Source organism: Anomalospiza imberbis, chromosome 7 (assembly GCF_031753505.1).
Source record: "Anomalospiza imberbis isolate Cuckoo-Finch-1a 21T00152 chromosome 7, ASM3175350v1, whole genome shotgun sequence".
Lineage (NCBI taxonomy): Eukaryota > Metazoa > Chordata > Aves > Passeriformes > Viduidae > Anomalospiza > Anomalospiza imberbis.
Genome location: NC_089687.1, coordinates 27,315,161 through 27,603,518, shown reverse-complemented (window position 1 = coordinate 27,603,518; position 288,358 = coordinate 27,315,161). Strand labels below are relative to the sequence as shown.

At 39.0% G+C, this 288,358-nt stretch overlaps 7 protein-coding genes and 5 long non-coding RNA genes across 22 annotated transcripts; 8 read left to right on the top strand and 4 right to left on the bottom strand.

Annotated features, from left to right (window-relative positions):
• The first annotated feature begins 45,405 nt into the window (after nt 1-45,405).
• On the top strand, nt 45,406-48,914 carry C7H2orf69 (chromosome 7 C2orf69 homolog). Its single transcript, XM_068196243.1, has 2 exons — nt 45,406-45,763; nt 47,490-48,914. Exons 1-2 carry the CDS (start codon nt 45,461-45,463, stop codon nt 48,327-48,329), a joined length of 1,143 nt encoding a protein of 380 aa, XP_068052344.1. The 5' UTR covers nt 45,406-45,460; the 3' UTR covers nt 48,330-48,914.
• Nucleotides 48,915-56,716: 7,802 nt separating this feature from the next.
• TYW5 (tRNA-yW synthesizing protein 5) lies at nt 56,717-66,312 on the bottom strand. Its single transcript, XM_068196242.1, has 8 exons — nt 65,713-66,312; nt 64,681-64,835; nt 61,625-61,694; nt 60,698-60,742; nt 60,108-60,245; nt 59,406-59,493; nt 58,827-58,943; nt 56,717-57,104 (listed from the first exon to the last, which is right to left on the bottom strand). Exons 1-8 carry the CDS (start codon nt 65,797-65,799, stop codon nt 56,848-56,850), a joined length of 957 nt encoding a protein of 318 aa, XP_068052343.1. The 5' UTR covers nt 65,800-66,312; the 3' UTR covers nt 56,717-56,847.
• Nucleotides 66,313-66,502: 190 nt separating this feature from the next.
• Nucleotides 66,503-73,619, top strand: MAIP1 (matrix AAA peptidase interacting protein 1). The gene is made up of 5 exons (XM_068196241.1): nt 66,503-66,848; nt 68,812-68,883; nt 70,664-70,790; nt 71,758-71,908; nt 73,202-73,619. The coding sequence occupies exons 1-5, from the start codon at nt 66,537-66,539 to the stop codon at nt 73,278-73,280; spliced, it is 741 nt and encodes a 246-aa protein (XP_068052342.1). The 5' UTR covers nt 66,503-66,536; the 3' UTR covers nt 73,281-73,619.
• A 1,737-nt stretch (nt 73,620-75,356) lies between these two features.
• LOC137477312 (uncharacterized) lies at nt 75,357-101,904 on the top strand. Its single transcript, XR_011000922.1, has 3 exons — nt 75,357-76,813; nt 87,799-87,857; nt 101,776-101,904. It is a non-coding gene; the product is annotated as an uncharacterized lncRNA (long non-coding RNA).
• Nucleotides 101,905-105,315: 3,411 nt separating this feature from the next.
• LOC137477626 (uncharacterized) lies at nt 105,316-106,300 on the bottom strand. The gene is made up of 2 exons (XR_011001104.1): nt 105,898-106,300; nt 105,316-105,390 (listed from the first exon to the last, which is right to left on the bottom strand). It is a non-coding gene; the product is annotated as an uncharacterized lncRNA (long non-coding RNA).
• Nucleotides 106,301-128,502: 22,202 nt separating this feature from the next.
• Nucleotides 128,503-135,479, top strand: LOC137477314 (uncharacterized). The gene is made up of 3 exons (XR_011000926.1): nt 128,503-128,622; nt 132,111-132,135; nt 134,732-135,479. It is a non-coding gene; the product is annotated as an uncharacterized lncRNA (long non-coding RNA).
• A 4,849-nt stretch (nt 135,480-140,328) lies between these two features.
• On the top strand, nt 140,329-219,494 carry SPATS2L (spermatogenesis associated serine rich 2 like). Of its 5 annotated transcripts, none has more exons than XM_068196236.1 (13): nt 140,329-140,424; nt 158,149-158,209; nt 176,691-176,754; nt 187,214-187,322; nt 190,760-190,809; nt 191,230-191,470; nt 196,199-196,399; nt 196,878-197,013; nt 209,183-209,241; nt 212,597-212,706; nt 213,227-213,329; nt 216,109-216,329; nt 218,153-219,494. In XM_068196236.1, exons 3-13 carry the CDS (start codon nt 176,716-176,718, stop codon nt 218,546-218,548), a joined length of 1,665 nt encoding a protein of 554 aa, XP_068052337.1. In that variant the 5' UTR covers nt 140,329-140,424; nt 158,149-158,209; nt 176,691-176,715; the 3' UTR covers nt 218,549-219,494. The 5 variants fall into 5 exon arrangements, with proteins under 5 accessions (XP_068052337.1, XP_068052341.1, XP_068052336.1 ...); XM_068196235.1 differs by having other exon boundaries at nt 140,341-140,424; nt 158,137-158,209; XM_068196237.1 differs by lacking the exon at nt 140,329-140,424 and adding an exon at nt 141,011-141,029.
• LOC137477313 (uncharacterized) lies at nt 165,054-172,720 on the bottom strand. 3 transcript variants are annotated; one of them, XR_011000923.1, is made up of 3 exons: nt 172,457-172,720; nt 166,259-167,545; nt 165,054-165,304 (listed from the first exon to the last, which is right to left on the bottom strand). It is a non-coding gene; the product is annotated as an uncharacterized lncRNA (long non-coding RNA). The 3 variants fall into 3 exon arrangements; XR_011000924.1 differs by having other exon boundaries at nt 166,259-167,505; XR_011000925.1 differs by having other exon boundaries at nt 166,259-167,004.
• Nucleotides 219,495-222,730: 3,236 nt separating the features above from the next.
• KCTD18 (potassium channel tetramerization domain containing 18) lies at nt 222,731-227,308 on the bottom strand. Its single transcript, XM_068196816.1, is given in 6 exon segments — nt 222,731-224,390; nt 225,060-225,126; nt 225,129-225,151; nt 225,494-225,592; nt 226,626-226,785; nt 227,287-227,308. Coding segments are annotated over 6 exon segments (900 nt in total). The 3' UTR covers nt 222,731-223,861.
• Nucleotides 227,309-231,812: 4,504 nt separating this feature from the next.
• Nucleotides 231,813-242,114, top strand: SGO2 (shugoshin 2). Of its 3 annotated transcripts, none has more exons than XM_068196224.1 (9): nt 231,813-231,945; nt 233,955-234,100; nt 234,663-234,838; nt 235,193-235,270; nt 236,006-236,088; nt 236,476-236,702; nt 237,143-239,101; nt 239,924-240,071; nt 241,687-242,114. In XM_068196224.1, exons 2-9 carry the CDS (start codon nt 233,956-233,958, stop codon nt 241,790-241,792), a joined length of 2,922 nt encoding a protein of 973 aa, XP_068052325.1. In that variant the 5' UTR covers nt 231,813-231,945; nt 233,955; the 3' UTR covers nt 241,793-242,114. The 3 variants fall into 3 exon arrangements, with proteins under 3 accessions (XP_068052325.1, XP_068052324.1, XP_068052327.1); XM_068196223.1 differs by lacking the exon at nt 231,813-231,945 and adding an exon at nt 233,597-233,736 and having other exon boundaries at nt 233,943-234,100; XM_068196226.1 differs by lacking the exons at nt 231,813-231,945; nt 234,663-234,838 and having other exon boundaries at nt 233,961-234,100.
• Nucleotides 242,115-243,064: 950 nt separating this feature from the next.
• On the top strand, nt 243,065-245,559 carry LOC137477624 (uncharacterized). Of its 2 annotated transcripts, XR_011001103.1 has the most exons (4): nt 243,065-243,131; nt 243,533-243,607; nt 245,013-245,132; nt 245,456-245,559. It is a non-coding gene; the product is annotated as an uncharacterized lncRNA (long non-coding RNA). The 2 variants fall into 2 exon arrangements; XR_011001102.1 differs by lacking the exon at nt 243,065-243,131 and having other exon boundaries at nt 243,159-243,607.
• Nucleotides 245,560-245,661: 102 nt separating this feature from the next.
• AOX1 (aldehyde oxidase 1) lies at nt 245,662-284,120 on the top strand. Of its 2 annotated transcripts, XM_068196222.1 has the most exons (35): nt 245,662-245,745; nt 246,686-246,743; nt 247,698-247,794; nt 249,915-250,023; nt 250,572-250,698; nt 251,581-251,642; nt 252,241-252,321; nt 253,133-253,213; nt 254,296-254,440; nt 254,613-254,705; nt 256,429-256,580; nt 256,823-256,916; nt 257,629-257,738; nt 259,105-259,289; nt 260,436-260,598; nt 261,809-261,901; nt 263,887-264,056; nt 265,346-265,472; nt 265,769-265,891; nt 267,028-267,124; nt 268,049-268,173; nt 269,589-269,722; nt 270,955-271,042; nt 272,541-272,627; nt 274,083-274,274; nt 274,568-274,795; nt 275,827-275,922; nt 276,635-276,763; nt 277,124-277,198; nt 278,080-278,132; nt 279,718-279,832; nt 280,441-280,506; nt 281,094-281,282; nt 281,722-281,889; nt 282,842-284,120. In XM_068196222.1, exons 1-35 carry the CDS (start codon nt 245,686-245,688, stop codon nt 282,899-282,901), a joined length of 4,032 nt encoding a protein of 1,343 aa, XP_068052323.1. In that variant the 5' UTR covers nt 245,662-245,685; the 3' UTR covers nt 282,902-284,120. The 2 variants fall into 2 exon arrangements, with proteins under 2 accessions (XP_068052323.1, XP_068052322.1); XM_068196221.1 differs by lacking the exon at nt 282,842-284,120 and having other exon boundaries at nt 261,809-261,903; nt 263,886-264,056; nt 281,722-282,801.
• The last annotated feature ends 4,238 nt before the right edge of the window (nt 284,121-288,358 follow it).

Genomic DNA, 288,358 nt, shown 5'->3' with positions numbered 1-288,358 from the left:
ACTTTTTATGTCCAATTTATTTGCTTATATCTTATTTATTAGGCTGTTTCACCGAAGATGCACTATAGTGTCAAAGTACCAAAATTTAATGATCCCTAAGAGAATCGTAACTGACTGGTGATACCCTCATGCAGCATCTGCTGATAGATGATCTACTTGAAACAAAATTCTGTAGCCAAAAATCTCGTACCAACAACTACAAACACAGAAGTTACCATTAATAAGACAAACACTTCAGGAAATTAACAACAAGGGGAGACACTTATAATGGTTATACTGACTTTCCATCAAACAATACTGGCTTTCTAAAACGGTTTGTAAGGAACACCTACTCATCACGTTTTCATTAAACTAGATTCTATACAGCTAAACTGTGTGCTAAGCAAGCAGTTTTGGGAAGGGTCTGGTTAGGTCAAAGTAAGCTAGCTAGATTTTTTTCCCCTCTAGTTTTTAGTTATTTCCTTGAGTACTAAAAAAAGCACAGCAGCTGCTCTTGAATGAAAATTCAGAGGTCTTTTGTCTGTAAGTGGATTTTCAAGAGATAGAGAAGTTTGACTTTTTTTTAGGACAAAAAAAGGAAGAGGCTGATTTCAGAATTCAAGTCAGCACCTACAGAAATATGCAGTGATAGGTACTGAACAGTAAACTGGTTACATTTCATAAGCTGGAAAGCGTTTCCATGTGAATTCCTCCTGCTTTGTTGTGAATGGGAGAAATAGAAAGTTACTTCCAAATTTCGTCTAACCTACCAGTTGTCCTAAACATGCTTATGCACAGCCTAAGAGTGGAGCTTACAAAGCAGTTTTGAAAGTTATTAACTTCCTGCCTCCTAAGAAATGTAGCTGAGTGACAAGCAGGCAATTTTCCAAAGACACTACTTTAACTGAGAACGGTCAAATTAAAAAACAAAATAATAAAAGTTCCCTCGGTGTCATTTCTTCTGACAGGCACATCTAAACTGTGATACCAGTAAAACCATTATGCCGAGAGAAAACAGGAGGTCATAATATTGCATGTTTTTCAGCAAAGCAGAGGATTAAATCTTACCCTACACTATATGTAACATTTAAATATAAATATGCCAGTTGTGAAACAACAGTACATGAGAAGTTTGCAGGGTTCTCTGACTGATAAGGAACTTGTCTAAGTTGAAATTAAAGCAGATGATCCTTTTTTCACTATTTTATAGAGATTCATTCACACAGTAGTAGCCTTCACTATACCATTCACTATGTATACTAGCAATGATCAGAACATCTTCCCATGATAAAATATTTTGAAAATAGAAAATTTTATTTGTAAAATAAATAATCCATAAAGGTATGAAAAAACATCAGATAGCCTTCTTGGTCCTTTGCTTTATAAGATTATTTTTTTCTGAGTAGGGATAATTTTCAGTGTCAAATTATGAGTAGCCTTGTTGGATAATCACAGAATTGCCTTTATAGCAGTTAATTGTATTATCCTATACTTGAAAAAGCTCAAGCTAGCTATCAGTTTTAGCCAAGAAACAGTAATGTTCTTTTAATAGGTAACTTCATCAGGTTAAGAGTGTGTTGTGAAGTAATTATATCACCTCCAGGGCTCATCACACAAGTTCCACATGCTGGAAAGTGTTGATACCCACATTTACCAAATAATCACCATGGCTCATCATAAAGTTCAGTTGGGAGGTGGCTACAATAGGTCAGGATACACTGGCTTAAGGAGCTTATCTAATTGTTTAAAACTGTGGACAAAAGTGGGGTCGTTTAATTAAAAGTTTAAATGAGGAATTTCAGATGACTAAGGTCTGATCCTGAGATAAAGTTCATATTGGCACAGTGCATACCTTTTCTTCAAGACGATGGATTTGCAGCATATTTTCCAGGGACTGCAGCACAGAAGAATCACGGTCGGAATGCAAGGACTAAAAAGACACCATTACTATTACTATCCTCTGAGCAAGAGAGCTTATTGTACTTTAATAATTACACAAATAGTGTGTTTGAATATTTTGTAATTGATTACTGACAATGTATTATTGAATTCTGTAGCTGCAAAGGGTTGCTGTGAGTTACTGCTTTAAAAAGCAGCACAGTGTGTGAAGCAAAAGATGGAATGACATTGCAGCCACAAGGACATCACATTTTGAAGGCCAACTCATACAGACCCTCACTACTGGGAGGATCACCCTCACAAGAGTTAGTACAATCACCAATGCCAAGCAGTCACAGGATTAAATTAGGCATAGTCAGTGGAAGGACCAATGATGAGGGACAATAAAAAATGAGTGCAAAAAAGTGCTGAAAGTTGGCATGCACTCATAAAATCCCACTCTTGCAAAAGCTTGTGTTAGCGTAGGCAATTTTCTCCACTTCAAAGGTAGAGAAAAAACCCACTTGTGGTAATCATAAGACCATACAGAAACACCAAGAATTTCCAAGTGAGTTAGGCAGCCAAGTGTTATCCCAGCAGTATATGGTAAAAGAAACAAATTACTTATCTTACCAGGTCTCCTCAAAGCAAGGTAAACCAAATGGCTGTCACCAGAAAACCTCCTTAGAGCATTTGATCAAGTGCCATTGCAGAATCAGAAGAGTTCAGGCCTAAGAGAACAGCAGGTAGGATGCTAAAAGCAGAGAGGTGGTTTTTGCTCAAGCAGTGTAAAGAGGAGAGGGAGAAAGAGAAATGGGGTGTGCACATTCCTGCAACCTGAAGTGCCAGGCATTACTGGTCTAAACCAATGGAGTAAATTCTGAGCCAGGAAATACCTTGAGTAGGCTACCTTATAGAAATTTGCTGTTAACTACTCCTTTTTGTTTACAGCAAGCAGTGACATGTGTTAGGAGATTTCAATGGCAGCACAAGGAATGCCTCAAACAGTAGTTGCAGGTTCATCCATTACCACCCTCCCGCACTGTCTTTTGTTGCATACCATCAGGAAGGTGCTCTCATAAGAACAAACAAAGGGCTGATTTTTAGAATTGAATTCATAGTTTAAACTATACTGCTTTCTGATATTATTTTTTTCCATCTCCTTTCTCATAGTACCTTTAAAAGATTTGTAAACTTGTCTCCCCAACACACTTAATTGTTGCCTAGAAAGTTTATTACATAGTTGTTAACTTTCAATGCTTCTAGTAGTCAGTTGGAATTTAATTATAGCAACTATCCAAATAAATCTGATCCTGTAGATTAAATAACAGCTACTCTTAAATAAATAACATTTGAATATGCTCTCCTTTCTCTGTCATACATAAGCATTATTTGGAATACTAAAAACCTTGCAAAACATGTCATTTCCTAGCTGTTTGGTCTCACTAGATACTGCTCCAGCAGCCATTTGTTTTATTAGAACCCTAGGATCATTTGGGTTGGAAAGGACTTCAGGAGGTCTCTACTCCAACCTCCTGCTCAAAGCAGGCCTAGATATGATGAAAGCAGATCTAGGTGGGATAGATTCACAGTCACCCATTTTTTAAATCATGAAGCCTGGAGCCTTGACACAGGGCAGGAACAGGGAGATTAATGGCTGATGGCAGTGAGCATTGTGCCTTTAAGCAGAGTGGGTGTTCTAATTCCGACCAGCATGGACTAAGGAAACTAGTGTTATAGAACGATCATTTGGGGTAAACGTATGATATTTGGAACATCTGAAACCTGTTATTTTTCCTAGCTGAGGTTTATCCTGAAGCTTCATAAACTTTCCATTTTAAATTACAGAGCTTCCTTTTTAACTATAATAAACTTTTATCTTAAAATGGTGTGTGCCTTTTAATCATTCCAAAGTATTTACTTTAATTAGGTTTTAAAAACCCTGCAGAAGACAGCGCTGTTCTTAATTTTGGCTGTGACAGTTTGCTCTGCATTCAGCTAGCAGCAGTTCCTAATACTCCTGCTGAACTTCAGCCAAACAGAGCATTTAAGGCAAAGCAAGATGGCGTGAATTCAAAGAAGAATACTTGTTTTGAGGAAAACAGTGGTCCAGTTTCATGGCATTAGCTATAATCCACTGGTTTAGTAGAAGAAAAATTTTCATCTTTCTTTCTCTATAGACATGCAGCATGTGGCATTCTTAGAGTGTCAGTGTTTTCCTTGGTTTTCCCATGCATCATTAAAGATTTGAAGCTCAGAAATCCTGTGCATCCCCAACCTAGTAAAAATGCCTGGGAGCTGCAAACACTTACCCCTTAGCAAATTTGGTTCAAATGATATGTCTAACCAGAAAGAAAAAAAAAACAAAAACCTTGAGGTTGGGGAATAAAAAAGGTTGTTATCTGGGGTTGCTGGAACTTCCTGCCTGAGGCTATAATAGCTTCCTACCTGAGACTACAACAGCAGCAAAAACAAGATCACGAAGATTTAAACTGAGGTTATCAGCTAAACTACAGATAATTGAGCAGCTCTAAGCAAGCACTACCCCAATATAAAAACCAAGATGCCTTCTTTCTCTGGCATTTTAAATCAAGGTAGTTACTTGGCTAAGTGAGTCTGAGTTAGCATAGGCTACAGCAGATTTTACAAGTGTTGGAGTGTTAGACTTTTCTATCCAAACACTCACAATAGTTCTGTCCCTTTTCTGGTGTGGGGTCTTGCAAACAAAGCCTGAGATAGGAGAGAGACTATGGGTTGATTTCTTTCTTACTGAACATGAGGTTCTCATACTGGACTAACTGCTGGCCACAGCCAGAGGTATAGCGATGAGCATGAAGAGGTGTGGGACTAAAGTTCTCCTGTGCATTCTGAAGAGACATTCTAGCAAAGAAAAACTACTGCTGCTTTTTCTTTAGGATACTTTTCAGTGGGCCAGAATAACTGAAAAACATTAACTCCTGCAGAGCCATTTTATAAGGATTTTCTATTACTCCAGCTGTACAAGCAGAAAGTCTCTCCATCTGTACTCTTTGATATGAACAAAAGAGAATGTTGTTTCCTCCAGTTCTGTTTGGGAATATTGTAAGAAGGGGTATCACACAGTGAGGCCTATTGGCTCTTACCCTTCTACCAGTCAATGCATCTGAAACTTCACAGGCTTCAAAAACAGATTTCTTGTAAACTGGACTGGGAAACCGGATTGTCAGCATTCAAGCTGACAAGGATGAGGGAGTGCATGCTTTGGCTGGGTTATAGACCTTGGCCCTCAAAGGGAGAAAATGGGAATCAAAATACCTTAATTTAAGGACCACCTTCATGTAAGGGTCACAGAGTAACTGTGTTTCCCTGGAATGCTACTCCCTGAAAAATAAAGATGCTTGTAATGTAGATTCCTGGGTTTTAGATTGCCCTGTATTCAATGGTATGTAAGATTTCTGCATTAGCATTAGTCTCTTTTTCAGTTAGCCTTTGTTCTTGTCTGTGCTCTTAGATGTCAGTTCTGCACAGGAATAATGAGGCTAATAAATCTCACAGATGTATGCTTGCCTAGTGACATTTAGGAATTCCAGAAAGTGAATCATATTATTTATTAATCTGGCCTCTAGTCCTAATTTAGTCTCAGAACAATAGACTCTGGTTTCCCACCTAAAAAGAGCTAACATAGCCCTTAGATGATATGACTTAAAGTAGACTTGCAACTGAAGGGTAAGAAACATCCAAATAAATCACACACTCTGAAAATGCCAACCTGACTTTTTCTTCCAAATTTTGCTGAGCTGGGGCTAAACATGCTCTCACTTTCACTAGTGCAAAGCCTCAGTTTGCACTAGCCTAAGCAATATACGGACACACTGAATTTTATATACCTCATTTACTTCAGCATCTCAAAAGCTCAGCATGGAACTACTGAAATACGTAACACTTACTATGTGTTTAAGCATCTTGCCAGTGCAAGACCCAAAATAAAGCTGCATGCCTCTAAAGTCATAGCAGACTTTTAAACAGATTCAACCTGATAAATTGCAAAATCAATTCATGGGTTCTGATTACTTTTTCTATTAAGTGGATATGCTTCCCTTACAGCGTGCAAACACCTGAAACCAAATACCTTACCAATAACATAATTTATAACAATTCCTTTACAAACTGGTGCAGCACATCACTTTTGTCCATATGGAAAGCACAGATGAGGAAGACTTTTTTGCCAATGACTAGTACATTCAAACTAACTTAATTCACATCAACCATGCAAAGCTTGAGAAAATCATTGAAAAAATACTGCCATCATGTTTTCTTTTGTGTTTTTTTTTCTCAAAATTTAGAGCAGCATTGAGTTACTCAACAGAAAAGAAACAAAGAGAAGATGCTGACAACAGTGTGGAAAGAAGCTGAGAGGAAAGTACTTTGGTTTTGCTCTATGCTTCTGAGAATTATCAACAAAAGATTCTCAGCTGTAGAAATTAATTTCTTTTTCCTATTTATTATGTAAATAATCTCAGATTGAGTTTCAAAATACTCTTTCAGGTATTTTTTCCTATTGATCTTTCATGGAGGAGGCAACTGAAACCAGAATTGGGTCCTCTCTACAAAAACAATTCATAGAATTTTTCCTAACAGAAGTGATGATTTAGTGGCATTACAGTATCTTTCACTTCTCCCTTGCAGACATTTATAGGAGTAAAACTGTGTTCACAAGAACATTGCTAGAAAGCAACAGGACTAGGAATGCTCAAGTCACTCCAGGGTTCAGCAGGTAAATGGTCAGGAAGAGGGAATCCTGCCACATGACTTAAGTGATCAGGTACACCATAAATTTCAACTACTTTTAACAGTAGGAATCCCAGGAAATTAACAAGTGATTCACAGGCTGAAGCATATTTAAAAAAAAAAAATCAGTCAGGGAAGTTCAAGTAATTAAAATAGTACAGCCTGCTCTTGGAAACTTCAAGCTGAAGTTACAGCAACTGATGTTTCATTTGTTACAACTGAAGCAGGAAAATTCAATGGGTGAAATATCATTTGCAGAGTCTTTTTGTAGGATCCTTAACAACTAGAAAATATTCATAACCCCAGTGACTTCAGGGAACTCCTAGACTTATCTTGGCTTCCACTAAACCACACAGATTCAGACCAGCTAATCACCTGATCTTACACAGTGGTTCACTCACTGCCAATTTTTATTGTGCTTTTATGAATAATATATAAGCACCTTGAATTACAAGTAGGCACTATTTGTTACACTGAAATAAATAATAAGAGCAATTAGGCACTTTTTTAAACTATGAAGTAGTATATAATTATAAGTCATTGGGAAATTCTAAGAGAAGCAATTTGGAACAAATGTTGCTTAAACTAATGTTTAATATTTACACTGCTGGGTCAATAGAAAGAGTAAGAAAAGTAATTTATGGTAGCTAATTGAAGCCTATGAAAAATATATTTATACTCAGTGGTACTCCCCTTTTTCATCTAATGGGCTTACTGATCTATAGATTCACTACTTGATCAGTGCTTCTGGCTCCACAGGCTTCAGGGCTTGCAAGCCACAACCTACTAATAAGCACCCTGCTGCCTGTTTGCTAAACAGATCAGTGCTGGCAGGCGCCCAAAACTCTAGCCTTTGAAACTTGGAGCTTTTTTGACTTGCCCAACCTATTGTGTGGCAAGAAAGACAATAAACTATGAACCTCATAAATGCTGAGCAATTAAACATAAGTTAGTAATAGAGTTGTGGTAACAGAGACTGCTTACTCAATCCAATATATGCCTCATTTATTCTTTGTGTCATTCCTGCTAAAGCCAACCATGCTCAAACCCTAATGGTTGAGATTTCCTTGTAAACAAGATGGTGGCCCCCTACTAAGGGAACTCCACCATCCAAGTGGCAACAGGATTTTGCTTTCATTTCAGAAAAAAAGCATTCCCTCAAGCTCTCCACCCTCATGCTTTAGCACACCGAGAGAGCTTCCATTGTAGATGGAAGTTCAACTCCATGACTCCATGAGCTGAACACCTCCCTTTGCTTCTCTAGAGAAAAAGTGATTTACTTATGGAAATATGTTTTCAGAATCAACAGCTTTCCTTTAAAATTGATGAGCATCAAATCAGCTTGGTTAATGACTCACTCCAATTTGAGAACAGATCATACAAGAACTAGATTCTGGTTTCACGACTAGGCACTGCTCTAAGTACCCAGGACTGAAATCTTCATTTCTACCTGAGTCAGTTCTGCCTTGGTTGGACCACTGTACAGCCTAGTAAAAAAGTAACACAAAAAATTATCCTCAGATGCTCCAGGGACTGAAAAGTTGTTAAGGGAAAAGCACTCATGGAAAAAGTTGATTTATTCTTCATGCTTATCAAGATTCTCAACTCAGTAATAGTTGTGACCTGTCAATTAAATTCAGCATAGGTATTTTGGAGGAACTTCTGAGGACAGAAAAGGTAGGAAAATCTTCCTGAACTGCTACCCTTCTAAATATACTTTGTGCTTGATAAAAACAAAAATGGAAGAACAAAATACAGGAGAGAGGGAAGTCTCCTCTATGTAACAGCTTCATTTCTAAGCTTTGAAGTTACTAGTTTTCAGCTGGTTATTGGGTCAGATATTTTTCATATATTTATGAACTATATTTGGTGCCCAGGGAGCACCTTTGGAAGGAGGAGGGAACAGCACTGCGTGCTAGCCTCGCTATTTTAAACAAAATCAGTTGAAAATTCTGCTTTCTTCAGACAGGACCAATAGGACATGTTCTTTGTGAAAAAAACAATTCTTCATTCAGTCCAAAGTCTTCCTCTGGAGCCAAACAACTACATTTTTAAAGTACAAAGGGAATCTAAATTCTTATTCATAAACAGAAGACCCATTAGGTTGATTTTTCTAACTAAATTACTAAAATATTTTCAGCATCTGTTTATTGAGTGTGGTCAAAGAAGAGACCTCTATCACAGCAGACCTTTATTTATTAGATTTGTTCTCTGTCCTAGGCTTTTAGGCTCCCGTGTACAACAGTGCACATATCAAACGTCGCTCTAGGATGAGAGGCTGTTTTGTTTCAGCAATGTCCCTCTATGGGAAAGTAAGGGGTATAAAGGTTAGAGCACAGGTACTTTCTCCTGACTTATACTGCAAATCCTATTAGCCAAAAAGTCAAAATGAGCTGCTCATTTATATACATCCCCAAAGTACTCATCATCTGGGGAGCTCTTGGACTGGAATAGAAGATGATTATGTCTGTGTGTGTTGGCAGAACAACAGTTTATCACATAAGCTTACAGCTCCATAGAGATCATTCATTCTGCCATTGTATTTCAAATGCTAACCCAGAGAGGCCCCTGCAGGGATGGGGAGGGTGGTGCACATCCCGGATCACTCAATTTCAATGCCTCCTTTAAAAAGGTCAACAGTGCCATTTACAGGGGAGATTTTAGGGGTATACACATTACTCCTAAAAACAGGACAAAAGCTATCCAACTACTAGTACCTAATAACTAATAGTACCTAAAAACCAGTACCTAATAACCAGTTCTAGCTAGTACTAATCTTTGTTGGATACAAACCTGTAACCTACAGGGGAAATAATACCATGCAATATCAACCCCCAGAGACCTTGGACCCTCCCTGAAATCTCTGAGTTTGGATATTGCTGATCTAAGTTTCCTTCACAGTACTAGTATCCTTATTTTTATAGAAAGCAAAATTATCTGTAATGCCTTCATGTCTCACATGAAGCAATCTATCCATAATGTTAATTGCTTGGATTTTACTCTGCCAGCAGTCCAGTCACTGGAGAAAAACAAGTAATCAATTTCCTTATTTGAAAGCCAGAAGCATATAATGTTTATTAATAGAGAGCATGGTTTACATAGATTTTACTGTTATTGACCATAAAATGTTGTATACTATAAGCAAGGGTAAAATTTCTAACTAATTAGCCTGTGAAGATCATATTTAATGGAGTATATAAACTTAGGCTCTTTACAAATCTTTAGGGTCTTATTCATTAAGCATATGCACACATAGACTTTATGCTGAAACAGGATTTTGATACAATACAAGGTTAAATAATCCACCTTGAGATTCAAAAAATAGAAGAGCTTACATATTCCAGTTATTTTAGCCTGTAAGAAAGGAATCAAGTGAAATATGATGCACTTTCCTTAGCCAAGGAACTCTAAATACATCCAGGGAAAAAAGCTACAATCACCCAGATACTTTAAAAATGTTGTCAGCAGGGGAAAAAAAAGTGTTTGCAATATCCACTTTATCTCCTGGTGTCCTGATTCAGAACACAATTTGTTAACTCTTACAAGAAAAGCCCCTGCACATGTTTTGCCTGGGTCACCTATTGCCACTCTGCAGGCTGACAGCCTGCCTGTACTGATGACCTAATGATTTAGACTTCCTTTCGCAGTTCTCCTCTCAGCAAAACAAGCCAGCATGCACAGAAGCATCACTGACATCAGTGGGACTTGTGCATAAATTTGCAAGCATTTTGTTTAAGTAAAATCATGTGGTACAATGGATAAAGCTGATATGGGCCCATTTCATTGCGACAGAATTTAGTCACGGTCAGCTAGGTGAGGAATAGCTAAGCTAATAACTCTGCACTTACTGAAGTCCCTGGTTATTCAAAACTTCAAGCAAATTCCCTTAAGCCTTAGGCCATAATGTAATTACACAAGTACTTGCCCATTTTAGTCCAAATCTTGCATCTGACTCTATCCTAGACCCAAAACCAAACTAACATCCTCGAATTTTCCTATGAACTGAGATCCCCAGAACCAGTGTGTCATCACCTGTATTGGTACCTAGTTTGTATAAGCTGTGACTTCAGTAGAATTTCAGTCACAAAATGCTCAGAGTTTTGAACCTTTTTTTTCATTTTGTTCCGTTTGTCGTTCAAAATACCTGTAAGTAGAAGGCTGCAGGTGTCATAATAACTAAGGTGTGGTAACCAATATTCTGAGAAATGTGTTACTATTGGAAGACAACAAATACGTTATTGCAGAGACACTATAATGCTCAAATAATTAAATAATTCTGAATTAAGGATATGATTTTTTTATAATATCAGAATATAAACTAAATTCTGCTTTTAAACTTAACAACTGTATTTGTCACCTTTTGGAGCTTCTCTCGTTTATGTTGAAATCCCTAAGTTAAATGTGTTCCACTTGTTTAGGCTGATGCTGCCCTCTTCTGAACATAGCAGATCATGACATTCACTACCCAGAAACTTCAGGACAATTCAGGAAGTTGATTAGTTATACAGCAATCTGCAAATAAGAAAAAAACAAAAAACTTTTCCTTTTTAGTGTCACATACTTTTTAATCTCACATAAATTTAATCAGCATTTATCAGAAATGCATTTTTAGAAGTAATTTTTAATGTCTGTCATTCTTCCCTAAAAAGTACTATGAAGGGTTTTTTTTTGTGTTCACACCCTCCAAGGTTTGCTTTGGGTTTCATATGCAAACAAACTGATAATAAACCAAAATCACCAAGGTGCTTATGCCCTGGGCTATATAGTCATGGGAGCTATTCATAAAGCACACAAATGTTTTGATTTTGGTGGACTCGGCCTCACCAATCCCACATAATCCCAATGCTTCCTGATCTCTTTGGAGCAGTTTCTTCACAGCAAGCACTTGGAGGAGCAGACCTCTACACTGCCAGCAATGGAATACTGTATTTTTAGGGCAGCAGAAAAGCAAAGTGCAATGCATGTGGCCAAACAGCTGTCCAGACCAGTAAAGATAAAAAGGAAATAGTCTTGCTTTAAAATGCTCTTATTTTACTAGTGCTGAGCTACTATCATGTTAAATGTGTTAATATCCTGTTTGCCCCATAGCACAAAATTGGTTCTTAAGCAATGCAGTCGAGTATGTCAGCACTTTGTGCTGTTTTGCATTAATTTAAAAATGAACCTTATTTCTAATTTTGTTATTTTTTCTAATTAAATATTATTTCAGGATTAAGCATTATCTGCTTCCTTCAGGATATAAATTCATCATGACATATGTAGTAATAATTAATATAAATTCTTGAAGTCCACTCCAATGCTAAGAGGCACTAAAACCAAACATTGCTAAGTTGCTTTTGGGGATTAAATAAAGAGAGAATAAAGACAGAATAATTACAATTCTTTGATGCTAACAACAGGATTGTATGCATTCAAATAGTTAACCATCTGCAGCCAGAAATTTGTTAAAATAATGCAGAAGGGAATTGCTTACCCAAAGAAATGGAGCAGAGATCTGAAATTGTTCAGCTATCTGATATGAGAAATAAAGGAAAGTGAGAGTGGTTTCTCTGCTTCTTTACCCATGGAGTTTAATGTGGGACCACACAGACTGCCATAATAAAAGCCACCTGATAACCTGGCCTAAGGCGCTGATTATTAATATATTAAAGCTCTTTGCCCAAGCAGTAACTTTGTAATAAAGACAGTACATCACTGGAAGTCAAAAGGGCTGACCCATTAGGCAGAGTATGTGGATTGCAAAGCCTGCAATTTTGCACATGTGTTGTGGCATAGCCTGTCTTAAAAAAGATGCCAGACTTGGGTCAGAGTCCATTTATTTCCTTTAAAATACCTCCTATTGTAAGTCTTAATCGGACTGAAAGATCATTGTTAATATTCAAGACTCTGATTTGCAAACCACCTACAGTGTTTGATGCCCAGTTTCTATTCATCTCAATGGGATTTGAATTCACAAATACTTGAAGTAGCATTGGAAATCTCAGCCAAAATCCTCATTTTGGGCCCATTTGAAACTTGCATCCTCTCCAAAGAGACCTTGATTGAGATTTATAATTAATCCTACTACATGGGTCAAATTACACCGGCAATTTCTCAGCCAATTCCCTAAAGTTCCTCAAGTTCATCAAATCAGGTCTTTAAACTGATGGTGAATTATTCAACCACCACACCAGAGCCAGCATATCACAGGCGCTTCAATAGCTTCTATTGGTGTTCTGAATATGCCCATATAGCAGCTGTTAAAGTGTGAATAATGATTTCCATAGAGACCTTCTTTGCCTTCCTGTACTAAGCAAAATCTGGAAGAATGCAAATAAACTGGGTGTTCTATGATTTGCACATCTCAACCTTAAGAGTGATAATAATCACCACTGGAATAATTGCTTCACCAGGGAATACCATGATCTTAAAAGTCCCTGTGAGGAGCCACACTGAGCACCTGAAAAGCAGTCAGGTCAAAGTGACCACTTTGGCACACTACAATGAACAAGATTTTCAATGAAAAGAGCAATGTCAGTCAACATTTTCAAAATATGCTTTTACCCATCATGTTTCAGTATCATAAAAATTATTTGATGTAGAAGTGCTATTTTTTTCATCTATTACATGAAAACGGAATAAATTTGGTCCAAAAATATTCATTCAGTGCTAACCAAACTCAAAAACTTAAATGTATTCAAAACTGCTTTGCAAATATGCTTTAAAAGCCTACTGTAGTTAATGAATAATATATAAAATTAAGACATTTTAAAGTAATAAAAACACAGCGAGAACAGTGCAAAATTTTAGCAAACATATTTTAGAAGTTGTGAAGTCAACTCTGAAATACTTCAAAAACAAGAACATGTTAAAAACTTGGATTCATTTTTGCAATATACTCTGTTGAACCGATAGTTTGAGAAAACAGTAGGTAACCTGGAGCAGCTTTAGACTTCACTGATTCAGATTAATGAATGGTGTGTTTGGCAAAAGCTCCCCAATGCAAACAATGTAGCATCTTGAACCTACTGATTGCAGAGAATGTTGCCAGCAAGCCTAGTTCATGGGAACTATGTAAATATTGTTCAATTTTGCGTGTGCTGCAGGCAGACATTAAGCAAGCTGATAAAAGGTACAAACACTTTACACTTGGCTTTACAGAGATGATGAGCCAGTTTCATCAATGACTGCAATGAAGGCAAGATTTCCTCAAACTGATCTATAAATCTCATTATCATCTCTGGTCCTATTGCCATTCAGACCTAGACCCAAAAATGAGGAGTGAAAAATACATCCTTTGTCCTCGCCATGCCACTTGTGAAAATAACTTTATAAAAGTCATTTTACAAAGTCATAAAAAGGAAACCTCCTGAGGCTCCCAAAGCTATTCCCTACTCCATCGGTATCAGTCAGTCCTTCTCCCTACCTCCTTGTTTTTATGAAAGCAGACCGGCAGTAGGAGTCAGAGGGAATTTACCACTTCCTTTCATGGAAATAAAGTTCTGTCCTCAGTCCCCTCATTGCCTGTCAAGTTTTCAAAGAAGTGTTGCTAGAGGGAGGAATACTTTTAAAAAGCACAGCAGATTTCTTAAGTTAGCTTTAAAAGTGTCTTTTAAGAGTTTCCCTGAGGTGTTTATGGCTTATATTGCTCAATTAGCAATTTTATATTGCAGTTTTTTTCTTCAAAAGCAATCTTTGACTAATTGTAAATTCTTAGAAATAAGCTTCACATTTTAAAAGTCCTACTTTTACAGCTGCAATAATGTCCTCTAGGGTACATATTAGGGGCCATAATGGCACATGACTGGACTTCAACACTCAACCCATCATCATGATGAGTGTCTCCAACTAATTAGCTTTACCTAGTAACAAGCTGATATTAGCACCTGTTGTCACAAAATGGATTTTAATAGAAATTGGGCCAAGCTGAATGTATCTGGGGAGGTTCAGTTCTGAGGTCTGGCTGAGTCCCTCATAAACATGGGAAGGTTTTGTAAAATCTCAGTGTGCACAGACCCCAGGGTTTAGTAGTTTTGTCACTGAACTTCAGTTAATAAACTACTTGAATGACCAGCCCAAAGCACATTTTATTCGCCATATATACTGGACAGGTAAGCATGAATGCCATAAAACTGGAGGTAACTGAAGTTCTGAATTTTTAAAGGCAATCAGCTCCAGCACCTATCTCTTGGGATAAATGCTTCCAAGCTGAGTTCAGTTTTGAAAGAAATCTGTTGATTTTCTATATGGTGCTTTCACTTAACTATAATAGAAAAACTAAAATTTTATAATGTTTCAATTAGAAAGTAACATTCTCCCTATAGTCACTTGTGTTACAACAATAGGCAAATAGAAAAGATATTGCAGGAGACATGTTCACCTGAAACAGTCTAATTAAGTTTGCATAAAGAAAGCTTTTGCACATTCCTTTATTCTGCTCACATAAATAAACATTACCGTTATGTTTATAGAGAGTTAATGAAAGATTTGCCTTGACTAAAATGATTTCTTAATATTTCCATATTGCACTATTTGAAGTATCAACTGATCACTTCTGCTTATGCCTGTTGGTTTCCATGTTGATATGCATGCTCTGTGTCACTCAGACTGCTTCATATGCTCTCCTCACTGAGCTTGCACAAATGAGAAGTCAACATCCTTCAGCCTGAGCTGCATGGCAGAACTGGGGCTCCCATTCAGTACAGCAGGCAAACACAACCTGAATTTTAAAGCCAAGGGCTCTCACACTGACACAGCTCAACTATTCCCATAGTTTGCCCTTGCTCTGTGTATTGGTAAAGCCAGTTTTGTTCTACACCTCTGCTTATCAACTGACACTGCATAAAGACCTGAGCTCTCTGAATGACATCTGCAATCAGAGTGAAATGAGATATTTATCTAATTCAATTATAAACATTCAGGATACAACTCTAGCTATAAGAAGTCTATTAAAATTAATAAACCCAAATTCATGATATGGCAAATTTCCCAGATAAGACCAAAAATTATTTGATTAATAGTACTGCAGCACAGTGAAGCATTTACATTATGAAATAGTAATACCCTTCTAAAGAAAAAATATAATGTGGAAATGATGCAAGCCATGAACATGAGGTAATGATCTGTGTTTTCTAAAGTCTAGGATTCAGAGTAGCCCCATAACCTGTGTATGAAAAGCCAGAGCACTGCAACTGAGAGATGAACACAAAACCTGAAATGTCCAGAGCTTTATGCTAGCCTATCCTAGTTCCCTCTTTCCATGAAGTATGTGACTGACATTAAAAAAATTGTGAATCATTCATCAATAACATACCAATTTCCCAGAATCCAGACTTTTAAAACACCTTAGTGCTGAAGAGGCTAGTTATGAATTTCACAGTTAAGTATATTTATTTATGCAAGCCTCCCCACTAATGTTCTATGATGCTCTTTTCTGTAGCAGAGAAGACTAATTCCCATCAGACCATGCACTGTGGTCTGGAAGAAGACAAAAATGTAATCAAGATCTTTGCCTCTCCTGCTCTTGAAAACTCCCAAGTGATGTGTTAGGGGTGCTGAACCACATGAACAGAGCAGCACAATCACCCAAACCACACACCTCAAGAGAACAAAGTAATGCTTCGCTTCTCAGCTCATGTTAACCTGCATAGATCCAATACAGCAGAAAAAGTTGACATTGATTTTTGCCAGCTGAAAACTGCTCTGAACCTTAAAGTACCTTGAGAACATAGCTGAATATCAGATGCCTTCAATTTATGGTACCTACCATTGTCCAGCTAAGCTCTTTATTAGACAGCTCTATTCCTTGAGTAACTGAACACTGTTTTATAAAACTGATATATAGAGTGGTTGTCTAAAGCATAAGCTGTGTGTTTGGAGAGATCTAAATATATTAGCCAACTTAATATCAATGGTCAAAAAGCATAGACTCTCCCTGAAGGTAAAGAACATCTTCTTAATGAAAAAAAACTCGCAATAATCTTAGATCCATCTTCAATTTAGACCTTGTATTTTCCCCTGTTGTCAGAGTTTCAATTGCCTTTGCTATGAGCTCTGGGCTTCAATTTACAGAGAATTAGCCCCAGGCTCCTCATCAGCATCTTCAAGTCTACTGGGACATGCATTCCAAAATACTGGGCAGTTGGAAGAACAAATCAAAATTAACAAATCCTGAGTGACAAACAAAGCAGACCAGTTGCTCAAGGAAATAGGGGCTTTCCTCAAAATTTAAGAATGCCATGTAAATCCAAAACCATAGAGGCCAAAACAGTCTGAAGATGTTGACAAGAAGCTGTCCCTAAGAGAGAATGTCTACCAGCTAATTCAGATAAGCAGCCTACAAGACAGGGAAGACTAAAAAAACTGAAAAACAAAAGCATCCAGATGTAGGCATCAAAATAATAGATATGCAGAGATTCTATGCATTTTTGTAGCTGTTATTATTACAACATGCCACATAAAGTGCACATAATATGCATTACAGTAGGAAACAAGTAAAGAAGAATCACAAAGGCCACTGCAAACAAAGGTGATTAGGTCTTAGCTGGCTTATCTCTGCAAGCAGCTTTCTTAAAACAAAGGTGAACGCCCATACATAAAGCCTTACTTTCCCTGTTTGATGTCTCACTCCTTGTTAACCTGTTTTCCAGTCCAGCATACCAGTCCAAGCACTCAAAGGAGAATTTGAAGTGTGCTCCTTCTTGGCACTGACTGCACATGGCAGCTGCAAAGCTCGTAGTCAGTGAATTTTGCAGCTGGTCTGGTAGCAGTTGGCAAAAACCTAGTGTCCAGATGGACACTAAATTTGCATTATTTATAATGCTTCAAAAGTGAATAATCCTATATGAAAATTACTTACAAGGACGTTTATTTAGGGACTTCTTTCTGACAGTTCTGAAGCCACTTTCATCCAAGCAATGCTTAGATGCTGAAAACTTTACTGGCCCTTAGGAAAAAGTTTTACAGCTCTTGATCACTGTTAACCCTTATATAACACACATGTGGAAGAACAGGTAAATCCTGTACTATTTGCAGATTATGACCTACAAGTTAATAGACCCATTTACAACTATAGTGTTTGTTTTCAACAGCATATACTGTACAAGGATCAGGCCTGCTGAAGTTTTCCTACTTGCAATGTGAAAGAATGGAGAAAAAGCAGGCTACAATTTGTAGTTTTCAAATTAAAAAGTGAACAGTCCCTAGAAGGGCAAGCCACTAGGCATCCTGATTTGGGCTCCAAGAGTTAATTTTCTTCTTAGCTGGCACAGAGCTGTATTTTGAACTCAGTATGACAGTAACACTGATAACACACTGATGTTTGGGTTGTTGCTAGGTAGTGTTTACCTAAATCAAGGACACTTCAGTTCCCCAGGCTTTGCCTGTGAGGAGATGCGCAAGAAGCTGGGAGGGAACATGGCTGAGACAGCCAATTGGCCAATGAGATATTCCATATCATAGAACACCATGCCTGGTATAGAAACTGTGGGGATTGGCCAAGAGGGTCTGATCATTGCTCAGGGATGGGCTGGGCCTCTGCTAGCAGATGGTAAGCAACTGTGTTTGGGGTCACTTGTTTCATTTGGGTTTTATTCTTCTCTCTCTCCTTTTCATTGCAATTATTATTTTTGGAATAGTTTTGTTTTGTTTCAGGTATTAAATGTTATGTAACCCACAAGTTATACATTTTTCCTGATTCGCCTCCCCATGGTGGGTGGCCACTGCTGCCAGCTGAGGTTAAACCACCAGAGGCCAGTGCCTGATGGACTGTGTGACAGGAAGGGCTGCATTGCACCAGTCAACACAAATGGGTTTCCTATAGTGTTCCCATCTCCCAGACAACTTTGAAAATTACCCTTCATCACATAGATAGTAAGACCCTTTGCTCTTCAGAATTCATAGAAAACAGTAATTCTTTATGTTGAAAGTCCTTCAGCTGTTCAAACTGGGCCAGAATATGGTAGTGGATATTGATCAGGCATGTCCTTTTTCTGAACAACTTGAATGGAGAAATAATATCTTTTGTTTTGAAACCAATTTTCTTTAAAAAGAAGGCAATACTAATTTCTACCTTCAATTCTCAGCATTTCAGGACTGTCATTATACAATCAATTTTACTAATATAGGATTTCAAAAATCTGAACTAAAAGTCTTTGAAAACAGGTCACTGGGAGTTAACTTTTGAAGCTGCAGAATGACAAATCAAGATTTCCTTTGGCCCAAGCAGTAGAACAACCAAGCACATTATCTCTTTCTGAAGCTACTGTCAGATCAGGCCATTGATACTGCTTCAGTCCCTTCTCAATACCAGATATGAGTACATCATCGTTCGTATCATTTCTATTCTCTCCTCACTCTGCTGTGGAGATAAAGCTTACTAATGAGACTTTCAAGCACATGAACCAGCCATGTGGAGTACACCACCACAAAACTCCCTAGTACTTTGACAGCATAAGCAGCCCACGGTATTTTAGCAATCCAAGGTTGCTTGCCTTACAAATTACTCATTCCTACATTCCACATCATTAAACACCTGATTCTGCTCACTGAAAAGAGTACAAACTTCACTGGGAGAAAAATTATTAAATCAGTCATGACAGCTTTGCTATAAACTTGCTTATTCAGTATAAATAGAGTGCCAGTCACAAGTCCAACAGGATACAGTTGAACAAGACATCTCAAGTAGTGGCTGTTAATCACAGTTAAATAGCTGTTCGGTGGAGATGACAGTTCCAGTCTAACAATAAGGCACTTCAGAGGCACACGGTGCTGAAAGCACTGCTGTCTGTAGCATATCACCACAGATTCTACAGCCAGCAACAACTATTTGTATCCTCACATTACTGAGCTGTGCAGTAACACAGAAAAAAACTTGAAAGTGCTTAATAATTATGGTATTGTACATTGAAGGATACAACACTGGCTTGCTGTTAAGCTACCATTTGGAAAAATAATGCTATAAATACAAAATGCATGCTGAAAAGCACAACTTAGTTACAGTAGCACAAAGGAAGGACCAAGGAGATCTTAAGAATCTGTTAAAACCAGACATCCCAAATTAAGAATTTGCGCAAAGTTTCATCCTTCCAAGATAATAAAGTGCATGATCTAAAGCTTTCTGCAGACAAATGTTACTTCTTCAAGCTACGTGACTTTGGATCATGCCTCAAATCACAGACTTCAGCAGGCTTTCCCTTAAAGCTTTGGCTTCATATACAGAAGGGCATTGCAGTCTAAAGTGAGTCAAGGCAAACCCCTCAAAAACACCAGATCTCCCATTCTGCTGTCACACCACTACTGAGAAATTCCTGCAAAAATACATTGCCATTGTGAGAGATATCAACAGTGGTGAAATTAAGACTGCTGTTCTCATGCTATGAAATTGCAATATTTCTTTGCATTTGAGTTGAAATGTAATTTCTTTACATTTTACTTTGAAAATTGTTTTCAAACTTTAGTGTATGGTAGCATATTGTGCAAGAGCAACTGAAAAATTGGTCCAAAATTTGAATTGTGAATAAAGGTATAGGACAAGCAAAGCATGAACAACGAGGAAAAGAAAGAGCCCTAGAGACAAGTGTAGTCTCAATAACCACTAGTTTCATGATTCTGAAGGGGAAAAAAAATGTTTCCTGAGGTGGCAGCTGAAAGGAGGTTTGTTTAGCTCAAGGAAGCTACTTCCCATGTTCTGAAAAGCAGGACTTGCTCTTACCTCTGAAAGGATATTATAGCAATAGGACGTTTTGGGGTTTGAGTTTTTGTTTTTTGGGGTTTTTTGGGGGTTTTGGTTTGGTTTTTTTTTTTTCATTTTCCAAATTATTTTTTGTCTCAGTCCTATTAAATGAAGAATTATTTGGAAATGGTTTAGTGTTCATTGTTACTTCCAATGCACCAACCATTGGTGTTCAATCTACAGTGCCAAGATAAACTGTATCATTTGAATACAAATAAAACAATGTAAGCTTACAAGTAGTTCTGAATGCTCCTTTAGTAATTCAAAAGTTAGTACATATGATTATTATATGAGACATTTCTTGGAGCTTGCATCTCTGCACAAGAGTTATTTTGTGAGCAACAACCCAAGCATTTGGCATGGCATCAAACTGAAGACAAGGTCTTCAGCCAGTATAACATGTCTCATCTCCATTAGCTTTGTGCTACAGTATCAGCTGCCCTTTGACAGTCTGTCTAGAGGAGTAGATGATTTCTCATTTGGATTAAGAATATTATACTGGATGACTGCAGAGACATTGTCTTATATTTCAAAATTAAACTATAAGCAGAGTTTACACATAAGAATGTCCTTACTGTAAATGCATCAATTGTCACTCTTTTAACACATGGTTTTCATTTGGCACAGCAACAATACAAAAGTGTTTACAAAATGGATTGGAGCCAACAGATGGCTCCTCCAAACCATCAGTATCAGAATGATACACAGTTCCCACTCCTTTCCAGAAAAAGTCTGGGAAAATAGATTGGGATGGTGCCTAAGTACATACACATGGTGATTTATATCTGGCTTTCCACGTATGTGCATATATAGGCACACGTGTAAGTCCATGTATAATCATGTACACATGAGCAATATACAGTGCTCAGGTATCTGGGCTCTTCAGCTTTTTGGGACCCACCCAAAACCAAACTTTCTTCAAAGATTTTTTTCTCTGTTCAGTAGAGATATTTTATTAAAAGACAACATTGTTTTGATGTCTTGTAACTACATATTCTGGTTTCTGCTAACAGGGTATTCCACTTTTACAGACCAGTTTTGCTGTTTCATATCTTGGCTGAAGGCGTGCCAGGGCAGGAACTGTACCACCAGCTATGCTTAGGCCAAGCTGAGGGAAGCTGCTAAGCCATTTTCTGGAAGAGGTCAGCAAGAGGCATTTCTGAGATGCATGGCAAAAGCAGAGGCCACATGATGGAAGCACAGTTTGAAGCTGGTGACTGCCACTTCCCATGCTTCAGAAAAGAGTTTCTTGTCTGGCATTGCCATGGGGAAATTCCTTCATTCTGTCAGAAAAAAGCACTTTTAGTGTTTAAAAAAAATGCAGTCTTTTAATTGCCCCTCTTTTTTGGTGCTGATCATCACTCAGTGCTAGAAAAGAAGCATGTGCCTTATTTGTAAACCCAATATTGTCAGGCATGACTTGTTGAGATGATGACTCGCATGCTTCCAGCTGGAGCCTATTTCTCTCCTAAATGTCATCATTAAAAACAGGACCCATCCTATACATGTGATTCTTGCTAGAGTAACGTACATATGGTTCTCTTGAAATTGTTCCTTGCTTGTTTATTTTTATATATTACTGATATTTACAACACTACACATCTGTACCATCAGCCTCCAAACACTGAGTGTACACTGCAGATAACTTTTACAGATAAAATGCATATTAACTCCGAAAAGCCCTACAACAAACAAGTCTAGAAATAGGCAAGTGTGCAGGGTTTCCATTTCAGACTTTAAAAAGAGTTTTATTTTTAACCTTACAAAGGTCAACCATACCACACCAGCACACTTTTGCTTCTTTAGCTTAGTCTCCAAGATTCCCAGCTGCAGCTGAAAGCCTTGCAAGAAGGCCCTCCAAAAGGCAAAACACAGTGCCTTTCCCTACCTGTTTTCTCAGTTGGGGGGCATGTGATACCCCCTGGCTTAGAATTTGAGGTTTGTACAAGTTATTCTTCCTCCTAAAGACATTATCCAAGAAAAACACATCTGTCCTACTCCATTGCCCAATTGACATGACTGATCAGCAAAGGCCCATACCTGGAAATATTTGAGCCAGAAGCCACAAAAGCTCCTCAATCATGTCAAGCTCCTGAGATTTAAAACAGAAATTTAAAAAAAAAAAAAAAAAAAAAAAAAAAAAAAAAGTAAATTCTGTCTGGCTCAGGAAAAGAGCAAAGTGCAATGATTTTTCCACAGCCAAAAAGAGGTCCACAGACATGCCAGAATACATAGGCCATTTTCAGTAACTAAGGAGATCAGAGGAACTTCCATCTGACCCATTCCAAAAACAGATGTAAGTCAGAGATATGACAAGGAAGCCTTATCTCCAGGCAGGCTCGCACTTCAATGGGAAGAAAAATTTCTAAATCAAAATCCAAAATTAAGTTCTTGCTATTTTCCTGAAGAAAACAGGCTATGACTAACACAGAGTAGCTTATTAGAAATCAAGATTAGAGCTCTGTTCTCTATAAAGATACAATCTCTCAGCCAAAAACCTATGGGATGAAAAATTGAACAACCCTTTCATGTTTTGAAGAGCATCATAGGCAACTGCTAAATAAAACTGAATACAAAGTAAATTACTGAAAAAAAAAAAAAAACAAACAATATTGCTGTCCTACCACACAAGATTGGAGAGGTTTCTGCACATTTTCTAACAAAGGTCATCACTAATCACCTTATGAATATAAAGAGAAGCAGTTATTTTCTCACTTCCCATTTGCAAATTTTCTTGCCAATGAGGCAAGGACCCCAAAAAGGTTTTCTTTCAGTTCTCAGCCTTGACAGAAATTTCTTGAATGGCCTTTAGGAAAAGTTCTAATTACAACTGGGAATTAATTGTAACTAGAAATTTTCTCATTGAGTGGATTTTCATTGGGGAATATGATTTATAAAAACAATTTCCTCAAACATATTGTATATTCAACAAAGTTCTGCTGTAGCACTGGCGACTCTCCTGCCAGCTCACCAGGCAAGAATGGGATCTTCAGAATCAGTTTTGCTATGAGGATCTGTTTATGCAAGGAGATTTCACAAGATGTCTCAGTCTCACAGGAGTTAGGGACAGCTGTCTGCTCCAATTCAGTAACAAGAAAAAAAACAAATTGTATGTTCAGGGCTTTCAAGAATATTAATTTTCTAGAATTCCCTTTCTGTGCAAAGCTTTATAATTTATTTTTCCCCCTCCCATACAGCCAAACTTCCTGCAGCTTCCTGAAATTCTTGGGGATTGTTCCAGAGAACAAAAAGTCTGAATTCCCCACTAACTCTCCTTTCAGTCTCTTTGGGCCATGCTCAGTTGTAGCTTGTGTCCCATTCATAGCACAGTGACTGTCCACATAACACAGAGCTCCATGTCTCCATGACCAAGGGTACATGACTCAGAATAGGAGATGGCTTGAACTAAGGAAGCCTTTTTTCCCCTTGGTCATTGCAGCAGAAAGACCAAATACAGACATTATCACTCTCCCTTCTCCCTCCCTCCCTCTTTCAGGTGATTTAAAACCATTCCAAAAGAAGTTATCTTTTTTTTTTTTTCGGTGCTAATTTTTAGCCTCTGAGAAAATCTACAATAAGTAAAGCTTTAAGCAGAGCCTTGTTAGTAAATTGTTCCCAGGTTCATACTTGTTAGAATGAACAGTAAAGGGGGGAAAAAAGGCCCGCCAATTATTATTTTAAATTAGAAATACAGCTTAGAAGTATTGCCAAATGGAGCCATACTGAGGGACAATGTGAAAAGTACAGGAACAGATCCCCAAATTGTTATAGATCTTTGAAAATTATTGGCCCTGCCCTGAGCTGTCCAATCTAAGCAGACAAAAGATCCAAACTATGTGCAAATTAAAAAGTTGCTGTATTTTAGCACATTTAGGGTAAGGAACACAAGAAATCAAGAATTTCTGAATTTTTCTCTAACAAGCCAGAAAAATGAGAATAAATATTAAATACTAGCTTATTATTTTAAATCATAAATAGAATTAAGACTTAAGAGAGGAATACCATAGAACTCTGATTTAATTGCTATGGCAACTTGCATAGAAGTTTTAGAGTGGTTCTAGCACTTCTCTCATCTTGCAAAAATATGCTGAACAATAAAATTTAAAGAGAAATTATCACTTCAATATGTTGCATCATCTTATTTAAGAGTAGTAATAAAAGTAAAATGTAATGTGAATTTAATGTTACATCCACATCATATTGAAGCACTTGAATATATTAATTCAGGGACACAGGACTGGGGATAGGACCTTTTAAGTTATAGGTTCAATCTATGGCTGATTTAATCTTATCCTACTTGAATTCATCAAGTCCTCAACTAAAATTAGCAGGGTTTCCTTGGTCCCACTACTCTAACAATGCCAATCCAAAGCCTCACTCTAATAGTAGTTTGTAGCCTTCTGCAAAGTACCTGACAGAACTTACTTGTCTCCATATTGTCCTTTTGCTCTTTACCAACATTTTCTGTCAGTTGAAATAACGTTTCCCCTTTGGTATTTATTCCATTTCTAGTTTCTCCATATAAAAAGCTATCACACACTCTCTTCATTTTCTCTTTGCTATGCTAAACAAGTCATTAGTAACTTAACTTGCAAGAAGATAAATACACACATATAAGTGTATATATATATATACATACACACTACATATACACACAAAGATACGTAACAAATGTAAGTGTATATTCACACATATGTCCATAATTATGAAGGAATGGGATTGGGTCAAATCAGATTATGTAAATAAGGAAAAATATGAATTTTCAAATACAAAAAAATGCAGTTTTATAGACTATTTTCATTGCTTGGGTCGAGATAAAAGCCAAACAATTGGAATGAAATAGCACGTAGCCATAAAATGAGACATTTGTACATGTAACTGTCACAGGAATAATTCAAACATGTTTGGAATAGGCAATTATGTTTAGTAGTAGCTGGAACTCAAAGTACTTCAGGAAAAGGTGATTGCAGTAAAAGTTTAAATCCCTTTCATGTTCTGAAAACTAGGGATCTCTTCTTCGTACCCCTGCCCACTGCAGTAGAACAATAATTCCAGCAGCCACAGAACAGCTGCAAATTTTGACACTCAGGTTGTTCCGCACCATGTAACAAGTCCAAGATTTAATTATAAATTTGCTCTTATACATTTTAAGAGCATCACTTAACACTAAATGGATTTCTCTCAGTATGAGATATGGAAAACAAGAGTCTATCTTCTCAATCTATGACGGTTATTTCTTTTCAGACTACCACATTCTTATTCATCCACATTTGAAACTAAAGACAATATTTTCATTATTTTCTATTCTCCTGTGAAAAACGTGGTGGTTTTTAACTGTTTTGTCTCCAAACCCACTAGTTTTCTTGTGCAAAAATGACCAGAGCACAGCAATTCAAATAAACGCAAGTCTTGGTTTTCTACAATGTCATTTTAACATTTACATACTGTTCTCTCTGTGAAATGTAGCATTTTCTTTATTCTGTGGGGTACAACTCAACAATAAGCAAGGTTTCAGCTCACTTTTCAAATCTACTGTAGGCTGAAACTGGACTGACTTGCAAGAGTGTTTCAGACATATTTAAAGATGGGTTTTACTGCATTGTCACCCATAAAAAGCACAATAAGCAGTTGATACTGGCATGAAAGTAGTCAACATTCTCCAACTAATCACAGTGAAAATGAACAGCAGAACTATTCCCTTAACACGTATTCTATTCAATGGGCTTCAGTGAACTAGACAGTTTTGTCATTTGACTTGTGTTACACCAGTTTTAATTACTTAAAAGGATATTGGAAAAATATGGCCAATGAAAGTACAGCGCACAAGGCTTGTAGTACACCGCGTGTTTGTTTTCATCCCACTCTCAGCAAATACAAAGAAAAAAACAGAACTTCTATTTGCCTTTACACTTTTCGGAGGTCAAGAAAAATTTAACTTTGCTAGTGAGGAGTAATTAGATTATTAAGGTGACAGAGTGTAACACATGCCTTCAATGGGCTCTGACCTGCTGTATCAAAATGAAATAGTTGCAGCATTAAACTGAATTGTCAGTTATTGTATGCATTTACTAAAAAGTAATTTTGAGGTGATTTTTCTAATAAGTGTCTCCTTAAGAGCATAATGAATACTGTTTTATCATCATACCACCTTCTTAGGAGGTTGTTGATTACACAAATGACTCAAAAATTGGCCATATCACTGTTTTTACATGATGAAAGCAACTCCTCATTCATGCTACAAGCTCTACATTCTCCAGCTCCTTTTATACCACAATCAGCCAGTTCGCTCTTTCTAAAGATAGTAAATCAGTTCAGAGAGAACTACGTGCATAAACAGTTGGTTAGAAATAGAGCAAGAGAGAGAGAACTGATTTGGAATGATCAGATGGTGGGAATGAGAGTATAATTACCTCTGAGCAGCAGCATTGCTTCTTGTCAGCTTAAGCAGTTTGTGGAATTACAAAGTTACTTTGCAGGCTGAAGATGTTTTTAGTACTTTGAGAAGCTACCAAAGCCTTGTTCAAATGCAACAGATTAACAGCATGGCTATATACTTTGGAAGAATGAATGTCCTTCTGGCAGTGTTTGTAATTAGAAAACCTGTCTATCTGATAATTGTTATCCAGGTATCTGATCTTGGACACAATTATATAAAGCCAATATCCAGGTTTCAGCACACAACTTCCAATTCATATACTTAGACTGATTCCAATCCATATACTTAGATGGATTAACTGACATGAATCCCATCAGCCCCACTGCCAAGGTTACCTCAGTGAAACCTACTTCATGAGCAGTTCACTGTGTTCCATCCAATAACTCAAATTATATCAGCATCTTCTTAGTCAGAAACCAAACATTAAAAATTGAAAACCTCTCAGGTCTACAATTTAAATGGCCACCTTATTTAATGTGTCATGGGCTTTGAACTCTCAATGACTGCAAAATGTGCATGATCTGAAAAATAACAGTAATGCAAACCTAATGTTGCCCTTGCACAGTTCCTTGAGGAATTCAATGTGAAATAGTCAAAGAATAAAGAAACTTACATTTAAATTTCATTAAAAATTAAGCATCATAACAGAGCCAACAGGGAAACAGCATTAACTAAAGGCAGCATTTCTGAGCATATGATGAAGTAATAGTTTTCACTGAAGGAGGTATGCTTGAATATTTGTATGTATACCCATAAGCTTTGTATTTATGCATACACATAAATGCAAAAGTTCTACTTATATTACACCATACATTTAATTATATTACAAATTTCAAGGAATGCAGCCTTGCTTATGGGAAAGTGTTGAGATGCTGCATCATGCTTTATTTTTACATTGCATCAGATAAGTATATATTTACTACTAGTAGTCACTAACAAATATCCTGTAACTGCCTTGGTTACAGCATCCTTAGGGAAGTGATAAGTCTTGTGTTAGTTATGTAGTATAGCAAATAGATTATTAAAATAATATAGCTTATTTCCCTGTACCAACAGCAGTTAAAATTATTTGAAAATAGGATAATGTAATTTAAAAAACAAAAAAGCACAAAATTTTACAAACATTAGGTTTTTAATGTCACGAGATACTGGAACAGTTATTCTACACTTACAGAATTTGTTCCAACTGTGTGAAGGAACCAATTTGCTACTACCCTATAAAGAACTGAAGGTGAACTGAAGGCTGCATTTAAAAGTAGTTTAGAAATAGTTATGAGTATTAACGTATTATGGTGGTTGCCATTAAAAAAACCCCAACTTCCAAACTCAGCATACAGTGTCCAACACACAGCACTGTTGTCTGTTTCAATTCACAGAAACTCTTTCAATGCTTTTCAACATGTGGTAACACCAAAAAAATGAACAGAAAAGATTTCATGTGCCCACTTTACTGCACAACATTGAAAAAACTTTTTTTTTTTTTTTTCAAGCTGAAGGCTCAACAGCTTTGAATCCCTTTGGAAATCCTTGTGGATTTTAAATTCGGTGCTTTACTTTGAGACAAAGAGCCTAAACTTGCTGGGAAAGAGGTAGGACTCGGTCCACTGCACGCAATGTAAGCAGGAGAGAGAGAGGCTTTCCCCAAAAGCAGGAAGCCTGATTGCACATGCTGCAGGCTTCCACCTTTTGCCAGCAGGTGGCAAGGAGACAGGGAGAGGCAGGATTGCTAAACCCGTGCGACTCGCGCATGAGGAGCCAGCTGCCGCCTTTTGATGTAACGAAAGGAGAGGCAGCTCCGTAAATGCTGAGACTCCAGAATAATGACATTTTCTAGTTTTACTAAATGCTGAGAAGCTGAAAGTTTCACATAGCTCTACCAGCCAATTTATAAAATGACTGACAAAGCGAGCAAGGGTTTCGTACTGCAGTCTGCATTGCCATTGAAGTTGCATGCTACTCATCTTCCCACACACCTAGTTAAGTGCTCAGTGCTACTCAGCTCCAGAAGAGACACAACGAATGAGCAAAATGAGAAGGAACAAACCCTAATTTTTAGGATCTTAATGAAGTCTAACATATGCAAAAATATTTCACAGTCTGTCCCAAAATTCATTTACAAATATATAAATGAGGAGGCATTGAAGTCAATTCAATTACAGAAGTGGAACAATGACATGTAAATAAAAACACAGGTGACAAAACAGAAGCCGAAGTTCAAGTTAAAGGAAAAAAATACCAAAGAATTCTTGCTGAACTTGTCTAAATGCTTACTCTTAGAATGTGGAATTTTATATGAAACCCATTACCTATTTTAAGTAAAACATAAGCAAGTATTAATTTTCATTATAAAGAGAGTATCTGTTCTAAAAGAAAAACAAAACAAAACCCCTCTTTCTACTGAAAACTTTAAGATATTTCTTACTAATAATTTTGGGAAATAATTTCAATAAAAAATTCTAAAATACAAAGTTTCTGGTCTAGAGGGCTATCTCCTGACCTATTCTTCCATTTCCCAGAACCACAGTGCACTGTACCAAAAAACTAACTCCAAGACCCCTGCTACCAGCATTGTTCTGTAAGGTACAACTAATCGAGGTCACAAACCCAAAAAAAGCCTTCACAAAAAGTAAATTATATTGGGTTTCAGATGCCCTTGTCAAAGCTTACCTGCAAATAGAATGGAAGAACAAAGAGGGCAAATTGATGAACCTCCCTCCAAACAGATGCTAAAGAGCTACTTGCAGTATCTTATTCTGTACTGAATAAGTCAGGCAGCACAGTGAGAAACAACACTTTGAGTAGTGACCCAGGTCTGATCTCACTGCACAAACCTGTAAAGCAAAAATCATTCAAGCTGCACTACTGTAACATTGGAAACAGCTCTACAATGCCATTATGCATAGCAACATATGGATGAGACTTAAATATCTACAAAAGAAAAGAAAGATTCAGCAGAGAAAATCTGAAGGACCTGTAAACTAAATAACAATAAAAGGAGTGCCTATACACAAGATTTATCATAACCAAGCCTCTTACTACAATTCAGTGGTAAAATAAGATGTTTAAGCTGGGCATATATTCCTCTTCTTCCTCATAGAAAAATGTTTAATTCTTGAAGTTCAAGCTAGATGCACTACCCTCACAGGCCAAAGTATTCAAAGTAACCAGTATATAGAATACAAACATGACTGGCATTCCTCTTGTTCCTTAAACCCTTGATTTCTTCCATAAAGCTCAAGCATTGTTTGCAGTGCAATGTGGTAAACAATTTGCTGCAACAACAGCAAATAGAGCCATGTTTAATTCAGACACTGTCATTACATTTCCTTTAACCTCTGCATAACCTCTGCAAAACTGCTCCAACTCTTGGTCCAACTCTTCATCCACATGAAATATTCTAATGATTTCGTAAAGTACAAGGCTGTGCCCAGTGCTTTTCATCTCTTTGTTCCTTACTCCACAAACCTCAAAATTAGTAATCAGAGTAATAGGTAGAGTTGCAAAGCTGGGTGCATCTGATCCTATGCTGATAAGATACAAATGAGAAAAAAACCCTTTCCTGAAGGAGAAGAAAGTATGCTATGTTATGTGAAATACACAGTGATCCTTTCACCACAAAGTTTTCTGCTTTAAGCCATGTTAGCCCTGCAAGTACTACTACAAACAGTTCAATATCAAAATACAGTAAAATTTCAAGCAAAATCAAATACCATACAAAAATAAGTGTTTGCTTTCATGCACATATGGTAGAAAATAAGATGGCAGCAGTTTGCTATGTTCTCAGACAAAGATTCACAGTAATGGCTTGTATGACCAGATTTCATTGGGAAGGTCATCATAAGATGGAGACTTTGCATTCTCTCCTGCTTGGAGATACATGTGAGAATGTATCCATCTGTTAGAATAAAATTGAAACATTAGTTTAATTTGGTTTTAAAACATTTACTAAACAGTGCAAAATTCTTTCTGCAAGACAGGTAAAAATTTAGGCCTTGTAGTTAGGGCTTCTGCAGAATATTGTGTATGCATTTTGGTACTTCTTCCTTTTTAGAAATTATTTATCCTGCTGATATCAAATTGAAAGCTGTATATAAATTTAGATTTTCTTTTTTTAAGTCAATACATTGTTATACACTTGACTGAAATTTTCTATACTTTGAAGTCTATGAAATCAGTGATGACTTTCAGTGAGACACAGAATGATGATTTGCTTGGCACTGCTCATCCTGCAGTGGTTTACAAAAGTACGAGTACTGTTAGCTCCAGCTGAAGTCAGGAGGAGCTGAGGACATTCCTCACCTTTCATATCTGAGCTTGGTATTATCAGACAGCTCTCCAGTGGCAGATATGCAGATGTGCAAGGCATATATGTAACAGACTGCATAACAGCAAGATTTATACCATATGCCACAACAGTAATATTTTAATCTTAAATCAATGCTGAGCTGAAAGGTTCAGATGAAATTATTACAATCCACAGATGTTCCATGGACAGAAAAACAAATTTTTTGCATAAAAATGCACTGCAGCACTAGAGCACACTTTAATGTGGAGACAAGTGAAAATCTGTTTTACTTTTTCACCCACAACTTTGCTCAAATTTGTCTCAGACTGTCAGTCACAGCCATTGCTTATAGATACTTAGCAGTAATTTCAATTGTCAGCAAGTGATTAAGAGGGAATTTTATAAGTATAAAGAATTATTTATAGATTATTTAATAACCAAACATTTACTGAGGAAACTTTAAAATAAATGAAAGTCATTCACTCTGAGAAAGGAAATACACTGAGTGACCAAAACACCCAATCAAAAAATATCAGCTCAGAATCTGAGTTCTCAATTGCATGCAACTGCCCACGTGCAAAATACCTACCACAAACAAATGCCCACAGCTATTTAATTAACAGTTCTGAATACTAACCTATAGAAAGTAAACTTCTCACAACATGGCAAGAGAGGGAACAGCTAAATTCCTTTCTCCAAAATGCAGCTTTGCCATCCGTGGATCTTGAATATTATTCTTTTTAGTCTTCTTTGAGCAAAATTTGGGACCTCCAAACTACTCAGTCCAAAATTAATAGAGTCCTTTTCAGTGAAAGTGAAAGATGCTGTTATAAAACTTCTAATGTTTGAGCTATACCATGCTGCAACAGACCCTCCCATGATTTTAACATCAGTATGTTCTCAGTGAGAGGTCCCAGAGCAGGTCAATCTCAACTGCTGCTGCCCCACACATTTCTCCATCCCAAGAAACATAATTTTAATGGAGAAAACTAACCAACAAAAGAATGACTAATCTTGACCAGAATGAGGCCTTAATCACACAAATGCCAGAAGCACTGGCAGGAAAGGGTAAAATAATGGAAATAGGAACACAGGACTATACCAGCTTTAACTTAGGTATTGCTAAGGAACGACATCCTGCAGTAGAAACTGCAAAAAAATAGAAGCAATTTTAGATGAGTCAAACTCTGACAATGCAGCTTTAGAGAAAACGACACAGGCCAAGGTACTGGGGAAAGTACTGGAGCAGTTAACAGCACACACTTAGGGTGAGTGTAACCACTTCCTTTACTTTTCTTTGTATATTTGATTAAGCTAGGGAACAAGAGGGCAAAGCCAGGCTCTGCTTCCCTTACTGAAGAGGCAGAAAAGCTTAAGTGCTCAGGAGATCACAGCAACAAATTATGCTTCTGGTCAGGTTAGTTTTAGAAGGGATTAAGAGATCCATGCTCCAAGTATAAACTGAAAGATGACTGAAATTAGCATGACCTGCAAACAAGACAACTTTTATGCATGACATAAAGATTCAGAAAATGTAGCACTACCAAAAGGGACCAGCCCTTTAACAAATTGTATTATTAGAAATTTAGGAGCTGTACATCAAATGTAATAAACAAAAAGTCCTCTGCTCTTCCCTCACACTTTAACTTCATTTCCCCTGAGAACCCAAGTATCCTGCATGTTGCTTCTAGAATAAGAATGTCTGACACAAAACGCATCCAGCCCTTGAAGTTAGGGTGATATAACTGTTGAGATCAGACGAATGGTAACAGCTATGACAATATTCAAAGTCTCCCTGTAAGCTGCTTGTATGAATTATGCTGCTTTTCACTCACTTCATCCCAAGTTGTCAAAAAGCACATATCAGTCTTTGCTCATCTGTGTCAGCTTGTTAACTATTAAACGTGGAGATGAAAACCATGAAGTACATTAAGCTGCATAATATTGTTCAAGGTAGTGCTTTTCTAAAAAGCATGATTTCAGTAAAAGGTTTATTTGTCCTAAGAAGATTATATTTGCCTCAATGAATTTTGAATTCTAAGTAAAACTTCTATTCCATGACTTAGATCCATTTTACAACCCTAGCTTTTCAATTTTTCAGATGTTTTTTCACAGGTCAGTTTTGGAGCAAACATATAATGCTGTATGAGGAGTGCCTGAGTTACCAGACAATAGAGTAATATTTGAAAATCCGGCTCCTCAATTAATGCTAGTTAAGCACTCAAGATGACTCCTGAACTTTAAAATTCTTGGTCTACAGTTTTGTCATGAAACCCACATTTTTTGTGGCTTGTTCCATAGTGGCTATCCAAGTTTACAGTGGAAAATATGAGTAATGGCGACATTTAAACAGAATGGACTTCAGGAAAAATACTTGTGTCAGATCTGACAAAACAAAAGCAAACTGCAAGCCAAAATCAGCTCAGTAAACATGTCTCTTACTTCAGCCTTTATTTGGTTCTTATTTCAAACACCCAGACAAGTAAAAAAAAAAAATTGAGTTAGTACCTGTGGCACAGAAACAATACTGAAGCAGGTAAGATTAACAGTTGTGAAATGGTAAGGCACTGGAGGAGCCCACATGAGGTACCACATCATAGAGATCAGCATGAGTGGGATCAGTGAATTCTGGGACTGTGCCTTGGCATGCACTAACTTTGCCAGACACCAAGGTATGCTGGGAGGTTTGTGACATGGCTGTTACAAGGACTAGCTCCACTTGGTGTTTATTTGTCTGCTGAATGCTTGCTAAAAAGTAGCTGCAAAGGGATGTATTTAACATCAAAATACATATAACAAGTACACAAAAATAGGTTAAACATTCACAACGAAAAGAAACTAATCAATAGCAGGAATACTAAAAAGCATAACAGGTACTGAAAGGAAAATTCAGAATTCCCAGCCATGCTGCAAATAGTATTTTTGTACTACTGAAATCGGTACCTACAAATTCAATGAGTCTGACATTTGCTGTACAGATGAAAATAGAGTAATCCTTAACAGTAGTTCAATAGAAAATGTAATTTGGGTCACTGTATCCTTGCTAATACAGCATCCAGTTCACCTGACTAACTGTAATCCCTCTCTGGCTTAGAGGTCTACAAAACACAGGATTATTTATAATAATTTTTTTCAGCAATACATTCAAGAACATCTCCTGCAATAGCTAAATGACAGCAATACAGCACAGAGTCCCTAAAGCAAAACGATATTATTGCATGTAATTTTAGGCAAATAAGATCTTTTGAAAGAACTTCAGGTCATACAAGGCCTACTTTCACACATATTAATCCAGAATTCAAAGCTTAATTTTGAGACAGCAACTTGAATTTGCTGTGCAGCAAAGAATTCAGCACTGCTACACAAACTATAACAACGGTTCAAAAACACCTCCAAAAAGCATGGATTTAAGACACAGACAGACAACCTTGCATCCCATAAAGTAAATCATCAATGGAGCTTATTTGAAGATGGTGCAACATATGGTCTCCTGCTTTAAACACCGAGAAGAAATATTAAATTTCTTACAAATCTTTTATAAGAACTCTTCCTGGCCACTGGCCCCAATTCCAAGACATTAAACCAATTACGGTTAGTCAAGGCATTCTATTCCTGGCAAGAACAACAAAAAAATCCTTTTACTATACATGCATTTCCCTTTTGTTAACTGGCAGTGATGTCCATTTCTTGTTGAAGTATCAATAAGAAATGCAAAAATTTTCTTTCAGATTTAACTTGACACCCTTTTTATCTATCCCATTCCTCTTCCTCTCAGGAAAAAAAAAAAAAAAAAAAAAAAGAAAAACCAAAAAAAAAACAAACCACAACAACAAACCAGAAAACTCAAAGGAGGTAGATTACTTATAAAAAGAAAGCTCATTGTAGGAAAAAATATATACCCAGTAATTCAGTTCTGCTGACTGCCTCAGTCACTGGTGATAGTGCCATTCTGTAGACTGATCTGGAAAGAATGATTTAAAAAGAGGGACACAGACAGGAATTTAAATGCTCTTGACTACTGACACACTTTGCTAATCTATCTTGAGAAGGTCAGTTAACTTCATTGTGTGAATTTCCAAAAGGATATATTAATTTTATCTATCTTTAAATAAGATTTTCCTCTCATCTTCAAAGCCATTCCAAAAAGGACTATGCTTTCATTTGTTACTGAAGCCAAAAGATTGTCAGATGGGGGCAGGTAAATTGTGATATTCTATGGCAATATGTGACACCATTCCCTAATTAAAGCATTGGAATAAAATACAGTAATTAACATGAAATTATTCTAGATTCACACTGTTCATTTGTGCTTCCACGAACACAGCAATTTAGGACTATTTATGTTCATACACTTCACAATTCAATAAAGGAAGGCTTTCAATGCCAAGATTTAAAATCCATATGTTTAAGATATATGATTACACATACATGCGTCTTATAAAGTGAGATGGAAATTGCTCTCCCTTTTGCAAAATTACCTACTGCATTTCATTAAGGCACACAAAGCTTACAGTCCTTCAGAGTGATTCCAAATAGTGCCATCCAAGCGGTCTTCTTTCCATGGTCAGGGGCCAATTCTTTAAAGTAAACCTCTGCTGACTGAGGACAGACACACAAGAGGTATTTTCAGCAACACAGTATAAAAATATTCAGTCTGCATGCAAAGTCAGTGCAAGTTCCTTGTCTCCAGGGGACTTCTTAATCACAAATATCCAATATGTATATGCTTAATTTCTTTTACTTTGCTACCTTTTCTATTCCTTCATTGCAGTTGCTAAAAATTAAGGCCTTCTACAAATACAAAGGTCTTTACTGAAAATAGGCAAGATATACTTCATTAGACCCCCTTTATCCACCCACATCAGATTCATTGTCCATGTTACAAAGTAACACCTAAATAATAATTCATGTTCCAAAGATGGGCCTCTTGGCCTTCCTGTTGTGTTCCGCATGAAAGAGCAAGAAAAATGAGCTGATTTCAGAAAGACTAAACTTTCCACTACTCAAAAATGGAGCCTTAGAGATAACTACACAAATTCCTTTCAGCAGCAAGTAATGATTGGCATATATTTTTCTTCAGGCAAGAATAATAAAATTGATGTATCATTGTGCTTCAGAATGATCAAAACTGAATCCATATTCAAGATTCTAGCTCCAAAACTTTGAAATATAATTAATGAGCACTTCTCTCTCCAAGTCACCAATGCCTGTTGCTCAAGAATAAGATGCTAAAGTTCAGTCTGCTGGACTCGACTTCATGCTGCAGAAAAAAACCCCAACTATTCCTATGGCTTTGGGACAACAGCACATTTAACAAAACTTTCCTAGCTTCACACAAAATGAAAACATCTTGCTTGTAACATTCCTTTTAGCAAGCATTTTAACAAGAGTCTCCAGATTATAATCAAGCTTCTAACTGAAAGAATAAATGCTGACTCCTATTTATATGAAAAGTGGGATAAGTCAACCAATTCTAAATGTTCTGCTGTTCACTGCCAACTACATCAAAATCATATTCTTAGTTAAATACATAAAAAATTAAAATATTTTCAGCTGTTTACAGTATCAATTCAAACCAAAATACTAGTACATTAGAAGACCAGATTTCAAAATGACAGACAAACAAAGGGGCGTTATATAGACCCAAAAGCATACACTGAAATTTTAATTTGTTCAGTGGTACAATTTGCATATACTTGGAACCTCAGGTGATAGCATTCCTGATTTATTTGCCACAATTCTATTGATAAAGGCCTGTGGTCCTGCATGGCAGGCAATCCTTCCTAGGTTTAGCTGATATTTCTTTTGTTCTGAGCAGTGTTTTGATCAGTGGTCCTTGTTGAAGGTTCTCTAAGCACTCCCTGGCACTTAACTCTTACTAGGACCAATTCTATTCTTTTTCTACAAATGACATCTGGCCGAGATCTACAATAGAACCTTTTGTGTAACTTTCTTATTTTTTTCAGCATATAAAGATTGTGTTTCTATTGCTTTGCAAAGAATAAATGCCTTTATAAGAGAGTTTACTTATGCTGACATTCAGCATCTCCCACACCTTACAAAATGGAAGAAAGAATAATTATTATGTGATTCTAGTGATCCATCAAAGACTGATGAATCACAATAATGATTTTAATAACTGACCAGCAACCCAAAGTCTGAATGACTAAAGTACACTTTTCAAGTTTTAAAGCTTATCACTAGAAATGCGCCTAAAAATGCCAGGAGGAAAGTCCTGTTGTGACCGACAAACTTAATCCATGCTGCAAAGGGCTGACAATCCACTCATCATTTGTCTTTCATGAAAAACGCAAGAGATGGTATTGCTGATTGACACAATTCTGATCTCTGCTCTAATGCTTGGCCTACTCATTCCTAATAAATCCCACAGAGAAACCCAAAAACTGTTTGAAAACAGTCTGCAAATAAATAGAATTATTTTCATTAGTCATTCAGTACTGAACTACTACTAATTTCCTTATGGATAAAGTAAACACAAAACTTCAAGTCTTCCTGACAATCCTGCCATTTAAGAAACAGGAAAAAAAAATAGGACAAATCCCCCCACCACTGGTGATCCTGATAGCTACAGACTACAGTTAACTGATAGTGATGTAAACGCCTTATGCCAGCTTGCTTAAGCACAGAAGCACAAATGCACATAATTAAGATCTGATGTTTGCTTTTTCCTCCAAACACAAATGCAGTATTTGTGTTTGAGCACTGGCAGTAACAACTGTGAACTATGCTATTAATGTCTGATTTAAAAATGCTTGTGGCAGAATCCTGCCTAGCGGAACAAAAATAAAATGTATTCAGACAAAGCAACAGTGAAAAGTGCATTAAGAAAATTAAAAGCAGTGATTACAGAAGAAAATCGTGTATCCTTCTCTCAGAAAGTTATTTATGTATAACATTTCTTAAAATGGATCCAAACACTGCCATTCTCAATAAAAACTAAATTTCTGAGAGGATATATTTTTAAAGTCTATGGGAATCCTTGTTTTATTAAAAGGGAGAAATATAGTTCAGTACCCTTCTTGTTTATTTTCCTCAAGCATTTTTTCAGGTTAAATAAATTGGTACTAAATGGTCCAGGAACCTAGATGCATTTATGGCTTCATTTATTAACTAAGGTTTAAGAATTTGTATCTTCAAAAAAAAAAAAAAAAAAAAAACCATCACAGAACTGAGGCTTCTTAACTTCAGTAAGGGACACAATGAAAACTGTCTGCAGCTTAAATATTTTACACTAAACTGAGGCATCCATTTGCTAGACAGTCTTCCAAAATGATCTCTGGCTCTAAATCAGTATCTGAAGGTTCATCCTTTCACTGAGGATCCATGGATTTCAGCTGTCTGTTGCAAGTAGTAGGCTATAGTAGGACTATATGAAATTGTCCTCTCACCTGTTCCTATAGAAGAGTTCTGTAGTGTTTGCTAATGCTGTATAAAACCATCCTACACCTCTTTCTGGTGAGATATGCACACAAAAATATTCTGGCAATTATTTTTCTGAACTTTTAAGGCCATAAAAGGCTGAACACAGCCGAAGTAGAGGCTTTGGAAAACCACACCCCAGGTAGGCAGAAAACATCCACCCTGTTATCGTCTCACTGTGTGAGGGTTTTCAGCAGCCACTTCTGCCAAAGCATCCTGCCAAAATTTGTCAATTCATATTGCTATCAGTCACATTGCTTCCACTGGTAGATTTAACAAAAACAAGTTTTCCCAAGGTAGCACCAAATAAATCTTAATAATCAGTTAAGGAGATGTGTTTTGGTTTTTTGAGGGTTTTTTGAGGTTTGTTTGTTTTTTGTTTGTTTGTTTGGTGATATGGGATTTTTTTATGTTTGTTTGATTAGTGGTTTTAGTTGGCTCTTTTTCCTCAGAAATACACAAAAGGGCAAACCTATATCAGTTATAAACACTAAATGCCACTGGCTATTCTGAAGATGGACAGATGGACTTTTATTCTAAATGCAGCTGAGTGAAATTATAGGAACCTCCTAACAGAACAAAATATCATTCTGCATGTACATCATAAACCCTTAGAACAACAAGTAACAAGATTAGAGAAGTTTTGTATCACAGGTAGATTTAGCTTCAGGTCAACACAGCCTGCAATATGCTTTTCAGTCTTAGGCTTCACATGTGCTTGCTTGAGATGAATTAGAGAATTACAGAATGGCTGAAGCTGGAAGGGACATTCTGAGACATCTGGACCAAGTCACCTTCTGATAGCAGGTTCAGCTTGGGCAGATGGCTCAGGACATCTGAATGTCTCCAAGTATGGAGACCTGGCCTAGTGTTTCGTCACCCTTACAGGAAATAAGTATTTCCTTTTACTTAAATGTAGCTTCCTGTACATCAGACAAGTGGGAAATAAGTCTCACCTTCTAATCATAGAAGCTCCTTTTGGGACAAGAGTTTAAAACTCCTTAGGAGTATAGAAAATAAATAGATGCATTCTTAACGAATCAAAAGGAATTTCTTTACTTAAAACAGATTGTTATAGGCATCATCTGGAGATGTACTTACCACTGCCACTTGACTACTTTTGTGCTCTAGAGGAAGATAAAAATTTGAGTTTTCCAGTATGCAGTAAACAGCAAAAACGTCAATTCACCATATTGCACAAACACATATATCATTTTCTGCCTGCATTTAAAAATAAGTCTTTTGATAAAGCTGAACAGAAGAAGGTGCTTAAATACTTCAATTAGTAATAATTGAAGTTAGAGATACTTTCTCTTACAGCCTTATGTGTATTACATGTGCTAAAATCTTCCAAGTCTATCTACAAATAAAAGGGATATTCCTTATCCACATGAAGCACTGACAGGATTATTTGCATTAAGAATGATGAAGAATTGCCTGATACTGTAAAGTAACAAACATTGCCTGTTACATACTTTCCATTGTCATTACATATGGGAGAATATAACCGGAAGCTGAAAAATCTGTATCCACTGGATATCATATGGCTAAGTCTGTCCCTTACTGTCCATTGTCATTACATATGGGAGAATATAACCGGAAGCTGAAAAATCTGTATCCACTGGATATCATATGGCTAAGTCTGTCCCTTACTTCATATAAACATATTCTGTTTGAATATTTATTTTTTTTAGATCAGCATCCCACAAACAAATGAGCTATCACAGAGTCCTGAGCATATGCAGTACTCTTCCTAAGAAAATACTGTTCTCTAACAAACAAGTAATTTCAAGTTGAGTACCTACTTGCCTACTATTTGTGTAAGATACCATGCAAGCACCATCTCAAACCATTTTTGGAAGGAAAAGCTAGAGTGGATGTGGTATAAATTCCAGAAACCCATGGTGCAAGGATACTGTCTTTGGCCAAATTCGGACCTTATTTCTGTGCATGTGGCAATCCAAGTAAAAAAAAAAAAAGGAATGGCAGAATTTAGGCTCATGTTGAATGCATTGCAATATACCCATCTACAAAGCCAGAATATTCTAAGGAAATGAAGAAAGAAGGGAAATTGGGATACAAGCACACACAAGCCAAAATTTCACTGCCAAACCTCAGACTGCAGAAATTACTCAGGGACTGAGCTTTATCCAATTCTTTAAGCAAAAAAATTCCCCTCTTATTACACTCCTTGGGCCACTGTGCATTCTTTTAAATCCCAAACAGATTTCCTAATTTATATTGATTTACACCAGGCATCACAGAGCTTCCTTAAATCCTAAGTTTTTTGCACACTTCGATAAACTGCAAAGCACAGAAACTTGTCATTGTTCCATGAACAGCAGAACTACTAAATTTTTTTAGGGACTCCTGCCCTTTGCTCTTAATTTTTCTATTAAAGTAATTCCAGTCCTTTCTGCTCACTGTGTCTTCTGAGCACTGGGGCAGGAGAAAGACAGCACATGCAGGCTCCAGTGTGCAGAGCCACCACACTGAACTTTCAGCCTATTACATTCAAACATGCTGTATAAAAGCTGAATTCCCCCAGCTTTCCTTCAGTAGAGGCATTCATTTGAATAATCTTAATCTATTAATTCATCAATTTTCCCAATCCTTCCAGATTACTTGCTCTGCAAGTCCTACTCTTCACTTACAGCAGCCAACAGAGACATTGAAAATGACTGATAGAAAGGTATTAGAAAGGTAGACAGAATCAAGATTAAACAAAACCAATTTTCACAGAGAAAGAGAAAACATAAAAAAGTGTTTTAAACAGCACAGTAGTTTCCAGATACTTTATACACTCTGACTTTTCCAGCTCTAAAAAAAACCGAGATGCTATATCCTGTTTCTTAGCAGCTTCTCCATGCAGCTGACATAAAAGAAACATGGATTTACTTTTCATGCTGAAAAGCTTTTATTCTCACTTTCATACAACTCAGTAAATTGCCCAGAGAGTGATTTATTCACTGCCATGATCTCCTGAATATCTTATACCCACACAAAAGATGGATGCTGGCAGGCAGAGCTGTCAATAGGAATTTCAGGAGAAGTAAATTGTTTAGTACTTAAAATGCAGCATAATAGCTGTAATTTCATTTGAACTGTTGCCATTAATAGAACTACAAGCCAAGACCTAGGCATTCATCACTGTGCAGCCGCTGAGAATTCCTCTGTGCACATTTCACCACAGATGCAGGTAGCTCAGTCCTGGAAGTGTGACTGTACCTGAAAGAATGACAAGCCAAGCCTGGCACTTTCTCTCAATAGTGAAAGACACAGGTGGATATCAACTGCTAAGGAGTTTCCCATCAGTATTTAACAGGTGTTTTCACAGCTATTCCAATCCTCTGCCAAAATGCAAACTAGCAATTTCAACACATATGCATTGAGAAATGTTTAAAAGGAAACTAAAATATAATACACAGATATGCAAATATGTGTACATATACACTGCACATTAGTTGGGCAGGAAGCATGTTTTTCTGTAGCATGTTCTTCTGAAATATTACATCTCCTACATATGAAGATATAGAAATTCAAATACCTTAAAAACTTGGCTAAAGATATCACATCAGCAGATAGCTGCTCTTCATCTAGGCTTTTGGTGAAGCACCTATTAAAATGCTTTCGTTTAAGTGCTATGACTAAAACAAACTACAGGTTGTTTTCTTGGTCTAAAAAAATGTATACAACCTGAATTCTATTCTATGCTGTTTATATATGCCCTGAACGGAAGCTCAGGATTAGCATACATGCTATAAAGGCAATGAAACATAGCCAATTTCAGATAGTGCTTTACATATAGTAAAGACAACTTTTGCTGTGTATCCTTTCTACTCAGAAACTGCAGATTTGGCTGCCTCTAAAAGGTTAAACAAATTAACCACCCTGCAGGCAACCCCAAGGGTCTATATGGGAACTCAGACACTGAAGAGGTGAATAAGCCATTAGTTCTCTCCAGAGGAATTAGTTTTTATATGCATGTCTCTCATCACTGCTAATCAACCATAATACACATTCTTTCTGCCAAACCCCCTGAGATGTATGAGTGAACATCTACAAAGTCTGAAAAAATGCTATACACTTCACTTCCCTGTCCTACCTACAGGAGGGAAAAATGAGCCGTGAACTCCACATGCAGGACAGGCTGTTCTACTGGCAACTCAGAGGTCAGCTCGTGACTGATCTTGTGTATGAAAACTGTGAGGGATGCTGTGGGGAAAAAAGAGCAGATGTGGTAAGAGGAGCAGCATGCAAAAAGAAAAGGTCTTTCCTTTTACAGTAACAGAGAGCATAGCAAGCAAAGAATTAGTAAAAAGAAGAATGGAGACATGAAGCATCACAGAGAAAAGGACAAACATGAAGGCTGACAAGGCCTCTCAAAAATACAGTATTTAGTGCCTCCACTGGGTGATATGTGTAAGGATTAATACACTCAATTATTTAATCTACTTACATATTGCAACAGTCACATGACAAAGATTGGAAGCAAAGTCAGAGCAAACAGTCACCATTAAAATTTATAATATGTCACAGAAGATTTCTTGGACCTTCTTAAGAGTAGGAATAAATTGGTGCTTCTTATTTTAAGTGGGAAAACAGGTCATGTGCACCATTTTTTCCTATAATCAAAAGAAAGTCCATTCCCCAATTTTGGTCATGGTGTGCGCCTGAATTCTGACTAAGATATGGACTTATTTCCATGCTCTTCCATAAGGCTCATGTAGCATTTTGGATGAAGATGAAAGCCTGTCTACAACCTTATGTATTAGCTTTAGTCACTTGGTCCCAGCTGCATCATGAACACACTATGGTTAAATAAGTATTTCTGGGCAGAAGTACCAGCATCGCCTTTGGTTACTGTAACAATCCCCACAATGTGAATAATGCCAGTAAACCCTTCTGGGCAAGCTAATCTCTCATCTGCAGGAACCACTGGAGAGAATATAGGCCACAGGAGGAGAAGAGCACAGATTTTTCTTCATAGTACTGACAACAATCATTCATGTTTCTCAACAATAATTACTAAATTGATAACTTTCTGTTGCCTGACCACTTCTTTCCAGTGGATCCCTGCTTTTTCATCAGGTATCAATAATCATAATAGAGCTGTGCCTGTACAAACAAACCTTAGCAATCAAGGTCCAAATATACAGATTTTCAGAGCACAGCTATTTTCCTCTATTTCTGTAGGCATTTTTTTTTAAATTACCTGCTTCTTACGAGAAAAGCAGAGCACTAGTTTCTTCTTATGCATATGCATTTTGTAGATCATATCTAGTATTTCTTCAGCAGAGTACCTAGCAGGGAACAGAAGTGAAAAGGTTCCATTAGCCCACCTAATTAAGTTTTAGTGTCAGCATGGACATGAATTGCTCAAAATTGGACTGAGAAAATCTGCCTGCATGAAGTGAAATAAACAGTTGAATGAAGGAGCTAGAGATTTTATTCCTAAATAATTTTGCTTCATTAACGGAGGCATTGTGAAAGTTTCCACTCGGATCATAGCCTTAAGGTACGCTCACAGAGAAAAAAAAAATCTAGAAAACATTCTACAACAATATCGCCAAAATTCCACCCAGGAGAAAGAGGATTTTTCTTGGGAAAACTCCGAAGTGAACACCTGAATGTTTTTATTTGCTCTGATACGGACTTCTCAAATCGCGCCGCCCAGCGCCATCTTCTGGTGACCAAAAATTGTATTTTTTCCTGGTCTTTGAGGAAAAAAGCTGTAACCATACCAAATCTAACATTCATACAAAAAGTTAGTAAAGATTTTTTTAAAAAGCTGTTTTAATAAAAAAATCTATAAAACTTAAATCACCAAAACCTTTAATTTATCTCGTCTATTCCTATAGAGGTGAATAAGCCACTCTCAAGTATTTTGCTGGTTTCTAGCTTGCTACACTAACAAATAACCTTAATGTGACCATATTTCCTTGTTGAATTTTCCAAGAAGAAACCAGTCAATAGTTTGATTAATTAAGCAATTAGTGTTTAATTAACTCCCCTTTCTTGAGCTCCTCCGCTGACAGGAGGCAGGCTTGGTATTCAGTAGTTTTGTAGGTTTGCATACAAGTGTTTTTAATTAGACTAAGAAGATAGAATAAAGGAAAAAATATGTGAAATATCAAAATTCTAGAAAAAGGAACCTTGAATGCTTAGAAATAAACTAAAGGCTCTGTTTCCTTGCTTTGTTTGCCGTGTAAAATACGGAGTTCTCACCAGTACACGTGAAAGCTTTTCTTCTAATGCAGCAGAACTAGTGCAATTAAGGCTGTATTTCAAAGCTACCTTTTTATTTACTTTTTGTAAAATACAACCAGCACCTTTAGGAGACAAATACCTTCCGGTCTGGAAATAAACGGCCCCACGTGGAGCGCTAGAGCCCTCCTAGTGCTGTAAGCTCCACGGCCTCGCTGCCCTGCGGAGGCGGCTCTCCGCGGCCGCCGCCCCGGCCCGGCCCGAGGCCGCTCGCGACGCGGCTCCCTCAGGACTCGGGGCTCCGGGACCGCCCGAGGGCGGCGCGAGCGCACCCGCGCCCTCACGGCCCCGCGCGCTGCCCGCCGCCGCCCTTTGAACGGCCGCGTGACGTCATCGCGGGGCGGCCGCACGTGCGACGTCCCCTGCCGGGTCCCTCCCGAGGGGGCCGGGGCGGGGCCGGGGGCGGTACCGGGGCGGTGCCGGGGGGCGGTGCCAAGGGCGGTGCCGGGGCGGTACCGGGGGCGGTGCCGGGGGCGGTGCCGGGGGCGGTGCCAAGGGCGGTGCGTGGGGCGGTGCCGAGGGCGGTGCCGAGGGCGGTGCCGAGGGCGGTACCGGGGGCGGTGCCGGGGGGCGGTGCCGGGGGCGGTGCCGGGGGCGGGGCGTGGGGCGGGGCGGTGCGTGGGGCGGGGCGCGGGGCGGGGCGCGGGCGGTGCGCCGGCGCAGTGCGCGGGCGAGCGGTGCGCGGAGCGGCGCTCCCATGAGCCGGCGCTGCCGCTCGGCCGCAGCCGCGCTGCTGCGGGGGCTCGCCGGCCCCGCCGCGCTGTGCCTGGGCAGCGCCATGAGCCTCTGCGGGGCGCCGGCCGCCTGCGCCGCGGGGCCTGCGGGCGGCGGCGGGGGGTTCTCCGCGGCGCGGCTGAGCCCGCCGTGGCTGCGGCTGCCCGAGGTGCCGGGCGCTGAGCCGCACCGCACCAACGAGCTGCTGCTGCTGCCGCCGCCGGCCCCGCGCGGCCCGGCCCCGTCGCCGCAGCACCACGTCGTGTACTTCCCGGGGGACGTGCAGGTACGGCGCGCGGCTGCGGGCGGCCAGCGGAGGGGGCCCGGGCGGCGGAGCGGCCGCGGGGCGGGAGCGGGGAAGCGGCGCCCGAGGGACGCGTCCCCCGAAGGGCCGTGCGGGTGGGCATTGCCCGGCTCCCGCCGCGGCCGTCGGAGCATCTCGCCCCGCACGGTCGGGCACCGGGAGCGGGAACGGGCCCTTCGGAAACCTCAGCTGGAGCAGTAGTGGAGGGGAGGGGAGGAGAGAAGAGTCGTTTTCACAGAATCGCCTAGGTTGGAGATCATCGAGTCCAACCTATGACCAACACCACCACGTCAACTAGACCCTGGCGCTAAGTGCCATGTCCAGTCTTTCCTTCAACACCTCCAGGAACTCCACCACCTCCTGGGCTGTCCATTCCAATATCTAATCACCCTTTCTGTGAAGGGTGCTTCCTAATGCCCAACCTTAAACTTCCCCTGGCACAACCTAAAACTGTGTCCTCTTGTCTCCTGGAAGAAGACACTGACCCCATCTGGCTCCAGCTCCTTTCAGGGACTTGGAGGGAGCAATAAGGGCTCCCCCTGGGCCTGCTCTTCTCCAGACTGAACACCCCCAGCTCCCTCAGCTGCTCCTCACAGGACTTGTGCTCCAGCCCCTTCACCAGCTCCATTGCCCTTCTCTGGACTCACTCCAGCCTATAGCGCTGCCTGAGGGTGACAGTGACAGGGATGGCAGTGTCTGAAAGCATGGCAGACAATGGAGACAAGACAACAAAACCCTAAGGTGCCCGGTTGCTCTCCCCAGGCAGAGCACCGTGCAGGTGTATGAACATCCCAGACACTGCCCTTTAGGAATTTGACAGTCTCTGACGCTTTCTCAGCCTGTCCTGAGAAGGCACCTCTGGTCTCTTGAGTTGGCAAGAAATTGCAGAGACTCTGAAGTGCTGTCCCCAAGCATGTGGTTGACTTGTCTAACATAACATGTTCTGGTAGCCTGATAATCAATTGTCATTACTGCTTCTCATAAGCAGGGGTTAGTGCCTTCTTCAAGGGAAAAGGCTTTTCCTTCTGTCAAGTAAAGATGCAGAATTTTGTGTGTTTTTATTTTAAGGATTGGGATGGCCTGTGAAGACTTGTCTGATTGCCATTCTTGCATATGGCTTCATTATTCCTTAGTTAAATAAATGAACTAGTATTCTTTGCCATTAAGATTTCAGACATGAGGTTCATTCATGACTTGGGTTAATTTCTTTCCATCTATGCCCTCTGTGGATGTGAATAAGGCAATAAAAATTTCTTACAACTGAATGAGAGGGGATATTTTTGTTTCTGTATAAAATCCAGAAAACTTGCGACAAAATTTTAAGTCTGTTTTTGTTTTGTAGTAAGATAATCAGTATTTCTGTAGATAGAGATAATACAGTAAAATTACATATTCTGTGTCATACTAAGTTGAATAATACTTTAATTTTCTTTTTGTGTGAAGTTGACAAAAATTATGAACATTTTCATGTGCTGACTTTATTGTATTGATCTTGGGGGTATTAAAAATATGTGGTAAAAAATATAACAGTAAGCAAGTCAAAAAACACCAGTTTCTTTTATGTGTTTCTTGTTCTGCAAACTTAAAAAGTGGGAGCCTCTAATGCATGCATTTTTTTTAACAGTCCTTTCTTATAAATATGAATACATTGGAGCTGAATCTTTTCACAATATAGTAATGCATCTTTTCTATTTTTTTAATTTTTCAGAACTATCATGACATCATGTCTTGCCACCCAGAAAACTTTCAGTGGGAGCACTGGAGTTTTGAAAACGTTGCTACCATACTGGCTCGCCGGTTCCCCAATAGCTTTATTTGGGTCATAAAGTGTTCTCGAATGCACCTGCACAAATTCAGTTGTTATGACAATTTTGTGACGAGTAACATGTTTGGAGCACCAGAGCACAGCACTGACTTTGGAGCATTCAAGCATCTCCATGCTTTGCTGGTTAATGCATTCAGACTCTCTCAGAATATTCTGCTGTCCCAGAAAAGTGTGCATGGTGTCAGCAAGGATGCAAAAATAGCTGCTTGTAAATCACAGCCGCAGTCTGTTCCTACAACAAATGGCTGCTCATCCAAAGAAAGGGAGAGAGATTGTGAATGCTCTAATAATTCTGCTGTGAACGTCATGGTACCGTCTGCTGTAGGTGCAGCATCGTTTACTTTGATTGGCTTCAGTAAAGGTTGTGTGGTTTTGAACCAGCTGCTTTATGAGCTGAAGGAAGCCAAAAAAGACAAGAATACAGATGCCTTCTTAAAAAACATAAAGGCAATTTACTGGCTGGATGGTGGTCACTCGGGAGGAAGCAACACTTGGGTTACTTACCCTGAAATGCTGAAAGAACTTGCGGAGACAGGAATTAAAGTTCATGCTCACGTTACACCTTACCAAGTGTTTGACACAATGAGGTCATGGATTGGGAGAGAGCATGAGAAATTTGTACAGATACTTGAAGAATTTGGTGTGGAAATAAATGATCAACTGCATTTTGCTGATGAAGTTCCCTCCTTAGACAACCATTTCAGAGTTCATGAAGTATTTTGAGACTGTATGTGTATGAACAGTATGTTCTTTGTAGAAGCACTTTTAACACTGTAAATGTTGTCATCTAGATTTTCAGCTTTGAGCAGATGCTTTCTAAACAGAATAGCAAATCAGTTCTGTGTTGCTAATAGATATAATATATAAATTTCTGTAGCTTAAAAAGGCTTATTGGGACCCCATAACTATAACAGATGTTGTTTTTTGATTCCTGGAAAAAAGTGCTATGAAGAACAATCCTATGCGTGTTTCTTTGTTAAAAGTGAATGTTTATTCTTAAACTGTTGGCAGAATTTTTAGTCCTGGATGTCTAATATCATCTACTGCATGTAATGGGACTTTAAAGTACTTGGGAATTTCAGATGCGTAGATACTTCAGTTGAGTGGCTTCCAGGGCTAAAACTATTGCTCTTTGTCAATAACAGATGTAAGGTTAGTTTCTTGGCTTAAGGAAATTGATTGTAAGAAGAATGTTAGTTATATATTTTGCAGAGACCTGTTTTATTAGGTAATTAAATCTTCCAGTTTTGTAACATCTCCTGTTTGAAACAAAGTCACAAATACTCACCTTTGAAATAATAGTGCCAATGCATTTCTCTTCCTTTTGTGCACCTTGCCATTTCTGACACCCTAAATTTGATTAATTAATTGTGTAGTATCTGCTAGTGAACAGCCATTTCACCTGGGGGCTTAAAAATTTTGAAGTAGCTATGTTAATTAACGAGGAATGTTGATTAGAGTGTAGCTTGTTCAGGTTTCAAGATACCTTGCTGTTTCTTTGCTAACTTCTGTAAGGACCAGCAGTAATTCCTTTATTATCACATCAAGAGGTGAAATCCCTACCTTGGGATGGCAAGGTTTTACTTGGTAATTGCTGCATTGATGTTGCTCTTAATCAAGCCATAAGCACATAATCTATTACAAGTTGCATTTTAAAAATTCAGACTATGTTGACTGTAGCTCTTTCAAAATGCCTCAGTTTTAAAATCTATTATTTCCTTAAAATGCACTGCAGTAGGTGCTTCTAGAGCCATCCAAAAATCTTATTTTTGGAGCCTAATTTTTCCTAGAGGAAAAAACACTCTAAATAGAAAGCCAGCCAGATTTGATACAAAAGATATAATCTGGTTCAGACACCAAACCTGAGAGTTCTTAAGAAAGTAATACTGACAGATGAACAATGATGGTATTAATGGAACTTTTCTACTGTTGCAAGTAACTTCCCATTTTGCTACAAAGCTTAGAATCATTCTTAAAGACAACTGCAGTTATTAACAATGAACCAGTAACTCCAAATGGTTTTGGATTTCCTGGAAGTATAGGAATACCAAAGCAAGTTAGCAAAACACTGTGAAGATTACACAAACAATAGTGGCTAAGTTCTGAAAAAAGGCATTTTATTAAACTTTGGTTCTATGTTTGATGGCTTTGTGACATCTCTGCCCTGCTTCTTGTTTCCTGTGACTCTTACACCGCAGAAAGGAAGTTTCTTCTGTTGGCATCATTAAAACTTACAAGGTTCCCTGTTGACAACTTTTGGCAGAAATTGTGCACATCAGTGATCGCTGAATAATGAGAAAAGTGTGTTGTACTCTCTAAGAAAATTTTCTTAACACTCAAAATATTAAGGGTGATAGAAAGGATTATGCATACAGTGTGCACCTTACAATCTGAAAGATAATTATATCAGTAATAATTAGATTAATGTACCCAGTTCATCAAAAGAAATCTGTTTTAATTGATGGAGAAAACTGCAGCATGCAAACAAACTCTAAAGAACCTGAAATTTAGTTCCATCTGCTTTTTTATTTTAGGCTGTTTCTTGGAGATTTTGTTCAATCCTATTTGATGATTAGCATCTTAGTAGGCTTATAACAACTTTTTAATGTGTTTCAAGGAACATTTTTTCCCCTTTATGGTCCTTTTGGTAACATCTGCAGCATACGTGAGGAATTTTTTCTGTAAAGGAAATATGGGTCACCTAAAGAAGTGGTTTTAATAGAAAGCCTACAAATGGCTTGAAATATATTTAACCATCCACTTACAAAATAGTATTTTAAAACGTAAACCAACAAAAACCCCAGAATTTTCTATTGCTTTTGCTCCCTCAGTTTCAGATTGACTAGGCTAAGTTGGGTGCGCTAACACTTGCCCAATCCAATAACACTGCAGATCAGAGACCAATTTCTAAACAATTCTGTGCCTGCCAAAACATCTGAGCTACGTTGTTGCAAGCTTTTGGAAATAGCTATTAAAATATTGGCATTGTCTTCAAAAGTTTCTGGATGGCTGTCCTGTTAAAATAATACTAACCTGTTTGATGGAGGCTGCCTACAATAACTGTTAAATAGGCTCAAGTGTTGCTGCATTACTTTGAAGAATAGGCACTTTGTTGTAAAACTAATCTTGTTATGAGACCTCGTGTTGTGGAGGGAAAACTGACTGGTTGTTTTTCATTCTTTAAACAGCTGTAGTACTCTGTTGGAATGTGCCTCTGTCATTCACTACAATGCATGCTAAAAATAAATTTTGCAAACTATGTAGAAAATAAACTATTTCTAATGAGTGAAACCACTTTGATGTGAGTATAAAACCATAGAACAAGGAATGTGCATTTTTGTGGATTAAGCTTTATCGGGTGTTTGTGGAGACCTAGTTTAAAAAATCAGATTTATTTGATTACTTTTCTTCAAGGAGGCTTTGTATCTGTGTATTCAGCAGCCATAATTTTAAAACAGCTTACTGGCATCTCACAAACACAGGAAAGCTGGCATGAAGCAGCCAAGGGTGCAACATTTCTGTGTTAGGATAAAATAGGTCATAGTTTGCATATGCCTGTTTTTCAACATTAACTGTAAAGGCAGTTTTTAATAAGCTTAGATATAAATGCCTAAAGTTAGGTGGTTCTCCTGCTTACAGTGGTGTAGTTCTGACACTTCTGTTTTCTAATGGAGTTAGCAGCCTTACCCAGTCCTTAGTATGGCCTAGTAATGACTGGTGTTCTTGTGTTACATGCTTGTTTCCGGTACATTTTGAGACATGCTAACATGTACTAAACTGTGACTGCTAAATTCTTTTAAAGCAAGGCTTGATTCTGTGAAATTGTCCAGATGACTGAAATTATTTTATTTTGTGTGAATCTAAAATGCTAAAAAGTTTGATCAACTTCTTCCTATCTGGGACTGGTTTAGTCACATCTCTGCAAATGCTGATGCATTAATCAGGGTTGTCCCCTAATTTTGGAAGATGATAATGGGTGCCATCCTTAACATGTGGCTGAAAGGAGCAGTTTTCTCTGACCTCCCACTGATAAAATCCTGCTGCCTCCCTGCACAAGCACTTTTATGGTAAGCTGTTCTATCTTTCTAAACAAACATCACTGCTGATAGAGATCAGTAATGGCAGTGCTATATATTTAAACAGTCATAGAAATTATTTTAAATAAGACTGCTAAGTCACTTCAGGAGTTAGGCTGTTACAACTATGGATATGCAGAGATAAAAATCATTGTGCATGAGCATGCACTCAGATTTTGCCTGGAGAAAACAGGAGCTGTAACAGTTACTTCATCTCTGCACATAACCAATATTTGTTGTCTTGTACAGGCTGACATTTGAAGCACTGAGGTTAATTGTATTCATTTACCTTGAATGCTTATTTTAAATTACATGGGGTCTTATGAGTTAAAACAAGGAAGAATTTATTAACAATGAAAATTTTGGGATGTGTGTGCTCTGTTGTGAGTGACACTTTTGGGTACATCCCAGCCTAGCAGAATCCACAAACACAAATATGTGTAGGGTGCCCTTGTGCAATATAAAAGCCAAGGCAGGTGTCTCAAGACTGCAATACATAAGAGACAGCCTCTTTAAATTACCTTCAAAGTTACTTCACAATCTTTTAAATTCTTATATTGAAATCTCATTTCATTTTTGTAAGGATGGTAGATTAAATAAAAAAATATTTACTTCTAATGATCATAGCCTGATGAAAATTTAGACACATTTGAATATTGCAGATGGAGAACCTAAGACCAAAGCTGGCTTTCTGCTGATGTTCTTGGTCTCTTAACTCTGTTCAGAGGCAGGGTGACTGTTTTTAACTGGAATAAAGTAACATGAAGTCATTAAGCCAGTAAGGCAAGGTCATGTAACACCTATGTATCAGACAGGCACTGCCTCTTCCAGTGCTAGACATACTGTTCCTGCCTAACTTCATTCTATCGGTATTAGCAGCGTAATTCACTCCTGCTGACAAAAAACCCACTTGAACCGGATTAGCTGTTCCACATCACCATGGAAACCATGGAAGACTGATTTAGGCAGTCATTTTGAATATAGTGTAGCATGGGATATAAGGTAGTGATGGCTTTGTTGTTTCCCGTCATTAGGGTTTGATTACATGTTTCCAAGTACCTCAAGAAGTGTCAAATTCTACTTAAGCAAATGACCAGAAAAGCAGCTGGTAATAAAAAAGGGAAACACAAATAATCTGGTTTTAATTCATGTGTATAAACACATACTTGAAAAGGAACGGAATGCCATTACTTCAAGGTTCAGAACAAATTTTCTTTGTTTCAGTAGGCTCTCAAAAGACCACTTTTCAGTCATGATTGCTAGTTTCTTTTGTTAAACTTGGCACTCCAGAGCTGAGTTGTTTCTAAAGAAAGCACTGCTGCAAGACAAAAACCAGTCAAGAGACAGAGCAGTGCTGAAGGGCAGGACAAAGCTCTTCTCCCACACCAGAGTTTACGCTCTGAGCAAGACTCCTTAGCCTGGGTGTCAGACGAAAGCTGTTGCATCCCTTACAGAGCATGTACTTAGCTCTTCTTTCCCATTCCCCATCGTGGGAAATACATTAGGGTTTTGTGGTGGAAGTTTAAAGCAATTCATGTCCTGCTTGACAGCTGAAGTATGAATGTTTTCACAGCAGAAATTGTCCACTGCTATGATCTGTGTTTTTACTGCAAGCAACAGCTTCTGAGCATTCTTGTATGAACGTGGCACCGCACGTGGAGCTGCATGTTTGACATGGCTGAGCAGTTCCTTTAATGGCTTCAATCTGCGACAAGGAACAGACCTGAACAGTTGGAAACAAAGTCATCTGCTCTTGTTGCTCTCAGGAATTGGCACTTAGGAGAGACTGTTGCTCCCAGAAATTCCTACATTCAGAGCTCAGAATCTATCCCCACTATAGAGTCTGACCCAAAGTAAAATAAGAGATCTTAATGTACAGCTTTACTGCAAACTTGGGTAACTATGAAAATGTCAAACTTCATCTGTCCTTCAAATAACACCAGAATCCTTGGTTATTCAGTGATACCAACTTAGAGAATCCCTTGTAAAAGCTACTGTCTCAGAATGTGTATCTTCGACACCTGTATCATTTGCAGGAAGATACCAGGTTTGGGAAGATACATTTTGGTGAGAGGAAGAAAGAGTCAAGGGTATACAGGAGTTTCTCTGAATTTGTGAAATAATGCATATTGGGATCACATCATATGTAATATCACCACTACTGTGGTAAAATCATTCTCATCTTAGTCAAGTCAGTCTTGTGAAACCAACAATGTGAATGAGACAAATAGTTTCATCCTGCATATTTAAAAAAAATGATAGATGGATTTCTGATCCTTTGTAATCAAGTCAAACCCTTTCTCATTAGACATTTAACTTGACACTTTACCTAGACCCTGTGTAGCTACTGGAGAGGAACATGTTCTAAGTACATAAAATTCTAAGCACAAACAGGCAGATTTTTAATGATACATTTAATTGTTTGACAAAATATTTTGACATCAATATTTTCATTTGAATGTTTGCACAGCAAGCACATTTAAAAAAATGAAACCTGAAATAATTTGTCATTCTTTATATTTCATATGGCTAAGAATAAATAATTATTTCCAGATGTTGACTTGCAATGAATTTCCATTTTAAATGCCTCAGTCACCAAATTTTTAAAGTAATTCAAGGTTTGGGGTAGGCCAAGTTTAAACTTCTGATTTCAGACATTGTCTTTATGTAACTGTCAACTCATCTTTCAGTCCTGGGCAATCTGCATCACCCAACTCCTACAAACTCACTGTCTGAAGTGGCTGCTTTGAATGCTTAAGATGGGCAGTGTTTATTTTTCTAATACCTGTTAACGCAACTTCATCTGTTTTATTGTGGCAGGATCTCTAACAGACAAACATCCACAAAATGTCAGTGGCTCTAATTCTTTGTGCAATTTCAGTCATGGATTTCTAAGTGTGCCTACTTGTAATCTCTTACTGTATTATCTGAAAGTTATTCCTTTAATGCTTTCACCATCCATTCATCACTTTATTGCCTGCTTCACACCATGGTGTACAGTGGTTACAAAGCCCTAAGTAATTTTTTTTTTAACACAGTAACTTCCACATTTTTATCCCTAGTTAGATTATACTCAAATTAAGAAAATACATTTTTAAATGCTTGTATTCTTTTATAGCATTTCAGAACAACAGTTTTAGAGAAGTTACTAAATAACAAATTAAAGAAACTCTTTCAAAGTGAAATTAAGGTTTCATTTTAAAGTTGGCAGCATGAAGATAAAATATACACTTGAATGTTGAAGGAGCCTGAGAATACCAATCTGACACCTCCCTTTTGTGAATGGAGACCCAAGGAATGGCAGGAGACATCAGCACAGTAATTCTCTGTACCAGTATCTTGAGAAGCTGCTGGCAGTTTAAGTGATGGCTGTGCAGGCACAGTGCTGGAACACAGCTTTGTTGAGCCCTGCAGGCTCTCTGAACCTCTCAATTCAGACCTAACACACAAAGAATATGCTCTGTTCACCTCTGCAATTCAGACTGGGCCCTTGACATTACCAGTCCAACAAAGCCAAGAGGTTACCCCAGCCTAACAGGCAGAGAGATTCTGTCTCAGCAGTATGCACAAGCAATGCTTGTTCCTTTCTGAACAAAAATTTTGGGAGACCTCTTTGTGATCCCAAATTTAAATTCTACCCTCAGAACGTACAATGATGCCCGTCAGAATCACTTGGCTGGTTCCATTCATGCTTATTCATTGAGGTGGCTGGGTGCCCATTCACATGGTACCAGACTATTTTCACTGTGTTGAACTGCCAAGAAGAACAGGTTTAGAAGAATAATCTGCACAGTGTTCAAGCTCCTGCTCTTCTGAAGAAAGATTTTTTCCCATCACTTTTTTAACACTACACATTTATTTTGTCTAAGAGCTTTTGACAGGTTACAATTCTCAAAAAACGTTGCTAGAAGTAACAGACTGACCTAAGTCAGATAAATGCTGCATTCCCCAAACAGCACAAGTAATAACATCAGAGGCGTTTCAAAGAGACAGTGCCTAGCCTATCCTTTTTGTCAGATCCTCACCTTTATTTCACAAGGCTTTTGTGAGCACCACAATCTGCTGAAAAAGTAACCTTCTACAATCCCTAAACAACAGGCTCCATCCCAAAAGGTGCTATGCAAACCCCCTTTCATATTGTAACAAAACAGCCCCAACAGGTTCTGTGTCTACTCCACAACTGAACTCCACTGCAGATAACAGGATTGTATCTGAATGGATTTGTGGGCACATTAGTGCCAAGTGTTTAACAGCTGCAGGAACAGCAATGCCGTCTGACTGCACCGGGGCAGTGACAAAGACACCGCAGGAACAGCAATGCCGTCTGACTGCACCGGGGCAGTGACAAACACACTGCAGGAACAGCAATGCCGTCTGACTGCACCGGGGCAGTGACAAACACACTGCAGGAACAGCAATGCCGTCTGACTGCACCGGGGCAGTGACAAAGACACCGCAGGAACAGCAATGCCGTCTGACTGCACCGGGGCAGTGACAAAGACACCGCAGGAACAGCAATGCCGTCTGACTGCACCGGGGCAGTGACAAAGATATTCCCCCCAGTAACACGTTCCTGAGCTAGGAAGTGGGTAAATAATTTACCCTGCACTCAAGCTGCTGCACAATTCTAAGTGTAATCTGGCATGGTTAGTTTTTGCTTTTTTCCCCCCATACCCACTCTGTCTCACTACAAGGGGTAGAAGAAACTCCCTACACTAACTGCCAGGTTATCACTTAAGAAGAAACCATGACCATTATAGCTACCACCAATGGTTTGCTTGGACCTCCTCAGAAACCACTATGGCTTTCCTAAATGAGGTTCCATTCATAAAGACTCCTAAGCATACATGCTGTCAGCCCACATACCAAAACTTTTGTTCAGAAAAATTTAATTAGAACATTCCAAAAAAGTACAGTTATAAGTGGAGGCACTGCAAATGTCTGTCTTATTGTAGAAAAGAGACCATCTCCAGATCAAGCAGACTGTGACCTCACTGCACATGAAAAACTAGGAAGAAAATCTACAAGAGGAACTTTGTTATAGATGAATGTTTATTGACAGTTTTTATTGGTCTCACAGTGTATGTAAGTACAGATGGACAGTTTCCATACTAACATACAATTTTCTACTTGCAAGGGACCTTGCTGAATTGCAGTGTGTTACTTTATCCATAATCATTCCTATAGGCCTTTTCTTGGATACGTAACACCATTCTCCGAGCATAAAAATCCCTATAATCCTCAGGTAGTTCTTCAAGTGTTTTCAAGGCTCTGTCCAAGATCTGTATAGCTCTAGAGGCTGCCATGGGATCTTTATTTCCATAAGTGTCAGTCTTATCATAGGACTCAGCAGGAAGGTGCTTCCAAAAGACATTCAGTGCCACTCCAAATTCCTCAGAAATTACATTATGGAACCACAAAGCTGTAGAAAGAACAGTGTCTAAAATAAAAATTACTGTCCAAAACTTCCATGTGACTCCAAACAAGTATCAGAATTGCCCAAACTAAATCTAGTTGAGGAAAAGCCTCAACTACTGTATTTTTGTTTATTTATAATTATCCATATGAATGTATTGCATTGTATCAAATTTAAGAAGTTTTTCAAGACATTTATGCTGATCCGTAACTTCTCATAAAAGTAACAATTGCTGAAGTGTAGAGGTACTCAAATGTAAGCAAAGGATAAGCATGTGTAGGGTGAAAGAAAGACACCTTCCCTTGCTCTCCTCCACTCTAAATGCAGGTATCTATTTTCACTTAGTCCCTAACCTTGCACATACTGTCCAGGCATTAATGTAAACCACCAGCACCAGCCAGGTCACTCAAGCAAAGTCACTAATCTTCTCATAATGAAGGCATGAGGTTTTTCACCTGAATCATCATGACTGTGGTAAGGAACCCAAGAAATCTTTCTTTCATTGAGTACATTTAAAGAATCAGTTTAATATGGTATATTTAGAATATCTGAATTTTAAGCTAAAAGTCTGAATGCTGTGTTCATTTTATCTTATTTGCCTGTAGGTGCTGAAGACATAGAAAAGTTTATTCTGAGAAATCAACATGAAGTTTCTTTCAGATTAGGAAGAGGGGCTTCTTCTACCTTCTTCATAATAACCACACACATTCCTCAGAAGACATCTTTTTTATTTTCAGTGATATGCACTGCAGGATGCTGACAAAGCACCATTCTCTGGACTCAAAAATCGCTATACTCCTCAGTCAGTCTTAAGAGAGCTGAGTGTGTCTCAAGTTTGACTCTGCTCACCCACTGGCAAAGACAAACAAGAATCTAGACTTATGAACAGAAAACAGGGATGCTGACATCAGCAGCAGTGTGACATACAACTATCTAACTGTGATCAAAAGTTTATGTGGGAAGAAACATAACGGTAAGTTCAAAATTAAATAACAAGTCAAAGGCTAAGAAACTATTATAAAATAACTTCCTAAAAACCTATTACCTTCTTGTTTACTGACCTGTTTATATTGCCCAGATAATGTAAAAGTGACAGGATAAGCCATATCTGCTGCAAGCTCACAATGAGTTAAAATAAAATCAGTAACAAGGAGGAATACTTCAATAGGAGTAATTCAAATGCCTTTCCCTGACTACCAGAATATGTCATGTCAGCCCAAGAAGCAGCTTTCTGCTTGTGCAGAAAAATTACTGGGACTTGTGTTTCCATTTCCCAAAGATGATTAATTATCTTTAGAAGGTCCAATAACTCTACCATCCATAATTCTCATCAGATCTCATATGTGCCTCACAGTGCTTAAGTGCCAGAGCTACAGAAGAACAGAAATAGTATTTCACTCAAATTCTGTCACTAAAAAACTCAGGTCACTGAAGCCATTTCAGATTTCAGAAGATAAGTTTACAGTATCAATCTATTAAGGCACAAAATCAGGAGCATAGAGTGTACACTTGAGGGAAAGCAAGATTTTTAGGTAGATAGATATAATAATACTGTTTATCAGGTTAGTTGTACAGTTGGAAGAAGTAAACTAGTTATGACAACATCTTTCAATGCTCCTACTTATAACAGAGAAATGCTTTAGTAATCTCTTACCATCTCCAGAAAACATAAATTAGAAGCAAGACTGTTTAAAACCATGCCATGGTCAGGAACTATTTACTACTTACCTGGAATAAATAACACATCTCCTGCTTCCAAAACACATTGATAGCGCTTGGCTTTCACAAAAAGGGGATATTTCTCCATGTCTGGGTTATCCACATCCAGCACCTCTGATTTAGTACCTAGGAAAATTTCAGTGAATAAATATTTCCACTCTTCCAGTAGTAACAAAGCATTTTCATATAGCTGGAGATGGCAGTTCTTGAATCAAATTTAGTACTGGTTTATTTCTCAAAACCAGGAAAACCTGATGGCACCCCTCATTTACTGAAGAGTTGTTCTCCTGTTGTATTAGTTCTGTAACTGCAACCTTATTAACACTAAAAACCACTTTTTGTGACATCTAAAAAACCATTTTGAACCCAGACAGAACATTTTACTCCTTCAGTTAGGTGTTGAAAATAATCAGGCAAAGCTGCTGTTTTCCTTAGTTTTGACTAAAGCACACAGAATCAGAGTTTAAGGAACAAATGACTTCTTTTATACCAAGTCATCTGTTAGTAATTATTTTCTACAGCGCAACACTTTTGAGCTGAAAAGCTAAGATCACCAAACTCCGATCTAGATACCTGTGACATGCATACCTGATAAATATAAATATGGTGCATCTCGAGGACTGTACAAAACAACTCGTTTTCTCCCTGTGACTTGGATCAAGAAGTTGTCCATTACCTGGGATAAGTGTAGTAATAGAGATGTCAGCCAAAAGTTGATTGAATAAATATATAGACTTCAACTGATCTAATTATTAGCTTAAAAAAAGAGTATTAATAAAACCTTCACATGTTAAGAATTACCTTATGAATAAATTTATTCAGAACTCACTGCACAGTGTTAGAAAACAACCTTATTTGGAATCTACTGCATTGAAGCCAGAAACCACTACAATCATTGCACAGTTGGCAGTGTATTGTACAACTAGAATTTATCCTAATCTGACCATTAGAGTGAAAAAAAAAAAAGGAAAGCAATGTTGAAGACAAAAATGTTTAAAGTTACTGTGTTTCGGGTTTTCAACTGGTAGTTGAAATAGTTTAAAAAAGGGAAACAAAATAAAACATCCTTTAATCTTACAAATCTGGAATTAGACATAAACCCAGTTAAGATATTATGCCTAAGCAATGCAGCATTTAAAATCACTGTACCACTGAACGTGGTTCATTTTACTATTTCAAAATATGTGAAGTTTGTTATTATTCTCTATCTTTGACGGAGATTTGCACTTTATTCTCTCAACTCTGTAATGCCATCTGCAACATTTTATGCTAAACCCATGTATTACCTACATCATAATGTGTCCACAACTGTAATCCAGCTGAGCTGATGCGGAAGACACTAGAGAAAAACTGTTCCTTCTCAAAATACTCTGGAATATGAACATCTTCTGCTAAAATAGGAAACTGCTTCCTGATATCTGCAATATCCTGAAACAGAAAGGGCATAACTCTTAGAGAACCCTCTATGCACATTTAAATGGGGGAGCACTTCACAATCATTTCCAATCATATGAAACAGGGTTAGAACTTCAGCAATGCTTTTGAGCATTGGCTTGCCAAATGCCATTAATAAGAAGCCAGAGAGCTGCTCTTAACCATGGCTGCTAGGAATCACACTGCAGGAGCAAGAGATCAGCATAAATCATTTTATATTAGTTTACAACAAAAGCTAAAGAAAGGGAGTTTAGCAATGTACTCTTCAGTGATCAGCTCAGCTCACAAGCAACAGCAACTATTTTAAACACACTGAAGTACTCTGACCTAAATCCAGTCAGATTCACACACCATGTGACCCTAAGTAAGTTGTATGACAACAGGCTTTAAAAAAATTTCTAAACTGCAACTTTACAATATTAGAACTGTAATCTCCAGTAACTTACCTTCCTAACATCTTTACCCACTGATCGCAAATAGTACTTTTCATCCTAAAGAGAACATAAAAAGAGAATTGTTTGGGGTTTTTTAATAAGAATTACCAAAACACTTAAACAGAGAGTTTGTATTTTCGCATTTATCTAACGCAGAATTTCATTAAAATATGGTACAAATAAAGGGCATCTACAAATTCAGCTACTTTGTTATACTGTAATTTACTGATCCCTGCAGCTCATCTTGAGAAAAGGGAAAAATAATTTAACTAAAAGGAAAAGAGTAAAGTGTGGCAAGACTGATCAACTGCTTCAGCATTGCTGTTACTGAACAGACTCAAAGCAAATGCAGATTATAATTTAAGTTCTTCAGAATATTAATGCAGAAAACTATTTTTATTGGCTTCAAAACTTACAGCATTCTACGCAGCATAAAAGGTAAAAAGCATGTCTACATTCAAAACTATTTGCTTCCCAATCACAGTTATCTGAAAAATCTCTAGCCTGAACACTGATATGTAGAGATAACCACACATTTGCTACTCACAAATTATGTTACAATATATCTGGATTTGTATTTTGATAGTCATCAAATTCTAAAATATCTTCATGACATTTTCTTGCAAAACACACAAATGATATGGTTGTTATTCTAAAGCAAGGTTTGATTTCTAAATTTCATATTGGAATTTTTGCTCATGTAAGCAGTTTTTGTTAAGAGACACAGGATGACTGAAGGTAACCACACTGTACACACACAAAAAAACTTCTGAGAAGAATTACTTCTCATATTTTTTCCTTTGGCATCAACCCACAAGAAAGTTAAATCAAAAATCAAGTTTTTTACTGAAGTAAGACTTGAAATTACAATTCATCACTTTTCTCTCCATATACCATCAAAATAACCAGCAGAAGAAACTGTGACACTAAGGAAATTACCTCAGTAAGAAAGTACTCTTTGTGCTTGACTTCAGCTGCTCTTCGTACAAATGCATCAAAAGGCAGAGTTCTGAAATATAAATATTTGAATTTATACCATGAATCAGTGTAACAATACACGGTCTAAACTCTAGATTTATAATAAACTCCCTTAATATCAAGTACAATGGAAGATGCAATAGGCTGCTCTCTTATTTTTTTAAATTAACATGATGACTAATCAGTGTTTGCAGATGTTTGAAGAGTTCTCCCAAGACAGAAATCCTACACTTAGAAACTTCTCTGCTTTGGTGAATTGTTCCAATATATATCCAAACAGAATCCTCTAGCAGCTGAGGCTGGAAGCACCTCTGGAGCTCCTCCAGTCCAAGCCCTTTGCCAAGAGCAGGGTTCACTACAGCAGCTGGCACAGGACAGCATCTGGTTCAGTCTCGCGGATCTCCGAGGATGGAGACTCCATAATCTCTCTAGGCAACCTGTTCTATTTGTTCCATTGTTTGACTAACCTCACTGTAAAACAGTGTGTGTCTTTGTGTGTTAAAGGGGTTGACAGAATTTTCTGTATTTCAGCTTGTGCCCATTGTCTCTTGTCCTGTCACCTCTGGACCACAGAGAATCCATCTCCATCGACTGTTCATACACTTTGTTAAGATCCCCTCTTGAGCTTAGGAGTTCTGAATGGTCTGACTCACAGAACAAAACATTTTTCACAGTCAAATTAAGACTCAATACTTGCTTAACTGTTTAAGTGTGTCATTTTTAGACTGGTTTACTGTACATTTTTATAAATTTGCAGAAAAGCTCAGCATCAAGAAAGCTCCAACAGGGAAGATGCACATGTTTGTATCTATGCATTTTCTGCTATGAACGTGTGCAGGAACACAGATAACTACCTTCATTTGTACATCTATAAAATTTATTTCAGTTATATGGATTTAAAAAAAAATGCTTTCACAGCTCCTCAAAATACAGGAATCTCGATATTTCAAATGTTTCTTTGCAGTTTTCCTTAAATTTACTAAATACAACTTCAGAAGATTCAAGAAGAGTCACTGGGCATTAGAGCTGGTCCCTCTGAAGTCAGTAAGAGTGTTACATATTTATCTACATAATGAGAGCTTTTCATACAGATTCCAGATTCTGGAATCAGTTGATAGCTGCATGGGAAGCCAAGCACAATCAGCAACAGGACATGTACTCATTATTATGAATTCAATGTTACATTCATGCAGCTCACCATCTCACACTAAGTGTCATTGGATAATGAACTATTGCATGGAAACAGCATATTTCAGAGCAACCACCAAGTACCCAGGGTTAAGAAGAAACCATTCTCAAGCAAAATTTGTCTTGATCCTGTTATCTTTTTTACTAGAATGTGAACCTGCATCTGATAGTACTTAAACCAATTCTCTAAACATTTTAGGCTTGTTTGGAATAGGCAAATACAAAATCCACTGAAGTCAATGGAACACCAAACAAAACCCAGTGCTCTGACTTCAGCCAAACTGTTCTATCACGTCGACTTATGTTTGCTGCTGAAGAAAGTGAGAGCACAGCTCTACTACAGCTTAAACTGATGCATTCTGGTGCTACCACAGCTCTGCCCTTGCTATCTGCCCTAATCAACCCATCTCCCCCCTTACAGTAGCACTGGCACTTAGCTGACCTCTCCATGAACTTGCTTACAAAGCTAGAACAGCAGAAAACCATTCAGATTTCTGCAGCATGTCACAACCTGGCTGGATGAGTTCCAGAACCAACACAAAAACAGGGGTAGGAGCATGCAACTCAAAACAGAAGTGCAGTACTACTGATGTTCATCAGTTTAAAATAATGGAACTGCATGTTAAGTCCTCAGAGTTTATATTCTTTTGCTTCTATTTATTGTCCCTTAAGATTAGAATGAGGGGCTTGCTGTGGAAAAGGTCAAGGCTTCCTGAATTTCAAGTGAAGCATGTGAAAGTCCTGACACCTGCTATAATGAAACACCATCAGAGCATCCAGAGAGTCTATTTGGCTGTCTACAAACCTGCTCAAACTAAGACTCCAGAACAACTCTATGTGGACTCACAGCAAGAGATACTAAAAAATCCCCCAAAATAGAGCAGGGAAAATGAAGTATAGAGATAAGGCAAAGTTATTCAAGTACACCCTCATTTCAGAGATTCGGTATTTCAATATGCAGGGAGCAGAATGCATCATGATTGTAATTTGTGTTTATCCCCTGAACAACAGGCTCCACTCAGAGACTTGTGGCTTGTTTACATGTGCAGCATACACTCCCACCTGCTTAGAAGTTTAACAGACTGAACACATCCTGTTCCCACCTGGGGAAAACAAAGGACTGCTAAAATAAAGGCATTCACCCTTGAAGGGGGTAAATTTACACAATAACTGAGATTAGATGAACTCTGAAGAAATGTTCTGGCAGTTACATAAGAGAAGCTCCAGAGGAGATCAAGGTTTTTTGTGGTTCACTTCAAGATTAAAGAGCTGGTGAAATGTGTGGTATCCAGTGGTTTGAACATTCTGAAAGCTGCACATGCTAACTTTGAAAGGAGCTTGGTTTTAACTAGTTACACCCTTTCTGGAGTGGAATACCTTGGCTGGCACACACACACCAGCATTCAAAGGGGATCAGACACACAGTGAGTCAGAAACTGTCACTATTCAGTATCTGAGAATGCACCATGTAACTACAATAAAATACCAGGTCATCACGTGTAGATAACAAGAGTGTTTTGGTTTGTTTTCAATTAACAGCTGTAAGTGCCAGGCTCAAATTTCCTGCAAGAGTGCTCTGACAAAATACCTTTACAACACTTCTTCATTATATCATTTCTAAGGTGCTGTGTGGCCCTTCATCTCACCTTCGTTGTATTTATTCAGGGTGTAGAATTAATAGGAGAAATCTAGGACAACCCTTTGATACATAATGTCATGTTTCACAAACTATCGTCCTATTCCCACCCTCAGCTTCAAACAGGTGCACTGTATGTCTGTAAGCTACAAGCACATGCCTTTAAAATACAAGAGGCCTTGGAGTGAAGTACCTATACACAAAGTTCTTACTGAGGAAATCCATCTGTGGCACCGCAGAAACATGAATCTTTACTTCTTTAGATCCTTCAGCTTGGCTCAAGTAATCTATTGTCCATTTGGTGGTGCAAGTGCCCAGTTCCAATCCTGTCAGCACTACTGGCTTTCTCTAAGGAACAACAACAAAAAAATGCAGTGGTGAATGATCACAGCATCCAACAGAAAAAAACAGAATTTATTTTTCAAATTACATCCAAGCAAACAAGCCAGTTGAATGCCAGGACCCACTACACAAGGTCACAACTAATCTGTTCACATGCAATGTGAATCAAATTCTGAATGTTGAAACAAAATGCAGCAAATTATGGAACTGTTTCTCTATTAACTATGTGTTCTTTCCTAGTTGGGTAAGGAAGGATATGGAGAGGCAAAGACAATTATAGCCCACACTTTGTGCTGGGGCCATTTAGGAATCCCAGCAGATGAAGGAATAAATTTAATCTTTCTAGTCAAGGCTTAGCACAAAACATGTGAAAGCCCACACAGTTAAGGTGCAGCCTGTGAGCTGTGGTGATGCTGTTACGCTGTCATGAGAGAAAGAAGCTCTTTCCAACTGTATCAAGATTCCTTGCTGCTCACAACCACGAACAGGTTTGATCGAGCCCGCACACAAAATGCAGAAAGATACTTTTGCTTTTAATTGGGACCTCGGAGGGTGGGGGCAATAAAACAAGAGATGGCAAAGCAACAAAACTAACGATCACACTTTTTAGCCACTGCCAAACGAAATGGACTCTTACAGAGATCACCTGTCGGAACTTGCCAGCAGCTCAGACAGGACCTGCCTATAGAAGCTCCTTGCTCCTAAACTCCCATTCTCCTCAACGGATCAAGGCACCTTTCCGGGAACACACAAACCCAAACCCTAAGGTTGGCCTGCCCCAGCTGTGCCCGCTGAGGAGGGGTCCCCGGACACCTCCTGCCTTGCCCTGTGTCGCTATGGAGCCCCACCCGCTCCGGCGGGTCCCGGGCAGAGCGCCCCGTACCCGCGGGTAGATGTCCCTCAGGAAGCGCTCCCGCGTCACCCCGTCCAGCCGCTCCACGGCCGCCGCCCGCTGCTCCCGCCGCTCCATGGCCGCCGGCACCGCGCCCGCCCCGCCGCTTCCCCCGGAAAGAAGAGCCCGCGCAGGGGCGTTCCTGCCTCGCCCTCTGGGCAAGGGCCGGGAGCCCGCGGATCAGGAATTGTCAGGGGTGGAAGGGATCTCTGGAGAGCATCGAGTCCAACCCCTGCCACGGCAGGGTCACCTGCAGCAGGTGACACAGGAGCATGACCAGGTGGGGTTTGCATGTCTCCAGAGAGGGAGATTCCGTGAGTTCCCTGAGCAGCCTGTTCCAGTGCTCTGCCACCCTCAACGTAAGTTCTTTCTCAAGCTGAGGTGGAAGTTCCTGTCTTTTAGTTTATGGCCATTACTCTTCATTCCGTCACTGAGCACCACTGAGCAGTGTCTGGCACCATCCTCTTGGCACCGCCTTTGAGGTATTTCTATGCATTCATGAGATCCCCTCACACTCTCCTCCAGACTGAACAGGCCCAGCTCCCGCAGTCTCTCCTCATGAAGAGAGATGCTCCGGGCCCGTCACCATCTTTGTGGCATCCGCTGGACCCTCCCCAGCTGCTCCTTATCTCTCTTGCACTGGGAAGCCCAGAACTGGACACGGTACGCCGGAGGCGGCCCTGCCAGGCCCAGCAGAGGGGACGCTGCCCCTCTCCGGCGGTGACGGGGGCTCGAGGCCCCTGACGCGGCGGCCTCAGCCGTGTTTCCGGGGAGCGGGAGTTGCGGCGGACGGGGCGGGGTGGGGCCGGGCCATCATGGCGCTGCGCTGCGCGGCCCCGGGCCGTGTCCGCTGGCTGGCGCGGGCGCTGGCGGGCTCTGCCCGGCTCCTGCCGCCGGCCGCAGCCGCACCGGGCCCGCCGGGCCCCGCCCGGACCCGTCCGCCCCAGCTCAGCGCTCGGTTCGCCAGCAGCGCCGGATCTGGGACCGAGGGCCCTCAGCGGCGTGTCATGGTAGTGAGGATCACCAGCCCCTTCGCCTGGCTCCGCACCCGCTTCTACTACCTGCTCATCCGCCTCTACTTCGACCAGGAGTTCAGCATCGAGGAGTTCACGCGGGGAGCCAAGCAGGTGAGCGGGCCTGGGGCCTCGGGGCGAGGAGAGCGGCTGGCCTGAGGGGGAACGCCCTGCTGACCCTCCCCAGGGGCTGCCGATGCTTGCGGTTATTTTCATGGAATTACAGAACCAGTTAGGCTGGAGAAGACTTTGGAGATAGTCACAGAGTCACAGAACAGGTGAGGTAGGAATGGGCCGCAGTGGGTCATCTGCTCCATCCTGCTCCAGCAAGGTCGTCCTACAGCACATGGCACTGGACTGTGTCCAGACGGGTCTAGGATATCTGTAGTGAGGGAGACTCCACAACCTCTGGGCAATCTGTTCCAGTGCTTGGTCACACTCACAGTAAAGAAGTCCTTTCTTGTGTTCAGGTGGAACTTCCTGTGCATCTGTTTCTGCCCTTGCAGAAACTCTTGTCCTCTTGTCCTGTTGCCTCTTGTCCTGTTGGCACCACCGAGCAGAACCTGGTCCATACTTGTGGCACTCGCCCCCTTTAAATATTTATGCACTTTCATGAGGTCTCTCTCAGCCATCTCTTCTTGAGGCTCAACAAGTCCCATTAGCTTTTCCTGTAGGAGAGATGCTCCAGTCCCCTAATCCTTCCTGCTGGACCCACCCCAGGAGCTCCGTGTCTGTGTTGTACGTTGAGTCCAATGTGTCACCAAACACCACTTCATCAGCCAGTTTTGGCATCAGTGCCATGTTCAGTCTTTCCTCATGCATCTCCAGGGATGATGACTCCACCACCTCCCTGGGCAGCTCATTTCAATGTTTGACAGCCCTTTCCATGAAGAAATTCCTCCTGATGTCCAGCCTGGTGTTATTATGTGTGGACATGATAGCATGAATGTGCTCCTGTAAAATACATGGAGTTCTCCACTGCTGGCTCCAAGCACCACACTTCTAGGCAAATGATATAAGCAGTGCTTCAGGAATTTCTTGTTTTCCCAGATTCCACAATTGAAATAAACTGCTTAAACCATCCCCCAAAGTAGCATGAAGGAAAGTGCTTTCAAATGTTATAGAGACTTTAAGGAGAAGTGTGTCTCCTCTTAGCAGGTTTTCCTGAAATGATCAAGCTTAGACAGGCACAGAGATGGTGTATTTATATTTATTTCTCCAAATTTATGAGCCCAGTAAGCTTTGTCAACAGAATGTGTCAGAGAGGTAAGTATCTCAAAGCTAGTCATATGAAAATTATAGAGTTATCTGTTGGGAAACTTTTTATTATTATGTGTACTTGTAACAAAAAAACCAGCTCAAGACATCACATCAGGGGGCAGAATGTTAAAATTATTGGGATCAATTCAAGAGAGGAAAAAACCCACAACCTACAACAAGTAATATGACACATGTGCAGAACCACCTGTTTTACCTTGGCCTGTTTTTCTGAGGTTTTGTTTGTTTTTACTTGGTGTAGAGTCCTAAATACACTGTCCTTCAAAAGTGCACTGCTTGAATATGTAGAGGCATAATTGTATGTAAACGTGCCTGCAAAATTGAGGGGAGAAAGGACAGTTGAGCTTCTTGAAGTCTAGAGACTAAATCACATTTCTGAAGACAGTTTGTAAATTGCAGCATCAATTTTGTCTGAAACAAGAAGAGTTGGAAAAGAGGGCAGGGGAACAAAATATCTACAGGGAAGGACACAGACTGAGTTATCAAAATGAGTAAAAGCAACATACAAAATTCGGCAAAGCTTTTTTTTTATTTTGTAAACTATGAATTCACCTATTGGAAGCTTTGATGTTTTAAATAAGAGACTGAAAAGAAATCCTATGTTTTTAACAATTCATGAAATCACTCTTGTAATGCTGGAGAGATTACATTTCAATGGGGATACCCTCTGCAAATATTGAAATCTTAAATCATGGAATATTTGGGTAGCTTGTTATATACTTACGGATTTGTCTGAAAAATAAGCCAACCTCGAGTTTCGTGTTCATGTGTGGGTTTTGTTTCTGTTTTATTTTGGTAGGCCTTTTCTGTTGTTTCAAAGCTGCTGTCTCAGCGTAAACTTGACCTGCTGGAAGAACTTGTATCAGCAGAGGTAAATGCTTTCCATCTCCTATTCTAGCAGTTGATTGTCTGTTAAAAAGTAACACGGATGCATTCAGCCTGTCATTATCTATGAGTTGCCAGTTGGTTTAATTTGGGAAAAACAGCATAATGCAACATAAGGTGGGCAATTTTTTGTCCTACAGCTTTTTTATATTTAATTTCAAGGCATAAAACTTAATTTGAAGTTATTGTATTTAAAACAAAATAAAATACATTTTGGCTGTTGAACATAAGGACCAAAGGCCAGAAAGATTGCTGGTGTACCAGGAAGGATGGAAAGGCAGCAGGCTCTGTATGGCAGGTGGAATTGTGTGTCTCTAGGTGTAGGCAGGTGGCTGAAGCTGACTCAGTCTGTGCACCAGAATTCATGTGAAGAAAGAAACTGGTTTGTGCTCATCCCTGCTGCACTGATACATTCCCACCCCAGTCAGATCATACAGCTGATTACTGGTTTTGGCTGGAAGGCCTCAGTCTTGTGTCATGGTCTCAGAGATATGACTGACCTGATTAAACATCAGTGCTGTGTTTTCTGTGTTTTTATGAAGTTTTAATTGCTGAAGTTGTCTTGGCCTTCCCAGGGCATGGAGGTAACAGATGCATCAGAGTCAAGTGGAGGAGACACTCCAGGTCTCTGTCTGCCTTGTTACAGGATGTCAGCATGGCCTGTCCTATTGCCACCCATGCCTTTGCAGCAAAAACTCTGGTGCTGTTCTAGTGCATCCCCTCTGAACAGTCTTGCCTCCTCTCTCTGAACAGAGATAGCAATAAAACGTGAGTTTGTTTCTTGCAGTTGTTCTGAAAGGGCATCTCCTCTGCTTCCTCTTGAAAGAACTTGCTGTGGTCGCTGTAAATTTTTCAGGTTTACATTGATGCAGAGATTTCATGTGAGCTAAGGATGTAGTAGATGAGGCTGGGATCCCACACTACTTTGTAATTTCTTTGGCCAGTGAATTTTGCACCTGCAAAATGTACTAGAAACCAATGTCTCCTTGTGAAGATCGCCTCTTGCTTCCATGTAACCTCTGCATTTGTTTGTTATTCAAAAATAGTAGATCAAGTTAGGGTAAAAAAATGAGTATTAGTTAAAAATAAGTTCTTTACTTTCATCCTTTCTTGTGACTTGACTTTCTCATGTGGTGTTTGGGATGCTACCTCTGCAGTTTTTGCACCCCACCGTTTTCTACTTAACACAGCTGTGTGGATCACAGGACACTTTGATAATATGGATGTGTGTCATAAGGACATTAATTACCAGGGGAACAATTTTCAGTCAATTCTGATTGCAAGTGTTTAAACTTTTTCTAAATGGAGTGTGGATCACAAAATGGCAAAGATAAACTCATTGGTAATGAAACTGATTTTCAAAGAATTTTGTGAGAGATAGCTAAAAGATACTGAATCAAAAGCTTAGGAACCTGCGCATAGAGAGAATTCAGCAGTGAGAAGGCAGAGTGTGATTGTGGGAGCAAGCTTCACTGGGCTGTTCTGGGCTCATATGGCTTGTGTTGCTGCTGCTGTTTTGACAGTACCTTTTCTAAACATTTTTTAAGATACTTGGTTTCCATTTGTTTTGAGCAGTAAGGACATTCTTCAGTGTTGCTGAATTAGGCTTTAGGAATGCCCAAACTTCCCAGTGCTTTTTCACTTTACCTGTTACATGCGTTAGACAAACGTTTTAGCAATACAGCTCATTTTATTAACTGCAGTAGAAATAGATTGTTGCTTAAATTTCCTAATGAAAAACTAAGTGACAGTTTTTCTGAATTTAGGTACTTCAGGTGCTGAAGGAAAAGATTTCTTTGCTCCCTGACAGCCACAGGGATGCTTTAGCAGCTGACATTGATGCAATCATGTACACAACAGAAGGAGATGTTCGCATTTACTATGATGATGATGGTATGTTTAGAATCCTAAAACATTTCAGCAATGAGCAGTCTTATTTCCTGGGTTTGCTACTAAACACACATTTTCCATGCAGATGTGGTTTTGAGTACTGTTTCTCATTCCTTGTTTCTCAGTTTGTAATTCATCCATATAAAATTTCTTGATTTCCTTTTAACCTAGAGACAGACATTGTTAATACATCATGGTACTGTTTTGACGTCTGTTTGGGTTTTGCTTATTCCTCTTCTTTTGTACAGAATTTTATGTTATTAGTCCTCAGCAATGTGAAACCACTCAAAAACAATTATTCTAATATATGCTAAAAGCTGTTTGCTTCAACAATGAAATTGCATCCTACAAGAAGAATAGTGAAGGCTGGTAATGAAGTAAATTTTGCTGGTTTAGTCTTTCTGTCATGAAATACACTTTGTTCTAGGACTCCTTGATTGGTTTGGGGTTTTTTTTAAGCTACTACTGAGGTCAAGCAAGTTTTTCTTTTGGTTGGATACCAGCATTGTGGAGATGATATGTGGGTCTAACCCTTGGTCTTCAGTTGAGCATTTCAAGTTGTCAGACCCACTAAGCATTTTTCCTGATTTGGGAAATAGGAATTTCTTTTTCTCCTCTTAGATTGCTCCCATGTTTGAACTACTCTGCATACATTTGTTGTATCAGTAGTTAGCTTTGAAATTTGTGAGAATCAACTTTTTTTATACAGTTTCATTATATAGTGTCACTCCACTCATGATAAAACACATACTTTTTTACAAAGTATATTTTTATTACTGCTAAACAGCATGAGTATGGCATAAAATAGCTTTATCACTCATTATTCTATCCTGTATTCTTTATGGATGAAATCAGCTGTCCTTCCAGGGTCTCACTAGAATATATGCTAGGTAGCAAATAGGAGTATTTGACCAATGAGAAACATGAGATCTCACTTAGATCTAACTATGTTTTGATTTATTTCCAACAGGAAGAAAGTTTGTTAGCATCCTGATGTGCTTCTGGTATCTAAATGGTGCTAATCTACCTGACGAAGTACCAGGTGAAGCCAAAGTCTTCCAGATTGTGTTTGGAGGTGAAAACACAACAGAAAAGAAACATCTTTTAACAGCAAACTATGAGTAAGCTTGTTTGTCCCTTTCTTTTCTCATGTCCATGAGGTACCTGTAGGGTAGGCAGTTCTGCAAACACTCCCACTGTGCCACTGCAGAACCCAGTGTTTTTACTTTACCTTGATTCTAATCTAAGTTAATTCTCATCCAGCTTTCCAGTTTTGATTTTAGGGCCAAAGTTTTTAATTACCCCTAACATCATTATGTTATGTCCTTGCCTCTGAGTTGGTATTAATGGGAACTCTTCCTCTGTAAGGAAGAACAGTATTTGGAGCACTCAATGAGGTTTCTGATCATCAAAGCACTGATTAGGAAAATGGATTTTCATAGGAATGCTTATAAATAATGTCTGTGTTGATGTACTGATGTCAGAGCAGTACAGAAAATATCTACACAGTTGGCACAATGTATTGAAAATAAGATTCTCAGAAGCTGGGAGAAGTGAGGATTTTTGTGTGATAAATGTGGTATGATCAAGGATTTCTACACCCACATTTGAAATTGAAAATATGGAGTCTAGGTGATGAGGAGCTCTGAAATAAAGGTAACACTCATGAGTAGACCAGTACTTTTTGCCTGGATAGATTGTTGTGGATCCATCCCTTAGCTGAATTCAGCATCTTCCTTAGAGTTGGAGGTTTCTAAGGTTCCATTAACCTTGAGAGCCTTCCCTTAAAGCCTGAATATCTTTGCAGTCCCACTTTGCAGGAGTGGATTTGCACATGATTTAAAGTCAGTGATATTAGACTGCTCTTGTCCATGACATGCTGATTATTTGAGATCATGAGAATTCAGCTTGAAGCTCAGACTTGTCTTTAGATAGGGGAGACTCAGTACTACTGTTAACTTGATCTTTGATGTAGTTCTGAAAATACATTACCTTTTAAACTACACTTCAGGAAAGAGGAAAATTTTCAAGTAAAATATGGAGCACATGATTTCCCTTCACTTATCATCCCATTGAATGAAACCCTTTATTTACAGCTCAAGATCTTCTATAAAGCTTTATTCATATTCCTGCTGTGAAAACTGAGTGTTTTCTTGATATCAGAGTCTTTACAGTTGCTGCTTGATCCTGTCTGTGGGATCTGAACCAAAATACTCTGAAGTCAGTGCATTCTGTTTCTTACTATGGAAATAACATTTATCTTCCATTTTGGGGAATAAGCATTGACGTTTAAGTAGCTTTTACAGCAATACGTTTGAAGTAAAGTATTTCTTCATGATTCCTTGTCGTATTTGTAGCTCCTTAAGGTCAAGTAAATCTTAACAACTCTTCACTTATTATCTTTCCCTTTTCAGGTTCCAAAGGGAGTTTACAGAAGGAGCAAAACCAGACTGGACTATTACACGGATTGAACATCCAAGGCTATTAGAATAAATGCCTTCTTACAGCCTTTTTATGTACCACTGTAATTGTTTTGATGTAACAAATACCAGGCTTTTTTGGGTCTTTTTTTCCCTTCCTGCCCTTTCCTCCAAAAGAGGGATGAATTTTCTATGTATGATTTCCATAAATTCTTCCTGAAGCTTGCACTGTGCTGCAGTGTTAGAGCAAAGCCTTTTCCCTGGAACAGGCTGGTAGAAATTTAATTGGTTCCAGTGCTCATCCAAGGCGTTTAGACAGCACAGTTTCATTCAGGCAGGTGCAATGGATATGTCAATTTCTTACGTTCTGACAAGAAATGGTACTATTTGAAAATAAACAACACTTAAATGAGTGATGGCCCTTCTGAGTTATTTTCTTGTGTTTCTTTTTTTTCCCTAGGGACTGTACAATGTATAACTGAATAATATGCAAGATGAAATAGAGGTAGATGGACTTCTTAGCTTGTCTAGCCTCAGCAGTTCATTTTGAGGTAATCTTGCTTCTGAATACATTTGAGGTTAAGAAAGTTAGAGCTGCTATTAGTATTTGCTACAGGATTGGAGAAAGAAAAAGCTTTTAGCATTGCACTGGGAAAATGGCTCAAACAGATATATATGTTTTGGAAAATTAAAAAAAAACCTCATTCCTTTTAATTCAGTAATATATAGGCAATTCCAAGGTTAGAGAATTATGGAAGAAAAATCAGTTGAAAACATGAATTTAAAAGAGGACCTGACAGTGAAGTTAAATGAAGTCCTCTGTTTGAAATATGCGTTAAAGAAATTATCACATCCTTACAATTAGATGTTGCAACTGAACAACTTCCTTATTGTCACTTGATCTCTGGTTTCTGGAACATGAGAATCCTGGTGTAAGTAGCTGGAGGCTTTTCTATGCAGATCAACAGGAGATCATAACAGGTTTCTTCATCCCCTATATCATCTTCAAATATAAAGCCAACAGTCTACCAAGACATGTTGTAGACATTAGTGCAGTGTTTTGAAAGTGTTAAGTGTAATTAGTGTGATTCATAGTAATTGTAATTGAAGGTATAAATTAAATTTTCCATAGTTCAGCTCTTTTGATCCAATGACTTGATGAGAGGAACATCTAAAGCTTATCAACTAGTTGATAACACACATGCTGCAAAAGATGTGATTGGAAATTTACATGCACCATTTTATTCCTTTGAAGTTGTTTGTCGTGTGGATTGGAGCCAAAGAGGGCAGCAGTTTGAGGTCTGGGGTTTTTTCCCCACTTCTGGTCTTCAATTAAAAACTTATCCCGGAGACTGCAAATCTCCAACAGACACAGAACTACCCATGGATTTATTGCACCCTAAATAAATCAGTCAGGCATATAAATTACTAAGCTTGCTGTATTGGAAAATGGCATTCTCCCACACTGAATAAAACTGGTGTAATTAAACTGGATTTATAGACTCATACTGGCTTCAAAAGAAAAAACACCACCCCACCCCAGAAAAACCCTCACAAACCAGCCCCAAACCCAAATTTGATGGACAGATGTGGAAGGTTTGACTCATTTTACCTGCTATCCATAAATTCTCTGTCATAAATCTGATCATCATAGTAATTAATCAGACTGAAGTGATGGCCACTGAAGGGCATTTGTCATTTTATGGCATCCACATTTTCACTTGTGGAAATATTTTCTTCTGTGTCATTTGTTCAAGCAAAACAAGAACTTCTGGTTTCTATGTTGCTATCCAAAAGTAGCAATAAGAAATTATTTTAGTTCTTCAAGCTAGTTCCTAGTGGATATGTTTCTCTATGCTATTGAGGTTGCCAGAAATTCTTATGGCAAAAAGGATGAGTAAAGGGTTAATTTTACTTCATCTCAAACATGGGGAGACTATTGCCTTGTAATATGGGGATTTCCAGTGCTGCCACTCAAACACCTTTCTCTAAAAATCATAATGCTAATTTAAGTGTTACAGAATGTGAAAAAAGAGCTAAAGGAAGTGTCTTATTAAAAACATCTTCCTGATTTGGGAATAATGATGGCCAGCAGGTAACAGTAGAACAGTGTGAGGATCTGTGTCATAGCTTGCTATTGCTCTCCCTTGCTGATCCGTCTCAGACATCAGCTTGGAAATGACAGTGTGTGAGGATATGGGTTTGCTTAATTTCCCTTCCATTTCCTTGCCTGGTGTCCATTTTTGCCTAATGCCTGGGGACAAGTACAATTGTAACTATGGTGTGCAGCCAATAAATCTCCATTTCAAATGTTTGCAGTTTTAGCCTACAAATGTTTCCATTCAGACCCAGTTAATTCTTGAAAACAATGTTACCAGGTTTGGTAGTGATTTTGGGGGTAAAATTCATATCTCTATTAGCAACACTCACATGTCTGATTCATTTTACACAGAGCAGTGAGGTGACATTGTGTCTGGATTACAACAGGATGCAGATTCAAAATTCCACACTCTTCTCCCCTGGGCAACATCATGGTTCTTTAGGTCCATGTGGATTTGGGAAGCCTTAATTTTTTATTTGTTCATCCAAAACTGTGATAATATTTAATAATTCCTGACAGCTGCCTGGCACAATTTCATTAACATGTGCCTAAATCCTGACAAGCACTAATTAAATCTGGCCAACAAACCTCCCATTAATTCACACACCCCACTCACCAGTAGATGGCCTTGGTCACAAAGCTATTGTGGCTGGGAAGTAACTGATATTAATGAGAATGTAAGTGGGGTAAAGGATAAAATGGTAGAAGCATTAAGTGCTATTTAAATAATTTAGATTTGTCTTATTAAAAAGTCTTTCTATTTTTCCTGGCTTTCATCACGAGTCAACGATAGTGTCTTGTGTTGTCTCTGCAGTGCCTGCCCATTTTAAAGTGGCAATTTATTTGCATTCTTAATGTGGGAAAGGTGTGCTGTACATGTGAATTCACACAGGCACCTCTGTGTCTGACAGTAGCAAAGCTGAGTTTTAATGTTCACATTCTAAAATATTTTTATCATGTTGATTGTGATTCCTTTCCCTACTGTCCCAGCATTGTCTGATTACTTCAAGGGACACATTCAGCTTTCTCCAGTTTTTAAGGCATGTTCAAGCTTGACCTTATCATCACTTCAGGTTATATTTAGTTAATTATTTTGAGGTCTTATGGCTGGAAATCTGTTTAGTAGTGAAAGTCATATTTTTTATCACAGTAGTGATCACACTCCTTCAAAACTTCACAGCTCCCCTGCTTTTTTTTTTGTTTGTTGTGTGGTTAAGCTTGATTTCTGCCCCATGTACCCTATTGGCTGCAGGTGGGGGCTTTGAGATTCCTCACAGGCTGTAGTGACATGATGGCTCACAGCTTACAAGAGATGGGATAGGAGAGTGTGTAGTGCTTTTAGTTTCATTTCTCCCTCGTACATGGGTGTGATAGCTGATCTCTAGGCACTGGACCACATGTAGACACAGGAAGAGGTACTTAGCTGTTAAAAAAGCAAACATTGCCTACACCGCTGTGCCTTTGTTCTTTAAGGGAAAAGCACCTGGGGCAAATGCTGTTGCACAGTGAGTATTGACTACCCTAAGTCATAGGAGTTCCCCTCCATGTCTTTTACCTTCATTTTCCATTGCTGGTGTGCCAGCCTTTTGGATATTTATAGTATTGCCATAGGAAAGAGGTTGGGTAAGTCACTGTGAACTTGTGCAGCGCTGTTGAAAACAGTCCCTTAATCACAATGCTTCTCTTAAAGTGTATTTTGTCTGATTTCAGTGGTGTGTGCTTTTCCTAATATAAAGTTCTCCTATTGAAGTTGTTCAGGGGAAACTGTTCTGCATTTTAATGGGAGCAGACTGTAACTTATTTGCTGCCTTTGAAGTTACTCCATCAGAAATAGAGGGAAGCTAAAGTTAGACATGCTGTATTTCCTTGTGTGCCATTTCATCCCTCCTCTGCTGTCACAGAACAAGGAACTCTTCATAGTGAGCTTGGTACTGTAGTGCCAAGAGGCACTATGAGGGAAGGGAGCAGGACAGGACAGCAGAGAGAAGTGCAGAGGAGGTGGCATTTCACCAAGGATTCAGCCCTTTGCCTTAAGGAAAGGGCTGTTTGGAAACAAGTGCTGTCTTGAACATTCCTCTAAATTATATTTTGCAGTTGACAGTAACCTTTTGCATAAAAGGTTCTGCTTGTGTATGGGAAGAAGTCTGACTTTTCAAGATGAGAGATAAGGTCCCACCTTGAGTTTGCAGAGATTTCCTAGCTGACTGGGGAGCTGTGGGAGAGGCTACCCAGGTTAAGGTGGGGTACATCAGAGCCACTAAAGGCTTTCTGCATTATGCTGGTTAGCAGCTGGCACATCCCTAGAAATCTGTGTGAAAAAGGAGAGGGGCAGGGAAAATGCCTTAGTAATTCCTCTCTTCTAAGCTTTCTGGAGCCATTTGGTAGGTGCAGCAGCTGTAAGGTCAGTGCCATTTGCCAAGTCTGGAAGTGGTGTAATTTGATAAAGTGGGTACCTTGTTCCAGCCCTTGGGGCTGTCCCAGTGTCGGGTTCTGTGCTTGCTTTTGGTATTAATGCTGTTTGAGGACCTTCACATTGCTCATCTGCACTACAGCCAGACAAGGTCATTACTTGTAATGTGTATTTAATTTCATAAACTGAGAATAGATGAATATAAATTATTCTTTGTAGAATATTTTTAAAACTACTTTCAAATGGACCAGGTTTGACAGATTGCAATATAAAGTGACAATCAAGCAAGTGAAAATGAATTTTTGTAGTCCAGAGCTCATGTCATGCATGCCATTGACCATTAACTAGGTGAACATCTAATCACTACTGGTGTGATTGGGATAGAAATTGTCATGAAGAGGTCATTGGAAGTGGATTGAAACCTCTTATTCTATATTTTCAAAGTATGTATATTATTAAAGTTTGTAATCAGCTTAGTGAAGGATTTTGTCCTTTTTAATTATCAGTGGGGTCACTGTCACTTAGGCCTACCTCAGGTTCAGCTCCCTATAACCGAACCCTCTGAGCTGTTAGCCTGCTTCCTACATTTTTGTCATTAGTGTCATTAAGTCACTTTTTTTTTTTTCTGGGGTAAGATATTTTTCATAGGGTAGAACAATAGGGAGGTTGCTGATCTTCTGGGTTCAGTGTGCCTTGCTTGTTGGTATAGGAATCCTGCCTGGTCTTCTGCTGAGATGTGCTCTTGGAAGGCATCATTCCTGCTGTTGTGAAGCAGTCTCTGCCTATGAAAGCACTGTGCAAACCCAGTGGTGTGAGAATTAAACTGTGTGATTTCCATCTTGCCATAAGGTTCCAGCCCTCCATCTGAGAAGGTAATAAGTACCAGTACTTGTAAAGATGTAGGACTGTGCTGGCTTGAATTGTAAACTTACTGTGTATATACTTAAAAGTTTCATAAGTCTGAATTTCAGACTTAATCAGCTGCATTAAGACAGTAATTATAATAAAATCTTAGCATAATTTCTGCTGTAAGAGTAAGGGAGGGCTTTTGCCTTTGTTCATGCTGTTCTGTGATGTTTTTTGTTTGTATTTTGTTTTTTATTCTCTCTTAAACACCAGCAGTTAGTCAAGGCTAGGGAAAGTGCTCATTATGTAAGATATAGCATAGACATCTAAGTGAAAATTAGATTATCTGTAATTTTTACATATTGCATATTCTACTTTTAGATTCTGTGTTAGAAGTGGGGTTTTAATGCCAAATTGGTAACATTGACTGACTTTCTCTGCAGTGGAGGCAGTTGTTTCCTGATGGAATCATTTGCATATGGTTTTGCCCAGTTTTCTGCCAGTGCAGCTTGTGCTGCAGGGTCTCCTGCAGTGTACAATTTAATCTCTTGCTTTCATTTCACTGAAGTGTATGGGTTTCAGCAGGGGTAGCTGGGTGAAAGTTAGTGCCTGCATTATAGTGGAGATCTGCTTAAGTGATCTAATGGTTCCTCCGGGCAAAGTCTGTGAAATTATAATAGCAGAAATAGAGAGAGGAAGGGGATCAAAGGTGGGTGGTAATGCAGGATTCATATAAAAGGGAAGCTGTGTGTATTCTCTCTCTAGAGCAGAAGCTGAAGCAGCCCTGAAATGAAAGTAAGTTTAGAAAACTTGAGAAAAATAAATTGTGAGAAGGTTGGTTTTCTGACTGGAGGTTGTTCTCTCAGATAAAAGGCTAGAGAACTCCCTCATACCTGAGGCAAGGAGAATTTCTTGTAGGATTCTGAGGTGGTGTCCTGGGATCAGGAAGAAGCAAATTATAGAGGAATTATAGTGACTTGCCTCAGGCGTGAGAAAGGTCTTTGGAACACTTTATAAAATGAAGACACACGTGCTGAAATCTTCACTTGCAAAAAACAGGGATTACTTCTCTCCAGCAGTAGTCACTGCCTTCTCATGAGACTGTCTGATACATTTGGTCTGCAGTCAAATGGCCTTTGTGACTTTATTTACTGTCACACAATCTTCTTTCCTTGCACATCTAGCAGTGGGTATTTGAGATGAGCTGCTGATCCTCATTCACAGATGCACTAATCCCATTGCAGTCTCAGAATCAGTTGTCTTTTCTCAAAAATCTCAGTATCTCTAACAGCCTAACCAGGGCTGAACATGGTGCTGCAGATGAGCCCACAGTATTTATCCAGTGTGTTGGAATAATTTCCTCTAATTTCATATTTAAGAATTCTCAAGCTTAGTTTGCAGGATCTTGTTTCTTCTGTTAAGCATAGTAGCAGAGTACTTGAGATTTCTCCCCAGCATTATTTTTGACCCTGTGTGTGACCAGCAGGGATTTCTTTCCTTGTTTAACTGGGGTTCTTTTGTCCAGTCACACATTACAACCATAGATTTGTTCTCCCCTTGTTTTTAACCTTGTGCATTCCTACTCTCTTTACTATATTCAGTATGCTCTCCCTTCTTTCTTGTTCCTTTTGCTTTCATTATGGTGCATTAAGTGATTATTTCTTTCATCCTGTGCCCAGAAAAAAGATAAAATCTGTGTTTCAAAGATTATGCCCAAAGCTACTTAAAAAAAGATTTGGTGATTCAGATATTCAAAAAATGGCAGAGAAAGGCCAGCTTAGTTTCCTGTACTCAGATTTTCATGAGTTCTTATCTTGCTGCCTGTCTGCATGTCTCTGCTAGGACAGGCAGAGCTGTGTCACTTGAAGTAAAGGCCTGTCTAGATGCCAGTGATTCTGAAAATTGGCCAGTGTACCATGTCACAGTTGTGTACCCCCTCCTGCTCTGATCTCTAGTCATATTCTTCATATGTGAATTGATATCCCAACTCTCAATACAGTTAATTTGATACATAAAATTTCTGTGTCCATTCAAGCACTAATCCAGCCAATTGTTTGAGCACAAAAGACCTAATTGTTTGCTTTAGCTTTCCTGCTGCTTTACTAAAACAGTGACCCTTTAACTTATATTTACATGATCTTTACTTTTTTGCTTAAATTTTTCTTGAACTTTCACTAGACATTTACTTAAAAAGTGCTCCCAGTACCATTTGAGTGTAGAATGAGCTACAAAGCAAAGAGGATTTTAAAAGGATTCATTTAGATACATAGTGTTGCCTACTTGCTTCATAGCTGGTTTGCTGGGCTTTGTGGTTTGGAAGAGCAGTTGTGGGGGAGTTTTGAATCGCTTTCTCTTCTAATTTCATGTTTGCATTCACAACAGGCTGCCTGTTTTAGTAGTCTTTTATATTTCTCCCCAGTGGACTATATTTCCTGTTTTCTTTGTGAACATCACCATATGTAATTGCTTTACCATTCTTGCTTTCTTCCTGAATGATTTGGGAACTATTTTGAAGCCTTTATCCAGATATACATCCCTCTCCCAAGTGTATGAGCTCTCTTATGTTCCCAGGTTAGTCCTGAACAAGACTGTTTTGAAATATGCACTTTCACATATTTTGGTTTTTTTGCCTGCCTTTCTGTTGCATTTCTTGACAGCACTATTGCAGTGCCTGTGCTGATGCTACAGCTGTTTGGAACACACAGGTATCTGAGGGAAGCGGCTTTATGCTGTCACTTCAGTTATTCTTTGACTGGTAGTCCTGATTATTGATGAAGACCACATCTAAATATATGGTCTTTGTGGATTTGTTTGTGTATTGGTTTTTATGTTTTGGTTTGGGTTTGCTGGTTATGGTTTTTTTTCCTTTTTTTTTTTCCAAATGCTGCATCCACCTTAATATTTCATAAAGTAAATAAATGTATAACTTCTGAATAAACGTATAACTTCTGTCATCAGAGCCTTAAATGCCTGAGGTTCTTCCTGTTTCATATTCACAGGGCTGAAATTGCACATAATTAAAATCCTGTCATTTCAGCATGAATTATTTTATTGAATCATATTTTATTCACATGCCTTTTCTCTTTCAAGGTTCTCTGGTATGCATCAAACACTTGCACATTAGTTGTACAGTCTGCTGTAGCAGCTTAACTAGGATTAATTTCTTATGCTTGTTAGTTTGTGAAACAGCTCTGGTTTTGAGTTTTAGCTTCTGTGTTTTCCATGCTTCACTTTTTCCTCTTCAGTTTTTGTTTTTCCCCCTAGAAATTGTCTTTTCATTAGATACTTGTATTTCTAGTCTTAAATGCAGATCAAAATCCCTAAAAAGAATACACTATATGTGTTAGGGGATTAAATGTAGCATGGTTGCTATAAATTACTTAATAGCTTTCTGTTATTCACATCCTGTTATTCTCAATGCCATATTTCATCCTAATATTCTTAATGGCAATTTCTACCAATGCAAACAAGCAAAAGCAAATAAACGTGGAAGAAAAGTCACTTTGGAAATTTAGAAATACTGTCCTTGGTCAAAGAGCACTGATGAGAGATAGGGATTTGTTTTATTTTGTCTTCCCAGGAAGAGCAGACTGTGCTGCCTGGAGTTTCTTCAGGCACTGTGCAAGCTACTGCACAGTTAAGATTATCCTGGGATGGGTCTGCCAGAATTCTTAACCATGGACTGTAGAGCTGTGTGTCGGCATCCTTAGGCAGTTTTTAAAATAAAAGGTGCCAAAGTAAGTCCCCATGGGGCACAAGGCATGAACACTTCAGAGGGGTCAGAAAGCCCATGTAAATATATGACATGGTGGCACAGTAATCGTGGTGTTTAAAGTGTTGTTTCAATTTTGCTCATCTTCCTCATGCTTAGTTTTTGGATGTAATTGTAATGAGAACAATTGTCCTTCTCGCTTGCTTCACAGCTTGATGTTTTCCTGGTTGTGACTGTTTAACCAGATCACAGAGAGTGGTTTAACAGTGCATCTCATGCACTAACTCTAGTGTAATTTCAGTGAGGATATGGTACAGACACCTAACATATATATCACCCCTAAAAAGGTGTTGCTTTCATGCAGAAATGTTTATGTATGTCTGCCCTGTAAGCCAACCATGGTAACTGGTCTTTCTAAACAACTGAGAAATGAAAAACCTGTTTTGTGTGCAACTTTCAGAGCATTTTATTATGTTCATTTACAGATGGAAATGGGGCTGGGTGGAGGAGTTCTTGGGTATATCCATGTTCACTTGCTGAAGTCAATGGGAGAATACAGTTCTCCAGTCTCCAGCTAATACAGTTTCTGTGGGGTCAGAGCTTTCCTGCCAGTATTTGTGCTTTTAAAGTGTGCATTTTGCTTGTTTGAGGCCTGAGAACTCTGTTTCCAAAAGCCTCAATACCTAAAGTTTTGCAGTGACTTCAGCAATGCAGCTGCCTAATACCATTCACTGAAGACACTCATGTAAAAAAATCATGACTCAAGACTTCTTATAAATGATTCTTTGATTTCAGTGTGCTTCAGAATATTCTGCAATTCACTGATGAGCCTGGGCACTCAGGGTAAGGTGCTGCTGCACATACTAGCCCCAGTGCTACCAAATATTCCATAGAAGTACCACAGATGACAGTCTCACTCTTGCTTTTAAGTTCTGTGAATTTCTAGGAATTTGTTGTTTGTGTAGGGTTCAGCTTTTTGTTTGTTTGGGGTTTTTTAATCAAAATTATGACCACAGCGCTTGCGCTTGTCACCTTGTAGGCTTTATAGTTCCAGTTTTAGATTCCTTTTATAAATCTGAGCCTCAGTTCCCCAGTATGATAAGTTTTACTAAGTACTGCTAGGAACATGTTTTTGAGCCTTACTGTCCATGTGGCTTTTGTTTCGGAGCAGGAGCGATGATTTTCATCTCTTCTCTGAGTGCAGTCCAAACCCCAGCTTTGCATGAAACCTGGCCTGTTCTACCCTATTGTGGTCTTGGAGCAGTAAAATAGTTTCTCTGGTGTTCTGTGGGGAACAGCCTGGAGCAGAGCTGTATCTACAGCACAGAGCAGCTGTATCCTGCTTTCCTCAGCGCAGCAGAGCTCTCTGAGCCAGCCCTCTCCATGAACCAAGCTGTCCAGTGTTTGTATTTCAAATACTACCCTGACCTATACACTAGACTAAAGCTTCCTGTTCTAATATTGATTTAAGACTTAAGCACCAGTGGCTTATTTTTTTACATTATCATTCTCTTTCTTATTTACCAGTTCCCTGGGGTATGCAGAGAGCCATAGTCAGGCCTTCCTAGCAGCCAGGATGAGAGGAGGGGAAAAGCACATGAAGGACGTTTATGAAAAGAGACAGAGCTTGAATTGCCATGCAACTCACAGAGTATTTCAGTTCAGCAATCAAATTGTGTACTGTACTATTTGCCAAAAAAGAAGAATCACAGTACTCATTCTCTTGAAAGCTCTCTCCTGCAGGAATTTGTTAGCTTACTTTAAGTTTCATATTATTTATAAGCTCTGACCCAGACTTCTCAATAACTGTTCCCAAAGCATTAGAAAAGGAAAGTAGAAGGACTTCCTGCTTCATGTATCTGGTTAACAGCTGTGCCTCTTAGAGGAAGGAGAAAATAGCCAGTAGTGATAAAAGCTCACCCTCAGAGTAGCACTGCTGCAGTGTGAGCTGCCTCTCCCGGGTATCCTCACGTAGCAGCACTCACTACAGTGCTCTCAAGTGCAGCTTGCAGAAAACATTTTTATTGTGGGCAAAGAAAGGTTTACTCATCCTCCTTGCCCCACCATTGGCTGCATATTCCCTCTATTACTTCTTTGTTGTTTTTAATGTTTAAAAAACTGCTAGGCTGGGCTTCAAGAGAAGTACAAATGCTCAGAGGTAATTGGGTTCTTTGCTCAGATATTGCCCTGGCTCATCAGTTGTTAGTGTTGTGAAAGTGTGGGAAACCAGTTTTATTGCATCTCTGCATGTGATCAGCCCTGCAGTACTGGGTTGCCTTCTTTCAGCAGCAGCTCTCCTTGTGGAGCCTGTCTCTGCAGTTGAACCAGTGCTTAAGCAGCCTCCTGTCCCCAAATGAGTCTTGTTACATCAGACCATCACCTGCATAGCTGCTGGCATCCTGAAATTACATATTCATTCTCCCCCTTCATTTTTTGTGGTTGTTCTGATCCAGTGTTCCTGAATACAAGCAGTAAAAATGACAGCAGTGGCATAATATTTGTTAAATGAATTAAACTCTGAGATCAGACTGCTTTTGGTTTATTTTATTCTGACTTTCTGAGTTTATATGTTCATTAAAGGCACATTCTGGAAAGCTTTTCTCTGTGATATTGAAGACAAGGACAGTGTCTTCCAGTGCCACCAAGACTGTCCTTAGTTCATATGCTTGTAGGAAATCAGGATTTAGGATCCATGTGAGGTATGATGAGAATCCCAGGAGTTGATAGCAGGGTGTACTTGTTGTTTGCAGATGGGGACAATACACAAGCATGAGCCAGCTGACCAGCCCTGCCTGTGCAAACCAAAAAAACATCCTCAGATCTTTCCATTTGAGCTTTGGCACCTGAGATTCTCTTTTCCTAAGCAGTACATACATTGCTTCAAGGAGGTGGTGACATTCTTGCCCAAACTTTGCCTTGTAAGTCAAAACCATCTAAATGCAATTCTAAAGGTTGCTGTCTCCTGAGGCTTAAACTTTTCCACCTTTTCTGTTTTACAATATTGAAAGTAGTTTACCCTGTGTGCATTTTTCTGACTTAGGAAGGGAAAGCATTTCTAATTCTTGCAACTCAGGAGAATTTTAATGCACTGGGAACACTGACAGTCTCTCAGTAATTCCCTTCAATATATATTTTATATTTATATATATATATATATATATATATATATATATATATAAACCCAACTATTAACAAATCTTCTCACTATTTACTAACACTGCATCTTCCATAAGACAAGGCCAGAATTCATAACAGTCCCTTAAGTATAAACAAGATCAACACCCAACCATTACTTTCTCTGTTAGGAAGAAAGGAGTGTAGAAGGGTCTTCTTGTATGGCAGACTTTTCCTCAGAATGTTTGATCTGTGTCCAAATGAAAAAAAAAGGATGCCTTTGTATTTAACTTAACTCAGTTTGTATTTCCCTGTCTAGAGTATTCCACTTTTAATAATAATTATGACATTTATTTCTCACTAGACAAAGAAGTAGCTACACAATGAAACTGGATCACTTCTTTTCAACAAACAGGAAATCCTCTTGACCAACTTAGTTCCTGCCCTAGAATATAATCTGTGGGCTTTACCTCTACTCATACCTCTTTACCTCTTTGCATATATCTGTGGAAAGTTGGGGGAATTAACAAGTTATCTAGGGAATTTTTAAGAATAAATTCCTAACCCTTAGCCAGTCTGTTACCTGGAATTTGTTAGCACTTCTGGAGTTTTGACTGAAAGAGCCAGGCTCCAAACTGAAAAGTTGTGTATTTTGAATAGCTTAAGGTAACTGGGATCAAATAGTTAGGAATGTTACTGTGGGTTAACATGACTGTTAGAGGATCTGGAAGGGGGTTATCTTGATGACCATAACACTGTGCTCCTGGCTGAGTAAGTAAACATCTCTGTGTGGAGTTCCATCTGCTGTTCTCTCAGGTGACAAATCACTTTGGTGTCTATCTTCCAGTTAAGGTGGTAGGCTACCTTACTGTCTTTATTTCCTTAAAAAAATCTCCCATTTTCTGTAAGAGAGCCACGGGGGGTCTTTATGTACATTAATTACCTGGACATTATGCATTTAAAGTGCTTTAGGAAGGATGTTGCAGAGAAACAGTGGATGGAAGTATTGGTTTGAACCTATCAGTCAGTTGCACTCCTAGGTTTTGAGATGTGAAGTTTCAAGCTGTGCAACACCTAGACTCTCTTCTGGCCTCTCTACCAGCTGGGGTTGTAATAAAGGAGGGCAGAACAGCCATGGTGTATCTCTCCTCCCTTAGATGATTGCATTTCCTTCATGTGATGAAGCAGTAGAGGAAAGAAATGGAGCAAAAGGGCTTCAGAGAAACTGGCTTGTGCTAGGGAAGCTTTCCTGGAAACATAATGAAGCACAGGATGTGATAAGCATAGCTCACAGAGAAGGAAACTGCTTCAGAAGGCTGCAAGGAACAATGCAGCATCACTTGTGGCAGACAACTCCCTTGGATTAGAATGCATTGGCTCAGGCTGAAGAAGAAAGACAATCTTGAAAGATGGTTTTGGAAAATTGTTATTGTTTATGTATGGAAAGCATATGTTCTTCCTTAGCAGTTGCATTTTGTGAGTCTGCATGCACTAACTAGAATTAACTGTTTATGAAGAGTGTGAAATGCTCCCTAGAGGTAGCATTTTTCCACTCCCTGTTTTCCTCTAGGGAGATGAACTGCCTTTCTAGTAAGCATCATTCCTGGAGCTGGAAGTATCAAGGGAAAGGAGTTGTGGGTGGGCACTTGGAGATCGCCTGGATCTGCAAAATACCTTTGTGCCATAAGGGAAAAGGGAAGCTTTACTGAGGGGCAAGGAAGAGCTCTGTCAGAGTTTAACCAGTACAAGCTCTCACAGGGGTGAGAATAATATCACCATGTTAAATATCTCTAAAATGACAAGACCTGGCAGTGAGACATCAATCTCACAGTCCTTCACAATGCCAGGATGAATTGCACAGGATAATGATGAGAAGGTTGCCCTTCTGCCAAGCTTGTTGCCTAATGCATTTGATGTTCCCAGTACAAGCTATTGCTGTGAATACTGCACAGCCACCCATCACTTAAGACTGAGGGACATGAATGTCTCTAGTTACTGATGTGAATGGTGGTGCTGGCATTATGAACTGTCCAATGACAAGCTGTTTTGTTCACTTACATGCATTATGAGGTTAATGAAGTTAATATTCTTAGTGAAACATTTATTTGAGTCAGACACAAGGCTCCAGTACAGTTTTGATTTTAAATTTCAAAAATATTGAACTTTGGATGAGTGGATTTTCACATGACACTTTCATTATTTTGCATTAAAATTCAGGTGGTTTTAATTTAGACCCAAATAATCTTTGTTGTACCTTAGAGATAACTTTGGCCTTGTACATTTATGAAAATTTGTGGTAGTTAATTCATGCTGCTGCTAGGAAGAAGTATGCAAGCACTGAAGTAGTTTAACCAAAACCAGGCAACGTGGTTTGCTGTTTTGATAACCAGTATCTTTTTCCATCACAGTGAAAGTCATCTTATGAACCTCTGACATTTGATGATCATTATGTCAAAAGTCTTTTGGGGTAAGTAAAGCAGACAACTTTTTTTAGTGCTTTCTTACTTCTCAGATTATACTGAAAATGGAAAAGTGTGACTGATAATATTTTAAACTTTAACTCTTTGTATGTATAGTTCTGCTTCCATTGCACATAGTTGCAGATACGCAGAAAACAGAAACACTATGATCTGCATTATCAAGTGACATGTCACAGATGACAGATAATTGTTAGGACTCTTGTTACCACGATCAAATGGTTTTGTACATGAAAAATGCTGATAATATATTTATAGAAAGCATATTTAATTCAGAGGATTTGTAAGCAAAAGCCCCCTTAGGCATGTTTTTCAGTTCTGTTTCAAGTGACTTGTCATAGCTGCAGACATTACAAAAGTGTTTTTAAATTATTTTAAGCTAGTACGTCTTTTCTTACAAAATTTGATGAGGATAATCTTACTTTGTTCTTGGCAAGTTTCATAATCACTGAAGTTGATAGGAATTATTTCACCCTTCTGTAAATAATATCCTAAACGGTTACACAAAGCAATGCAACTGTTTAGAAAAGGAAATGCTGTGTCATCATAGAAATCATAGGCAAGATTTAAGTTGGCAGACAGCTCTTGATGCAGGTTGAATGTTGCAAGGTCACTGTGTCCTTCCTGCCTGTTATTTGCTGAAAGAAGAATTCCTGGAATTCTTGATTATGACCAGAAACTCAAGCTGCTTATCTGAAAGCCACTGTGCCTGATGCCCTTAACATTATGTTTTAGGATTAGATCTTGATGAAAAGTGAGAAAGACCTGAAGACTCATCTTAATCTAAAAGATTTCATGCACTTTCATTTCTCAGATGGTTGAGTCAAATAGATTGCAAAATGTCTCTTTAGCTAAAATGTAATTCCTTGTAATAATATAGTTTAAATAAATTTTTTTAAAACACTGGGAAGGAAAGTAGACACCCAAATGTCCCTCCATTTTCTCTGGGTTTATGTGTGAAAGTAATACATCTGTGGCTCTGTATTCATATACCTGAGATCAGTGGATGAATGTTTCTTAGGAATCCCCTCCAGAACAGCATGTGTTACACACCACTACTGCTGTATTCTCAGAGCCCCACAAGCATAGGAAATAAAATGTACGTCCACTGCTCTTAGGATATGGTTTCCATCACAAGGCAGGGAGCAGTTCCAGAGGCAGGCTCTGAGAGCAGGCTCAAGTGTTGCCAGCAAGCTTGGAACACATGGTGCCTCTTTAGAATCCCTTCTTGGAGAAGAAGGATCCTTAAAATAGACTCCTTTTCTGTAGCACCATATGTAAGCTATTATCAATCAAAACTTTTCCAAACTCATTGTTTAACTTTCTATAAAGGGAACCTTCTCAAGCAAGAGGGAGCCCCCACCTTATGAAATGCAGAGGAAATGTGCTCACAACAAAGGAGGAGTCCTCCATTTTAAAACCCAGGGAAAGGTTTAGAGGTACAAGCAGAAAAAGGGGTTTATGACTGTGTTTATGTATTTTATATCTCTAGCAATGTGCCTCTTTAAAATGCCGTCCTGAAGAAGAGGGTTCTCTTGTTCTGGTTATATTTTTTGCTGTGTTTTATAAGAAGCTAGACAGTGGCTCACTGAAAGCATAGTTAACCCTAGTAACTTAATAACACCAAATTTTGTTGTTTCTTCAAGCACAAAGCAAGCTCTTCCTTTGCCTGCTCAGCATGAAAGCAGCCACTTTATGAAGCACCAGCTCTCTCACACTGTGTAGTGTGAGCAGCACGGAGCAAGTGGACTGTGCTGGGCTCTGGGCAGCAGCCCATGGCCTCCACACAGAGCCTGAAGAGCAGTTCTGGGCATGCAACAGAGCTTTGGGACCTTCAAAGGGACTTTTAACCCTCTATAACTATTGCTGCTGCAGTTTTTTTTCTTCATGGTTGTGGCAACAATGTTTATTTCTGTCTTGGAAGCTGGCTGCAGGGGAAGCAATTTTAGAGGCATCAGGTAGATTAGAACAATTTCTTGCACCGTTGCATAGCCATCACTTATGCCTTCTAGACAAAACCTGCAGTGCAAACATGATATTACCTCCTCAGAGAAATTGTAGCTGAGTTGCAAGTTTAGGCTTTGGAAAAAAACCACAAGTGCTTTGGACAATCGTTTCTTCTTTCTGCTTTTACTTCTGGCTTTTTTGGAGGTACATAGATCCCCAGTACATTAACTTAGTGTCTTTTAAGGCTGTGCTGCTACAAATACAAAGCATGTCCTTACATGATCTGCTGTGCCAGAACATGGCAGTGCTCCCATGAGCTGTCTTCTGCAGTTACCAGGGGCAGTCTGGTGAGGCCATTTACTGGAAGGGTGTTCTGATCACATCTATGAGGTTTCTAGGATGAGGTTTCTGGGGTAAGTGCTAGGATTTGAGTCTATATTGCTTCTGATATGCAATTGTTCTTCAATATGATCTCGGTCCATGTTACATACAGTGAAAATCAATAAAAAATGATAGGCTTTCTCTGCACTAAATAGGTGCTCAGACCCTCAGACTCTACATGTCTGGACCATGCTGGAAAATAGAGTGTGGTTGTCTGCCACCTGTTTTGGACAGAAACATATATCAATACTCAGATCAGCTTTTAGCTGTGAGACCAGAAATTGGTCTTACACAGTGCAGGTCACTGAAGATGATAATTGCTAGCAAATATTTCAGATGTGCTCAAAGTGGGTGGGATCTTAAAATCCTTTTTTTTTTTTCACTTAAGTACGAAACTGGGCTAGGTGCTCTTGGAAGTTTCAGAAGATATCTGAACAACTTTGCATGTCCAAGCCCCTGATCTCTGGGTAGGGCTGAAGGGACTTGTGCTTCTGTATTCTGTCTTCCTGGGCTTGGCCTTCAAGAGATGTCATTATGTCATCTGGGACTTCAGGGTTTAGCTTCTGTGAAGTAGCTCTTTTTTTTTTTTTTTTATTAACTGTTATATTGAGAATTGATGTGCTAGTTTTCAGCATTTTGATGCAAAAAATGAAGCTGTTAGTCTTATTAGTTCAGTTTTGTAAATACTGCATTAGCTTCCAAAAGCCATGTGTAACTACTCAGGATATATTTTCTAAAACTGCTCAGCAAGCAATGCCTTTGAGACCAGTGTGATTTATGAAGTAATCTGTGTGTATCAGCCAGCTCAGTTCTTTCAGTTCTTGATAGATAGTTACTGAGATTAGTTATATGTGCCTAATGATCATCCAGGAAATATACCTAATCCAGGAAAAGGGCAAGAGGTGTGAGACGCTCTGAGCCAAAAAGCTTCTGGCTAAATTCTGCCATACTTCCAATGCAATGTCCTGTTACACACCAAAAACTGCCTATACTGCAGTTGGGAACATCGTGACTGCATAATAGTGAGTTGAGAACTGAACCCCTTAAATGAATAACATGTCATTGCTTTTGGAAATAGTGAATAACTGAAATAACAAATCTGGTCAGTGGAGAGCGTCTACATCCAGAAAGCTAAAATGGGAAAATAATTTAAAGTGAGGAAGTTCTTTAATACATTACTTTGAACAGCAACCCAGTTAAAAAATTGGATCAGATTCACAAATCAAAATGTTGCATTTTTCCATAAAGCTGGATCTCTGCAAAGAAAAGCAGTGACAGCTTGAGAGTACCTGTTTTCTCTCAAACTCTGCTAGTCTTTTGAAAACTCCAGGGCATGCTTCATTTTAGTGCAGATTTTTTGAGTCCCTGCAGGATTTCACTAAATTAGTAATACTCCCTACAGGGAATTTTTCCTTTCTGATCTCTGCTCTAAGCAGTTAAATAAAACAGGGGTTAGTAATGGGAGCTTAAGACTCCCACTCAAGCCCATTGTGGAGGTGGGCTAGCAGGGGGAAAGTACAGATGTCCAGGATGTGGTTCTGGCCATCCTGTTTGTAGTGCTTGTGCTCTAGACAGCGGTGCAGGTTAGCCTGGCTGGCTGCTGTGGTTGTGGCAGCTGTGGGGAGCGTGGCTGGCTCCTCATGCAGGAGAGCACTGGAGAGAGCTGTGGGGGCATCTCCCAGTTCCAGTGACAAAGCTGTGCACAGAGCAGCTGTGGCACAAACCTGTGCTGAATGTGCTCCCAGAATTAATCTGTTTCATCCCAGAGACATTTTGGACACTGAGGGGATGGCTTAGACCATTGACCTGGAGCTGAAAGTTGTCCCCTGAATAATCACTTAATCTCTGGCACCAGCTAAGGGTATGTGTTGTAACCTTATGGGACTCTCTTATTAAATTAGTTGAGAGGGGAGTGTGGGTTTTGTTTGGCCTTTTTTTTTTTTCCCCTAAAAATACTAACAGGAGGTTGCTCCAGGTCTTTAGCAGTTACCTATCTCAAGCATAAATATTGCTTTGCTGATACTTCCATGACATCACCTTTTTTCACTGCCTACTGTACCTAGGACCTCTCAGTACAAGAATGAGTCTGTCTGCTTGAGATACACTTGTGCACCTTTGTGGAAGCACAGATGTTTGTGGGTCACAGATGGTATGAATCGGTTCAGTATAATTGGGACGCTTGTTTGATGTGCACCAGAGAGTAATTTAAAAAATCAAGCTCCTGTCTTTGTCTTCCAATCCTATCCTCATTGGAGTTGCCAGACAAAAGAAGGCACTTAGCTGAATCTTGATAGACTGCACAACACATAAAAATAGACAAGATGGGGAGCTATAGTAGTGGAACTCATAGATTCACACTAACCAGCCCGTTTTGGACAAAGCCAATGTCCTGACTTTCAAGTGGCCAAACATGGGTGACTTCCTCCCTGCCCTGGGCACCGTTTTTTATACTGGACAAAATTATCATTTTGTCTATGGATTATATACTTTAAGCTTTTATGTATCTTTCTAAGATTTTTGAATGCTTATCATTAGTCTATATATTTTTGAGCCCAGAAATACATTTTAAAGCAGGAGGTAATTTGCTTGTTGAGCAACTGAAGTCTATGTTTTGCTGCAATGCTCTCTATACCAGGCATAGCTGATAGTGGTGGTCAGTTTTTGGCATTTCACTCACTGTACCTTTTCCCCTTTCCCAACCAAGGTGTTTAGGATTCCTATCAAGCCTGCAATTAGACAGGAGTAAACAGAGTAAGAAGTATTTTTATAGAGATGTTGGATCTTTAACAAAGTTAAAATTGTTATAAACGTGCATATCCAAGTTCACTAGCATGTAAATCCTTTGATTGTTTAGTTTATTGAGCATCTCTAGGTTTAGGATTGACTCATCCCTGTATTCAGTCACATGGCCAGATGCCCAGAACTATTGTTTTGCAGAAAAAGTGGTTTACAGTACTGCTCCAACATTGTGTGGGTTTGTTCTGCCCACATGTGCCTACAAGTATGTAAAAAGCTAGCTGTTTGCAAACTTCTTTGTGTCATGTGTCCTGTGTTAAGGACAGTGACATGCCACTTCCACTCAGGGACACCTGTTTGTCTGCATGGATGGTAGCTCCTCCCAGTAGTGATCTCAACTGGTTTTTAGTTAGAAGAATAATTGTTTGATGCGACTTTTGCTGTCTTTAGGACAAATTGCTTGCTGTACTACTTGAAAAAAAATTCATGTTTGCCTTTTTTTTTTTTTTTACTACTTCTCTCATGACTGTTTCCAGACAATTTGCACCTTTATCTACTCTTGCTTATACCTGCAGGAATCACAAGTAGCACCATAGGAAGCAATGATGACATTCGAGAATATTAGGAAGAATGTTAGTAAGGTGTGCACTGCAATGTGTCATCTTCTTGCTAAAGCAACCTGTTTGGGCATTGATATCTCTTTGTATCTCTCACTCTGATCCTGTGAAGTGCTTTTGCTGCCCTGGTTGTAAGTGAGATTCTGTGAATGTGAATTTAGGTTGTGCAAGGCCCCTGCATATCAGAAATGTGACCTAAACTCCTGTGTGCCTAGTCCATCATCAACACAAAGTCAAATGGCTCGGGTTAATCCACCATGAGGCACCTGAGCAGACAGTGGTAATACCCCATGTATGGGCTGTCATTCTTTTACCACTATGGAATCATACATTCATGGTTTCTGTAGCTGTTTGCTGTTTATTATTGATTAGTTTTTTAATTTGCAGAACAATGAGGAAGACATTAACTCGAGTCATGTATTCTTGCTCATCTGTGCCGATTCAACCTTGATCACAATTAAATTTGCTCTTTGTCTTTCAGCCATAAGATTTAGATCTTGTCTGAGTGAGAAAAGTATCCACAACTGGACATACATTCCATATTCACTGTGACAGTCAAATGATAGAAAAATGTGGCCATTATGCCATATGAGAGAGCAGACACAATAGAAATGATATCTTCTCTTTTTTAGTCCCTTGATAAAAGCATGAAGGCAGTACAATCCATCTATTATCATTGTCCTGGGACTTTATAGCAAGGCCTCCAGGCTGTAATTGCTAATTTTGTGGCAAGAAATCACAGCTATTTTTGCTCACATAATCCTCAAGCCAGTCAGGTTTTTTAACTGGCTTTTCCTCATCCCTACTTCTACCACTGTAAATTAGAGCAGTCTTGAAACTGGTTTGGAGGTACATTTACTACATGTATGGCTGTGGTTGACTGGAACACTTGTCCTCTGGATTTAATGGGAAATGTTTTGAGCTGAACAGAGTAGACTGTGTAAATCCAGATCTAAAAATATATCGATAAATTTTGACTAAGTAGAAACTCTACAGAGATCACCTGGCTTTTCTGAAGAGGTGTCACCAGTGAGGAGTCAGCTGATGGTCTCTGTTGATGTGAATGTCAGAAATACCAATAAAACTTGTAGAACTTCCAAATTTAAACTTGTCTTTCAAGTATATACATTTTTCTGTGTTTCAAAGGCGGTTGTTACTGGATTTTCATATGCACTGAAAATTTAGAGTCATTTTTCTGCTTGTAAAATAAAAAAAATTCTAAAGAAGCTGACAGTCATAGCCAATAAGTACATAATGCAAAGTGCTTGTCCAAACACATTCTTTCTAACTTACACCACATCCTGTTAGTCCTTTAATAGATCTTGTATGAATGGATAAAGCAGATTAGAGGGTCACCAACACCCAAAGCTATTTCAAAAAGACTTTAAACTAGATTCTACCACCAGGAGTATTCATTGGAGTTGGCTATAGTGAGAGTGTGATTGCAGATCCAACTTTGGACATTTTTCTCATTCCTGAGAGATCTGAAATAAGAGTGAAAGATTCTTAACTTCAAAGCAAAACAGATAAAAAGGACTTCTTTGGGTATGTCTAAATAATACTTACATTGAAATGATTTATTTGGGACTGCTAGTAAGGCTAATTCTTGTGATTAAATCAACATCTGAGAAGGAGCCCTGTCCAGTGTATGAGAGGAAATAAACTCTTAGCTCTGGCTGGAGTCAGAATTTTGGTCTTGAGTAGACAAGATCTGTGCTGGGATCAGTCTCTGCCCAAAATGAGCTTTCCCTTGGGGAGTTATGATGAGGTCAGTCAGGCAGCTAGGTGATAAGCAAACTCACTTCCTATCTGTCTGAATAGCCATATTTCCCTGGGCTATGCCTCCACAATATAAATGTGACAGGAGGCACTTTCTGTAGAATAAGGAGTGCAAAATAAGTTCTGCTCAGGTCCTTAGAAATATCTTTTGGGCTTCTTCCTCTTCATTCCCACCCTTCCCCAAATTCAGTCTAAGCAATTTATCCTGTCCTTTTCTGAATGCTTTCTCTTTGTTCACTTTGAGATGTAACCATCAGATGGTCACAGAGCTGTGTGTGTTTATCATTGCAGCATTTGAAAGTATGTAAATGACTTGCAGATGCTCTATGGGCTGTAACCAAACTTGGCTGTGTCAGTTTTAACGTGCACATGACAAAACCACACTGGCTCTGGACAGGCCTCAGTGTAATAAACTCTCTAGGTTCTCCTGCTGCATAAACACTTTTATGTTTTTATTAATTAGAAACAGGAGTCTGTTTCTTTCAAAGTTCATGTGACAGCTATCAGGCCAAAGAATGAGGTACATGCAATATCTGAATGGTAATATGTTGATAATACTGCCAGGGATCTGAAGTTTATTTTTTGGGAAATATATGTTTATGAGTGTGTTTGTGTATATATGTGTGTGTATATATATCTATAAAAGTTAAACAGGCATAAACAGTAAAGCTCCTGGAATATTTGATGTGGTGTATTTGCAGTTAATTCATTTCAGTATATATTTCACATGACATATTGTTGACCTTAAACTTTAGTGAATATTTTCTTGCCCTTATATCTTAATGTTTTTCAGCACAAACAGATCTTGAAGCTGCATTATGAATTGGCAACAGCACTGTGACTTACTGAAATAAAAATATAAGAGCAATCTGGTAATAATTATATAAATCTCCACTCAGAAAGGTCTTTAGGTTGGGTGTAATTAGGAGTATATATCAGTAACTTGTTTTATAGCACTGATGGCAATGTTTGAACATGAAATATTTTAAATAGCTGTGGCCATTTTAACTTTGGGCAAATGGGGAATAACGTTGTTATTGATCATTTATTGACAGATAAACTTGCACAAGTAGGTGAGAACATGGTTTGATTACAACAGTCCAATTACCTGAGTAAATTTTGTCAAGAAGTTCTTATCTGCTGTGCCAATCAAAAATAATTTTCAGAATTTCCTTTGGTTATAAATCACCATAAACTGTAACTTTCTGTGCACTGGTGTCACGTAAGTTGCAGACTGGTGGTGGTACAGAAGCCAGGAAAGAGCATGGAGAGAAGGCAGATGGTAATGAAGAAAGCCCCTCTGGCATGAAAGGGTGTGTTTGCAAGTTGCAGTGATGATGGAGGTAATGAACAAGCAGAGATTTGGGGCCCTTAGTAGGCCCATCTCTTGGGGCTGTAATGTTATTAGAGAATAGTGGGAAATTCAGATAAATGTTGACAAAAATTCCCTAAGCTTACTGAAGAAGCCAGAAATGTTGATGAATTACACATTAGTTGATGCTGACTGCTTCATAAAGACATGGCCTGGCTTAGCACTTATCATTGAATCTGCTTCCCTTCAAAATCTCATCAGCATCTATTGCAGTCCCAATCACTTTCCATCTCCAATTTACACCAATTTAAACTCCCCAAGAAGAACAGTTTAATATTTTCTTGTTTAAATTTCCCTTCCCATCAGAATCCCACAAGTCTTGCTGCTTTTGTCCTGCTTTGTGTGAAAAGGGCAGGAACATTTATCTCAAGTGAACTTTTCCATTTAATTTCTTAAAATTACTTTGTGCCTTGAAAGGATTGTGTGAGTTTTCTCAAAGTCTTTAATATTCAACCTATTCTGCTTTTTGGGAATATCATTCCTGAATGTTGTATTTTGTAATTCACCTCTATGCCTCTTCCGGGAGATGTTAAAATGTTTGTTTCAGGTAGTTGCTTAGGAGCTCCTTTCAGAATCTTGGCTTACTGGACTCTGCCCACCACTGATATGAAGGGGATAATGCTGTCAGTTCACTGCCCTTCTCTTGGCTGTGATCATGTACATGAAAAATATATGTATAAATACAGCAGGTTCTTTCCATGTTGCTGCTAGCAGGTTGACTGTCTTTCCCATGTTTTCCTCTCTCCTTAGAGAGAAAGTACTCCAAGTATATTCTGGAGACCAGGACTGTATTTTGACTGTGTAATTAAGAAATGCCAGCTGTGTTATCACAACTCAGTTTAAGGTTTTCCTAGTCTGGATTGTGGCATGTATGAATTATAAATGCTTGAAAGTGAGCTATTTGTGAAGCTCTAAAGGTGGATCAGAAGATTCCAAGTTTCTGCCCCTTCTGAAGTTTTTCATGATCTTGGATGAAATTATTTCATTTGTATGGCTCTCCTGCCTCCAGACAATAAGGACTGACTGGTCTGCTTTTCATCCAGTGCTTTCTGCACATGTGTGCTCAGACCCAAGCACTAGGGCACTCAAATGTGAACATGGCTTTACTGATACTGAAGTGCTAGATTAATTCTGTGTTTGTACAGCACCTAGCAGATGAAAAGCAGAGCATCATTTGGGACATCTAAGTACTATGGTGATACAAACAATGATGGTACATTTTACCATATAAAGAGGCAACGTGCATACTCTGTCAGTGAAGTCTGTTTTAGAAAATTAGCTGCATAGCAGATTGGAGAGAATTGCAATTAGCTATAATCACTAATGAAAAAGCATGACACTTTGACAAGGAAACAATTTAGGGGATTAATCTGCAGGATGGATGTTGATTGTGATTTCTAAAGAAAGTAAAAAGGTCAATACTGATACTAGAGTTTGTATGGCATTAAGATAATTAGATTGAGGTATCTTTTTATTTTGAAAAGGTCTTTGGTAGCAAGATAATATTAGTTCTGCAGAAACTATCACACTGAGGCTACAATATGATTAGTAGTATCAGTTCAAAAACTCATGCTGGATAGAAATCATTTGACAGAAGCTTTATATATTGTACTGCTGTTGGGACATTGAGCTGTAACTGCTGTAAGTGGCAATTTTTAAAATCTTTTAAAATAGCAAGGTTTGTTTTTCCAGTCAGCTTCTATACTGTTGCTCCACTGTTATTTAAATAAATGTCTGGTCTATGTAAACTGCAAGAAGATTAAGCATTTCCTAAAATTGCTGGTTAAAGCAAAAGAAAGGCCACATTTTTCCTCGGATTGATTCTGTTTGCCATTTGTTCCTGGCCCTAATGGAGCACTGGAGAGAGTGGCTCATGTGTCTAATGCTGGATGGCAAATTAAAGCCTGTGTGTCATTAGGGTTTTGGTTTTCTTTTAAATTCTCAGCTGAGCCAGTGTCTGAACAGCTCTGTACCTATTCTCAATCCTTTCCATCGGCATCAAAGCACAATCTTTTCAACAAAGCATCTGATTCATGAGACAACCATACAGGAGTTAAATTAGGAAAGGAGTGTGCCATATGCGGCTGGCTCATACGGATGAGTTGGATTCATCAGTTGTTTGGAGAAGGAAAGGTAGTGGGTGTTGGATGCAAATCTGTCCAGTGAAAACACTTCACAACTCACATCGTTTCCTGTGCTGGGATAAACTTGGGTGAAAAAAGCCTATTTGTCCTCTTTAATGACTTGCTTTATTCTGTGTCCACTTTCATCTTGTTAATTATGTACAAACACAGATTCTGCAAGGGCAGCGTCTTTGCACTCAGTCAGGACCCACCAAGACAGGCGCCCTTTCCTCACAGGAAATTCTCCAGAGTGACTTCATAGGCCTGGGGTTGTGACTGGCATCTTCTGACTTAGAGGAGAATGGAGATCAGTGAGGACCAGGAGAAAGGATAATATTTTTGCTTTTCAGCATCTTCTTTAAGCTCTACCCCTGACACTAGAGAATGACAGTAAAGCATGTGTCAGCTCCATAAACTCTAGTTTGAGACCTGAAAGCCTTTTCTCAAGGTTGTTTTATAACCCTGAAATGAAATGAAAAATGTTATATTATTTAGGACTGCAGAATGACAATCTCTCCCTTATGCTTCCAGATTTCTTGTTCCACCACAGCACCCTGAGCACTGCAGTCAGGTGAAAGCCATCAGGGCACTGACATGTTTTCAGCTAAGCTTGAGGTGCACCATCCCAGTCTGAAGGGTACATGGCACTTTCAGCACTGGAAATGCACAGTATCCAGTGGAAATCAGCAAAGTAACATTTACTCAGGCCTTTGTGCAATGTTCCTGTTTTCCTCTTGCTTGTAGAACTTTATTATTTCTATAAAGCACGCAGCCCTCTGTTATAATTAGATGCCTTTATATGACCCCAGGGTCACACACTTCTGGAGCCTGAGTCCAGCTGTACTGATAGCACTATCTGCTGTCAATGCTGGCAGCAAAATCCTCTGTTGGTGACACATCTACATCTCAGAGTGAGCAAAACCAACAGATTTCATTACCACAGGCAGCAAAGAATACACTTTCTTCTGAAGTCAATGAAATTCCATAAAGATGAAGGGCAAGGTTAAAGTGAAAACTGAGTTAAAACAAGAATTCAAGGAAGAAAGGAAGCTGGTGCCAATTACCTTCTTCTGCTCCAGTGTTTGTACCAAAGTAACCTCTTAACTTCTTAAGCAAAATACTATATTTGTTGTCTAGCATTCAGTCACTTAGAGGAAGCATTTAGTCCCCCATTTTATATGTGCTGTGATACTGTAATAGGATTTGTGTACTATTGACAAGTCAATGTGGAAAGAGTATTCCGTCCAGAAAAGCTTTGAACTTTTCCTTCAGAACAAAAAGAACAAATTAAGTAACAAATCTGGTTTCTATAGATTTCTGCTTCATGATTTATGCAAACTTTGACTTTTTTATAGTTGCAAAATTTAAAAGAGTAGCATTCCAACTATGTTCTCTGATGTCAAAAGCTGTTCCCTCAGCCAGATGCTGAAGATAGTGTCCTCTATTTAGCTGCCTGTTTCCTCTTAACTCTGAATTGCCCATTCCTCTGTCAACTTTGTTTGAAATCTGCTAATAAATTTACAAGTCACACAGGTTGTGAGCCTACATGCACAAAAAAATTACTCCTCCATTGTGACTGTCACAGTCCCATTTCCTTTGGGAACCAGCTGATTAACCCAACACAGAACTCCTTGAGCTTCCAGGAGGTGCTTTTTTTTTTTTTGGTTTTGTTTTGTTTTGTTTTGTTTTGTTTGTTTGTCTGAAGAAGATGTGTGGTTGCACCTCTGTGTTTGTTGAAATAGGTCCATACCCTATAACACAGACTTACTGAAAAACATGTCTTTAAGAGAAGTTTGGATTCTGACAGGCCATTCTTCCCACCACATGGTGGGCTGATACATGATTATATCCTGGTTTGTAGTCATTTGCCTTTCTTGTTTTTAAATAAAATACCATTATCTCTCCAGGTAAGATATTTTGAGAACTTTCTTACTGCTATCACAAGATTGTGCTAAGAATTAAGAGACTACTGAAAGTTGTGAGCTCTACTATCAGTTATATCCAAGTGAGAGTCTGTTGGCCCCAGCATGATAGAGGAAGATGTAAAGTATTAATTTATTAACTGTGTTTAATCTACTATTATACACCATTCTAGCAGGGTAAATATAGATTTCTTCCTTATAGTGAGGCTTGTGGAGTGTCATCCAATTCCTGTTCTGTGCTCCTGATTCTGTGCCTCTGAAGGAAAGACTCTCAACCCAAGCTTTTCTGCCCATGGAGGAGATTATTCTTTTTCCTCTCATTTGTCCCACTCATCCTTTTTCTTTTTCTTGGCCATACCAACACTTTCACTTCTAGAGCTCTGTTGCTTTAACAAAACAAGTGGGCTAATGATTGAGACATAACTGCGCACTGCTTTGAGGATACCTTAATGTGAGCACAGTCACATGTGAAAATGGCACATGAAAGATCTCACTGGTTTCTCTCATAGGTTAGGTTATTCTGCTTGCTTTACAAAAAAACACCTCAGCTATGATATCCGACAGGAAAGCTGAAAGAGTAACAAGGTCTCTTATAAACATCCATTGCAAACTCCATACAAATATCTAAGCCTTCTGGGCTAATCCCTGTACTAGACATGCAAGCTCATAGTGGTGCAGCTCTCTGCATTTCCGGACCTGTTTCCTATAAGAATAACCTGATTCACAAGGGCAGAAACACATGAGACATTTCCCTACTAGCCCTGACAGCAACATCCATCCTGCTGGTGGAAAGACCCAGGTTTTATTGGCCAGTGATAACCTCTCCCAGAGTTTGTAGTCTTTAAAGCTCAGATCAGGCTACTCTGGAGGGCCAAGAAGTTTGCTGCCTGCTGCTGCCCAGTAAAACTCTGTTCTGCAGGAACTCATGCAATTGGAGATCTTTACTCATGCAATTGGAGATGTGTCTGTGTAATTCTCTGGGAATCTGACTGGATGTTATTCAGTAATCTGTTCCACATCTCTGTTTGTAGGGGACTGTCAGGGTTTTTGCACTCAAGATATATAGCTGCTGTTCTTGCAATCTGTTGTGCCACTGCTCTGCTCTGCTGACCACCCTGTATGCAGATTTGGAGCCTCCATTGTTAAGAGCTACTTGTTGCAATAAAGTTGCTAATATTTTCTGTTTTGCCTTATCAATTGTAGCAACAACTAAGTTACTCACGTATGGCTTAAATATTTCTCAGACTGCTTTTTTGTTAACACTAGACAAATGCCTCTGGAAAATCTTAACATCCCTACCTGTCTGTAGTGTAGGACATAAGAGTTCTGGAAAAAAACTGTAGAATAGGGTCTGAAAGGCAAAATGCCTTGGTACTGTTACAAACATTACAACAGACTTACCATGGATAGATTATTTTGCCTCTTGGATTCGTTCTCTATTTCACTGTGCCCTTGTGTCAGTTTAGACCATGATTTCTGAGGAATGTGGTCTGTATTGTATATGTTCTCTGACTTTTGCTTCTGCTATAATGCAGTTAATGAATACTTTTTAGTGGCTGCAAATAAGCCACAGTCCGTAAGTGTTTAGCATCATTTATTTAGTGATAGATCTCTAGTGGTCACAGAAAAGCAATGTTAACTTCAGTGAAGAGATTTGCCAGAAGTATCTTTGCCTGCTCGTTCAGTCCATCGTTCTTGCCCATGGAGCTGCAAATGACACAAAGCATTCTTACCACCACTGCATCCTTCAGGGTGGGTAAACACACATCTTAGAGTTTTGGCACTTGTAATTGGAAGACAGCTCACTATAAGCTATTAAAAAGAGAGGGTTTTGGTACAGGTTTATCCTACCTTGGCACATGAGAAAATGGGACTAGTGAGTTCAGTGGCTTCTGGGCCAAATTTAGGACTGCTAGAAATGGGTCCAATTCTGTTAAGACAAGTGAAGTCATAGTTACTGGTTACTGTTTTTAATTTAACAGTCAGAGTTCATTATTAGAGTGCAGTAAGGAAAAGTCTGAAAATTAAATAGGCTTGGTTATTAACAGGTTAATGGCTTTTTAACCTAAAATTTGTGTGTCATTAATTCACATGTTACCTCAAGGTTAATGTGTTTTGATGCAGGTGTACTTCAGAGCAAGAGTTTTGTCCTCTGCAATAATCTAGCTATGACAGCACTGAAAAATGAGACCACAGTGGTGTCTGATGTATGAGCACTATGCTAGAGAGCAAGTGTGTAGAAAGCTGATACAAAGTGTGAAAATGTAAATCAGGTGCCTGCCAAGCCAGGACATGTGTGAACCAAATGTTATCTCAGTGGTGCTGACAGGTGTTAGCAGCAGCCAGCACGGGGGGTTTCTGCTAGTGCTTAGTACTTAGATCTTTCTGTCAAGTGAATCCCAGGTCTCGTTTTTCCATGTGGAGAGCTTCTGTCTTTTTATTGCTTTTGTATAACAACAGATAGGTAATATGGTGGAGTGATTGGTTCTAGACTAGTTCAGGCCTTGCAGCCCCTGGAAAGGGATGAAGGGTCCTGATTTCCTGCCTGCTTCTGGCTCCCTGTGTAAACCTTTAGAGTTCACCAAGCTTGCAAGAAGAGATAAAGGGGTGGAGGTGACTGAATGCTGAAATTAAGTAAGAGTTGTGTTAGATCTCCACTTCTTGTATTGTGTTGTATTGTGTTGCTCTAGAACATTTTTTTCATGTAAGTTTTCTTGCATTTGGCAAGGATCGAGATGCACTTGTACAGGTGTGCTATTCTGTCATGTAAAGGGGGAGGAAGAGATTATACAGGGAAATGCAGGGCCTGAAAGTTGGTCAAAATTACCAGAGCACTGCATACAGTAACTCTGTAGGCAGGGACTGGGGGCCCATCTGAATGAGCAGTTGCATTCCCAGTGCAATTCTGCAGCTTGGTGGAGTGCTTGTGGGACATATAAACAAGGAATATTGTGTGGTTGTAGAGAAGACATTAAAGTTATAAACAGCTTTAGCAAAATCATTCACATTGTAACTTGCCTGGCTCTTTGGTGTCCATGCATTCAAAAGTCAGTTGGACACTTGGAATACATGTAGAAAAAAAAAAAAAACATTGAGAATGGGGAAGGACTTGAGGATGAGAGATTTAAGGCTTACTGTATTTCAGTCTTGATTTAGAGAGAACTTGTTTTCTACTAACAAATATACAACTGGGGAAGGTAATTCTAGCAGCCCATAGTTTATTAGAGGATATGTAGCATCTAATATTTGGAAGCTAAAGCTAGACAATTTAAGTGAGGACTGCATCAAAATATTTTAGCTGTGAAAGACCAATGTATTTTGCATGTAATGAAGGTCAGGTGAGAAGTATCTGGAATCCCAAACTAAATTTCCTGAATACCTATTCTAGTGTGAAGGTATATAGATGGAGAAAAGTACTAGAAAGTAGAGCAATAAAAGATTATTTTTAAAAAAGACCCAAACAAACAGGAGATCCCAGATGGGGCTTTCTCAGCATGAGAGGTACAGTATTTATTCTGCATGTCACAGACTGTTCTCTGCTCTGTGTGTCCTTATTGAGTGAATCTTATTGTCTGTGAGGGCCTGACTCCTGTTGTTGGCTTATTGGATAGTTACTTCTTAGGCTGTTACCTGCCTTTCTACTTCTTGCCTTCCAGTTCCCCTATTCAACTGACCAAAAATATTCCCTCATTTCAGTAGGTGTGTATACCTCTAATAGACAGTCCATGTATTCATAACAACAACAGTGCTCCAATTTACTCAATTTAATTATGTATTGCAGAAGGCTGCAACCTTTTCATATTCCCCTAAACTGCCAAAAGAAATCCATTAAAATGCCATAAATTCAGAGTGGATTGACTCCTTTTGATATCCTCGTAAGTCACCTTAAATGTCTGTACCATCAGCGAGAGAGAGTTGACAGCATAAAGGAAGCCCTTATGAGCTCTCCTAATAAAGAGCTGCACCAGTTTTTGCTGTGAGAATCTAACCTTTTGTATGGGAATCTGTTATGAATTTTTCCAGCTGACCACAGGGCCTGGGTCCTGTGAACATGTACACAGGCATCGTTTTACTTGCTGGTTGGTGCCATTGCTCTGTGATTGTCTGTTCCCTTATTTAAAAATAATAAGATTACAGAAAGCATTGCTGAATAAAATGCTGTAAAAATCAGTGTTGTAGGGGGTAACCAGGCTCTGCTTCTGTAGAATTAGAGGACTCATCCAAGCCATCTACAGAAATGTCCAAGGTCATTGTTAAGTCTGTTGTGTGATCTGATGGATCAACACACACACACACACACACACACACACACACACACACACAGACCTATGTATTCCATACTGTTTAATATTCTCATTTTACCACAGCTTTTTTACATGGGCACCAAACATTATTGTCTCAAGAGGCTGTTTACACTGGGAGCAATTTTAAAAGGTTACTGTTAGTGTTGAAATAGAGATGATTACGTTATAGCATGAACCAGATTTTTCTTCTTGTGGCAAGACCCTTCCAGCTTCAGATTTAAAAACCTTAGGCACAGATCCAGTCTCCCAAGTGCTTTTGCTGACAGCTGGGATAGGGCTTCAGTGCTCTCATATTGGCCCAGTACCTGGTAAGTCCTTGGCTCCTCCATTTTCTTGAGTTTTCTGCAATAGATTGGATGATACAAAAAAATGCCTTGGCTTCTAGTTGCAACTTCACATATGGTGAAATGAGCTCAGCACTCAGTTATGGGGCCTTTTCCTCAAGCCTCCCTCTTGGTGACAATTCCAAAAGCTTATTTGGAAAATAGAAGTGGAAAACAGGAAAAATTGAAGCATGTACTGGAGATGTCAAAGCATGGAGCTCTTGACACAAGCATATGTCAAACAGAAAAACATCTTCAAATCATCTCTGAGAACTCATAGAAAATATGATGCATGAGTCTTGTGCAAAAGAAGAAGAATCTGGAATGTTAATGCTCTGAGTTAATTTGGAGGCATCTGCACTGTCCTGATACAGAGACAATAGCATGAATGAGAAAGATTAAAACCTATCAGTTAGCCAACATTTGCTGGAAACACAGAAATTGAATGAAGCAGTAATGGAACCAGTGGGACAGGAAACATCTGTCATACTGGCATAGTCAGCATTATAACTGAAAAGAACCTTACCTTGCAGTCTTTGCTAGGGTGGGCTGAAGAATTGTAGGCTGAACTATATGTAGTTAACATTTTAGAGAGCATATTCCAGCTTGCTGCATCAATGACAACTACGTGTTATTTTGTTCTCAACTTTGATGAACTGGAATTTACTTATTCAATCCTAACCATTTGGTGGGATTTTTAAAGCTATCCTCTTGACAGACCACTGTTAAATGTTTTTCTCACTTGTGCACATTTGCAGTTCAGCCACTGAAATAAAAAAATAAATTAATCTGTAGTCATGACCATTACGTCAAAACATTTATATCTTCTTAACTGCAGTATTTCTAAAGTTACTGAGCGTGGATCTTATTAAGTGACAGAAAAAGCAAAGTTGCCACTAAAAGCCAGGCACTGGATTTGTAAAGATATATCAAAGTACAGGAACCACGGGGTGCCAAAGTCCATCATCAGTTCTGCTTCTTAGGGTAGTAATAGAAATAGGACCATATGCAGGTGGGCTCACCAGATTACTTTACACAGACTTACCCAGTGATTACCTCAGCTCTATGTCATTACCACTCAACTCACAGCATCTGTCAGGACATGCATGTTTTTGACAAACCTTGTAACAGACATATATCTGCCTTTGAGCTCTCTTTTAATTTCCTTTTCTTGCATAACCACTGGTGATGCTTTATACTACAAGATTATATTGCTGAAGCTGAATGTAATAAAATTAGCATCAAGATACAATGCTGAAGAATAAAAGAACTTTTAAGAAGGGAAACATAGAAGAGCTAATAAATACTCCCTAACAAGCATCTTTGCTATGAAGCTTTATTTACATGTTTAATTTAGCAGGCAAATGATTAACCAGCAGTCTGTATCAAGAGCCTCTTTTATCCTGTCTTGCTCCTACTGTTTTTCTAGTAACTGAGGAGAGTGCTCCTGACCATTTTGCAAGGCTAGTGGAAGAACAGACCCAAGAGATTTCAGAGATACAAGTAAGTTCCTAACAGCTGTAAATAAAAAAATGTATTATAATATCTTCACATTAGGTTGTATTTATAGTTCCAAATATATCCTGCTGTGGTCTCTGTGGGAGATGTGCTCCTGCTGTGCATCTCCCCAGGGACACAAGGCTCTTCCAAGGTCACACTGCTTTCAGTGCAGCGTGTTTTCCTCACTGATGTGCAGCATCAGCGCTCTGTCTGCAGCAGGCTCCAAATATTCCCTGGAGGGAGAGGCTTTGCTCCTGTTCTGTGCCATATGGAGCTGAATGCTTTAACACAGCCTGGCAGTCAGAGTGCTTCAGACTTGTCTCTGAGACCATTAGGATTGATGCCTCACTCTTGAACTTGATGATCAAGCAGCTTTTATTATCAGCTGAGCTGTTCTTTTGAAGAGGAGAGTCCTTGGCTCCTGATGAGACTTGAGACTGGGGACTGTTGATTGTGGATGCACACAAACACCCTCTGTCTGGAGAAATGGAACTGGATAGCTGTGTAGCTGTGGCAGGGCCACTCCCACAGGGGTCTGTGGGGCAGGTGGCTTTCCCAGTATAGCTGCATTGGTTGGTGTGGGTGCAGAACAGGAGAGCTGTGTATTGTCATGTAGCATGTCCACCAGAAGTCCTAGGAATATGTGCCCTATATGACAGGAGCTGAGGGGGGAGGGGCAACCTTCTCAAATCTTATTAAATCAGCCTCTGACAGGGGACTCCAGCTGTGGCTGCAGTGGATTTATACTTTAGTAGAAATTAAGTTTTAACCTTTACCAAAAAAAAAAAAATGGGTGAAGGAAGCAAAAGCTTTTTGATCCATAATCTGAGATATTCTGAAATCAATACCTATGTTTTCCTGGAACTCTTAGGCCATGATGTCTGAGGATTTCTTCAAGCTGAATCACATAAAGCCTTAATATTTGCTTTTTCTAGAATAGTATTACATAGATACATCCTGGGACCATGACATCTTTCATATTAATGTGAAAATTAAATCAGACAGATGTACGAACACTTTTCTCTGTGGAGTCCCACTTCCAAGAATAACTTTGGCATATGCAGTGGGATTTTTACTAATTTTTATGAGAAGGATGGGCAGAAGTCCAGTGATCTATGAGACTTCAGCGCAAATTTTGCATTCTTAAAGTACAGGAATTGCTCTTGAACCTTATGATTGTTGCAGCTGCTTGAGATTCCTTAATTTAGTAAAATGTGTGCCCCAGTTCTGCAGCAACACAATGAACTCTATTGTCTCTGTTACCTAGCAGATGATGTTTGTTTTAAACAGGTGACATTAACATCTAAGCATTACTAAAGTTTTAATAGTTGTTGAAGATTTGTATGGAAAGCAAAATGCTGCCCTTGTAAATTGTTCTTTGAAATTAATTATATAATGGCTAATTGCAGGAACTTAATAGATTAGTTAAAAGAAGTGCTGGTACTGGTAACACTAGCGTTGAAGGATTTTTATAATAGCCAGAGTGATTCAGATTTAAGTGTTATTAATGTTCTTACTGTGAGAACTGTCAGTATGTTTGATGTATCTGACACTCTACTGAAATCAGTAGGGCACTGTTAGTATATAGGATGTGTTTTATGGGTCACCCAATACGTTTCCTGCAAGGACTTGATGACAGGAGAAAATTTTTTGTTGCATGAGCTTACATGAGATATCTGAATTTTTGCAGTCTGCAGTGGTACAATTCTGTGAAATTAGTTCTGAGAATCTATGTAATTAAACTGCTAAGAGCTATAAACCCACCATGTTAAAGTACAGTATGTACTTATTGTAAAGGAGGAGCTGTAAAGTTTCTGGAATAGAATCTAGCTATAAATTACCAGTAATTTTTAAAACATTTACACAAAGTGATTCAGTTTTTCAAAATTTTCATCATTTGGTATTGACAATTATGGTCTATCCTCTCTTTATGCATCCACAGCCTCTTTATTCACATTTATCCAATGGAAGTTAAAACTGTGAAGCAAGAAAGGGATCTGAGATTGTTCTTTTTGCTTCGAATGTACCACAAGTTTGGGTACAACTAAACAATAAAGTGTTAGTTCATAATGTGATACTTAGTTCACAATGTGATACATCACAAAGTATTTAAAGCTTTGTCATGGATTGCCTTGTATACTGACTGTGACAGAGCTTCCATGGTGCACATCTCTGATATGGAGAGGTGTGGGGACAATGAGGTAGAACTCTCCCAGCCTGTGACTGTGGATCTGTAGGGGAAGGCTGTGGAGAATTTTGGAACCCTCAGTACCTGGCTCTTAGCAAGTAGGGGAGAGGAGAATTCTGTATTCTAATACCCTGATATAAACTCATACAAAACCTATTTAGGCTTTTACACAGAGTGAAAAAACTGAATCATCAGTACCCATACAACATTTTATTGCTTTGAGAAACTGGATTTTGCTACCTTTACCTTCCACTTAACAGAGCAATAAATTCTAGCTTTGCACTAAGTGAGCTCCTGGACTAGGACGCAATCAAGTTGTGTGTGTTATTCTGAATCTGGCCACTATGTGCTGAACAGAGGTTTTGGATAAAGGGTAACACATAGGTAGTGTAGCTGCCTTGTTTTTCTCGAGTCAGAACTGGAATAACAGGACAGTTTTGTCATATTCACTGAGCTGCTCATTTGCATGTGGAATTCGTTTGCATGCTATTGACATTTGGGGGGAAAGCGCTGGGAAGGTTCTGGGAGGATCTGCACTTGATGCAGAACAGATCTCTGGCTGCAGTTGGATGAGAACAAAATCATCCTGGTCTGTGGGAAAAGTTAACAAACTTGGCTTCACAAAAATGTCTCGGTCGTGGGCATTTTCTGTTTGGAAAGACGCAGCAATGCCTTGTAAGTAAGGCAGAGGTGTTAGGTATTCATAGGAAGGAGAATTTAATTTCAAATCACCTTCTGCATAGCTTCCTTTCATCTTTGGGAAGTTCTTGTAGATCCACTCTTTCCACCTTCAAAATATTTTGCTGGTTTATTGAAAGGATTTACATAGTCCAAAGTTCCATTCTTTACTGTGCCTGCCAGGTTTGTGATCTTGTATGAAAGAGCCTTTTTCAGAGATCACCTATGATTGCTTTCTGGGGTTCTGAAGTACACCAGCTACACACTTGTCAGCAAAACGATCCTTTGGTTTAATAAGTACAGGAGCCAGGAAAACTTGTTCTGTGTTTACCAGGACCAAACAGTCTGGTGGAATGAGTATTCAAGGTAGTGAACCGTGGCTGGAATGACGCAAATCTGTGTGGACACACTCAAAGCTACTCTTTGGCTTGGGGCGAATGTTAATGACACTTCTATGTCTCATGATAAATTCATTCAGACATTAAGTCACTGGAAAAATTACTCTCTGAAAAATATGCATGTGTTCCTGCTGACTCAAATCCTTGTAATAGCAGCATGCTTGGGAAGAAAAAAGTTTTAGTTATTTTGTGATCTTAAGAATCCAAACTTGGCTGAAAATGTCACAGATTCAGACTAACATGGTCATTTCAGCTTTCCAGCGCATCTAACCTCCCTGTGGCTCAATTACAGACTGGGATCTGGGATGTCTGTGATTAAAGGAGGAGGCCCCTGTTGCATGTAACTAAAGAGGGTTTGGAGCAATTGGTGTACATTTGCACTGGAGAGAGGATTTTTGTGTTCAGTTATTGTGTTTGGTAATTCATTGTTTTTTAAAATTTTTTTCAAATGATAGCATGGTTGTGATCTATTTTATTTACTTATTTCTATAATTAATTTCTAGACTGGTACCAAAAGGTTGATTTTAATTAGTGAAAGACTACTGTCTGAGCAAACAGAGCAGCACCTTTTGGGATGTCACCTGAGGTGAATGTAGAAGAGCATTTTCTACACAGTCAAGCAGTAAAAGTAATTGTTCAGCTTGTGCAGTGGTGATGTGAGTATTCTTGGCAAGGAATAGCCAGTTCTGGACTTGATGAGCCTTCTTGTGTGATTTTGGTCTCCTTTTACTTGATCTTTTTGTGCCTCAAGTACATCTGTTCAAAAGGGTGGTCATTTACCTAGATTTGTTGGTTTGGTTGTTCTGTAATGATCATAGATATTCTTCCAGGAAGAGCTGTCTCCTTCCTACTTGTGTGTGTAGCACCTGGTACAGTATGTCCTCAGAGGTGCTATTGTAACACAGAGCTCACTCCTGTTAATAGTTATAAAGCATTTCCATTTATGTGAGCATGAACTGGGCCTTGGGAAAGCCAGGGAAAAGGCTTCACTGGGTGCTTGGAGGGCACACTGGCCTCGTGCTTGTGTCCCTCAGAGGAACATGAAGTGTCTGCAGCAGGAAGCATTGTGTATGCCTCCCCGGTGTTTTTCCATGTGAGAAAGGTTCAGGATGAGCTTTAAATTCTATATTTAATTCAGACACCTGGAGTGTTTGATATATGTTGCACAGAGTAACTCTACAACAAGGGTTTAAGGGAGTTCAGTTTAGGGTGGAGAGGAAGAAATATATCTATGGAAAAAATTCCTCTCCACTTTTACAAAGATATTGTCTAGATGACCAGTGTCTGGCATCTCCTGTATAGGGAATACTTGCATTTATGCTTATATATGAGCAACCCACCCCCACTAAGATGCTTTCTGCTAAGAAATGCATAGCAATATGCATAAGCCAGGAACTGATAAATCAGTCACTAAATAAAGGCTTGCCATTTTCTCCTTAAAACTAAAAAAAAACATATATACATGACCTTTATGTGCAGGAATATGTAAGCTTGTGCTATTTTTTAGTGTGTGGACAATACATACAAGCTTACAAATAAATTTAAAACTAAGTGCTTAGGTAATATCAAGCTGTTAGATGAATTTGCAGCAGAAGTTGCTGCTAGGTGAACACTGAAAGGAACATTAGTTCCCAGTTTCTCCTTCAGTGGCTACTAATAGGAACATGGATCCCTCAAACCTGACCTTACATAAAACTATTAGTATATGGAGTCCAAATTTTGTGCCTTTTGGGTTCTGAACTCCTTGATTTAACTATATAAAGACACACCTTGGAAAGGTCTGATGGGTGCTGATTTACGTCAGCTGAGGATGTGATCCAGGGGCTGTATCATCACCTCAAGAGGCACAAATCCCACTGTGAAAAGTTTTCATCAGTTCCTGTCCTGTGGGGACTAACTTCAGTTTGCACAGTGCACTGTAACTGAACTGGAGTTCACAACTAACCAGAGTCACTTCTGGAAAACTGTTTCACAGGGGACATTATTTAGGTTTGAAAGATATCCAGGCACTTAGAAATGGCAGGTAAATCCCTCATTGTATTAGAAAAGGTCATTTAGTGCTTACTGCTAGTTAACTTCCATGGGAATTGAGTTTGTTTCTGTTTTTGGAAAATCCCATGAATACTTATATGAATCTTTGCCTACTCAAAATTCTGCCTGTTGACAGTTTTGAAAGTATTGTCTGATGACTAGCAAAGTGAAGAGTTGTTTTGTGTTCCTGTCTTGGGATTTTAGTGATTGCTAACATGGTCCTGTCCAAAGGGTGAAACTTGCCTTTAGCAGGAAGATTACCTTCTGGCAAATGCCAATTAAATTATTTGTTATTTAATTTACATTTGTGATATTTCTTCTGCCATGTTTTAAGGTGTTGAGCTGCATGGATCAGAAAGGATTTCTGTGCCTGGAAGTTAAAAGCATTCAACAGAAAACAGTGTTTCTGACCTTTAGAGTTGCCAGCAGTGTATTTAATGTGCTTGTAATTTATTGGAAGGCTCCACTGATTTTTATTTTAGGTTTTAATATCTGACACATTCACATTACTTAAGGGATTCTGCCAAAAGCAATTCCAATCACAGCTGAAAAGGAAAAGATGCAGAGTCAAACTCCTCACCCCTTATTCACTGTTCACAGAAAATCTCTGTGAATGGGGATATCAGAGATTCTGCCTAGTCTGAGAGATCAGTGATTTTTGGAAAGAGTATCAGCTACTTGCACGTGCAAAAAGTGTCTGATTTTTAACAGCCAAGTAAATAACTAGAAACACAGAGTGAATTTCACCTTATGAAGTGTTGGTAGTGAAGAAACTGACAGATCATGAAAGTCATCCAGCAAAAACTAAGTTGGACTTGAGTAATATATATGAAAGTTTCAGAGTCATTTGTTCTTTGAGTGCTGGCAAGAAGCAGTAGCCATGGCTGTTTGTCTTGCTGCAGTGATAGTCTGCAAGAATAGGCAGCCAAGCCAGGGGGAACAACTGCAGCTGACACTGGCTGCTCAGTGAAAGAGCTCAGATGGCTCTTAGCCCTCTGGATAAAGTTTACTTGCTGCAGCTCCAGACCCAGAACTGCTTTGAGACAGCAAATCTTCAGTAGGAAACAGAAAGGTACAAACACTGCAAATAGAGGCAGTGGGCCCCACACTGTGCAGCGTTTCTGACTGAAATGAATTATTTGGCTTCAGAGTTGAGTAAGACTGTAAAAATACAGAAAAATACTTCTAGAAATGGAATTTCTGCCAAATTCAAAATTAGCAAATGAGTGACAATAGTTAGCAGATGTCAAGTTTCTATTTATTTACTTGTTTTATGGAATGTTTATAAGTTTCATTTTAATCTTTTTTTTATGTTAGTCTTTCAAATTTTCTCATGTGAGGTGCAGAGAATTTGTTTACCAGCTCTTTAAAATGGCATCTTTGAGGCATCTGGGTGAGATTGTACAGGATAAGGAAATTTCCCTGTATGTTTATTGATGCCGTAGACCTTGTTTGTTTACATGAGATGTAAACAGAGTGTTCACAGAGTGAAACATTATTAAACAACTCAGCAGATAGGCAGAGTAACCAACCTACTCTCACTGGCCTTTTGTTGGCCATTATCACCCACCTAGCTTCTCTGCAGAGCCTGCTGATAAAATTAACATCCAAACCTGGCGAGGCAATGGCAAGACCACTTCCCTTCCCTGGAAGAGAAGAGCAAGGACTTGCCACAACTTACCATGCCACAAGTTACTGCAGCAGCTCGGAGCTCTGGAGCAATCCCGGGAACTGGCCTCTGCAGAGTAATTGCCACAGCTGTGGCTGTCTCCTGTGACTCTCCACACTTGCAAGGAAAGCATGAAGGGAAAAGGAAGAGGTGTATCATTTTGCTTCTTTCACTCCTGGCTGACATTGTTCTTGGTACAACAGACACTGCAAAAATCAATGTTAGCAGCTGTTTTCCCAATCAAAGCAAAGCATTTGCCTTGGATGAGAGTGACAGCTGGCTGAAAACTGTCTCCAACCGTCTGACTTTCCACAGTGGGGTTGGGGGTGTTACTTTTATCACCAATAAAATATGAGAACATTTGGATGTGGCATTACCTGTCTGACTTACACATCTTGGTAACATTTCCAACAGCTTTTTTTATTACTGTCAGCTTAATTTAAATCTCCTAATTTTTCTGTGCTGGAAAATGAGTAATGCAAGCTGAAGGGTGGATTTTTCAATTGGCTTCTTCACCAGAAGGGCATATATTTCCTATGTTGAGGAGGGTAGAGATGGAATGGGATGGGACATAAGTTTACTTCTCTGGAGTTTGAAAGAGAATTTGAAAAATTATTCTCAGTTTATTTCCAACTTCCTTGTGTTGAAAAAAAGCTAGACCATTGGCAAGGACTTAGTGTCCTCCACTTCAGGAATGACGTCTTGGGAATCTTACGTGTTGACTCTCTGGTTTCATTCCATTTCAGAAATATATGGAAGAGAGGAAAAAAATTTCAGCAGCCTACTTCAAGAAAACTAAAAGGTGGGCTGAAGAGGACAGAATTCTGGCACCTAAGTCCTATTTCCATACCTATCATTTGCTGCCAAATTGCAGGCAAATCACTTATATTTTCTTCTCATGTTTTTTTCTGCTTGCCTATCACCCTTGAAAGTGCTGCACCTGACACAATAAAAAATAGAGGTCTGGGTAGGGCTGCCCACCCAGATGGCAGTGTCTCTGCAGTGTTTCTGCTGTGCCACATCTTCCAGTCCTTACCTGTCCTATTTGGCAGCAACAGGTTGGTTTACTTACAGGTATTGTCTGATCAAAAACGTACATTTCAGTGATCTGGAAAGTTCTACAATAGCGAATACTTTGGCCAGCATCCAGGATTCATATAACTCTGTTGAGCCTTCGTGTGCTCGTTAAACTGTCCTCAGGCTTAATGTCAATCACATTTTTTTGACATCTTAGTTCTCTCCTGTGTACAAGGTGTTCCAAAGGTCTCCTAGGTACAGAGGTGTTACTGAATGTATGCCCAGATAACTTCACCATTACAAGTGCTCCCATGTGTTTGATATTGCTGTGGAGTATACAGAGAACAAAGGTTATGCTAGAAGGTATGGAATCTTCCTGAAGCCTCTTCATAACAAAGCAACAACAAAAAAAAAGGCACTTTTAAATGTTCTTTTTCTTTGGTGGGCATTGAGACAAAATGGTGGAATTGACATTTGATTAATAGTTATTTCATCTCTATGGGTGAAATTGTGACTCCAGCCAAGATGGCAGAAAGTCTGTTAAAGACTGAGAAAAGCATTCACCTTCTGCAAAAAATAAATTTGGATTGATGCTGCAAACTACTGTCTGCAGCTATTGCTTATTCAGAGCTCTAATATGTTGCAGAGATGGAAGATAGTGAAAATTTTTCAAGGTACAGGTACTCAAAAGCCTGTCTTCATCTCAGTGCTGGCATCCTTTCAGCCATAGGCAGGGGTGACATTGCTTAGCACTGTCTGCACCTGCCTGCAGAACAGCATCTTCCATCTGTGCTGTCAGACTGCTCTGCTTGCTTGGCTCTGATGGTTTCAGGGGGCCCCAGAGAGTTACATCAGAGATGGACTTTGTCCAGGAATTCAGCCTTAATTTGAATTTACCACCTCCCCACCCAGAAGCTAGGCTCTGAGGTTATTTTAGGAGTGTATGTGTATGTGTGATGATTCTCATGTGTTTGCCTCAGCAGGGTCTGATGGACTGCTGTGCTCTTTTCTTTATTTCCCATCTTTGGCATAATGAATTGTAGCCACAATTGCATGAAGCCATCTACGAAGTAATTTTTTCCAATGGTGACTACTTTTTTTCCAGAAGGTTACAGACTACTCTGCTGCTCACTGTTTACTTAAAGAGAAAGAATGTAGCCACATATGTTCACATATATAAACCATAACTGGTCTGATATTGTACTGTGTACAATGCTTTTTTAAAAATAAGTGAAAACAGACCAGCACACGGCTTCAAAAGCTGAGTGTACAAGAGAAAATGAGGAAAAAAAGCTAAGATTCTTGTTTCAATTTTTTACTAAATATTCTGAGTACTGTACAGCAAATAAATAGGTAACTTGTTTGAAGTTTCTGCCCAGTCAGGACATAACTAACTGATAAAACCGAAACCCTGTTGTAAACATCTGGAAAGACTGTGATACTGACGTGGATCCCCTGGTACAGTGTAACTGAAGCAGATGTAGCAGCAGTGTTTCCAAACTGGGCGGGAGTGGCTTTGTAAAATCCTGCTTGGCTGGTGATTTCTAAGAAAATAGGTCACAGACTCTTGATGGTCTTCTTGCTAAGTCTATAGTCCTCAAGATAACCTCAGTGCCTAGCTGGATGGGCTTTATATCTTCCTGCCAAACGAGGCATGCCTTTCAAATTAGAGCAAATCACACCAGTAAATGATTCCTGAGGCCCAGTTATGACAGCCTTGTTCCAAAGGCTGAGGAGGACATGGCATTTCCAGCTCTCCTGCTCTCACTCCAGGACTGTCAAGTAATTTGGCTACTGTGGTTCCAGGGACCTGGCAGAGGTTTTTTTTTTTTTTTTTTTCCCTGTAAAAATTTGCTAAAGTGATTGCCACAGCTTTTAGTTTAAATTACAGAACATGAGAGGGACTGTACAGAAAAACACTGGGTTATGGATAAAACACAGAGCAGAGATGTGCAGGAGAATAAGCCCCAAATTACTGTAAAGGAGTAACACAGGCTAAATGTGGCAAGTAACAGGGAGGAAGATATAGCTCACTGTGGTGTTTAGATACACATTCAGCAAAATTTGGTGTTGATTTATCAGAGCCCGACCTGTACCCCAACTGTGATTATAAACATGGTTTATTCCATGCATTATGTAATGCTCAGGGGCATAAACCACACAAGGCTGGGATCCATGAGATTCTTGTGAAAGGTTCTGAAATGTCTGATTGCTCTTCTGGTAATCGACAAGTGGCTTGCTGCTTACATCATACTATTGTCCTGTGAACTCTCCTTGGTTTGCTAGAAAAAATACATTATTTCATGTTAAAGAAAAGGAAGGAAGATTACAGGAGCAAATAGGAGATGCAGTACAGGTCAGTAATAAATTTTCTATTTCTCTTTTCCCAAGAGTTATATATGTGTGTTGAGCTATGCTAAATACAGGGATGTTGTTGCAAGTATATATGCAGCATATCAGTGACCACAGAAGTATGCAAAAAATTATCTTCACTAGGACCGTGTGCCCTGGCAATAATGTGCATTTCCTGCTAAATGTTTATCTTATTGTATCTGTGTTTACTTAGATGGCTTAATGTGTGCTTTGAAGCTATGGGCCTGCATTTGTGCTTGTCTCCCTGACCAAGGATTATGTGGCAGACAAGCAAACAAGCTCGTTAATGAAATGTGCTGAGGGGAATTTAACACATATCCTCTGAGTACTCTTCCTCTGGATTGAAGGGTTGTGCTGTTGATAGTGAAATGATGCACAAGGATAGAGGATGATCAGTTAAAATCCAGTTGGAGTAACTGATAAGGCTTAAGAATTCTTGCTTTGATTGACAAAGTAATTTAATGATAAACACAGAGATGTCTGTTGTTGAACTGGGAACTATGCAAAGAAGATAGCTTGGTGATGTGCACTGTCTTTCTGGGATAGCTGTAAACTTATTGAACTAAGATTATCTTTGTTTCTTCTGAAGACCCGAGAACAGGATGTGTAACTAGCATAGGATTCTTAAAAATAGCAGAGAAGAATGTGTCCTTCAGATAACCCTTAAAACTCACTGAAGGACAAAGGGCTCTTCTACACACCAAGGCCCAAAATACTGAATTGCAAGAATAGTTTCTACCATAGCTGCTAATGATGATCTGTGCTGTTGGACTCTGTAAGGTTCTTGATTTTGTCCTTCTTCTGATTTATGCACTGTGCTTTCCTCTGGTGTGTTTACTCTAAGTTGTCCACCACACAGAATTCCTTGTGACTAAATAATACAGGTTGAGGCTCCTTTAGAGCTCTTGGTTATCTCTCTGGCCATAGGGAAATTCACTGACAAATTAGGTCCATTGAACCTGAACCATTCTTTTTCTGAGCCCAAGGCTTTTCTCCTCTGGCTGCTGTTCTTGGTAGATGTGTTCTTTTGCTGTTTCTTAGGGGATTTCTAAAAGGGAAAAAATACTTAGTAAAAAAAATAACACATAAGCGAAACACTTTCCTTACTCTGCTGTGAGTATTATGACAGAGAGTGTAACAAGAAAAATATGTGTCCATTTAGGGAAATAAAAAAGGCAGGCATCTAAAAGGAATCCTTTTGAGCTTATAAGAATACAGAAAGAATTTCTGATTTGAAACAGGAGTAATTGTGCTGACAGAGGGAGACTTGACTTATTATACCCAACTAGTTATCATGTGATTTTATTATTCTATAAAATATCCTTCACAACTGTATGCAATATCATACTGCAAAATTGATCCTTTAGTTCCTCTATGTTATGTGCTTAAAGATACTAAAAAATGCAAAAGATTCTGTGTGAAATGGAGAATACTTAAAGTAGAAAACTAAACAAGGCATATGGTGTCAGCCAAAGTCCACTGAATTCACTTGTGTGATTTGTATCAGGCCCAAAATAACTAAATGAAACTTATAGATTATCAACGTGTTCATTTTCTTTCTGACTTTCTAATGGAGTAGTAGATTTTTCCAACAAAATTGAAAAGTGACGTCATCATTTTAGAAAGGGGGAAGAAAGAACCTCAGATTACACATTGATTTCTGAATATACAGTGCTACATAAATATTTGAAATCACTGAATGCCATGCACATGCTTAGAAAGTAAAGCAAGTTTAAAGATAATTGATCTGCTGTCAAATTGAAAGAAATTTCCAGAAATGCTTTTAGTGAAAAATAATAAATAGTGGATGAAGAACACTTCAGAAGTGTACCATTCTTATTCCACATTATAAGCTATAGTTGGAAAAAGCTGTTAAAACAAATCTGATTTCTGTAAATGTAAACCCACTACTTCATGACACATTTTTCAACTGCAGTTTGAAATCAAATCATAGGCTCAAGTGAAAAGACTGATTCAGTAGGAATGTAACCCAGGTTACACTGTACGTGTGTGCAGTCAGTAGATTCACAATGGTCTGTGCTGCGTGAGACGATGTGGATTACCCTGAGTTTAGCAACTCTGAGGAATCCAGCTTGAAATAAAGTGTGAGCACTGCTGGATGCTCTTCTGGATGTGTGCATCTGTGACCTTTGCAACAATTTTGCTGGAGGACAGTCAGTTATTCAGCTGCACATTCCAAAACCATCAGTGCATCTGCATTCTTTCTCACAAGCTGATACTCCCTCTCAGAAGATACTGCTTTATCTTACCTCGATGCTAACAGCAAAAGCATGTAAATCAATTTATTAAATTTATTAAGGGGAGTAGGCTCATGAAAAACCTGTTGTATCACATCCTGTAAAATTAAATTCAGCTTAACTGGAAAAAAAAATTACCGTTTTCTAGTATGGACACTTAGCAATAGATTATGGTATTAATATTTGGGCAGTTCTGAAAAGTGCTGAGAATTGAATTCTCTTAATCATATGTGCTGAAAAGGCACAAAAAGCTGTGACTCTGTTTTCTGTTCACTACTCAGTAGGACATGAAGAAGATATCCCACTGAGCTATGGTGAGCCCACCCATTGTGCCCTGGCCTGAGAGTACCAGTGATTCAGCGAGCAGAGCAGTCAGCTATGAAATGCAAAGTGTTCTAGTTTGAGTTTGATCTGTGCTGCCATGCCACAAAACAACCCACTGGTTCTACCAAAATGTTTGTGGTGGAACCAGTGGGAGTTCTCCCATCAGCCAGGTGTGGAGTGAAGCCATCACTGGGAGCTGGAGTGTGCTGGAGAGGGAGGGATGCTTTGGGACACAAAACTGCTGGACCAGAAAACAGAAAGATATACTGGTTGTGAAATGATGCTACTTGTTTGGGTATGAGATTAGTATAATCTGTCATATGGTGTACTTTCATCCATTTATAATAGGTTGCAATTATGAATTACTCTCATTTTGAATTATATATAAAATTCATTTGGTTCATATCATAAGTACCTCTCCAAGCTTATCTGTGAATTTCATTATAATTCATAGCTTTCTCCTTAGGTAGCCCCAAACTAATCAGTGCTTTACAAGCTAATCAGCTCATACTGTCACAAGTGGCATAATGCAAGCAATTATGCTTTAATTCAACTTCTAAACAAGGAGGAGAAAAAAATCAGATTGAACAAAAAGAGGCTTATCATGAACTCATGAATTGATAATCATGATTAATGGAGGGTCTCTGGGAGAAGATGTGGTTAAATCGCTTGCCTGTGACCTTTTCATTGGGTATGATAGAAAAATAAGGACATGTACGTTGACCCAGGCAGCAGTTGTAAGAACCTGTTACCTCCAGCATCTTCTAATCAAATCTGTTATCACTTTCACATATTAAAAAAAAAAAAATCTTTTCTCTCTTAAACAATCTCACTACTAAATATGTATGTCCCAGTTCTCTGTGTCACCTATATATTCAAGTGAAAGGACAAACTGTTTCACAAAAATTGCATAATTTTGACAGTGAGTGAGGATTCCAGGTCCCATTCTTCATTGTGTTCTTGAATCCTGATAAAAATATCAACAATAATTGTCTCTGCCTAATACTTATATCAAGATCTGCAAGGAAAGATGACACAGGCACAAAATAGTTTTCCTAGAGAAGCTAACTTTCAGTAGGTCTTTGTTTTAGAAAAATGCTTCTGTGGTTTGGGTGGTAATTCAACATGACAGAAAGAGAGAACCTGTCACCTCACTAGACAAGCTAGGTGAGAGGGGAGCCCTTTGGGAGGGGAAAGGGAAGTAGTCAAAGTTTCACCATTCTGCCAAAACCAGATGATATAGTGTCTACTCTGTGTCAGAAATCACAAACCAAGTATACCTTCTTTTCCTGGAAAATAAATCAATATCAAAGCAGAAGCTTCATCTTATTTAGCACAGGCAGGAATTATTTCTAACTTAGGCCCATAAGGCTGCTTAGAAGTCAGTCAATTCAGTTAGAACTTGTGTTGCATTAGAACTGGTGTTTGAGGAATGGATGGATTAGATTTCACTTGAATATTTGCCTTTGCCATTTTGCAGAAATAATGAAAGGCATAAAAAGGGTAAATCAGGATAAGACCCAGAAACACACAGTCAGTCAGTTCTGCAGTTTCACTTTCTTGGAAATGAAATTGAGATCTATATGAGAGTTCAGGGTTGTAAATGGAAAAACTTTTCTATTTCACTGGACTGAGTCTATGGTAATATTCAGGATTTTTTTCATTTGCCAAGAAATTCTGCATGATATTGTTTTTTAAAATTTTATTATTTTTAGAATTTACCTATACTTTAAACTAACAGAACTGTAGTAATCTGATGAGACTGGAATACAGGTATTTTAAGCCATTTAAAATAAATACACATTTGTTTAATATATAGTGTTTTATATATAGTGCAATGAGTTCCATCAGTTTAAGTGCCAGAGATTAGCAGGATTTAAAGATCATTAAAACGTAGGTGGCGAAATCAACTGTTACATATGCTTTTTAAGATTAGATTATATATTCCTGAACCACATAACTGGAGGATATGAGAAGAAATCCCCCATTTATCAGGTCTCCAGTGAAACCAACAGCTCAGTTAACCAGACTAGAAATGGGAGAGCTTGGTTTGCTCTCCTGGAGTGTGTGATGTGCAACCTGAAAGGGAAATGGGCTAAGTGGGACAGAACTGAACACCAGCCTCCACTTGCTGCACTCAGCAAGGAGCTGGAGGCTGGCCCAGGGTGCCAAATGTAAGTGACTGACATTAGGGGCTACATTTATGTCTTAGGGTTTTGTAATAGGCACATATGTAGGTAAAGTGCTCCTGGAACTGGGTAGTATTGGACATAGAAGGATTCTTGAACTGGGTGATGAAATTCCAGGCAGATGCTGTTCTGCCTGTAGTAGTGGTAACAACTCTGGGTAGTTGCAGTAAATGCAAACACTGAAGTTAGATTTTTTTTTTCCCCTTTAATGCAAGGTAAGGTCTGTGAAAGCACAGTACTAAATAAAGTGCCTCTTCTTCTAACCAGCACCTGACCCCAGCCAGCAGCTGCTGACACTCCCTGCAGCAGCTCCTCACAGTGGGGAGAAAATAGGAAAAAGGGAATTGAAAGAACTCTACAGTGGAGATAAAAAACAATTTAATAGGTGAAGAAAAGAATGGGGTGGGGGGAAACAAGTGAGGCAAAGGAGATGGCACCACCTCCCACAGGCAGAGCAGCGCCCAGCCAGTCTCTAAACATTTATTTTGGAGGTCAAAATACCACCCCCCCGCCACAAATCTTTTTCTTCTTCCAGTTTTTATTTCTGCTCTTAAGGATGCGTGACATGAAATGGGTCACTCCGAGTCCCATCTGTGTCCTGTCCCAGCCTCTTGCCCACCCTCAGCCTGGCTGTGGGGGTGTAGTGGGAAACAGAGGTGGCCTTGATACTGTGCAAGCACAGCTCAGCAATAGCCAAAACACTGGTGTGCTGTCAGCACTGCTGTAGTCACAGAGCCAGAACATGGCACCATATGGGCTGCTGTGAAGAAAGTTAACTCCATCCCAGTCAGACCCACCACAACCCCAAATCATACTGCTTTTTTTTTTTTGTTTGTTTGTTTTAGTTTACCTTTGTATATCCTAGTTTAAAATTCAGATTTTCCATTTTCTTTGAAATCATTTTCTCACTGTAGACCTCGAATACTCAGTTTTCCTCAGGTGGTTGCCACATTTCATTGCTGCTGAGATTCCTTGGCCTATTCAGCTATGTTATGATCTCTGTCGTGTTTTTCATTAGCAGGCTGAGACCTATATTTTCTTATGTTACAAACAAAATCTGTTTGGCTTAGCCTGGCATTCTTCTTGGTACTCCTGGTAGGCCTTCACAGGTTCTTCAAAACTATTCATTTAGGACCAGTAGAAAAAGTTATTAGCCCTCTTTGTTTACTCACCAAATGTCTTTCACATTTCTCTCTTTTATGATTGCTTTTCTACCCAACACTTCCAAATCATCTTTGTTATGACAGACAACTGCCCCTGTCTTGGCAGATCGTGGCCTTTGCAGGCACACAGAACAATCTCACTTCAATCCAATTGTCAAAATCATTATTGGGAGATTCTGGAGCAATGCTGCATCCCCATTACAGTTTACTCCCAGACAAGGTGTGTCTAGTTTTTAATCAAATTGCTGGGTATAATGCCTGGCTCTAGACTTTGTGTCACTGCATATTTGCATATACTCTGTATTTTTCTTGGAGCAATTGTGAGCAATTTACTTTTGCCTTCACTATCATATTTCCCTATGACTGGAACCCACTTAATTCCTTCAGTTTCTCAATGTCTTTATTAAAATTGACATCCCACATCCATCCTCATCTTTGCACAACAGTTCTTTCAGGTTACTGGTTTGGAGCAGCTGGATGCCAATTTCACTCCCTAATTCACAGTGCTGAGGAGCCTTTGTAACCCTTATTTGCCTGCAGGAACAATCCCAACCTTGCACTGACCCATTTATAACTCTTACTCTGCTGCAGTCTCCTTGCCCAGCTTTCGAAGTTCCTCCTGGCTGATTCCATCTTCTCAGGTCAGTTTATAATCTCCCCCTACAGCTTTTCTGCCTTTCTTTTTACATTTTTAGGTTAAAAAAAATTACTATGTTCTGTTCTCACATGGAGTGAAATTAGTCACGCAATTTGCCCCCTTCACCTGCAAATTGTTGAATCTGGGGAAAGGGAGTCTTTTGATCTCTTTTCCTTTCCTTGGCACCTGTGTCTCCAGACTTTTGAGCTTCTCACAAGACTTCTCTCTGAGAAGAAAACACTAAAAATTTTCCAAATGTCATCACCTTTAAAAGAAATGTAACATTCTAGTAATTTTGAAATGTTTAAAATTCAGAACTATTAGTGATATTATCCAAGGGTTTTGTATATTGTCTTAAATGTAAGGTACAGTACAGAGCAGACATCACTGAAGTTCTTCAAGCAAATGTTATTGAAAAAAGTACTGCAGGAAAAGAGAAGGAACGGTGTGGAGGGGTCATGAATCTTTTGGCAGTGATGACACTGTTGACTGGCAAGTTAATATAAATATTTTAAAATTTAATGGGGGGTGGTTTTCACTGGTTTAATAGTTGTTGGTTTTATATGTACTTTTTTGGGTGTATATATAAAGTAGGTGACAAGTTTCTGTGAGAACTATACAAAGAACCCGAGCCTAGGGAGGTTGGGATGGTGTGAAAGCTAAGAAAATACAGCTAATGAGATAAAGTGAGGAAAGGGACTTCTTAGCCCAAGAAAAGGAAAAGCAAAATGGAGATAAGAATTAAAATATAGAAATTGTTCTAAGAACACTGATAAGTTGTCCTTCCACTAGGCATGGGAAATTAATTTAATACACAACAAGGAAAACAGAAGTTTGATAAGAGGAAATATTTTTTTTTTTATACAGGCTTTGACATGGTGGAGTTTTGAAGGAGGCTGAGGAACTTTCCTCAGCAATGTTGAACACACACCTGCCAGGATGGGCTAAGTCAGTTCTGGCATTCTCTTTTGCACCCCATCTATTTTCATATACTAACTTGATTTTTAATACTACAGTAAAGGCAAGATTTTTCCCACTTTTTGTTCTCACAGAAAGTTGATTCTTAATATTATTAATGTGGAAGTAATAACAAGACCATAAACCTTTTGGCTTTCTAATTTTTCTATTTATTTTTTCTATTATTCTTTAATGTTTAACTTAGGGACATATCACACCTTTCCCCATTCAGTTCAATTTTGTTCACTCTGACAATTTTATTATGATTTTTGCACTATGTTATATTTTTTTCAAGTTCCAGCTCCTTGGCAGCTATGACCAGGTAAAATGCTGCTTCTGGTTTTTCAAAACTAGTAAAACACTTATTCATCATGGGAATGTTTGACTAAACAGCAAACACTCAAAAGAATCAAAGGTAAACAAATTATTTCTGAAAGATATTACTGTTTGAAAACAAACTGCTGCATTTGTATATGCCTGAACCACAATTTTTAAGGGAGACAGTGCTGAGCCCGTCTAGACTGTGCTGAGTTATTTTAATGTATTTCTCCAGTGTTTCAGATAGGAAAGATGACTGGCACTTACATGACTCCTTGCTTCAATTCCTACATAGCAAACAGGAAATGTTTTTGTGCAAATGGCAAAAGTGCTGGATTTTGTTAAAGCAAGTGAAAAGACTTTCAAAACAAGAATTATGGAAATGGAGAGAACTTTATACTGATATAAGTTGCTTTCATTGAAATCTTTGGGTAACTTGCTGCTGAGAGCAGCTATGTATTTGATTTACATAATTTGGCTTTTTAATTTTTATATTTTTTGTATGTAATTCAAATTACTATGAAATGTTTCTGCCCTGCATATGAGCAAGCCCCAAGCTTTCTACATTTGACTGTTACGTGTCACTATATGTAATAGTAATAAATTTTTTTTGTTTAATTTTGTACGTACAAATTTTAGGTTGATACAGAAAAGTGTAATTCACCTTAATTTATCTTGCACCTCTGACAATATTTTTCTGATTTATTTTACTGATGGTTTTGGAAACATGTATTTTCTTGTTTGCAAGAATTACTGAATCCCAGACTCCTTTTGGTCTCTCTACTAAGAAAAAAACCACAAGAAATAATTATTCAGTAATTATTATATATTTAAGTTGTTTAGGAATTGGGGATAAAATTCTCCCTCAATAAAGTCAGTTGCCTTTAAATGGATTAAATCCTAAAGCTGGGCTGTTTCCTTTCCTAGGATTGAAGTGCAAGTAAGTTTTCTTTATGTGCTTCCTTTACCTTAGGCTGAAATATTCTAATGCTTGCATACCTTGTTAAAGTTCTTTTGAAGTTTGCAGAAGTGGAAGGAAAAAAGATCTCCAGTCTGGCCCAGCGTTTTTGGAGGCAGAAGTGCCCACTCCAGATGATACCTTTGAGTAACCACTGAGATCATAACAGAGTTTAGGCTTGCCTTCTTTCAAACCCTGGCAGCCTCAGAGTAGAATCAGCCAGGACTAAGAAATTAACCTCCATCTCCCATGGTCCCGTAGGCTTTAATGTTTCAGTTCTGCAAGGGGCTGAGGAGCCTGGCCTTGATCCAGGCAACTATTTGGATTTTAGGAATTGTCATCCATATAAATGACACACTCAGGTGCTGTTCACCATTTCCCTTGTTCAAACCCTGAAAGATTAAGATCTTCATCCTGATAATTTCCACCATGCCAGAAGGAAGGTGCCCAAGCTGCACAGTCCTGGAAACTGGGAGACTTTAGTAGAGAAGGCACACTGCCCATTTTCATTCTTGTCACACTCTTTCTTAACCATCAATTACTGACTGTGACTGAGAAATGAGACACTGAGGTCGGATTTATGATATGCTCCTGTGCCACTGGTGTTAACAAGTGCAGGTTTTCTTTCCGGGCTGAAATGTCACTCCCTCAGCTGACAGAAGGTGTGTCTCTCATCTTTAAAATGTAGAAATGAACATTGCTTTACTTTACCAAACAAATAATACCTGAAAACCAGAAGACTGACAAATATGCTTTTAGTCCTGGTGTTGCAAACTGCTGAGCTGGCAGGGAACAGAAGATGAAATCTTAGTGGCAGTGATGGCAGTGGGACCCTTATTTTTCCTGTATTATTTTCCTAGGACCAAGCATTTTAGATGATTGGTTCAGAATTTTACTTCCCAGCTTATCTTTTAACTCTTGTATTCAAAATAAAAATGGGAATAAATATTCTAATAAAACATACTTAGTAGGAGATGGGAAATGCTGAAAGAACTAATCTTATGGGTATGAAGAAAACTCTCACTGCTCTGAACCACTTGTAGGTTATAATTAATGCCAGACCCATATGTCTGATATGATGGGAAAAGATCTTGATGTCTTAAAAGAAGTTGCTGGTTTATGAATACTCTTAGGATATGCATTTTTCCAGATGTCATTTCTGGAGTGATTACTCTAATTATTGTTAAATACAATCGGAAACTGGCAATAAATATAACTGAAGTGAAAGATTATTTGAAGAACCCACACAGAAACTTCTTGGTTCATTCAACTATCAGATGAGCAGGTTGGCTAGCAATAAATCACACTTTATAAGTGACAGCTGAATGTCTTTTATCTGGAGTGATACTCAGGCAAGAGTAAAAGATGCCAGGGAATGTTAAATTGAATTGATAACATCAAATTATTAATAATGGGTGAAATTTGGATGTCCTTCCTTGGTTTTTGATTCAGTGCTCTACTTTAACAGAAGCTGAATAAACATTAAGTAACAACTGATTCTGACAACAGATTCTGACAACTGATTCAACAACCTCAAAATGCGACCCAGTAATACTTACCACTTATATTGTGCTCTGAACTTTCAGAGCTCTTCTGTGGGTCAAATTTTGAACACAATGGGGCTATTGAAGTGAGCATGATTTGGTCAATTAACCTGTTAAATTTTTGCGTGCAAGGCAGTCAGAGGCCTGCTGTGGTTTTGGAGAGGGGTTACTCAGATCCAGCAAGTTACAATATGTTGAGAATCCCATAGAGGTTGTATCCAAGTAGGGGCCTTGTTGGAGCCCTGCTCCTTGTGGAATAATTAATCACATGGAACTTTTTAAATTGAAAAACCATATTAACTTGTCTGCTACTCCAGCTGGAGAGAATAAAATCATAATGTTTTATGATAAATTACATATATTTCTTATATATATACCACTTGTCAGACATTTTTCCCCTGAAGTTGAAACCACAATGTCACATATAAACATGTTTTTATAATGCACCATCCATAGAGATGGGAGGAATATTAAGGATTAATTAAAAGCATAAGTCACCAAAGTTGATTAGAATGCAAACTAGGTCTAATTTCATGCAGGATCCATTAAAGGAAGCCAAGGTTGTAGCAGAAAGACAAAAAGACTGAAGAGCTGCTATATTTAGATGAAAGAAACGCACTACAGGCAAGAATCCCACAGATGGGAGATGAAGGGTCAAAGGCAGTAGGAAGCACAAACCAAAGAGGGGAATACTCTTGCTGGATTTCAGTCACACTGAAGACTTCTCTGAGGTGACTTACCAGAGCAAGCTAAGCAGTACTTGGTCAGAATTGCTGAGTGTCCTTGAGTTCTGCTTTCAGGGAGGCAGAAGTGCCCAAATTGGTTTTTGCATGGACAGTCCATGTAGGCGAGACAGAGGCCGAGTGCCAGCAGTGGCCCAAGCAAAATCAGTTTTGTGTGACAGTGGTCCTATTGCCTGCTTGGGAAAGCTGCTTCCCAAAGTTAGTGTGAATCATCCGCTATTCTGATTCTTTCTCCTGGTGCTCCCTGAGTATAGCCTGTGACTGTAGCTGACTCAGAAGAGAACAAAGTTTTTCTGCTTATACCAGGTGAAGAGATGTATAGACACACTTTTTGTTTAAATTATGAGATTGTGAGCAGCAGGCATAAGTTTTTTTTCCTTCAAAAATCAGCATGACATGATTTGGTTTCTTTTTAATAAAACTTTTGATATCATTCCTGTGTTGTGGGTATTAGCAATTACCATACTGCTTTTCCATTTCTCTAAGGCTTTCTACAGGCTAATAGCAGCTTCACTTATTAATTTCTAGCACCATCCCTGCAGCCAGCTGTGTCATCACAATTGCTTAGCCATTCAACTCACTGTAGTTACTGGTTTGATGGATTATAATCAAGATTTTGATCCCAGAGCAGCTTTGCAATAGCAATCAATGCTGAGCATGACAAATTATATCATCCTGAACCCATATCTGGCTAACTGCCAGCATTTCATCTCACTTGGTCACTGTGTAGCTTTCAAACTTTTTTAATCACAACACTTTGCTAAGGGACTTGTAGCCATTTGTTGGTATCTCTGGAACAAGTATTAGAACTGCATTTTACTTTACCTTAAAGTCCCACATTAGATTTTAATGTAAATCTGAAGTTTTCTCCCTTTGGAGAGCCATTTTGTAGGCTTGTCTTTTCTTCATTGCTTTTTGTTTTTCGGGGCTTTGTTCTTGGAAATGCAGCTGTTCCTTTATATAATTTAGTTTAAATTAACAACAGCTTCCTAGCCTGTTTTATTACAGCTCAGTACTTCTGGGATTTAAGGTTTGATATAGCATGTAGTCAAGTTTGCAATTCTTAATTTACAGCTGTTACAGAAATACAAATACACAGCAACTATTTGTCAAGGCCATATTCATTAGTTCTCATGGAGAATATAAAACTTTGGGAATTTTGATGCCAATATAAGTGCTATCAAATCTCCTAAGTCCTGGTGATCTCACAGGTAGCAAGGGTGAACCCTCTAAATACTGAAGCAAGATCTATATAGTAGAAAATACCAGTGACATTCTACCACTGGTGTGTGTGTACGTTACTCATAATTTTGAAAGCTCTGTTAGATATGCCTCCTGTCCTTCAACTTTCTGGTTTTAACAAAAGAATAAAATATGTGGATTTGATTAGCAAAATTGCCAAGTTTCGTCAGGTAGGTGCAAACTTAGTCTCTATTCAGGAAGTTATTTGCACTTCTGCTTGGTATTTGTAGTCTAATTTAACAAGGTGTAGGAGAGAGGAGAAGGCTATGAAACCCAGCAGCTTCAGCATTTATTTGTTCACACGGGATATTCTCTTTTGTGGCTCTTGAAGATCTTTTCAATAAGTGAAGTTCACAGGAATGATACATATTATTTTTCTGAAGTTAATTCAGACTTTTCCATTGTGAAGCTGTACCATTCATTGTAGGCATGAAGGTAAAGTTTTTGAACTGTGCCTGCAAAACAGTGTCACCTGTAACTGTAAGATTTAGTACTGCTGCAGCTAATAAGTGTTGGATGTGGCATGGGAGCAGTGGGAATGATAGGGATCTGCACATAAATTTTCCGCTATTTTTTTCAGCATTGAATATCCAGTTTGGGGTTCAAGTGGAGTCATTTTTGCAACCATAAACTGATGCTGACTGAAAAGCAGCTTTTTTTAACATAAAAAACCTGTTCTGCTTCAAAGGGTTTATTTAAAGCTGGGAATCAAATGGCATAACTGTTGCAGCCTGCAGCTTCACTCTGTCCCCTTTCTTGATTTCTTTTTGTCTGCCTCTGTTCCTGTGCAGATATCAACTCTCACTTTGCTGTAGACAAAACACAGCTTATGCAGTGTTTGTGACATAAGGGGGGGAACAGCTAAGTACTTTGTTATTTTGTGGTCAGCTCAGCAGGATAAACTTGGATTACATGACAGGTTTTACAAGAGAGAACAGGTTGTTCAGGTAATTGTCTCCCAGAATGTAGATGAGCAAACTACACTGTTGGGTGGAGAAGCCCATCTGGATCTTTCATGGTGTACACACACACACACACACTTTGAACCTCCTGTCCAGAAGAGTAAGACTTGCTGCCTTCTGCCTCCCCTACATCTCTCTGTCTTCTCGACCTTTCCTTCCAGTTGTTTCCCAGTTTATTTGTGTAAGTTCTGTTTAACTAAGCCTTGCTCTCCTGCCTTCTATAGTTCATCCAAATTGTTTCTACTCAGGAATGGTGGGAGAGCTCCTATGAATTGTTCATCCATGGAGCTCTGGTTAATGGGATTGGTGGAGGAATTTTTTTATGTCACAGTGACTCCTTAATTTTTGGACCTTTATGGAGTCAGATAAAGAGCCTGAACCAGCTAGGAAGTGATCATATTCCTTAGATTATTTGTCTGTAGTATTCTTTCCCTTTGTTTTTTTATTCTTTAGACAAGCTCTAAAGTGTCAGCATAAATCAGAAAATGCATTTCTGATGCCCCAGAGCCCCCTCATGTACCAGTTGTCCTATTAATATTGATAATGTATTGGGTATGCAGATGTGAAGTGTAATGATGGCTGGCATGTTACATATTCTTGACTACTCCTTTGGTGCACTCCCCTCACTGTTTTCCACACGTTTCTGATGAACCTATTGTAATTTCATTGTACGTGTTCCTTCTTGGCAATCATAGGTGTCCTGTAGGAAGCAGCAACGTGCTCATCCCTGCACTTGTCTGTGAGCAGCAGCAGAAGATGCAGATAGTTTTTGGGGCACATATTACCCAGAAAATGCTGGATCTCAGTTTTGTTTGAATCTTTTTGTGCACATTGTACTGCAAACAGCATAATCAGCCTCCTAATGTTCAGTTAGGCTTACGAAACGACAGCCTTTTGTTCCACCTTTTCATTAAACTTCATATCAGATTGAGCTTTTAGGACACAATGCAAAATCTGGCCTCAGACATTCGTTTCTGTTAAGATTCTGTATTTGGAAGCGAACTGTCAGTTCTGAGGGAAGAATGGGGCAGAACAAAATGGTCTTTGCCTTGCTGCCATGGTAATGGCAGTGAAGTGCTGATAAGTAACAATATCCATCTATGTGTGAGTTAACTCCTTGTGTATTCTTGGGGAGAAGTACTCTGGCATAGAATAATGTAATATTTCTCAAAAAAATTTGAAGCCAGCATAAGGATTATAATTAATAATGGGTTATATTCTTGTATAATAAATTGGGTCACAAATGGTACATGTTCATTACATTCTAGAAGATTTGGGGACCATGACTACAGAAGTATCGTCTCAATCCTGTGACATGCAGTATGACACTTGTACAAAGGATGACCCCAAAGTTGGTGGGTTTTTACACTGAATCTGTATCTATCCTTTATATATCTCCCTTTTTCAGTTTTGTCTTCTAGGTTTTTTAATGTTACCGCTCTCTTCTCAGTCCATAAACAGTCATTTCTGGTCTTTAAGTGTAGCAGGCTGTATTTGTGCATGAAATCAAGTAACTCCACCTAGATGGATTTGGTTCTTCTTTTTAGCCAGAGTGTTGTTTTAAGCAGATTTAATTAAAAAAAAAATTAGGATAACTTTCAACAGCCACTATAAGGTAAGTTTCCTGGGGGAGGGCTGTGTTCAGTCTTTGCACAGCTTTCCTGTGCAGCCATGGGTGAGGCACTTTCTGAGCTGGGACTCTCTCCTTGTTAAACAGAGGTGCTGCTTTCCTAGTGCAGAGCCCTGGGGACACTTTCCTTTTGCTTTTCAGGTATTTGGATTTTACATTGTGGAGCCTTCCTTCAGTCTTTTCTGAAATAAATAAAATCTATGCTTGGCATTATTCCATATTAAACCTTAAGTTACCTTGGTAATTTCTGAATCACATTGCTTACATATTTTCTGTTATGATCACTGGACTTCTAAAGCACTCTGCTGATTGATCAAACCCCTGGGGACTTGATACCTTTTAGTTTCTTCTGTAATTACTATGTTTTAGTACTTTCCTTTAATTCCCTGTATGCTGTGTATCAACACTAAAGCTATAGTACTTGCATTTATTGTTTTTTCCAACTTGATTATATGTTTTTGATCATCCTTTCTTTCAAATACCGTCAGACATGTCACTATATCAACCATAATCTCAACTCCCAAACTCCTGAGTTAGTAGTTAAATCATAATTTAAATGTGCCACGTTTGTTATTTACATTGCTTCCCAGATAAGTTTCATGTTGATCTTGAAACCACACTTCAAAGCACTCGATACTTTTGCTCCCTTTTTCCTTCCGGCTAGGATTATCTTGTGCAGATGACTTTTTGATGTGAAGGAAACCAGAGTAATGTCCACATGCAAAGCCCATCCTGGAGTGTGGTCCCTACTTTGCATGGCTGCCTGCTATATGCATTTTTTCTTTACACCAATGTAAGTGTAGTTAAACTCCCATACATCTTCAAATAGCAGTGGAATATTTGGTTATCAGATTTGGTGTTTAAGGGAGATTGTCTTGCTTTGTATTAGTAAGTGGCGTGGCATTTTTTGCAAGGAGATTTTTGTTTGAATTTAGCCTGGTATATTAATAGCAGAAAGTAAATTGTCATCTATAAACTCACCTAGCCCCACAGAAAAAAGTTCAAACTGTTGTAAATTATTCTTGATAGCAGAAAGGAGAGTAGGGCAGGGGCTGAAGTAGCATTTTGCACACTGCCTAGAACAGAACTCTGAAGCAGAAACTGGAATTGCTACACTTCTTGTGGAGCTTTTTTTTTTTTTTTTTTTTTTTTGTCCAGTGGTGTGAGAGAAAGGATTGTAAATAGTTTCTACTACAGATCATCTTGCACTGCAAAACTTGGAAGCAGATCCACATCTTTTATATGTCAATTTTTTCATCTGTTTTTAGTTCCCACATGAGATTAATCAGACACTAGGACTGAATCCACTTTAGAGATGCGGGACAACATTTAGAAAGTAAATAAATTAAATAATGTCAAAGTCATGGTGCACAAACTAAAGATTGTCACATACTTGCAGCATTTGTACATCATATCCTTAAAGCTGGACAAGTTTGCACGCTGAACTATGACTCAGTACTGAGTTTTCATATTTTAGAGTTAAAGAGCTTTTTTTTGCTAAATTTTGTTCAGTCAGTGTGTTTGCTTTAACATCAGCACTCTGAGATGGCTGTACATCTTTGAAAGTCAAAAGGGAAGAAGTGACCTCTGTCAAAAGCAGCTTTCACAGACCCTCATTTACTTGTGCCTAGAAAGACAGGGCTGCTGGTTGTAAAATGGAGACTGTAATGTTCAAAAGCTCTCATTTAGCTTATGAACTCTTGATTTCCTCCTCACAGTATCAAGACCAGACAGAGGACAGCAATCTGCTAGTGCTACCAGCTAATGGAAGTTCCCTGTTCTTTTGTTGCTGAAATTTTGGGGTGGCCCAAGCCCTTTGGGAATATAAAGCTGCTAGATCAGACAGCGGCACAGTGCCTCTGGGTTACTGAGGGCAGTTTTCTTTACAGGCAGGTGCTGCAGGAAAGTAACACAAACAACACTGTGACAAAGTCATCCCTGCACTGGGGATTTTCACAGTTTAACTGCAGGCACCTCAGTCTAGAGATCTGGGGCTGAAGGCTCCTGCAGGGTCAGTGGGACACCTACAGCTCCCCCCCAGCCCAGGCCCCGAGGCTGCTGCCTTAGGCACTCCATTGGGATGCCTGAAGCTGAACAGCGAGAGCCGCCTCTGCCCCAGGGTCTGCTTCCACCACAGAGGAGTCTACCCCAGCTGCTAACAGAGGTACCTCTTTGGCTGTCTCTTTGGTGCTGAGTGCATACCAGCACTCTGAATGCATGGTGGGACTCCTCAAAAAGATGAGCATTAACCCAGCTTCAATATCCTGGAACTGCAAGCCGTTTTCAGGAACTCTTCCAACCAACCACTTTTTTTTGTTGTTTGTTCGTTTGGGATATGTTTGAGATTGACTGATGTCTCTGAGAGTCGTCCCTGTATCTTTCCCCTTCTTTTTGGATGCTCCCTCAGGACCAGGAGTGCTGTGGCCTCAAACATAAATAAGTTCCATAAATAAGTATAGAATATTTTTTTCTTCCTATACTTTTCCACCTACTGATGAATTAAGAGCTTGTGCAAAAAGAAACAGAGAGGACCAAAGATACCAAGCCTCATCTTGCTCACACAGAATCTGCCGCTTTGCAGACTGCCCTTCTCCAGAGTCCTGGGAAACACAGTGAGGAAGAGGATGAGGTTGCTCACCCTGTGTGTTGCTCAAGCAAGAATGGGTGCCAAAGTCAGAGTCAGAATCCCAGGACCTGATAGATATGGTGTATTGTTAGCTGTGTTTGTTTTGGGAGCTTTTGGTAATTTTTCTTCTAGGTTTTTGTCTCTCTATTTAATTATCCTTTTCATTACTGATTTTCTGACTTAATCTGAATGTGCATAAATCTCCACCACAAATTTATCTTCTCTATAGAAAGCGCTTTCAGGGTGGTTGTGCCGCTTCCCAGGAAAGGGACACCGTTGGAAAATGAAGCTTTCAGATTCAACAATAAGCCCACTATTATGCTGATTTTTGCCAAGCTTTCCCTCACTTTTTTTCCCATTTACTAGAAGAGTGAGCTCAAGGCTTCTTTTTGTTTGTTTTTAAACTTCAGTCATTTTTAAGTGTTTACCACCCTGCTCAAGTCCACTCACTCTGAAACATCAGAAACCACAAGATACAGCTGTGTTGCTTCTGGAATCAGAAAATGCTCAGGTTCTTTTTTTCAGCTGCATGTTTCTGTGAAGGTTTTAACTAGCCTCTTTGCCAATCTTAAAAAAATAAAATGTAAAAATGAAAATATTTTTTAGAATATTGCACTCTGACTATCACAGTCCTTTGGGGACTTTGTATTTTTAACCAAATGTGAGATCTCAGAAAAGCAATTGAAATTAACTTTTATATAAATAGTCTCATTGCAAAACAGATTTTTTAAAATATAGTATGTAGTCTCCGTGCTCATAAGCATTTAATCAAATTCAGGTCTTGTCTAAGCAAACATAATGGCCATTGACTTATGTGTGGGTTGTGAATTATTCTTTCTGAATTTGACCTCTTTGGGAGCTAAAAAAGATGCCGTCCTTCATTTCTTTGCTTGGGATTGCACAGGCGAGTGGAGAGGCTTTTCTATTCCTAAATTTTTTCTGAATGTTGAATACAGCTTTCTGCTGATAACATGTAGGAAGCCAAGCTCTCTAGGGTTTTGGTCCACTGTGGCTGTCAGAATTTTTTATAGTTATCATAAATTTTCTTTTTCTTCTTTCCATGTTTACACTCTATATAATGCTCTTTGGGATTCCACCCAGGTCCCTTGGAAGGATCCTCTGTCTTTTCTTTGCTTGGCTGCTTTCTCATAAGCCAAGCATGTAAACACCTATCTCCTGAAGATATATTCCTGTTAATCACTTCTGGTGCCTGTCTTTGAACTTCTTTATGCTAACATTCCGGTTTTTAACTGCTGTTAACAAAAGCCAGGATAAAATGTTATTATCACTCCTTCTTCTGGCTTAAAAGACCCTTGTAATACTTATGCCCTAGATTAGCAACTGCTGCACAACTTTTAATTTGCTGTTTTCTGTATCTTCACCCTCAGATCTGTTGCCAGACCACTGTGACTGTACTACTTTATTTCCAAATTTTTGTGTTGAATCAATTTTCCCTTCTTGTGATCCAGAAACAGTTTTGAGCCAGGGGAATTTCAATTGATTTAATTTGTTGCCAATTAACAAACTCCTAATCACTGATTCTGGTATTGAAACCAACAAACTAATACATATTTAGAGAAACACACCTCAGCTCCCTTCCAGATACCTCTCCTCCCTGCTCCATGGTCTCCTGTTGCTGCTGCACATGGCACACAGTCCCTGTGGGGAGGCAACAGACCTCACCAAATAGCAGGAGATGAGGCTTTATCGTTAGTGCACTGGGCAGGACTCAGAAAACCTGCACTTTATTTCTACAGCTGAGAAGTTCTCTGCACCATTTCTTTCTTTGCTACTCTCTCTTATCTGTAGTCAGGAAAAACAGCAGTAACCTGCTTCAGGCAGTACCTTAAAACTGATTGCCAAGAAGCGGTCCAAGAGGATGTGGTGTTACTGATGCAACGGAAGCGTTGGAGTCTGTCAGTCTTGTGGGAGCAGTAGGTGTGTGAAGGAGATGAGAAAAAATATATCCGTGTGTAATTGTCCTATTACCTTTGCTTTCACTTGGCTCCTGTTCCATCTCCATCCCCAAGACTAATCAAGTACTAATCAATATTGAATCCATATCATATGTGAGGGGTGTTTTTCCCCTTCAAAAACAGTGACTTTACAAAGGCTGTGTTGTGACATCCCTCTGCATTACTGCAGCTCATTATCTGATGCTAGAGTATGACATGTCACTTTTCAAGGTCCTTTTCATGACAGGTCACCAGCTGTTGGAGCTTCAATAACAACTGGATGTCAGTTAAAAAAAATCTTTAAAGAACGAGGGGTGTGATGGGTATTTTTAACCCAGGTCATTTCAGTGGTCTGGACTGCGGGTAGGTTTCAAAAACTGAATAGAATAATAGATTACAGTGCCAGAATGGAGTCAGGGAGGCTGCAAGTGAGCAAGAAATCATTCAGACACCTTTCCTGCCAAAGTTACTACATTGTACAGTTACACCTGGAGTATCTGTTAATCTTTGTCATATACACTGGGGGCTGGAAATTCCTTTCTTTCTTTGCAGATGGCAAACTGAGGCCAAGAGAAATCAAATGAGTTTTCTGGGATCACATCAGAAATACAACCATGGTTGTGCAGAAAATAAAGTGACCTAAAGATTTAATGCAAAATCCAAAGTTGGTGCTTTGAGCAGGTCATCTCACTTCTAATATAGCCCAAATGTTCTAGCTGGGATGCTTAATTGTTGTTGCTTATCATTTTACCTTTATCAATTGCTAACCTCTACACAGAAAGTGAAGCACTGCAACGTGTGTTAACCATAAGGTTCATACTGCTATTTGGCATAAACAGAAGATGAGAACTAAACACTGGGCAGCTGGTGTCCTCTTTTGCAAATGTAAGCTCAGCATACAGTCAAATATGCTGCAAACCAATGCAGATTTGCACATCTGCTGCAAAAAATTAAAAAGCTGGTGGAGTAATGCTAAAATTCTTTCAATGCTGCTGTAGAATCTGTGTCACCTTGTCTGTAGATTGCCTTCTAGATATTGGCCCATTATTCCCTAGAAAAAAAAGGTTGGCAGATGTTGCATCAGTCTCTGTATGAAGAGGTCCTGTTGTCTGAAGATTTGTTTGAGGCAGCCATTCATGACCCCCACAGCAAAACATACATTATCCCTTTTATGTTCCCATTTCAGCCTCTACTTTCAGTTGCTGTGGATGGCAATTTCCTTGTGCCAGCTTTTGCATGCACCTGAAAGCTTCCCAAAGCTGTTATTCCTCCTCTGTTTGTTTACAGCTGCCTAGTACTTAGTGTTTTGGGTTTTTTTCACTTGTGTTTCAAACCCAGAAAACTCCCCCACAAAACTGTCCATATAGACTATTTCTCACAAGAACAGTAGGAAAAAAAAACCCTCAGGAATTCATTTAAGTGTACACAGAGTATAAAAACTTTATTGGAAAATGCATTAAAAAGTAGACCACAACTTTTGTTTAACTTCTCTAAATAGATTTACAGTTCATCTTAAATAATTAACTTTAAGTCACTACTTTTTCAAAAGCCAGAAGATCTGGAATAAAGTTTCAGTTCAGGTTTTTCTTCCTGCCACGCTGTCACACAAAAACCCTAAGCTATTTCTGGCTGTTCTTATTTTTAGATTGTTCTTCATATACCATTTACCGTCATTGAAATTAATGAGAAAATAAAAGGAGTGACCTTTGGCTAGGCACATACAGTTTATGCATGAGCTAAACAGCAGGATCCTTTTTCATTCTTCTTTTTCCCACATTCTCTTTCTCCCTGCTCTCCCTCATCCAAATATAATTTGTAAAGCCTTTAGAGCCTTTCATCCTGTGTGTTGCCACTGTGTTCCTTTAGATGAATCTCAGTTCCCTGATTCACATCTATTCTCTTTTGCTGAAAGGTCAGTGGCACCCTTGTTTTATGAATATAATCTACCATTCTTCAGAACTTCAGAATCGTTTCCAAAATTCCCAGGCAAAATTCATACAACTCAGGGTGCAGACAAATGTTGGCATTACTGTAAAGAGCACTCTCCCTACACAAATACAAGCCTGGACTTCCAAGTTATGTTGTTTAAAATAAACAAGCATTTACTGAAGATCTGAATACTTCTGAAGATATTACTCCAATTGCAGACATTCTCAACCTGTGGCCCCACAATAACACTGACTATGTAATTCACGCCCAGCTTTCTGCAGCAGGTGGACAAGTGCATTTGACAGATACTCAGCAAAGCCGCCATGCCTGAACAGAGCAGAACGCGGCCAGCGAGGTTTCCTGGGGCACTGCTGGCACAGCGAGCCTTGTGCTGTCCCACTGTGGAGGTTCCCTGCCAGGAGGAAACGCTGCCACCTCTGCCTGGTTTGCAGGGTGGGTTGGATACGTTCTCCTTATAAATTGCACCTTGAATGATTTTCAGTGCAGCAGTTTCAGAATCCTTGGTTGAAAACAGTAAGGCTCGAGTGTTGCCTCCGAACCGTGAGGGTGAAAGTTCATTTCCTGGCTGAGGAGAGGGAGTCAAATAGAGGTGTGGTATGACCAAGGAAGTCCCATTTATGCTAGCTGGAAAAGAGGTATGCAAACATTTTGAGAGGGAACACCATGATTTTCTAGTACTTGTGGCAATTATTGCTAAAAAAATTAGAACTGATATGTGTTTGGGTTAAGGGAAATGCTTATGACAGTGTGAGACTGCCAATGCTGATAGTAAATCTGGTTTGTAGTTGTTTATGGAAGTGTTGAAATTTAAGTGGATAGTTACTCTTTGCTTCTTTATCTTTGTGTTAACAATCCTGACTGTATTTTATTTGCACCTTTTAGGTGGCACTTTAAAACACTGATTACTGAAAAACTTGTGGTAAATTTCTATATTCTCATTGTTTGCCATTAGTATTCATAGAGATTTACAGCATCGCAGAATGGGTAAGGTTGGAAGAGATCACCGTGGGTCATCTGGGCCAAACTCCCTGCTCAAGCAGGGTTATCCCAGAGCACAAGGCACAAGGATGTGTTTAGACAGTTCTTGAGTTATCTCCCGAGAGAGAAATTCTACAGCCTCTGGACAGCCAGTTCCCATGCATGGTCGCTGTACGGTAAAGAAGTTCTTTCTCACGTTCAGGTGGAATTCCTGTGTGCATCATTTCTTCTCGGCGCCTCTCGTGCTCAACATCACCTGATCCCTCCTCATAGCACACACCTCCCTCCCCCTTTAAATATTTATACACAGTATGAAGTCCCCTCTGGGTCATCTCTTCTCGAGGCTGAAGTTCATCTGCTGGCCGTGACTGATGTGGCCTGTTTACTTTCACTTACGGAGAAGTTCGTGAATAGTTCCTTGCACGAGGCCCAGCGCTGTCCTTGCGCGTCGTGGGTGTTTTGTTTGTGCGTGGCAAGCGGGGTACACGTAAATCACGTGCCCGCGGCCGAAGCCAACGCCTGGGTCCGGGGGACCGCTCTCCGCCCCTCACAACTCCGCCGGCCCCACACGCAGCGGGCCCGGGACGCGTGCAGCGCCACGGGGGCGACGCCTTCGGCGGCCTCACCGCGGGCCCGGCCCCGAGCCCGGGCCGGGGGCGGCGCTGGCGCGCGGGGCGGGGCGGGAGGCGTGTCCGCCGGAGGGCGGCGGTGCAACGGCCGCTGCCGGCCCCAGCCCCTCCTCGGCCTCCGCCGCGGCCGCACCAGGTAAGGCGCCGCCGTCGCCTCCCCTCAGCAGCACCTGCGCGGGGCGGCGGGGGGCCGCCGGGAGTTTCGCGCCGAGGGGCGCCGGGGAAGGAGGGGTGCGGCTGCCGCGGTGCCTCACCCGTTGCTCTATCGCCTCGGATCCCGGCGCCGAGCCCCGACTGCGGGTGGGCCCCTCCTGGCGGCACGGGGACCGCAGCCCGGCCGGCCTCGTTCCCTGGACCCCGCCTGGCGTGCGCCGGGACCCGCTCCGCCAGCGCTCGGGAGCCGCTCGCCACCGCTCCCCCTCGGCCGCCGCTCCGCCTGCCATCGGCGCCTCCGGAGCCGAAGCGGGGCTGGGCTGGGCTGCTCAGGGCTATTCGGTAACAGCCTCGGCCATAAATGATTAACTGCGCGCCCGGGGAGCCGGGTGTCGCCGAGCGTGGCCGCCCGTGCCCGGCGCGCTGAGCCAGCGGTTCGGTCCCGAAGCGCCGCCGGGGGCTCCGGCAGCGCTGCGAACGCTGCTGCCAGCGCTGCCACCCCGCAAGGTAGGCGCGGAGCTCGCTGTGCCTCAGCTGCTGTTTCGGCGTAAATCCACCCATCTGCCGTTCTTTTTTATCTCTGCCAAGGTAAAAGACCGCCAAGATGACAGGGGATTTTTGTAACTGATTTTGTGTTTAGTTTAGGATTTGTTGGGTTTTTTTTGAGTCTTTGTTGTCTTTTTTACTATGCATAAAAAAATTTGTAGGTACGGAATTCGTTGATAAGCAGTGGCAGCTGGCAGTACTCTTACTCTCTATCAGAATGCAATGCCTCCTTTGTTGCGCTGTAAATTAATAGTGTAAGCTCCTTCCCCACCCTCAGCCTCATCACTTGGAGATGTGAATCGCTTGTACTACCAGATTTGTTCTCTTTGGAGAACTGAGAGGCACCACAGAAAATCCATCTGTTTCATTCCAGGTCACATTCCACCGGATTGATTTGGTTGATTTCAGCTTGAAAATGTGCTTCAAGGCAACTAATGATCTTCTGTGGGGATCCCTTTTTTTTTAAATTAATCTTTAAATTTGAATTACCAGTGTATGCAAGAGGCATTTTTCTTCTGTTTCTTTTGAGCTCTTGATGCAGTTATAAAGTATTTTCCAAAACATGGTGATTCAAGAAGGTAAACTAAAAACTTCCTACACAGAAAGTGGAAAAGGCTGCTGCATGTAGAATGTCAGGTTAACTAAGAATGTATTTGCACTGTCCATGAAAGAAATCTTGGGTGGCAACCTGTTGAATGCCACTAACTAGAGTCTTAAAGCTGCTGTGAGCAGGACAATGTGCCCTTGCCACGATTGTTTCTGTGAATGCAGTCAAACCGTGCAAATGCAGAATGATTTCCAGGTCAGAACAGGTTGATGAATTTAGTGAGGCGCCATCACAAACTGCTGGAGCCGAACACCGGTGCTAGGCTGTGAGTGTTCTCCCACTAATTGTGCTAGGGAAGTGGAAGGAGTTTGGCCCGTTGAGAACAGCAGGGTCTGTTAAATGTAATGAGACACTAATCAAGATAAGGCTTGTACTGTGTCAGGTGCTGTATAACTGTAAGGAGGTAAGGTCACAACTCTGGGAAATTTACTGCATAAAGAAGTGCTATGATTAAGATGAATTTAACTAAATACCCTTCAAAATGTCCTCAGGGTTATCCTTAAGCGAAGGGTCTGTTTCCACAGACCCTTATGCCCAGGCAGATGCCTGAGAAGAAATGTGCTTGAGAATTATTGTTATGTCTGACATAGAGTAAAAGCCTAAAACTGAACACAAGCATCTTTCTGTGTTGAGAGTGGTTTGGTTCTGAATGTAGATCTGTTATTCTTATCTAGTCCTTCTTGCTCAAAGAAACGGAAACGAGGCTATGTCGGGACATCTTCCTGCTGTTTCCCAAATTTTAAGGAAATGCTTGTCTGGAGCTGAAATTGATTCATGCCTGTTTTAAGGAGAAAGTACAAAGTTTCCAGTGGCCTACAATGTGCTTTGTATTTTCTTCAAGTTTTTCCTCTAGCAATCATGGAAGTACCAAACCTGTTCCTGCCAGCAGTTGTAGGAAGCCTGTATTTTGCATTAATTCTCACAAATTGTTACGTTAGTGTACTTTTTTGTCCACACACATGGCCTCTGTTGTCATTTTAAGGGACTGTGTTTCCTGGTGTGTTTTCAGAGGCCACATCTTAGACGTCTTTAGACACTGTTAGCAGTGTTAGTCATGCAGAATAGAAAAAACCCCACCTCAGTCATGTTCTCAAAACAATCTGCTGTGGTGCTTTACAAATCTAAAGGAAAGGTCAAATTCCATTTTTCACTGTGCACTGGAGGATAAAAGTAAAGCTGTGTAATGACTTGGAGCAGAACACCAAAGGGCAGTGAGACTTTGCACGAAGATCTAGGGAAGAAAAATAATAGTTAATTGTAGTTGATTTGTAGCTAATATCAAGGATGTCCTTGTTGCTCTTGAGAAATATGGGTCCTGTGTGGTGCTACTCTCTACTCTGTGTTTTCTGAACTGTTCTAATGCTTCAGTTTTTCTGTTCCTCCTGCCTTCCTTCCTCAGATATGTCGCCAGCTTTCTCACAGTTTTCTTTTTCTAGTATAAAAAGAAACAGTAGTGAAGCCCCTTTATTTTAGCCTGGACACCTTCTCCTGTTAAAAGTTGTTTGAAAGCAGTGCTCAATATCATTAGTAAATCAAAGAACTTGGATCCTGAACTTCACTGAGATTAACAGGGGGCTTTGCACTTCACACCTCTCTGCCCTGTGGGTTTCTGAGCACCTTGAGCTTCAAGATTTGTGACATTGTTGAGCCTCTACTTTGCATTGGCAAGAGTCTCTTTACTGTCCTCAGAATGGTAAGCTCTTGTTTTGGAGAGCATGAGATGAGGGGGTTTGTAGTTACCTTGGGGGTGTACTTGTCATGGCAGGACTTTTACTTCCCATGTATATATGGGAGTGGCTTCATAGCTGCTTCCTGCAGCAAAAATTTTAGCCGTTGTGCAGGCTTGTAATATGCCAAGGATCCTTCCTGATGCAATTTGATAAGGTGGTCAGAAGAGTTAAATGTAACTGGCACCTTGACCAGTGGTGTGTGCAAAGTACATTGTTTGGTTTCGGTGCCACTGTGGGAGCAAAGGGAATATAAATTTTGGGATATGGCAAGGAGCTGGGGAGTGAAAACTGACACTTTTTCACTGTTTAGTTTCATGGTACGTGGGTGGAACATACAGGGAAGAGGGCAAATCTGTCAGCTGTAACTCTTGTTTTTGAATGGAAATGCGGTAATTCCCTAGTTCTGGGTATGGGTTAGAAGAAATCTATTTATTTTAGGTTATTAGCTTCCACTGTCAGTCCTGCTGAAAGTTTGTGCATTTGAAGCTTGTTTAGAAACTGTAATGAAATCATATGTGCAAGTCCCATTTTGAATGTGTGTGTACCTTTGCATGTAAAATCTGGAAACTCAAGTGTCATTGGGGTAGATGGAGAAGTAAAACATTTTTTTCCTTCTGGGAAGTTGTCATCAGATGTAATTAACTTTTTTTTGCGGGGGGGGACTTCAGAAACAGACTTCAAAATTAGAGTCTAATGCTGGTTTCTCAGTATAAAATAAGTCTTTTTTTCTTGAATTGGCCGTCTTATAGTTTATGGGCAATGCCAAATTTGCTCAATTACTAAAGTGATTATTAAGCAACAGTGACAATGGTTTCACTTATTATCCCAGTACAATTACACTTTTACTAGATGTACCAGAAAAAGCTCCTGATGATTTTCTGTTTATACAATACTGCTGCAGACCCTAATTAGGATTTGGGAATAAAATCAAAACTTTGCAAGTGTTTTAAGCTTCTCTTGTAAAACAACAATAATATAGAATGCCAGCCCATCTTTTTATAATACAAAAGAGACTAAAAACATGTTCTGCATGTACATAGTAGGAAAGGATTGTGGCATAATATTTTCAAAGCTTGTTCTTTTCTTGGTTTGCTTTTAACTGAAGCTCTGCAGTTTCTTCAAAAGCCATGAGTTACAAATGAATCTGCAATACTTTGTGACTCCTTGTTCTTTCCTTCAGACAAAAGGCCCTTTCAAACCATTGTGGAACAGTCACTGATTTTCATGTGGTCATTCAAGAAAAGGATAGCGATTGGCCTTCATAATAGGCCTTTCAGTACTCTCTCAAGTGGTTTGCTGGCTGAAAAAATGCCTATGACAGTGTACTGTGTCCAGTATTTAAATTAATGATGAATCTAATCTCCTAAGTGTTAGAAAGGTAAGAGTTCAAATGGCAAAGAAGCCTCACCTGTTTGTGAATACCAATGTGCTGCTAGTCAGTGTTTGGGGCAGATTTTGGCCTGTGTAAACTGCTGCAGTTTTATTTGATTTTTCTTTGACGAAGGTCTGTTTTATTTTTTTTTTTTAAGTGGTAACTTAAGCCTGGTGTTACCATGAACTGTGTTTCTGAGAGGGTTGATGCTGTTTTATGTCCTGGGTGGAGTTGAGCAATGCTATCTGTTTGTGCTATGCCTAGCCAAGCGAACTGTGAGTATGATTTCTTGAAGGTTGTGGGTCTGTTTTGAGTTGGCATTCAAGAAGCTACTGCCACTGTTGTGTTGACAGCTCAGTCTCACGGAGTTATCTTTCTATGCTGGTAAAGTCAACCTGCCTGGCAGCATTTCAAAATAAACACCTTATGTTTGGGGTAGGTAGACTGGTGTTTGTTGGCCCAAACTTGTGTAAAATACGTGCAAGAATTTATAGTGCTTGACTGAGCCTTACCTGGAGCGCCACCATAAGATGCAGTGTTGGTGAGACATTTCCAAATGAGGATAGCTCTTCAGGATCCTGGCTAATTTTGTTAGAAATGTTTGCAGTACTTGCCTTGAAGGTTCAACCCTGGAGTGTCTGCCTGAATGGTAACTGTGACACCTGGCTTTCATCACTGCAGAAGGATGGTTCATAGTGGCAGATCAAGACTTGAGACTTCCTTATCAGTTAGGTGCAACTGCCACCAAAGAGTATTTGGGCTCTGGGTGTCTTGAAGCTCAAGCACATACTCAAGTGATTGTTTCAGACTAAATTACTTAGTAATACATAAAACCAGCAGTGTCCTACACACATCCAGTTTGTGGCTTCCTCTTCTGCACTACACTTAAGTTATTCCCTTTTAGTATCTAAATTACAGTGCTGTGTATGGTTCTCTGTGTAAAATTAAATGAAATAAAACCATTGCACAGCAGTTTGGGTGTGGTGGCACTTCTCAGCTGGAATGTGTTCAGAAGCTGTGGTTTATGGTAGCAGTGGAAAACCTACAAGTCCCAAAATGTCATCACTATGGGACTTCTCCTTTCTGTGTTGCTGAGGGAATAACTGTCTTATGCAGTGATACTAGCCTGTGTAGAATTTGATTTAGTGATCTTTAGGACACGATCTGAATGAAAGGGTGCCTTTTCTGTGTTTCTGTTTTCCATTAATAACTTAGTTTTGGCTAGAAATTGTTTTGAATTGGCTGGTTTGTTCAGGTGATGTCATGACATTGTGCTTTGGTGTTAAAATTGGAGCTTGTGGTCCTTGCACTGGGTATGTTGGAGTGAGGGGTGGTGTGGAGATAGACTGCACAGCTCTAAGGTGCAGACAAGCTTCATCATCTGTTCCCACAGCTGCTGAGGTCTCCCATGTGCTGCACACATTTTGTTACTAGAATGAAAGAAGGAAACCTACTTCTTGTTAAAATTCTTGGGGGTTTCTTCCTCTACAACAACCAAATTATGTTGTATACAGACACAGTGGAAGACAGAAGGGACTGGATAATTCATCTGGCCAGCAGAAAGGCAGCCAAGTCTGAAATGTAAGGAAAGAGCAGGAGAAAGGAATTAAAAGATCAGATGTGTGCTGTCAGGTGCACAGAACTCTAGTGCAGGTGGGGCAAGAGGTGCCCTGAAGAGATCTGAAGTGTGAGGCAAAGAAAGAGCAGCTGCTATGTAAGAAATGTGCCTGTAGGCTTGGAAGAGAGCAGAAAGTGATGGTTGGAGGAAGCCCTGGTGGGGAGGAAGATTGGGGTTTTTGAAACAAGATGATCCAAATTATGTACTATTGGGTATGCATCACAGCATGGCTGGTAGCCTCACAAATTTTTCCTGTTGTGAAAGACACAAGCCCTTCATGTCTGAAACAGGTGCAGTATACATCCTCTGTAGCTGAGTTTCTGGGGAAGAGATATTTCAAACTAAGGTCCTGTCAGACCTCTACATGTATTGGCAGTTTTGCAGCACTTTGATGCGAGTAGGAGTTTGGTTCTATGTCCTTAGCCAAGAATATGACATGAGAGCCAGCCGTGGAGCGGGCCGCAGCAGTTCCACTGAGCGCTCAGACCTGAAACTTGTGACTGTTCTGTGAGAGGGTTCAGAGTCCACAGGGTGTTTCAGGATGAAAGGTGCTCTATAATGGGAAGTGTTGTACTTTATTTCGCAGTAAAGTGAGTAAGCCTACAAAACTAAGGAAGTTCTGAACAATGCAAGCTGTTTGGATGTGGATACCATCCCTGGAAGTGTTCAAGGCCAGTTTGAGTGAGGCTCTGGGCAACCTGATGTAGTGATTGACGTTCCTGTGGCTTGGGGCTGGAACTATGTGATCTTTCAGGTCCTTTCCATCCTAGACCATTCTGTGATTCCATGATTTGGCAGTCTGGGAAGTCACTCTGCTGGCAAGGGATGGTCATGTATGTAAATTCATCCATTGCACTGTCATGAGTACAGTGAGGATTGCAATGAGGAGATGACTGAAAGGGGGCCTTGTCAATGTGTTTAAATATCTAAAGGGAGAGTCCCAGGAGGATGGAACAGGCTCTTCTTAGTGGTGCTGAGCGATAGGACAGGAGGAAATGGGCAGAAACTGATGCATGGGAAGTTCAGACCTGAGCATGAGGAAGAACTTTACTGTGCAGTGACTGTGCACTGGAACAGATTGCCCACAGAGGGTGCGGAGTCTTTTTCACTGGAGATATTCAAGAACCATCTAGATCTAGTTCTGTGCAGTGCACTCTAGGATGCTAGGATGGCCCTGCTTGAAAAGGGAGGTTGGAGCAGATGACCCACTGTGGTCCCTTCTGATCCAAGCCATTCTGTGATCTCTTGACAAAGAATAATGGGTTTCTGTTTTCTTTGCTTCTGGGATAAGGTTGGCATACTGGCACTTCAACACCTGATTCCCCTCTCTGAAGTTAACCTAAGTATACAACCGTGATTATTTTGTGACACCATTATCTTACAGATGAGGAAATGTTAGAAATTTTGAATTGTTGTCCCAGTGTTGGATTTCCAGAGATGTTGAATGCAGGAAGCTGTTTTTGAAGTTCTGTACAGTCAGGTCCTCTAAACATCAGCCTGTAAATGAGTGATGGTGCCTTCCAAAGCTTTTTAGTGAGAATTGCTAAAAAAGCAAAACATGATTTCTTAAGCTGTAACAAGGGATTTGTTAAGAGGGATCATCTTGTAGTTGCAAGATCTATAAAACTGCAAAAGAGTTAGTGATTAGCATTGTTGCCTCATATCAAAAAATGCAGCAATGTAAACTCATTAGTTAAACTTGAATAGCACACTTTCAAGCTACTGTTCACTATTTTAAGTGAATAATATGTTCTTCCATCTAAAGAGCTGCTTAGCCTCATATTAGAGATTTCTGTGAATTAAAAAGAAAAACCTCAGGATTGCTGTTACTGATGACAAAAACCAGACATTTTATACCATGGTATGGTACTTATTCTGGTCTGAACTTAACCTACCAGGCTGTGCATCCTCACTGAGCTGGCTGTGTAGTCAGAGCTCAGCTCTGCAGAAGTGGTTCAGTAGAGAGAAATGGTCAAACATGTGATAGCAAGGGCTGTTTTTCTGCAGTGCCAAAAGACCTGGGCAAGGACAGCTCGTTTTGAAATGTCGGTCTGTAAGGTCGGAGTGTTGGTGAGGGTGCTTGCCCACATGAATGGGACCGAGGCTCCTGCAGAGCTGCATTCCTTCTCCAGGCCTCTGGCCAGCATGGGGAACTGCTGGAGCTGCCGCCAGCTGGCAGCTGGGCTGCTTTGCAAGGGCTGTTGCTGAGTGTGCTGGTTTTGTTGGATTTTGTCTTTAAACAAATTTGGTACTAGACTCCATAAAAGGCTTTGCCTTGTGCTCGTTTGGGATTTTTTTGTGGAAGGGATCTCAGGAACTCTTATGTGCTACGTTTTTGGATGTTTTCAGTTTCCAGTACTCATCACAGAGCTTTGGGAAGGGATCTGCTATTAATTGAAATGGAAAATACAGCAGATGGACTCCTTAAGAGACAGGCAATAAATCATTAACTGTCTGTGTTAATACAAAGCTAGAAAGGTATCTGTTCGTGGATTACAGTTTAACATCCCCTACCTCCAAAAAACAACCACAGAAAGTTCCACCTTAATATAAGGAAGAACTTCTCAGCTGCAGGAGTGGCTGTACACTGGAACAAGTATCCCAGAGTGGTATTGAATATACCTGGAGATATTCAGGAGCTGTGTGGATGCAACCCTGTAAAATGGCCTCTGGGATGACCCTGCCTGAGCAAGGTCCAGATAACTTACTGCTGTCCCATCCAACCTTACCCAATCTGTGACTCTGTGGAAAGATATAATCATCTCACTCTTATTTTGAAATTTGATAATTCTGCTTTTAATCCTCAGCTTTTACAGTGTGCTGTATTCCTCAACGTACACCTGGAGTTGCTCGTTTGGCTTCTCAAGTTCACTGACTTTGGTAATTCACTGGAAGAAATGTACTTAAGGTGGCTGAGAAAATTTTTGAATTATTAAATATTTTTAATATTTAATATATTGGTGATCAAGGTGAAATCTGCAGCTATGGATGTTGGGAGATTTGCTTACATGTGAAAGCTTCAGTTGTTCATACTGAGGACCAGAGTTATGGGTGATGTTGAGCAGAGCCATCACCTTGCAGGTCCATCTGTAAAAGCCAGGAGATCTTGGAAACAAGAAAGATAGGTTGTAATTACTCTGTGCCACTCCCCTCTTCTACTGAAGTGGCAAATATCTTAGGAAATAAAATGGAAAAATAAATAACATCAACGTACTATAACTTTGCAAAGCTAAAACATACAGAAGGCTGATAATTCGCAAAGCAGAGGTTGGACTAGAGATGGTAGCTTGGCCACGTGTTGTGCATGTAATGCTTTTCATGCAACTTTCTGTCATTAAATGGGATTTTTTTTTTTTAGTGGACCATAAAGAATTCACACCATGCCTGTAGGCAAGTGGTTATTACTGGAATAAACTTTACTCTTGGTATCTCAAAGGTACTTGGACCAGAGGTGCCAAGTCATAGATCACTTGCTGAGTCTCGGTGTCAGCAGTAAATGCATGTTTGTTCCTAGGAAAGTACATGCAGACATGAATTCAGAGTAAATGATCATACAGAAGATGCTATGCCAGTAAACTGAGGCAAACTCCAGTTTGCTTTAACAAAGGGTTTATCTGAGTTCCCTGAAGACGTTCCAGATTTGCAGCAGCACTTACTTGCTTTTATCCAAACTTACTAGCAGAATAGAAAAACACACTGTATTTTTGCTTTATTCTACCCATGTTCCTTCACAAAATACTGAAACAAGCATTTCACCTGAAGCCTAGGCTGAAATAATTTAAATCATCAGCAAAATAGTCTAAGTTCCAGCGTGAGAAACTTGCTTAAAAACTTCGGGTGTTACTTTGTTATTTGTGTGTCATTCCCATGAAAAGGCTACTTTGACGACCAGATTACTGCTTCATGGAAACCTTCTGTCTCAGGGCTGTGAGAGCTCGGTGTTTTCCCTTGTGATGTGAAATACCACATGGGAATGAGATCTCATTTACACTCATGGCTGAGTCAGACCAAGATCCCCTGCGTAATTTTGCTTCTTCTTCCTATTAAATCTTCAAAAGTGGCTAGAGTTATATTTACATTTGTAAATTGATTTCATCCTGCATTTTTGTTCATTATGATCCCACTCTTAGAATCTGAATGCACAAGAGTATTTCTAGGTGGGGAAGGATTGGAGTTTTATATAAGAAGGAATATGTTTAACATCTGTACTGTACAAATATTCTTTGTGGTTGTGTTCAGCTCTTGAAGGACTGTCAGGAAAGAGAGAAGTGTGAAACTGCTTAGGTGATGGCTGTCAATGGAGTGAAGTGGAATTGGACTTGAGGATCCATTGCTGCTGCCATGCTGGGCCCTGGCATCGTGCTTTCTTTCTGAGCAGGATGCAGTACCTCCTCCAATGGGTGATGCAGTGTACATCCCTCTGCTGGGCTACTTCCCGGTAAAGATTCCAGGAGGTACTCTGTTCTTTGAATCTCCCCACTTACCCTGTTACAAAGGCACAATCAACACATGATGTTGTGTTGACAAACAGTTCTCCTTTTCACTGTCGTGGTGTGATGCTTTTTCAGAAGCCCAGCAATGGTGGCAGTAGACCCAGTTCCCTGAAGCCCACTTATGTCTGTGTCCAAGTGTAACTTTCAGGGGGCATCTTTAGATGTAGTCTCTACCTGGGGCTTTTTGGTGATTTTAATACTTACTTATTGTAACCTTTGATATTGGGTACTGCACAATAAAACCCAGTATCAGCTGAATGTCAGTATGAGGAAAAGTTGAAACCTGTTCCACAGAGTTGAACTTTTTAATGCACTCGGTGACTCTCAAAACCTGCATACTATGTGTCTTAAGCTCATGTCTGCTGTTGTTGGGCTGTCTTGCTTTTGGTACTGATCTCGCTGTCTTACCTGTGAGACTAAGGTGCTGTCTGCTGAATGGCAGCATAAACTCCGTATCCTCAGCCTTGATGGATCCACCACACACTGGTTGTGTGCAGTAGTCACCCTTTGTCTCCTAAAATAACCCCTCATTCACTTTAAAGCATATGCACTCAGACATATTTTCTCTGCCTCTTCTTATTTGAATAAGCAAATAATTTTAACTTTTTACAAAAGCATCATTTGCATACTTTTCTTTCTCAGAATATGATTATGTCTTAATGTTTGTACAAAAATATATAGATTGACTTTGCTATTAAGAAAATGTCTACTTTTGTTTTGGAGCAGTTTAAAAAAATGTTTTATGAAATGCTGAATAAAAACCATTTGACAGGGTGAGAGCACAGCTGATTTTGCTAGTGTGCAAAGTAAGAAGTACTGCTTCCTTCAGAAGCTTCTCTCCTTCTGTTGGGAGGCTGAAGACTGATTACACGGAGGATGTGCCAGTTTGAAAATAGTGCTGATTGCGCTTGCATGGAAAATGAGTTACTTCAGCTGTTGTTCATTGCAGAAGCTGTAAAATGCTTGCTGCTTCTGATGTGCTTTTCTGACCAGAAAATAACATTGCAGATTTTTTTTTCAATTCAGTTACATTTTTATCATCAGCATTTAGTTATAAGGTTGTGTTCTGTGTAAATGAACATACTCAAATTTACATGTATCCACAGTGATATTTCTAATAAATCCATGGATGTTATTTTTAATTTCTTGGCAATTATGCTGAGACCCATTATTTTTGAGTTGCCAAGCCTTGGTAAGGGGAAGCTCTCCTGACAGATTGACCTTGCAGAAGTGGCAAGTAAAACTCACAGTGGACTTCCAAGTGGCAGGAAAATTAATTTCACAGGGAGGCAGTTTTCACACTGAGGCATGGAGAGTCCACAGATTGTACAGAATATTTTCCTCACTCTTCTTAGAATCTTGTGGCCCCTAGAGTGTACAGAAATGGAGATCCCATAGCTCCTCTAGGCACTGAACATATCCTGGCTCATCAGGGTATCAGCAGTTGTCTTAACTAGGGCTTTCCAGATTTGTGGTGTTACTTGGTTACCTTAATTCCCACAAATCTCAAATAAAGAAAGTAAAGCAAAAGTAAAAAAAAAATCCACCTGGTTTCTCTTTATGGGCTAGGCTACTGTACAAAACATAATTATAAATCCGGAATTATAAAGCTTCTGTAATAGTAATTTTTTTCCTCAAGTATTCTACTTGGCTACTCCCAAATGCTTTCTGTTTTAAATATGTTTTATATTGGACAACTTCTAGGATTCAGCACAAACTCATCAAGTTCAGAAGCTGGAATCTTGAGAAATTATGGCTTGTGTCATCAGCCAGTCTTGGTAACTCCAGGTGGGATGGCTTTTCAGGTAGCCTTTATGTGCATCCTTAGGGCAGGGAAGAGCATGCAAATCTTAGCTTGGAATATGTTAGGGAGTATTTTCTTTAGTAATGATGATAATGAACTATCAGAACCATTTAGCTAAGGATGTCATGTCATTTTTTTAATATTTCCAAATGTAGCTTCAGAAGTCCTCACCTGCCCTTAAGGGGGAATAATTTTGGTGAGTGGGCTCATGTGTTTCAGGGAAAATTCTCATCTTAATTTCAGTTAGCTGATCTTGACAAAGTGCACAGACACTCTGAGAACTTGATTATACCATATATGTCTAAGTAGCCATTCTGTTGCTATCCCTGCTCCACCAAAGAGTTGTGCAAAATGGAAAGGTATCCTTTTTTATCACTTCCAGGCTGAGATAGATAACTCTTAAGACAGTCATTCTATTGCTGTGTAACAAATGAATTTAATTTGCTTTTCATGAAGTTAACTCCCAAAATAAGGCATTTTTGGGAAATTGTGGGTGAGTTTCTTAGTGAAGAGAGCTTTCCATGAATCTGCTAGGGTCATAGACAGTGTACCTGGTTATGGTACAGTTAGTTATAGAAACCCTCTTCTGAGAGTGAAATAAAGTAAAATAAGTAGAGATATCTGTGAGTCAGACAGAGATTGAGGAAAGATAAACAACATCCAAACAAAATACTCCTGGCTGTGGAAAAAAACTATCCCCATCTATCAGAAGTATGGTATATATTTGAAGCAGTTCATGTGGGAAGTAGAACTTGTAAGTATTGCCCTTTGTTCATTGTTTGAGAACTTGTGCTTCACTGGTGCCCACAACTTGGTCCTGTAACCATTTTGGGCTTCCAGTGGGTGGGTCCAGTTCTTCTAACAGTGGAGAGATTTCTCATCTGGTGAGATACTCGGTGTTCAGTGGTGTGATGTTGCATTTCTAGTGTCATCTGCCTCATCTGTGTGTTTTATGGATCTATTCCGGCTCCAGTACTGTCAGGAGGAATTGGATTAGGCCTGTAATGCTTTGGGAGGAAATTTTTGACTGATGTTACATAAGGAGGAGTAAAAGACTGAAATCATGAGAGATCCCTGGTAGGTGAATAAAGGGGCTTACAGATATCCTATCATTTGCCCAACTGTGATATCACTGTCTGACTTGTGTCACTGAACAGAAATCTGGTGTAGGATGAGAGGTGTTCCAGGTCTGAAGCTTTCATTTGGTTGTTTCCCAATCCTAATGTCAACAGATTTTTTTTTTTTTTTGCTGTACAATCTCTGGCAAATACCAGATGAGGATGGTTTTAGACAGCCTTATGCTGCTTTACAGTCATATACATGTTTTGTTGCAGTAAGAAATGCACGTTGTAAATGTCAATATGAACTGTCCTCTGAAGGCTGGACCCTGCTGAGGGTGCTGTATGCTGCATGCTCTGGCCAGGGTTCGAAACTGCAGTGCACAAAATGGAGCATCTTGGGTTAAAGGCAGGCTGAGTTCAGTTTTGGAAGTTGTTGTTACTAACTGACTGATACTAACAGGATCTTACCACTGTATTGTGTTGGAAGTGTAGCAGTGGCAGACAAGCAGAAACCCTGATTGACTACATCAGAACTTAGAATCTGTGTTGGGCGTAAGGTTGAGAGTAGATGTCTTAAGGTCTGACTGTCACAGAAAGTGAGGTTTGCTTTCCGTGTGCTAAACAGCTGCATTGACAGGGAAGTGTGACTCGCTAGGTAGGCCAAAATCAAAACCCAGAAAAGGGCCAAAAAACTCCAAGTGCCATAATCATCAACAAAGATCTCACTTTTTTCTGTGTGGATGAGCAGACTGTAAATAGCCTTTGCAGTCATTCATATCAACATTCAGAAGATCCCCTGCCTTGTGCTGACTTTCTTCTCACCTAGATGTTCCATCAGTGGCCTCACCAAAGAAATATCCTGAAATAAAAGCTAGCTGTCTATAGTCCAATGTTTCCTTGTGTTAGCAACATTCATCCCAGCTCAATATGCCTCTGATTCCACTATAAACTTAGCTTTTAATATTTTTAAAAAATAAACAAAAAACCAACCCAAACAGAAGCCAAATAAACTATTCTTAACACTCTGACAACTTTCACTTAATTGCAGTGCTGCTATAGTCACTAAATACAATATGGGATATTATTTAACACAGTATTTTGCACAGGTGTGCCAGTCCTATTTGTTAGGATATTTATTTGGGAAAGGAGGGATTGCAGGTTATGTCTGCTGTTAGGGTCTAGAAGGCTCATGGGTCTGCAGTGGAATTAGAGAGTTTTGCAGCTCTTCTGTGTGATGGGTGTGTTCTGAAGGTTAGGTTAAGGCTGCGTTCAGGGTTAGGCATCAGAAGAAAAGGGGTCAAAGGCCTTGTTTTACTCTTCTGAAGAGTAACGATTCCTGTAGGATGAGGACTCCAATCTGGAGTGTTATATAGCTCATGTTATGCTTTGATTCTGCTCTTTAGGTTCACTAAGGGCCATGTCACAATGAATAGCTGCTCTGATCTAGATTTAAACCTCGTGTCTGGTTCTTCTATTGTCACATATCACATTAATGCTAGGATTAGGGAACTGTCGAAAGAGTCACAGCTCAAGATGGGGAGGGATTAAAATGTTTGGGTTATTTGTATGTCCTGCAGGTCTGTAGCACTGCGATGAACACTGATTCCTGGCAGGTGTTTGGGCTTATGTTGGTTTTGGTGCAGTTGTTTGTCACCGAGCTCTGGGGGATGTGTGGTTTGGTGATGTGATATCTGAAGCTCTGCTTTTTCCCTGTTCATATTCTGCAGTGGAGGGCAATGTGTTGAAGGTTCTGTGAGGGGGTGTCATGTCATGTCCATGCACATGGCCTTCATCACCATGGATCTGCCACAGAGGAATCTGGGCCAGTGTTTTTCTGCCTGCATTCTAAGCCTGCAGAGTGACAGCACGCCTTCCTATTCCAGCATCTCTTTGTTGTTTGAGAATAGAAGTCACTTCAAGAATTGACCTTTCATTATAATGGGAAATTGCGTGAACATTTGCACGTTAAGCAACAGTATTTTCTGTGATGATACATAAGTCAAATAAGTTTCCCTTTAACTGTTGTACCTTTACTCACGGTTTCCTTTCTCCTCCCTTGAGTCATTTTTTCCTGCGTACTGTTTAATAACATGTCATGGACCATTGAGTAAAGACAAAGTGGTGATTTAGGGATGTGTAAAGATGTCCTGTAGAATTAATTTTTTTTTCAAGGTAGTAGATCTCATTTGGTCAAATTTGATAGATGTGGTATTGTTTGGAAAGAACAAATCTTTACTGCACACAGTAAAATGGGGAGGGTTTAAAACTGTACATATAGTATGCTGTTAGCTGTCTGCTTTGTTACTTTATGGTGATGCAAAATAAGAACTTGGGGCTTCAGTTTTTTTGCTTATGCTCCTTTGTGTTTTAAATAATAAAAAGGGGCAGTAATTATAATTCTAGCTTTAATAATTTCATACCGGTGACCGTATTTCTTGACCACATCAATAAATGGGATTCTGACATTATCTGTCACTTTCTTCTTCAAATCTTGTCAAGTTCCAAAGGACAAAAATTGTCAAAAGAACTCATTGAGCAGGAGGGGAAAAAAAGAAATTAACTTATAAAGCTCTTCCCATTTGACTTTTTCAGGTTTTAGTTGTCCAGTGAAGTTGGAGAGGATTCTCCTCCATAGCCTAGGTTGAAAAAAATCAATACTGAGGTTTAGCAGGTGGTGTGATGCAGGAAAAAAGAATCACTAGGATGCCTCAGTGCAATAATGTCCATGATCTGATTTGCTGTGTTTAAATCCCAAAAATACTTCCTGCAGGCTACAGGCAGTACTGGAAGGAGTTAAATGTCTGGATGTTGGCATAAGAAGTGCAGAAGCTATTAGGAATGTTTCTGTCTTCTCTGTTTTGATTCAGGTGCTCACTGGACAAAAGGGATGAGTTCTCATCCCTTCCTTGTGTCCCTTTGAGGGAAACAGCCAAATCTGGCCCTTGCTTGCCCCAAAGAAAAAACTCCTGGTAGGGCCATTACATAGGCCTCTTCCCCCGTGCTTGGTTGGGATATTCTGCCCAAAGGCAAGGAATTGGGTATGCCTCCCTCCCCAGGTTTCCAGCCCCTCTATTCGTCTCATGGGCCTGTGCCTGTTATGTAGATTCCAACACCCAGAAATGCTCTTTAACAGTGACATGTGTGAGTACTTGTATTTCTTCATTGAAGCATCACATTTTAAATTGCTCTATTCATTCCTTTGATTTTGAACATAACTGTGACTCAGCAAGCCATGCAGAAATGTGTGTTTAGATTGTAATGGACTTTGGGAAATAAGCTGTGAGAGTCTTTGTTGCGGGAGCCTTTGCCAGGTGAAATGCTTCAGGGAACATCTGGCTGGTTTGGATGCAGAAGCAATTAAGAGCTTTCTACCTTGCTTTAAACTAAAACCTGTGATGCTGACAGGACTTTTGCAGTCTAAAATTCGTTTTGGCCTTGGCAAAATACGTAGTTTCAATAAGGATAAAATGAATTAAATATGACAGCAGTCACACACTTCTAGTCTGTACATAGAGTGAGTATTTTGTAGTACAGAGGGAAAAATTTCTCTGTCAAGACAATAGCGACTTAGTAGAGGCTGATTTCAGCAGTCAAGATGTTCAAAAACATTGCAATATTCTTATAGGATTAGCTGGGACTGCTAAATGGATCTCATTCCAAAGCAAACAAGGACCAGTGAGCAACTCACTTAATAGCTGCCAAAGAGGAATAATTTCTATCTGGCATGCATGGTAAACCATAGACCATGACTGCCTTGTCATCACAACTGCACAAGAGAATACAAAACTTAACTACTTCCCTGCACTAATGAAATTGGGAGGTTAGTTTCCATTCATCCATGTATAGATGCAAACAGGCACTCAGTTTTCCACGTGGTTGTGTGTCTTTAAATTTGGGGACAATTCTTCTGAAATTTATATGTAAATCAGCAAAGGCCTTGCATTGCGAACAAAGTGCTGGTGTCACCCTTTGGGTTTCCCTTTGTTTCATCTGAGTTAGTATTCTTGAGATGATGATGTTTCTGGAGAATGACCACAGTGAAACTGCACTAGTGCTGCTCAGAGGGGTGTGATTAGTAACTGCTATATTACTGTGACTTGTGCCTACGGCTCTTGCATTAATGATAAAATAGTTTTCATTGCTTAAGTTTATCTTTTTGCACATCCCATGTGCTAGTTTGAGCTTAAAATACGTGGTTTAAAAATGCGTTTGTTTCAGGGGAGAATTGTATGTGTGGGCAGGAATGGGGCTAACAACAAAACTTAGCTGATTGCCTAAGCTTTCATGGTAGTGAAGATAAGCCCTTAGAAAAGATAAGCCCTGTAAAACAGGTAAGGGCACCCCCACGTGTTGACCACAGCAGTAGAGGAATGAGGGATGTTTTTTCATAAAAGTTTTCTGTAAGAAGACAGTAAAGTAAATCAAGAAAAAAATTAAGTACTTGTTTTCTTTTTCCACTTCCAGCTATTTTTGCAGGAGATACAGTCTATTGGAGAAGACAGAAAAGTAAGAACAGAAACTGGAGTAATTTGCAGTGGTAAGATATTTTCTGTCTCTCTTTGCTGATCATTCAGATAGGAAGGTTCTTTACTTACAGGTCTGTCAGTGCAGGAACGAGAAGTCAAGGACTTTGGGGGCTGCTTTCAGCAGAGCAGTGCAGTCTATTTGAACATCTTGGAACCCGAATCATATGGAAATCGTAGAGTGGCTTGGGTTGGAAGGCACCTTAAAGATCCTCTTGTTCCAAGCCTGCTGCTGTGGCCAGGGACACCTTACACTAGACCCGGTTGCTGAGAGCCCCATCCAGCCTGGCCCTGAACACTCTCCAGAATGGGACAGTTTTTTCTCCACAGTCTATTATTCACCATTCCATATAAATTTATCTCCTTCATCTTCTTTCTCTATGTCAGGTAGTTGACCGGCTTATACTATGTGGTCCTACTGCTTCTCCTCACCATCTCCTCATCTTTTGTAATTGTTTGAATGACTGTGAAGATGTAGCATAGTTTGCAACTGAAAGTTCTGCTGAACTGGTATTCTGAAGCTGTATCACACTATAGTAGTATAGTCCAAAGTCATGTTCAGAGGGTAGTGGGAAAGGGTAGCATTGTAGTAATTTAAAAAAAAATTAGATGCACATATAGACTACAAAACTGAGAAATGGGGGCTCTGCAATTGCCTAATTTTAGAGGTGGTCTAAATTCCTTGGTTTTTGTCACTTGTTTTGAAGAAAATATTTGTTTGAACGTATCAAGTTATTCCTTTTGCCATTTTTTCAAAATGTGGCAGTTTCTCTGTGTCCAGCATGTTAAAAAATCATAAGCTAAGTCTTTTCCAAGCCTGAATCTAACAAGTGGGCGAAGGACCTCATCCTTCTGTGTAATTCTAATAGAGGTGACCATTTTTTTCAAATGTCTATAAGGTTCTCCAGTTTCCTTGCAGCTTAGGACACCTGGATTGTGTCCCTTATGAATGGCTTCCTGAGAAATAATTGCTGAATCACTTAATTCCTCAATTTTAAATCTGTAAGATCAGATAACAATACTCCTGCACATAAGCATGGGTGTCAGAATGATAAATACGATTATGTGTTGAAGTTTCTGAAATGCTCAGGCATTACAATAAATAGATGGAAGAAGTAATTTCATCTGCACATTATTCACTTCATGCACCCTCTTTCTTTGGTTGTGGTAGTTATGCTGTTTCTTAAGGATTTCCTTTTTGCTTCAGTCTTTTTACACAGAATTGCCACATGGCAAACTTTCAAAGTTTTTGGTAGTGGAAAGCTCACAGGGAGTGGCTGAATAGAGTCAATCTGGTAGTTAATAATTCAGCATACTAAACTCGGTAGTGGTGAGCTGTGTGACTTCCTCAAAGGAAAGAAGAAAAAGATACGTGCCCAAAGTAGTTCTTAGGCATCTGCTGATCACAAGTGTGGCCAAGTACATGATGAAATATTGCTTGTCTGGCTCTGAGCTCTGTATAGTACAAGCAGAGTGACTCATTGGGTCAGTTGCTGACCAGAAGTTGAGCTGTCAGAAACAGATGGGCTGCCTAGAGAACGAGATATCTTGGAAGCATCTCCACCCTTGACAGCAGTGTTACACAGCACAGGGATTTCTCAGAAGCAGTGATTTCTGGGAAAGGTGCTGATTTTTCAGACGCACTTGGTCTTCCAGACCAGAATGATGCCTTGTGCCTCTGAGAATAAGGAAACTTGCTGGCTTGTCATTGAAGGTCCATATTTGTGAATCCTGTACTCGTAGGGGTAGTAATAGGGAGGTCAGTAAAGATCTTAAATTCAAAAAGGGATTGTTTTTCAGCTCTGAAAAGCTTTCAGGTTGCTACTAAAAGATGACTCTGTGTAAATGTTCTTTCTGCAAATGAGGCCAAAATTTTCAATCAACTCTGAAAATCTTTTCCTGTAGTCCCTTCCACTTCTTTACCCCTCAGCAGAATGAGAATAACAAATACTTCCTCAGACTGTAGAATTGGGATGAAGATTATACTCAGCTCAGATATATGGAGGTAAAGTGCTTTACGAGTATCTAGAGAAATAAAGTTTTTGTAGACATTGAATACTGGAGCAAGTTCTAGATCAGAATCTGAGAAGAGAGTACACCAATCTGGGATGGATTTTCAATTTGACTTGCTGTGGTGGGTTCACCCTGGCCAGCAGCCAAGAACGCACATAGTTCCTAACTCACTCCCTGCAGCAGCTCTCCACAGGGGGATAGAGGCAAAAATAGGGAGAACAAAGGACAACTCCTGAGTTGAGTTTAAAAACAATTTAATAGGTGAAGAAAAGCTCAGGGGCTCCGGTGGTGAAAAACAAGCAGAGCAAGGGAGACGACACACCAGGTGATGGCAGACTGATACCCAGCCAGTCTCCAAACAACAGCCAAAAAACTTGCTTGAAAACAAAAATATCCTCATCCTCCTTTATCCCAATTTTTATTTGTGAACTTGAGGATACATCACATGAAATATCTCTCTGGTCACTCTTGAGTCAGCTGTCCCATCTGTGTCCTGTCCCAGCCTCTTGCCCACCCTCAGCCTGGCTGTGGGGGTGTAGTGGGAAACAGAGGTGGCCTTGATACTGTGCAAGCACAGCTCAGCAATAGCCAAAACACTGGTGTGCTGTCAGCACTGCTGTAGTCACAGAGCCAGAACATGGCACCATATGGGCTGCTGTGAAGAAAGTTAACTCCATCCCAGTCAGACCCACCACAACCCCAAATCATACTGCTTTTTTCACTTTTACTTTTTAATGTAGTACTGAAAAAGGAATTATCACAAGAACAAAATCCTATTGTAAGATCTTAAGAAAAGATTCTTGATTAAAAATGTTTTCTTGTACATGCAGATGTGAAATTTTCTTTAGAATCATGCACACTTCTGAAACAGTTCAAAAAGACTTAAGAATTTGCTGAAGTTGATTTTTCACTGAAAAGTGTGTAAAAAATTTGTTTCAGGAAATTCAGTAGCACTTAAGCGCTTGTCTGAATAGGGTTTGCATATTCAAGCTGATTCTCTCCTGCAAGAACAGTTTTGGAGAAATTTTACCCAGTGTGAACATCAGACCTGTGTCAGAAATGGATAATTCTCTAATTGCCTATAGCTGCATCTTGTTACTGTCTGTATAAGTATGTAATTCTTTGCCTTAAAATAATCAACTCTGTGAGTCTTATTTATCATGAGACTGGACTGATAAAATGTTTTCAAAATTGAAACATTAAGAATTAGATTTATGAGATTATCCTAAGAAATGGAAAAACTAAAAAATAAAATATTTGAAGTAGGAATGAAATCTTAGTTCACTTCTGGAAAAAAATCTGTGAATGACCCTGTTCTTCCCTGCAACACCTTACTTTTGGTTGTGTATGCCACTGTCAGTGAAAAATAACTGGCAGCTGTGTTATGCAAAGAGTTCAGGTAATTCAGATTAGAGCTCACTGATTACTTTGATCGATATCAAAGTCTGAAACTGAAAGCAAGTTGAGCTTTCACGGATTTTTTAGAGAAAATAATTGAGATTAAAGGAGACTCTCGAGTTCTTGAATTGATTCTTTATTTTTAGGGTGTTTGGCCTGCTCTGTTACTGGTGACCCTTCTTTATTCCACTTGTTAATATGAAGAGAGATAAGTATTTGTTCCTGGTAGTGAAAAGCATCACAAAGCATACACAAATGGGTAGCAGTGAGACTGGTCTGAATGTCAGAGTTCAAGGCAGCCACCTCCAAACATCTTGCTGGGTTTGTCAGTCAATGCTGTCATTCCAGGAGAGAGGTGACATCATGGGATTTGGTTGATGGTGCAGTCAGCACAGTGAAACTGAGACTCCAGTACCTTCATAAAAAGTTCTATGCAATTTCTCATGCCTTTTTAACATTGAAGCACTGACTGGAATGAAAGTTTCCTTGTATGCTGGAGAAGAGTGAACATATTCATAAATGGCAGCCCACAATGAAGGCAAAATAGAATTGCCCCCCTCCAGTATGTTTTGAAATAGTTCAACTGCAAAGGTTCATTATTAGAGCAGGTCGTTTTTCTTTGCCAGTGATAACTTCTATTTTTTTGTTCCCTCTATGGAGCAGGCAGTTGGTACAGGTTGGACGAATTATGGAAATCTTTGTTTTCGACAGCAAAGGAAGAAATGTTCTCTGAGGCCACGAGGATGGAGTGTGTATTTTGCTAGAAGGCAGGATCAAGGCAGTAATTTGTGCCCTGTCCAAAAGCGAGGTGTATGTGGGGATAAAGTGGTGAAAGAGTTCTTGTATTTTTCTCCAACTGCACAGTTCAGGCAGTTTAAAAAGAGCCAAAGCTTTCCCTGTTTGCTGTGCTCTGATTATGAGCAAGGTGGCAAGACTGTCTGATCTCAGTTAATGAGCAGAACCCCTAGAAAAATAGTGATAAAGCTCAGATCTTGGAAAAATCCTACCTGTGTCAATATTATTGGCAAGAAAATTTCATGTTTAAGGAAGACAGCCAATGGAGCTGAATCTCATCCTGTGTAAATTGTGTCTCATACATGGGTCTTTTTTTTTTTCCTCCATTATTGGAGAGTCCAAATATTGAGCAACTACAAATCCAGCTCTCTTCAGCCAAAGTCCTTGGTTCTGTGGATGCCTGTGACAGAGCGCTGTTAACCACAGAATCCAGTCACAGCTCATGTCTGCTGCCTGCAGAGCCAGCCCTGCTTGTTTTGGTGTGTGGCTAAATTGGAGATGTGAATTTGTGGCAGCTCTGACTGTGCTTCTGTCTACAGTAAGAAATCTGTATGAGTGACTGCCAGAACTGCTCATTATGAATGAAGATAACTGTGAATGGCTTCATGAAAATACAGTCAGACACTTAGTAAAGGACTAGCTGTTCAAGAGTCACCTCTGCCTTGGTGAGGCTGTAGAATAATGAAGGAAAGGCATGACTGATACAGCGCTTTACTTGATAATAAATGCTGTGGTCAGCTCTTCTGTGTCTGCACAAGCCACAGTAGCTTCCTGCTTTGTTAAGCTGAGCTTTGCTTATCCCAAGCTATGCTGTGATTTGGGCTTTTTGGAGAGGATAGCTGGCTAACAGGGAATTCGTTTAGCTGTTGGGGAACCCTTGCTTAGCTGGTGTTCGAGAAATGTGTTGGCTATGCTGAAGTAGCTTCACCGAGCCCCAACAAAACCCATTTGATTGGGAAATTCCTAGCTAGCTCAGTTTATTGTCTAGCAGTTCTTACTGCTGACAGGCTGATTAGAGCACGCTTTGATACTGGGAGTTTGACTTGCTGAGACTTTGGCTTGCTCAGTGTGGTAACTGTTAACCAGCACTGGGGTTTTGATAGCACCTATATGCAATATATAAGAGCTTGTCAGTGCTGTTGTAATGTTGCTAATTAACAGCAGTGAGAAGAGAGATTTAGCAGTTAAAGCAATTTTGAGGTTCCTATACAAAACATGCTTTTTTTGTGTGCTTGTGGTGGATTGATCCTGGCTGCATACCAGGTGCCCACCAAAGCCTCTCTGTCCCTTCTCTCCTCAGCTGGGTAGGAGAGAGAAAATATAAAAGACTCGTGGCTTGAGAGGACAGGGACAGATCACTCAGCCATTATCATCCCAGACATAACAGACTAGACTTGAATAAATTAGCTTAATTTATTATCAGTCAATAAGAGTAAGATGATGAGAAAAAACCCCAAAATTTTAAAATGCCTTCCCCCCAGCCTTCCCTTCTTCTCAGGCTTAACTTTACTCTCAAGTTCTCTAACTCCTCTCCAGAGCAGTGCTGGAGCATGGGTAATGCAGGTCACGGTCAGTTCATTACACATTGCATCTGCTGATCCTTCCTCCTCAGGGGAAGGACTCGCCACACTCTTCCCCTGCTCTAGTGTGGGGTACCTGCCATGGAAGACAGCCCTCCGTGAAGTTCTCCAACATGGGGCCTTTCCATGAGCTATAGTTCTTCACAAACTGCACCAATGTGGATTCCTGTACCCTGCACCAGCAAGGGTCCTTTCCCGTGGAGTGCAGTCCTTCAGGCACAGCCTACTCCAGCATGAGCCCCCTGCGGCATCACAAGTCCTACCAGCAAACTTGCTCTAGCATGGGCTCCTCTTTCCAAGGGTCCACAGGTCACTGCCAGGAGCTTGTTCCAGTGAGGGCTTCCCACAGGGATACAGCCTCCTTCAGGCATCCGCTTGCTCCAGTGTGGTGTCCTTCACAGTCTGCAGGTGGATCTCTGCATCCCTGTGGACCCCCGCAGGCTGCAGGGGCACAGCTGCCTCACCATGGGCTGCACCACAGGCTGCAGGGGAATCTCGGCTCTGGTGCCTGGAGCACCTCCTGCCCCTCCTTCTCTACTGACGTTGGTGTCTGCAGAGCTGCTCCTTTAACATATTCTTTCTTAGTCCTCCCTCCACCTGCAATTGCTGCTGCACAGCTTTTTTCACCCCGCCCTTCCTAACTGTTACTGCAGGGGCACTGCCATGGTTGCTGACAGGATCGACGTTCGCCAGCGGCAGGTGCATCTTGACTCTATCGGACACAAGGGAAACTTCTGGCAGGTTCTCACAAAAGCCAAGCCTGTAGCCCCTCCCCAGTACAGTGTCTGAAACCTGCTGGTATCCATGTTTACCCAAGTAAAGTGGGTTTGGCATCTTTTAGCACAGAGTGTTTCAGCTGGTAAGGCCTGCAGTGGTAACTAGTAACCTAGGTAACTACAAGTTAGAACTTAACTCTTGAACACTGAATTCTATGAAGCAAGTAGTATTTTATCTTATCCTCCAAAGTTGTATTAAAGGTTCATCTTCAGAAATTCTGGACAGATGCAAAGTAAAGGTTTGTCCACAGATTTTATCATTTCATGGATTCTGGCATGCCAAAAATAGATCACTTACAGTAAATAGACACAAACAGATGAGCTGAAAGATGCTCTAGAATGTGTATCTGTGCTATACAGCGTAACTGAGCTTACCTGTCTTTGAGAAAAGTACCTTAAAATAAGACATACTTCTATTTCCTTGAAAATGTTCCTCAATAAATAATCTTCTTTTCATTCTGTTGATAAAGTTACTTCATTTACTGTCTAGATGTTGCAGCTAGTCAAACAGCTTTGTCTCTGGGTTGCCCTTTTCAAGGTAAGAAACCTGTAATAAAAAAAAAAATCCAAAACATTAATATACCTGTCTAAACAGGGACCTCAGTTCATGCATGTCAGCAACACTTCATATGCTATTGATCTTCAGAAGCAGAAAAGTTTTTTGAGATTGTCTCCTGACTATTGGGAAGGGTATGGAAGGGGGGACTGGTTAAGGTGCTTTTGCATATTTTTGGCAGTATGCAGTCCGCATTGATTGACTGTACTTTTGCAAATAATGTTGATGTAGATGGGTAGTGTGGATTTCAGTTTAAAAAAATAATGGGTTTCTTTTGGGTTTTACCTCTAAAAAGTGCAGTTCAAAGTCCACTGAATGCTCTGATAGCTGCTTATTCATGTGTAATAGCAATTAGGTTGAAGGACTGTATGAACAATAAGCAATTGTGGGTTAACTTATTTATGTGCTTTTATTGTTGTTTCCAGGAATACCTTTTGTTAACATCAGAAAATCAATGTTTTCCTTGGCAGTAGGAAGGTGGGGGAGGAGAGGAAGACTAGTATTTGTTGTAAATCTGAGAGTATCAAAGTGTCAGTGATGGTGACAGTGTAGTGTCTGACTCTACAGGTACTGTAGAGATAAATAATATGGGAATACTGCTGGGCCTGTGTCTATTCATTGTGGATATACATCAGGTGATTTTACTAGAGAAACTCATAAACATTTGTTAGAGTTTTTATGTGCATATATTTTGTGTGTGTACATATGTATATAATAGATAGTAATTGAAATACTGTTCAAGGAAAAATTTGCATCTTCTTCAAAGGAGCTATATGAGGTGACTTGGTTATAGAAAATGAAAGACTGCATTTAATTTCAGTGTTTGGTTTTAGAAGGTTCAGACCATTTTGCCACATTTAAATTAGGTGTTTACCCTCAAGCATATACATAACCTCACTGACTCATAAAGTATGCTTACCTATACTTTAAATATACGTTACTTACCTGAGGTCTCACCACACTAAGGCTTCTTCAGGTCTCTCATGCCTCCAGTTGAGCACCTGGCCTTATCAGTTCTCTTCAGAAACCCTTTATTCAGGGAGTGCTTTCAGAGCTCTGGTAAAGTGCTTCCTTTCCCAAAGTCACTGTAAACTTGCCAGTTTATCATGACTGTGGCGCTTCCTTGTGTGCTTGGTCAGGGCAGCTCTGATGACTTCTTCTCTGTCTGCAGCTGGGGAGGCTCCTGTGGGACCAGTAAGCAGCTGGTTCAAGTCCATGTATTTCTTTGAATTCAAAGGATTATATTTGCTGAGAGTCAGCCTTGCACATCTAACAGCAATAAACTGCTTCTTCAGAGATGTCTGAGCAAGAAATAAAGGTGATGTGGACTTTGAATATTTAATAGGAAGAAGGCTGAAATCAAAATAGCTCCAGAAATCATATCATCTTTGAACTTGAGGTTTATTCCAACATTGAAAATTTACTATACCAGTCTGCTGGTAGAAGTTTGATTCCTTGGGATAATTTATTTCTTGATGTCCAAAACATGCGTGAATTTGAACACTTCCTGACATTCACTTTTTTACTTCTGCTCTTACTGTTTAGAGAAAACACTGTGATTGAGGCAAGCAGTGCTCCCACTTTGCATCCTTCCCTGTTAGCATTCCCATGCTGTGCTCTTGTAGCAGTCCACATTTGGGCAACCACAAAAGCAAATGAGCCAATGCTGTCTCTTGGCATCCCGTTCTGAGCTGAAATAGGAGCCAGTGTAAATTGCTTAATAGCTCAAGTCCCTGGCAAGAGCAGCTTGGAAGATAATACCTCGTTTGTAAAAATCGAAAGTTAACCTTTTTTGTTGTTTTGCAGGAGGGTCATGCAGATGTAGAATTTGAGTGGATTGTTTCTTGCTGTTTCACTGCTCTATATCTGTATGTTTAGGAAGATATTTTGAGGCGCTTGAGGAAGAGCAAGAGGTTAATGTTTATTTTGGCAAGTCTTACTGTGGAAAGTGAGTTTTCTCAGTCTGAATTTTTTTCAGAACCCCCATCCCTCCCTCCTGCCTATCAGAGAGAACCATTTTACCGACCATGTAGCCAAATTCATCTATTGTCAATTGGGCTCAGCCCTACTAGTATGATATGCATAGTAAAATCAGGAATTCAGATTATGCTGAATCACAGTGATGCTCTGCAGATGTTCCTCTAGGATGCCAGCCAGCAGAACACAGGCTCTAGGCTTTCAGCAACATTCTCCTGCAGAGTGGGGAGGGTATAGAGCCCCTGTGTGCAGTCCCTGAAGTGGGGAGCATCAGAAGCCAGCAAGTGGATATTTTATCCTGAGCAGCCACTGGGTAGTTGTGGTAGTTATGCAGTGGTGCTGGGTTTCCTACCTTTGGAGCTCTGGAGTGGGGATATGCCTTTGCTGGCTCTTACCTGGTTCCAGGAGGCTAATAGATGTGTTTGAGGGATATAAGATAACTCTTTGGAGAAAATCCTCTTCTTTTAAGAAAGGCCTAGGGGTTAAAGTGCACTTCTAGTGTAGCAGCAGGCAGGTTTGGAACAGGCACTAGATCTTCAGTGTCTGTAGGCTGGAGACATTCTCTTGTTACTGGGCTCCTGAGATAAGTTGTTTCTGTCTCTTCTATTTAAGTTGTTTCATGTTCTTTATATAAATATTTGTAGAGCAGGACTCCTAATTTTTTCCACAATTCCCAAGATTTTAATGAGTTGATAATTTCCTACCCTGAAATGAAAATTGTTGGGAGACTTTCTGCCTTACACTATTTCAGCCTTTTGGTATTTTTGTAGTTCACTGGAGCTCCTTAATGTGGAGTAGAGTTGGTGTTGCTGAGTGTTTCGTTCTTCGGTAAATGGGTGGTATAAATTGGATGAGTCAAAAAGAAGAACAATAGGAAGTGCTGTCTCCTCAGTTTAGAATTACTTGTGCATTTGACCACTCATAGACTTTTAGTAGTATATTTGATAGTTGTTCAGATGACAAAACCAGCTGGATAGGGAGTATCCAGCTGGTACATGATATGTACATCAGTTTAGGTGAGAAAACATTGGCTTTAGATTACTGACTCTGCTTCATATGGCAAGTTGTGCGGTTTTAGAAAGGATCTGGTTTGAAAATAAGTGTTTGGCTACTAATCAGTATGGAAAGAGGATGGGAGAAATTTTCAGAGGTTGTGCCTACGTCCCTTGAATGTTCACTAGGAAATAGCTCTTCTATCCTGTAAAATATCCTTTCATGGAAAAGCTTGCTGCTGTGCCACAAGACTCCCTCCAGAAATTTGACATTTTTTTAAAATTAGAATTCCTAGCTTTTGTTTAAGAAATGTACTGTCACATGTGTTTTGGGGAAATTTTTCAACATTTAGAATGCTATTTTTAAAAAAACAATGGTACTTAGTTTATTTTCGAATTTATTTTACTTAAAAGTATGATTATTTCATAAAGCATTTTATTCATTCTTTGTATGTCTTTGTGCCTGCCTATATACACCCACACACACACATATATATATACGTGTATATATATATGTGTGTGTGTATGTCAGCAATTACAGGGTATTTACTTTGCACTGGTACCTGTCTGTTGAGACATGGAAACATAGCTCCACCCAGGATTTGCATGTGCCCCCTCCTGCAGCTCTGTTCTTCATTCCAGTAAGTTGCTGTAAATAATGCAGAGCTGACCTTTCTGTATGTGCTTTTTAAATTGATCTCCATTGCTCATATGCAGGATGGCATTAATGACCTTAATATAAACTACTGGTTTGGATCCTTCTCAGCCCGAGCTATATTCTACAGAGGTAGCAGGCTGTTCCACTTCTAGGTCTCTGAGGTGGTAACTGGTGGTTACTGTTAGAGGGTGTCAGTCACTTGTCATGAGCAAACACCAGCTCGTACAGTGACACCAGTCTCTGGAGAAGCCACACTGAAGCTTGTGTAAAGACGAGCTTTGCTTTGATAGGACAGACCCAGTATTCAAAGAGTGTACAGGAAGAGGGTTTGCTAGCACCCTCGCTTGTAACCAAGGGTGACCAGTGATAGAAAATACAGCCAGAATATTTTGTGATGTCAGTATCAAAAGATATGGTTTTATCACTGAATACTTGTAAACTGGATGAAATATTAATGGAGTTTGGGGAAGATGCCAGTCAGTAGCTTTCTTTTGACCCTCTCTTAATGTGACCTTGTTAAGGGCTAGAGCCTTCCTCTGCAGGATTCTCATATAATGGAGCTGCAGCACCGAGTGCAGGGAGGACCTGAGGATCCCTCACACACCACATCTCTGTGAAAACACAAATGCCTGTGCAGCCCACATAAGCAGGTCTGGCTTCTCATACACTGGAACTGAGAGAGGGAAGCAAGTCAGCTGACAAGGGGAGAAGCACAGGCTCTTCCTGGGTTACATGGAAGGTACCATCTCTGCTTAGGAAGGGGAGAGCATAACAAGGTCAAAGAGCAATGGGTTTTATCACAGCGAGGTACAGAACTTCCTGATGCCTAACCATTTTGTTACAACACTGACTGGACGTGGCAGTGTGTCTATGGTACCTGCTTAGAGCCATTCCTGCCCTTGGCAGAAATCTGAGGAGGATAGGAGACAGAAGGACACTGACCCAGGTGCTAAGGTCTGTCCTTCCTCACATATCCCACTCTTACCTTTGTCCCTTTTTTCTTTTTAGCAGACAGGTCTGTGGTCTCTCAGATATGGACTTTATAGTGTTAAATAACATAGCTGAGTTCCTGGTGTGCCACTGCATATTTTCCAAACCTTTACCCTTTACTGCCCATTTCCAAGTGAGCAGCCTGCAAAGGTGTAGGTCTGAGACATCTATTTCTTCCTGAAACTGTGTAGTCAGGCATTTCAGAAATCCTCAGGAGGGGGTGATAAACAACGGGGGAGCATAAGCCTTCTTTCTGTAGGAATCCAGAGCTACATGTGGAATCAGTGAGATGCTTTATTTCCTGCATCCTGTTTCCAGATCTGCAGCCAGTGGATTTCAGGCACAGTGTGGTGACCAGTAGAGAGTCTGGCTGCAGTAGCTGAGCAGGAGGGAGAATGCAGAGGCAACAGCTGCATTCTGTGATTGAGACAAGCGTGACCAGGGACAGTAGTGGGACTGGACTCTGCAAATGATGAATATTCTGGAATGTTTGTGCACTTCCATACATGTGTTTATGCAGGTATTTAAAGGAAAGGATTTTGAAGGCCTCAGATGTCATGAAACTTATCCGGGGTGCTTAACTAGTTTGAAGTGGCTAATCTCAAACTTCCAAAAACCAGGAAATACCAAATGATGGTGTGGATAGAAAATGTCTACATGCAGTCATTAGAAGGATACAGAATAGTACTGGAAAACACCAGTTCTGTATTTGTAACATTTTATGTTGGTTTTACTAGGTGTGTTCATTCCCAGTGAAACAAAAAGCTAAAAGGACAGCTGTGAGGATGCTTCATATGTCCTGACTCTGGTTATGTTTATGCATTTAATTATTATGTTTGCCTTTAGACATGAGACTACAGCAAACAGAAAATCATACCCTTTGATAATCTCAAGATACTGAAGACAAATATCTGAATCTTGGTATTTCTTTTAGTTTCACAAACAGTGGCATGCTGATGTTTGCCCATTTGACCTAATTAATTTTTTTTCTATTTAAATAGAATCTGAGTGAAAACCAAAATAATTCCTTTCTGAAATGCTTGAATTTTGGAATCTCACTCTCAGAGTTTTTTCAGTCTTTCTGGTGCAACAATATTAGCTTAAAACTGCATCAGAAAAATTGTGTTCATCTCAGGCTTCATGTGCAGTTCCCTAGTAGCATTTCTTTATAACGAGAAACAAAGTCAAATGTGAAATTGAGGCCATGTGTCTCTAATTCTGCTGGTTTTGCTTTTACCTGGGGCATGTGGAAGTCTGCAGGCAAGACAGTGTAATATAATATATATGGATGGATAGGAATCTCATTTGAAAATGAGATGTAATTCTGTAGAGAAGGTAGAAATAGAGAAGATGAAAGCATAGTGCAGGCTGCTACAATCTCATTAGATACTGTCATGGTTTAATCCCAGCCAGCAACTAAGCACCACCCAGCTGCTCATTCACTGCCTCCCCATGGGAGTGAGCTTTGAGTGGCAGAGCTTTGTATGCTGAGCCTGACATCATATGATAAGGAATATCCCTTTGCTCAGCTGTCCCAGCTCTGTCCCCTCCCAGTTTCTTGTGCCCCTCAGGCTCCTTGCTTCTGGGGTGGGGGGAGAGGCAGAAAAGGTCTTGATGCTGTGTAAGAAATGCTGGCAGTATCTACAACATCCCTGTGTTATAGTTACTGTGAAGAGAATTAACTAAATCCCAGCCAAAACCAGTACAGGTACTTAGCATTTTTTTTCTTGTTTTTTGATATTTCTCTAAAATTGTGATTCCTTTGTTCTGTCCATACCTCTGTAGCTTTTAGGAGCTGGGGGGTTTAGACTGAACTATTTGGAAATGAGAAAATGATCTGTAATTAAAAATAGAAAATAATTAAAATTCATATTCTGATGTTGTTCTACTTCATGAAAAAATTTGAGTGACAAAAATGTAAACTCTAGTTTCTCTTTTAATAGACAAAGCTCACTCAGTGACTGGGATTAGAGAAGCACTGGCAATGGTCAAGTCAGTTAGACCTGGAATTCTTGGTTTGCTGGGGTAGTATTTCCTTAGAAAAGGAAACAGTTGCAGTGGGCAGATGAGGAACTACGACCTTTTTTGAGGTGTAGGAAAGCATTCATCCATAAGCCTACAGATGGGAAATCCTCCCAACACCAGATCATTAGGTGCTGTTAAATGGGAAGTATTCTGATCGCCCTTGCCAAAGCTGCATTTTCAGATGTCAGAAGCGGTGGAGCAGGTGTTACACACAGTCTCTACTCTGACACACTTTACTGTGACAGAGTATTTTCACAGATTGTATCTTTCTGGCAACCCTTATGGTTTCATAGACTACTTTTCCTCTCTCTGTATTTGCAAGGAGATTTTTGTTGTTGTTGTTAGGAGTGGGGAGCATCTGACAGTTTTGAAGTGTGAGATTTAAATGCACCAGGTTTTGCAGCAGTGGCATGACACAGAGCTGTTGTTGTGATTCTTTGATGCTCGAGATGCAGGCAATCCCCCCCATCTACAATGTTATGGAGTGCTTGTCAGCTTTACCTGAGGGTCTGGCTGGCTGGAAGGTCTCTGTGGGCCAAACACCTCTGATGCTGGTACCAGTGGGAAGGTGGTGGGCATTCTTTGGAAGCTTAACACAGCAGCAGTGGGGTTTCACTGGTGCTTGGAGACAGAAAGAGAACTTCTGTAAAGGCTGAGCAAGCAGCCACATACTTGAGGCTGTGTCAGGTGAGCTCTGACATATTTTTCTGCAGTGGTTAAAGGCCGTTCCTGTAACTGTCTGCCTGCTGGACGTTGCTGCTTACAATTCAGGTCAGCAGGACAGAGTATGTGCCAGCACTGTAGATGCCCTGGTTCAGGTTCATGGTAACTTAAACCTGCGTAGACTAATACAAATTGCTTCATTTGGTAGGGGAGAGAAGTAAAACTCTGCCAAAAGTAGTCCAGTCTTCTCTGCAGCATTCCTTTGAATGCTATTGAAATGCTTCATTTTACAAGGCAAGTGAAATGTCTCATTTGATGTGTGTAATAGCTTTAGAAAAAACACCCTGTCAGTATTTGAGGTCAGCATGTAATGAGAAACTGAGAGTGATCTCCTGCTACAGGTAGTGCATTTGGAAAGTGGCATCAGAAATTAATGACCCATTTATATAAGGGATTTTGTAATTTGTTGGGGTTTTTTTTCATTAATTCCTTTTTCTTGGATGTCTTTCGGGATGATTTGCAGTGACATTTCAGGACCAGAAATGTAAGCAGGAGATGGTGGATAAAGACAAAGCATGTAAGCTAACATTCAAGCTCAGAATCTCTCATATACAGTATGTTTTCTGTGTTTTAAATTTAGTACTTGTATTAACTTAATCTTGGCCAGTGCAGAAAATCTTCTGTCCGAAATCTTTCTCCAGACATTCTTTTGTGTGCATGCTGTTGGTGGCATGTAAAGTACTGTTCTCCACTGGCTTTAGGTGCCTTTCGGGTTCAGCTGAGAGTCCTATTTTGATGTTCCAGAACTCTCACAGAAAGAAGCTTTGCTGAAGAACCGAGGATGAGAATGTAGCAGCTCAAACTTAGATCCAAGCCTGGAGATAAAGCTTGTAAACTTCAGTGAGACTATTTTGTTCATAAAATTATGGATGTGCTGTAGTCTTTTGCCACAGGATCAGAAACTAAGAATTGCTAAATACTGAGATTAAAATAACACCAGGGAAAAAACACTAGTTACACTAGTCAATAAATCAGTTGGTGCTACTATGAGAAATTTAAGTTTGTTAGCTATTAAGTATAGCCATAAAGGATGATGCTTTTAAAAATTAGTACAGCATTGACATTTTCTTTTTAATGTATCATCTGTATTTTCTATAACAAGCAGTGCTGGACTGAGTTATATAAACGAGCAACTGTTTTATAAATGTTATTTCAGTTATCTGTCCTTGGAGAAGGTGAATGAAAAATAGCTCCAACTCAGTTTTAGCATCTTCATTTTGACAGTTGTAAAATGCATATTAATGAAGTGTGTGAAGTGTAGAGAAATGGGTCCATTTGAAAAAGCTGGTGTTCTCTTAGTTCTTTATCTTAAAAGGGAAAGAAAAAAGAGAAAGGAAGAAAGAAGCAGAGGGTTTGTTTCGTGTAGCATGCCAGGTCTTTTTGAAATAGCTTGCAGTTGCAAGCTAGCTGAATCAGCACCACATTTATTGGTGGAAGACTATAATCATAGTAACACCTGCAGTGTACAGCAAAGAAGAGACACGTCAAATTCTGGCAAGGTGTTGAATGAAGTTTTTATGTCTGGTTTTAAATCAAGTCAGAGCATTGCTACAAAGAGTAGAATTGGCTAAGTGGTAGGGTTTAATCAGCAAAATTAATTTAAATTTCAAGAATTATTTAGCCAGTATATTTGAAAAAACCTTAGTTGAGAGGCATGAGGCTTTCACAAAGTATCATTATTTGGATTTATTTGCTTCATACAAGATGCAGTTTTAAAATGTACAATTTTGGTACAAAATTGATTACATACATGTTGAAAAAGTACCTGAGGATTTAAAGTGACAAAGATCTTTTCCATTACTTAGTGGTTTTTATAGATTAGTAAGCTTTTAAGGCCAGAAGAATTTGTTAGCTCTCTTAGTGAGCTTGTTTCTGCGTTGTGTGTTTGGTTCTTCAGGAACAGGTGAACTTTTTTTGTTAATGTTGTTATGAGGTGCTGGATCGGATTAAGTATATTTGAATCAGTATGCAAGAGTGCATTGATCAGTTGTCTCTAACATTACAAAATCTGCTCTGTACTAGATACAAGAGCAAACCAGTTGAATTCCTTAATTGTTCCTTACCATACAGTTACCTCTTGAACAGAGAATAGGACCCATCCAGCGTTGGTTTGATGTCACTAGATAGAAGCCATGCTTTTATGAGAAGCAGCAGGGGAGATGAAGATTTAGAGTAACTTCAGAGCTGACTTTTCCAGGCTGCATGGGGAAATTTATTGTCTGTATCTCATGTTCTTTGCCCCTTCGGCATGAAAAATAGCTGGCAGTAAAATACAAGAAGTACATTTAAAAAAATTGTCTAGGGACTCAGGCTACAAGCATTTCTTTCATTTGTTATTGGAACACACTAAATATTGGAAATGGACTTGCCCTGAACTTACCTTCATAGTGATCTTCCTGCCTGCTCTGTCCAGATGTTTTTAATTCTGCTTCTAGCCTTTGGGTGGGCTTGACAAAGAAACTAATTTGAGCTCTTTCATTCTTGATGTAAGGAGGGGCAGGAAGGGCAAGCTTCCTCTCTGAGATACCAGCAGACAGTAAGGCCTTCCCAATGACACAGTGGCCCAGCTGCCAGAAAAGCTTATCAAACACAGTGAGACTCCAGTCTTGGCTAAGCATTTGAGCCACTGACTTAATACAGGTAAAAGGTATTTGAGTTCTAATAGAGCATCTGTTCATGGTGTAGTAAGATGGGGATGGCACGAGCAACCTTTCTTATTTCAAGCATGTCGTTTTAATAGCTGGCAAAGGAAATGGTTACTTTTTGTCTTTTGGCTCCTCATCAGACCAAAACTCAAATGAACTTCTTTTTCTTCTTCCTGTTATCTCTTCCACATATGCTTCCTCAGCTCTCATCTCTTTAGTTAGAAAACGGGTGCATACAGAAATTAATTATAAGATTTTAAAGTTGTCAGTGAATACTGCAAGAGAAGTGCTTAATTTCTGGAGTTTGAACTCTACTAAACTTCTGTGTTTCAAAGAAGAAGTTGAGGGAGGATTCTTTAAGAGCATTAAAAGAGATTTAGAAGAATTTTTGGAACACATATCAGTTCACATAGCAAATGCTCAAATGGGGAAAAGGAGATGTTCCAACTTGAAAACTTAAAATGGACTTAGGGGTTCGTTTTCATATATCTATACCTATACCTTTTTATCAGTGTACAAAACAGTTAAAGAGAGTGACCAAACCAAGCTTGTATTTCATTTGACTTAGTCTTTGCTGTAATTCTTTGTGTGTGATTTAATTTTAAAATGTGAAGATTCAGCTCTGTTCCTTAGTGAAGTTTAAGGTGGTTAGTTTTGATGGTAGCAGAAATAGGCAATGGGACTTTTTCCCCTGTGTTTAACTCTTCATCATGTGGTAGAGTGTCTCTCAATTACCCAGCCACATAACTGGAAATAGAAAGCATAATGCAGGATTTCTTAATCATATGCAAATTCCATTCATGTGCCCAAGTTTTCAGAGAAGACTTAAAGATTTCAATCTACATACCCTGTTAGTTTCAGTAGGAGCTGTGTGGCTAAATCCTATGAATTAGTTATGAATTAAAAACAAACAACAAACAGCCATGCTGCACTTGTCAGCCCAACCTCCTGGCACATTTAGCTGCTTTATACGACTGCATTAATTGATAAAGTCTTTTGGCAAAAATTGAGGATGCTGGTGAATGAGAAAACAGGAGCTGTTGAGTTCATCTAAGGTACTCCTGCTCTTTATAGCCTCAGAACAGGGTATGGGAGACATGGCTGGGAGAAGTGTGATATGCCTTTTATCCAGATTCATAGCTATAAGGCATTTTTAAATGTGCTTGCAGAACTAATCTGGGGAAGGTAGGAAATTTAGACTAGCTTTACCTTTTGGCAGGATTGAGCACCGCTGTGCAGGACATTGTGTTCTCATTTTTCTCTAATGCTTACAGGTAAGCATATACAATTAGTCATGACAGGTGTAGCTTTGACAGGTTGGGACAAAAACCTCCAAATTAATCTCTTTGATTTTTTTCTCATTTCAGAGACACTACTCTCCTCTGAATAAAGATGGCAGAAATCAATTCTCCTGTAAATATCAAAGAAAAGGTAGGTTCAAGTAACAGTACAGTGCAAACCAAAATTATATTTGCAAACGTATTTAATTTCTACTCTTTCCAACATTGTTCACATACTGAACTTTATTATGTATTGACTCTGTGCATTAAGTTAAGTACACAGACAGTGATAGGACTAATCTGAATCTTGCTTGATGAGAAGCATTTTTACTTTTTTGCAGAGACTGTTTTGTCAGCTTGAGTTCTCTTATTCCTTTGTAATTTCTGTGCACACTGATGCTGTGGAGAGCAGCACTTTGGGATGATTGCTGCTGTATGAAATGCAACCATTGAAGAAACATGCCCTTTAGAAATAATTTTCTGCCAAAAAATCTTGTACCTATAATACTTAAAGCAATTCCTAAAAGTGCGGGACCTAAAAAGAGTAGATTACTTTTTCCTATGAAAGGATGTCTCCTTTTAACTGCATTCCATGTGCTTGAGTGAGTCTTCTCCATATCCTTGGCTAGAGCTAGAGCTTTGTCACCCTTTCAGGAGCAGTAAAGGACCTAAAAGTAATTAGGATATGAGGTAGGTCAGGAGAGCTTTTGTGACTCCCAACAGGCAGATTGTGAAGAGACCATCTTACCATAGAATTTCTTTTGCTCTGTCTCTCCTTACAGGAAACAGTTCCTTACCTGTTGCAATGCCCAGGTGCCTGTTTTTTGAGTAGTTTTACCTTATATTTGTTGTTAACATCTGTGTTGCTTATTGTGCGTGAGCATTTGCATGTCAATATGAATCTCTGTTTTGGTGATGAATATCTTCCTTAGCCCTTAATAGAAGCACAAGATTTTAAAATTGAGTCATGTGATGATTTTGCAGTAGAAAGTAATGTCATTGAATTCTTTTCTCTGGTGCCAGAGTGCTCAAAGGTAAACTACAGTAATTCCCAAAATACAGCTCAGTAAATCAATCGAAGCTCTGCATATTCACTGTGTAGCTTGAAATTTTTTTATTTAAGTCAGTTCTACAAGTGCTGGATTTTACAAATCATATGTTTGTCTTTTGCAAGTTTAAGAATGAAGAACTGCAACAGGAGTTTTATTCACGGTAGATGTCTGCTGTTCCAAGTGTGATATTTACTGAAAGTGCCCAAAATCAAATGTTTATGAGCATATGCATTTTAAGGCAGGAAAATAATTGGATCAATACACTCTGTTATAAATTGTTCCACTCTTTATTCCTGCATCTTCCACCAGTATTTAGTGCCACTAAATGCCTATGCCAAATTGAAAACTTAGTTAATAGCAATTGAAATAGTTTTGCAAAATCACTGGGTTTTATTCTGGAAAATACAGATTAATAACTTCATGCATAAGGGTTAGTGACCAAACAGCATAAGCCTCATGCAGTCTACATACTGCAGTTGAGAGGGTGTTGTGCTCAGACAGCCATTGCACCTGGACCAGTCCCTTGTATTTTAGAACAGGATTGCAGTGGCTCTATTTGGTGTCTTGTATTTGGTTTACCTATGGGCAGCAACAAACTAAGTAACTACGAGGTGACTGTAGCTTCAGAGATCTTTGAGTGATGCACTAGAAATACAAGGAAATGTTGAACAAATAAGTCCTGCAGAGTTGCCTTGGATAATATTCGCACATAAACTGCTAAAACATGAGGATTTCATGTGCATGTTTGAAAAGCAGACATATTTACAGTGTGCTGGTAAGCGAGTCAAAATCACATCCCTTTCTCACTTAGCTTACAGAGCTTCCATAGTCGTGCCTTACAACATTGAAGCAGAGTAGATTTAATGTTTGCTTTTATCCACCTTTTGGGAGGCAATATTTCTGGGTAAAAACCCCAAGGTTTATAAATATAGTACTTCTGCTGAGCTTCACAAATCCATTGCCCTCAATGTAAATACAAGCAGGCCTGGTTTAAAAGAACAGACTAGAGTACAGTCCCTTCCCAGTTCTCCCTTTCTTCTACCTTAGAGCTTGCAGATCATGATGTACTTAAGACTTTGATCTTGCTAGGACTTGCATGAAGCCAAAGGAGTTGTACATCTGCACACAAATACTTACTCATGTAAGTTTCTGCAAAAGTAGCACACAAGTTTCTCCTGACATTGAAGGTTGTTTCACTGTGATAAAACTGTGGTGAAAATCCCATTCAGATTTCAGCATGTTTTTTCTTTTGTTTGGAGGCTGTGCAGCAGTTTGGGTAATTTTTTTCCTGTGGTGACCTTTCCCTGTGTTGTCTCCATGAACAGCTTTTAGTTATTCAGGACAGTAAAACCTCTGCCACTGTTTTAAAAATGGTGTGAGGCCAGTGCAGACATTTTGGACATTACACTCACACCCAGGCTCTGTAAAGCCCCACCCCTGAATTTGAGTCATAAGAGAATGCTACTGTGGTAGTGATACTTGTATAATTCATTACTGGCATTTCAGCTGAAATAGTTCATAGAGTCAATAGGTTAAACATTCTATTTTGTATCTTCTTTTTTCTCCCCCAAGAGATTTATATAAATGTTGGCCTGTGATGTTAGGAAGGTTAATGAAAGTTTCCATTGTTGGCAGAGACTCCTGCAGCTGTGATACTCTTGTGGGGGAGCCAGGACTGTTTCAATTACCATATTTTCATGCACATAACCCACAGATTTTCTGGAGTAACCTAAGTTCTGCATTTCAGCAGACACAGAGGTCATTAATTGCGTGCATAACTAGTATAAGAAGTTTACCATCAGGACCTCTGTCAGAATAATTCCCTCTGCCCTGACCCTTGCTCTAGTCTTTCTTCACAATACCACTCTCCCTCTTCCCTCTGATAGCACACATAATCATCTCTGTGCCTGAAAATAAGTAAGGACTTCTTTTTTGTGTGAGGATTTTCAGAGATGGAGTGTTATACATAGTTCAGATCATATGCATAAAAGTTCACTTAAAATGAGCTAAATCCATTGGCTTGCATCCAAAATCTGTAAAATCAAAGGAGGTATTCCAGCATTAACCTAGTACATCACCAGAAGAGGTGTTGAGATTCTGAATTACAAGGCTTCCAAAGAAGAAGCAATTGGAGTGAGGAAGACAAGTGACGTATTGTCTCTTGCAACAATTAGGCCCTCTTAGTTTAACAAGAGAAGAGTGAGTATCAGGCACTCCCCGGAATAACCATTCATCTCTGGCATGTGACTTTGGTTTTGATCCAAAGAAATGTCAGGAATTGTTTAAACTTAAACTTTAAACTTTTTGGGCCCATCTTTTTTTTTTTTTTTTTTTTTGCTGTGAGATCTGCTGTCAGATGGAATTAGCAAAATACTCATTCAGAGGAAAATTCTTATTCTTCTTTTGAGATTCTGCTAGGAGTGATGTTTTGCTGAGGTTCTCCTGAAAGGCTTGCTTTCTCATTTGTCATTTCAAGTATCAGAGCTGGAGGAGCAGATGGGCAGCACTGCAGGAAGAAATTTTATTCAGATGTGGTTTTGGAGGTTTCACAGTTTTGTTTGCATTACACCGTAAATGTGGTTTCATAAGCAATAGTAAGCATGTAAGGAAAGAGTAGGATTTAGAGTGGAAGGAATGGAAGTAGTATGTAAATATGAAATCATACATTACCAAAGCAGATAGTTTGCAATCTGTGATTTCACTTTCTCCTTAAAGTTGACCTTTGCAGCTGTTTTTTGCCCATGTGTTGAAGTAGATGGACTGTTCAAAGACCAGAAAAGTTGATCAAAATGCACTTCTGTCTCTTGATGAGCCATTTACCCTGGATTAAGGATATCGCAGACTCATGTCTGTAAATAGTGTTGTCATCACTCAAGTAGAACAGTTCTTACTAAGCCAAACTTCTCAGGAATCCTGAAATAACACATTAGAATGTCTGGCTTTCTATTTGATGGACAAGGGTGAAATAATAAATCTGTGACAAGTGGCTAAAGAAGTTTACTGCAGCAAGTAGAACTTTTTCGGGGCTTACCTTCTGATCATTTATTCCTAGTATCAGGGTGATGAACAGATCATGTAGCAGAAAGAGAGGCACAGATCTGATCAAAGCTGTCATTTTGCTCAGAGGATATTAGCAATACTGTTCATTTTGTCAGGATGAACTTAGTAAAGCTTCTGGAAAAATACCTCCAATGTAAGAAATAGCCTCTTAATACAACCAAGTCAAATTGTATTCATGAAATATGTTTGTGCAGAAGTTCAAAACCTTTTTAAAAATTCTATCATAAAGTGGTTTTAAAATGCATTTTCTTGCTTAATGTAGCCAGGACATCTGCTAATGCTAAATTCCTAGATTATCAAAACCAGCAGTGTTCTGCTGGCAGCCATTCTTCCCTGCTTCACTTGCAGGATTTGGGAGAATTTGGGGGTGTAATGGAATTGAATGATGTATATGTGTACATAAAAATTTGCTACTGACATGCAGTAAAAGTAAAGTAGGAAATGTCTGTTTATTGATAACCATATTTATAAATTAATTTAGTTCTTGACTTAGAGAAAATCTGTTGCTCTTAATGTTTAGTACAAAGTGAAGGTGGATCAGCATTAGTTTTCTAACCAAGCATGAATTAGAATATTTCTAAGTGACCATAATAGTAACTTATTTCAAGGGGATTAGAGCAGCTGTGTTTAGGGGTTTCAGAACAGCCGTGAGCTTTCAGCAAAGAAGTTTAATTTGTCACTATGTCAGAAATACATAAACAAACTCTCTGAACCCCGGATATGTTACTTATTCACCAGAAACATCCTCTTTGAGATGATGCCAAGGCGGACCAGATGGAGCAGAGCAGCAAACAGGCAGTGATTGAGTCCATGTTGTTACAGTTGCCTGGGAACCATTTGAAACTTGACAGAGAAAGTAAAGGGCTTAGAGGAATACACATCACTGTCAGCTTGATTCTGCATGTGGAGTAGGTAATCTGGTGTCACAAATTCCAGGCAGGCTCTGTTTCTTTTTGAGCTTGACTTACCTGGAAAGTCTAGTGAGATAGGTGTTTGTGAGGACTTAGAGTAAGCTACCATGAGAGGGTAGAATAGAATTCAGCATCCTTTCCTGTGTGCTATATTCCTCAGAAGTAACTTGTTACTGATTCATTATATATATATATATAATATATATATATGTATGTATATATATATACATACATACATATATATGTATGCTATATATGTGTGCTATATTCCTCAGAAGTAACTTGTTACTGATTCATTTTATATATATATATATATGTATGTATATATATATATATATATATATATATAAATATATATATATGTATATATATAAATTTTTTTTTTTAGGTGACCCAAAAATTTGCCCCAAGTTGAGATGTTTAACAGTAATCATCAGAAAAATAGTCAAGTATATCTGATCAGACCTTGGGGATTTTATTGTGAGGTAGATGCTTATCTGAGGGCACTTGAAACCTTTTTCAATTTTGATTCCACTTCTGGGCAGTCTTCAGCATTTGTTGTAAGAGACAGATAAAAACATCCTCATGACTGTGGAATTCTGGTCCTGATGAGACACAGTCTGGCTCAAATTGCAGCAAGCATTAGCACGACTTGAGCTCTGGATCATGGGTTTAAATGGAGGTGGACCTGGGTTCTGACTTTCATGTTCTTGACTGTATACAGTTTTTTTCAAGATCACAGATTGATATTTTAGATCTGTGATTGCTTTAAAGTAGTTTTTGAAGCTGAAATTCTGAGGAAGTTTTCTTAGCAAACAAAGTAATGTGCTTTCCTGTTAGGCTGCAGGAGGGAAAGCCCAGGAATTTAACTGCTGTCAGTGACAGATTCTCAACTAATGCTGACATTAATAGCATTAATTATCTGTGGTTCTGAAGGTATGTTACTGAATTCTCTTGGTGTCCGGAATGCTGTCTAGCATCCAGATGATGACAGCAGTTCACTGGCAATCTACACTGGGTAAAAACAGGATGTTTCACAAAATAATTAGTCTGGTAATGCTGTTTCTCCTATGATCAGGTTTCAGTAAGTAGGAAAAAAAATGTTTTCTCCCACATAAATGGAAATCTAATAAAGACTGCTTTGTTAGCCTTTGCAGAATGGCATTAATGCAGTACTATTGCCTGTTAAGAGATTCTTTTGCTCTGGTACTTCCTTTCATATTTTAGGATGCTACATATTTTTTAAAGGAGTTTGTTGTTGAGAAGTCATAAATACCAGATGATTGTAATTGCATAATCTGTTTATTGCATGTTAAGAAGATGAATATTCTTGCTGAGTTTGAGAACTATCAGTTTAGAGAGAGAAAGTTAGGAGTTACTTCCTGCCCTGGCATCATCTTATCACATCTGTAATAAAAATGAGCTCTGTACAGTTTTTTGGATTGGGAAGTGATGGACTTCTTTCAAGCAGCTGGAGGTTTGTAAGCAGGTGAGGTGTATAGCTGTACTAGCACAAGGGCTGTTTTATCACCTGAGCTAGCAGGTGAGCCAGAGAGGAGCCAGCATACCTGGAGTGGCTAGATCCAGATCACATTGAGCCCTTCAGTGTAAGTCCACCTTGTCATCTTGCATTTGTCAAGCATTCCTGGAGCTTTGATATGCTTCTGTTCATCACAGTCTTGTTAGGTCTCTTATGACCTACAGTTGGAGAAGTGCATTTGTGTTAGGCCTGTGCTGTCAGGAAGTTTCCCATCCCTCCCTTTTTTATCACTAGGTCCCTTTCTGGAAACAAATGGGACACTTTTTGCATGAGGGGACAGAGCTGAGCTTCACACCTAGAAATCTACACATATATTTGAAATCAGGGTTAAAGGACTAAGGGGTAGAATATCAGGGATCTTGAAATATGCAATTCTAGGTGCAGGCTGTCATATAGCCTGGTCTCCTTCCATATACCTTGTCTCCTTTCATATACCTTGTTCTCCCAGATACACTGTCAGGTCACAACCTGAGTCTTGTAAGCACATGTCAGTAATTCTGTCCAGAAATTGCTGACATTTTCATTTCCTGTGTACAACAGTTCCAATGTATTCTGGATTAAAACATTGGTAAAACAGTGCATGTGTTGTAGACTTGTTGTGTGGCACACAGATCTTTGTCTTTGAAATTCCAGAAGAAGTATGCTAACATGATGCCATTTTGCTCCTAAAAATTTACAAGACAAAATACTTTGTTTTGGAGCAAAATCTTTTGGGATCTCTGTTCTTTTGGTTCTGAACTGAGATGGTTATATATATATATGTATTTGTGTGTGTGTGTATGTATTAATTTTGATGCATCCTATTGATTGCAAATTTTAGTTTTCATGTACTCACATAAATCACCACACAAAACTGGAAAGGAGAAACTTTAACCTGTAGATATCCTGGGTATCACAGCATACATACATAAGAGAAGCAGATTAAAAAAGTCGAAGCAACTTCTGATTTGGGATTTCCTAGGTCTTGGATGCTTCCCTTTGCAATCTGATGTTCTTTTCCTTAGGAATTATTTTACTAAACTTCTCAAAATTTTATATTTTCCAAATAGATAAACAAATGTATTTTTTGTGCAACAGTCAACAAAAAAAATATTGTTGGGTTTTGGCAGTAGGACTGTTGAGCTTTACAGTATAATAATTCCCTAAATAAAATTTTTTAGTAGTCCAACTAAACCGGGGCTGTGTTCAGAGTGTTGTCATATGCTAAATTTGTTTTCTCTGTACTGTTAAGCATTTTTCCCAAGATCATCATCCTGGGTTTTTTTTTGTTATCTCCACAACTAGAATGTTTCCACAACCTTTTTGTATTAAATTATAGTATTAGTTGGATGAAACATAGTTTAGCTTTTAATTCTGAATTTTCTATAATGAAAAAATTCTTAACAAAGATGACAAAGTACAAACAGAAAGTCTTCGGTTGATTTTGTAGTCTAAAACATAGCCTGCGTGGTTGAGTTCTTGTGTGTCAGTGTCCTCTACCCTACAGATATTCTTCTTGTTTTTTAAGAAGTTTCCAAAGTGCACTGAGTGGTGAGTTGCCTGATCCTCTGAGTGAGGTCTTAGCCTCACTTGGTTGTTTCCAGATGCTTCCTGAGGCTTGCAGACCTTTCATAGCAAAGTAGGACCTAGGAGCCATGTGAGATCCTTGTGCTTATGTTTAAAGTTGGTTAGAATACTCTAGATATTTCTTTTACTATTTTTCCTGTAAGCAGTTACCACAAGGAGATTATGCAATTTTGAGTAGGCAGAAAGACGATTCACATGATTGTGAAAGAAGAGGGGAATTTTTTGTGAGAATATAATCCACATGGTGAAAATATTTGGGAGCTACGAGCTCGAACATAAAATGACTGCAGTTTGTGGCCTGCTCTACCTTAGCGTCTTTGCCAACTTTTATTGTGGAGCCAGCTCGGTTCACACTTGTTGCTGCTTTATCAGTAAATAGCATGCCTGTGCCCACAATCACTAGATTAATTGACTCCTTTATCCAGTGCATTCTCTTCACATCCTATTGATTTGGGTTAGTTTTCACTTGGCTGCCTGCAGTACATAGTGGAGAGCTATACTCATTACTTCCTTCCCCATGCATGCATGTCATTTGGAGAGAGAAACTTGAGCAGACAGGGGATTTTCTGCATAGTTTCTGGCAACACCCACCTCTGGTTCAAGCAGTGCACTTGTCAGCCTAGTCTCTATGAACTTCAACGTAAAGTTACCCCTGTTTAGTAGATACTCTAAAACAGCCTCTGTTGGCTGGGGACTGAGCCTGTGGGCTGGCCTGGTTCAGTCGTAGCATGGCAACATTAGACAGGCAATGGGATAGGCCTCTGGGAAAGGGTCCTTGGGAAGTAGACAAGCGCTTCAACTCCACTGCCTTCTAAATTATGGCTTTGGCCTGGACTGTCCAAGGATAGACTTGCTACCTGAGAGGTGCTGTGGGCAAATGTGAAGCTGCAGAGAGGGGAGTGATGGGATGATGGACAGGAGCACAGTAAATCATCCTAAGTAGCTGTACTAACATGAACTGAAGCCAAGCATGAGCCTTTTGCACTTCTGAGTCCAGTAGGCGTCAGGAATCTGAGCTGTCCCATTGAGAGAACAGGCCGTGATTCCTGGTTTATGGTAGTATACAGGACAGGGAAGCAGTGGTTGAGGAGTGGGGTGAACATACTACAGCAAAATAAGATTTTTTTGGTCAAATCTGAGCACTTGAATTCTCTCAATCACCTTCTGATGTCCTCATTGATGGAGAATCCATAGAGATTGTCCTTCAGCACCTAACTGGGCAGCTAAGACAAAGTAGTGTGAATGCTTTTGCCATGTGAGCCAGCCTAATGCCTTTAAACAGCTCTACCTTCATGTATTACTTTTCTGCAATTCTATTTCACAGTACAATAAAAAGACCACACTGCTTCACAATTAGCATGATGACATTGGGATGCAGTTAATAAAGTACACCTAATCAAGGATGTGTTCCCACAGAAAGATGACAAAGGAGGGTGCCAGATAAACATTTGCAGGACAATAACAAGTTTCTGATTGTAAATACTTGCTGGATATCTTGACAGGGAAGCTCATAAAGCTAATTTGGAACAGCTGAACTGGTTTGGCAGAGTCTCTCATTTTTTGTCATAAGGTTTTGTATTGCTAATTATGTTTAAATATTTTTATTTTCATCTGATCTAGTAAAATTTTTATAACATTAAAATAGCAACAAAGTTTCATGTAACTATTTGCTTTCAGCTATAATATATAGGGATGACAAAATAATTTATAATGTGATTCCAGTAGGAATATTTTATTAAAACATCCGGAGTTGAATTCCATTTGGTATCATTGGATACTGACAGTATAGCGGTAGCAAATGCTGTGAAATTTAAGCATTGCATGCCAGAGTCATCTGTGGGTGTAACACCTCATCCATCAACAGTTTCCCGAAGGAGGCATTTGGCATCCCATGTCCGTTGTTCAGGATTTTGTTACAAAAGCTTCCTGGTCACTTATATATGGAACAGCAAACTGAAATCATGTTGAGCAGCCACTAGAACTTTTAAAAATGATATTGTTCTCTTTTAGCCTCTGTTTTCATGCATATAACTATTTTTCAGATGCCAAAAAAAATCAGTCATAATTTTGATGTAGTAAGGCCATGCAAGAGCCTTGTTGAAGAAGTTGTGTGCTCACTAAATTGGCGTAGGTGATAACGTTGAGACACTTGGGAGCAAATAGACCATTTAGGAAAGAAGCATAAGGCCAAATTCTGTCAGGTGAATTAAGCTAGTTCTTCTGCTGTGGCTGAGAATAGGATTTGTTTCCAGGATTACTGGCTACCAGTTCTATGATTTGATGTCATGAAGAAATTGCTTCATTATTTGCATGGCTGGGTAAGGATAGGATGGGTATTGCTTTGTGCAGATAGATACGTTGCTGTGTGCTCGTGAGCACATCAGTGTAACGGGCGTTTATATAAACATGCATTGGCACAGAGGTACCTTGTGGTCTAAAGGAGTATGATAAATTCATATGATTGTCTTCCTTTACTTACAGATCAATGCAATCCGATCAATTGTTCCGAACAAAAGCAATAATGAGATAGTTCTGGTGTTGCAGCAATTTGATAACAATGTAGACAAGGCTGTTCAAGCTTTCATGGATGGTGAGTACAATGTACCTTTTTCACTAATGCAGGAGGAATTCAATCACATGCCAAAGTATTTGTTGTCTCTAGTGGCTCAAAATATATTCTGTGGTTCTTCTGAAATCTGATGTGTGAAACTTGTTAATTATAAAAAATTGATCCTCCTCTCTGCATCTTTGCTTCTTTGCAATACAAGTTTGACATGGTTGTTCATCTGTTCTACGTGACTTTGCCATTCTTGAAGCCATTCTTACTGCAGACCTGTTTCTTTATTCTGCATGAAAGTTAATGCTTTTTAAAGTAATATGTCAGGAAATTATTCACGATTGAAGATACAATAACTAAGAACAATTCAGGATAGTTCTGAAGCACATAACCAGGCCCCTAAACCCCCGAACTTGATGCATACATTGACATTCAAACCTCAATCTTAATGTTGCAAATAGCCTTGACATTTATAATGGCTGAACCAAGACTCCAATGAAAGTTCGAGCCATTTAAACCTGGATCTGTGTTTGTATTTTGCATCATGAGACCACCTCTAATGAAAGGTCACTTGTATTTTAATATCACTTTCCTGGTAAATATATAAAGTCAAGTGTTTTGAACTTTCACCAGAATCTGTGAGAAACCCTTTGCAGAAGTAATGGCATACCATGAGCAATCTTTTTCAAAAGTTTTGTAGCTTGGGGTTGCATAAATGATAGTAGAAGTTCGGTGGTCTCAAATGGCCCTGTATATCTTAAAAATGCCTCATTTTTCCTATCTTAGCAAGTTGTTTAATTCATGCCTATTTTACTTCAAAATATTTTTGGGTTTGATTTGAAATAACTTACTAAAATTTATCAGCCAAAAAGCATCATCATATACTAGAAATTACCAATGTGCAAAAAGCAGATGCAAGCAAACTGGACTATTTTTTAATTTATCAAAATTCTTCCATCAGATCTATATGGTTCTTTTTGCTTCAGGCAGTTGCACAGACAGTTACATTCTGAGGGATGTATTATTGCATTTGTCTGTGCATACACACAGAGAAAAAGGAAAGTGTGATGCATCTAATGAACAATAATTTTGTTTTCCTGTAATTTGTCCTGGGGAAGGTAGTGGAGAGTTGTTTGATGACTATTCAGCAAGTTGCTTTCCCTTTATTTTGTTATAAATCACCATAGCTTGCTTGTGACTTATGAATTGTTTCCAGTGGTTCCCCAAAAGGGTAAGTGCTTTCGCAGCCATGTGTCATCACCTGCTGTAAGGAAGAAACAGGGCAAACACAAGCTTTGCAAGAAGTGCAATAAAGTCATGAAGAAAAGCAAGCTGTTATACCTGAGTTCAGATGATCTTTGAACTTCACCAGTTCATGATTACTGTTCAGAAGTCTTTGTGAGGGAGTATATGAAAATTGCTAATATTTGTTACTGTCTGGAAAGAGCAGAAAAGATACGTAGTTGCCACTGTGTATAGAATGAATAATTGAAATGTTTTTCCACATGAATGACAAAAATTGCTAAGATTGAAATAACACTCGCTGAGGAGTCCTGCAATGAAAAACATTGGGGTGGCCATGCTGAGGGGAAAGGTTGAGCCACCTCCATGCAGTGCTTCTCTCAGAGGTGCTACTTGCTGAATCAAGAAATATTCAAATTTAGTTTCCTATCCTGCTTCATATCTGGAGTGACATTTAGGTGACGCCTCTGTTATGAATTTTATTCTATGTGTGAAATTTTATTTAAATGGAAGAGGGTTCAAATGTTTTATTTGCTATGCTAGTTTATCTAATTAAGCATAACTAGAAGGTCTGTTCAGCTGCTTTGTAGATGTGTTCAGGAAAATATACTGGTGGATTCAAATGAGGGCTTTGGGATTTGGACAGTTAATGCATTTCTAATTGGAAGAAACACAGGTTAGCTGGATGCATCCCCGAAGTAACTCTCAGCATGCATAGTATTCACAGGGAAGCAAAGCAAAGACACCACCAGCCAACACATAAAGGATGTTGGTTGCTACTGTGCAAACAGTTATCAAAGCTGTCACATGAAATCACATATTTTCAGCAGCATGGAGTAAAATGGGGAGCAAATGTTTATTACTTCATACAGAAACATGGTGCCTGTCAAAAGATGATGTACCTTTAGGAGGGGGAATTGTACTTATATGTACATAAGTGTGTGTGTAACTAACTGTAAATATGTATACAGTTATATACAAAATAGAAGTTGTCTTAGCCTTCTATCTGCATTGCTGTGTCATCTAGCAAATAAAACATGGCTTTGATGGATTCCATGCAAGTTTTTTCACAATTTAACAGATTTGGCTTAGCAAGATACGTAATCTTTCCTATTGTGTGTGACAGCCTCACCATTCAATCTTGGATCTGGTTTATTGTCATAGAAAAGTAATTTTGGTACATCTGAAAACCTCACATGTCTTTGGCTGAATATGGGTTGACAACTCATGGTGGTCTGAAAACAGCAATTCTTCTCAATTCTAATATCAAGATTTTGCTGAAAGGATTGAGAAGAATTGCTGAGTATGAAATGCACTTGAAAATGCAAATAATTATTTACTAGATTTCTGATGTGATGGTAAAGTGTTCAATTCAAGCAGAAGACCTTTAACCTGCTGGTGATTAAAAATATTATTGTAGCAGATGCTGCCATAGTAGTTTGGATGACAATTCAGACTGCATGCTTACCATGAGATCTCTTTTCAGCATTAGGCTACAGGAGAACAAAATTATGGTGTTAATTAGGAGAAGAGTTTTCTTCTAATATGGCAGCAGGCGCTGGTCTGACCAAGGCTCTGCCTAGTTTGTTCCATAAATTTATCTAAGCAACTCATTTATGGCTGACAGGCAGAATTTCAAGTATAACTAATTACTTTTCAGTATAATTGTTTACCAATCTTTTCTGCCAGGCCTAAGTTTCCTGCATTTGTGTGATGCAGATTTTATGCAAGAGTCCCCAAAATTACTCTTTTGGATGCTAATTCTTTACTTTTCATACTCTTAAGTCTTCTGAAGACGACAGGTAACACATAGAAAATATGTGATAAAAATGCCAAAAGTTTTTTAAACTTTCAGATGCTCAGGGTGGACTATTTAGTGTACTCACTGTTGACTCTGGGTGCTGAGATACTTTCTTTTTCAGGTAAGAGATTTGAGTGCTCATTTTTCTGGGTGTTATTGCTAGTGTTTTAAGTTAGGCACAAAATCACTTTGTGCAATTAAGTCCATAAAAAGCCAGTAGTGCCAAGTAGACTATCCAGTGTAAGCAGTGAAATCAAAACAGGTAACTGAGAAGGAGAAAGGCAGCAATGTCCATTTTGTTCTCCCCACATAAGAGAATTCACAACAAATTGAAATGCTCCTCATCTAGGATACTAGAAACTGATCATGAGCACACTGATTCTTTTTCATAGCTGAACTTCTGTTGAAATGTTTTATCTTTCTCTAGGCAGCGCAGCTCAAGTTCTAAAGGAATGGAATATGACAGGGAGAAAGAAGGTAAGAACTTGCTCTTGAGAGTCAAGGCATTTAAATCACTTATCAGTTGTCTGTACATGAATTGTGCTACTTTGGGTCAGTACTTGGCCTTTTCCAGCACAGGTGACTTCATTCACTCCTGTAGACAGTACTTGAAAGCAAATGTGTGTACTATTTTTAATCCTATTCTTCTGTCATTGTCTCACTAATCCCAGTGTTCTCAGCGAATTTCTGGGACAGCATATGCGCGTACCTGGGTGTGGGAACCTGGACAAGCACAGGACAAATCCCAAAACAGCCCATGCACAGACACACTTTTAGTAAGAAACTATATACTGGATAGCCACAGTCACTTGCAGTGCTCAATTTACTGATTGTATTTTGAGTTTGTACGATTTGCATTGAGTGATATTTCTGTTCTTGTGATATTTCTCCATTTAGAATAATAGGAGAAAAAGAAGCAAATCTAAACAGCACCAAGGCAATAAAGATCCTAAAAACAAGAATAGTGGACCTGAGAAGGCATCTCAAGAGCCTCAGCGAATAAATGATTGTCATATGAATGGATGCCCTAAGGACAACTCTGGCCGTGGTTCTGCCAATCAGAAACTGGAAACCACTTCTCTTGAGAACAAAGGCTCTGCATTTGTAGGGTCGGCACTGGACTGTCCAGAAATCAGAGGTCAGTTCCTCTGACAGAGAGCACATTTCCAACTGGCAGTAGCCAAGCCTTCATTAACATAAAGATCACAGTGTTTTTATTGCCATGAAGATGTTGTAGAGATGTTTTTGTGGAAAAATAATGCACATAACTATCAGTGTCATGCCAATAGATTTATATCTGCACACTGTTCATCCTATAATATGTTTCCTTGTAAAATGTATTTCTTCTCCTATAGACAGCCCAGCTGATACAGAATATTACAGGTAGAAGAAATATAGAAGAATGCAGGGTTAGAAAGTGGCTTGAGTGTCAAATTGTTAGTAAAATGATTAAGTCCCTCATATGGGGTAAAGATATCTGAGTACTATGAGCTTGTGGCATATTACTGGATTTTTTATTGCTTAGTCCAAACTAGTCAATTTTTTCATTTTCTCATCTTCCCTACACAGACTAGTCCCAGAGAACCTCCACTGGCTTTTCTTAGCAGGGAAGGGAGGGTCTTTGTGGTGTGGAAAGGCACTTAGTTTCTCACAGGGTCTAGTTATCTAGTTACCATTTCTGAAACTGGGAGGGGCAGTAACAGGGAAGGTTCTTCTTCCTCACTGTGGTTAAGTACAGAGTTACGATTACTCCCCACCAGTGTGAACAAACTCGCTGCTCTGGGGCAGAAGCTCTGTGAACGCTTTTGCCTACAAGTTCATAAAGCTCATATTTAATTGTTGTTAGTACTTGTACTGTTTCTTCAGCTCTTCACGTTTCAGACACCTGACAGGCCTGAATTATTGCTGCTCTTAGTAATTTCTTCCTGCGTCTTGAGACCTTTCCTTGAAATCCCTTTTTCCATGGTTGCAAATACAGGTCTCAAACCGCATTTTAAAGGAATGCGCCAAAGTAATAATTGTCCTGAAATGAATTATCTGCTGCTTTCAGATTACTTTAGTGGTGCCAGCCTCTGGTTAATTAAATGAAGACTATGCAACCTATAGCAGCCAAACAAACTACTTACCAAGAAATTTTGTCCTAAAATTTTGATGCCTCACTAAGAACCAGAGATATGCTCCCAGCCCTTGCTAGACTTCCACTTAACTTTGGATAAAATATGCCATAAGCCAGAAAATTATGCATTTCCATAATACCAAAAGCATTTTTGCCACTTATTTTGCAAGACACAAACATTTGTTGTATAAATCAGACTTCTTAGAGTGGCATTTTTGAATTATGCATTTCCATAATACCAAAAGCATTTTTGCCACTTATTTTGCAAGACACAAACATTTGTTGTATAAATCAGACTTCTTAGAGTGGCATGCATGAATAAAGATATGTAGACTTAATTGCCTGTGCATGGGGAGTGTTTTCTAGGGGGTACGAATGCAAGAAGAGTACTCATGCTGTTAGTGATCTTTTTATGGGTAAGTGGGATTGAATCTTGCTTTTTTTCCTCTTTGAAACAGGTAAGAGTTAGTTGTACATATAAAGGGCAAAAAGTATCTCAAAATTTTTCTTTGCTTTTGCAAGTGGCAAATGAGAAATTATCATAGCTTTACAATTTTTTTTCAACTTAAACACATCTCTCATATTTCAATAACAAGGGGAGAGAGCTTTCAAAAAAAAAAGGCAGAAAAGAAAGGAAAAGAAATAGAGAGAAAGGAAGACCTGAAACTTGAATATTAAAGTTCCCCTTACATAGTAAAATAATTTCCTGGCGAATTTTTTAATAGAAGAAAAGAATTTCTTCTTCACTTTCAATTGCACTAGTATCCTTTTCTTTGCAGTCAGTACAATAACTACTTACTTAGGGTCAAAAGCCACCTATATTCATATTGTTACATTTGTGCTGAAGTGATCAGGATCCTTCAGGGGCCAGCAGCTATGCCCTTGCAGTTTCTGAGCTAATCATACAGACTCTTCTAAAGCAGTGCAAAATGTTGAAGTGAGTCCAAAGTGCACCTGTTTCATATTGCTCTCTCTTGTGTTGTAATCTCCTTTGTACTGTCCTTGTCTGCCTTGTTTGTTTTGGTTCCTTCCCTATCAAGTGAATGTTAACTGTAGTCATTTCACCATCTCCTTCAGATGGCTCACAGCTCAGAAGGATCATAGGTGTCTGCTGAGAGTGCTGAGGTGTCTGTTGAGGTGTCTGATGGGGAGGAATACTTTCCTCCCCATGAGGAACCAGGAAGGTTTAAGCTTTGCCTATATCAATTCCCAGTCTGTGAGGACTTTGAGAGCCATAAAATCCTGGCAGCCTGGAAGGAGCTTCAGGAGCCAGAAGGGAGAATGCAGCATTTCTCCACAGAAAATTAGGGAGGGAAACATTTGGCTATTTGCCTTTAGTTCAGGTATGCTTACTTCTTGCCATTATTCGATCTTTCTTTTGGTTAGACATCTTTAATTGCTGTTACCCTTGCTGTGTATTGCCTTATAAAGAAGCAGTGTGAATGCACTGAAAGGATATTTACTGCTGCCTTGCCGTGCTATTGCTTTTGCAGGGACCTTGGTAAAATCAGATCCTGATCTCTCCCCTGCTTACTTTTCATGTAGGAAGATTTTTAATTAATCTTTCAAACTTCCTATTTATGTCTCAGGGAACATACGGCTTTTTTCTTCCTTCAGCCAAAGAATCTCTGAGGTTCACTTGATTTGAAGTGTTGAATGGCAAGCTGCTGCAAAAAGATAAACCACTCATTTTGAAGATGGCAGCTCAGCATATTTGAGAGCAAGGTAACCTGGGCTGCTGCCATTAACTGGCAGGTATGGTCATACTTGACTGTTAATACAGCAGATGTCACACAATAGACTGCTGCTGAAGTTACAAGACACCACATACTGAACCATGTAACAGCTTACTTGAAGTTACTCTTACCAGGTTTTCGACTTCTCTTGCAGATATTTGACAGACTTTGTACCTAGATTTTGTTACACGTGTGTCTTAGCTGGTACAAGTCTTCAGAGACTTGCTGCAGACTTTCTCAATCTATTTTTAGTTGTGTTGATTATCTTCAGTCATATTTGAAAGTTGCAGCATACAAAACTACTGTTGCTGCTACTTGCTAGCCTATGTTGGTCATATTTCTGCCGGTTTTCAAAGCAGCTCGTGTGTAGTTTTGGAAGAAGCAGAGTAAAAGTATATTGCAGACAAAAGATGATCAAAAAGTTTAATTTAGAGTATAATTGGTGTTCTAGGTGATCTTTAGGCTGTCAAGTTTGTAATTTGTCTTGACAAGTGTACCAAAGCTGCCAGTTAAGTGCAGTAAAAACAGTTATGCAGGTTAACAACAAATTTCAGAAGATCAAATCTTAGGGACAGAACCTGAAGAGCCCTGGCCTTTCTTTATAGGTTAGCTGATAGATTGCTGGTTTCTAATTAGCTGTTAGTTATGTAGCAAGGGCAGCCTCAACTGAGAATAGAAAGCCTTGATTTATAAGGAATGTTCTATTTGCATTAGTGTGAGATGCAGCCAGAGTTGAACAGGGTTAGTGGCAATTCTCTCACAGGAGTGTTCCTCAGTGCATGTGAGACTGGCGTTGGCATCAAACCTTTGACATGTTCAGAGCACTGCATTACTGGTGTTTCTTGCTTTCACAGGTTCACAGGTTTCTTTGACTTCTTTCATTACTTTCTTACATACTGTTTTATGCAAGATAGCTTTTCTGTTCTCAGACTCAACCTTTTAAAGCCCTTAAAAGCTGATTTAAAATGTGAGCACTGATGTTCCTCCCTGTTCCTCTGGTGTTACATGGTTGCCACTAAATATACCAAGATGCGTTTTCCACCTAATGCCCAGCCAGGGCAGAAGGAAGTCACTCGTTGATATGCTGTGCCTGTCCATGTGATATCACTCAATCCCAGCAGTGTTTATCCCATTCCATGGACTGTCATCCAGCTGTTAATCTGACAAGTGCCTTTTCTCCAGGCACCATGCATCATCAGTTGAATAAAGTGATGCATAAAAAGCATCTTCAGAATGAAGACTCATTCATTCATTGAAGTGAGTACAGAAATTAGAAAAATGAGTTAACACAAGAAATCACTTTCTATGCTTGTTTCCTTAACTAAAATTCAGAGTGGCAGTAATAGCTGGCCTTGCCTGTCAGTTTTCACAGTCATGCTTTGGCTGCTTGTTCCTCTGTTATGATCCTAGTTTCTTGAATCCCTTTGAAGTTTTGCAAAGAGGAAACCAGGTTGTCTTGTGGCAGCCAAATAGTCTGAGGCATTGTTATCTTATCCCTCTGAAGCTGTTGAGCCCAGGAGCCTAATCTTTGAGATACTTTTCATTTCCTGCTTGGTTCCTCTTAGCAGCAGCTTTTGATAGAAATCTGTAGTCAGGCAAGGTAAGTATTTCAGGTATCAATGTTTAGCCAGTGTTTTTAAAATGCTTTTAGTAAAATTAGGAACACTTTTTTTTGTGTGCTATATATATATACACATATTTGGACAAATATTGTAATTGGTAGCATGCTTTTTATGTTATGAGGTGTTTTCCCCATTGGCATGAAAGAGTTGATTTTTTTATTGAGTTTTTCTTTTATACACTGTTGAAATAAGGAAGTGTTCCAATTAGTGTTTAATTACCACAACAATTTCGTTTGTTGTCATAGCTCTCTGAGGTTCTGTGGAATGCGTGCAGGAGAACACCATAAAGTCATTCTGACTTAACACATAAAGTCATTCTGACTTAACAGTAAGGCTTCATACCTTTCTTAATCTTACAACTCCCTGTTTTCTTCCTTAATGCTTTCTTTCAGACAGAGAACGAGAACACCAGAAAGTATCTGTGGAATCAAACCCAAAGACTGTGAATGGAGTAGAACAGCATGAGCCCCTTCAGTCATCAGTTCAACTCCAGTGTAACCTAGGCAGGCCAAAGTCAAAATCTTCCTCAGTTAAATCACCCAATGTGTCAACCCAATTTGAAACAAAGACAGATGATTCAGTCAAAAAAAGAGGTAAATTGGGTCCCTGGTTCCTGTGTTTTGAGGTCAAAAACAGCTGAGGCCTCCAGGAAAAAAACCTCTGAATTTACAAAAGTTAAAAAGAGATGTGTTGGAAAGTACAAGCAGAATTATAACAAAATGAATTAAACTATTTAAGCTCTATTTAACATATTAAACTGAATAATTTGAATTATTGTTGTTGTTGTTGTTGTTATTATTATTATTATTATTATTATTATTATTATTATTATTATTATTTGAATGCCTTTCTAATATTTGATTTGGGGGATGCATTTCAGCAAACCTGTTTAGAAACTGAAGAGCACTAGGGAGGGACTATGAAAAAGTTGGACTTATGGACTTCAGTAGAATAAACTTCAGACTTAATTCTAATCTGGGCAAATAATATATTGAAATATTCCTGGTGCCTCATTCAGAAAAACTAAAACCAACTTTCTGACTACCGTGCAATTTTTGTTTTCTATTTTAGGGCCAAACATTGAAAAGTCAGTAAAAGACTTGCAGCGTTGCACTGTTTCTCTAACCAGATATCGTGTGATGATCAAAGAGGAAGTGGATAATTCAGTGAAGAAGATCAAAGCTGCTTTTGCAGAATTACACAGCTGGTAGGTAAATCAGCTGCAGGGATCCATCAGCTCCACTTAGAAAAGGGACTAATTAAGCCACTGGCATTAGTGGGGATGGGTCACTTACACCCTCTTTGTTTGCAGCATTTGGTTTCATAAAAAAAAAACATGGTGCCATTAAGTAATGACACTCCTCACCAACCAGGAAGTATATGCATAAATTGTATACATACATAAAGTTCTTTGAAAAAAACTCAGATTTTTTTACTCTTAAATTATCCATCTTGACTTAATTATTTTGTATCATATTCAGTGGCAACATATATGAGCAAATGAAAGCTGTTCTAAATATCCTGTCTGGGATTTTCTGAAGTCTCTTTTACCTTCTTTAAATCTCTTCTTTCTATACTGCATCTTTGATCTTACCTCCTTTGGCAGACAGTCTTTAACTGTCTCTTCATGTCCCATCATCTTTGCTTCTTATCCTACCATTGTTCTCTTAACTTTCCCTCATAGTTCATCCTAGGTTTCCCATCCATTATTTAATTTCCAATTAGTATCTCTAGTTCATTCTTTTTTTTTATGTCTTGAATCTATTTTTTTAATATAATTTTGATTACTGGTGATCTTCAGCATGTATACCTACACCCTTTGAAAACTTAGAGCAGAAATAATTGCACATTTGATATTTTCTTGTCATAGAAAAGTATTTTCTGCTTTGATCTTCACTCTGCCTCGGTTAAACATAGATGTCACATAAAACCTATGTATTAGGCAATGTTGGATTAAATAGAATAAATTATGTTAAAATGTACAATACTTGGTTACAAATCAGAGATGAGTGAAAAACCTTTTCCCTTTAATTCAATCACAGTATTTGTCAGTATTTTTATGAGCATATCTTATAAAAAAGTAGTAGTATTGGCAGAAGTTTGTTAACTTTGGACTTCAGTGGTGTAATCATTGTCTTCAAAGATGCATCTGAAGTAACTTTAGGGCCATTGGGGCTCCACTTCTCTATGGGCAGAAAAGGCAAGTGCTGCTGAGCTGATTTTGGGGAAGATTCTGGTTCACTGAGCCCCCAGTATACTTTACAGTATAGCAGGGAGAGCTGTGTTTCTGTCTCTCCACTGAATATGAGCTGTGATCACCTGTTGTACTAAACTCAGTAATGTTGTAAGGATTGTTCTGGAGCCAATACAGTGATTTTTGCTTATGAACTTCCATGTAGTAATAAGATTGTTGGGACAGAAAAATTGAGCAGAGTTCATCAACTTCTTCCACCTTTTTTTGGTCGTTCTCAGAGGGGACCTTTTCTCTGAGAAAACTATAGTTGGATCTCATTTGCTGAGTGGTTCACACAAACTTTTTTATTTTTGGTAGCAGTGTTAAAAATATCTTAAGTCACATGTCTCACCTTGGCTGCAGGCAGTCACAGGCAATTCAGTCTTTAAGGAATCGTCACTCTGGTCACAGAACAGACTTAGAATTCTGTCATGATCTAAAAGTGCAGGAAGGTAGTAAGAAGGTAGTAAATTCAGAACTGAAATTCTTCATTTTTCATGTATTCATAGTTTCATTATTCATATTTTCATATTCAAAAACAGTAAAGTGTATTGCCTAATACTAAAATACCCCAAAAGAGTTTGTAAATGCAAGTACTTAAACTTATGAAAATAGCCTGAAAAACTTTTCAATAGGCTTCATTTCATTTTGCCTCCTACCAGCCTCAGTGCCTAAATTATTGAAGTGGAGTCTGCTGGAAGCTCTAGAATCTAACAGATCTGTGGTCTGAATATTTGTGCCTCAGCATAACATTGCAATGAGGACAGTACAGTGTCAGGAGATGTTTATAGAAATCTCAGTGCTGGCTATGTTGCTTTTGGCAGCTCATAAGTCTAACATTTAGGTTTTTCTTCAAATGAATTAAGTAGATTTTTTGTTTAAACAGTAAACTGCCTGACTTTAACACCATCTTTGCTAAAATTAAAGAGAGTTTTGTGATATTTCTTATGATCTTTTGGCCTAAACTTGGAGGAAGATAGGCACAGCTGTTTTAATGCCTTGTTTCCGAAAACTCCCTGACAACTGGTGTAGATTTACTGGATTCGGGTAGAAATCCCCCAAACCAGTGATAGATACAGCTTCAGACCTCATACAAGGATCACATTCTATTCCTGAGCTGCATGGTTTAGTGTGTGTTATTTACATGGGAGTTTCCTTGCTCCAGAATTGAACAAAACATCCCCAGTGCTAGCAGAAGGATAAGGTTTTAAGTGAGCATATTTATTACCCTCCTTTGGTGTGGAGTTTCACTGTGACACAGTCAGCTTGTCTGTCATGAAAAATTTAAGGAATTCAGTTAAACTGTTGCACCCAGAATGCTATGGATTGACCAAAGCAAGGGCATGATGTCAGGTCTCCATTGTGATTGTGATTCCAAAGCTTTTTCCAGATTCCTCTCCCAGTTCCTGCTGGAGTGTAGGCTGGTTGAGATGGACAGCAGATCAACAGCCACCAAGTGCTGTCTGTGTACAGAACTGCCAGGAACACTGGAATGAGCTCAGTACAACAACCCCTTCCTGTTAGACACAGCTGTCACCACCTAAGGGGTTTTAGTGAAGCTAAATGAAGTCAGAAGCTTTTATCTTGCATTGCAGCTGAATGCTGAAACACATACTAATTTGTCTCTTTTGGGTTTACTTTTCTTCCTTTGATAATAGGATATGAGACCACTTTTGTGTCCTTTTTTACTATCAAAGTCAGAATAAAAATTGCACTGCAAGAGTCAGTAATACTTTTGACTTTCTGACAATCTGGTTTGGTTTTTTTAATCTTTCCTTATTTTACCAATCACAGAAAGGAGAATGCAAAGATAATATCATGTATCTTCCTCCTACTTCCAGACAGTAAATGAAACCATTATTACGGAGTTAAATGAATAGCACATGTGGCCTAAGATATCCTGAAAGCTTCAGCAGAATCATTCACAAGAACTTCTCCTTTTAACAGCAGAAACTATTGAGTGATAGCTGCCAGTGAAAATCCATGTTTCTCTCTGGCTGATTTTTCACAGCTTGATCTAGCCAGTAGGGAAGTTACTCCTGAACATGTAATAGGCTGCTATTTAAAAAGTCACCTATCTGGCAAAATAGTGCATGCCCTCCCACAATCTGAAAAATAGTGCTAAGGAGCAAATGTGCTGTGAACCTCTGTAAAAGCTTGGGGGGGAAATGCAATGCTTACTTCAGTTTTGACTTTGTAGTAAAATGGGGAAAATAAAAATCCCAGAAAGATGTTTATTTAAGAACATTGCACTGGGATTGCTTCCTCTTTCTTAAAGAGCCTTACTGAAGTTTCTGCTAACTGGAGTAATTCTCTGTGTGCTCAGAAGAAGTGATAACAGCTTGCATTTATTCAGTTCTTTTAATGCCAGAAGACTCTGTAGCATTTTACAAGCTATAAAGGCAGGGCAGTGCACTTAGCCCCAGAAGAAGTCTTATGCAGTCTCATGTGGATTGTGCTCCTGCTGTGATCCAGCATTCTGGTCACCCCTGCTCTTGCTGGCTTTCTGTGGCATTGCTTTTTCAAGGTTATGAGAGCATTTGGCAAAGCAAGCTGAAGGGCAGTGTTCCTCAGGCTCACATGGGCCTGAAAATTCAGAGAAAAATCTTCTTCATAATAGCTCTTGATCCAGTATTTGTCCTCATTGCATTCAGCTTTGCTGTATGGTTTTCAGGAAAACATTGGTGTCCGTGAGAACATAAGGTGCTTCTCTTACTACTTCAATATAAAATATATCAGAGTGTAGCCATGTCCCAGGGTACCGCAGAGCACAGAAAAGAAGGCTACCAAATAGTCCTTAAGTTACAGGGGAAGGTTAAAAAAAGCTAAATGAACTCTCCTCTCACTAGAGTGCACTTGAGACATTTGTTGCCAAATTTAAAACCTGCATGCATTAACTGTGTTCTCACTTCTTTTCCACCAAGAGACTGAATAACCATCCTGGGGATAAAAGGAGAGCCCCAGGAAATCTGAGTGAAATGTGTAGAGCACAAAAGGAGCCACAGTTCCCCACAACACCTCTTGCCAGAAAATAATTTTCACATATTGGGCATTCATACAGTCATATGGAATACTAAAAGGGAACATCTGCTACTTGCCCATATGGTTTGCTGCCAGCCACAAATGGTCTATAGAAAACAGTAAGAACCAGGTTTAATTACACTGCATGTGGAACTGAACCACATAAATAAAACCTCCTCTGCTCTTTTGTAACATGCTGATACGTCCAGTGCTGTGTAAAGAGCATGAAAATCAACACAACTGAGTTTTTGGAGTGAAGAAAAAGTAGTTGAAACCTTTACCATAGGCAAGATAAAAAATGATTCTGACATAGTGCTGGGAGGATGGAGTTTGGCAATACTGACAGTTTAAAAATAAAATAGATTCAGGGTAACAATTGGAAAGCATTTGCTCTATGTTTGGGGAAAATTAAAAAGTTTTTATATTGTTTTCTAAGTTAAAATAGAAGGCAGAGGAGTGGTTGAATGAGGGAAGAAGTAATCTAAAAGAACAGAATTACATCTGTACTGACATAGTTGTGTCTGTACTGACTCAGTGGGGTAGTGAGCAGTGGTGCCAGTGCTCACAGTTGCAGAACAGTGAGAACACAGTTGCCCCTTTATGGGACCCCTACTTGACAAACTGAAAAGATGATGGTTTTCTGTCACCCCTAGCCCAGAATCAGTGGCACCAGATGAGAGCTGCCTGTTTGTGCTGTGATTGTTTGGAGATGGGCAGCTGGCTGGAAAGGCCAGGAGTAGTATTGCTTTACACTGAACAGAGGTCTGTGCTGTTTTTCTCTCCATTTCCAGGCAGTTCTTCTGAGGTTTCTGTCTGTCTGACAGCCAACCTTTGGTAGTCCTTATGCCTCTAAAGTCCAGGTTTTCAAATCCTCTTGCAGTTGTTGTGTTTGCTTGCCCATCAGTCACGTGACCTGGTCCTTAACCTTGTCAGCACAGAGAAAATAAAAATAATCTCCTTGTGTTCGGGTTTCCTTGGCCCCACTGGGTTTTCAGGTACTTCCAAAGATAAGTGCTTTGACCAAGGCTCCTGGCCCTGGCCCTGCTGCCTGGGTGGTGTGGGAGAAGCTGATCCAACAGCTCTGGCCCCAGGCTGGGTACCTGCCTGGAGAGCTGCAGCACTGGGAGAGGGGCTTGTGCTGGCATTCTTCTCATGACCTCCAGCAGTCTGGGATCACCCTTGCTGTGCATTAGTGGAGAAAACAGAGTTCTTGGAACTGCGGGGAGTTAGGTTTTAGTGAGATACATAAGTCCCCCTTCTGACCCCTTTGCCTTTTACAATTACTTTCTTCATCACGGTATTTTTTTAACAAGTTTGTGAAGCTAGGTTAAAGAGATGAGGTTCAACGGTGGATTACATTATTTTTTAGCTGTTGTCTGTATTTTATGGCAAGAGGTGTCTCCCCTCTTCCCTCCCAGTCATTCACAGGTGTGGTTGTCATGCTCAGTAAAACACAGAACACACAGGTTTTGAGGCTGTGCAGGTATGCTCTTGATTTTGTGCATGTCATTGTGGATGAGAGGTGACTATCTCCTTTTTGATCTCAGAGTTGTCAGACTAATGAGAAATCTAGCTTACTAAACACAAAAAGAGAATAATTATCTTGAAAAATTTCAACTGACATTACACCAAAAAGCCAGACCTTTCTTTGAGGCGACTTTCCAATGAGAAAGTTACTTCTTTTCTGTAGCAGGAGCTCAACAACTGAGAAAGTTACTTCTTTTCTGAAAGAACTTTTGAGAAAGTTACTTCTTTTCTGTAGCAGGAGCTCAACAACTGTCTTCTCCTTGCTGGAGTGTGTTTAGGCTAAAATATTTAACCAGTAAGGTATTCAGATACCTCAGGAATCAGATCAGAACTGAAACTCAAATAGGAAATAAATACTTTACAAGTTTGTGTAAAAATGTGCAGGATGCTAACAAGCCATGGTGCAAATCATACTCACCATTATTAAAACTGCCAAATTGTGAGATGATGCCTTCATTTCCAAATAACTAAAATTTAGAAATGGCCTTTCAGGAAAAGGTTTTCCATGTCAGTTTTTAGCTTAAACAGGTTTTTGTGATGAGGCAACAAATTTCTAATTGTTTGTAAAGAGATCTTAAAAGAAAATTACAAACAGGCCTTTAATTATGGTGCATTTGCCAGATCACACTGTGCTCACTGGCTGCTAAAGAGGACAGTGTTAGTGAAGGTAGATAAAAAATTACACAAAATGAACTTGAATAACTAAAAGCCTTTGGACATTTTCAGATCTACGAGATTGTGCTCTGCAGAGGGAAGAATTTCAGTGAAAATGATCTGTGCTAGCTTTTGTTTATCTTCTTATTGTCAGACTGTACTAGTGATCAGTATAAAATTAATGTAATCTGGTTTGCTGTGTAAACATTGTGCATATGCTAATATGGTAATCAAATAACCTTCAAGCATTGTGAATATTTCAATAATATTGAGCTAATACTGGAAGAATATAATCTACTGAAACATTGCAAAGTATGTAACGTACCAGCTTTTCCTACAAGGTACTTTTTACAATATATATATATTTCCTATTAATATAAAGAAACCTAGAAGTATCATTTCTCCAGTTACAAAATAGCATGGCTAGTCAGTAATCCTGTAACACTTATAATCACATAGTACAGGTGATTGGGCTTTATCTTTACATTCTCATCACATCATTCTAGCTCCTTGTGCCAGAAGTTTGACAGGGACAGTTCTAGTTTTTGGATTGACTGCAGGATTCTTCTGTGAAATACACAATTGGATTAGAGATTCTTATCAGTTGTCTTTTCACACTGCCTGTGGGTCAAGTATGTTCATGCTAGAAGGGAAATAGGTGCCAGACAAAAAGCATAATACTTAAAGCAGAGCTTATCAGGACCATCTCATGAATTTGCAGTAACCTCAGCTCAAACACAGCAGAGACAGTAACAGTACTAACATCCCTCAAACTTGCTTGGGCTTGTCAGCAGCTTGTCAGTCAGCACAGCTTCAAGGAGCTACTGGTTTCTGTTCCAAAGCTTTGACAGAGCAACATCACTGGAGTGTGTTGTATTTTTGTTGATGCCTAAACTGTCAGGCTTGAACAGCATCTCACTACTCTAACTTCCTCATGAAAAAAGGGTTCAAATTGTACCTCAGTGTTCAGCAGCTCTCCAGCTGAACCAGCCTCCAGAGGATGCCCAAGAAAAAATAGCTCTTCCCCCTTCTGGATAAAGAGCCCTGCCACAGCTGACACTGTTTTCCTCAGTCTCCAGTAGAAGTCATTCTCAAACTGTGCACAAAGCTGGTTCAGGGGAGAATAAAGCTTATTAAACACCTGAAGGAGAAAATTGGCATTTTGAGAAGTTGAACAGGGTTATGAAAGGACTCATTTGAATTACATTTAACAGTAACCTCTGTGCCAGGCAGCTGGGACTTACCTTTGTGAGCTGTGTCAGCATGTTTGCCTCCATGTCAGCTTGGCCTTTTTATTTCCCCATCTCTTCAGGCACAATAGGTTTGTCATAATGCCTAGAAGAGGCAGAAGGAAAGAGAAGATTCTGGTCATCTGGAAACCTTAAGATTCTCATCAGTAAAGCTATAAATCAGCCAGCCTGGCAATCTGAAGCAGCTTTTCTCAAGAGGCACTAATAACTTTAATAATTTTGGTAGAATTTGGAGGTATTGCAGCTGACTGAAAATATCTTTTCTTTAGCACTGTGCAGATAATAGATTTCATGCTGTAAACTAGAGGAAGATTATTTTGTTTACACTAATGTCAGAACAAATTCAGAATTGGTTCAGAGTATGAAACTGTGAAATGAAGCGGCTGTCAGCATAATTTGCCCCTATCATTGCTGTGCTAGCAGCTTATTGTAGTTTGGCATTTGCAGCTCTTTTGCCATTCTACACCAGTGTGAATCCTGCCAGCCTCGGTAAGGCCAAGGTATGAGTGCAGTCCATTTGACCAGGAATAGGGCACTTCTGGTTTTGCCTTCAAAATCAATTCAGCAAAATGATTCCTAGAGAGCTGCTGTCTCTCCTGCTGCATCTCGTATCTCTACAGCACCAGCACTGGCTGTGTCTCATTTGCATGCCCTCTGTGTTAAGCCTCTGCTTTGCCCTGTCCCATCAACAAAATTGTCTCCTGAGCCCCACTTCAAAATTTCACCTGGATATTAAGCTCAAACAGTGCTAAATCCTGTGCTCCAAACTGCAGATACTCACCTGTGGTGAACAGTGATATGGTGCTGATAGCTCAAGTTTGGTAGCCAGGTCCTAATCCTGAAAATGTGAGGGGTACGAAAAGGAAAAATCAGTCCTTTTAGGAGACAGGTGTGGTGAAAGGAGACAGAAAAGAAAGAGATAGCAATGTTACTTCGTTTTTTTCTACATCATCAGTCATAGAGTCATAAAATTAAGGCTCACTTGATTCAGATCTGTCTTGAGTCTGGTCAGTGAAAGGGGGAATTGAGTCCCAGTGTTTGGTGTACTACAGGCAGGGGAACCTATGGACTGATGATTAGGGCATGGATTCAGGTACATTCAAAGAAAGAAGTGGTTCTGAGATGTGTGTTTGTCACCAGAGTCTCATATAGTATGTGGAAATATGTTCAGGTGTTGATACTGATACTCAAGGTAAGAAGAAGGCATAGCTTCAGCAATGCCTTTCAGATTTTTTAATGCTCAGAGTAATCAGAAAAAATTGACAGGATTATGAACTCTTCAGAACATCAGCTAAAGTAGGATGTTCATGATTTTAAACCCGGTTCCAAACAGCTGTAGAAAACGCAAGAGAAACAACATAACTAGAGAGGAAGGAATTAGCAGAATGTTTTCCCTCAGGTGTCTTTAGATCTGAAATGCATTCTGTTCCTTGTTCTGCTAGAGCTCAAGTCTGATCATACCTGATTGTACAGAAAGTTCCTGTAGCACTCAGTATCCAGTTCTCACAGCACACCAATGGCTGCAGGCTGGGCACTGGAGTGTACCAACTTGATATAACATTTTAGTGCCAAAGGACAGTAAGAAGCATTAAAAGAAAATACTTTCCTGGGAGGTATTGCTGTGTTGAGCTTCGAGCAGTTCTCAATAACACTTCTGCTGTGGTCTAATCACAGTCACTGTATTAAGGCTGAGTAGAGCATTTTGCCAGAAAATGCATTAAAAATGGTTGAGCTCCTAAGTTAAGGAGCTGTTCGGTTTAAGTGACTGTTGGATCTTTGTGTGAAAACAGTGGGATACTAGCAGGAATGAGAGAGAAGATTTGATCCATTGATTTTTCCCCACTGTTCTTGTCCTTTCTCCTTCTATATGTTAGTATTAAGATTTCTCTTTGTCATTTGTCTTTCTTTTTCCCCAGGCCAGGGTTTTTTCCAGTTTTCTGTCTGTTGTTTTCATTTGTTTATAACTTTGATAAATTCTTGTTGGAGGCAGTATTACTCTGTTCTGCATTTGCTGGTGCTGGTTGGCCTAGGACATTTCCAAAGAAACATTAACTTTCCCCATATATGACACATGGCAGTTTATGGTTTCCAAGCTGAGAAATGTGGTTGTATGCTTCCAGATGAAAATTAATGTTCCTTTCCTTTAGCCAAGAGAGAGAGGGCATGTCCTCTGCTGATATAAATTAGTACAGCTGCATTGTCTTCAGGGAAGGAAAACCTTTTCAAGGTCTGTCTGTTAAAGGAACTTAGTTTCTTACATGGACAAAGGCACCAAACAGTTTCTCTCTTGTATTATTCTTTAATTTTTCCAATGTTAGTTTATAGCTAGAAAAGAAGTACTCAGGTGGTTATTCTTTAAATTCATCAGTCCTGTCCTCTACTGCTACAACATACAGACACTTTCCTGAAATGTTTGTCAGAGACCAAAATGAAACATTAGGAGCAGAAAACTGTCTAGTATCAGATAAGATTTGACTATAAAATATGATAAATACAGGACTGTTATGGCCTTGTTTTCGTTCTAGTATTAAAAGTGGATTTATTTAGCATCAAAATAAAATGTTAGGGAGCCACCAATTTACTAAGGATCTGTTGTTGGAATGCAGAGAGAACAATCCTGGAAAGAGCTGCACTAAAACACTCTTCTGATGAGCTCTGCTGTTGTGACCTTGTTGCTTGAATGCTTTCCAGACAAAAGTTTATGTTTATATAACCTGTGTAGTGCACTAGGGAGACACTTTGATAACAGAGACAGAAAAAGTAAAAATCTTCAGTTTTTTTTTTTTTTTTTTAATTTAAGAGAAAGTAGTGAAAATAACTAGATTCTCGTTGTGGAGGATAGAAATAGGTAAGAACTTAAAAGACTCATTTCAGCCACCTGAAAGTCAAGGAAGTTTATTAAACCGTGTAGTTACAAAAGCTAATTGAAAATAGATTAATTCTGAGAAGCTGTGACTATTTAGATTAGCAAGCTGGAATCCTCACCTGCTTATTTGGTGTTCAAGCTTAATGCTTATGCCTGGAGATTGAATGCCAACTGGAACAATCATGTCCTTCCATTGTCACTACCTCTTAACTGATTTGCTCTACCCTAAAAAAGCCCTGCTGTTTTATTTCCTCTGGTGTGTAAGTCACACTGAATTGATCTGACAGGCTAAAACAATAATTGTAGTCTTGTTTCTTTGTATGAAACAAAAAAATGTGTTATACTGCGTTTGTGTTGTCTGGCTGCAACCTTTGCCATCAGCCAACCTCCTTCTGTCCCTCTTGTTGGCTACTGTGAGGCAGTGTAGAGGTCTCCTTCTCTCCAGGAGGCATGGTAGACTGGGAAAACTCAAGGACAGAAAACTCAAGGACAGAGCTTCTGTTGCAAACCTCCCGTGTGAGGTTGGTTGGAAGATTTCAAGGAAGGATGAATGGCACTTGAATGTGTTGTAGCTGGTGAATGTTTGGTTGTCAGCTGTGTGTTTGTCATGTGTTCCCCACACTGCCTGCTCACCAATCTTTCCCGGTTTTAGTTAAGGACCTTTCAGTATTTCTATAAGTTTCTATCTGTCTTTACTGCCCACTGAACTCTGCAGGGTCTTCCCTTTCTTGCTAAGGATGTTCTAGACAAATATTTTGGTTTTAAGTTTTCTGTAATGTCTTCCTTCAGTAGAAGCCTGTTCACATATAACTCAGTGTCTTCACTGGGTCCAAAAGCTAATGTTTAAGGTTGATTTTACTAACAGGGTTGAGAGCTCCACTCTTCCCTTGAGTGCATGCCTAGATGTACTCCTGGTGTTTGACCTACTTTTTGCAATTTCCCTCCCCCCCAGCTGCTTGAATTTACTCACTTATGCAAACACCAACACTAACATTGGTGGTGTTTAATTAAATGTGAACTTAACTTTAAGAAAACTCTAGTGAGGGGAAAACAGAATGGCACACCAGAGCACAGTCCCCTGGAGAGCATTCTGCAGAGATGTTACTCCACTGAACAGTGTCACCGTGTTCATAATGGGACTGACTTAGCACATGTCCTGTCTGCTCTCAGCAGACCCACCTGATCAGTTGCACTCTGACAGCTTGTAAGCACTGTCAGAGATTGCACACCAAGCATTTGTAAAAGGAGAGGCACACAATTCCTTTAGGAAGGCCAGGTAAAAGTGAAAAAATACCTTCCCAGTCCCGGAGGGAATAGGGGGCAAGGAAGCCGACTTCTATTATGTAGATACTTCAATGCTTATTTACATCACACACCATTTTCTTGTTTACCCTGACATATTTTGCAAAAATATCTCTAAGGAGGAAAAAGAGCTAATTCCACACGTCTTTAATTTTGTTTCATTCTTAGTTTTGTGCTGAGACCTAAGCTGCGTTAATTTAGGTAGCAGCAATGGTGTATCTGGCTTAATTAGGAAACAGACTGTTTAGTCATTTGAGGATTGCTGTGCTGGATGAGGCTGATTTCCACATCTCTGCAGATATGTGGGAAGGCCAGTGAGATGTTTGTGTAAAGCAGCACACACTCATTATCACTAATTTTTTATAGCTGGCTTGCCTAGGTATTTCTTCAGCTTCAATTTTTTAAGTCTTATTCATTTCAAAACTGCCCATTTTAATGTCTGAAGTCTGTGTGTAGTTATAGCTTTTGATTTTGATGGAGTTCTAGCATGAATAAAATTTTTTTTCTTTTTTTTCTTTTTTAGCATCGTAGACAAAGAAGTGTCATTAATGGCAGAAATTGATAAAGTTAAAGAAGAAGCCAGTAAGTAAAAAAAAAATACACAGGGAAATTTTGGAATGCTGTTGAAACAGTTGTTTTGTTTGGCAGAAAATAACACAATGCATAAATTTGGTTAGCAGTATTCCATCATCTTTCACTCTATATGTGTAGGTAGAAAAGGCTTTGATGTGCCAGGGTAGTTTCTATGAGGATGGTGCATCAAAATTTCAGTATTATGAAATTAAGGTAAACCAAAAGGTGATATGGAGTTAGATGTAAGTTACTTACTCCTTCAGCTTACCTATCAGAGCTTTTTGACCACTCTTTTTTTCCCCTCATTTCTATGGTTATTTAATTACTTTGTTTCCATTTATCAATCACTTTTTGCTTGCTTATATTACCTACATAAATTAGAATACTGGAATTAGGGAGTAGGGGGAGTAGGTTATTGTGTTGCCTTGCATAGCTTTAAGGGATAGTGATCAAGCTTATCAATTAGAAAATTTTAAAAAATCAAAAAACAGACCTTCACTGCAGTCTGTTTTCTTAATAATCTGTGGGAGTCAATCTGATTCCAGGCTTTCATGTTGTCTCTGGTTTTTACATTTTCATGTATATCTCTTCTGGTGGGGGAGGGGGGAAGCAAGATGAGCCTTGTACTAGGGTACCACAATATGTCTTACACTCCATCCAAGATACAGTGTTTGTATTTACCCCCAGGAAATACAGGGGGACATGTTTCAGTAGAGAATGCTAAGCAAGAAATTGAAGACCAAATTCTAACCAAAGCATTGTTACAATTATACTTTTCCTGGCAGATGAAAATGTCCTTGATATGAATGCATACAATCCTTTTATTGATTTGTGAATTTAAGGTCCTTCCACGGGTCACAAATACATTTAACACTCTTGAATGCTTCATATGCATTTAGAACTCAGTTTACAAAAGTTTAACAATTTAATTTTTGTTGAAAAAGTGTTCTAAATTCTCTATTGCTGTCCAAGTCTCTTGCAGTTGTAGATGTGTAGAAATTAGAAGGTATGAAGTTACGACAGCAAAGATTTGCAAAGCTTGTGTTTTGAATTTTATTTGCCAATTTTCTGGGAAGAACGTGAAATAGATGTGAATTGGAAGCTTTGTGTTATTCTGGGAAGGACTTGTGGAGGGATCTATATCAGCAGTTTTTGGTTACCTTTGGTTACCAGATACCAGGTAGCCACAATCAGCTACAGAACATGCACTCATTCCCAGGAAAACCAATGGTAGAATTCCCACTGATCAGCAGACACAGTTTTAAGCCCTACCTGCACAAACAAATCCACATTTTGGAAATCCACTGTCCGGGACTGATGGTATTATAGGGCCCCTTCATTAATCTTGGCCAGTTATAGGAATTTTTGTAGAAAGTAAACCTAATTCCTACCTACCAGCGTGCAAAGTGCTGCATTTGCACATGGCGCGTTCTGCTATCTCTCAAGGCTGCTGTAGGCTGTCAAGTGCCTTCAGAAACTTAGGCAGAAAGTTGTTACAGGACTGTAACATGCTAACCAAGATTTAGAATATTATTTCTTTTCATATCCTTTTGCTGCACTCAAGGATTGTTTTGCAGTGGGTGATCTTATTCTTACTATTCTAACTAGGAAAAATTCCAAATATGATAATTTCAGGGTTTTTTTTAAAACATGGGTATTTGGCTGGCATCTCATGGAAATAAATGCCAGTATGAGATGAGATCATATGGTCTGGGTAGTCACTTTAGCAAAGAGGATATTGATCTTGGGGAGGAACAATATTAGCATTACCTAGAATAAGCAGTACAGCAGAACTATTGGACAAGGTAAGCACCTGGCAAACTGTTCATTTAACGTGATACAATTTTCTCACTCTTGTGGACCATATTCTACAAAAAATTAAATCGAAAAGATCATCTGGGAAGACAGCATCTGTTCTTAGCATAAGTAATAATGTAGGCACAGATTTACCAGCAGGGCTAAAGGAACTGTAGCCACCCTCTGCCTTCCCTGTCGTGTGTGACACACACTCCTCTACAGTTGCACAGTTTGTTTGCTCCCACACAGCTGTACAGGTGCAGCTGTGTCTCCCTGTGCCTGCTGGACCATGTTGTACTCAGTGAAACATTGGAACAGGTTTCCCAGAGGAGGGGAAATCTTCATCCCTGGAAGCATTCAAGGTCAGGCTCTGAGCAACCCCCATCTACTGAAGATGCCCCTGCTGATTGCAGGGGGTTGGACTAGAGACCTTTAAAGGTCACTTCTGGCCCCAACTATTTATTGACTCTGCAGTGCTTTCAAAATAAGGTGTTATCTGATTAAATAAACGATAATGGGTTGAGAAGCAAACTGTCTGTGAAATATCATTAATTGCCACCTTTAAAAATAGCATTAACAAGTATAGGCTGGTTACATGACTTGTCAAGTGTGCTGTGGAAATTTGTGGCAAAAAGAAGGCAAAGAAGCCAAAATCTCTACTGCTGTAATGGAGTCTGTGTCCTTAGGATAATTTACATTAAGTACCACTCCCCCTGACTGTATGTGTAAGTTCAAGACAAAAGACTATGATAGTTACTATTTTACATTTAGCTGTTGTTTCCTCTCTGCCATGAGTACTGATCCCATCAGCCAGTTAATCAGTTGTTGCTTTTACTCTGAGTCACCATTTTGGTAATAGTTTGCATATATTTCCACCAAAATTGTAATGTCATATTATCTTGTGTACAAGTAGACCATTGCTTCACGGTTTATGATTAATTTTTCCCTATAAGAATATAACTACTCACCCCTTCCTTACATAGAGTATACAAAACAGGCAGTAATGAATATTTAGTATTTTTGTCATAAAGACTGTTTTCCTTCAATGCTGTTTTGCTATTGAAATGGCAAATATGTATATTCCATATGCAAAAGCAAAATTGTGATGCCAATGACATCATAAACTGTATATGAACAGGTTTTTTTCAGAGGAAGTGAAATTCCCCTGTGTAAATCAAATACAGCATGTCTTCAGAAACAGGCCGGTGACTCAATGTAATGCTTCTTTCCATGTCTTTGGAAGGTTCCCTGTTTTTATGCTTCAAAATAAAGCACTAGAAAACTCCAAACAACATGTCTTTGCCCCTATTCACTGAATGTTGGAGGATTGGTTTAACTTTGATTTTCTGACAGCTATCCCATTTTCAGATCTTTTTCAAAATGAGGCAGTTCAGTGAAACATACTGATCAACTCAATCTGTGCAAGTATCATATTGCAAGTCCAGCTGAAGTCAGTGGTCCATGTGTTTATCTCACATGGGATGTACTATGTTAATGCCCAAAGACTAATAAATTACAGAGCAATTTACCTTCCTAGAATTAATGACTGACTATTGGTGTTTGGCAGTGGAAATCCTGACTGCTCGGCAGAAGAAAGCAGAGGAGCTGAAGAGACTGGCAGACCTAGCCAGTCAGATGGCTGAAGCACAACTCTCTGAACTCAGGGCTGAAATTAAGGTCAGGCATTCACTTCTGCTTGGGTATTTTAGCCATTTGCAGAAATGCCAAGAGTTGTCACATTAACATGCCCAGGCTGTTTATTCCTGCTATGGGCCAAGGGGTAGGTAGTTTTCCATAGGGAAAGTGTAGCTTCTTAAAGCATTGTAGCACCTCTGAGCAGTGTATAGATGCTATCCAAGATGTGTAAGCTATCCCCTCCTAAGTGTAGCAGTGGGGAGTTGTGCTGTTTGTGTATCATTTAGACTCAGCAAGTAAACCTGATAGCTTCAGGTTCAGTGATCAAACTTAAATTCTCTGCTGAAATGACCCACTTCCCAAGTGTGAGAATGATCCACCCATCACTGAGCTGTGAGATGTAATTTAGTGAGGATGGGAAAATACTTGGTTCTGCACAGAGATCTTGAGAACAGGGCAGGGTTGAGCCTTAAAGTGAATTTAAGTATTGATTGGTTCTTTCACCATCCATACAGTCTTTGGCTCAGAATGTGAATCACCGTTAACATGTCTATTGTTGCAGCACTTTGTGAGTGAACGGAAATTCGATGAAGAGCTGGGCAGGTCTGCCCGATTTTCCTGTGATACAGAGCAGCTGAAGACCCAGATTCAGCTCTGTGGAGAAAGTAAGTGCTGATGATCCCTCTCACTGAGTTTCTCAGAACATATCTGTTCAGCAGAGCTGACAGCACATGTGCTGCCAGTGTGTGAGTGTGAAGCAAGCCCAGTATGAGTGGTGTCTCTGGATGCAGCAGGACTGCTGAACACACAGAAGTCAACAGTTTGCAACATGTTAGACTCACTGTGCCTGGGCTGCACACTCCATTTGCAGGTGCACAGTACCATCTTTGTCAGAAATTTCGAGATATTACTCAGATAAGTTGGAGTTTTCAGTCTGAACAGGATCCCAACTCTAGGGAATACACAAATTCAGTAATTTATAAATAAATAGTAAATTGGAAGCTTCTGTGTTTGAGCATAATTTATGAGACCAATTCAGATCTCTCCTGCTAAGAAGTAACTCCCCAGCTTTTTAACTGTATTCACTGGGTTTTTCAGGAGCCATCTAGAGTCCCAAATGATAGAATCACTAAAGTTGGAAAAGACTGATCCCACCTTGCTACAACCTCCTTTTAGGTACTTGTAGAGAGCAGTAGGGTCTCCCCTTAGCCTCTTTTTCTCCAAGCTTCTGTTTCTAAATCATCTGCCCTTCTGCTTGGAAATTCAGGTTCTCAGTTTTTGCTTCAAGTATATATCCCGTTGCAAAATAGGAGCCTATTTCTCATCTCTGTCATGCTTTTTTTCCCCTTAAAACAAAGTAAATTATATAAGGGTTTACCCAGTATGTTTTGTGTCCTGTGGTATTCCATTCAAGGGAAAACTGGTAAAACAATACTGAACAAGTGCTTCTTGGTAGAAGGAAAATAATAAATGTTTTCAAGTAGTTCCTAAAAGTAGGAAGCAGAGAAAGTACTACACAGTCTGCCAATACAAGCTTCTGACTGCACAGCTAAAGAACTGACTGCTTGGAGGCATAACTCATTAGACCATAAAAATTGCTTTTACAGAGCACTTTGAAGTTCCATCTAACCCCATATCCTGTGTCTCAATGAAACCAACCCAGGATCTTTGAGAGGGAGACATAAACTTCCTAGTAATGCATCTAATTGTTTACAGTCACCTCATAGACCCTATCTAATACCCTGAAGCAGAAGAGATTGAAAATTCCATAAAGATTGTCTTAACTAATAATACCACAGCTGCTATTGATACAACCAGAGACTATTTTTTAAAACTCACTGAACTACTTTCCTAAATAACTTCCAGCTGCAGTTAATTCTGCAAGTTAATTATTTATACCTCATTTCAGTAAAGCATTACATAAGCATAGTTTGATTCAGGCCTGTTTAAATCAGGTCAGTGAAGTCAGAAGAGCAGCTATTAGCAGGGGAGCAGTGTCATCCTAGAAATGACTGATAGTGCACTGAGTGTCTGAAGAACTTTGCTCATACCTGCCCTCAGTGACCTTAGCAACTTGTGATGATTGGTGTCTTTGACAAGAACTTTTCAGTGCAAAAGATGTTTCTCTTAGCATCATCTCAATGAGACCCATTCCCTGCTAGAAGCTGCAAATACCCCTCAAACAAGAGATTATACAAGGCCAGTAGCTAAGAACAGCCACTCTTAAGGGCTTTAACAAAAGCAATAATCAAACCCACAGAACTTGTGCAACGGAAGGAATGTCCTAGCATGAGGAGTTCACAGACAGCATATACTCAAAATGAAGAACAGGAAGAAACAAAAATAATTGGATTGGCGTATATCAGAATGCCCAGTATCCTTTCCTTGTACATCTTTTTTGTTAAAAATACATTTTTATGACAAGCATCTGGGTTTTTATATGGGCTTCCATGTGCAGCAGTCTGTTTTAGATGAGAGAGAATTAATAGAATTCAGGGATGGTTGGCCTCACTAAACTCAGGAGAGAAAATGCAGTTCAATGTGCAGATCATTGCATTGTTTTTCTGAAGAGGACACCTAGTGGGAGAAGTAGCTGTTGGTGTGACTAAGATCCTCAGAAAACCTAACAGATGATGCTTAGTTACTAAAATGATTCCTCATCTTCTTTCTCTGTACTAGAAGTGAAAAAATAGAAGTACCTCTTAGATAAAAACAACAGGTGTCTCTCTGGAGTGAGCCTCAAATTTGTCATCTGTACCAGAAGGAAACAGAAAAGTTCCATAATCAGAAAAATCAGGACAGCAAATTAAGATCAAGAACTTCATTAGCCTCAGAATCCTCTTCAAGACTGCTTGGGGGCCATTTTGCAAAGGCAGCTTGAAGAAATGCAGAGAGGAATCAAGGATATTTTGGGTGCATTTCATATCCAAACATGACAGTGCTTAGTAAATTAGGCCATCTTAAAACACGGAGAAGTAGAGAGTAAGAATATACTGAGATGGTCAGTAGCAGTTCCTAATGGTGCAGACTGCTGTGGTCTGCACAGAATGGATTAGTGCATCGCATTCAGTTCCAGTTTTTATAGCTACCCATGATACAGAAGAACCTTTTTTACCCATTTCCTTTAGAGAGGAATAAGTAAAGTTCTCTTGGATGCCAAAAGCCTGGCCTTCTGCCAGGCTCCTTCCAGTTTTAGTGCAGTGCCCTCACATTGGCTCTTTTACCTCCAGAAGTGCTTTGCAGTGAGGCAGACTTAGAGGTGTAGAACACTATGGAGTGACTTCAACCAAGTTACTTCAATAGTTAGATTCAGTTAGCTTACTTCATTATTTAAAGTGAGACTGAAACAATGCTTCCAAAATTAACTGTAAGCAGGGTAAGAATACAGCCTTCGGTTTAGATGTTGATCATTTAACTGATAACACATAATCCCTTTTTTTACAGTTTCTCACCCAAAGAACAATTATTCCTCAAGAACACCATGTAGTTTACTGCTCTCTTCAATGACCTCGCATGCAACAACCGGCAAGCAAAATACGCACAACCGAAAGTCCTCTAGTAATGCCAAGAACTCTGATAATAAAACAGCCAGCAGTAAAGTACAAAGTTATCCTTCTTCCAATCCTACAGAATCTTCTCCTCAAGGAGTCTTGACAAATAAGCAGGTAAGATGTCAAATCAGTCATGAACTGAACTAAATTACTTCAAAACTTTCAGAAAAATACCGCATTGAAAGTTGTTAATACAAAATCAAATACTGGTTTGTGGTCTATATTTATTGAATAATTTTTGAGGATAGTAAGCATATATTTTCCAGCTTCATTTTCAAGTCAGTGTGAACATACAACATAGAAATACCATATGAGTAAAGACAGCTGTCTGTTTAGAAGTGTCTAGTGGCAGTAATAGAGTGAAAGAGAAACCTCCTCCATTATAGCTAACTGCTATGGAGGAAAAACATTTAGTCCTTGACAAATGGTCAGCTGATGTGCTGTTGAAGCACAATTATTAGATACCCTTTGAAAGTAGAATCCTGCCAGGTTTAAAAGCATATTATTTCAGAAGCTCTATAATACAGGTTATAGTATTGTGCTATATTAGTAGCATTTTATATATATGATACATACATGAATTATATTTTGTTGTAATAGCACCTTAGAATGTCTCTATACTATTGTTCTCAGGTAGAGCTGCCACTAAAGTTGGTCTGAATTTTGTACCAGTAGGGATTTTAGGCTCAAGTAGATGCCTGGAGGGAAATGTAACACAGTGCATAATGTCAGTGCATGTATGGAATCACATGTCCTGTCAGGCATGCAAATAGAAGTAATTCAGCCACTTCCCACTAAGAATCAAAGCATCCTTTGAGCAAAATACCACAATGGACATGTCTTCCACAATGAGGATTCTTCACTTGACTTCAATTTGCATGTGACTGTCTGTTCTTCCTGCAGTCATACTGTAGTACTTGTACAATGCTTTACTAGGAAAGCAATAGTCATAATTTTGGAATAAGTCAGTATTAAGTTCTTCAGTACTTCTTAACTGCTCAGAGAATCACAGAGTATCCTGAGTCCCACTGCTGGCCCTGCATAAGACACCCCAGGAATCCCACCATGTGCCTCAGAGCATTGTCCAGCCACTTCTTGAGCTCTGTCAGGGTTGATGCTGTGACCACTTCCCTGGGGAACCTGTTCCTGTGCCCAGCCACCCTCTGGGTAAAGAACTTTTCCCTGATACACAACCTAAACCTCCCCTGACCCAGTTTCAGGCCATTCCCTCTGGTCCTCTTCTGGTCACTAGAAGGAAGAGATCAGTGCCTGCCTCTCCTCTTCCCCTCACAAGGAAGTTGTGACTGTAGTGAGGTCTCCTCCAGGCTGAACAGACCAAGTGACCTCAGCCACTCCTCACACGGCTTCTCCTCAAGGCCCTTCACTATCTTCATGGCCCTCCTTTGGACACTTTCTAATAGTTTCATGTCTTTCCTATATCATAGCACCCAAAACTGCCCCCAGCACTCGAGGTGAGGCCGCCTCAGAGCAGAGCAGGACAATCTCCTCCCTTGCCCAGATGGAGATGCTGTGCCTGATGCCCCGCAGGACGTGCTTGGCCCTCCTGGCTGCCAGGGCACTGCTGACTCATATTTAACTTCTCTTGACCAGAATCTGCAGATCCCTTTTCTCAGCAACTGCTGTTGAGATGTCTAGAATTTCATCCCCTTTTCTGTATTCTCTTGAATCATGGCAGATTTTAATTTGGCATCAGTGATGAAGCTGCCATCTGTATCTCCAGGCTACTCAGATGTAGTATGGTACTCGTAGTTCTGGTTATAGGTATTAAAAAGAGACTGGAAACAATTAAAACTTTTTAGTGTTTTCCCTCTCCTGTTCCCTCCTAACAGTAACACTGTTAATTTTGACTGCTGTGTTTCTTGGCCCGTTGGAAGGATTCAGACAACATAACATTTATCTGATTTCTTTCTGGGTAGAATGGGCCTTCTAGCCAGAGGCGGAGATTCAACCCACAGCACCAAAACATGCGGCTCAATGGATCTCATAAGTCACAAGGTGCCAGTAATGAGGCAGATCAAAATACCAAGAGTGGTTCCAAGTCTGAACACAGAAGACAGCAGCATAACAGCTTTCGATCTAAAAATAAAGGAGCTATGAAAAATCAAGAGCAGTCTACAACTGCAAGGACCACAGAGAATCCGACGCATTTGGAGAAGTCCCGACGGAAGCATCACACACCAGACACCGCAGAGCACAGGCCTTTCCAAGGCAGCGTTGGCAGGGTGTCACAATGCAATTTATGTCCTGCAAGGATGGAGGTCTCTGCTGATGCCACTGTTCTTTCAGTGCCAGCTGTGACTTTGGTGGCTTAAAATGTCGCAGTGATGGCTGGCAGAGAAATTCAGTCTCTTCATTTTAGTTGCTCAAAAAGCTTGTTGGTGAAGAAAATAAGTCAGAACATAGTCTTTTAAATCTTTTGCTGCTTAAAACTTGTTGGTATCTTTATTACTTACTAATTATCAAAATTAAATCATACTTTCAAGGCTTTCCCCAGTATGTTCACATTTATTTCGTCATGACTGTACGGAATCTTACCAAAGCAGCATTTACTTCTTAGAAAAATTAAATCTAGATTGGAAAGATAAATTGGTAATTAAATTCATAATAGCAAAAACCTATTGTAGATATGTGGTTATATCAGTCAACATTATTATTTCATAGAACAGCCTGTGTTAGAAGGATCCCAGGAAGTCTGTATGCTATGGTCTGCGATGAAATCAAATAATCTTGTAGAATTTTTCAGCAAATCTCTATACACCTCTTTCTTTCTGTGCGTGTATACACGTACATGCATGCACACTATATACACAGAGAGTATTGTTCTATACAAGAAGAGTTGAAAAAGCAGTTCATTTGATTTTAGCTTATTATTCCATAATCTGAGATCTTTAAATTCAAGTATAAATTGTATTAAATGTATTACATATTGTTATTTTTCATGGACAAACTATTTTTATGAGGCTGAGGAAATACACTCATTTAAGTTTGGAATGTATATAGTAATGGCTATTCAGATGCACAGCCTTGTTCTCCATCCTTATCAGCCACTTTTCTATGACTAGTTGGATTTATTTTTTGCATATGAAAAGTTGCAGGTCTTCTAGACTTGAATTCAAATTATTTTTCTATATTTTTGCTGTAGGAACCATCTGTCCATAACGAGAGCTATGACTAATAAATTACTTAGTCTTTATGTTCTGAGTCTGTATTTCAGAAAACCTGTTTCTTCCAAATAATTAAAATCTTCTTTCTAAAATACTCTGGTGTTTGCTGCTTTGCATTGCCTAACCTTGTGCATTTACTCAAATAATATTTGCATAGTGGAGCTGGTATCAGTGGGAGGCTTTCAGCTGAGTTTGGACTGGACTAGGATTTTCTTCTAGCTCGAGTCTAATGCCACAGTGCACAAAACAGCCTTGCCATGAGAGCCACCTCCATGCTGAGCACATTTTACAGTAAGTTACTGTTTAACGTAGTAAGGTGTCAGAGTCCAGAGCTGGCATCAAGCGACCTGTTGGCCTAAGTGTCGGACTCAGAAAAGTGTGAAGGTCAATGAGACTGACCTCCTGTCGAGCTCAGTAAGAGCAGGAGGACACTTGAGTAGCTTTAAAAGTTTACACCTAGGTGATTGTGCACTATTGCTTTTTATCAATTTCCTCTGCCTAATTTCTGTTCTCTGACTGTACACTTCCTTAGTACTGACTGGATTACTCCCCCCTGGGTCCCTTGAAAAATAATCTCCAAGGGAAGAGCAAAGTGCAATCCCATATTTTGATTTTTCTTTATATGTGTATACAATGTCCCACATGTGAATATTGGTAAAACCTGATTTTAAAAGGCCAGTAACTCATCATCATCTGGAAGAGTGGTAATTCAAGTGAAAGAAAAATAAACATGTAGGTAGACATTGGCTTTCTTAGCACTGCAAGCACTGCTATTATCCTAGTTAATTACTTTATCACACTTATAAGCTGAATGTTTTGGAGTAGATGCAGTTGAAATTTCAGAATCTCTGTTATGCATACCCATCAGATAGGTAGCTTTTCAGAATTTATCTGCTGCCTTACAGTTTCACTGTAACCTCACTCTAAGAGATTTAATTACAAATTCCATGCAGATATTACACAGGAACTTCTTACATTATCCATGTGTAAGTTGTGAAATGTGTCTCTTCTTGTAATCCTTCCTAAAAAAAAGAAAATCTAACTTACCTGTTATAACATTTATTCCTTCCTTATAGCTGCTACACTTGATTATTGCATTATTGAAAATTACTTTATTCCTTAAGTCAGTTTCTCACAAGTGACCTTCTGCAGATAAATAAAATCTCTAACATAACTCAGCACAACAGGACCGCCTTGTGCTCTTCAGTACCAGCCAAGCTTTGATGTACTGGAGGCTCAGTGTGTGAAAGATCCAGGACTAACAGGTGAGAGATGGCATTTCTCTTTTCTGTGATGATGTAAAGACATCTTTTTTGTTAAAGAGCTGTATATGGTTTTGGTTAGGCTGAGGAGAGGGCAGCTTGTGGGAATGCTGCAGTTTTAGCACACAAAGTTTTGTCTAGTATCTGTACTGGTTTGGGAAGGTTATTCCAATGCACATTTTAACCACATTATGTGGCTGTGCTCTGATACTCTGTCAGAATCTTCATCTTTCATTTCATGTGTGTCTGTATTCTTGGATTTATATCTGCCGATTTCTAGGTGTGTTTTACTGTTCATGGTAGTTACCAAGTAGCCAAAAGCTCTTGGACCCATGTTCAACAGAGCTCTGTTTTTATCTTCTCATTACAGGGACAACGATCTGCAATTCTCCTTTTAAGGGACTTGTTGAGGGACAGTGAAGGAATTTATGGCAGGGCAAGGCTTCCCTTCCAGGCCAGTCCTCTTTTATAAAAAGTCCCCTCAATTAGCAAAGCAAAAATAGCTGTTTGGCCTCACTGAAACACAAACATGGAACTCCCACTGCACTTTGTGCTCTTCCAGAAGTGGAAACACATCTTAAAGAGGCAGTATTTTAAAGCAGGTTGAATCTGTTTATCTTTCATGTACAATTAAACTCAGAATAAGGGCAGAACCCAGAAAAATAAAGATCCACAAACACAGCTGCAAAACTTAAAAGTGAAGGTAACTTAATGCAGTCAAGCTCTTTGGAAAACTTATATTAGTTAACCATGTTCGGGGAAAAAATAAAAGATAAAAAACCCAACACTTAATGTGCTTGAAAATGTCTCCTTAAAAGAAAACCCAGTGATTCTAGAATTGGAATAACTTGCTGAACATGTGTTGGGTTTTTTTTTTAACATTATCTCTGCTATAATGATTTATAATTTTACAGAGATTAGAAGTAAACAATTGTCAGACTACTTGAGTGCATCTAGTTCCAGTCACCATGAAGGTTAATGCTATCCATCTGTCATAAAGTGCTTCAATATTACTCTTAGTAGTTAATCAAAAGTAAACAAGATTCTATGATATAAAAAATATGCTGGAAGTGCCTAATTAGATAAGTTAAAAGGCCATGTTTGCACCCCATCCAATTGAAAATAAATAAATAAAATCAAGTCCTTCTTTCTTTACCTTCTTCACCACAGCCACTTTCTCATTTCATCTAGTGAAATTCAAGGGGGTTGTTTTTGGATCTTTTAACCACAAGCTAGTATGTCCATGACAAAGAGAAGACTCATTATTGCTGCTGTAATGCAAATGACACAAATATTACTCAAAAAATACTGTGCTACCAAAATAATTAAGTGAACACTGATGTAGTACAAACTCATAATGTCCTGTAGGAGTATTCTCAAAGCTTTTTATTGTATGTCTTTTGTCACTTAAATTTTGTTCTCTGGTTTCATGTTTATAGAAGCTTTCTAAATTCAAAAGTTGAAAGAAATCAGCCTTAGACATCCTTGTAAAAAGATTTTAAGGTGCATGGTAAAGTGCTCAGCCGTTGAATAAATAGTGAAGTAGAAATCACACAGAAGTATTAAAAACTGCTTTTCAGTCAGATTATTATGAAAAACAAATTTCACAAACTTAGTCTCGATGAATTGCATGTTCAAAGAATATTAGAGTACATTATCTTAGTATCCTTCCATAATTTCTGCTTTGTCCTTTGTTCAGTGAAACTTTTTTTGTTGAGATATGGGGTTGTTGATATTCAGGTTCATTTTTAAAGAAAAAAGATTATTTAAATAATCTAAAGGTCAGCTGGTCTTCCATATACACACCAATAGCAGAAAATTATAGTGCTCTACACCTTTATAGTGACTACTGTTCATGGCAAAATGTCTTATTAAAAACATGTTATTACATGAAAATTTGGGGCTTTTTACTTGTGTAAATTATGTTTCAAGTCCTTATAGTTGGGAGAAAAACCTGAAAATGTTATGGCTTTAAATGATCTAGCAAATAAAACATTTAAAGAACCCTTCTGTAATTCTTATAGTCTCAGGAATTTTAAGAACTTTCTTTTTGGCAATGTTCTCAGTGTTCAAAGACACCTGTATTTACTGTGCTGGAGAAGCAAAAGTAGTCACAAAAACAGCAGAAAAAAAACTGGTACCCAACTCTAAGCAAGGGTACAAAACAAAGCCAGGTTTTGTTCACTGATTTAAACAGCTAAAAGGGCTCTTGAAAATCAACGATCCAAACTTGCCTTTCCTTTGCTGATAGAAACATACAACAGGTCTTTGTTCTAGTTTCATTACTCAACATATGCCCTGCTACAAGAATGTCTCCTCCAGCCTGCACAGGGGGAAGGAGGGAGACTTCTTCTTTAAACTATGGCACTTCGACCTCAACTTCTGTGCTTTGCTGCACACAAGTTGAGGTTGTGCCCTCCTGATCTGAAAGGACCTGCAGAAGGACATGGAAGGCCAGGTGTGACTCAGACCCTGCAGCCCCAGAAAAGCCATCCCCTAGCAGTGTGACACAAAATGCCACAGCTGGACCAGCCTTGCCCCAGTGTCAGACCGCACCACAGTATTGTGTGTGTCTGTAAATGTGTGTCTCTCCAGAGAGAGCAGCCTTGTTACTCACACAGCTCACTTCTTCCCTTCCTGTATTTCTGAATTTTATCTCAGTGTACAAGCACAGGTGATCCCTTGCATTGCTTGTAAGAGCAAAAATGGTGATTTACCCTCACCAGAAGTGCCAGTAAGTGCATTCAAGTTCCCGTGCCTCTGCAGCACGCATACGTTGTTCACTTGTGGCAATCTTCTGTCTAAAGAAAGCTACTTGCTTTTTTCTATTCTTTCCCCCTGCTTAAAGGTACAAATTGAGGTTCATTGTAGTTGATAAAGAGATCAACTTATGCTGTGCAAGTACTCACTTAACGGTACAGCACAACAGAAATACAAATGGGAGTTACTGGAATGTTAAGCTGCATGTGCTTCAGCGATTTTTTTAATCCATTTTTCTTCCTCCCTTCCCAACATCTAAAAACTATCTAGAAATAAAGCAGAAAACACATTTCAGTGCTCACTTAAAGCAGTTTCTTCCTGTGCTTTTCATTATCTTTTTCATCACAATTTTCTACCTAATCTTGAATAAAGGATCACATGAGATAATGATCTCTTCTTCAGCCATATAATGTAGAGCTGTCCAGTCTATCAGACTGAGTCAAACATTACCCATCCACTTTATCTCATGCGTAATACTTTCTGCTAATACAGCTGGTTCTTTCTTGTTTAGCACTGTAGGAATTTCAACAGCAACACTGTCCCGTTCGCTTGTTTTACTGGATGCAGAAGAAGGTGGCTGAGATGGTGTCACAAGAAAAAGCGGAGTCCTTTTCATCTTCACTGCACAGTTGTTCACAGGCTTCTTACTCCCTGCAGCTTGGAATGGCAATTGGCTCAGTGGCCCCTTGCCAGCACTCTGCCTTCCACAGGGAGCCTGGGACTTGCTGGGCACTGATGTGCATGTTGTGGATGTGGTTTGAGAAGCTTCTTTGTGAAGCATCAGACTTCCACTATGGGGTCATTTAAGAATTGCTGCAGAATATGGAGCATTGCAAGCAGCTACCTTTAATGAAGATGAATTCTTGACTTTTATGTGGATACTTGTTGAGGGACCTGAGAATCTAATTGGCTGGAGACCCACTTTACATGGTAAACAGCCTTCTACTTCAGTACAGTCAATTAATCGCCTGTAAAACAAAGAACTTCCAGTTTTTAAAAATTAACTATATATGTGCATTGGTTTTTTTATAACATTATTACAAAACAGACGATCTACAACAGCCTTTCACAAATAGGTTTAAATGATACTGTAAGAATCATAAATTATGGTTCCCAACAGTTCATCACTACAATCAAGGATGCCTTTCTGTGAATAGAACCATCAATCTCTTCTGCCTCTCTTAGGTGACACATTAAAAACTGTAGCAGTGAAGTGGCTGTAGGCTGGCTCAGGTGACTGCCAGCAAAAGGCTGCTTTTAGGTAACGTGGAAAATGGAGGTGTAATCACAAATATTGCCATGAAACTGCAGAGAGGAATTCTAGAAATTCCTTCTAAAAGAATACATCTCACAGATGTGAAAATCAGTTAACCTTTTAAAGTTTTCACTTAAATTTCTGGTTTAGCAGTCCATTTAACTAATACTGCTCTCTAGTTTTTCAGCTGACTCCTTGCCAGGCTGCTGAGAAATCTCAGCAGCCTAAAAAACTCGTAATTTGTTTCTAGCAAGTCCAGTTGTGCAATTAAGAGCTCTATGATGCTTTATAAAAATGTAAATATAAAAAACAGAGAAATCTCAACATGCATAGATATTTAAGGAACCTGAAATTTAGATGCCACCTATGCAAATCAGCATACCTTTTATAAACTGGAGGCATATGATGCAAACTGCCTCTCAGAGGGTGTTCTTTCAGAGTCCCACAATCAGCTCCTGAGGCACTCTCCAGTAGCTGGCACCTGCATTTCATAGCAGCATTGTACTGATGAGCTGAGAGAACACAGCTATGCATGTTTACACCTGACTAAACACATGAATGCATGTATTTTATTATGCAGAATTTCAGCTCTCAACCTGCTGACATGAGCATTGCTGACAGCCAGCATGCTGCTTCATTCATGTCAATTCCTGTCCCGTCTGGAACATCCCATAAAACATTTTATTCCCTCCAAAGAGCCACTGCTATTTTACAATGCTATGAAAGTTTATGCAGAGGTTTTTATTATGCTCAGTTGGCAAATATTTTTCTTATTTTTATGTTAAAAAGTAGTAATACTGAAATAAAAATTATTACTTTACCTCTCCTTCCCAGGCATTGAAAGCCTCCATCATATTTTTCAGCGCAGCTACTGAGTAATAGCTCCAGATGTATTGGATATAATTTCCAGCTTCTCTAGGAATATTGTTTTAAAGGTAACAGTTATGTGATTAGTTAGTTAAGTCCTTAAAAATGTACCATTGGTGAAATACATAATTCTTTTTACCAAATCCTAACTATAAGGACTTAGCAGTAAATGTTTTATAAAGCAGAAAGGAAAATGTTACTCTGATTTTCTTTTTATTCAAAAAAGAGGTTTGAATCCTCCTGTGAATGCCTATTGCTAAAATTGGATATTCATGAAAGGATAGATGTTCATAGAAGAATAATTACAGAATTAATTATGTAAAACCTATTTTTCTAGAATACATAGTAGGAGAACAGATACCTGATATGTTGCCAAATACCCTTGGAATAAATATTAATGTTCCCATCCTAAATTTAGGAAGATATGCATCCTAATTATAAAGATGATGAAGTATCAAGAGCTCTATCTTAATCAAAAGATGCATAGTGACACTTCTGACACTGCACTGTGAGAGTGACAAAGACCAACTGCTTCCAGTTGTAAGTACAGGTCTACCAATAACTTCCAATTACTGCCATGTAAATACATTAATAGTGCAGTACAGCTGTACACGTGCTGTAAAGAATTCAAACCATTTCCTTTCATCTCTGGTTCTCAGTGTTCAGCTGTCTTAGAAGACTGCACAAAAGTATTGCATGAATCACAACCAACTTTGCAAATATTTCTGGAGGTTTTTCTGTATAGGGATTTATTCACTGTATTTAGTGTAAATATTAGAAAGTAGTTATAATTGTTTTAATTGTATTTTTAAAATAATAAGTCAAGCAGAGTAAGAACTGTATGCTAACCACCTTGTGTGTACTCTCTCAAATACTTAACCTCCAGGCTTAGTTTTTATCTTGTTTATTTGTTTAATGTGGCCATTCTATTATCCAGATGCTTTGGGAGCTGGAAAGATGCCTTACACAGATTTATAGTACAATAATGCTGCATTATGCTAGATATGATAATATTTTGGCATAGTTATTATATGTTTTTATTCTCACTTCAGAGTGTTTTCATGTTTGACAGTCATCTTACCTTTTGTACATGCTTTTAATATGAATTTTCATTCCTGGCGCCTTATTAATTGCTCTTGTGCCATACACACCAATAATTTTACTTTCACAGCCTGCTGCAGAAGTGTTGAGATAGTGCAGGACCCAAACTGTAGGCTTGGTACAAACTAAATGGTAAGAATCTCAGGCTGTTCACTGCAACTGTGAAAGATGGTAGCAAAGTCCTGCTGTGTTATCCAAACTCCTTATGTTACACATTTTGAGTATTTTAAACAGTTTTATGTATGCAACAAGGAATTACTATTTTTCATCCATCATCTCTTTTAACTGGACCTACTTTGGCAGGATTTCTAAGTCACAAACAAGTGTGAAATTTGACCCATGAATAGTTTTATTCAAACTTTTATATCAAGCCATGGTGGTGAAAAATGCAATTTTTACTGTCTGAAACAAAGACCCAAATCTCTTTATGTAATGAACAGTGGGAATGAGATGCCTCTGGAGATTATAGAGGTTCACAGACAGGACCCAAGACAAATGCCAAACACTCTCCCAACTTCAATTTTATCTGTATTCTTACTGAAGAAGTACATTCCAAAGCCACAGTTTGGACAGGGACATGGCACAGTGCAGATGTGTGTGTTTGCAAGCACAAATAGACTTGTGGAATTCAGATAAACTACCTGTATGTATAAAGTCGTGCATGCAGAATTGTTTTACGGCCTGGAATTAGAAGCCAACTGATGCTTGGCAGACTGGGAAAAGAGATATACTATAAAATGCATAAATATATATAAAAGCATATATTTGCCAGAGAGCTTCATGATCAGAATGTGATATTTAGAGCTTCAATATATTTACCCAATTCATCTACTTTCAAAGGAAAGCATCCACTAAACATAGAAGCCAGCATGGAATCCTTAAAGCAGCACAGAGACTCATGCCTGACTGTGTATAAACAGCCTCACACTTTCAGTCATAGAATATCCTTGGACATATTCAAACTTTCCCTCTTCCATTGCATTTACTAATTGTAATGTTTATCATGAGCTATTCGAACCTAAAACAGATACAAATAGAAGTCAAACTAGCTACAGATTTAACATATCACATACAAGACCTAAGCAATAGCTCAGCTCTTGAACATCTGTAACAGGATACCACTTTAAAAACAGTTCTGGCGACCTAGTAATGCAAATAGCCAAATATTCTGCACCTTTAGTGTAACGATCGATGGCGTTTTGCTTTGCTAGGAAACACAAAGCTTACTCTTTCAAGACAAATGGGCAAGCAGAGTTACGTGGTGAGGATGTGTGACCAGAGCTCTGGAAGGACATCACAGGAAATCCTAGGCATAGTCCACAGCACTAAAAACGCAGCTCTTCTTGAACCAGTGACACCGTGGCTTCTTTAAAAACCGATCTTTAATTAGGGCTGCTTTAACTTCCTGGGCCACTGGCTCACCCCTCCCTTCCCGGGGCGCTGCTCCGCCCGGGAGCGGACAGGACCGCGCGCCCTCGGCCCGCAGAGCGGGGCAGCGCTCAGGGCCCGGCCGGGCCGGCGCCCCGCGCCGCCTGCGCGCCGCTGCTCCGCTAAATGGAGGCGGGCCGTGCGGGGCCCGGCCGGGACCGCAGAGGGGCAGCCCGCGTGCCCCGGCCGCGCCGTCCCCTCCGCAGAGTCCCTGCCGCGGGCCAGCCGGGTGCAGGGCCCCCGGGGCTCGGCTGCCGCTGCTCCCCGGCGCTGCCGGCAGGGGCTCCCTCAGGCGCCCTCCCAAGTGGGACTGACCCGCCTGCAGGCGGCTGCTCTGTAAGGCACAGACCGTGCTGCCTTTTTTTTTTTTTATGGTTTCCTCAGAGTGTGTTTGATTCTATTGCTGTTTCTATAGTCTCCATAGTAAGAATGTTAGAATGGTTTGGCTTGGAAGGGGACCTTGAAGATCATCTACTTCCAACCACCCCCTGCCTTGAACACGGGTGGGGCATCCACAGCTTCCCTGGGCAGCCTGTTCCAGTGCCTCACCACCCTCACAGAAAAGATTTTTTTTTTTCCCTAATAGCTAATATAAACCTGTTCTCTTTCAATTTGAACTCATTTCCTCTTGTCCTGGCACTACATGCTTGTATAAATACTAATGCTCATCTTTCCTGTAAGTTCCTTTAAGGTGCTGGAAGGCTGCAGTTAGGTCACCCCAAAGCCTTCTCTTTTCCAGACTGAACAAACGCAATTCTCTCACCTTTCCTCAGAAGAGAGGTGCTCCATTTCTCCAATCCCTTGGTGACCTCCTCTGGAGTCACTTCACCAGGTCCCTGTCCCTCCTGTGCTGGCCCCCAGAGCTGGATGCAGTGTCCAGGTGGGATCTCAGAGTGGAGCAGAGGGGCAGAATCCCCTGCCTTGCCCTGCTGCCCACGGGGCTTTGGATGCAGCCCGGGACACATTTGGCTTTCTGGGCTGGGAGTGCCCATTGCTGGGTCATGTCCAGCATCCCCTCCATCAGCTCCCCCAAGTCCTGTTTATCAGGGCCGCTCTCGATCTGAGAGCAGCTTGAGCTGACTCCTGACACGGTGCTGCTGGGTTGATGGCAGATGATCTTGAAGGTCTCTTCCAACCTTGATGATTCTGTGATTCAGTAATGCAGGCAAGGTGGCTCACCCTCATTCAGTCATTTTAAAAAGATATTCAGAAAGTGTCCTGTTTAATTCCTTGTCTGACACAGAGCTGTGTGGTCATCAAAATGCATGCAGTGAACAATAGAAAGGTAAAGAAAATAGGTTCTTGTTACACTTTTGTCTCAGCTTCATTTGACACAAAGTTTATATACATGAAAAATATTTCTAAAATGCAGCTGCATTTTCTAAAAAAAAAAAAATTGCAACATTATGTCTAGTTCCCATTTATTTCTCCTTTATTTGCTTACAAAGTTTGTTTTTTTGCCCAATCATACAGTAAGAAATAATCCTTTTGGATACAACTTGCACATAAAAGTGCAAAAAAACAGCGCCAAACTCTGGATTTCTGCAGACCTTCTGGAAGGTATGTGCTGGTTATATGTTTAGAATATATAATATACAATATATTATATAAAATATATAATATTTTATATCTCATATTTACTATATGATGAGATAACTAAATCCCAGATATTAACAGTGTATTTTTATTGCTATCTGAAGTCCAGTTAAAATCCACTTACTTAACTGTACATTGCACATATAAGAAATGTGCCTACATTGTATTTAAATAGTTTATTCAGTTATATTTGCGATTCCTATTGATTTTCATCTTGTATCATTCTAATTTTTTACTCCTAATTTCCTTTTGGAGGTGTTTTGTCACCAATTTAAGGTATTTAAAACTTCAGCCGCAGGCTCACTTGCAAAAGACCAAATGATATGTAACACACAGCAGCTACAGTTTCAGCTGTGTCACTTGCTTTATTCTGTTCTGTTACTACATTTTTATTTTTGAGATTACCTAAATATTCATGGAATACTGTGTTTTCAGTTAATATTTAGAACCATAAACTTTTAATTCAGACTTTCCTTCAGTCAAATGAACAACATTAGAGGAAAGAGCCAAATAAATCATATAAATCATCATCTGATCCTAGTACAGGGATAATAAATTCTCTTTGAAATTGTGTAACTCTGAGTGATCACTTACTACTTAAAACTCACTTCTTTTTATCTCAATGCAGATTTGCATTCAAATGGCAGTTCAGGCCACGTAGCAAAGCCATAAAGTAAACACATTTCATTTTCCTTGGCATCTAATCATGCTCCGATTGCAGCAAAGAGAGGGAATGACATGCCAAGCACCAAGGCTCCCTGTGCTCCCTGGACAGTTCTTGACCAAGAGTGTACCCAGAAGCCAGGTTTCTGATGCTTAATACCTAATGAATTAACACAAGTTACATGTCACTGAATGCAGTACAGGCTGATAATTCATGGATGTTGGATTTACTGTAAAACAAACAAAAATAAGTATACTAGATGTGTTTTGTGGAATAATGGTATCTAGTTTAACTGTATCTTTAGTAAGGATATGTTTTCCCTTACTCACTGGGAATAGCTTATGCATAGCAATTGCAACTTAAATGTGGCCCTTGTTGTCAAATGTTATTGTGTAAGTACAGCTTTTGGTCTTTCTCACTCTAAAACATTCACTTAATGAAGCTGCAGTTTTCCACGCTTCTTTTCACCTTTAAGCTGGCTTGGTTTTGCCTCAAAAGTCTGAACAATGTTCCTGTATTTCTGCACTGTGAGACCAGAATGATATACACAGTTTCAATCAACACACACCCACACACACACACACACACACACACACACACATATAAACAAACAATGGAATAGGTTTTGGACCTCAGATTTAACCATGTGAATTACCATTACAATTCAGGCTTAGTACAGCATTTACCTGGCATAGAAGTGTGCAGCATAACCAGCAAAGTGCCTTTTGAGCTGCATGTTTTGGGAAATGAACACAGGGATGTTTTTGTTTTGGTGTTTACTGGTTTCCCAAGGAAGTCAGGCTTACATACTCATCCTCTGTATATTTGTGTTTCACTTCACTAATTTCATTCAAATTTGATGGAGAGGAAGAGGCATTAAGAAATGTATTTTTCATTAAGCTTGTGCAAGAAGTGATGTAATTAGAGGAAGATACGTTCTTAATGCTATAATTTCAGCAAAAGCTGTATCATGAGCTCAGATCTTGTTGGACATAAGAAAATCCAGAAAGAGAGAAGCTGTTCTACATAATCTACCCACCAGAAGCGCTTTAGTCATAGCTCACACTGTATTAGGCACTACCGGGTTAATTCTTCTCAGACATGAATATATATGTATCTAGTAAGGTATAAGTTCAGTTCTCACATGGTTACAGCTTTCACAAGAGTCTGTGTGTCTTTCCCTCACTACCTTTCATTTCTCTTCAGTTTAAAGACCAGTCATAGGATCCCAAGTGACTGAAACTCACAATTCTGCTCTTAATATACATTTAAGATATATAGGCTGTGAAACTTGGCAGTGCTTTAAGTTCTTCCCTACTTTGAGGAGCTGGCAATTAACTGGAGATTTGTACACGTGAAGTCTTCCAGTGTGGGAGTTCCTCAGTGAGAGTGTAAAGGAAAGTATGACCATGGGTGGAAATTGAATACTTCACATTTTATTTTAAATTTATTGCCCACAGTAGTGACATAAACACTAAATGGAAGCAAATTGGTGATTGCCTCTTCAAGACTTGGAGCAGTTGTGGAATTGGAGGAAATGAAAACTCTTTGTTGGATCTGGAGGAAAACACTGCCTTGTGGAAAAGAGGAGGAGGTAAATTTTATTTGATTGGTTTTCTGGTTTTAAAGTTATGTACGGTTATTTGCTCTTTCATTTGGCCAGAGTTTTATAGTGGCTGCAGTCACTTCCAAGTTTCCTTGTAAGGGAAAACATACCAAAGGTATATGATGTGTGCTGGATCAAAGCTGTATTTTAAGGGTTTGCATCTTCAGGGCCACACTGAGAAACTCTGTCATACATCATTCACTAAAACAGGTAGAAGCAAGGGACTCTCCAGATGCTATTTAGAGCAGATTATGAAAATAGTAAGTTCATGAAGATCCATTTTCACATAATGCTACTTCTATTTCATGTGTGATTCCTTTGACTTACTTTATAGTATATTGAAATGTTGGTACACAGCAAGGTAAGGTTTTTGTGACGATTACTGCATTACAAAAGCTGATGCTTTTTATTTCAACCTTCTGAATCTCTGTAAATATTTTTAAAAAACAATAATTCAGCTTACTCTAAAATTACCAATTCCTAGATCAAATGTAGCAATTAATGTCCACCTGAGCTAATGGTAGAACCGGGCATGTGTAGCCAGTAAAAGAGAATGTATGTGAAGAGACTGTTAAAGGGTTTTTGGACTTAAAAGAGATTTTAGGGAAAAGCATTTAATTAGACTAAAGTACTTCCATGCAATTCACAGTCCTAATATTACCTGAACCACATTAAAACTGGGCTTGCTCAAATTCTGTTGTCAGAGACTTCCTGCCCTTCCAAGTCTGTAGGTATACAGGCAGCATATAATCTACTAGGCTGTAAATTTATCACGGTTGTCTTCTTAACTGCCCTGATTCCTGTCTATACATTGTTATTCCATGTATTACTAATAGTTCAAAATCGGCCACAAAGAAATGTAACTTGCCACTGAGAAGGAATTACATGCTTTTCTCCCTTAAACCTATAGGAAGTCTTTGAACTGAAAGCCAGATGCCTCAAACTCTTAATAAAAATCTCTGACAGCTAAGTGGAGTAGCTGGAGTTTTCTACTCCCTTCCTCACAGTGCACTGAGATTGATGCTAAGCGTTCATATCCTTAATGTCTATTTTTTTTAAATGTAATTGAATGTTATTAATGGTTGGTATTGAAATGGTTTTCAAAGATACATGGCGGGGGAGTTACAAACACACCAACTCCTGTTTAAACCACACGGAGACGTCACTAAAGAGCCGGACCCGCGGATTAGCGGTTGATGACCTCTGCACACCCCACTTCTGAAACGTCCTGGACCGAATGGAAGAGCAGAGCTGAGCTATTTGAACACGGCGCGTTCCGCCCGTGCGCCAGCCCCGCTCCGTCGGCCGCTCCGCGCTCCCGGCGTCCCGCGCGCGCCCGGCCCAACGGCCCCGCCTGGGCGCGGCCCCTGGCGCGCGCGCCGCCGTTGGCCCTCAGGGCTCCGGGGGCGCCCAGGGCGGCGGGGCCTGGCCGGGAGCGACGGCGGGAGCGACGGCGGGAGCGACGGCGGGAGCGACGGCGGGGCCTGGCCGGGAGCGACGGCGGGAGCGACGCCGCCAGCGACGCCGCCAGCGACGCCGCCCTCCCGCGCCTCTGCTGGCCGGCCGGCAGGTCTCTGCTTCTCTTGCTTTCGGCTTAATTTTGCACCGTTTGGAATGCGGTTCATTTCAATGCGTCAACTGTGAATCTGTCCTGACTAAGCACAAGCGGGTCTGGTCGTATTGTGAAGTGGTAGAACCTGGGGTTTTTCCCATTTTATGTGTAAACTTGTATAGTTAATGTGAGGGAACGGACAAGCTAAAAAAATCTGTGATCGTTTCAGGCTGCGTGGTTTACTAGTTAAGTATTGTGCCTCTCTGTGTTAATGTCTCATTGTGTTGATTAATTCGTTAATCTTTTAATTAACTGAACAAAGGTGAAGACTGAAGCAATTCTTTCAACTTCAGACACAGAAATCCTTGTAAGACATAATAAACTCAGTTTTGAAAAGTGTCGAAAAGATAATTTATTTATTTATTTGGACGTTCCCCTTGACGGTGTACAGATTCGTTTTGAGGATGGATAAAGGCGCAACTGCTAAATCATCATCTGCTATGTTCACCTCAAATACTGCTAAAGGATGGATGAAGAGGAGAGATGGAGCATTACAAGCTGCAAAATGGAATGCTTCTCTAGCTTCTAAAATCAAAACTAAATTAATAAGTAAGTCCTGTTAAAATAAAACTGAAGCTGTATACTGTACTTAGAATGTCTATATGGCTTCAAAAGGAATAGTAATTGTATTTAACATGATTAGCTGAAATTCTGCCTGTTACAACCATTCTGTAACAGATAAGTATACGTAGGTTTTCATAAAGACAGTGGGAGTATATATTTTTAATATAAAGCTTTTTTCTTTATGTTGTCAAAACTCAAATTTATTATGAGAATGTTTGATGTTTCAATTTGTAAAATTTATAATTTTTTAATATTTGTAAATGTTTTTATGCTTGTGAAACTATCAATTTTAAAATATTTTCTTCTTAAAACAACCTTATTTTTAAAAATCCAGACTAGAGCAGAATATATGCATGAAATAAACTTGAAACAGACAGAGTAGTCATCAGAATGACAGCTACATAAACTGTTTTATATTGGAAAGTATTAGGCTTTCCTGTTGTTGCACTAGAACCTACAGATAAAAACATTGTCATATAGTGATAGTTCTCCCAGAGAGGGCCTGGAATTGAAGCTGTTGAAAATAATATTATTTTGTCTCCTTTAGATAACTCATCTATTTTTAAAGTATCTTTGCAACAAAATAACAAAGCATTAGCTGTGGCTTTGAGTGTTGAAAAAGAAAATTCTCGGAAGCTAAAGAATGAGAAGATTTGTCTTCAGAAGGAAGTTGGAAAACTGCAGCTTCACAATATCTCGCTTCGTCAAAAACTAACCTGTTTGGTATGCTGCAATTAATATTATTTATATTTACAACAGCTAAACTAAGCTTTTATCTTTTTTTGAAACTTAATATTACTTCTTAAAGTGGTGGTTTAAAATACATGTCTCAGATTTATAAAGTTACATCACCTGACAGCATAATCTTTACATTTAATTCTTATTTTTTTAGTTTTTCTTGAACTATTTTGTCTATCAGTGTGTATATCTATAGCAATTTTAGTCCCACTTTCACCTTTATATTTATAGGTATTGAGATGAGTTTGTGCTCAATTAAGTAAAAAAAATGCAGCATAGACTCACCTTTTATATCTTGTCTCTTCTTACCACTTAAAATATTTTTTCTGTTATATGCAGAATAAAACTCTTATTGGAATAGATGCATTTCTGAATGAAAACCTCTTAACTGCAATAGAAATGAGCAGTCCTTCTGAGGTAAGATGTGTTTTCAACTTTACCATATTGAACACATCTTCCAGGCTAAGATTTTCAAAGCATCAAATTGAGTGCAATGTTGAAATACTGTTTGTATTGTAAAACATTTACCCCAACTCCTTAAAATTTGGGATTAAACCAGTATATTAAAATAGATTGAATTTTACTGTACTGAAAATTTAGGATTTAATCTGCTTTCCAGAGTATCTAAAAGTTAAATATCAGTTAGCCTAAAAGAAGAATCATGTGGTTAAAAAAAAAGCTTAGCCCTTCAGTATGCAGTGAGCAAGTTACCTGCCTTCCTTGCTTAGTGCTGCAATAAATATCTTATATCTGGAAACTTAACCAGAAAACATAGTCCATGTTAGTCCTTGTGTCATGGAAAAAATACAATTAATTTTAAAAAAGGAAAATACTGTCTTGTCTGTTCTCAATTTGTTTAGTGTTCCTCTGTGCTTCTATATGCATAATGTAGTTTGTATGAGTTATAGCTACATGTAGAAAGTCTGTACATTCCTTTGGGATAAAAGTAGGTTATGTATTTTGATGAATTTTGTAACAAAATATTTTGCTTTAAAATTATTGCATGTGTTTGAATATCATGTGTCTTCCATCAGTGCATGTATTTTTTCCCATTCACTTTTGTGGTGTTTTTTCCCTGTGGATATTTCCAATACATAAAACGTAAGAGAATATTTAACTCTTTGTATTTCCCTGCTGTTCTTCTTTTGAAAGGATCTCCAGAGTTCCTTTGCCCTGTCAGCTGGCCCAAGCAGCCCTACTGGTGACAAGTTCAGGAGCGCACGTCGGTCAGCTCAGTAGGTGGTTGTATGAAATGCCAGAGGTGGTTGGTGTCTGTGGCTTTCTCTTACAGCTAATCTTTGTGCACTGTCCCAGGTAGTTTTGAGGTAATGAGAAATCATTTCCTGTTTAATCCAGAAATTACCTGTTTGCAACTCAGAATTTAGAGAGAGTGGTAGACAAAACTTGTGTTTGAGTAACTCACTGCTTGTATCATGTGATCTCACCAGCCCAAAGCAGGATTCGCTATCATCAAAAATACATTTGCCCCAAGACAGAACCCAGTATCATACTTGACTTCTTGCTTTCTGCTATTATACGTTATTAAGGGAACATTTTGAACAATTGAATGTCATGATAGAAAATGTAATAAAAATCTTCACAGTAAAATTTTCTATTTTCAGATCTGTAGAATTACCAGCAAAGCTTCCTTTCATTGCAACAGCTAATGCAAAGCAGCAGGGTAGCCCTTCTCTGGGCGAAGCATCAAATTCTTACAAGTGTACCACTAATGTGACAGAGGAGATGCATTCAGATCAAGTGACGTTTGCATCACTCTTGCCTTCTGGTACAAATAATCAAAAGTTCATTGAAACAGAACCAATGGTTGACAAGAATAGATTTTTGAAAGGTATGATGTATTTCTGTGTAAGTGATTTGTTTTTCAAGCTCTCTGAGAATTAGTATTTAATAATTCATTACTCAGTTACTCATTACCTTCTTACTTTACAGATGGTATAGTAAGATTCCTAATCTGTAATAAACTAGTGGAAAATAAATGCTCATCCATAAATATAGATGTCCTGACAATCATTTATAGAATAATATTCATTGAAATTACATAGCTAAGATAATAAAAAAATAGCTGAAGTAGTTATAGGAAAATAATTTTATTTATGTCCGATTTCAAAAATCCAACTTTAGTAAATTATGAAATTAGCTTCAGTTTACTAAATTTTTAAGGACCAACCATAGAATGTGTTCCATACTTGTGGTTCAGCCTTCAGTAGTTGTAAGCAGATGACTACACTCTGTCTTTTCACCAAGCTGCTGAAATTTTTCTCTTTGCAGAAAATCAACTGTGTGCAGAATTAGGTTGCAATAGTGCCGTCCTGACTTATGGAAAAAATACACAATCCTTAGAACAGTCTAAGGAGCCCACAGAACAACATCATGGTAGTTTATTGCCATCCTATGAAAATGTGACTGAAAGAAAGAAAAATTCAGTACTTTGTAAGTCAAAAACTCAACCTAATATAAAGTATTTTGATAAAAAATGTAGGTCATTGAATCTGCCTCATCATGATATCAACAGCAGCAGCAATGCCAATGATAAGAATTTGCAGGAAGGTTCAAGTGACTTGTCTTGCCTAATTCCTTCACCTCTTAAATTTAACAGTGAAAGTAAGATAGGTTTTAACAAGATGCTTTTTACTGACGTGATGAAGCCTGAAGAAACTGTCTATGATGCGGATATGGAGTTGACTGCCAGTGATGCAAGTGAACTTCTCACAGTTACAGCAAAAAGCAATTATAAATTGCACCAAAATAAAATTAATAATGCCAATTCTGACAAAATATTACCAAATTTCAGAAAAGTAAAATGTTCTAAGAAGGATAAAGAAAAAATTAAAAGAAAGACTGAAGTCCATTCAAATTTGCATTCAGAAGACAGGCACTCTAGGGCTGACAATAATGAAACTTCAGAAACTACTGATTCACAAACTCAGCTATTCCAAAGTCAGACAGAACAGCTACCTACAGGAAATTCTGTAGAGCAACAGAATAGAACAAGTAAAGCTAAGGATGCCAGGAGGATATACCAGGTTAATGTAATGAATCCAAGAAAACAAGAGACAAATAAAGGAACTTTCTCAGAAATGTTTGGAGAAGTGGAAAGCAGAATACAAAAAACAGAGTCATGCTCATCTGTTAACAAGATCCCACCAGAAGATTATTGTGCTGAAAATTTAGCACTCCAGGATAACATGTCTGATGTATTGCCTTTACAGGAAGGCTTTCTGAATACAAATGAGAAAGATAACAAACCAACAATAAAGAGGAAAACTTCTCAAAGTCTTTCCAAAGCAAACACAGAAAAATCCTGTAAAGAGGAAAATGGCCAGTATGGAGAATATATTTCAAAAAAATCTCAAACAGAGATAAACCAATGTGACAGCAGCAAGAGAAAACAAGACCAGAAGATTATTATACAGAGAAAAGACAACAAAAAAAGTAGTCACAGACAAGGTAGAGAAACTGAAAATGACAGCCCTCCTAAAGTTAGTCAGAATGTAGACCAAAAGAGCAGCCATTTTTCACCAGGCAGATTGAAGCGAACATTGGCAAAGGCCAGCCGGAAAGCATGTGTAATACCAAAGGAAAATCTTACGCGGTTCTCAGTTTGTAAAAATGAAGGATTAAAAAATAAGGATTCATTGCTTGCAGAGGCTGGAAAGAAAATAACTGTAACTCAGCAAATGCGAGTAGCTTTAGTTACTCAGAATGGTGTAGCTCTGAATATACCACAAGCTAAAGAACAGGTTGATGTTGATGCTAACAGGTTAAAGAAGGTAGATTCCTCAGAAGTGGCAAATAAAACATGCCACATAAGTAATTTTCCTGATAAGCATGTAAAGCACAAACGGAAGTTTAGTTCTGATATTACTGACACCGGACGAGAAAAAAGTTATTTCAGGCATATTGCTCAGACGGGTCAGAATATTTTGGATGACCAAGAAGTCCCTCATGAAATTAATTCCTTTGTGAGTAAGATGAAGCCTGTGATTGAAGCTGAATGCTGTAAGAATATGCCATTTAAGACAGATAGCTCTTCCCAGGAAGGTCTTCCCGATGTGAAGCTCCCAGCTCTTGATAACCACAATGCTTCCATCAACTTCTCTATATTGAAAAGCTCTGAAATCCACAGGCAAAATTATCATAATGAAGCACCGGATGCTGAAAAAACAGAACAAAATATGGATCATCTTTCTAAACAGAGTAACAAAAATACTCTGACACCTTGTCATGGTAAGTGTGTGGGCTAGAAAAAGCAAGGCATTTTGAATTAGGTAGTGCCTGAAATAGTGGTAACATGTCTTCTCGTAATTCTGTCCTCTCATTGCTTGTTAAGAGCAGATAAAACAAGAGTGGAAAAGGGTAAGAAAGAAAAATCACCAAAATCTTCTATATCATATATCAGTTACATTATCTTTTTAAATTTTGGTGACTAATAGCCTTATTACTTTTCAGTATATCCCAAGATGATACTTAGTAGGGCAGATATAAGTAGTCTACATTCTTGAGAAGCAATTTTAGTTAAAGCATGTATTCCTTTATTGAAGAATTCCATTACATTCAAAAAGTTGGGGATTGAAAGATAAAATAGCTTGAGCTTTTATCCAAGAGAAACAAGATAGAACTACACGGTTCCCTTCTTAAATGGAAAATATATCTGGACTTTAAGATTTCATTTTTGTTTCTTTAGAAACACTGCAACTCAACAGGAATTCTGGTATCTCTTTAAAAATTATGTTGAGTAGGTTTTTCTATAATCTGACCATGTGCCAACTTTGACGTGACAATCTCTTTTTAAATAAGATACATTAAGAACATAAGAAAACTTCAATGTAGTCTGGAAGATAGGCTTAAATTCTTCTATAATAAATGCAATTATTATAATGCAATGTAATGGAGTTAATACAATGGATTTGTGCTGAGTATCTTTAGTGTAGGAGCAGTAATCGATGTACCTGAATTAAGAAACACATATCAAAAATAATTATTAATTGAAGTTTACATAATGATTCAGGAAATATTTAAAATTAAGCATATAAACTGCTGTATTTACAGGGAGAAAAGCTTTCCAAGAGCTGACAAATACTAGTATAAAATTTCACACTTCTGTACCTAAATCCCCCCAAACTTTAGAAGACTCAGCAGCAGCACCACTGAGACGAGGCAGACCCACTATTTGCTACAAGGAACCCAATCTTCACAGGTAGGTACACATAAATTGGGGCTTCTGTTCTTGTCTTTTGCATACGTAACCCCCAGTAAAGACTGGTTATTGAACCCCTGAATAAACAGTTGAGCTGTCACAAATCTCTTTTGCAAAGATACTTCAGTGTCGTTATAAAGCTTCTCCAGTTAGTGGGGCAGAATTTCCAAGTGCCAAAGTAAGACAACAATAGTATTCTAATTCTAAAATATAGTTTGGACTAATAGAAAATAATAGTGAATCTTGATGTTTATGATTATATAAACCCCTTTAGAGATGAATAATTATGAATGTTATACTTAAAGGTAAATTATACCATAATAATGTCCTTGTAATCTTGTCAAATGGAAAGGAAATTTATGTACTAATATCATATAATTCAGTAGTTTTAATTCAACCAACTGTATGTAATATAAAAAATAATTTAAAATATATTAATTTGATAGTTAGTTATATTGGATATATTATTTTATAATTAATTTGCCTCTTACTATTCTTAGCAAATTTAGTGGCACAGGATTTTATAGGTTATTAAAAGACAAAACATAAATTGTGAAATAACTTCTAAAATTTAAAAGGGGATTTGAAACCCAAACTTCCATTAAGAAAACTAATATATTTGCCCTTACATTAATGATCTAAATATAAATGGACCTTTAGGTTCACTGTTTCTGAAAATATTCCGTGGGATTTTTGCCAGAAAGTTGTTGAGGTTTTTCTGTTTGGTTTGGATTTTTTTAAAGTATAATAATTTAAGGAACAGTTCCACTGTGTTGAGTGTGTGTTAGTAGGATGTGTACTCATGAGGTAAAGACAGTAGAAAGGCTTCTGTGGAACAGGAGAGTGAAAGGGTTATAGCAACTTACTTTATGACAAAGGTATAAAAAGCCTTTTTTTCTGGCCATACTGTGGCAGGAGAAGATAAATGCACAAACTGAAAAAAAATTAGAGCACTCTTCTCATAAAACTTCAAAATATTTTTCTCTTCTGTGAGTAAGCTAACAATTGAAGCAGTGAAACTGAGCAAAAGTAGGAGCTAAAAGTAATGTAGGAAGTCTTCACTTTACCACTGGCAATTCAGAAATATTTATGCCAGATAACTTATTAAAAAATGGAAAGAGATTAGAGTCACAGGTTTTTTTAATTGATTGACTTATATGTTAAAATTCTCTAGTATTATATATTGACACATTGCCACTCTTTTACCCCAAAATGATAAGTTCTGTATTTCTGAGAAATGGCAACTAATAACAGAAAAAAAATGTTGAAGTCAATTGACATTTTAGACTATTGTCTCCTATTTATATTTTAGCTAGATTTACACTGTCCTGAATGGGTGCTGTTAAGTGTTTGGTTTAAATAAGTTTTGAATTTTGTTTTATAGAAATATCACATCCTAATATGATAGAGGTCACATATTTCTAGCATTATTTTGGAAAGCACAGTAGTGTCTTGCTTTTTCAGACATACTTATTTTCCACAAATTTAATTTCTTTAGTGTATCAAGGTTTCATTAATGCTATTTACCATTTGAATTATTATGATTACATTACTGTAGTTGCATATGTGCTTGATGATATTCATATCTGATGTCTTTTACTTCTTTTCTTTACAGCAAATTAAGGAGAGGGGATCGATTTACAGATACACAATTCCTGAATTCTCCAGTCTACAAAGTAAAAAATAAAGGAAATTTTAAAAGCAAATCAAAATTTTATTGAGGAAGAGAGAATTGCCTTTATGGACAATACTTCTAAAATGGGTACAATTGTTTATGTATATATGTAAATACTTAGCAATATAGAGTGTTTGTTGTTCTTTGATTAGTAAAGGTCTTTCACAGTAAAATTTTCTGGAGAAAACCTCTATAAAAGGGGCACAGAATACTTTACTGAGGAAGGCATATGCAGGTTAGGCTCACTCCTGTTTTGCATTTCTGGTCAGTAATTTATAATCTGTTCAAATGGTTTGCAGCACTTCTTAAATTGTTAGAAAATATATGTTTTAATGAGAAATAAAAATAAACCAGCTTTGGGAATTGTACTGTGAGTTTTTCATGTTTATTTTGAGTGGAACCATTTCTTGGTGCTGGTTGGAATGGGTACATGCATGCCAAATTTTTATGAATTTAGTGGAATAGATGGAGATAATAGTTTTTTCATAGTTGATTTTCGGATTTGACAGAATCACACTGAGATTTGAATAAGGAAATCTCATTGAGAAATAATGGAGGGAAGTCAAGTGCCCACAGTATGTGCCAGAGGCAGCAAGGAAGAAAAGAGCACTGCAGGAGGAATTCAGTAGCAAATAGGATCTAGACAAAGCAACACCTTGAGTTTCCGATTGAGAGTGCCAGTGCGACAAGTAATACAATAATGTCATACCATTCAGCTTTCAGGTTTTTGTACTGCTTTCCCTCTGCTCTCCGTAATGTGCTGTCAGCTGACAGTTTTCTGGCAGCATCTGATTTGTAGATGCTACCAGAGACTTACTACCCACACAACTTTTACACATTACAATTCAGGTTAATTTTGCAACAGAGAGGCATTTTTGATGAGATAGAGATAAGTTAACTTATTTTGGTTGTAGATGGTGGTTCTTCATGCATATGCAGTAGATGTTACCAGTTTACACAGGCTTAAAAATTGATCAGGCACATTAATGGAAGAAAAATCTATGAGGAATTACCAGAAACACCATTTCTGGCACAGGATGTTCCTGAATTGCAAATTTTTGAGGGCTGGAAGATGATTCTGGAGACACCTTACTATGCCTTTGACCAATTTTTGTACCTTTTCCAAGGACATTCTCTGTTGACATTTTCAGAGAGCAGTTCTTTGGTTAGCTTGACCTTTTGTCTGATACAGCATGTCTCTTTTTAAGGAGTGCAACTGATATTCTTAAACTTATAACATGTTCTTTAAAAGTATATTCTTAAAATATGACATATTCTTTAAAACATTCTTTTAAATGTACTCTTTGTCCTTCATTGTAGATTACATTGTAATCTGGGAAGCTGATGGAGAAAATAGTCCTTTAACACATGTTAAAGACAAGAAGGTGGTTGGGAGCAGCTGGCATTGATTTGCAGTCAGGAAATCAGGCTTTATGAACCGGATAGTCTTCTCCAACTAGCTTGGTGGGTGAGGGCAGAGCACTAGATGTTTGTCTCAAATATAGTAGACATTTTGACATTTTCTCTGATAACATTCCACAGACAAACTGACAAAGTATGGATTTGTTAAGCTGAGGTGAGTTGAAAAGCTGGAAGGTTGTGATTAATGCCAAATGGTCCAGCTGGAGGCAAAACATGAGAGCTCCTTAGGGTTTCACACTGCTGCCAGCAGTGATTAACGCGTTCACTAACAACCTGTATGAGCCAGTGCACCCTACACAGGTCTGCAGTTGATCGGAAACTGGAAGGAGTGGCTGAAATACCCCATGGTTCTGTCACTGTTCAGAGGGGTCTGGTCAGGCTGGAGAAATGTGCTGAGAGGAATCTCAAGTTCAATAGGAGGAACCCACATCCTTCTCCTGTGAGTTGCCAGAATTTCAGCTGTATATTTTGACAGAAAAGGGACTCATACATATCAAAACACACTCCTGGATATAACTTTCAGATGTGTCCATTCTACATGTAAGTCTGGAACTATAACCATAAGCACCAAGAGGTGTAAATGTATTATTTACAAACAAATAATACCACAGCTATTTTCTGCTGTGGTTATTTTGTTATTGTCTGTAGCTCTAAGGCAGCTGCCTCAAGATCCTGTAGGACTTTCCATGTATGAATTTAGAGTTAAATGTATCGCTAGTGAGATAGTTTATAAAGGGGACATTTCTTCCCTAAACAGAGAGTTGTCTAGCTGTGGTTACCAGTTGCAAAGATCATGTAGAGATTGTAAATATACAGCAGTAAGCAGAGCAAGGTGTTTTCATATAGAACCTTGCAGTACGAAGAGTATTCAATCAGTATGAAAATTCTTCCAATAAAAAACTTACCTCATCACCCAGGCAATGTCATCTGCACTGCATGACAGCTGTTAACACTATCTGGGAAGTTTCAGCAGACAGACTTTTTTCTTTCTGATACATGCTGTGTACATCACCCCATTAGCCAAGACTGTTATGAAGTAGTGCAGAAATGGTTGGGAAGATAGATTCTATCATTTTTCAATGTTATTTTTTAGAAAGAAGTATACATCGAAATTATTAAGCATTTCCCCTTGTTTTTTTTATTACCAAGTTTGTAATTAATTTATTTATTTTATTTTTAATTGAAATGTTCTTGCTAGCTTCCACTATTTATCAACATCAGCAGCTGTGTCATTAGAAACCCTCAAGAAATACCTGTTAAAACTTGTGTTCCCAGTGCTGGCATTGCAGCAGCAAAACACAATGGTTTTTTTAAATGGTTGTTTACTGCCTGTGGTTTGAAAGCTAGAAACAGAGGTGCATGCTTTATCTTCCCAGAAAATGAATAATCTCTTTGGGGATGGGCTTAATTATTTTTTCAGTGAAGGTCCTGTTGTTCCACACAGCTTCAGGTGTTACCAGCTAGACTGCTAGGATGTCCCAAATACAAGCATGAAATGTTCAATAAAAGTAAAAGACCTAGGTCTTTATGCCTTCATTTCTTCAATTCCTTTAGTATAGATATCCTTCAAAGTAAAAAAAGATAAAGAAAGTGGCCTGAAGATCACAGACATTATTTTAAGTAACTGTAAAATCATATTATTGCTACTTCCCTTCTTTGCTTGTTTTCTCCATCCTCACTCTTGTTGCTCAAATTGATGTTCAATAATAGAACACAGAGAAAACTTACTTTGTTATTTCCTAGGTTGCATTTCTTTTAATTGTTACACAAAATAATCACATAAAAGCAGCTTAGAGAATGTTGTATTGTCTTTGAACCTTCACTATATGTGCTTGTTTTACCAGGTCATTTAATAAATTAGAAGTTCTTTCCAGAAAAATGATGTAAAAGCAGCTCATTATTTTTGACATAAAAATCAATATGTAGCCATCACCAGGAATTAGGATAATTTTGCTGAGGATAAGGTAATTTGAATTTATTTTTATAGCTTTAAAGTCGCTTTTTCTCATGTTTACTAAATATAATTGAAATTTTGTAGGAAATTAATTCTATATATTTTGATTATACAAAAAGAGGAACTCTTGCCTGCACAAATAGCCCTTACAAATGGTTATGATACCTGGACCTTACTGCTGATTATTTTGCGAATGCAAATATAAACAGAAATCCCACTGGTCTCACGATCACTACATTGCTGGGTTTTATCTCAATTTTAAATTACTCTTGGTGATTTTATTATAAGAACCTGGTAACAGTGCAGTGTTAATGTTGCCCTTTTGCTCTGCAGGAACACTTGTGTCCTTTGAGAACGTGTGAGGTATGGCTTAGCTTTCCAACACTGAAATAGCACCTTACAAGGCTGAAGTAAATAAATATTTGTAGTCAGCTGAGGACGTTGAAAACAATGACGGTGCTGCGCCCGGGTCGGCCCCGCTCTCCGCGCCCGCCCCGCCGCGGCCCCGCCCCGCCCCGCATAACGAGGCGCGTCCAGCTGTACGGGATTCCCTGCTGCGAACGATGGCACTGCAAGGGGCCGCGGCGGCTGAGGAGCTCGTTTTCTATGTGAATGGGAGGAAGGTAAGTATAGCCCGGAGAGAGAGGGGCTGCTGTGCCTGAAGGAACCCCGAAGGACACAGATTTAGCTTCCTTAGACTTATTCATACGAGTGTAACCGAATCCTCCCACAAACCTCCAGAAGAAGGCTGGATGGTTGCAACCCAGTTTGGCTAGCTCTGCTGTGTTTGGGAGAAAAACCGTGTCAAAGTGAAACGCACTTTCAGCTGTGTATCAAACTTGACTGATAAGCAAACCACTTTTTTAATTTGTGTGTCTGGCTTCTCATCTTTGGTGGTGTCAGGTTTTCAGAGGCACAACTGAAAGCAAGACTTCAGTGCCCAAATTCAGACTATTGAGTATAAAGATAATACTGCAAGGATTGGTTCTTGATCCAAAGCAACTGTAAGAACTACCTGATTCTAAGTGACCAAATAAGAAATACTGTACTCAATCAAGAATGTGGGTATTTCTGTTGCTCTCTGTTGTCAGTTTCTTACATACAGCAAGTGAAGGTTAATATAAGTAAAACTGGAAAAGAAATTGCTACTGCCGATAGCCTTACAGGCTTCCTCTAATGTTTATTCCAGTACGTCAGAGTGCCAGGGAGACTTTAAAATCTGCAAATCATTAGTTAGTTAGTTATGCTGTCTTTAAAGTTCTGCATTTTTATTTCTAGTGTGGCCGAAGGTCAGTTCCCTCAGTATAACATTTCACTGAGCAGCAGTTATTTTTAGTACTTGCAAGGCGCCCTAACACTTCTTTTCTGGAAATGTATCTGTCTGAAAAGGAATTTCCAGAAGGAGCCAAAACTCTCCTGCGGTGTTTGGCAATTAGTGCAGCTCTATGAGAGGGAAGCAGAGAAGGATTCTCTTCTGGCTTTGTGTGAATATAGTCTGTGCCCTGAATTTTGAAAAGCCTTGGTTTCTTAATAAAACCTTGTTTTTACTTTTTTTTGCTGTAGATAATAGAAAAAAATGCTGATCCTGAACAAATGCTCTTGGCTTATCTGCGAAAGAGGCGTATCCTTTTCTTGTCTGTTCCCTAAAGTCACTGGTGAAAGCCTTATTCAAATAAAATTTTAATAAATTTTAATTCAAGGTTTAATTACCAGATTAAGGAAGTTGTGATTCCTTTAAGATAAATCAACTACACTAAATGATGTATCTTTCTTAGTCCATATATTCTTCAGTTTGAGCTGCTGTATTTTTAGCCTGGCTTTTTAAATACACAAATTATGCCATTAGGCACGATTGAATATGTGTCTATCTGTGTTCCTCCCCTCCCACCTCATAAAGAAGTCTAAAAACCTAGTGGTCAGTAGCTTGGCAGAATAGAAGTCCCCAAGCTTTGTAATAGTCTCTCTCCTGGTAAAGGGGAGATCTTGTGATGAGAATCTGTGGCTCATGGAATTTTGAGGGGCAAAAAGTCATCTTCCTTTTGGTGTCTTTGGAGCATTAAAATAGCTGTTGATTCACAGTTTTAGACTGGCCACTGTTTGAGATTCACAGAAATGAGCACTTCTCTCAGAAGTGTGATCCTTCAGATGAGATGTAAGGCAAATATTCTGACTATAAGTGGGCCTTCTGGGAAAAACTGGGAAATTGGTTTTAGCGTTCCACTGGAATTTTAGATATACAGCTGGTTTGCCCATATTTCTTCCTTTTGAGTTTTCACTTGGAGAAGTATTTTTCACTTCCCTTTTCTGTCCCAACTTACTCCTCTTCCACAATAAATTATAATCAAGTTTTCTGTTTTCTTGGGAAGAGGATTTTGATCATGCAGTTCCTTAGCGTCCATCTTGCTTTCACTGGAAATTTTATTCCAATATAGAAAGGAGTCCAGTACATATGCTGATACCAAACAAATTCTGTATTCCTTAGGGGATTAGGAAAAAAGGTGGTCTCAATCCTTTGAGTGGAATAAAGCCCAGAATGGAATCAGATAATTATTTTCCCTAATGAGAGCATTTTCAGTTTGTCTTACAGGAACTAAGTATGGCTGTGGAGGAGGTGGCTGTGGTGCTTGCACAGTGATGATATCAACTTATGAGCCAGCTTCAAAGAAGATACGGTATCCTCAACAGAATATTTTGAAACTTGAAGAAAATTTTATGATTGTTGATACCATTTCCAGATATGAAACCTTAAAAACAGAGTTTTAGAACTTGTACTTAATAACAAAAGTATCTAGAGGAAGGGTCACTTTAATCCAAAAGGAGAATGCTGTAAAAATTGCTGTTGATTCAGCTGTATTGTAAATTTGCTGAACTATCATACTCAAATGCTTGCTTTACTTATAAATACTGATAGCCCCTGCAAGAGGCTGTAGGAGGCATTAATTTAAGACCCTTTGGCTTGAGCACTGGAATGTGGCTCCTACCTGCAGGTCTTTATGGTGGTTTAAGTCCAGGTGGTAACTGAGGACCATGTAGCTGCTCACTCACTCTTCCCAGTGGGTGGGGCAGAGAATCAGAATGGTAAAGGAGAAAACTCAAGGACTGAGAAGAGATGGTTAATAGATAAAGCAAAAGCTGCTTGTGCAAACAAAGCAAAGTAGGCAATTTACCCACTACTTCCCATCATCAGGCAGATGTCCAGGCACCACCGGGACACCATCATCTGTGATGGTTACTTGGGAAGACAAACACAATCACTCCAAAACTTCAACCCTTTCTTCTTCTTCCCTCAGCTCTATATGCTGCACATGCTGCAATATGACATGGAATATGACTTTGGTCATTTTGGGTCAGCTGTCCCAGCTGTGTCCCTTCCCAGTTTCTTGTGTCCCAAAGTCTCCTCATTGGTGGGGTGGGGTGAGAGGCAGAAAAGACCTTGACTCTGCGTAAGCCCTGCTCTGCAGTGACTAAACATCCATGTGTTATCAGCACCATTTCCAGCACAAATCCAAAACACAGCTTCACACTGGCTACTGTGAAGAAAGTTAACTCTATCCCATCCAAAACCAGCATACTGTCATACAATTGGTGGGAAGGTAGGGTAGGCAGAAGTGTGAGTCTTACCAGCCCTTTAATACTGAACTCCATCCATTACACCCCACCCACAGAAAGAAAGATTTTGAAACTCAAACCCAAAGTTTCATTAAGCTAAAAACTGGAATAAATTGCTTTTAAGTTGGGAAAACTCCAGTCAAAATGTTAAATGGTTACATAGCACTGTGCACTGAAGTGTTTATTGGTGGGGAAAAAAAACATTCCAGTTGTCCTTTTGTACAGTTACATTACATTGGAATGCAACACAAATGAAAATGTTTAAAGGTAATGAAAGAGAAAATATTGAAGCAGACTCCTGAAAAAAATTTCAACTGTATTAACAAACCAAATAATTTTATTGAAATTATGAAATGCTTTGAAGAAATTTCATTTTGGTATGTTGTTCTGTAGGTACACAGTTTGTGGTGGGTGGGAGTGGGGCTGCAGCCCAGCCTCATCCCCAATGGGCACAGCTGTGAGAAGCAGGTGAGCAGCATTGACAGCAACGAGCCATGGAGTGCCCAGGTGCACTGAGCAACCACCAAAGGGAACAGAGGGCACACAGGTGCAATGCAGGAACATGAGGGTATAAAAGGTTGGGCTAAGGACCAAGAGGGACAGACACTTGCAGCCTTCTGGAGTGATACGCTGTTATTCTCTGGGCAGATAGCTGAAACGGTAGGGTGTTACTCTGTATGGGTTGAAGCTTTCTGAAATTGGATAATGGTACTTTGTCTATGATGGCCTTCTCACCTGTGACATATGCTGTGGCTTATACTGTGACGTTGTTCTTATTTAGTATGATATTTACTTTACATCAGAATTTCCTTTGGCTCATAATTTTGATTATAAATTTGCAGCAGTAATTTTTTACTTCCTTCCAATGGCTGCACCAGTCTTCCCTTCCCTCTCTTCCTCTTCCAAAATACAGTTGACAGGTTCCTTGTGGGCGAGAGAGACAAGAGGGTAATTAGAAAAGACTGAGATATTAAGGAAGATGTAAATTCCATTGAATTGTCCTCATAGATATGCTTTTATATGAGGGACAAGAGACATAGCTAGAAAGTGATCCCTTCTCATTCCAAATGTTAATAGTGACTGCTTTGAAAGTGTGAACTATGTCTTGAGTGACTGAAAAATATACTCAGACTTGTTTATTAAAATAATATCCATGTTCTTTATTCTCCTTTATGTTCCAAAGACACTATTCAGCCAATGCATGTTTGCTTCCCATTTGCTCCTTGTACGGTGCAGCAGTGACTACAGTGGAAGGTGTTGGAAGTACAAAAACCAGGATTCATCCAGTTCAGGTGAGAGTGCAGTATCACTGTATAGGAAGATTATTGTTTTCTTTTTTGGATGGAATAGCTTTAGTGACAGTGCTTTTAGAGCACAGGGATTTCATAAGATGGTTGTTTTCCCTGCTAAATGACAACAGGGGACAGCATTGTTTTCTGGTGGTTCATTGATCAAGGCTGATGACATGGCTCATGATGGATCTTACTTTAATATTGCAGTCTGATCAAGTAGTTAGTATGTAATGATTGCTGGAGTGGGTCAGGCTTTGCTCTCCTTGGGCTAATGACACGTCTTGGACAATGTCCCGTTAGCTCATGTTTTAGTATAAGTGCAAAAAAGACAGAAGTCTGCTGAAGGTTAATTAGCTTCTTTTGTAAGATGTGCCTGAACATCACACCCAAAATAATTATTCTCATTTGGTAGTGCATAAAGTGTTTTACTTAAAAAGTCTGGTTTATTACAAAGGCAACATTTTGTATGGCATCCCCCATTTAAGAGAACATTCATTAGAATGGAGATGAGTGCTGGAATGAGTGTTGTTTATGGTATTTCATTTCAGGAAAGACTTGCCAAGTGCCATGGTTCCCAGTGCGGTTTCTGCACACCTGGAATGGTGATGTCCATATACACTTTGCTAAGAAACCACCCAGAACCAACTGCAGAGCAGATGATTGCAGCTCTGGCTGGTAAATATTGCCACTTTTTAGTTTGCAGGTGTGTTCCTGAAGCATTTCTTCAGGTGCTTTGTCTGTGTGAGTGCCTGTCTGTGTGAGTATACATGTCTGCGTGCATGGAGGATGTACTCTTACAAACTGCGCTTCCTGGAAGTGTTGTTACTGGCTGCAGACCTTGTATTCCCTGTCATTCTTTTCTCCTGGAAAATGAAACATGGAGCTGTGGATTGCTTCAGGTGTCCAAACCATCCCTATATGGGTATCCTGAAGTGCTTAAAATCAGATGTGCAAAAATGATGTCATACTGGAGAAACAGCTGCATCTGAGCATCTCCAAGGTCTCTTTATATCTGGTGTTGAGAATGTAATAAGCCTTGCAGGACAGCCCTTTGCAGTAGTATTAAAACAGATAAGGCAGAGAGATGCAGACTATCTTCAGTAAGGGAAAGTGTGAGCATTTATTGTAGGTAGAATAGCCTTATGTCATCTGTTGTGGTCTAGAGTCCCAGTGGAGCCAAAGACATTTTCTGTTGCTGTGTGGTGAGCTTAGAGGTGTAATGTTGGCTTCTTTCACCTCGATAAAAAGTCAGGGGGAAAGAGAACAACATTTTGAGTGAGTGAAAATACTGTACAATCTCTTATTCTCCTGCATACTGAGCTGTAGCCAGCATTCACTCTAGTGCAGATCTCAACTATTTCATACTCCCCTTGAAACAACAGCTTTTTTTTGTCAGGAGTTGCAGGGTCCTAAGTCTTGTGACACTGATCTGTTTTGTCTTTTTGAGAGCTAACACTTCTCCTTGAGTTTGAAAAACACAAGACTCACATAAAGACACAACATTCTAAAGGCAGGTCTTTAGAGTGAAGCTTTTTCTGACTGATTTCCTTCCTTCAGGGAACTTGTGCCGCTGTACTGGATACAGGCCAATCCTAGATGCCTGTAAAACCTTTTGTAAGGTAAGAAGTAGTGGTGATGGGAGTGCTAGATTGGGGCCATCAGTGTATATGCATATACAAGCCATCAAGATTTTCACTGAGATCATCCCTTCCCTATGTTTCAAGATGTCACTCTAAGTAAATGGCCTTACTCATTAGAAAAATTGATAAACACGAGTGAATGTGGTGTCTAGCCTGGATTATGAAAACTAATCTGAAGTAACTCTGTGTGTTTACTGTGTGTTAGTACTGGCATGAATAAAAGCAGAATTTCAGTCCATATTCTTAGCATTTATGATGCGATGCAATGTGTCAGAAACCTCCCGAGGAGAAATGGGAGTGAACATTAGTAAAGGAAACAATACAGACCATCTACATCTGCTCTCAAAATGACAAAGGAATTCTACACAGTGGGAATTATTTTGTATTAAGGATGTCAACATTTGATGACTTAAAATTATTTTTTAATATCATTCCTTTAACACTTAATCTTTCTAATTCAACTTGTTATTAAACTTCATCTAGGACTTTATTGAAATTCAGAGTCACTCTTACCTTCTGAGCTTTAACTCATTGCCATTCTGGGCAGTATTTCATTAATGGGATTTTCCTATTTTAGGAATCCATTTGTTGTCAAAGGAAAACAAATGGAAAATGTTGCTTGGATCAGGAAGATGATTTGTTTGACAATGAAGAGAAGGTAAAGTTTTAAATATATTACTGGCCCTACTTCAATATAAAATGTAGAGAAAGAATATTGCATATAGTATTTGATAAATAAGATATTTTTCCTCACAAGAAATTTGGAAATATTTTGAAAAATTGAGGATTCTATGTGTATATTTGTATGAGGAGGCTCTGATGTGTTAGATAGTTTGTATAAGGTAGTTTGGATCTCCAGAGGTGAGATTTGAACAGTTCTTCAGGTTCAGTAATATTAATGGTCTGAGCTCTACCAATACAGTGAGAATTATATTGTGAAAGACATTAGGGCATATGTGAAATTTGCTTAAATCAGTGATCATTGATGCACTAAGTACTGGTCTCTTAGGGGAACTGCTGACTTGACTCTGAAGAATTTATACACTCTTAAAAATTGGAGCTATGATTGTGATTTTATATGAAACCTCTTACCCATACAAATATTTCACCTTGTTCTTAACTTTCATTCAGTAATATCTGATCTACTTCTTTGGGTTTTGAGTACTTCAGGTTGGCATGAAACTAGTTGGTTATAGTAGAACTACAGGAAGCCTGTACTTCATCCTTCAGTTGCTTGCTTCTGCACTGTCATTTGTGTTAACAGTAAAATTTAAGAAAATGTTATGAACACTTCTTTCATCTCAGCACTTCCAAATGATGCATGGTGATTTAAAAATAAATCCAAATGATAATGACTAATTTTTTACTGACTTCGGTGGCAGTCTATTGGTTTGGCTTTGCTTTTATTGTTGTTTTATGAAATTAATGATGAGAGAAAATTCTTGGTCTTTGCTTGCCTTCTTTTTAAGGTGCCCACCAGCCTGTTTTCAACAGATGAATTCCAGCCCTTGGATCCCACCCAGGAGCTTATATTCCCTCCAGAACTAATGGTACCTTTTGCTGCTTATAGACTATTCTGATGCTCTGTTCAGAATTCGTTCTTAAGTCCTGCTTAGCTGTAATTCACCAGAAGAAATGTCAAAATGTTTTGATGTTATTATACCCCTTTTTGTTTTTTTGCCCAGTAAGCTTACTGAATATTCACAGATAAAAAAATGTCATATTGGGAAAATGAAGCTGTAGAGTTCGATGAGAAGATAAAGAAGCAACCTAAACTGGGTTTTCAGTCCACCAGCTGAAGATACAAATACTTTGCAGCAAACTGAATGGCGAACAATTTTTAACATTTTTGTGGCTTTTTGTGGCTTTTTAACAATTTTGTGGCTTAATAATTTTGTTAGTCTGTTCTCAGGTGGCCACCCAGATCAGAGGGTGTTTAGCCCCAGTGATTAAGGTATGCCAAAGAAATAAACAGCTGGAGTGGAAAGTGTTAGGCATCCTTAATTATTGACAGCAATATTTGCCCTCAAAAAACCAAATGCTGTTTGTTTTACTTTATTATCAGTGTAGAGATTCAAAGCCAGATTCTCTATCATTTGCTGACTGCTTCTGGAGAAGGGTTGATAACTGTAGGACAGGAGTTCTTGACTGTGTGTTTGTACCAGTACTGGTTCACAAGCTGTTTCCAAGTAATCAGTGAACAGTGCTAGAACAGCCAGAGGCACTTAAGTGCATGCATAATCTACAAGAGGATGCTGCTGTCAGTGCCATTGGTGCTCTCCGAGCAAGCTAAGTGGGCAAATACCTTCCTAAGTATTTTTTATTGCTTTTCTAACAGTTTTAGCAATTGTAGTATCTATCCCTACATCTTTTGCTAGGGGGCTGTTTATTTTCATTCTTGTTTATTAGCCCATTGGAATTACTTGAAGACATTTCACCCACACAGTCTCAACTTTCACCACTGTGCAAACATTAGCCAGCATAACATTTCTGTCCCCTTTTTGTCCAATTTTAAGGGATTATGTAGAATTGCTGTTGTTTAAGAATGTTTTTGACTTTCAGTCTAGTGTCTGTTAAACCTAACTTCTGTCTACATGTCTAAATATTTAAATCTACCATGTTTCTCCATCAGAGAATGGCAGAAAATCAGCCAAAACGAACTCTGTTTTTTCGTGGGGAGCGAGTAACATGGATTTCTCCTGTAAGCTTGGATGAACTGCTGGATCTGAAAGCCGCCCACCCTAAAGCACCTCTTGTGGTTGGGAACACCAGTGTGGGTATGTGTGTGATCAGGGCGGCTCCTGTTGCTTTAGTTCCAGTGTGCATGAGGGGAGTGGGGCTATGTTTGTCATTCTTTTTGCATCTGCATCCTTAAGCTTACATTCCATTATGTGAGAGTTGTTGTTATTATGGAAAAGCCTTTTGTCTGAGTCTGTTCCTGTCTTGTAGGACCTGACATGAAATTCAGAGGTATGTTCCATCCAGTTCTTATTGCTCCTGCAAGGATCCCAGATCTGAATGTGCTGAAATACACAGATGATGGTCAGTGCACTTTACTTTTTTACAAAATAGAACATTTCTTTGCAGTAAGGAATGCTGCACTATTCCAGAGTGCTGAGCAACTCATTCCTAAGCGTGCTTGGCCTTTTCCCAGGTCAAGGGGGCTGTTGCCAACAACACAGTGCAGGATGGCTTTGTCTTCCTGAGGCAGCGCAGGGCTGACCAGCAATATTATCTTGGGCCTTAGTGTGAGGGTGATTATTCTGGTAATACTGGTTCTGGTGCTCAGTCATGCAGGATGTGCTTTGTGACTGCTGTACCAGGCTCTGCTGAATACCAGAGAGACACCCATACAGCACCACAGGGAGAGTTAGCATGTGGCATGCTTGGTTACATTAGAAAAGAGGCTGTGATTAAACTGGCATCGCTGATATGCATTAACTATCTTGTTCTCAATCATAACAGCATTAATTATAATAGGTTAGAAATTTTGTACCTCAACTTACATGTTTATAATAAGCATGGAGATTTTTTTAGTTAGATTAGGTTTTGGGTTTTAAATAATTTCTGGTGGATTAGAACTACAACTAGAACAGGTCTCAACTTACTATAATAGTCTAAAGTAATTGAATAAAAGTTGCCTTGTACTAGCTTATAGCCAAAGTTTTAAGGAAAGTCATATCTGATGAAATTACTTGCTATATGCCTGAAGCCACTTTTTTTGAAGTGGTAAACTGTGTTTGACAGGTCTGTCATTTCATTTAGAATATCTATTTTATTTCTGATCAGTCATCCAGTTCTATTCAAAGACTGGATGACTGGACCAGTTTGTTCTTAGCTGAAGAGTAGCTAGGAATTGAAAAGAAGCTGGAAGAATGCTTACTCCTTCTTTAAAGTGTGTAATTAAAACCTAGGTTTTTGAAGGTGAGACTTTACTAGTTTTAAAACAAGAGATATGCTGTTTTGTTTGCCAGCCAGAAATAGCATTTCCTCTCTTTAATCAGATTTACATGCAAAATAAGTTTTGATTATTTTTTTTCTTTTAAATACACAAAATTTAATATTACTTTGCCTTATTAAAATTAATTAAATTTATTTATATTTTCATTTATACATTTAATTGAATCCCAGTATTCATTAAAAACATTCATTTATTATGTAAATAATTGGTTTTAATAGAAGGGAACTGTGTACCATTTAAAAAAAATTAGAAATATAATCTTACAAAAAAACTTCTCAAGTAAATACATGAGTTCTCTTTCTAGTGGGAAAAATTATACTGTCTTCATTGTTAGGACTACTTGGGTTTTTGCTGCCAATGCTACCTACCCACACCTTAGAAGAATGACTAGAATGTACATATGCAAAGCAAGATGAAATTAGGATGAAAGTCATGCTTAAGAATAGGAAGAGTCTATTGAAAGCATTTTGAAGCTGACTCACCTTTGTTTGAAATTCTCTCCTAAACGTTTATTCAGTCCAAGCAAGGTGCAAGGGAAGCAGTTGTGATGTGCAGCTGGAAGCAGAGAGGGAATTTCCCTTTCAGCAGAAGAAGTGAAGTATTAGTTCTATTTCATAATTTCTAGGGATTTTACCCTCAGTCTCCTGAAATTGAAGGTTTTAGTTCCTTTAAAATGCAAAGGCCCCTCTCCTTTTATCTGCCTTCACTCACATGAGCTGTCCTGACTCTACAGTCTGAACACACTTTAAAACCCAGGCAGTAAAGCAATGGACATGTTACACTTTCATAATCTTTTGGTTACAGGATTAACTTTGGGAGCTGCCTGCAGCCTCTCTCTAGTGAAAGACATCCTGACAAATGCAATTGCCGAGTTCCCTGAAGAGAAGACCAGGGTTTTCTGTGCTGTCTTGCGGCAATTGAGAACTCTGGGTGGAGAACAGATAAGAAATGTTGCTGTATGTTGGGAATTACTTGCAATTACAGTTTGAAAAAATTGTAACAAATGTGAAATTGATCCTGACCACATGTAGAACTTGTATTTTTTATTTTGATTTTGCCATGAATTTTCTATAAATACGTCTTTTTGTAGCTTTCAATATGTATGAATATACTTATATTTCACATGTCATATTATCACTTAATGTAAAAATACGATGATTACAGAGAAAGGTAACATAAACTGCTTTATTTTTTCAAGTCATTTGGTGGAAACATCATAAGTAGAAAATCAACCTCAGACTTGAATCCTGTTCTGGCAGCTAGCAACTGCATGCTCAATCTGGCTTCAAGAGGTAGGAGGAAATAGCCTGTCTCTTTAGCGTAAATGAGGTTTTAAGTGTTCAAAGGTATCTTAAGAGATTAAGGTTCCTTGCAGAATTTTGTCATCTTCACTTGTGAAAAATTTAACTGTCATAGTACGTATCATAGAATAACAAATATGGTCACTTTCAGAATAAAATATCAAAAAAAAAAGAAGGGAAAAAGAAATAGCATTTATTTCTTTCTGGACTCCTGAAAATGTTCAGAATCTCAGGGGAAAAGCAAACAAATAAAAGAAGAAATGAAACCAAAACCTAAACAACAAAAGCCCCACCTTCCTAATAAGTTTTCACTTTTGCAGCAGTTCTTTACAACTCAGTTTACTTCCTCATTTTGTATGTTTTAGAAGGAAAGGTAGTTATGACAGCAGCTGCAGAGAACTGGAATAGATTGACAGGGGTGAGGGTGGGATCATCATGGCAGTATTGGAAGGGAGGATTACAGAATGGAAATTGACCTCTGGGTGCTTTTTTAGGAATCTGATATTGTGATGTTATGGAAGATGGAGCAACCATTTCAATTTATAGAACATATCACTGATAGTTTTTATGTAAGCTCTGTAGTGGTTATTTATTCAGGAAGGCAGCAGGTATTTCTTGCCAATTAAAATACTGTTGATATTGCGTTAATTGCGCAATTGTATGGAATTTTCTGGATTTGAAGTTTTTTTGGGTTTTTTTTTAGGACAAAGGCGACAGATTCTTCTGAGTGACATTTTTGCAGATGGAATTGGTAACAATACCATTACACCAGAAGAGATCTTAGTCTCTATCCATATTCCTTTTTCTAGGAAGGTAGGTTATTAGTTTTAGATTTGCTTTATGCAGAGTTAAAGACTATGAAATAAAGAGCAAGAAGGGGCATAATTTTTCTGTTTAAACCAGCACTGTTACTGCTCGCTTTCTGAATTCCTTACAATTTATTCATTTCAGTGCCACACTATCTCCCAGTTCCAGCCAAAAAGCACAACTCAGTAGGTAGCCGGTGATGCTACATAAAGAGTAATATTCAGAAAAAAGTTTGCCCTGAAATGGTGAGGGCAATAGCAATTGTCTAGATCCCCTGTGGAAAGGGGTCCTGTACAAGTTGCCATTGTGCTCACCAAAGCAGGCTGCTCACCTGTGATATGGCTGGCATCAAATAGGTAAAGCATTGTCATCTCTTGAGGATTTTTCTTTAAAATGGGATAAGATTGGATGTGTGTGTGGTGGTTCCATAAATGTTGCTGAACTGAATAATAGTCTTTAACTCGTATTGGGTTAGCAAGAGTGGGTTGTTGCTGTGCCACTCCTTGTGTCCACTTGGGGAATCCCAGCTCGCTCTGGCACAGTGGATGGTGGGGGATGCTCTCCTGTGCGTCAGGAGGGCGGCAAAGCTTTTTGGCCTTGCGGGGTGAGATGGTTGCAACGATGGTGGAAGTAAGAAGTCGACTCCAGTAGGGGCTTAGGTCCAGGTTTATTGAGGAGATCTCCGGGGAGATCCACAACCCAAGGGAACCAACCGACTGAAGCCCCAGACTGGGCTGTGCAGCACAATATAAATGGGGGTGGAAAAATGGGAGGAGATCATCCACCCACCAATGGTAATGTCTGGGGGAGTGGAAGGTGGGGAGAGAGACACATGGTGGGGAATGATCCAGCAAACTGGGGGGAGATTGACATCAGGGAAGGAGGGGGGGGATTGACTAACAAGGAAAGGGGTAGTTCAGGGTAAAACTGTGGGAGAAGTGGGGTAAAGGGATGAACCATTACAGAACTAGTAGAAAAACATGAAACTTAAAAACACAATACAACAGTGGATATGGGATCTTAGAAGAGAATTACGGGTTATCTGAATACTGAAGTTTGGCAGTGCTATGAAGCCTCTAAACTTACCGTCTTGTTATAAATACAGCTCCACAAAATCCCTGTCTTCCAGTTATCTGCCGTGAAAAATCTATGTCATCTGAACTGTGTAAGTGATGGAGGATTGGGTGTGAGCTGCTAGAAAATCAAAGATGGTAAAGCTACTGAAAGGTCAAGAGAAGAAAGTGCATGGTCTTTAATAGACAGGAAGTTTAATTTGTGCTCTTCATTTTCTGTTCTCTTGCTTCACATAGTACAGTAACAAGTTCTACTTTCAGATACTTACATGTCTGCACTTCTGTGTGACCTTGCTCAGGGGGAGTATGTCTCTGCATTTCGACAAGCACCAAGACGAGAAAATGCTCTTCCGATAACCAATGCTGGGATAAGGGTCCTTTTTGAAGAAGGTACAGATGTTATAAAGGATCTAAGCATTTTCTATGGAGGAGCTGTCATGACGACAGTCTGTGCAAAACAAACCTGTTGGGCACTTATTGGAAGGTAAAATTTCTCTGTCTTGTGTGTGTCTCTGAACAAAGGGACTTTGAAAGCTTGGGTTCGTGTTCCTTGGGACATGAAAGTACAGAAAGATGTCATTTGCCTGGCTGATGCTTTGTATGTTCAAATGAATGATCAAGCCTTAATGATGAATTTCAGGATTGTTACATTTTGTAGTTTGCACATGAGGTGCAACTCCAGTGTGAATTATGCAGAGAGATAAGAGAGATTACCTGTGAGATAAGTGGGTGATGTATACATCAGTCAATTGTGCACCTAAACTCAAGGTTGGGTAAATTACTCTCTATCCCATACATTTGATAATCCTCTCTTTGGTGTTCTTGAGTCCTTCAGCTTGTCTCTAAAAGATACAAAGTTTGAGAACTTCAGATGTGCCCAATAAAGTTAGAAGCACCAGTCAAGTCTTCACCTTTTCAATATTTCTTCATCTATAAAGTCCCAATAATCTCTGGAATTAGTCCCTGACTTTCCCTCCCAGTTTGCAGCACCTTTCCAAGTTTTGGAGGAAGAAAATTGCAAATTCAAGCACCATAAAAACAGCACTAAATTAAACCCCAGTGGCCTTTTTTGGTATTTGATGTGCAACTGTTTGATTAGTTGAAGTGCTCACCATTTTTTGATGCTTAACATGATTAAATTTAGTCTAACAGACTTAATATTTTGGTATCTGCGGTTGTGTAACTATGGAGAATTAACAGTGTTGAGATACTTGAAGAAGACAGCGCTTTCAGAAAATGTAACAGCTAATTAGATCCCTTGAAAGTATCTACATTTTGCATCTCTATCTTTATCTACTGTTTTTCAAATATAGGATAGTATCTGCAATATGGTGAGAATCAGTAAGACTGCTAAAGCAGCTTTAAAGCTGTAATAGGATTTGTTTAATTATGTATTTGTTTATTTAAAAATGCTGGCATAGCACTTATTTCAGTTTACTTATGGGAGCTCAGCTATGTGAGCAATATTGTTCTACACCATTTTAAAAATTGCAGACATTATTAGAATCAATATTTTGGCTTCGTTGTGAGCAGGATTATGTCTGTGGTTGATGATACACATATATTACTTCAATTGGTATTTATTTTTTATTCGTCATGGTCTAATTGTATCTGTTATTCTTCCTAATAGACACTGGAATGAACAAATGTTGGATGAAGCATGCAGACTAGTTCTTAAAGAAATTGCTCTTCCAGGCTCAGCTGGTGATGAAAATATAGACTATAAGAAAACTTTGATGGTCAGTTTCTTCTACAGATTTTTCCTGGAAGTATCACAGTCATTGAAGACAATGGTAAGTTAGTTCATAAAATGATGGAATATGCTGAGTTACAGGAGACCCACTCCTGGCCCTGCACAGGACACCACAGGCACCATGTGCCTGATAACGTTGTCCAAATGCTTTTTGAACTCGGGCTAGGGGCTGTGACCACTATGGTGGGGAGCCTATTCCAGTGCTCAAACATTCTCTGGGTGAAAAATCTCTTCCTGATGTGCAACCTAAAGCTCTTCCCCTCCCGGCTTAATGCTATTTCCTCCAGTCCTCTCAGTGGTCAGCAGTCAAGAGGTCAATACCTGCCCCTCCGCTTTCCCTTGTGAGGATGTTGAAGACCTCAGGTCTCCCTTGAGTCTCCTCCAGTCTGAGCAAACCAAGTGTTCCCCATGTCTGCTCTTGTGCAAGCAAATAAAAGGGGTGTTCTTGCTATATGTTAGTGCTTGCAATTTGTACAGTGTGCTAAATCATTGTCTTTGGTGCTTGAAGCTGCACAAAAACCTAAGTGTTTAACTCCAAAAGAGACTGATGGAGAGATGCCCATTAAACTTTTAGGTACTCAGATATCTTTACCTTGCACATAAGGCTTTAAAAGACGTTTGAGCAATACTAATACAACAACATACCGGTTAGCAAGCTCCCAGACCCAAAGACAGTATACAAGAGATCTTACTCTGTCTATAGTTCAAAACACAAATAGATGAAATAGAAATAAAGGCTTTGGAAAAAAGCCTGTAGATATTAAATCAACCCTCCTTCTAGTATGTGCTGTTGACTGGGAGATGAGTTTCACTTGCCAAGACATTCTAGGTGTAATTTACTTTTTTAATTTTTGTTTTAAATATGTTCTCACAGAAAAAAATATCCCTTTTACAATTTTCTTCTGTGTTACCTTGAGCTCTTCCATCTAAATCACCATTACTAGGTAATTGTTTAGTACCAGGAGTGATTCTGAGCCACTTTTGATCAGACATCAAAACAAAACTCTTCTGTCTGTCCCTACTTTGTTGCTTACTTTAAAAAGCATATTTGTTGAATCCAATATATTTTAAAATAGTATTTAATGTCATCTAAAACCTCTACATGTTTTCAGATTGTTGTTTTAGGGCCTTTCTAGTTTGAGGCTGGAAAGCATTTCCTGTATAAAGATTTTGTGTTTGATTTGGTTGTTGGCTTTTCTAATTGTAATGTTCAAAATGTGAATTTTAGTAGTAATTCACTTCCTTTTCAGGATCCTTGCCATTATCCTGGCATTCCTATGGAATATGGGAGTGTCCTACAAGATTTCAAAACCAGAATGCCCCAGAGTATCCAAATATATCAGGCAAGTGATTTCATTCTGACATTGTTTTGTGCTTTATAAAACTAGGTAAAAAGTCACAGTTCAAACATGAGCTTTGGTGTGAAGGTCAGGTTCAGATTTTCCAAAGGACTGGAAGCAAAAGACTTTTAGTGGTTGATTTTAACTGTATCTCATTTGGAGAATACTTTTTTGTAAAAATACATTCTGGGGTATACTCACTTCTTGTAGACAGTTTTTTAAAGATAAATATGCTAAGCAAACTCCATTGTCAGACTGCTTAAAATTGGTTTATTGCAGTGTGCAAGCCAGTTAGAAAGAAATGGAAAAAAAAAAAAACAAAAAACAAAAAAATTGAAAAGACCAGGTATAATATATATACTATAGCATAGCTATAGTATTGTTGTTTGAAGATCCTCAGGGGGCTCTTAGGTCTTACTGTAGATATAGGAATTAAGATGGTGTGTAATTGTGTGCTCAAATTAACACAAGCAGGTTGTCCTAAATCAACAGTAGAGAGCAGCAAAGAACACATTTGGTATTTTCTGAGCTCCCCATATAAATAGTTCGTGGTGGAAACATCTGCAAGGATTTTTGATATTTTGACACACTCAATACACAAGTCAAAATACCAACTTTTGAAAACCTGAAGAAAATTTCAAATTAAATATAGATAAATATGTTTTTCTTTTAATTTTTGGATATTCCCTAGAAAAACACCTTAGCTTTAAACACTTCAAATTTGTTCAAATTGTTATCTTAAGTTTCCTTCAGAGCTATTATTATTGTTATTTAAAAAAAAAAAAGGCAAGAGGCAGCAAGAGGAGCCAGGATCAAGAGGACTATTTCTCTGTGACTTTTCTTCAGTTTATTCCCCATCTGTAATAAAGTGACTGAACATCAGAAATTTAAATAATTTTGTTACTCGTATAAATTGGCACTGAGCAATAGAAATTTAGAGACCCAGAAAATCTGAGTTTTTCTACTTTAAATGTCTCTTTAGATTTTGTAAGGCCATATTTTTTGCCTGCACTCCTTCATTTGGACATTATTAAGCTTTTAAAATCAAGATGAAAAAAAAAAGAATGCTTATCCTGAAATCCAAATATGTTGTCATTCTGTGGTGGAGATGTTGAAGTGGTTTGACTGAGACATCCATTTGAGGAACTTCAGGCAGTCAAGTGAAGAGTGTTTGTTCTTGACTTTGTGCCAAAAGCAGACAGTGTGCCAGCAAGTGCAAGAAATAGAAGTGTGTAGCCTGAACACTTGTGTGCTGGAAGCTTTAGAAGTAAAAACATTTGAAGTTGTAAGCAATTAACTAATTCTAAATGTAGAAAAGGAAAAAGTTAGCATGAATACTGACAAAAAAATTGGGAAGGTATTCTGGAAGTTGGCAACATTAGTTGACGTGGCAGATTTAACTGGAAACACTGAATTAATTTTCAAAAAAAACTTAGCAAAGTAAGATTAATAAGACACGAAATTCATACCCAGGTGCAAAGAAATAATTGGGAAGAAAATATTTAGGCAATGTTTTTTCACTGATTTACATGATCAGTTGCACTCTTTCAGTGAGGAAGATAAATCTTAGAAATCATTGCATATAGCTCATAGTACACCACTTGACACTGGTAACATTCAGAGCAGAATCTTGTGAGAATAATTCAGAAAATTATCAAAGCTTCATTACACTATTCAGTAACGGAGGAAAATGTCCTTCTGAAAAAGTGCTTGGTTTGTCACTTTGATGTAAATAATTAAGGAAAAAAAATCCAGGTAAACAAACCTGTGTGGTGCTCTCTGAAGGGTCCTTAGGAGAAGAAAAGAGGAGAAAGAAATTCCCAGCAGCAGCAGTCACCTCCTGCAGCCACATCTCTTTCAATATTGAACCAGAAGATGATAGTATGAGCAGTTGTTCATTAATCTAATTTTCTGATCACTGTAAGAGTAACAGGACTGTTCTTTTTTTAACTGGGGGTGTGCTTGGGTGTGTTTTTCTGACTGTTCAGGATGTAGAGCCGAACCAGTCTCCCCAGGACCCTGTAGGACGGCCCATTATGCACCAGTCTGGGATAAAGCACGCCACTGGTGAAGCAGTCTACATTGATGACCTTCCTTCTGTGGATGGGGAGCTTTTCCTGGCTGCTGTCACTAGTTCCAGAGCTCATGCTAAGATTGTGTAAGTGTTCAAAATGGACCTGAAGAAAGTGTTGTCATGAATTGCTGCCTGAGGTTTTTAGAGAAACTAATGAACTGTGTGTACAGAACAGCATGCCTGATACCTGCAGGCAAATCCATGCTGGAAGCAGTGTTGTTACACTAGTAGAAGGGTTTGTTGGGATTTAAGTGTCTCACCCTATTTTACTGTACTAGTAAGGGTGAACTGTTTCTGGTCCATAAACCAGCCCAGAGCTAGCCTAGCTACCTCCACAAAGTGCTCAGCTGTGCAGTGCAAGCGGACTTCAAGATTTAGTTTTACCAACACTGCTTTGAAACATCAGCTCTATGATGAAAGAAGAAAATTGTTCAAAATGTAGGAAATAGTGTGGCAACATTGCAGCAATAAGGTGGCAAAGCTCATATGAGGCTTATAGGAGAAAAGGGTGGAGAAGAGGATTTTATTTTGTATGAAAACTGTTTTAGTGTATGCTTTTATGCTGCTTAGATACACCTATCCTGGCAATTTGTTCAACATTCCGGCACCAAGACATGTTCAAGTGATCTAGTCAGGATTAATTGTCATGACAGGTAGGACTGGGGCTTCTAGCTACTGAGTCCTTGTAATATTTCCTGGCTTATTCTTAGGTTAGTGCTGGGTTTTGCAGATGTCTTTTTGGTCCCATCACTGAGGTGGTATCACCCCCATCTCTGTGAGTCAATAGGATCTATTCAGTCTCCTTTGTATCCTGATCTGGGTGTCCAGAGAAGATGCCTGCACATGTGCTGGAATCTGATGACCTGCTGAAGTAGATGCTATAAAACATGCTATTCCTATAGACTTTCTGCTGCTCCTTCTGATCCTTCTAGACACCTAGACATTTCCATTCCCTCACTATTTATACTGATTTTATAACTTCTTTTATATCTCTCTACATGAATCTTCCATCTGAAGATGAGTAATTGTATCTTGCAATATGTGTTTAGGCTGTGAGGTCTTAGAAAGTTGCAGTTGTAACATCATAATTGTGCAGTGATTTTTATTAAACCAATGTAGTTCAGGCAATCTAATGGGCCAGTTATTTCCCTGTTGTATCTAAATTGTCTGTTAAAATGAAGCACATTAGTAATATCTTAAATTGTCTTTTATCTGCACTTTTCCACATGCCAGAGACAGAATGGAAAGGCATGTGTGAGCCTATCAGCAAATCTTGGTCATACAAGAAATATACCTCTGTATTGTGTTCCCCCCCTCTGTGAACAGTTTGTATAATTAATAAGTTATACTTCTCTCTTCCCATATCCCAATAGATCTATAGATACCTCAGAGGCTCTAAAAGTAGCAGGTGTGTTTGATGTCATAACAGCTCATGATGTGCCAGCTGCCAATGAATTTCATTTTTCTGATGATCCGGAGATTATATTTGCAAGAAATGAGGTATAAATACAATCTTTTTGCAACTGATTTTCTTAATATTAACTGTTTTTTTTTCCTCTAGCCTTTTATGCTCCCACTATCCATTTCTGAAAACTGTATTTTCCTTGATTCTATAGTTATAGTGGTATTTTTATAATTTGTTTGCTTCATGGATGATGTAAAAATACAAAAGTCCTAACTCAAAGAAAACTTCTGAACAGGAAATTTAAGTTGTGGTTATGTAAAATAAGAATAACAATAGTACATATGGGAATTGTTTGAATCCACTGTTCCATTATGTGATGTGTATTCTACAGGTGATTTGCGTGGGTCAGATTGTCTGTGCTGTGGTCGCAGATTCAGATGTTCATGCCAGACAAGCAGCTTCAAAAGTGAAGATAGAATATGAAATGCTGGAACCAGTGATTTTAACAATTGAGGTACTAATAATTTCTTCTGCTTTTTTATTTTTTTACCTATTTTATGAATGGAAGCAGCAGTTCACACTCTTTAGTTGCTTTTAAAATATAATTTTTAAGGAAACAAGATGAACTTGAACATCCAAGTAAGCAGTCTGAGTATCTCCCTATAAATTAATTTTTAACATTTGTCTAATTTTGACCACTTCTGATAGACAACAGTTTCAGAAGTATGAAGGTTTCACAAGTTTTACCATAATAAACATTAGAATGCAAAAAAAAACCCAAAAAGAACTCTCCTAATGTTCCCAGGAAGGAAAAGGCAATACGCAGGCTGGTTTCTAATTTTCTGGTAGCTACCACCTGGTCAGTCAGCATAGTGTGTAGTGGCTAACAGTCAGCTCCTGATTATCTCTAGCATTTTTGTCTGTCATCTAGCTTGAAAGCTAGGTTGGAGACGTAGGAGTTGTTGGGGGGATATGTAAGATGGGTTTTAGGGATGAACAGCATTTTAGAAGTGGAATGCGAGAGTCACATATGGACTTACCCTGGATTAAAGAGAGTAGAAGTAAAGAACAAAGGACACACTTACAAGGAATCAGCATTAGCTCTGGTAGTCACTTTACAGTTGTTTTAATGTGTGTGTGGTCTAATGGAACAATCTTTCTGATAGAAAAATAGGTAAAGGCTGACAAATTTTGTTAACATTTCAATAGAATTGAAACTCCAATGAAATCTTATCAGAAATAAAGCAAATACTAATTTATGAATAGAGTCCGTCTTTACTTAGTCCGTGTGATTTCTTCCCCTCTTACTGGCATCACTCTTTGGGTGATGCAGTTGCATTCTTACTCTGTGGTGTCTTGGTCATTTCCTGGATGTATGACTGGGAAGAGCAGGTTGAATAAACTGAATGCATTTCCTTCAGAAACTGCTGTCACCAGTTACACAAGATGCATCAGGAAAGAACTGCTGGTATTGAATAAACAAACTCAACAATGACAGTAAAGTGATGAAATACAGCTGTTCATTGATTTAGGTAGCTGGTGGTTTCAGTCTGTGAAGACAATGGTGTTGGTCCTGAGATGAAATAGTGCAACAAGCTGGGAATCTTAAAAATACTTAAAACCCCCTATTTCTCTTTTTCTCTATTGCAGGAAGCTATAAAACACAACTCATTCTTTAAGCCAAAAAGAAAATTAGAACAAGGAAATGTTGATGAGGCATTTGAAACTGTTGATAATATAGTTGAAGGTAAACCATAGAATACGTTTGACAAGAAATTTTTGGTTGTTAGTGTTTGGGTTTGGCTGTTTGCTCTTCAAGTCCCAGTTCTACCTTTTTTCCATATAGTCATTAGGCCTGAGAAAACTCTTAGGCAGTTGGAAGACAACATGACTAAACTTAGTGTATTATTGTTCTGCTACTACATTCAAGTTTTTTGCATCATCTAGTCTTAAAAAAACTTACAGAATAATTAGGTTGGGAGGGAGTCTTATTCCAACCTCCAACTTAAAGTAGGTCTGGTTAGAGCAGGTTGTTACAGTCTGTGTCCAGTCATGTTTTTAATACCTCCAAATATGGAGATGATGCAACATCTATAGGCACCTGTTCCAGCGTTTCACTGCTTTCATACTGATTTTGATTTTTCTTATATCTAGCTGGAATTTATAGTATTCATTGCCTCTTATCTTTCCATTGGGCATCTCTGAGAAGAGTCTGGCTTGCTCTTGTCTATACCCTTCTATAGATAGTTATAGACAGCAATAAGATTCTCTTCTTAAACCTTTTCTTCTTATGGATGAATAAATCCAGTTCTCTCAACCTCTTCTCATACATCCTGTGGTTCAGCCCCCTGATGATCTTGGTGGCCCTCTTCTTGACCTGGTCCAGTAAGTTGCATGCTTTGTTTAACTTATCAAGGCTTTATTGTTGTCACCGCTTGTGGGCAATAGTGTTCTGCTTTAATCCAGTTCTGGTGATGCTACTGGAACAAGACCAATTTAATCTTACAAATTTGTGTTTTTATTTTACATGTTGCTCTTTCACACAAGAAGTATCAGAGGATTTGACACCAATTGCCATAATTTACATGATGGTGGGCTGTTAGTTCTTCTTCTGGTTGGTTTCTTCTGTCCTCTTCCCTCGGTAATACTTGTGTTTTTTTCATTGGGTCAGGGGAGATTTGCATTGGGGGACAGAAACACTTTTACATGGAGACTCAGAGTATGCTTGCTGTTCCAAAAGGAGAGGATAAAGAAATGGATTTGTATGTGTCAACACAACATCCAGCAATTATTCAGGTAATGCAGAGCATTCTCAGAGAAAGTGTTTGGACTGGTGATAATAGGGCTTTTAAAGTTTCATTTACAAATCTGTAGGAACAGATGCCATAGAAACATGAAATTGCCCATCTGGATTGTTCAATAACAGCTGCTTTGTAGTGCTGCTGTATTCTGATAAACACTTAGCGCTACACTGTCAGGATAAGTCTCTCTTTTCCCTTTGAAAAAAGTACTTAATACTCCTCTATTGTAGGCATGAAAAACTCCCTGTAGAGTGCTGAGGCTCCTCCATCTCTATTAGTTTTCCACTGAAGTGAGGAGAAATCAGTTCTCTGATCAAGTCTAACAGCTGAAAGTGAGACTACTACTCTATGCAGCAGTCTCCTAATCACAGATTGGTTTGGAATTCAAGGAGCCTTTAAAGACTATTTAATTCAACACTCCTGCCATAGACAGGGTTGTCTTTCTCTGCATAGAATTTCTCAAAGTCCCATCCAACATGCCCCTGAACACTCCCAGCGATTGGGTGTCCACAGGTTCTCTGACCAACCTGTTCCCATGCTTTACCACCCTCATTGTAAAAAATTTCTTTCTCTGGTCTAGTCTAAACCTGCCCTCTTTTAGTTTAAAACCATAGCCCTTTGTCCTGACAATACATGCTTTGCTAAAAAGTCCTGCTCTGTTTCCTGTGAACCACCTTTTATAGTTTCAAAAGCTACAGTAAAGCCTCCCTGGAGCTTTCTCCTGGCTGAAAAACTCCAAGTCTCTCAGTCTTCATAGTTAGAGGTGTTTGAGCCCTCTAAACACTGTCATGATGGTAAATGACAAAACAAAGCTGCCATAGCTTGTGGCCTGCATAGCAATAGCCATAGTGCATGAAACTGATGGTATTTCAGACTCAACACTGGCGTTCTGTGTTCAAAGCCCAGTTCAGCTCCCTCTATAATTTCCATTATTATTATACTGCCAATAGCCAAGTAGTCTGAAGAACTTTGTGTTTGAGAAAATTATTTCAACCAAAAGCATTCCTGACACTAGAAAGACTTTAGATTATTAAGAAACAAATAGTTTTATTTTAAATAAGAATGAGGTATTACCTTACTAATAAAAATAATATAAACTGTATACTAATCCATTTTTATTATACCTGAAGCTTCCTACTGTTTAGATAATGTAATTCAAGAGCATTATTCTTCACATTGGCCGATGGCCTTTTCACAGTCTGCATGGTAAAGATTTGAAATGTGAGCACTGTTGAGAGTTTTTTGTTATTCTTTCTTTGCTTTTTAACCTAGGGTAAAGGAAAAATTATATTCATCTGAAAGAAGAATAGTAACATCTGAGGAACCCTTTTCTAGGGAAGTTTTCTATTTCAGAATCTAGCTTTTGGGCTTAGTTTGAGTTGGCATAAAATATTAAAACTTGTTTTACAGGAGATGGTAGCTGCAAGTTTAGGTGTTCCAGCCAACAGGATCATGTGCCATGTTAAACGAGTTGGTGGAGCTTTTGGTGGGAAAATCCTGAGAACTGGCTTACTGGCATCAGTTGCTGCAGTGGCAGCAAACAAGTAAGTGCAGTATGTGTGTGTTGGGATATGAAAAAAAATAAGCAAACAAGTTTTCCATTTTGGCTAAAATGCTTTCTCCTTTTCCAAAGCTGCTAGTCAAAATGTCATACAATCCTGACTTCACATTTTGCAAGACTGTTTGGTGCATTTCTTTCTTTTGTTTTCTTGGATTACTTATGTTGAGCAGCTCTGTCCTCAACTAACTTAATGGACTGCAAGAAGTCAATATTAATATAAGCTAGAAATACTCAAAAGGACCAGTCCCTAACTACCGAGACTTCATACATACATTAAAATATGACATTAACCCTCCAGTTGTGAACTTCATTGGCACAGCAGAATGCAGAAGGAAGAGTTCATGAGTGGGAACTGCTTTTAAGAAAAAGTAGTTCTAGCTCAGTCCTCAACATCTTTCAGTCAAAATTAGCTTTAATCTATGAGGTGTTATGCTTTTTCTAATACTGCATTAATTAGTTTAAGAACATCAACACATAAAGCTTCATCCCTCATCTTCCAAATTTGGCAGGACAATATTGGCAATTAGCTGTCAGGGCATACTAAACTCCTTTATAAGCATAACTGATTTGCTACAAAATTCACATCAGGCTACATCCTGTCAGCCAAAATGATCTTGTCATTTGAGGGGTTAGTTCAATAGATATGTTACTTCTGCTGTCACTGGTATAAAATTTGCTCTTGATTATTTTTGGCCACGTTATCTGTGTTTTTTATTAAGAGGACATGCTAAAAATAATATTTCTGTTATGGTTTAAAATAACTTGTTTATTCTTAGGACCTTATTTTACACCTTATGTTCATTTTTCTAAAGTAATTATTTTAAATGGTATATGCATTTCTAGACTAGTTTTCATATTTTTATTGTTATTCATATTTTGGTTTCATTCCAAGACACTCTATTTCAGTATGATTCTGAATAGCTAAGAGATGGCGAGCACTTAACACTGAAATTGTTTCCTCAGGAGCAGTTTGGACTGAGTTATATCATTGGCTTTCCAGAGATGAAATGAAAATTCTGACATGATTGTAAATGTGAGAAATATGAAATCTGGACATAGTGTTAAGCATATGTTCAGGCTTATCAATGTTAAGTTTAATCTAAATGTGTGTTTCTATGTATGGCTGGATCTGGATACATGATGTGTAGCCATAGCCATCTTATTAATAACGTCCTTTATTTTAATTGCAGTTTGACTTTTCTTTTTTGGATTTAGAACCAGCAGAGCAGTCCGTCTTATTCTGAGCCGAGAGGATGATATGGTAATCCTTGGTGGCCGACATCCTTTTATGGCTAAATATAAAGTGAGTGCCACAAGAATCCAGTGAAAAATACCCACCTGTATCCTGCAAATAATATTTCAGTGTTACTGAGTAATGTGTTCTGTTAATGAAAGTTGGTATAAACAATTCAATTTTAAAACAAAACTACAAGCCAGGAACACAAGAGATAGTTGCTGTACAGCCTCTTTGTCTACTTCTACCTCTTCTCTTCAGGGTTTTGTTTTATTATTTTTCTAGTTCCTTCATGTTCTTTATCCTTTTATAGCCTCTTTCTGTCTTTCTTTCTAGGAACAGGAAGCTAACCTATAGCAGACTTCTTCTGCAGAACTTTATTTTAAACTCTCCAGATGGTTAGATTCACGCAAAGAAGCAGCTAATTTTTCACAGAAACAATGTCATGCAGAAAACTCAACCTGTGGAGGAATTTAATTTCTTCCCTGCCCATGCACTGTCATCAGTTATAATTATGCATTGGGATAATTTCTGCCTTCTTTTCCTTCTCTACTTGTTGTACAAATTATGTATGCCAGCCACCATAATAGGGTTTAAATTCAAGGATCTGCTGAATCAATAAGCTGAATGATTTCTCTTTTAAAATACCTTTTGTTAATAGCTCTACAGCTCAAGCTGGTCGCCTTCAAAGAGGGATTCTGAACAATGGGATTATACCTGGGCAATTATACCCTTACTGTCTAAGCTCCCCATCCCTCACATGACAGTACAAACCAGTAGTCATAGTACGGGTCTGGAGTCTTCACATTATTCATGGGTTTCTTTCACTGTCTGTAGCTGAGCCATTCCTTTTCTTATATCTAAGTGTGTAGACATTGCTAGAGATTGTAGCTTCCTTATCTTTTGGCTTGAACTGACTCTGAGGCCTTCTTTTACTTGACTGGGTAATAGTTCAACATACCTAGGGGAAAGTTCACAGTTTGCAGCCTAAGGCTGCTGCAAATTTAGCTGTTAATACTAAGCAAGTTGCATGACATTCTGTATAGGTAAAGTAAGAGATGTTTTATAAGATGCTTCCCTAAAGTTGAAAATGAACTGTAGCTCATGTTGAGAATTCAGGAACTGTTAGCGGCAACAGATGAAAAGAGGGATATGAGATAAAGATAACATTTCTTCATTAATAAACATAAATATCATATTCCATCTGCCAGACACTGTTCTTACCATTAAAGTGGGATTTGATTTTATCTACAGTAAACACTCCTAGGTGACACTCTTGTCAGCCATCTCAGGCAATAGAGAGGAAGCCACTGCATCTTCCTTTCCCAATGGGCTTGTGTTGCATATTCTGTGCTGTACCTATACAGATCGCAGATGCCAGGAGGGAAAGCCTATATCTTAAAAACATACTTTCTTTCTCTCTTGCCCTTCTATAGTATCAGTGACTGCTGCCAGAAATTAATAGTGCAGTATGACGCTAAATGTGTAGGTTAATTTTCAAAATATACAAGCACTTTGGAAATAAATGAATGCTGAATTCTAAATAATGTACTGTCGATCCTTCTAGGTTGGCTTCATGAATGATGGTAGGATCAGAGCTGTGGATGCCAAATATTATGTTAATGGAGGATGTACCCCTGATGAATCTATCCTGGTAAGGATTTTATACTCATGAACTTTACAACATAGAGAAAACATTAGCTGGAAAATTATGAAGCCAAATTCCCTTGTCCATGTATTATTAATCACATAGACTTTTGATACAGGGATAGTGGGTTCTTGGAAGAATCGACACTGAGCAGGTTAACCTTTCCTTATTAAATTTAGTGAAGCATCTTAATACTGTCTTATATTGCCCTACACATTCACTTCATGAATGTTTTCTCAGGCTTATTTTTCTGTTATGAACATCTCAACTAACATTGTATTCCTTTTAAAATGTGTAGTGACTGCATTTGTTCCTGCCTAAAGCTTTATATCTTCAGGGCTGGGAAAATCTTTCTTGGCCTTCAGAAAATTCATAGTAATAGTTATCCTGTTGCTATCCCTATACATTTCTGTGCTGGGTCAGCATGTATTGTGCTGTATACCTCAGTTCCTCACTTACAGATCTGCAAAGTATAAAATGTTTCTTGCTTTGATATCATCACTAGATATTTGTGTTTGTTCAAGCTATTCTAGCTGTAACTGAAATGTTTGCTGTACTACCCCTCATCTGCTTGTCATTGCCCCACCTATGAGGATTTTCTGCATCCTGAAATCTTTCAGTGTAACTGCCTGTGGTATTACTGCCTAACCTGGCTCTGAAAAATAGCCTAGGTTAGAAGAAAATCCATTATTAGAAGCATGTACATTAATGCAGATCATGTCAGAACTGTCTTAAGATGAAGTCCTACAATGATACAGTGAAACTACTGGACTTAGCAGGAACTACCAAGCTTGAATTTGTCATTCTGAGAAATCTACTTAACACTGAAGAGAGACAGTGATCTCTTCATCAGGCATCAAACCATTTTTTTTTAATACTGACTCCTGGAGCCTAATTTGAAGTCTCTAGTATTGGATTTTCCTCCTCATGTGGTTTTGTGTTTGTCATGTAAAACCTCTAAATTAAAAACTTAAGGACCAGAAGACACTATAGACTGCAGTACATATGCTTTCTGGTGGAACTAAACCTTAAGTGTGGATTTCCATAGGATGTGATAGTTCAGAATGCTTTCATCAGTTCCTTTCATAGCTACTCTTGCTTTAAATCTAATCTGCCTATTTTTAGTTTGTGTGGCTTTTGGTATTGAAGTAGGAGCAAAATCAAACATAAAATGACATATCTGTTACAATCTTAACTACTGATAACATTCAAGTACAAGAAACATCAGCTGTGTTCTGTATCAAAAAAAACCCCCTGAAAATTAATATATTGCATGAAAAATGTGTCGATGAAGTCTGTATGCATGCATGAGTACTCTTAATACCAGTGATTGCCAGAAACTCAACTTTAAAGCTGATTGTCTTAAGTTAAGCTCTTTTATATGAGAGATGAGGAAGATTTAAATGTAAATTTGAAAGACACACTGTTCTGACATTAAACTAGATCTGTTTGTCTCCTCAGGTAGCAGAAGTATCCTTATTAAAAATGGACAATGCATACAAGATTCCCAACTTGAGATGCTGGGCTTATGTCTGCAAAACCAACTTGCCGTCAAATACAGCATTCCGAGGCTTTGGCTTTCCTCAGTCAGGACTGGTGACAGAAACTTGGATAACAGACGTTGCAGATAAAACTGGTTTATCACCAGAAAAGGTGACTAAAGGAAAGCATCTTCTCTCCTGAAATGAAGTCTGTGGAACTGGAAAGTTTAAAACATTTAGATTAGTTTAATTATTTGAACAAGTCTTTTCTAAGTCAAACATAATTTGTGCTGAAATTCATACTTTTTTTAAATCAATCTGGTTGTTGAATGAATAGCATGGTCTTACAAACTGGTAATTGTTCAAAAAAAATGCTGTGATCTTGTTGTTGTCTATTAGTCCCCCCAGATGGTCAGTTTGCCTTTAACAGGCTTGTGAGATAGCTGTAATTTCATTTTTTTTCAGATTAGGGAAATAAATATGTATAAGGAGAATGAGCAGACACACTTCAAACAAAAACTTGACCCACAGAATTTGATACGGTGTTGGAACAAATGTATGGAGAAATCTGCATACTACAGTAGGAGAACAGCTATCAATGAATTTAACAAACAAAATTACTGGAAGAAAAGAGGGATTGCCATTGTACCAATGAAATTTCCATTTGGACTAGGCACACCTTACCTTTCTCAGGTAAGTTTCATTAAGAGTAAGTGAGCTAAGCATTTTATCCATAGAAGTTTGCAGTCACTTTATCTTAGGATACAAAACAAATACATTATCTTTTCCTGGAAAATTATAATCCTCCTGATGATTGTTCCCTGAAGAGGCTGTAGTAGCCTGTAGCTCTTTTCAAGATGAGATCAAAGTTGTTTGGTTTTCAGGGCCCAGGCAGTTTGGACCCTGCCTACTTAAAGGCTAGTCCCATCTGTTGAGGTGCAGTGTTGAACACACTCAGAAAAGGTTTTTGAAGACTGATAGCAAAATGTTCATTGAATAAGTTGTCCACTCCAGAAATAGTTCTGAGCCTCCTCTTTCTGCCCGTGGGGGTACTGTGGGATGCTGCTCTTAAAGACTTAAATCCTTTGATGCCATCAAAGGCTAAGGTTAAGGAAGCAAAAAAGGACAGTAGTATTTTTGGTCCTTGTATTTTTTTTAATGTTAGGTGTCCAGTGCTTCTGAAACAGACAACATTCTATCAATTAAAAATTAATTGACTGACTTATGTTGTATCAAACTGGCTGTCTCTGTTCAACATTAAAGTCACAGGGTATTTCTAGTCTACAGTGCTACTTCTAGCTGAGTTCAGGAAGAAAATCTTATTTGGAAATTCAACCTGTGCCATTTAAAAACTGCCAGGGCAGTCACATGCCAATGAGAGAGAAAATGGAACTTGCAGCAAAATGCACTTAAGAGTCCCTAGTGAGGCGTTTCCTCACTAGGAACCACTTCTTTTGGAACCACTGAGATACTATTGGTGTAGGTTTGTTTCAGGATCTAATAACAGAAAAGACCACAATACAAGGATTTGTATCTTTTTCTTTCGAAGTTCATTTATAGAGGAAGAGCAGCAAGTAGACTTTCAGATTTTGCCTTCTATTCAAAAGCACTAAACAGATAAACTGAAATACACTTAAGCACTTCGTATATGTTTTTTTCAATTCATTACCACATACAGCACATTTCCTCACTAGTCTGATCTTGATTTTGTTTTTCTTTTTTAGGCTGCTGCACTGGTTCATATTTATACTGATGGGTCTGTGCTTCTGACACATGGTGGAATTGAAATGGGGCAGGGTATTCATACAAAAATGATCCAGGTAACAAATTGTCTAAATAAATACTGCTGTGTGCTTTATCTATCATGCAAATAAACATTGTGAAGGTTTTCTTTTTGGTTAGTTACTGTACCAGCAGAACAGTTCTTTATCAGCATAGCCACTACTTCTTTACATTGATAGAGATAGAAAGCAAGGGTACCTTCATTAATTCATAGAGGCAGAAGGAAGGAAAAAACAGACAGGAACAGGAAAAAACAGGAAGGAACAAAAACAGGTTTTTGTTCTTCCAATAGCATGTGAAGAGGCTTACTAGAAATAAGATTTTGGGGGCTGATCCCATAAAACCCATAGTGAAAAAGGCAGAGATTATTCAGATTGGTATAGTCATGATGATAACATGATCCTATTTGGTTAGTGGATAATTCTAAGACAGATCTGTAAAGGTATTTATAGAGTAATGAAAGTTTGGGACTCGGGCTTCTATAATTTTCTGTAAGTCTTATAGGAGGAAAATCAGGAGTGAGTGTTGGACTTCAGAGTCTCAATCCAGAGTTTGAGTACAGCTAGAACATTGTCCTTTTCTGTTTCTTAGTACTACCAAATTGAACAGAACGATTTCAGCTGGAGATTGGAAGAGAAGTTGCTAAAATTTTTATCTTTCCTGCTATTACTGACTTCTGGCAAACAGTGGGGAATTGTTAGAGTGTTTAGATTTTTTTCTAAAACAAAGAATATGTTGTTCCTGGAACAGATTGCTAGTCGGGAATTGAACATCCCCATGTCATGTATCCACTTCTGTGAAACGAGCACAACAACTGTTCCCAATGCATGTGCCTCCGTAGGATCTGCAGGGACAGATGTCAATGGCATGGCTGTGAAGGTAAAGAATAGTATTTAGTTGAAAAAATATCCTATCCCTTGAGGTGTATGCTTGCCATACTTTAGGCCCTAGTGATCCCATGTATATCAAGTTTGGGATTACCAATAATACTGCTGGAGATGGCCAAGAAGAAACATGACTTGACAGTTTCTCAGTAATGGTGTTTATGAGTTTTCAGAATATGATCTGGACTTTCCCAAAAAGGCTTGTACTTGACAAAATCTCACACTTCCTGCAATACCTTTTCAAACTAAGATGACAGTAAAGCATATACTAATTAAATAGTAACTAGAACATAACTTGAGTATTACCAAATGTATCCGTGTTAATTTTGTGATATATGCTCCCGATTCTCACCAGGATGCATGCCAAACTCTTCTGAAACGCCTGCAGCCCATCATTGAGAAGAACCCAACAGGGACCTGGAATGATTGGGTAAGACCTGTGAATCCTACTGAATGTGTTTGAGTGCTGGCAGAAGCTGTGATAAATGTACTGTAGTCTATAAAGCCTTAATATATACAGCAAGGTAACTTTGTATCTTGGAAAGTCAGTACAACCCAACCAAAAGCATCCCAAAAATTTCTTTAATTGTAAACTGAGTAAATCTAACATTATTTGGAAATAGATTTGGGTCCTCATACTGTCACTTTTATGACTGGCAGAACTTTACAAAGAGCATTTTTCTTGAAAACTGTAATTTTTGTGCAAATAGGTCATGCAGCTCTTTTATGTCAGTTTGGTGGTTTGACCTTGGCTGGACTCCAGGTGCCCCACAAACTGCTCTAACTGCTCCACTCCCCTTCTCAGTGAGATAGAGGAAGAAAATTAGATGGAAAAAAGCCAGCAAGTCAGTGGGTTAAGATAAAGGCAGTTTATCAAAGAAAAAGCAAAAGGTTGCACACGCACACAGTCGCATGACCCAATATAATCAGTGACTTATCAACCAGATCTGGTTAGCTGACAGAGAGACCCATCTCTATTGAATTTGATCAGAAAAACTGAGCAGGGCCCTTTCTGACCAGTAATAAAGACTCTGCAAGAGCACTGCTGTTGACAGGTTTATTCCTTCTTGTATTGCCAAAAGAATTCAGGTTGTTCATGCAAAAGGGGCTTAGTTCTGTAGTATTAGACACCATATGCAGCTAAATATGCTTAACTCAGTTTTTCTTCCTTTCTTTACAATTTTTACAGTTTGGGTTTTAAGTAAATATATGTGGGTAAGTGTATATATATGTAAATAAATTAAATATGCCTATGCTATGTTCCTTCCTGACTCTTCCTTGGTTTACCATAAGCACTGCTATATTTTACAGATTAGAGAAGCTTTTAAACAGTGTGTGAGCCTTTCAGCTACTGGCTATTTTAGGTAATATATTTTTGTTCCTTAAAAATGCATAAATTAGACCAGGACTGATTTCTGAAGATAATTAATGCTGTAAAGAGAATATTCTGCCTAATAGGTCTTTTTATGTTTCATATAATTAGTTTACATATGGAGGGTTGGAAGCATAAAGTTTAGGTGTTAATTTGTCTAGTCCTCTGTGAACTCTCTAGAAAGTATTAAAAGAATATTTTATGTCATCTTTGCTCCATGGTTTGACATTTAGCAAACCAGAGAGCATCAAGAAAGTGACTGCTGCCTGTAAGTCATGTGCAAAGTGGGATATAGTTTATTTACTGGAGCTGGATTACTATAAGGTGTAAATATCATCATTCCCACTGCTCTCAGAGCAGTCTCTTGGTCCTTTTTATTTAATTCTTTCACAGTGTTTATGAAGAGCCAGAAATGAAAAATGTTTGTGCTATAACTCAGGTGGCATTCAAAGCAAAGCTTTTCTCTTGGTCTGCTGTGCCTTTTCTTCTGCTGTGTGGTTCTTCCTTATCAATAGCAACTTTTCAGGTCTCTGGGCAGTCTGGAGTAAGTTGAAAGGGCACTTGGGAAAACCATACTTATATACAACACCGAGAAATGTCCAAATGAAATGTCCCTTCCTGCTGTTAAGCCTGTTCAAGTATGTTTTCTGCTTATGCAGCCCTTTAGAATGTTGATATCACCAAAGTAATGCACCACAGTCATACTTTTCTATCAATATTTAAAGGTGTCCAAAAACATCTGCAGATCCCTAAGCCTCAGATTCTGTATTGATCTAGTTTTTATCCAGTAATATTCTCTACTTCCAAGAATCTCAAAGACAGCTGAGGTAAATGGATTATGAGAAGTTGAGTTTATGGATTTTGTGTATCCCTTTTTTGGTGCATGGTTCTGTACTATATAATTGCTTTATGATCATCTTAAATATGCTCAACAAAGACATTTCAGTCATACATAGTCAAAAAATACACCTTAGTCACAAAGGTCCCATGTTTGGTAGATACCACATTTCAGTGTTCTCTCGTTCTTGGATTTACCCCATCATTCCCGACTACTATGGTGTCCTCAGTGAATCCCGCTCTCTTCTAAGTAACTGCACCTTTATTTCAATATTCCTCTTTTAATCCTCTCACTCAATTCTGTAGGCCTTTTCCATAATTTTTACTTTTTCATTTATCTCTTGTAAATTATTCTTTCATAGGTCCTGATAAGTTTTCCTCCCTTTTTCTGAATTCCTTTATGTGCTATTTCCCCAGTAATCACTATCTAAAATGTTTATTCTGTATTTGGTTACTGTGCTTTTATTCATATATTTCTAGGCTTATGTTGGTTATAGGCTCTCCTGAGCTGAAATAGCTTGTCTGCCACATTTTATACAAATATCAGAGGCATCAAATCTAAGTAATGGTGCTCTGTAGGCTTTCATGAAATTTTGAAGTTCTGAGCTGTTACTTAAGATTTCACTTAAGATTTTGTACTTCAGATTTTACAAGCATTTTCAAACTTATGTGCTTATCTGTTTTGCTATAATGCAAACTGTGGTCAGTTTTCTTCTTGTGGGCTTTGTTTCTTCCATCAGAGGTTACAATGAATACATGGACTGGGAGAAAGGGGAAGGACAGCCATTTACATATTTTCTTTTTGGAGCTGCTTGTTCAGAGGTTGAAATTAACTGTCTAACAGGAGATCACAAGGTAATAAGTGAAAGTCAAAGAAGTTTTGAAAGTAATGTGAATAAGGTTTGCTCCAACAATCATTCAGATTTGGGGTTAATAAGTCACCTGTCTTCACAGGATAGTAAATATATCAATGATGTAATTATGAATTACAGGTGGAACAGAATGGAAGCTGAGCAGTATTAACCAGCTTCTGACATACATATCAATGTCATATGCGTTCACCTTTTGGGTTATGGCTGACATCTAACATGTTCTTTGCTTGTTCTGTCCCTGTTTGCCAGCAAGCACCTTACAGCAATATTCAATTTCCAGGCTTTTGACCATCTGGACAGCTAAAGGCTATAGACTGATGATCATATGCCCTCTTTCTGTACATTTGTGTGGGGGTTTCCTTGGGCAATGGGAAAAATCTGTCAGGGCTGTCTCTGGCTGACCTTCTGTAAAAGTTGAGACAAGCCCATTTTGCCTGTGATGAGATACTGGAAATTATTCTGAAATTATGCACATGGAGGGCTCGTATCTCAGTGTTTCTTATTTCACTGAATTACAACTCTGACCTACATTAATTTCTAATGCTTTCACTCCATCTCTCTGGGTGATACAAATTTGAATTTTATTAACAGAACCTCAGAACAGACATTGTTATGGACATTGGATGCAGCATAAATCCAGCTGTGGATATAGGACAGGTATGTGCCAAGAATTTTCTGATGCCTTATTTCTAGTACACTCTTGTCCTCATGTGAATTGATGATTACCTCATTAATTCAGAAAACATTCATTTCTTGCTAGATTATGGATCATATTGGAATGTCTTTTGCCTATACACTTGCTCCAATTGAATCAGTGTCAGAACTCTGTAGATGTCAAAGAAGCTTGAATATTACCCATGGTTTCAACCTGTAGTACTTCCAGTATGTGTGTACGTCTTCTGTCTACTGGACTGAAATCTTGTTTGTGATTACAGTCTCCAAGTTGTTTGATCTGCCTTCCCCACTGATAGCAGGGAAATATCTTTATTCATTGCAGGCTGGTCCACAGATCTTGTCACTTCATTATACAAGCATTTGTCTTCTCAGGTATGAGAGAGGAATGTGAAAGCTTTTCCATTACAGTTGTCCCAAAATGTTGAAGCATCTCATTAGGCAAACATGCAGACATGCATTAGGCCTCACATATATCACAGTAACAGCTAGTGATACAAATGAGTTCTTGGTGAAGTTTTCTCCGTTGACCAAACATGAATACATAAATGCTACACTTTCCTTATTTAAAGATTGAAGGTGCTTTTGTTCAAGGCGTTGGACTGTACACAATGGAGGAGTTAAAGTATTCTTCAGAAGGAGCCCTCTATACTCGGGGTCCAGATCAGTATAAGATCCCTGCTGTTTGTGACATTCCGGAACAGTTTAGTGTTTCCCTGCTGTCGCCTTCTCAGAATCCTTATGCCATCTATGCATCCAAGGTAAGCAGATCATCACAGGGCCTAGTTCTTAGATCCCAGGCCAAACTGAGAAATTACTTTGATATAAAACACATACAATTTTTCAGTTCCTTTAGCATTTCAAACAAGTGTCCAGTAAATAGTCTTATTTATGACATCAGGGAAGCTAATAAGACATAAAGACATTGTTGTGTCACTTTAATGGTTGGCAAGTAGTGATTGTAGAGTTTTGTTTACAGACCATACACAGAAGCTGCAAGATTAATTTAAAACCATACTTCTAAATGTGGTGATAAACTGAAAGGTTAGAATAAAAATATTAATTGAAGAAATTAATATTAATTATGGAGAAATCATAACGTCAGTCAGAGTGTGCAGCTTACTTATGTGTACAATGCAATACAAAATAGGACTGTATGTGTTTATTTATGAGAGACTGGCTTTTTAAAATCTTTTTCAGGGGATGGGTGAGGCAGGATTTTTCTTGGGATGCTCTGTGTTCTTTGCTTTGAGAGATGCAGTAACGGCTTTGAGGAATGAAAGAGGACTGAAAAAGACCTTTGCACTGAACAGTCCCCTGACTGCTGAGCAAATACGGGCAAACTGCGCTGATGCCTTTACTGAGATGGTAAGAGAAGGTGGGGGAAAGCTCTGTTTAACAGTGGCTGGGTAGGAGTGTTTACTGATTTTGGCACCCCTAAATACTGAAGTGCCTAATGATATCTCCAATCAGTCATGCTTTAAATACAGCTCCTTGTAATTGAAATGTCTGGTAACAGGTCTCATTTACACAAGTTATTTCAACAAATGCCATTCAGACATTGTATTGGAAATTCACTGGGTTTTGTATCATTTTTTTTCTCTGAAATTTATCTAATTTTTACAGCCCTCTCTTTCCCTGAACCTTCCTCCTGTTTTCTGCATGTCAAATCCCATAGAGGATTAAATAGCTCATCTTATTAACATGCAATGGATCAGCCTCTAAGCGTCCTCAGTCCCCTTCCAGGTGCTTTGCCCCACTGACTGCGTGCTGGCACTGTCACTTCATTCTAGTTCTCCTTGCTATGCCCAGCAGTCTTTGGGAGAAAAATAATTAACTCAGAGCTACACAAAGAGACCGAAGAAAAACAAACAAGGCGATATACTTTGTATAATGCTGATCCTTGATGCTCTGTTTTCTGCAACTGTTCACTGTAGTCATGTTCCCACTGCTATTACAATTCTTTTTCTGGATAAGTTTTTATTTAGTGAGGCAAGGTCCTTGCCAGCATATAAATCCATGCTGTGCCCTGAACCTCTGAGGCTCTGCTATGGAAACTCTTGAGCTCTCATTCACAGATTACTCCCATGGTATTTCTGTGATTGTGGTGAGGCACCATAGGCCCCTGAATCAGTAGGTTTGTGGGTTTACTCGCAGGAGCTTGCAGGAGGTGAGGTCCACCAGAACAGGGACCATGCTTCTCCATCCCTCTTTAGTCCTAATCCTAGTTATCACTGACTTGGAGGCACCTGATAAGGGCAATGTTGGGAGGTTGCCAGTCAAATAAAGTCACTGTTGTAATTTCTTGCTTATCTCTTAGATGGCAAACAGTGAAGCTTCTTCCTCCTTGGGCTACATCTGTGTGAATGACAAACCATAGTGCACAAGACCAGAATGGAAAACTGATTTACTGCCCCAAGACACACTAATCAACACACAGATAAATGTGTTTTCTCTTTTCCTTAATAGAATCAGCTACCAAAAATATGCACTTTATAGCTTACATTCTTCTTTTCATTTTTTCTCCAGTGTACTCATTACAGTATTTTGCTTAAATGACTGCATTTAATTGTCAGAAATAAATCTTCTGTATTTGAACCATGTTTTCAACAAGAAATATCTGCTGATCAGCACAGCTCAAATGCTGCAGAAGAGCAAAGTTAGAATGAAGTGTAAAAGTATGCTAGATAACTTACTGCCACATATTACACTAAACAACTTCATATGATAAATGATTTTGTAATGGCTTCAGCTAATTTTCTAATTTTGATTTGAGTCTTGCAGTGAACTGTGAGTGCAGAGATCTTTTTCAAAGAACCAGAACCTTGTGTTGGATTCAGAGCCTTTTTGACCAGAAGCGATGCTCTGACTTGTAGTAAAGCTGGTTTAGAATCTTTTGGCACAGGTATCTTTGTGTTAAAAACATGCAGGAAACAAGAGTTATGGTTCTCTTTTGCTATGTCAGGCAAGTTGCCATGGCTGGTCTAGATATATAGAATTTTATTACAAAAGTTGACAGAGTTATAATTTCCACCAGAAGCCTTCTTTATCTCATGCAGCAAGCTGAAAGCCTCTGAACAGAATGGGAAAATTGACATAGTTCAGTGTGCTTTGAATGGGAGAATGGATGGCACGTCAGCCTGCAGGCTCTCATTATTTCACTGCCTCTCTGTCCCACAATTTCTCTTGTCTTCCCTTAATTTGTTAAGATGACACTGTATCTGTGACAGAAATCAGGTCAGTCACTTTAACAGCTTTTGCATTGGCTATTGAGATATGAAATCTTTATTGTTTCAGTTTTTCTCTCTGTAACCATGATGAGTCGGTGAAATGCAGTTGCTAAACATAGGTGTCTAGACCATTTTAGATGTCATAAGACAGTAGAGACATGGCACAGGAGAGCACAGGACTGGAAGATATGATACAGCAGCTTGAGACCAGGCAGGTAAAATAGTAATTGTAATCATTGGAAATGATACTGAAAGTGATTTAGGCAGCTGAAGCCTTTTTGGGGTTTACTTCATTTTCTTCTCTTTCTTTGTATTAATTTGGCTTTTATATATTGTTAGAAGTCAATAAATTAAATGTGAATGCTGCTGCTACAGTTAGTTTTTCTGATTTGAAACATCTTCTTGGTTTCACTGTTTGGTGTTACAGTCTGATTATAAGACATGCCTCTGCCCCACCTAAGGTGCAAATGAGACCCTGTGCTAAAGTCAATAATCCCAGAGTCATTCTTCTGGAAGTACTACCTTTCTACAGTCCAGGTCCTGGGTATCCATGGGGCACACATGCCATTCCAATCATTTGAGATAGCATGTGTATAAGCACTTGTTTCCTTTCCCATATTTTGTCACAGTGGGAATTTTTTCTGGATGCTAACCAAACCTTTACCTCTGCTAGGTGTGGAATCAGCTCCTTCCTGCTGTGCCAACTGCGCTTAACTCAGGTTCCATTGTCTTAAGGGGACAGTGTTTTGAGACAGGCACCAGTCCTTACATAAGTGTTTAAGTCCTTTAAGTCCATACATATGGGTTTGTCAAGGACAGCTTGCAACCCCACATGTTGATAACAGCCCGAAATTTGTGTGAATTCTGGGACATACTGAAGCAGGGAGCCTACAGATCTGCTGAGCTGGGGGGGGAGTTCTATTGTCTCTTGTTGTCCTATGTACCTATGCACCAGCACGGGTGCTTGTTCATTCCAGGCAAGTCAAATCTTGTAAAAATCTTGCCCAAACCTTGCAGGCAATGACACCTCCCCACCTGCAGTTCTGAAGTGCTCACGCTCCAAGGATTCATCACACTCTAGGCCTGCACTTTGTTTTCTGCAGTGCAAATTTTGTCTCCTTCTCAGTCATTAACAAAGATTCCTCCCTGCCACTTTACAAGTGGCTCTTTCATCTTGTTGCCTCAGTAAATTCTATAAATGTAGCAAATATGGGTTATTGAGGGTTTTTGGGTCTGAAGCATATTAAGCTGTCTGCTGGCTTTTAAGTGTTTGAAAAACTTCCTGGAAGTTAGAAATTTCAGCAATTGACCATCCTGACAGATGATAGTATGGCTACATGGGATATTATGAAAGAAGTATTCTTATCTACAGGGGGGTAGATAAGCAGAAGTGTTAGGCTTCAAAGGCACTGACATATTGGATGGCTATTGACACATGAATGTGCACTGTAACTGCAGTTACACACAAACTGGAGATGGTTCAGAAGAACACTTTCTACTGATTTTCTTCATGAGAGCAATGTTCCTGTAGCAGTTTACCCTCAGCAGGCCCATTCCATGTGGTGAAAGCTTAAATACCTAACATAAATACTAGGTTTGGGTTTGGAGAGTTAGCCTGTAAATTGGATATTAGACTGCCAAAATCAAGGATTTGGTCTGGTTCTTTCTGTTCTTGGGCCTTTGAGCCTGCATTGTTGTACCTACAATGCATGAGAAATACTACAGTGGTTACTATTACTGCACTTGGCAGGACCCATTAGGGCTTTTTCCTATAGGGACCTAGTGACTGACATCATTCCAGGGCTTGTGTTGTGGTAGCTCTCAAGAGTATGTTAGGGGATAACCACAAAACCAGCAGCTTATCTCTGCTGAGAATCAGCTTATTGCCTTCCAGTGGGAGTGGTAGAAGATCAGGGGCTGGCTACTTTGTCCTGCAAGCGTTCACTCACTCCAAATGAAATACAGACAGCTTTGCTGTAAAATGTAAAAATAGTAAATGAAACAAAAGACAGGTACATACAATGAAGACTTAAAAGATATATCCATAATTTCCCTTAAAAAAAAGAAAAGGCCAGCTGTAGCAAGGCATTTAAAGATTATTTTGTTTCCTGGACATGCATACATAGAAATGGATGAGAATCTAGAATCCCAAATGAGGATTTGGGATTTCCCTCTTTAAGAACACAGCATGTGTTGATTATGGTACCCACAGCAGAAAGGGCATAGAACTGGTATAGCATAGAGATAGCCAGAAGGAAATTTTAAATCTGTGTATAGTAGTAAAGTTGATTTTGTTAAAATTTGGCCATTCTGCAGGGGAAAAAAAATATTATAGATAGTTCGGGTCTTGCCAAAATGAGAACTGTGGCTCCTCAGCTTAGCTTTTGACATTGTAGAGAAGAGGGTAATGTTGAATGTCCTTGGTTTTAGCTTCAGGCATGCTGTGTATTCTGAGTTCATCAGTTACTGGATAATATACAGACTGGTAATAAACAGGATAAACAGACTTGGAAGTAGTAGCTCAAACCCAGAAGGTCCCCCTCACAATTAGCTCTTATGTTACAGGGTTAGAATCAGAGGAGCTCAATTTCTTTGCAGATTATTTCAAGTCACCAGAGAAGAGTTAGGGTGGGGAGTAGGAGTTGGTGCATTAGCATCTGAATATGCATTAATTACTGAGAAATGGCAAACATTGTGCTGGCTCATCCCCACCTGCTTATTTTCAGACTGAGCATCAAATTAAATTCTGCAGGACAAAGCAAACTCAGTCGATCTTTAGGGGAGCATAGAGTATTTCATTCATTTCTCTTGATGCATAAAGCTGTGTTTTGATGCAGGAGCATGGCTTGCTCTCAACATTCAGATAAGCAAATCTTTTTTGTTACTGGCAGAAAGGTAAGTTATGAACAGAAAGGTAAGTTGATGAACAGTACCTAGCTATACAATCCAGCACTCCATTTTCCCACAGTAGACATTGCACCCAATGTGGCTGCACTGCATTTGTTATGACCAGTTTCAGGAAATAACTGGAAGATCTTTCTTAAGGCTCAATGTATTTCAAGCAAAGGTTTAAGAGTGATTAGTCTGATATCCTCCTGCTGAGTAGTATGTGAATAGATTTAACAGAATGAAAGATTAAAAACTCAATTTGGACATCCTGAATTTTTGAGTGCAACTCAACCTGTAAAGTGTCAAAACTCCTTGTCACCCTAGGAAAGAATCTCATCTGTTGGCAGACTTCAACTTAACGTGGATGTGTGCATTCTTCCCCCACCCCCTTTCAGTTTCTTTGCAGATCCTTTCTGGGCTTTGCAATCCAGAACAATTCCCACCCATGGATTCAATACAGGAATTTATATTTCCCCCTGAACTAATGGTAGGCCTTACATTTGTTATTTCAAGCATAACTGAGTTCCTACAGACATTGAAAACCTGATGTTTTTGTGAAACTGAAAGATCTGTCCTCAGATAAATCGAAGATGCTAGTTTTAGTCACACATAATGAGACATCTCAATGTGAATAATCTACATGTTGACATTATTACAAATACCTCACTTTTTCAAAAAAGAAATCATTTGCCTCTGCAAAACCAACTTTTCCCATAAGAACTCCTTTCATTTTGGACCAGTTGGCTTTAAGCTTTTCTTTTTGTCAGCCTGAAAAGTTAATCCTCTATTTACATCTTTGGAAGCACTGTCAGAGGAGGTATTTCCAAAATGCAATGTCAGTATTTTAGTGACATTGACTGTGTGCTGTAAACAATCCCTTGGTTCCATTTGGCTTACTGTTTTAGTGCATGCTTTATCTCCAGCTGCAGATGCAACATGCAGTTCTATATAGGAATTATCATATCTGGCTTCAGATAATCAAACTAGTTTACAGAGCTGTTTTTATTTTTCCACTGTTCTTTTAAAGACTAGATTGTGGCTTTTCTTGGCATTTTTAGTTGTTTGAATTTTTTTTTTTGTTTGTTCCTATAGCAACTCTATTTTTCTGCCCTGGAGTCTTAAACCTGGTAGCTTTTAATACATAGTTAGTCATAGAAAATAGGCAATTGTAATACATATCTTGATAGGTAAAATTCTGGATGTTCACTCTTGGAGGAATTGGTGGCTTCAGCTTTAAACCTCCACTCCAGAAGATTTATGTGTACCACATGAAACATGTTGGTGGAGCATTTAGGGGGAAGGTATTAAACCATCACTCTTTGTTGTAATTGCAGCCGTGGCAGCCAACAAGTAAGTTGATTTAACTAAATCAAAGGAGTGATTTAACTAAAATTAATTAAAGATGACAAGACTAAATGAAAAAGGAACTTCAGTCCTGAACCCTCCTTGGAGTGTTATCCTGATGACATCATCTTTTTATCTCTTTGGCAGTAAATCTTGGATAGAGCCTTGAGAATTCTCTGGCCTCTTGGCGATGTATTCACTTCCTGTCTGAAAGCCAGAACAAAGCCATGGAGGCAGTTTCCCTCTGTTCTGATCTGTATAAATCCCAACAATTCAGGCCTCTCTGAGGCATGGTAGCATGAATTTCACTCCAAATATTAAGTGAAAGGGTCTTTATTCTAATACATATGTTCACAGCAGCCCGTTGTGCCACA

Excerpts from the sequence above, each read along its gene's own strand:
- SPATS2L (XM_068196236.1), top strand. The coding sequence starts at position 176,716 with ATGGCAGAAATCAATTCTCCTGTAAATATCAAAGAAAAG. Across the intron at positions 197,014-209,182 it reads TTTGCAGAATTACACAGCTG|CATCGTAGACAAAGAAGTGT; the intron begins GTAGGTAAATCA and ends TTTCTTTTTTAG. Across the intron at positions 212,707-213,226 it reads AACTCAGGGCTGAAATTAAG|CACTTTGTGAGTGAACGGAA; the intron begins GTCAGGCATTCA and ends CTATTGTTGCAG.
- TYW5 (XM_068196242.1), bottom strand. The coding sequence starts at position 65,799 with ATGGAGCGGCGGGAGCAGCGGGCGGCGGCCGTGGAGCGGCTGGACGGG. Across the intron at positions 64,836-65,712 it reads TGAGGGACATCTACCCGCGG|AGAAAGCCAGTAGTGCTGAC; the intron begins GTACGGGGCGCT and ends GTTGTTCCTTAG. Across the intron at positions 60,743-61,624 it reads AAGAGTACTTTCTTACTGAG|GATGAAAAGTACTATTTGCG; the intron begins GTAATTTCCTTA and ends TGTTCTCTTTAG.
- C7H2orf69 (XM_068196243.1), top strand. The coding sequence starts at position 45,461 with ATGAGCCGGCGCTGCCGCTCGGCCGCAGCCGCGCTGCTGCGGGGGCTC. Across the intron at positions 45,764-47,489 it reads ACTTCCCGGGGGACGTGCAG|AACTATCATGACATCATGTC; the intron begins GTACGGCGCGCG and ends TTAATTTTTCAG.
- MAIP1 (XM_068196241.1), top strand. The coding sequence starts at position 66,537 with ATGGCGCTGCGCTGCGCGGCCCCGGGCCGTGTCCGCTGGCTGGCGCGG. Across the intron at positions 66,849-68,811 it reads TCACGCGGGGAGCCAAGCAG|GCCTTTTCTGTTGTTTCAAA; the intron begins GTGAGCGGGCCT and ends TTATTTTGGTAG. Across the intron at positions 68,884-70,663 it reads AAGAACTTGTATCAGCAGAG|GTACTTCAGGTGCTGAAGGA; the intron begins GTAAATGCTTTC and ends TTCTGAATTTAG.
- SGO2 (XM_068196224.1), top strand. The coding sequence starts at position 233,956 with ATGGATAAAGGCGCAACTGCTAAATCATCATCTGCTATGTTCACCTCA. Across the intron at positions 234,839-235,192 it reads GTCAAAAACTAACCTGTTTG|AATAAAACTCTTATTGGAAT; the intron begins GTATGCTGCAAT and ends TGTTATATGCAG. Across the intron at positions 236,089-236,475 it reads AGCGCACGTCGGTCAGCTCA|ATCTGTAGAATTACCAGCAA; the intron begins GTAGGTGGTTGT and ends TTCTATTTTCAG.
- AOX1 (XM_068196222.1), top strand. The coding sequence starts at position 245,686 with ATGGCACTGCAAGGGGCCGCGGCGGCTGAGGAGCTCGTTTTCTATGTG. Across the intron at positions 250,024-250,571 it reads CCAGGATTCATCCAGTTCAG|GAAAGACTTGCCAAGTGCCA; the intron begins GTGAGAGTGCAG and ends ATTTCATTTCAG. Across the intron at positions 277,199-278,079 it reads CAGGGACCTGGAATGATTGG|ATTAGAGAAGCTTTTAAACA; the intron begins GTAAGACCTGTG and ends TATATTTTACAG.